Genomic DNA, 288,358 nt, shown 5'->3' on the forward strand with positions numbered 1-288,358 from the left:
ACTGTTTGTTTATGCGAACGCCACAGACCTGCCTGGTTTCTAAGAGGAGGTGGCCCAGCTGAAGTCTACACTCTGAATGACACCCATGGCCACCCACTTTAAGGGGCTCAGTGATGGAGGTATTGCCTCCACCCCCCTTTTAGTGGTGTTAAATAGCCTGTTACAGGGACAGACATCTAGGAAGTCTGGCTCAAATAAAAGAAGTTATTGGCAGAGTACTGATCTCACGGAATATACAAAACCACTGAAAAAATCAGTCTCAAGGAACACAGCGATGGGGATCAACCCCTACCTCAAAAGCAAGAGGATGTGAACCTTTACTTCTGCATCCTGTCGTTATGACAATAACCATCCTACTGAGTTTATTGATACAGACAGAGAAAAACAACAGAAACAGTGCTTCAGTCCCTAATTCCTCAGAGGAAACTCCATTTGGCCTCGCTTGGGTAACCTGCCAGGTTTCTAGGAACGTACAGACATGTTCAAGGGCAGGGGTCAGAGTTGGGGCCACAATTGCATGTGTCTCCCTAAGTCCCCTGAGTCAGCAGGCTCTGGGTGGGAGCACTGCTGAAGATGGAGGGGGCTGGACAAACATGCCCAAACAGCTACTGCCTCCAGTCCCTAAAATCTGTAAGGTCTGTGGATTCTGCCAGCCAGGCATCTCAATTCTGTCTCCTTCTTTGCATCCCTGTGGCCTTGGTAAGCAGGTGCTTAAGTCTGAGTCTAGAAGTCAGGATGCCTAGATTTGAATCCCAGCTCCAGTATCAGTCCTTTCGGCGACCTTTAGCAAGTTACTCATTCTCTATAGGCCTTAGTTTCCTCTTCTGTAACATGGGGTAGAGAAACTATTTTAGGGCTATTGTTGGGATTAAAAGAGTTAGTACATGTGACTCCTTTACTTAAAGCTCACCCAAATGCTCAGAATAATGCCTGGGAAACAGTAGCAGTATTACTGTTAGTAATTATGGCATTATTATAACCGTGACATTATATTACAACCATAATAATAAGCATTGCTATTTCTCTAGTTCTGAATATTATCATTTTCCTACACCAGAAGTTCCTGAATTTTCTTGGTTCACAATGAGTACCCTTGGCATCTCAGTAATTTTTTCACAGTACATCCAGGCCAAAGGAAACACGTAATAATTTGGTTTGTTATGTTATTATAGGCAAACAAGTTAACAAGTGTTTATGTCCTCCTAACTTGGTAGCCGTTTGAAAATACACTATATACTAGAAAAATACTATTTTCATTTCAGTTTAAAAAAACACAATTGCTTATTGATGGGATGTGTGCACCAGCTGGTCACCCAAGTAAATGGAAAACTCAAACACAGTCATATAATGGGAATAAACACACAGTCACAGAGAGGAGGGACAAGATTTGAGACTCAGGGAAGCCATCCCAGAAGAAGTGGCAGCTGAGCTGAGCTTTGATGGGTAAGGAGATGCTACCCAGGTGAACGGGATGGTGGTGGTGACGATGGGGACTATTCTTATTAAGCACCTGTTATATACCTGGCCCTTCACTTTGATTATTTCATTTAACCCTCCACCAACTCTCTGCAGTGAGTACTATGATAATTCCCATTTTTAGGTACGAAAATTTGAGGGTCAGAGAAGTTCAGTATTTGCCCACGGTCACAGAGCCAGCATCCAAATGCACAGGTATGAATTTCAAAGCCCATATTCTTTCTGCTACATCCACTGACTCAACATAAGACTCATTTCCTAGGGACAGAGGCAAGAATAGAAGGTTAACTTTATGTTTCCCTTGAATTACCACGTGGGAAAGGGAAAGCAAAACTAAATAAATTGGGCGAGAGCAGAGTTTATGTTTGCCTTTGTCATGTCCTCCAGCTTATTCAGCTGGTGTTGCACACAGTGAAACGAGTGATTAGCTACGATGATTTTAATTAAAATGGAACATATCAATAAATAAATGAGAGTGCTGGCATCCTTGCTCATTTAACCACCCCTTTCATGGTGCCAACTTTCCGGTTAAAGAAATGAGACGGGGAAATGTTCCTCCACCCTTTAGACAAGATGAATAAATATAATTCAAGTCTTTTTCTTATTTCCAGTTGCTTTCTTACCTGAGACTGGCACAAAGTTTTGATAAAAATTGCTGCCATCATCAGCCCCTAGTCCAGCTGTCTTTGATGTGGCATATTGGGGTCCCTCCTAGGGGCTGTGTATAGACTCCATTCAGAAATCCTGCCTGCCCTCCCAGCATCACTCAGCCACCTCCCTCTGCCTTCCCATGGTTGCACACCACTCAGACTTAAGAGTCAAGTCCTCTATGCCAACTCCTCCAACCACCCCTATTTCATAGCTCGGACACTGCTTCCTCTCACCCCTTTGTGTACCTGTTTAATATATGTATATCTTTCTGCTTATTCCAGCCATGACCCTGGAAGGAACAGATCCTCAAACCATGAGACCCCCTCTGTCTGACTTCCCCTGGCCTCTGGTGAACGGACCAAGGATCCATGGTCAACCCAAAGGTAGCATCTAATTTGACGGCCAGTAATCCATGACTTGTGTGCTCTACTTAAATAGCTGAGCTAAGTCCATTACATTTTCCAAAGAATCTGAACCATGCCAGAAGATGATAGATGCCCAGGAACTATTTTGACCCACATGCAGGCTGAGGAGTAAGCCCAAGAAGTTAAGAGTTTAAAGGTTAGTTGGACAATAATTGGTGGAAATGTCTTTGACGTAGGTAGTAGTTGTCATGTCAGACATTCCACTAGAAACAACTAGAAGAAGAAGAAATATTTCCCAAAGCAACTTAAAGATCCTTTTTAAAGGTCTCATATTCAAGTGCATAAATTTTTATTTTCTAGATGTAGGCTTGGTTTGATATTTCCTTGACTATAACTTCCCTCATTTTTTTTCATTTTATATGTTTGAGCTTTTGTTCCTTACTTCATCATGATTGTCAATGGGACCTCTGTTTCCACTTTTTCTTTTTCACTTATTTCCCATGTGGAACTTGAAGTTTTTCTTTTGTTCTACCTTCTTAGTTCATTTCTCTTTCTTTATTAATTTGTGAACAGATTCTGCTCTGGGCTCATTTCATGTCCTTCCACCAACCTGGAGTTTTTCTTCTAAATCTGCTACATCCCATGGATCCCATAAAGCATTCTGAGAAGTTGCCTACATTTTTTTTTCTGACTATAAATCCATATGGCTTAACATCAGACCAGATGATAAACTGAAGATAGTTTTGCTAGAACTCCTAACCTGTTATAAACATATACCGATCTCAGCCCTCTGTAGTGAATTGAATAGGGGCCCCCAAAAGACATACTCAAGTCCTACCCCCCAGTACCCGTGAAGGTGACTTTATTGCAGATGTAATTAAGGATCTTGAAATGAGATCATCCTGGATTTAGGGGGGACCATAAATCCAATGACTAGTGTCCTTATAAATGGCAGGAGAGAGAGATTTAAGACACACAGACACAGAGACACAGGGAAGAAGTGTCATGTGAAGATGGAGAAGAGATTGGAGTAATGCTACCACAAGCCAAGGAACACCAGCAGCCACCAGAAGCTGGAAGAGACCAGGCAGCCTCCTTCCCTAAAGCTTTCAGGGGAAATGTGGCCCTGACCGTACCTTGATTTTGGACTTCCGGCCTCCAGAATTGTGACAGAATGCACTTCTGTTGTCTAAAACCACCAAGTTCATGGTCAATTGTTATATCAGCCCTAGAAAACTAAAACCTGCTGCTTCTGAAACCACCACCCAGTTTGAGGGCTAGCTCTCCCCTCTGTCTCAGGAGTAACATAGAAACAGCCAACTGTTCACTGCCCTGGATTGACACACAGCCTAAACTCAGTTAATCAGATTTATTCCCTCAGTAATTCCCTTGAGATTAGGACAAAGCAGGCAGAGTCTATGTGCCTGTTCCCTGGAGAGCAACCTTGGGTGTCCTCACAAACTAGCTCAGTTGCTAGACTATACATTCCATGAAGGCAGGGGCATTCCCAGGGTCTGGTAGTAGTGTCTGGTATGCAACATTTTCCAATGTTTCTTATCTCGGCAGCTCAACCCAGAAATCTAAGTTGCCTTTGACGCTCACCCTTACCCACTACAGCACTCAGTCTGTGCCCCAACCATATCCCTTGGGCCCTAGCATTGCCATGAGCTCCAGACCACTTCTAACAGCCAATTCGCACATCTCTGTTCCTGAAGACGTTTTCTAAATCCATAGCAGGCAGGTTGGGAGTGCCAGAAAATGAATGCTCCCACATCAGCCTTCAGCCAATGACGGGTGGAATTTGGTGTATCAATAGCCCAGCTTCTTTACCCCTTGAATGGGATAATTCTGAGACATGATTCTTCCCTGGCTCCCAGAATGAACTAAGCCCTAGTCCCATCGCTCACTAAAGTAACTGGCTTAATACCTCCTTTTTTAGTGGCTGCCTTCCCTCCTTTGTCTCTTTTCCCCACCCCCATAACAATGTGCCCCGTATATTCCAATATGTTGAGTCTTTGGCTCAGAGTTCATTTCTGGGTGAACCCAAACTAAGATCCTCCTATATCCAAACTTTCACCAAACTCTATTGAATTTACCTTCAGAATATCTGTCAAATCTAGTTCTTCCTATCTCTACTGACATTAGCTTAGTTTAAGCCATCACAGACTTGTGCAAAATATCTACTTAGGAATTACCATCGCTCGGCACCATTTTCCTGTACAGCCAGCGTCATTATTTCAACCTTTCAATATGATCATATTTTCCTTGAGACAATTGGATGGTTCCTCATTGGGTTTTTTTAACATTTATTTTTATTGTATTTATTTATTATAATTAAAAAAATTATTTTTGGCTGCATCGGGTCTTAGTTGTGGCATGCTGGATCTTTGTTGTGGCACGTGGGCTCTCTCACTGAGGCACACAAGCTCAGTAGTTGTGGCACATGGGATTAGTTGGCCCGTGGCATGTGGGAACTTAGTTCCCCGACCAGGGATCGAACCCACGTCCCCTGCACTGGAAGGTGGATTCTTTACCACTGGACCATCGGAGAAGTGCCCTCATTGTTTTTATGAGTAAGAGGAATGGAACTTGTAAGCCCTGTGTTCTGGCTCCTGTGTGTTGTACCATATGCCTCTTCCCTGCTGACCCTGCTCCTACAACACTTGCTTCAGTTCATGGATGCCACAGGACTCTTGCACACACTAACTGCTCAGTCTGGAACGATTTCCCATTTGCCTTTGCCTATTGTTAACTCTTACTCATCATTCAGATCTTAGCTTCTCAGGGAAGCCCCCTCTGGCACCTTAACTAGGTATGTTTCCCTGGTTCTATGTTCTCTTGGTACCATATACCTCTCCTATAACTCCCATCACAGTTACAATATCATATCCCTTTGTCTGATTCTTTGATTGATGCCTCTCTTCTCCTCTAGACTCTGAGCTCCATGACAATGAATCATATCTCAACAGTGGTCCATCACTGCACTCAGAGCACTTGCTGCAATGCTTGGCAAAAAGGAGATGCTCCATAGATATTTATTCAATGAAAGAATGAAAGTAAATAAGTAAAAATGCAGCTATTTCTAATCAAATAGCCAATTCAGTAGGCCAAGGAAAAAATTCAGTCTCTTCCCAACTGTCTACCTGACAAAGGTTAACCTAAGGTGGCACAATATCATTGTGAGTCATTTCCCATTTACTGTATGAAGTATATTAAGTGCCCTACCATGAGTCGACATGAGTAGCTCCTATCTTTAACCAATTTTTGCCTTGTACCTTAGTTATTTCCATACCTAGCTGTCTGATGTACTTTCCTATGAGCTACCAGAGGACAAGAATTAGAGCCTCTTCCTCCTTCTATCCCCACTGCCTGGATATATTTGGGGCCCATGCCTCTTCAGATCTAGATAAACTTGACTGGACTCCCCATGGTAATTCCAATGCAAACTCAATTGTCTCCCAAGATTTATTCAAACCCTTAAGGGCTTACATTTCTTCTAATCGCCTCTGGTTCAATTTCCAGCTTCAATGAATCTTAGTTCTGCATCCTATACCTTGAGGTTTTGCCCCACCTCCTTTACTGTAGTGTCAACCCAAATTCAGGATGGAGACCACTTCTTGTTTTTCCCAAGATTGCCTTTTACATAAATCTCTGAGTGACTTTAGTTGGAGACACAGGGGTATCAGCCAGGTAAACATAAACTGCAGAACTTATATTTGAATATCGTGTTTTCTTGTTCTTAAAAAGTCTTGTCCATTTCTGCCAAATCAGGTTTCAGGCTGACGCTGTGTTTCTTAGTGCTCTCTCTGGCCTTTGTCTTCTCTAGCTGCTCGCACCACCAATGAGGCACTCATTTTTTCTGCAGTAGAGTTGAATCTACCTATTTGATTCCTTGCATCTCATGCCCTCTAGGACTTGTCTTTCATATCCAATAAGCCTAGCAATGAATTTTCCTAAATAAGAATAATTTATCTATACATGGTACATTAATTCCAATAACACCTTTTTCTCACTCCACTGGATCTTCTTCTTTCTTTCTTTCTTCCTGTCTTCCTTCCTTTCTTTTTTTTTCTTTTCTTTCTTTCTTTCTTGAAATGACTGGGTGAAGTGAGGACAGCCTTATAGCCAAACCCATGGGCACTGGTTTAAAAATATCCATTTGTGCAAAACACGTTTGATGTGTAAATGCACTGATCTTGTAAGGAGATAGATGAGCCTGGGAAATGGTGATGGGAGTGAATGATAAGATCAGAAGGACTTGGAGTAAGAAGCTGCATTTGAGGCGTGGGCAAGGGGAGGATAGCGATGAACAATAAGGATCAGAGATTGAGACTGGGTTGCAAAGGGTGTAGGTGAAAGAGAGTTGGATGTGAAGAATTTATACTGAAGGAGTAGTAGGGGTGACTTTTAGGAGAGAGGTGGTGAGAGGAACAACCTTGAAACAGAGACACCATTGGGTCACCAGCCAGGGGAAGTGAGCATTGGCCCTGGCACTGCCCATTAGTACACTGTGTGATGGTGGGACAAATTGGGAGATTGGGATTGACATATATATACTACTATATAAAACAAATAACTCATGAGAACCTGCTGTATAGCACAGGGAACTCTACTCAAGAGTGGATATATGTATCTGTATAACTGATTCACTTTACTGTACAGCATAAAATAATACAACATTGTAAAGCAATTATACTCCAATAAAAATTAATAAAAAAATATACCATGTGACCTTGGACACATAAATCAAACCTTCTGAACCTCAGTTTCCTTATGTGTAAAGCAGACTTGAACTCGTTGGTCTCTAAACAATGTCTACTTCTGAAATCTTGAGTTCTGGACTCTCTCCAACTCTATTTGAACACATACAGTTAATTAAGCAGTTTTGCTGAATGTTTTACAAAGGAAAAATCTGACTGAGGAAAAGAAAAGAACTGCTTTTTGTCTACTGTTTGAAGCTAGCAGCATGCAGAGTTCATTATGTGAAAATACCATTTGGGGAGATTAATTAAAAATTCTGACTTGACATTCAGAGCAGGGATTTGGGGCAGGAATGTACAAGTCCAGAACTCTGGGTAGAATTAGGCATCTAAACATTGCACCTTATTAGGCATATAGTCAGGTGTTAGGAGGGGGACATGTGGAAGCCAACATTCCAAACCCAAGTGCTGGTAGGCTTTATGCATTTTGTTTGAATCACTGCACGTTTAATAGGATTTAGCTACAGTGCCTCTGCTCAGCAATCTGTTTCCTTGGCAATGCAATCCTCAGAGGGGCAGAGGCCATATGGAAAACAAGGGTCATTTTGTAATTTAGTAAGTGAGGTGCAAGGAAGAGAATTTCATTCAATGGACATCTTTGTATTCCCTCTACACACACAGTAAGGAAAAGAGTGACCAGCACATGGTAGGTACTTAACAAATGGGATGCACTCATTATTATGAGAAAAAAATTCACCCTATGCATCATATTGTAATAGGTGCCCAAACATGCTCTTTTTCCAAAAAATGCTTGGCAGACACAATAACTATTCTCCATAGTTTCACTGGCTCTTTTCTTCCTACATCTCTCACATGCATTCCATCAGCAAGTCTTGTTCATTCTGTGTCCAATTCATATCCCAAGTTCATCCAGGTCTCCCCGGCACTGTGGCAGGTGGTCCAGCCATTATCACTTCCCACCTGGGCCTACAACAGTCTCCTAATTTGTCTATTTTTGCCCCCTGCACTCCATCCTTCATGGAACATCTAGAGTGTTCATTTGAAAACATGAGTAACATCATGTCACTTCTCGGCCTAAGACCTTCTGGTACCTTCCAAGTGTGCCTATAATAAGATGCAAACTTCTTTCCTGGTTGACAAAACTGGCACATCCTGGACCCTTCTCATCCTGGGCCACTTTTCTGGCTTCCTTAGTGAGCTAAAATATATATGGCCTTCCTTGTCTTCCTGAAACATGCCAAGCTCACTCCCACCACAGGGCTTTTGCACTAGCTGTCCCCTCTCCCTGGAATGGTCTTTACCCCTGGTCTTTGCATGGCTGGCATGAGTTTATCATCAATTCTCTGTATACTGGTCCTTTCCTGGGAGAGTCTCACCCTATTCCACTCTCTGTCACGCACCCATATTTTAATTTTCTGCACACCATTTCTGTATCTGATATTTTTGTATATTTATTTACTTGTTTATTTGTTTTTTTCCCCTCTCTCTCCCTCTCTTCAGAACATAAGCTCTGGGAGTGTGGGGACCTTTTATTATATTTTATTTTCTGCCAGGAACTCAATAAATATATCTTGAATAGATGAGTGAATTAATTTTGTCTAAAATTAATGGTCAAGTCATGTTGCCACAAAGAAGTAGGTCAGCACGATAATGGAATAATATCATTGATTACGTAATAAGTCTGCCGGAGCACTTCAGTTTTTATTTTTAGTACTTTTTAAAATTGATAATTTGCTTCACTATATGACAACTTTATAACCATATATGTGTCTTTAGTTATGTTTCATAATTGTTAATTATTTTTTCTTTTTAAAAAATATCTAATTTATTCCAGCTAAGTGCCCAGCTCTACATCCGTATACATTACGAAAAAATGAGGACACTCTAGACACCCAACAAGTTGTGAACTGTTTAAATAAATTATGATAAATTATAGAAAAACATAGGTAACTCCATTTTGTCAAATAATTATCCATACTTCTCTATTTAGAAGGATGTTCACCAAGCTGTTTAAAATTCTCTTCTCAGAAAGGGGGGTTGGGATTATGACTATCGTTTAAAAGAAAAACTTTGAAAGGCTATAAAATATAAGGGCTTGGAATGTTTGAGTTGGAGGAGAGAGTTTTTCACTTAAAAAAAGAAAAAAAAAAGCCAATCCCTAAGTGAAAAAGAAAAAAGACAGGAAGTAAAATTCAAATTCTGAAACCAAGATTTTCTATTCGCAAATTCAGCTGGGGTGCTCAGATAACGGTAATCCTCAGGACATCTTTGCAGGCATTGGCTTAGCTGGCCGGGCCACACCACGACAGAACATCGATGGCTTTGAGACCATTTCCCTTTTGTTCTCTCTTCTTCTCCATCCCTCTCACGCCCCACAGCATCATCCGTCTACACCCCGGTAGTGTACTATATTCATGTGCCTGCATTGAAAATCGGCTCTGTGTAAAACACTCAGAGAAGGTGGAGAAGGTTTTCTACATGTGGGCTGTGACGGCTCCTCCTCTTAGGCATCTATTCTCATCTACTGATTCACATGGGGTCTGAGCTCTGTCCTGGGAAAGTAAATTGAAACCTGCCAGCAGTGGGAACCAGCAATGCACAGGCATGTCAGGGCTTGGTGGAACACAGCAAGTTGTCAGGAGACCCTCAGGGCCCCTAGGAGAAAATCAACCTGCAAGAAAAAGAGTCTAGAATAACAGACTGAGACTGGGCAAAGAACCAGAGGTTTCTTTGGAATTTTTCAAAAGGGAAACATCACACAAGATGCACAGGGGTGCCTGCTAATCCCCCTGCCACTTCGGCAGTGCCCGTGAGCATGGCTTCATAGAAGGGGTCTGAGGTTCTTGACACTCACTTGCCTTAAACAATGTTGCTGTATCTCTATTACAAAACTATGCCCTAGACTGGTCCAACAAGATGGGGGAAAAAGTTTGTAATCATGCAAAATTTCAAGGCCACGTGACAATCACAAGCTTCCTTAATTGAAGATATGGGTTTACATTATGGCCAGATGTGGGTAATTATTTGAGGGGAAAATAAAGGGGGTCTGAGCCTTCACGTGCAGAAGACACTTGCTTCTCATTCCACAGATTCTTTTTTTTTAAATATTTATTTATGTATTTATTTGGTTGCACCAGGTCTTAGTTGTGGCAGGCAGGCTCCTTAGTTGCAGCTCCCAGGCTTCTTAGTTGTGGCATGTGAACTCTTAGTTGTGGCATGCATGTGGGATCTAGTTCCCTGACCAGGGATTGAACCCAAGCCTGCTGCATTGGGAGTGTGGAGTCTTATCCACTGCACCACCACGGAAGTCCCCTACAGATTCTTAATATAAAACTAAGAGCAGGTCCTTTCGTAGGATCACAGATTTTGAAAACCTTCATTCCTCTGCCCACAATGATCAGGCAACTCTTCTCCTGTGGCCTCCTCTTCCACCCACCCCTCCTGGAAGGAGTTGAGTCTAAAAGGACTCAGATAACAGATGGAATGAATAGTCGTGTGTCTTTACAGCACTTTCACGCTGCTTCCTATTTAGCAGTCCTTACAATCCTATGTGTGAGACTGGACAGGTTACCCCTGTGTATAAGGAGTAGTATAAGGGTAGTTGGTGATGTTCAGTGCTTGCCTAAGAACCCGAGGCTATTTACATGAGGGTCTCCACAGCAGAGCCGATTCCCCAGTTCCACCTCCATCAGATTTCTCATGAAAGACAAAGGGAAGAGAAGCTGTGCCTCTCACCAGCGGGCTCTGTGGTAGCTACGCTTGTGATCTGCCCAGCACGTTTTCCTTTTGCCCTTGGCCATGGGTCATTAGTGAATGTCCCAGTTGCATTTGTCCATACAACTATTTTTTGCTTAAGCTGGTCTGAATCGGGTCTCTGTCTCTCATAACCACAGGAAGCCTAACACCAAATGCATTAATGACCAACAGCTTTGTCTTGCCCCAGTCACTCCTTTTGAGGTTCCTGTCATAGAGCCCAGTGTGGCTTTGCTCCTGTTTGGGCAGCAAAGTTTCAGATATTTTTAAAGGATATTATGGAAGTAGGGGGAAATACAATACTATTCAATCTTGCGCCCTGAGAATTCCAGGCAGCGTTGAGTTCAGAAGATCCCTAGGAGTCACATTAAGAAAAAACACTAAGCAGATGACAGAGCGGAAACTGACTGCCAAAAAATCCTATCCTTTTCTATCTCCACTGGAGGCAATCGGACAAAATTTATTAATTTTGATTTCCAGCTAATAACATATCAGGAGATAAACTCACTGATGAACTTTTTCATTTGGAACAGAAGGCCATCGGTGTTCAGAGGGCACAAGACACTGTTAAATTAATGCTTGTGCTCTGCTGGGAGGACCAGAAAGTTGTGTTTCTTGGACTAAACTCATCAAATAAATTCTCTTGGCTATAAGTACTCAGGCCTCAGGGACAGACAAAAATAAACAATGAGATTATCTTGATCTGCTCACACTTTACAGTGATTTGTTCTGTATAAAATTTCCCTTCTCCAGCTCTCCACTTGAACCTTGGCTGTGCTATTAAGAGAAATGAACCATGCTGTCTATTATTTATTTCTCAAATTACCCTCAGTTACTCTAAGATTGATCAATAAAAATGAAATTATTAAGGGGCCAACATATTTAAAAAGCCATATCCAAAACAGTTGGATTATAGGATTCTGTTGTCAGATTTAAAGGCCAGAGGAAAGAATCCCCCCTCTCCCTACTAGCACTTCTAGAAAAACAGCTACTCCAAAGAGGATAAAAATGAATGGGACCAGCCCCAATTTTGGAGAACCTGGTGGCTGAAAGAATAAGGATTAGGTCCATATAATGATGCTTCTAACAATGATAGCAAAGAATCATAACTGCTATTACCACTTTTGAAGGCTTATTGCTACTGGTTTTTTTTTGTGGTGATCACAATTTTATTTAATTAATTAATTTATTTAATTGAAATTAGTTGATTTACAATGTTGTGTTAGTTTCAGGTGTACAGCAAAGTGATTCATACATATATATTTTATATATATTAGTGTGTATATGTATTGTTCTAAAGCAGAGAATTACAAACTATGGCCCCAGGTCTGTTTCTGTCAATAAAGTTTTATTAGAACACAGCCACACCCATTCATTTACATATTGCCTGTGGCCACTTTGGCTCGACATTGAGTATTGCCACAGAGACCTATCATCTACAAAGCCCCCAAATATTTACTCTCTGACCCTTTATAGAAAAAAGTTTGCTGAACGTGGTCTAAATGCTCTTCTAGCATTTTCTTACACAGCCCTCATAAAGACCATGAGGTAGGTTAATGCTATTTCCATTCCCACTTTACAGATGAAGAAAAAGGCCCAGAGAGGACTAAGTAACGTCTTCAAGTAAAGCAGAGCTCCATCCACTTCTATTTGTAAAACCTACATTCTTAATGAAGCCACAGTACTGTCTCCCTAATGCAAATAATACTATTGTCCTCCACTAGCGCCGTCTAGAATGTATAAAATCTGCTGCCCAGGCAAGAAAAAGTAGCCTTTGGCACAAGGCTCTAAATAGTAGATTGAGGGGGTGGGTGCAGGAGGGATTAGAGAGAAGGAGAAGGCCCTTTTGCATCATGCATTACATAAATATCAGTCAGCGGTCAATGGTGCCACCACAAAATTAAAACTTCTCTGCTCAAATGTACTCTCTCTTTTCTCCTCCAAACCTCTGATGATCTGGAGTAATTTAGGAAATATTCAAGGATTTCCCTTATGTTCTTTGCCATAGAACAATACAAAAACATTGCAAAAAGAAAAAAAAAAACACCTTGTTAATACAGGACTTGGCCATTCAGAACTTGGAGGAACTCTGTGGGAAAGTCACACGTTAGGTTATTCAATTCCATCTGGGACTATAAAACCAAGGGCACATCAAGACCAGCCACAGACATCTTGGCTGTTTGAAGAAATCAGTCATTTTCATAATGGCTGGAGAATGATGGAGATTTATGTAGATTTGTTCTGATCATCACCACACCTACAGCATGGCTATAATCCTTCCTATATACAGGTGAGGAGACCCACCCAAGCCACAGACCTGATGAGGGGTAAAGGACACGGTCTCCCTCTGTGGCCCCTGTTTGGCTCCCGATACCATTACTCTTCCATTCTAGTTCTGCATCTGCGCTTTCTTTTCCCATTTGAGCCCTGTTCCCATCCCTTGAGTTTGCCAAATGCCCTTGGCTTCTCGGATTTGACCCCCGGAGACAGCCCTCTTTAAGGGCTGGCTCACGCTCAGTCCTCCACTGTCTCCTCTACCCACCAAATGGAAGAGGATGCCTTGTATTTCTCTACCCCTGATGCCCATGCTTTGCACAGGACTCTGACCACTCGGCATTTGGACTGTCGCTTTACCTAAGAGGATGCCCTGGCAAAGGCTCTGGTTCCTTCTCAGCCTGGGTCTTGGCAAATACAATTTTAATCCCTGTAATATGAATATATTTCATTGGGGGATTTGAGGACCTCCACTGTACATATATATTACCCATTATTGAGAAAAGGTGGTGGAAGAAAGTAGGGAAAAGCCCTACTCACTCTGGAGTTAGATACTTCTGGACCTATCACCTCTGACCCCATGTAGGTGTGGCCAAAGTCCTTTAATCCTGTAACCTTCATGCACTCATTCACCAAATGAGTGCATTAAGGTGTCTAGTCTGCAACATTTTTGGAAGTGATAGAGGCAATAAAAGTGAGCAGCTTCCAGACTCCCCACCAACAGGGGCACTACGTGATAAACGGTAGCATCACACACCCACTCCGGGGTCATCACGGCACAGACTCCTGCCCATCAGATTTTTTTTTTTTTTTTTTTTTTTTTTGCGGTATGCGGGCCTCTCACTGTTGTGGCCTCCCCCGTTGCGGAGCACAGGCTCCGGACGCGCAGGCTCAGCGGCCATGGCTCACGGGCCCAGCCGCTCCGCGGCATATGGGATCCTCCCAGACCAGGGCACGAACCCGTATCCCCTGCATCGGCAGGCGGACTCTCAACCACTTGCGCCACCAGGGAGGCCCTGCCCATCAGATTTTTGTCTCCAGAGTTCTGTGCCCACAGCCACCTCTCTAAAACTCTTCATTCTGATCAGTCTAGTTTGTGTTCACCCCACGGCTCTCTAGTCCATTTCTACTCCAAGTGTGGTCCCTGGACAAGCAACGTGGTCCTCACTCAGGAGCTTGTGAGAAATGTAGAATTTCAGACCCTTCCCCAGACCTAGTGAATCAGAATCTGCATTGTAACTGTTCCCGGTGATTCTTGTACATATTAAAATTTGAGCAGCACTGTTCTGTTTTGCTCTTTCCCTGTAATTATCATCTGTAAATTTTCTCCCATAATACATATTATCTAATGGATTAGATTCCTATTGCTGCTGTAACAAATTATCACAAATTCAGTGGCTTAAAACAACACCGATTCAATCTCTTGAGCTTCCGCAGGCTGGAAGCCCACAAGCAGCTTCCTGGGCTGAAACCAAAGTATTGGCAGGGCCGTGCTCCCTCCAGAGGCTCTCGGGTAGAATCTGTTCTGTTGCTTCTTCCAGCTTCTACAACTGATTCCTTGGCTTGTGGCTTCCTTCTCCATCTTCAAAACCTTCAGCAGCAACTTGCTCCAGCCTTCATATTGCCTTGTACCTCTCCCTCTGTGTGCCTCTTTATAAGGACATATGTGATTACTTTGAAGACCCAGCCAGACAATCCAGGATTCCCTGGATTATAATTTGAAGATTCTTCACTTACTCACACAGGCAAAGTTCCTTTTGCCATATAAGGTGGTATTCACAGGTTGCAGGGGGTTAGGACATGGATATTTTGGAGGCCCATAATACATCCTATCATACCCGGGTCTCTCTTTTTTTGGCACTGAGTAGGTCTTTAATAAAAGTTTGTTGACATTTTTGTTCGTTTAGTGGGTGTCATAATTAGTAGATGCCTGCCTGGAGATGCCTTCAGGGAGACAGGCAACTAAATAAATCGACTATCATTTATCATAACTGAGTATTTATGAACATATCCCTCAGGTTCATATGTTTTCGATGGAAGAGGTAATTAACCTTGAAGCGTTCACAAAAGAGGTGAATGAGTCCTGAAAAATGAATAGAAATTCAGCGGGTGATCGAGACAGGGAAAGATATTCCAAGCAGAGGAAAAAAGCATGGAGACAAAACAACAAAGCCTATTTAAGGACCTGTAAGTATTAGGGGAATTAGAGTGTAAGTATAAAGCCAGAATCAGAAGATGAAGCAAAGGCAGCTGGTAAGGATCACATCAGGAAGGGTTTCGAATATCTCACCAAGGAAATCAGTGTCTGTCCTGTAGAGAACAGGCAATTATTAAAGGGTTAAAATCAGGAGACTGAGAAGATCAGAGCATCGCTGAAGAAAGATCATTCTGGTGACAGTGTAGAGGCTATTTTGCAAAAGTTCGGCACAATTAACTTAACTTTTCAGTTTGTGGTAGGTGTTTGAATACATTTCTGCTCAACGTCCCTGCTATGCGCCATCACGCTTATCAACATACAATTTAAGTGACGGAGAAACAGCAGCACAGAGACAACATGATATAATGGAACATGTGCTGACTCGACCGCTGGAAGTTTCTCACGTGCTCAACCTTCATCCCTGACTCCTACTAACCTATTCCAGCCTCACGCCACTCAACTGTACCCGGGGCTCGATGACTCGCTTGACGCCAGCAAACATCTGTCCCTCCTATGAGTTACATCAAGGATCAAGAGTGCTAAGTCCCTTTGTAAACATCAGTTCTTATTTCCCATTCTTGAAAAGCTCACTTTGCAAAGAAGATGGAAAAATTCAAAGCCCTTAGCTTTGTACTTTCACAAAGAAAGCAAATAGGAAAGTCATGGTGTTCCTTGTTACAAAAAAAAAAAAAAAAAGGGTCTGACACAACGGGGCATTTTGCCAAAAAAAAATCCTGTTTCTTTCCAATAAAGGAAATGAAGCTGTCTGGTCACCTCGTTGACATGTGCCCTGCAAGGAGGGCTTGTCTCTTCCAGGGCCACTGGGGATGTCAGTGCTGGTCCCTGGATGCCCATTCCCACCACCACTCACCCAGGAAAGACAGACTATTAGATACAAAGTGCTCCTGGGCTGGGAAAGTTTGTCCCTCTATTCACGCGACTTCTGTCTGTTCTCAGCTCTCCAAATGATCCCTGGGTCTTGAACACTAGAGGACAAAGTGGCAGAAGATATGTGTGGCAGGTGGCTGCGAATTGAGAAATATCAAAGTCCAATATCAGAAGGGAGGTCTCTCCAGAATCTTGAAGAACGGGCCGCAAATGGACATACACCAGAAAGTCTGCCCATAGAGCCAGACGAGATTGGCGTGCACAGCAAGCACCGAACGAGACAATGCTGCAATTGTGCCCCATGCTGTCCTCTCACCGCCAGCCTCGTCCACTGTAGCGTCCTTCCCCGGTAATGTCGGCTCCACGCAGGCAGCTCACCCAAATCCTGGCCATCCTCCAATGCTGCCTCACCTCTGATGGCACTAACGTTTGATCTTTCTCTTTTTCCCTTTTTCCTTTCTCTCTCTCTCTCTGTACCCACTTCTCTCTCTTTTGTTCCCATAGTACTTTTCCGGTACTTTAACTCAATTCGACAGAAACATAGGTTCCAAGACTGCAACACACTAAATTCCTTAATAAACATAATTGTATAAGAAAAAGAGTGTGGATGCGAATCTCACTCTGCCTCTTACCAGCTTTATAAGCAAATCCCTTCACTACCATTCCACATAGGCCCTGATGGGATAAAACCTGGGATCTGGGGCCACGGTACTGGGTTTTAATCCTGCTTTTAGGAGTAACAACACATAGCATGTGGTGCATGTGGGCAAGGCACCAACTAAGTCTCAGCATCCACATCTGGAAGTGGAGGAAATGCTAGCACCTGCTTCCCGGTGTAGCTTTGAGGATGGGCGCGTTCGTAGGACGTGCGTGATAACACAGTCACCATCCCAAGGCTTCCCTGGTGGCATAATGGTTGGGAGTCTGCCTGCTAATGCAGGGGACATGGGTTCAAGCCCTGGCCTGGGAAGATCCCACAGGCCATGGAGCCACTAAGCCCGTGCGCCATGGCTGCTGAGCCCACGTGCCACAACTACTGAAGCCTGTGTGCCACAACTACTGAGCCCGTGTGCCACAACTACTGAAGCCCGTGCTCCTACAGCCCGTGCTCTGCAACAAGAGAAGCCACCGCGATGAGAAGCCCGCGCACCACAAGGAAGAATAGCCCCCGCTCGCCGCAACTAGAGAAAGCCCACGCATAGCAACGAAGACCCAACGCAGCCAAAAATAAAATTAATTTAAAAAATAAAATAGAATAAAATGTGTAATTAAGAACAACAGCAACAACAAAAGCGCCATCCGAGGCTGTTTCAGCATCGGACTGCTGTGAGGGTGGAAGGAGAGGCGGTGTGGGAGGTCCCTAGGGCTGCCTGTGCACTAGGAGTGGCTTATATCTGCTCTCCCTGTCCTGGGCTGGGGAAAAGGGAAACCCTCCTGCTTTCTTGTCCATTCTTGAGGGCTCTCTCTGTGCCTTACAATGTGCTTTGTGCATAGCAGCCTCCTGGCTAGTATTTGTGAGAAGCAGGTAAACCAAGATCAGGCCAGATCTGGTCTCCCAATGTGGGGTCTAGGAGGGGAGAAGACACCACAAAGAGTCAACCAGTAGCTCGCTGAGGAATGTTCAGGAGATGGGAGGGCGGGGCACTACAACCAGAGTTTGGCAGACGTTCTCTTCCCATCTCCCTGAATTCATTCATTCATTCATTCATTCATTCACTAGCGAATGAGGCTACTCTTTCCTTCTCTGAGTTTATTAAACCCAAGGAGAAAACGCGTCTTCAACATCTCCCTCTGAAACATCAACTTGGCCAGACTTAAAGGCCTTCACTCCAGCAATCCAAAAAACCAGAGTCACGAGGACGGACTGCTCTCGCCAGGCAGACTGCAGAGTGACGCGCAGGGCCAGAGCTGACACAGCATTTCCTCTGCACACGACGCAGCCAGGCCCATGGTCCTGTGGAAAAACACGGGGCACAGGGCCAGGTGCCTGCCCTCCGGTCCCAGATTTTCACCCACGTGCTGTGTGCCCGTGGGTGAGTCACTTGACCTCTCCGGATGGAGACCGATATGCGTGCTTCTTTATATGTAAATGTGGCTCTACTACAACAGAGACCCGCTCTCAGCCCCGTCCTGTGCATTCCTGAGCTCATTTCATCTCCACAACAACCCTGTGTGGGTGGAATTCCAACTAGAGCTGGTCTGACTCCAGACACTAGGCTTTTCAGCCCCAAGTGTTTCTTAAAAGCCCGCCGGCTTGTGTACCATCTCTGTGGCTTTCGCCACCGCCGTGTCCCACTTCTACTATTATTTTCAAACTGAAATACACTTATCTTAAAGGGAAAGTATATTTCACTGCTGTGGAAGGAAAACCAGTATCACTTGCTGCTGAGAGAAGATAAACTCAAAGTGAGGAACAAAACAATGGTATAAAGTTCCAGCCAGAAAGCAGTGTTTACTAGTGTGAGTCCGGGGCTCGTCAGAAAACAGAGGACAGACTCAAATGGGGAAACTGAGGAGAGTTTAATGGGGAAACTGTTAAAAAAGATGTGCTGCAGGGTTAAGGGAAACTAAAGAGCTGGAAAGAGTTGAGAGCAATTACCCCCTAGGGTGGGCTCCACAGATTTAGCCAATAAAAATACAAGATGTCCAGTTACATTTTCAGAAAACAACAAACAAGGTTTTAATATAATTCTGTCTTGGGCATATTTTGTACCTACTTGCACTAAGATTATTTGTTGTTCTCTGAAATTCAAATTTAAGTGGACATCCTGTATTTTTCTGGCAACACTCCTCTAGGACAGAAAGAGCAGGAGAAGAAGTGGCTATTGGAACACACAGGGAGAGCGAGATCTGTAAAAGCAGGGCTGCCTGGAGAGAGTTGGAGCCTTTGTCAGAGGAGCATAACCAAATGCGGCAGGGAAGGGGTTGGGGGAGAGTCAGGATCGGAACTGTGTCTCCTCCTCCAGGCTTCCCATCGCCTGCTGCTATTTCCCATTCTTAGAAACTAATAGTCAAGTAAGCCCGTTCCAATGGTTTCCATGAAGATCAGCCTCCCAGGGCACAGAACTTGGTAGAAAAAAAAAAAAAAAAAAAGGAGGGTGGGTGTGGAGGGCAAATAGAAGATACTAGCACACCTCCAGCTATTTGAACCCAGAGTCTAATCTCTTTATTGTTAAAAGATTAGCAAGTGTTAGAAAAGTATCAAATACTTCTGCCACCCAACCTGCTACTTTCTACTTAACTTGGTCAAAAGGTCTGGAAAAAAATGGAAAATAGAAAAAATCCCTTTCTCATGAAGTGGCTAGTGTTATTTAGTGTCATGGCAACGGACCACCTAAAATTACCTTGTGTGTGTCCTACACATCTGGAAACCTTGCTGTAGGTAAACCACCACTAGGGTCAAGTGAGGGAGGCACCCACCTCAGATGCACAATTTCGGGGGATGACAAAAAAAGTAATCAAGGTAAATAATATTCTAATGCATGATCTCCAGAAGTCACAATGAACACAAAAATCCATGATAACCAAAATGTCAATAGTTTAATAAAGACCAGATCCACCCCTGCCTTTGTAAAACTCAGCCTCGCTTGCCCCACCCCAATCTGGGATTTGTAGGTGGGTGGGGGTAGTCCTGGTACTTTTCCCATCTAGAGAGCCCTCTCATTCCCAAGACATTATTAGCATCTTATCTGCATTATTAGCATCTTATTTGAAGTTCCCAACCAATCCACGAGGGATCCAGAAAAAGGAAAGTCATTCGTGTTTTACAGTCATGGAGTGGTGGTTTTAGTCTGAGAGACCTGAGTTCGAGGCCTGCATCTGCTGTTTAGAAGGGTGTAATGTAGTACAATCTGCAAATCCACCTTCCTGGAGCCTCCAGGCCTTCATCTGCCTCACTGCCTTCTGCACTGTCCCCCACTGCAGAGCCTACCCTGCACCCACTGAAAGGCACTTCAAGAACTTAGAAAGAGAAAGTCTCTGTTTTTGACTCTTCAGTTCCTAAACTTGTGAGGTTTAAACTCATTCACTGTCATTCACCAGAAAAGGTTCCTACTGGTTGACTTATTTCCTTTCTTATTCATGAAAGAAGTTGAGGGAACGTACTGAGGGTCAAAACAATCATTTTCCACCATATGCTCAGAGAAGGGAAAAAGGGGGGAGAGGGGAAAAAGCAAATTTTCAGACAGAAGCAAAGAGAAAACAGCCCCAAAGACTGAGCAAACGGCAGTCTGAGTTCCAAACACCCTCCTTGTTCAGCTTCCCCATCTGCCCTTGGTGTCCTTCCAAACACCACCTCACTTTTTCAAGGTCACTGTTAAAGGTTTTCTTTTACTATGAAACCGCTTTCATAGTGCATCTAGTTAATTCACTTATAGCTCTTCTTGGAGTTTTCAGTGCTTCTCCGTTCTGGGGTGAATTTTCTCTGCTCCGGACTAACAGGTGAAATTGAATTATGTAATTCACAAAATATGCCAAATAAGTGTCCATTACGGCTTCATCTGCTTATTCAGGATCACTCCTGGAGATGTACAGATTTACTTGTACAGACTCTAAAGCATATACTACTTGAACTGCTCTGTACTTCTTGAGCTTCAAAGAGTGCAACAAAACACATCAAGGTGTATTTTTTCACTCTCTGAAAGACTGTGGTTTCTGTGATCGTGAAGTAATTGTGGGTTCAGTTACTGAGAAGTGTTACGCCTTAGAGAAGATGGTGTGGGGATTTGCAAGTCAGACATAGGCTACAAATTCCAGTTTTGCCTCTTATTTCTTGTGCGGTCCTGGGCAAGAAACCTAGTCTCTTTGGATCTTATACATTTGAAATTTATAAAGTGGGAATAATATCTTCCTGCCAAGAGTTCTGTAAGAATCAAATAAGATAGTATATATGAAGGGGAAATGAATTTAGCTTCCATATACAGGGTGTAAGAAATGTCACATTTGTTTCTCTGAATGAAATTTGACCTACTAACAGCCTTCTGCATCTCAGCTATAAAGAAGTAAGTAAATAGAAGGGAAAAAAATCTATGCTGATCCCTCATTCCACGAGGATGGCAGAGAATAAAATAAAGGGACTCCCTCCAACTTGTGAAGGCCCTAGAGCTCTTCCAAAGAGCAGAGCAGTCATTCAGGAGCCTCCAGGTCCTTACTGATATGCTCCCAAAGGAGGATTTTGTTATTGCCTCCAGGCACAGTGTGAGTACAGGGGCTTTGCCGAGGCTGAGGGTCCTGGTACCTGGGGCTTGGGCCCTTATGAGCTTCCTCCCTAAAGCCACTTTCCTCTGATGTCTGTCATCTCCCTGGTGCACTGTGAGGGAGTGAGGTGTGGGTCCCCATCATTCGTGGAACCTGAGGCCCTCCCTCAGCCTTGGGAAAGGTTCTCCGTACCCATCCATGAGCTGGTGGCTTCCACGTCCCCCAATCTCCCAACCCCAGTGCCCTCTCCTTCCCTTGGGGACTTTTCAACTCTATGCACAGGCCAGAGATGAAAAATTCACAGCTCACGGATGTGTTTTATTCTATTTTAAAATTTGAGCTTAGTAGTCAATATTTTAAAACTAGAGAAGTTTCATTAGGTCCCATTTGTTTATTTTCATTTTTATTTCCATTTCTCTAGGAGATGGGTCATAAAGGATCTTGCTGTGATTTATGTCATAGAGTGTTCCTATGTTTTTCCTATGTTTTCCTCTAAGAGTTTTATACTGTCTGGCCTTACATTTAGGTCTTTCATCCATTTTGAGTATATCTTTGTGTATGGTGTTAGGGAGTGTTCTAATCTCATACTTTTACATGTACCTGTCTAGTTTTCCAAGCACCACTTATTGAAGAGGCTGTCCTTTCTCCACTGTACATTCCTGCCTCCTTTATCAAAGATAAGGTGACCATATGTGCATGGGTTTCTCTCTGGGCTTTCTATCCTGTTCCATTGATCTATATTTCTGTTTTTATGCTAGTACCATACTGTCTTGATTACTGTAGCTTTGTAGTATAGTCTGAAGTCAGGAAGCCTGATTCCTCCAGCTCCGTTTTTCTTTCTCAAGATTGCTTTGGCTATTCGGGGTCTTCTGTGTTTCCATATAAATTGTGAAATTTTTTGTTCTAGTTCTGTGAAAAATGCCAGTGGTAGTTTGACAGGGATTGTATTGAATCTGTAGATTGCTTTGTGTAGTAGAGTCATTTTCACAGTGTTGATTCTTCCAATCCAAGAACATGGTATATCTCTCCATCTATTTGTATCATCTTTAATTTCTTTCATCGGTGTCTTATAATTTTCTGCATACAGGTCTTTTGTCTCCTTAGGTAGGTTTATTCCTAGATATTTTATTCTTTTTCTTGCAGTGGTAAATGGGAGTGTTTTCTTAATTTCACTTTCAGATTTTCATCATTAGTGTATAGGAATGCCAGAGATTTCTGTGCATTAATTTTGTATCCTGCTACTTTACCAAATTCATTGATTAGCTCTAGTAGTTTTCTGGTAGCATCTTTAGGATTCTCTATGTATAGTATCATGTCATCTGCAAACAGTGACAGCTTTATTTCTTCTTTTCCAATTTGGATTCCTTTTATTTCCTTTTCTTCTCTGGTTGCTGTGGCTGAAACTTCCAAAACTATGTTGAATAAGAGTGGTGAGAGTGGGAAACCTTGTCTTGTTCCTGATCTTAGTGGAAATGGTTTCAGTTTTTCACCATTGAGGACGATGTTGGCTGTAGGTATGTCATATATGGCCTTTATTATGTTGAGGAAAGTTCCCTCTATGACTACTTTCTGCAGGGTTTTTATCATAAATGGGTGTTGAATTTTGTCGAAAGCTTTCTCTGCATCTATTGAGATGATTTTGCACAGCAAAGGAAACCATAAACAAGACCAAAAGACAACCTCAGAATGGGAGAAAATTTTTTTTTTTTTTTTTTTTTGCGGTACGCGGGCCTCTCACTGCTGTGGCCTCTCCCGTTGCGGAGCACAGGCTCCGGACGCGCAGGCTCAGCGGCCATGGCTCACGGGCCCAGCCGCTCTGCATCATGTGGGATCTTCCCAGACCGGGGCACGAACCCGTGTCCCCTGCATCGGCAGGCGGACTCTCAACCACTGTGCCACCAGGGAAGCCCAGGAGAAAATATTTGTAAATGAAGCAACTCACAAAGGATTAATCTCCAAAATTTACAAGCAGCTCATGCAGCTCAATAACAAAAAAACAAACAACCCAATCCAAAAATGGGCAGAAGAAATAAATAGACATTTCTTCAAAGAAGATATACAGATTGCCAACAAACATATGAAAGAATGCTCAACATCATTAATCATTAGAGAAATGCAAATCAAAACTACAATGAGATATCATCTCATACTGGTCAGAATGGCCATCATCAAAAAATCTAGAAACAATAAATGCTGGAGAGGGTGTGGAGAAAAGGGAACCCTCTTGCACTGCTGGTGGGAATGTGAATTGGTACAGCCACTATGGAGAACAGTATGGAGGTTCCTTAAAAAACTACAAATAGAACTCCCATATGACCCAGCAATCCCACTACTGGGCATATACCCTGAGAAAACCATAATTCAAAAAGAGTCATGTACCAGAATGTTCACTGCAGCTCTATTTACAATAGCCCAGAGATGGAAGCAACCTAAGTGTCCATCATCAGATGAATGGATAAAGAAGATGTGGCACATATATACAATGGAATATTACTCAGCAATAAAAAGAAACGAAATTGAGTTATTTGTAGTGAGGTGGATGGAACTAGAATCTGTCATACAGAGTGAAGTAAGTCAGAAAGAGAAAGACAAATACCATATGCTAACACATATATATGGAATCTAAGAAAAAAAATGTCAAGAAGAACCTAGGGGTAAGACGGGAATAAAGACACAGACCTACTAGAGAATGGACTTGGGGATATGGGGAGGGGGAAGGGTAAGCTGTGACAAAGTGAGAGAGTGGCATGGACATATATACACTACCAAATGTAAAATAGATAGCTAGTGAGAAGCAGCCGCATAGCACAGGGAGATCAGCTCGGTGCTTTGTGACCACCTAGAGGGGTGGGATAGGGAGGGTGGGAGGGAGGGAGGCGCAAGAGGGAAGGGATATGGGAACAGATGTATATGTATAACTGATTCACTTTGTTATAAAGCAGAAACTAGCACACCATTGTAAAGCAATTGTACTCCAATAAAGATATTAAAAAAAAAACTAGAGAAGAATAGTAATGTTCAAAAAAAAGTATAAAGCTTGATACATATTATTCTAAGGGTCTGTGAGTGAATAAGCTTTTAAATATCTTTCAGACTATTAAATATATCTTTGTATTAAATACATCTCTGTATATTTTCCAAATTAGTATTGGCAATGGTGCTTTTCCAAGATGTCAAACTGCTGCTAATTTCAGGGCTTTTATTTAAATGTTTTCTAAATAAAGTCTTAATTAACAGCAACAAAAAAAACCAAAAAGCAAAAAATCAGGAAAAAATAAACCTTGGTATTTACAAAACAACGGATTACTAGGAAGCTGTAAAAAGAAATAAGAAAGATCCCTATGAACTGCTTACAGAGTGATTTCCAGGAGAGATTAAGGGCAAAGAGAAAAGTGCAAAAAGGCATATATAGAATGCTACCTTCTGTGTAAGAAGAGGAAAAAGAAGAAAATGTACATAAATATGTGCTAATCTACCTCAAAAGAAACACAAAGGATAACCCAGAAAACGATGAACTTGGCTACCTTTAAGGAGTAGGCAGGAGAAACAGGGTGGAAGGGGTGCCAGAAGGAGAAACACTTCTCTGAGTATACCATTTTGTATCGTTCTGACTTTTGGAAGCATGTGAATGCTCCACATATTCAAAAAAAAAAAATAAAGTTAAAGCAACACGGATCAGAAAGAAAGAGCGAGCAGTAGGATCCACGGTTAAACCCCCTAAGGTCAGTCGGTCACTTACACACGTAGGGTCAACGTGAGGTAAGGTGTGACATGTGCCCAACAGTCCTTTCTCTGGGGTTTGAGTTATACCATCCAACCCATACCAGCTCTAGGGCCAATGGCTCCTCTGGTTCTTCAAGTTGGCCCAGCCACTGAGTAGAGATGGGACTTCTCATCCGAGCATTTGCGGCTATGCTTTAGCATCACCTATTCTGCAGTTAAAAGATTAAAAAATACTCTTCCCCCTTGGAAATTCTCTCTGTTCCTTCCCTCCACTGCCCTTGGTATCTCTAATCCTTTAGGGCTCCCCACCCACTTCCCATTCATTCACTCATTCATTCATTGTGTTTCTCCTGGGCCGGCTCTCCGGGGATGAGCGTGCAGGATCTTCTTGGACCTGGCTGGTGGAGTATCTCCAAGGCATCTGGGCTCTACACTGCCACGTGCAGCCTTTCCTTTGTGCTGTCCCAGAGGAGGCTGCCTCTTTCTGCACCTGGTGTCCTGTCACCAAATACTATCTACTTTCTTAGACTTGGTGTACTCTCTGCCCCAGGAAGTGGGGCAACAGGAGAAATAATCCTACCTGGAGGGTAAATAGTTGTTGGGTGTTTAAAATCTGATAGACTAAAGTCTTGCCTCCTTTTTTTTTTCCCTCTGAAAAGGAACATTGGTCTCTCAAAGCCAATTTGAGGACAGAATTCTGGGAAATGAAAAGATGTAAGAGTCCTCAGAAGACCCTTTGGGATCTGGGTGACGTGGATGTGATGAACGTATGTAGATTTGGGAACCAGCCAACCTGGGTTGAACCCAGGGTTTCCATTTTCTAGTGGTGTACACCTCAGTTTCTTGTAAATGGGAGTAAAATTAAAATAAAAGCACTTTCTACCTCACAAGATATTGTGGCAATTAATGAAATGATGTATATAAAAACATCAAACACCACATAGCTATGCATTTACTTATTAAAAATTCCTTCTCCCATCAAAAGAGCTGGAAGGGAAGATGTATGCTATATTTTTTTTCTTAAAACAAGTCATTTTAAAATGTTTAAGTATAAAAGCAATATATGTTAATTGTAGAAAAGTTAGAAAGTAAAGATATGCATAGACTAAAAATTTCAGCATATTCATAAAATTATCAACCAGAAATAATCATCATTAAGAACTTCCTTGATATTTCCACATTTTCTTAATATCAAGTACATATGTATATGCATAGACATCACTCATCTGGATGCTTCTTCAACCTGCTTAAAATATTCTTCCATTGATAGTATTTTCAAAAGCCCCATGGTTTTCAATTGTATGGCTATGGGAGAGAATCTCTTATCGTGACTCTTGAAGAAGTTGAGATTTCCAGGTCTGTGGTATTATAATTAATGCTGCAGTGAAAATGCTTAGAGTGGAAATATTTGCACATGTCTTTAATAATTTTCTTAAAATATCTTTCTAAAAAGGGAATTGCTGAATCAAAAGTTTACATCTTCTAAAGGCTTTTGTTTCACGTGCACTAATTCCCTTCTCAAGTGTTTGTACCACTTTACACCCCCCAAAACACTCCATGTGGATCCTTTGCCTTATACCTAAAGTCACACCGGCTTGCGGCATTCAAAGACACACACACACACACACACACACACACACACACACACTTCTCACACACTTTTCATGTTTACTGGCAAAAGAAAGGAAGTCAGCATTTAAATTTGTATTTAAATTAAACGCTTCCAGCTTACTAATTGGAAAAATCTTTAATAAATCACTGCCCTATCTAGATTGTCTGTCTTGGGCCTTTTCTATGAATAGGGATGGCCTTCTCACTTGAGCTGTGTTTATCTGAAAAATGACTTTCATTTCTGAGCATATGCCTTTCCATGAAATCCCAAGTTAATACCCAGATGCCCAAAACCACAGATGGAAAAATCTTGGATAGATTACGCAGCCCATCTGTTTCCAGTACTCTTCTTAGGGGAATAATTTTATTTTTACATAATTAGAGAAAGTTGGTAAAGTAAATTTACTTGGGACCCTAGAATGTTTTATCGAAAATAATAAAACTTCATTTTCCCCCCATAGAAGTTCTGGTGTGTTAACTGAAGTCATCCAAAGCTGCTGCTCAAGGGGTCTTGACTAGCAGATTTCCTTTGAGTTTTATTTCCAGGGCAAAGACTGTGGAAAGCCAAGTTACCCTTGAATGTTTCCCTTAAGCACTTTTTCCTCTAGAACATTCAGTATTCTTATAAATACTTTGGTCTGTCTTGGTTTTATACCATGGTTCTTTCTTCAAACCATAGCTGAGTTTCCCTGGGCTTCAAAACACCTTTTCTTAGACCCTCTTCCCACACCAGGTGATATTCTTCTCTGCTCTACCCTAGAAATTGCACTTCTCAAAAGAGCAAGAGCTAAATGGCTCCCGCTAACTCAATGCCCCAACCTACTCATGTTTAACAGCTTAAAACCTAATATAAACTGTTTCCTCTCCCCGCCCGACCCTGCTTGACACCTCTTTCCCCTCCTGTAGTCAATGCCTATAATTACCCACAAAGAAAGAAATAAGACATAACCCTTGCTTTCTAGGATGAGAGGTAGTAACAGGTGCAGAATTAATACTACCTTGCCCACATGTACTGAGCACTTCCCATTTCTCTATTTTGGGAACTTTAAAACATTTTTTAAAAATTTGACCACTTTGATAATTTTTGGGGATAACTTTTAGTGGACGGTGACCAGCTCATCTAGTTTTTCTTTAGCCTCTTTAAATGTGACATACTAATAAGAAAAAAAAAACTGTAGTGGACACTAGTCACCTTTTTTTGGCTACACAGAGTCTGAACTTTCTTCCTATGTCTGGGGAATACCCCAGCCTTGAACCTTGGAGGTAGGAAACCCCGAATCCCACTCTAGAACCTGATGACACCAGATGTCTGCTTTGCCAGCTTCCTTCCCAATGAGGGTGCAGGCTCATGGTCCAAGCTCCACTAGTCAGATTCACACCCAAACTGGGCTTTGAAGCAAGGTAGCAGAGAATTGATTCTGAGGATGGCTGGCTGGAGCAGTGGCAGCGAGTCAACATCTGAGCAGCAACAGGGTGATGGAGCAGCAGGGGCACCCGATGTCTGCTGCTGGTGGTGGTGGCACAAGCAAAGGGGTCCCGTATTTACCAGAAGTGGCAAGAGCAGTGTCCTCACGAGACAGGTTCCGTGGCCTGATTTCAGCGGGGGTTCTGGCTGCTTCCCAACGTCCATGATTCTACAGCCTCCCCAGGGACCCTGTGAGCTGCCCAGCACCCTCCAATTAATTCCTTTCCTTTCCAAGTTAACTCAGTTTCAAGTAATCACCTTGACTGATAAAAGGACAATACAAAATAATGCACTTATGTCCAATGAAGACCAGACGACCTCACAGCTGCAGGGCTGACTTTTTGTAGCAGCTGGAATTTAGAAAAGTTGGAGGGAAAAGCTAGCGATCACAAGATGTAACTGGAATTCTGGATTCAAAACAACATGCTCCTTGGAAGTCAGGATCACACTTGCATTACAAAGCTTGACTTCATCTGACCAAACCACACCACCCAGCACACAGAGTTATTATTGTAAATTTGATCTATATGGCTTTTTACTGCTTAAAGATAGAATATGTAAGCATGTTTGGCTTTTACGTAGTTGTTTATAAGAGCTATAAGCATACGGATATTATAGTTGGCTTGCATTCATGTAAGTGGTAGGGTGACAATAATAATTCAAATCAATATGCTACAGCAGCCGCCAGCACTGCCCACCCCTCTGCCCTGAACACTTAGCTCTGCACTCCTAAAGCTGCTAGCAGTGAACACCTGCTACTCTCTGCCTGAGGGCTTTTGCTGTGGGAGCCTGCTTGGCCTGAAGGCAGGGCAGGTCAGCAGTTCTGAAAAGTTAATGCTTCTGAAAGCAGCTCTCAACAAATTACAGAAGGGGAATTCCTGGTGGATAAATACCCCAGCTTCATCAATGACTCAAAAGCATGTTCTACACTGCCTTCTGTAATTCCCCGGTGGGGATGAGCCCCAGGTGCCACTTGATTGAAAATGTACACATTTCCTGTTTGCTCTCGATCCCTGACTCTCCCACTCCATTACCAGTGTTTCCTGGGATCTCCTCCCAGATAAACTGCTTGGATCAAATCCTAGTCTCAGGGTCTGCTTTAGGGTAAACCATAAACAAAACACCTGCACAGCAGCCAGCATTGTGCCTTGACCTGCATTTCAAGTGTGTTAGGGACCGGCAGGGGTTGCATGCATTCGCTCCTACGCCTGCCATACAATTAGATTGATTTCCCAACTCAGTAGGCTAAGGAGACAGGAAGTTATTGGAAGAGTGATTGCCACCCAGATAAGGGACAGATGTAGCAGGTTTGGTGCAGTTCCTCTGGCCCCCAGGACCCTTAACAAGGGCACAGCTGCTGATGACATCACCCGCACTGCGTGGAAGTGTCGCTTTGCCACTGCTCGTGTAACCTCAGGTTCACACCATCATTCCAGAAGGACCAGCCCTAACAATCTACACACGTTGCTGTTAAAGCAAATGCTGCAAACACTTGGCTCTCCTGGTTCCTGAAACTCAGCATCACCAAAGGCACAACCTCCTCTCTAGGGATCATGGGGAAAAGGGTCAGGGCCCAGGAGTCCCGCAACAATATCCCTGCCTCTACCTCTGCAGGATCACAGAAAGCCCTTTCTCCCTAGTCATTTATCTCTTTGAGAAACCCTGCAGTGCGCCGGGGGGAGGAGGAATTATGTCACACGAGGGCAGTCTGTGTAGTGGGTGACTCAGTGCCTGGGGATGGGGTCAGAGTTGACCTCAGCAATAATGTGCTGGGTGTATTATTGGAGACTCCAGGCTTCATTACCTTCATTTATTCTCTGTCCCAACCCCCAGCCATCATTACTTATCCTGGTCAAAGAATCTACCCCCCTCCACGCACCTCATCCTGCAGCCTGCCTCAATTCCACTGCGGGCATGATTGAATTAGATCCTTAAGATAAAAACAAAGAACCAAAAAACTTTGCTCTTCATACCAACTTGATAAGCAGGCTCGTGCGATGCCAAAACTCAAAATCAATATCTGAGAGACTTTCTCTATTTGGAAAGGCATTGGTATATTAGATTAAAGCATGTCCTTTGATTTTTGCCTTAATAAAATATGAACGGTCTCTACAACAAAATTGCCCAGGATGATTCAGTAGCTTCTAAAATCAGCTTCCAATTTATTCAAGTGTATGGAGTGAGACTTGCAGGAAACAGGCTTCTGAACTCATCAAAAGGACAAACAGTTTTCTAGGTTGGAAACATTCCCCCAGTGTGTGTTGTCATTTCAGTAGCTACCATTTCTGATCAATGTCGTCTCTGCAGAGACAGCCCATGTGCCAGGCCACCGCCAACCTTGATGATTGATGTGACCTCAGCCCCTGGGCTGGAAAGTCCCTTGAGCATCAATTAGTCCAAGTATCTTCTTTTACCACCTGGAACAAGGACATTTCCAAGGTCACACAGGCGGCAAGTCAAAACCATAGACTTCCTCACTCGCAGGATCTAAGGATTCATGGCTTAGAGCAGGATTTCTCGACTTTAGCAATATTGACGTGAGGGGCTGAATAATTCTTTGTTGTGGTGGCAGTTCTGTGCCTTGTAGGATATTCAGCAGCATCCCCACGCTCCACCCGTTGGATGTCTGTAGCACCACTTGTGACAACCAAAAATGTCTCTAGACGTTGCCAAATGTTCCCAGGGGGCCCAAATCATCCCTGGCTGAGAACTCCTAGCTTAGAGCAAGAATTGCAAATTGGTGCCACATGGGCTAAATATAGCTCACAGATAGGTTTTGTGCATCCTATGTAATATTTGTCAGGATTTTTTAAATTGGGGAGATTTCACATAAAAATCCAGACTTCAGGGCCTCCCTGGTGGCGCAAGTGGTTGAGAGTCCGCCTGCCGATGCAGGGGATACGGGTTCGTGCCCCGGTCTGGGAGGATCCCATGTGCCGCGGAGCGGCTGGGCCCGTGAGCCATGGCCGCTGAGCCTGCGCGTCTGGAGCCTGCGCGTCCGGAGCCTGTGCTCCACAACGGGGGAGGCCACAGCAGTGAGAGGCCCGCATACCGCAAAAAAAAAAAAAAAAAAAATCCAGACTTCAGGCTTCTCTTGAACATTTGGAAGACCTGGCAACACTAAGCACAGTCCTCACGTGGCAATGACAGACTGAAGTTGAGGTTAGAACGGCCATCTGTACCCGTTTGCCACAGTCTTCACTGCTCCCTGTTGTGCCCCCCATCAGACCCACTTTATCTGCTTCATAATCTTTCTGGGTCCCAGTTTAGTGTTTAAGGCTTCTCAAAACTCTTTGTACTTTTCTGTTCTCTCAAGTACGCCTCTCAGCTCACTGAGGGCAGAGCGTGCTATTTTCTCTTTCTCTTTCCTTCACAGTGGCTATCCCTGAGCAGCCACTCAAGAAACAGTTATCCACTGATTTGTCTAGAGCATCTTTTCCCAAAAGACATCCTGCAGAATGCTAGTCTTCAAGGGAAAAAGGCTGGAAGTCAAGCAATTTTGGGTGAAGCTGCATTCAGTATCTCCATTTAGAGAATCAAAAGATTTGCATGTCTCTAAAATGACCTACATTAAAGAAAGAGGCTTAACTGCACTACAGAGACACAAGAAAATTTAATCACAGAGCTCCCTTTTACCCTAGCATCAACCAATATCCCAAGAAACTACTGTGTTATTGAATGAACTTTGTAAAAGGCTGGATTGGAACTCTCTACTTTATGAATTAAACACAGTTATTGAAATATTAAGTGTGATGACAAAGGCAGCTACAAAGCACTAACATATAAAGAGTATTTCTTCTAGGCATAGACATTTATTTGGATTACTTCTTTAAAATTTCCACCACAAATCTGTAATATTGGTGTGATCAATATCCATATCTTACAGATTAGAAAATAAAGCAACAGAAAAGGAATTAGCCCAGATTTCTCAGCTAGGAAGGGTTCAAGCCAGGACTGGAACACAGCCCATCCAATCCCAGAGCCTATGCACCTATTCTCTATCTGCACTGTATTGCCTCCCTAGGACATTGTGCCATGTTTTTCATGTGTCTGTCTCCCTCTCAGGACATGTACCAAGCCTTACCCATGAAGGAAGCAGAGAGGAAATTACTGTCCATTTATCAATGGCTTTGTGTGGGAAATAATACTTGGAAGGATTTGGCATGGTATCTCATATAGTTTTCACATCCTGAAAATTAGGTCTTCTGACCCTTATTTAATGGGGGCAACTCTCTCAATCTCTTGAAACCTAGAAGCCACATAGCTAGTAAACAGAAAACTGGGATACAAACAAGTTCTGGGAACAAGGTACGTGTTCCTTCTACTTTGCTTATTGTCTAGTAAGAATACAGGAACTGGATGGATGGCTGGATGGATAGATTGATGGATGGATGGATGAATGGATGGTGGATGGATAGATGGATGGATGGATGGATGGATGGATGATAGATGGATATTATTTCTTGCCCACTTACTTTGTGTAAAGCACCCCACTAAACTCTGTGAAGAGGAGAGGCATACTAAAAGGAAAAGGGTAGGATGCTTTCTCCTGAAGAGATTTCCCCTATTTCCTGGGGTTTGATCCTTCTAATCTCAGAACAGGAAAGGCAAAATGTGTCCTTCTCAGATTGAGTATTTTCAGTTTACATCGAGATCTTGTAGCTTCACACAGTCTTCACTCTTAGAAAGCCCCAAGGATATGGGCCCATCAAATAACGATGGAAACAAAACTCAGGGGAATCAGCTCTTAGCCCAAACCAGAGACATCAGGGAACTAAGAGACTGAGTTAGCTGGAGGGTTCATTCATCCTGATTTGTAGTATGATGTTCTCAGCTTGTAAGAAAACGAATGGTTGGGATGGGGTCGGGGAGGGAATTCTCCCCCTTTCGGGTCTCTCCTGGACTCCATCTGAGGAGTAAATGCTTTGTTTACTTCTGAACCTAAATTTTTCATCCCTATCACATTACCATTATTCACAATGATCTATAGCAAAGTACTCTGGGAAAAACACAGCACTCTGCAGCATTTGAAAGAAGCAGACGGCATCATTGCAGTGATGATGCATATGAGAAATCATATGCCTCACACTAGGTGGAAAACCCTTGAGAAAATTCAGAGGGAGGGGTAAAGTAAATCACTCAGAAATTATCTTTTAGCTTGAACAAGGCTTCAAAAACATAAGCTACTTGACTGAATTTTTTTTCTCACTCCTGTGCAGTATATTGTTCTCCTATACCAAATAATACTAACTGATAAGACCATGACTCCAGGGATAACAGCTGCTTTCAGATATAAGAATAAGAGCAGGTGAAATGTTTCTAATTGTATTCATACGTGACTGGGCTCCTCAAGAGCTCAAATGGTCTTCAGTGTCTCATGACCAGCATCGTTTGGTTATGGAAAGAGAATTAAGTCTTCTTGTTAACTTTCATTATAAAATGACAGTCAAAGTCCTTTGAAGAGAAAAATCCAAAAGGGTGAAAAGCTCTCTTAGAGGAGTTGTTGAGAGAGCAGGATTGAGTCACATGATTGAGATCCTTGGATAATGTTGCACTTTCAGATGTTATGAGGATTAACCTCCATTCTCCATAATATCATTCATTTATTAAAAGCCCTTCAGTGACATCTCTATATACCACATCCCAATATTATCTTTCCTATTCCCCATCAATTATCGAACCCTGACTCTCACCTCCAGCGTGGTCACTTAACTAAGAAAAAATGACATTTCCCAGTTTCCTTTGAAGCAGGATATGGCCATGTGACTAGGCTCTGGCCAATAAGAGGTAAGTGGATGTGAATATTTTGGTGGTCTCCTCAAGTTTCCTTTAAAAGAAAGATGTGGGCCTTTCTCTCCCATCCCACATGTCTCGCTCCTGCTACCTGGAACATGGGTGTGAGGGCTGTATCTTGAACCATGAGAATGCGGGCCAATCCTTCATCTAGATGAAGTACAGAGCTGGAAGGAACATTGGTCTCGATGATGTTGTGGAGACACCATACCATCCTTAAGTGTATTCTACTTTCTTTAAGCTCCTTCTTATTTGGGGGTTTTGTTATTCATAGCTGAATCTAATACTTTATCGTCACTTTCCTAGTGAAGCCTTCTCTGACCTTCCAGACAGCACCTTCTATTCCTTCTTTACAGTGCTTACCATACTAGGATTTTTTTGGTTTCATGTATATAGCAGCGATTGTTTTTGTTCCACGTACACCTTCTTGGAACTCACCACTGCCGTGCACAATGACCCAATGGCTTTAAATCAAGACACCTGCAACTCTTTCAGGATAGCTTGGTCTAACTGCCAATTCCAAAACAATCCATGTACAGGGCAGATCAGAAACAGTAGACGGTTAGCAACCCCCAGAAAGAGCCGTCGACCAACAGGACTGGAGGACAGATAGGAGTCAATGGATACTCCATTTACCTTGCTTCTTGATTAGGAGAACTTTGAGGTGTGTTCTACACTGTCATCTAGAGTTCTCCAGCAGGATTTAACCTGAGTTAATGACAGTGATAACCTGCTAGATAATGTACCTTGTACTGACTCCTTTCCCTTCCCTATATCAGTTCCACAGATGCCTACTTCCTAGAATCACCACTCAAATAAGCCATTTGTACTCAAATATTTGAATTAGGAAAGATTTGCTTCTGGGGAACCCAACCTAAACCAATATATTTCTCCTTAGTTAGAATGCTAGCTCCATTGGGACTGAGAATGTTTGTCTTATTCGCCATTCTATCTCCAGTACTTAGCAGTAGTACAAGGTCAGCACTCAAAAGGTGATGAACAGATATCAGTTCTTTTTTTTTTCCTCTGACACATCTAGAGTTAACCATCTATGACTGGTCCTATGATATATAAATAGGAAGTTTATTCTACCACCTTCAGGATGGGCTGCACACCTATCCAGTACTTCTCTGAAGATAATGCTGTATTTGTGTCAATCATGCTTCATGACCTTTTAAATTACATCAACCCAAACTATAAGAAATTATAGCATACATCCTTGAATATGAGTTCTTGGATTTTACTGAGATCTTTCAGTGGCCATCAACTACTAACCGTTCTTCATTACTGACCTTCTAAATTTTTCTCCTTCCTCTCAACCTATTCTATGGAAATTTTGAAATACATAACAGCTTATAAAACCATAGGCATTAGGCATAGTGGTTAAGAATCCACATTTTAGAGTCAACTGCCTCCCACTTCAAATCCCAGCTCTGCCACAGACTAAGTAGGTGACCTTGGGAAAGTTACTCAGTTTCTATTAAATTTTCTCCTGTGTAAAATAAGGATAATAGTACCTATGGCACAGGATTATTTTTTAGATTAAACAATTATTATAATAAATGACTCTAACTGTATTGAGGAAAATACAATAGAAGAAATCTTACTGAAGGATATAGTTTCAGACATTGACTGTTTGCTCCATGTAATCTATTTCTCCGGAAAGTTACTGAACCATTCCAAGTTACTTAGAAAACCATTCTGAAATCATACTAAGATTGTTTCCCATATATTCTTGCTCAAAGATAGCACCTCTTTTGTGTGACACTGCCCTAGGATAGCTAATACCTTGAGCAGTTCCTATTTTGACTGTCTATACTCCTCCCAAGGGGACACACACCTGTTCCCACGTCATATACAAGCTAATAGAGCTGAGTTGTAATGCTGTATTTCACCAGCAGTTGTCGCTGTGTGACACTGCCCTATAATGTAAGATATTTCACCACTGAAGCTCTAAATGAGCTAATGCCCAGGGAATCAATTTTATAAATTGAACATAGATTTATTGTGCTTATTTGGAGAGATGCCTTGCCGCATGGCACTTGTCATATTCCAACAGAGAGGAGAAGATTTGGGAATACTTAATGATCCAAATGGTGGTATATAAGACTCAGAGGAAGGTATTCCTCCCCAAGCAGCACAGATTGTGGTGTGTTTCCTCTTAGTTGTTGTCACAATCGGCTGCAAACCAATTATAATCTGGGGTTTGTAAACAGCCAGAAGATTCCCTTGAAGGAAGTAATTATATTCCTTTTAACATACTATAAGGCAAACACTTTCTCTTAAACATGCTGTGTGCTGAGTGCAAAGTAGATTAACTTTCTGTTGCTAAAGGAAAACCCTCAGAATCAAGGCAAGGGATCTTAGTGGGACAGAAATATTAGGAAGCCAATAAAGAGGAAAAGGACAGCAAAAATGCCATGGAGTATTACCAATCAGGGGGAATGACTCATTTGACCCATCCAAATAAACATGCGTGGTGACATGTCAAGAGCATCCATTTGGTGTCAGTTGTGTATCACACCATAGTCACTGTGTTCCTTTGAGCAGGATAATTCACCATGTTAAGACTCGGTTTCCTCTTCTGTAAAGTAGGAATAATGATGCTTACCTAATAAGGTTATTCTGAGAATCAAATTACAAAACGTACCTAAAGTGCCTAGAAGAGTAGTCACCCCCAAAACAATACCACACCTTGCAGATGTTGTCAGCGCCAAGTCCATATCCCCTTTGAACTCACCATTCCCTGTCTAAGGTGATGGCTTCTTACTGAGAGCATCCTGACTGGGGCATCTCAGCCCAGGTACCTGGAGCAGGCTGGAAGTGCCAGGGAGTTAACAGTTCCAGGAACAGCCTTTAGCTGTTCAATCAGCAGAAAACTTAGTTTAAAAATACCCATTTCCTTACTCCTTGGGAGGGATAACTCTAAGGCTTGTTCCACACTGTCTCTGGGTTTGAGCCCCATTTGTCCCCGTGGTAACGCACCCTATGTTGGTTTCTATTGCTTCCCTGCTCATTTTCTGACTTCCTGATGGGAGCTTCCTGGGATTACCTACAAAATAAACCACTAGCACTCAAATTCTTGTTTCAGGGACTTCCCTGGTGGAGCAGTGGTTAAGAATCTGCCGGCCAATGCAGGAGACACAGGTTCGAGACCTGGTCTGGGAAGATCCCACATGCCGCAGAGCAACTAAGCCCGTGCACCACAGCTACTGAGCCTGCGCTCTAGAGCCCGTGAGCCACAGCTACTGAGCCCGCACGCTGCAACTACTGAAGCCTGCGCACATAGAGCCTGTGCTCGGCAACAAGAGAAGCCACCACAATGAGAAGCACACACACCAATGAAGAGTAGCCCCCGCTCGCCGCAACCAGAGAAACCCCGTGCATAGCAGCGAAGACCCAATGCAGCCAAAATTAAATAAATAAATAAATTTATGAAAAAACAATTTTTGTTTCAGGGTAGAATCCAGCCTCAACGTTATATCTTACAATGTCAACAGGCTTAATAATTTGGACAATTGGGTTTACAATAAAATGTTTAATTCATTAGCCACGCCTTGTCTATTCAGCTTCCTTCTAATCTCCTCCTTTCCACCTCACAGCCATTGCCTCAGTTGAGCCTCTTATTTACTGATGGATTTATTGATTTTTGTCTGTCTAGTCTCTAACTGATCTCCACGCTTCCAGTAACTGTATCCTCTAAACCATCACCCCCTTACTGCCAAAGTTGTTATCCTGAAATGCAGTCTGGTGATGCCATTCCCTTGTTTTTGTTTTTCAAGCCTTCAGTGATGCCCATTGCCTCCATGATTATGTCCTGAATTTTATAATACAGTATGTAAAAATCCTCAAAAGCTGGTGCCTACCAACCTTTCAGCCTAGTCTCCAGTGACTGCCAAACAGAGCCAATGCTCAGCTCACGCAGAATAAGGCAGTGTCTTCCCAAAAGTCCTATCACCTGTCACCTTTCCATGTGTTTGAAGGTGCTTGAAATCACCCGCTTGAGGAATCTGGCTCATCTTCAAGGTCTGGCTCAAGTCCCCCGCTCTCTGAGGTCTTCTTCAACTGTACCCTCCTCTGGGTTCCCACGGTAGCATCTGCATTCACAAACTCATTCATTCATTCAACAAGCATTTTTCTGAGTATATTCTACTATGTACCAATCATGTGTTAACCTCCCAGGGAAACCATGCTGGATAAATGCAGAAATAGCTCCTGCTCACATGAAGACCACAGCTGGAAAAGGGAAAGACATTAACAGGTAATCATATAAAAGTTTGTTACAAACTGTCATGAGAGTTTACCATACAGGACAGCCAACATACCCTGGGGTTGGGGAGCTTCTCACTAGGAATGGGTTTGAGTTGAGAGTGAACTAAGAATTAACACAAGGAGGTGGGACATACACTCCAGGCTTGGAGACAACAGCGGGTAGGAGGGAACCTAATACTCTTTTTGAGGACTAGAAGGCCAGGGCATTGAAGCAGAGAGGCCGAGGGAGAAGAGGCCCTGACACTATTCGTTGTGTCCTGTCGAGTTGCTGACTGTGTCCTTCCTGCCTCGCGCTCTGAGAATGAGCTCCTCAAAGGTAAGGACCAGGAGTTATCGAAAGTCATGTCCAGCCCAGCAATTAGAACAATGCAAATAAACAAAATTAATGTACCCATTTTATGGATGAGGAAGCAGAGGCTTGAAAGACTGAATGAGTCATCCAAGATCCTAAGGCTGGCTGTGGTTGCACAGTAACTAGAATATACACCTATCACTCCTCAACCGCATCTTTCCTTAAACTGCTGTAAGGCAATCCCCCATCTTTTTTCCTTAAAAAAAAAAAATCTAAGATTTTCCTGTGAGCTCTTTTTCAAAGCCCTCGATAACAAAAGACAAAAAGCCAGTTATTGCTGCGCGTGCACACACACACACGTGTGTGTGTGTGTGTACATGACTGTGTTGCGGAGGGGTGCACACTGATCTGATCTTCTGGGGGGGAGGTCAAATCAAGTACAGGACCGCTTTCTGGTACTGAATTCTTTTTGGAGCCTCTTTAACGGCCCCAAATGGTGCGGGTAGTGAGAATTAGCCATCTGAAGATGCTCCTGGCGATGCCGTAGAGAGCATCCGCGATAACCCTGGAGGTCCTGAGTGCGAAGACCCTGGATTTGGACTCCTCGGGGCAGCGAGAGGGATTTCTAGTTTCCAGCTTCCAGAACCTCTCCTCTCTTCTAGCTGGGACTGATGGTTTGGGAAAAAGCACCATTTCCAGTCTATCCCGCCCGCCCCCTCATGTCGGTGGGAGAGGAGGCAACCTTGGGGCGGGGAGGCATCCTCCAGACCCAGACATTCATCTCTGTCCATTTCAAGGCGCCCAGCCTGCGCCGTATATAACGAAGTATTGCGCCCACAGCGGAGGGCAAGGCGTCCTCTCTGCATGTTTAACTCACGAGTTTGGGGCAAATCTGGACTCTGGGTCTACGATCAAGAGCTTGATTTGACACTGGTTGAGAAACTGGAGTTGAGGCTTTGATCGGGCAGGGAAGAGCGGTGGGGAGCGAGGTGGGGCGGACAGGGGCGCGGCTCTTGGGAGGATTACGGCGGAGGCTGTGGACCGCGGCGCTGCTCGCAGAGGCTGCAGCCATTGCACCGCTGAGCATCCCACATTCAACAGGAGGAACCCGCGGGAGAGGAGCCCCAAGCCCCCCGCGCCTCAGCCGCTGCAGCCCGTGCGCCCCGCGGCCGCGCGCGCCATGGCCAAGGAAGGCGTGGAGAAGGCGGAGGAGACGGAGCAAATGATCGAGAAGGAGGCAGTCAAGGAGCCGGCGGAGGGCGGCGGCGGCTCTCACCGCCTCGGGGACGCCCAGGAGATGCGCGCCGTGGTGCTGGCCGGCTTCGGGGGGCTCAACAAGCTGCGGGTCACCAGGAAGGCCATGCCCGAGCCGCAGGACGGCGAGCTCAAGATCCGCGTCAAAGCCTGGTCCAGTATCCGCGCCTTTCTCTCTTTTTCTCTCTTTGCGCGCTCAGTGCTCCGGGGAGCAGGTTGGGGGAGAGCCTCCGTGGACACCCCCCTCCGCGCCCTCACCCGGGTCTCAGAGCCTCCCCGAGGCCCTGGGCCAGCTGATGCTGGGGAGGATGCTGAGAGGCGGCCCTCGCCCTCCCCAAGCCGGATCTAGGGGTGACCGGAGGAGCCTGTGAGAGGGGAAGGGTCGATGTGGCGCCCAGCGCTCAGGGTCTGGAAGATTGCGCGGCGGAAGCTCTCCGTGGGGTAGGACAGCTCAGCTGCCAGGAGAGGGGGTTTGACGACAACATGCTTAAAAAAATAACCGTCGGCTTACTGTGTACGAGCTTTCGTTTTTTAGAGTTTTATGTGAGCGATCTTATTTAATACTTCCTGGGACCCAGTGAGTTAGGTACCATCATTGTCCCCCATTACAGGTGCGGCAGCCAGGGTTCGGAGAGTGATTTACCCAAGATCTTTCGGCCGCCACTAAGTGGCATGGCCAGGATTTGATACTGGATCTTTTCAGCCTCTATGCTATTGTCCTGGTGGGGCTGGGGATGGAGTGCGGGGCTGGGGAAATGCGTCCTACCTCGTCACCGCTGCACACTCCCGTCCTAGTGGTCTGATACGGGGAGAGGAACTGGGAAGCATCCTAGGTACCCAGCATCTAAGCCCCGTGAGGGGTGAGGCCAAAACTGCTACTTCATCACCCCTCTTTCCCCACAAGCATCTTCTGTGTTTCTCTGAAGAGGAATGACACAAACAAACAAAACAACTGAATCTTCTCCTAACTCCCGCTGCCATCTCAGGAGGAGCTCAGCAATCTGAGTACCCTTCTAGTCCCCACTCCTCCCCAGGGAACTTCAGACTGCCGCCTCCCTCCTCCCTTCCCCCTCCCCCTGCCGCCCCCCTCCTCCCTTCCCCTCCCCCCACCCCCCGAACCGGCTGGGATTCCTCCTGGAGTGTTTAAGCCTCTCTTGTGCTGTTACTATATGGTCATTTCCTTGGAATTCTGGGGAGGGAGGGCTCACCCCAGAGGGTTCGCTGGACCACCACTCTTGAGTTGTCCATGCAGCAGCGTGGGAAGCTTTTCAGGGTAAGTTGCTGTTAGCACAGTGAGATGGGCCCACCCCTTCCCATCGCGGTTTTTTAAAGCCCCCAACAGACACTGCTCCCTAAAAGCAGCAGCCAGCTCACCGGTTCCCAGGTTAGACCCCCAAACTCAGAATCTGGGAACAATCTAGAGTCAAGAAAAAGGCAAAGGAGCTTCCCCTCCCCTTTGCCGCTTTGAGAGCAGACGCAGGTTTCATTCGCCAGACTGGAAGGAGGCTGGAGAGAGGCGGTCGCTGCTCTCTGGCTCACTCATCAGATATGGGGCTGGTCATGTTTGACTCTAAACACAGGGGCCTCTCCCTGGGAAATTCAGGGCAGGGGACAAGGCTCTGGCCAACTGGGGGATCCTATACAGTTCTATTCTGTTAACTCTTTCTGAACCAAGCTGGCTGATCCCAGAAGGCAGAGCTTACCTCTGCCCTGCTCACCAATAAATTCCCAGTGCCCAGCGCAGAGCTTGGCACCCAGTATATCCTGAATAAGCTCTTGCTGAATGACTAAGTTACTGCGGGATGAATGGATGGAGGAAAGACGCCTGGAGGGGGATTGTTGAGTCATTATTTTTCTTCACTTGCTGGTGGAAGAATGTCTATCTAGTAACATTAAAACTGTGTATTGATAATTCTCCTTCCTAAACCACCTATCAAAAATACTGTGTGTGTGTGTGTAATTTATGACCCTCCATTCAAATTGAGGACTGGGTTCTAGGACTCTTTGTCAGAGTGTATTTTCAGAGAGTGAAAATGTCGAAGCTACTTTTTAAGAGAAAAGATTGTCATCTGCAGGGCAAATAGGTCTGGGTTCTCCAGCCTTTTGCTTACTGCATAAATGCTGAGAGGATCTGAAGCATTTGGAAATAATACCTGTCAAGATGAAGGCCGGGAGATTGATTTTCAAAGCCAGACACTGAAGCCTGTTTTTCACTGGAGCCGCACACACACACACACACACACACACACACACACACACACACACAATGGAATCACTGCAGATCCCCCACCCCAGTTGTTCAGAAAGCTAGCTAGCCATGGGGGGTGAGGGGGCGGATTTGGAATACAGTATTGCAAAGGCCCAGATTGATTTTCATTTCCCCAAGTTGGAAGCAGAGATAATCGGTTTTGCAAGGGGGGACTGGAATCTGTGAGGATTGCCTGCTGGGCCCTTCTTTGTCCACTAGGTTAGGATTGGCTGGCCAAAGATGCCCATTGATTGTAAGTTTAGCCTTGGAGCCAGGATGACTCATTCTGTAGTTTTATGAATCAGCTGATCGCCTCCTGGATGAAGGGTTCCCTCTTATCTGTTCTCCCTCTCTCTCTCTCATTCTCTATTTTTAATGTAAACCTTTTATCATCAAATAGGATATGCTTTTTGCTAGAGAATAAAGCCTAGTTTATCTGAACTAGTAGTATTCAGACCTGGAATGAGGGTCCAAGTTGGTTACTGTATAAATTTTATGGAAATGGAAGGGAAGAGGCTGGGGGAAATACATATTTTATCTCATTTACCCATCTCATCTGTGGTCTAATGCAGTAGGTATTATGGTAGAGCAAACTGAGGCCTGGAGATGTTTGGTAAATTGCTAAAACATCACACAGGTAGTAGAGATAGGATTTGAATCCTGGTTTGTTTCTCCTTAAAGCTCTGCTGTTTTCCTTTTATTCTATTTTGTCTCCCTCTGTGGAAAAGCCACAAGATATGTAATTTACTTCTCCGGACCTTTGGCACATAAGCTTGCTTTCTTTCTTTTCTTCAGTGAATATGGCTCCTTTGATCTGTTTATGTCTGGCTTAAGGAAACATTCTCTGGCCATTCCCAGAGTAATACAGCTTTCCCCGCAAAGTGGAGGCTTGATGGTCAAACGCAGCTCAGAAAGAACCACTGCGGGGTGTGCAGGGTGGGAGGGATAGCCCAGTCTTCCATCTAAATTGTTGCCAGAGCATCAACTTTAATGGGGAGCCTGTTTCATCTACCACTCAGTGAACAATTTACACAGCAAGCGATTTAACTGGCCGAGGGGAAAAAGCGCCCGGCCTTTGGAGAAAGATGTATCCATGTAACCTCGGTGAGCATCTCTCTTAACTTCTCCAAGATTTTTGTGCCTCAGCTGCAAAATGGGGATACTGAAATGAACATCATGGTGTTGAGAGGATCAGATGCAGGACCCAAAGCTGGCACTAAGTAAACGGTAGTTGTTGTGACTGTTGTCATATCTATGCCTGTACGACATACTTCCTGGAGACTTGATGACTTGGAGATGTATAATATAGGCAGTGTTATATCACATCTGCTTAGTGATGAAGAGTGAGACCTTCCTAGACATGAGTCCCAGCTCAGCCACCTGCTAACTGGCTATCCCAGGACTGGTCCCCCGGAGGCGGAGCCTGGGACAGGGATGCTTTTTGAAGTGGCTGATGTAAGAGGTGCTCTTGGGAGACGGGGAGCAAGGGAAGCAGGATGGGGCTGGGCAAGTCCCCAAGCCAAGCAAGAGCTGGGTCTCAGCCGGATCCCACCAGGGGTTATGGAGCATGAGTTGTACCATAGAGTCAATCTGACCTTGTAGCAATGGGGGAAGCCTTCTGGGCCACACACCCCCCAGCCCCTGTCATCAGTCGGTTCTGGGCTCTGGGCTGCTTTCCAAGGGGGGACGTGGAGCCTCTGTTCCCCGTGGAAGAGGGGACGGGGACTGCTCTGAGCTCTGAGCAGCCAGCTCTCCCAGCAGCCGGAGGATGGGTGCACTGCCCAGTAAAAGGGATCTGAGTGGGGCACAACGAGCGCCCTCTACACTGGTTGACCTTGACCGTGTCGCCTACTGCTCTAAACTTCAGCTTCCTGCTCTATAAAATGGAGATAATAATAGCACCTCCCTTCAGAGTGCTGTAAGGGGGTTTCTGCTGAGTCACACTGAGCCCACGGTGCATCAGGACCTTTATGGTGATGCGTGGCACAGAGCAAGGGATCAATGAATGCTAGACATTATTATTATTACTATAAACTATTATTCTTGGTTTCCATAGATACCTTTTATAGTCTACCATTCAGACCAGCACTCTTTGGAGAGTGAAAGAACACTGCTAGTAATTACTCTGGGATAGCAGGGACAAACTGGAACCGTTCTAGGCAAACCAGGGATTGTGGTCTCCCCCGCCCTGCCCCCCGCAGGTGTTAAGGGTCTGATCTATGCCTTTGCTGCCAGCAGTCTTGTAACAGTGGAGGTTCTTTTGGACAGGAGCTGGTGGGATTTGAGGCTGAGGGTCTCCAGACTGGGCTGCAGGAATGTATTTAAGTGGCCATTAAGAAGCTGGTCTGTTTTGTGGCTCAAATTGGCTTGTGGTGGAAAGGCACTAATGGACTGGGGACATTTATTTTCCCAGACTGATTTACAGCAAGAGGCCACATGAAACTGCTGGAATGAGACCAACTGGATGAAAAATAGTTGCAGCCATCAGCCAATGGCGCCATTGGCTGATCTGAAAATGGGCCGAGGGCAGGCCACGCTAGAGGAAAGCCAACAGATTGGTAGGATCCTAATATATCATGAGGGTAAAGTGCACTGGAGATGGGGAGGGAACTCATATCTATTGGGCACTTGTTAGGAGCCAGCAACTGAACTGCCTGCTATACACTCTTTGTTTCATTTTATCCTAATGGCAACTCAGCAAGGTCAATGTTACGATCTCCATTTTAACAATGGGGAAACTGACATTCGGAGACAAGTTAAGATCACAAACTCTTAAGTGGATGAGCAGTATAAAAGTCCTAGTCTGTCTTGTTCCTGGACTCTTTACATGTGGGAGTCTGATTATCAGAGAGACGCAGTGACAAAGGCACAATGGACAGAGAGACAATGAAAGACCAAGAGACAGAGAGAAGCAGACAGACACAAAGACCAGAATCGGAACTACAGAGAAAGAACCATGGATGCATTTGACTGATTTGAAGTATAGCTGATAAGACTCAAAATTGCATGGTGCCATCTTGTCTCCCAAACTGGCCATTGTGCTTCTGAACCACATTCACTTTCTGTCCATTTCTGTGGTCTGGGATGCTTTTGGGACCCACCTAGGATCACACTGCTATGGCTGTTGACCCAGAACACCCGTGCTGATTCGATATAATCATCACTCAAGACACTGAGTTCCTTCCTCTGCCCCTGTGGCCTCCATTGGGCTATGGTTACATTGGCAACTTGAGTGCAGGATGTTACCAAACCACACAGCAGTAAAGTGTCCCTGACAAGGCCAGTCCAATGAAATACGGCCAATGTGATCTTCCCTGAGTTTATTCAAATAAACAAATGGAGTGTATGAGGTTAAGTGACACAGATGTTTGTAAAACTGAGAAATTGCTTGGAGGGTCTCAAGACCCGAGCCAGGAGCCACCATGGCACAGAGACTGGAATAAAGTGTTCTGAGTCACCTGTGTTGGATGGGGCCATGAGGACTTGATAGGAAAGGATGAGTCTGCTGAGTCACACTGAGCCCCGTTTGGTGACGAGAAGGTAGAGATGCTGCTTCTGGGGTCTTTCTTATTCATCGAAGTTTGCGTTTTCCCATTATCTGTGTCCTCCCTGGAGAGGGCTGGTGATGGTGGCAATGTTTGCTCTTGATCCAATAATGGAATGGACTTCCTGTCTCCCCAGCAATTCGAGGAAGAAAGGAAGCCCAGAATCAGTGTGTCTTCTATTTCATTCAAAAAGGAAATGTAGACCATGTTATAGGACATCTGACATAGAGCAGGTTCCCATAAACAGCAGCCTGATCTTAATTAGACAGAAGCCAATGGCAGTGGCTCATGATGGGCAAAGGGAGTGATGACTGATACTCAAGCTCACTCTACCCTCCACCGGCAGCATCTTTGTAGCAATAAAGCCTATCATCCTCGTCATTTTTCATCTGCCGCTCACCCATGAGTTTATCATCTTTACTTGCTAAGGAAAAGGGACTCCGAGATGAAGTGTAAAGAGTGAGAAGCTACAACAGATCTGAGTTCTTACCCTAACCCTACCTCACCCATGGCTGTGTGACGGTAGGCAGACAGCACTTTCACCTTGTCCGTATCCTCACGTTGGTAATAACACCCTCTTTTTGGTATTGTTATGAAGACTGGCTGAGAGGCTGTGAAAGTCCTCACTGCTCCTTGCACATAGTGGGCACTCAGTAAAAGTTATTTTCCTTCCTCTGTTACCAGGGCTGCAAAAGACAGAACTGGGACATGATGACCCCATCCTCCCATTCCCAGTCCTGATAATCTCCCACCAAACTACGTGGGCAGCAGGGAGTAGGGTGCTGGCTTTTGAGTCTTATGCCCAGGGTTGGGAATGGATTTGGACTGAATGTATTGCTACCCTAACACCAGCTCTGCGCACACTCATTTGGGGGTAGCAGCACAGACTTCTCTGATAGCTGGGTGTGCAAAACAGCCCAGCCTCTGGAGTTTGGTTCACACTCATCCAGAAGAACCCAAAATCCCACGACCTTTGGGCAAATCACTGACATTCAGCGCCAACAAAGCTCACCCAGACATGGGAAATAGCGCCCCCGTGACCCCAAGTTCCTGCCACTTCTTATTCTTCATAGGGATCTTTTTTGGCATCTTGGCATTTGTCAGAAGAAAACGTTTAATTAGAAACAAGAAGACGCTCTTCCTAGGAAAGGGCAGTGGGCGTGTAATCTCAAATTAGTTTAATTCCTCCATGTGTGATCTCACACAGAACATCGGTTGGAGCCATGGTATTAAAATGAGTAAATGTAATGTTTGAAGACCCAAGAGACAAAACAGATGCTCCAGTGAAAGGGGCTGTTTCATCTTTAAATGTGATATTTCCTTTTTTTTTTTTTTTTTTACGGTACGTGGGCCTCTCACTGTTGTGGTCTCTCCCATTGCGGAGCACAGGCTCCGGATGCGCAGGCTCAGCGGCCATGGCTCACGGGCCTAGCCGCTCCGCGGCATGTGGGATCTTCCCGGACCGGGGCACGAACCCGTGTCCCCTGCATCAGCAGGCGGATTCTCAACCACTACGCCACGAGGGAAGCCCGTGATATTTTCTTGATGACAGCCTGCAGTGAGCTTCTGTCCTCAATCTCCTTCCGTCAGTGACCCTTGATCTCTCAGCCTAAGCCTCTTCCCCAGCACTGTCCTGGGGGCAGGAACATGCGAGTCAGTGGTTCCCCAAACAGAAACCCCTTGGCAAGTTAAAGCACTGGGTTCTCTTACTCCTGACTTCTCCAAACACCTGTAGTCCCCAGAGCCCATTGCAGGGTAATTATCTTCTGTGAGAAGAATGATAATGATTCATTTCTTGGGCTGGCACTGACTAAACACCCAAACTGGATGGGAGGCAGGATGCTTTTGGTTATAAAAGAGTTAATGTTTGAAGTGAAGCAGATGTGGATTCAAGTCCTGAATCTGATCATTTTAGCAATCTCTATAAACTTGGGAAAATGACTTACTCATTTGAAACCTCAGTTTGCTTATCTGTAATATGGGTATAATTATAGTCCTTATGGGATAATTTTGTGTGTGTCAGGATCAAAAGAGAGATCATGTCTAAAGTATATAGCAATAATGTTGGCATATTTAATATTTGTTGAATGAATGAAGTCCTTGTCGTATAGTGTATGTTTAATATATATTAATGGTGTGGTAAGGAGGAGGTGCAAAAAAATAGGACATTAGAAAGTCCCTCCATGTGTCATAAAGTTTTCTGAATGGAGTCCCTATTCAGATTCCACATGTCTTCCCCAAAGGGTACAAGACCCTAACATCAAAAGTAGCCTGGACAGGGCTTCCCTGGTGACGCAGTGGTTGGGACTCCGCCTGCTGATGCAGGGGACACAGGTTTGTGCCCTGGTCCGGGAGGTTCCCACATGCTGCACAGTGGCTGGGCCTGTGGACCATGGCCACTGAGCCTGCGCGTCCGGAGCCTGTGCTCCACAACGGGAGAGGCCACAACAGTGAGAGGCACACATACAGCAAAAAAAAAAAAAAAAAAAAAAAAAGTAGCCTGGACAGAATGTGCCACCATGGCATGACGTAAACAAGAAGATCCAGATGAATTCCTGAAGGAACAAGAGAGGAAATGGAACCACAATGTATCGTGCTCCTGCTGTGTTCCAGAAGCTGGGCCAAGCTTAGGGATCTTCAAAAAGAATACCAGTCGCTTTTGCTCTGACCTCTCTTTCCTTCATTTCAGCCTTGGTGACTGTCATGATGAACTTGTCCCCGGGCTTCTAGGCACTCCCCTTTCCTTCCATCTTTTATCTTCTCTCTCCTCGTCTGTTAGCTTCACGTGCTCCTACTGCAATGAGCTGCCTTCTTGAGACTTGGAAAGATGGCAGCCTTTCGCCCCAGCTGCCTTCTGCAAGTTTAGCAAGCCCCACTGCAAAGAGAACTTTCTTCTCCTGATTTTCATATATCAAGGAAGGAATCTGATTGGCCCTTCATGTATCACACACCAGCCCCTGGATGTCCCTCTCTCTGTTTGGCCCAAGGGAGTGTGGTGATTGGCCACATTTGTGCCCCATTCTGTTCTATTCTGACCTAGAAGAATGGAGCCTCACGATTGAGAGCCCCACCAGGAGCTCATGAAGCGTGTGTGTGTGTGTGTGTGTGTGTGTGTGTGTGTGTTTGGGGGTGGGGGTGGGGTAGATACTCTAAATGGAATGGAGGGCAGTTATCAGACGGCGCAGGTAAGAGACACACTGGACTGATCAAAATGGCCGTCATCATGGGGGACAGGAGATGCTTCTTCACCCAGGAAAAGTGAAGAATCGGGCAGGGGACTGGAGAAGGCAGCTCCATTCCCTGTCTTGGGACTTTACATCTCTCAGCACCAAGTTACTGAATCGTATTAAATAACATATATAATATTTTCAACTTTGAGGCCCATCATCTTTTAAATCTCTGGTCGTCTTGGACATTCCAGAAACTCTCTCTGTTCTCATTTAAGTGATGAACACCAAGCCTGGGGCTTGGGTAACAGTAGGCGCTCAATCAGTGTTTTGGGGGAATGAGTGAATATATTGGGTTGGCCAAAAAGTTCGTTCGGGTTTTTCCGTACCATCTTATGGCAAAGCCCAAACAAACTGTTTGGCCAGCCCAATGTTACCGACTTTCCCCAAATTGTTAGTGTACGTTTTGGCAGAAGCGGCAGTGTCACTTGTAAATGTGACGGTCCTCATACAAACAGTGGCCCGTCCACACTAGAGTGCCTTCAGCCTCCCCTCTGCCATCTCAGCTTTCTCTGACAGAAGTCTACATCTCTCCAGCACGTGGGTCTTTGAGTGGGGACTTGAAAGAATACCAAAGGAACTATGTTTTTGGAGAGTTTTACTTCTCCTTGACACAGTCTGTTCTCTTGAAACTAGAGATCACTTAAAAATATTTCTTTATTTATTTATTTATTTTTGGCTGCGTTGGGTCTTCGTTGCTGCACACGGGCCTTCTCTAGTTGGCGGCGAGCAGGGTCTACTCTTCGTTGCGGTGCGCGGGCTTCTCATTGCAGTGGCTTCTCTTGTGGCGGGGCATGGGCTCTAGGCACGCGGGCTTCAGTAGTTGTGGCACACGGGCTCAGTAGTTGTGGTGCACGGGCTTAGTTGCTCTGCGGCATGTGGGATCTTCCCAGATCAGAGCTCGAACCCGTGTCCCCTGCATTGGCAGGCGGATTCTCAACCACTGCACCACCAGGGAAGCCCCTAGAGATCACTTTTGAACCCTCTAATAACTACGTTCCCGAGGCTGGGAAATGTGGGCCTCTGACTTCTCAAGATGCTCTGTCATTTCCTCCATATTGCCGTGCGGCTCCATCGGGGATCGGAGGCTAGGGCTCTTGGAGAGAACCCGGTGTGCTGCTTCTGATGATGGTTATTCCAAGAGCACTTGAACTCAAGTGTTCCTGCGATGCTTGTACACCTGGGGATGCCAGGCCCTGCCAGCCTGGGTGTTCAAACAATATTTCTAAACTAAACATATGGTGGTAATCCCTTGTGTAAGATACACACACATCAAATCATGTTGTACACCTTAAATTAATACAGTGTGTCAATTACGGCTCAGTAAAACTGGAAAGTAAATGAATAAATATTTCAAGCTATTGGGGAAAAAAAGCCCCTTTTAAAACAGTATGTCCATGACTCTGTTCCTACCTTCCTTTGTGGGTGTCAGGCCCCCCACCTTCAATACTTCCCAGATAGTTGCAAGGGTTTCTTAGGGGTTGTAGCTTGGATGCTCAGAAGCACAGTTCTGGCTCCTCATTGACTGTGACCCTCGCCTGCGGCTCTGTGCTCCCCATAGACCAAAGCCACCCAGCATGTTTCCCCATTTCCTCTCCAACCCAGGTGGAGTCTGGCCCTCTGCTTAGGCTGTGGTCCCCTTTCCACCCAATGCAGGTTATAAAGCAGCATATGCTACCTTCTGTATTATTCCTCCTCCTGTTTGGAGCTTATAATAATGACACTCTTGTCATTAATCATTTATCATCATAATTATCATAATGACCTTTACTGAGTGATTTCTGTGTGCCATGGGCACCACATTAAGGGTTCTTTAGAAATTTCTATGATACCAAACATTTTCCAGATGAAGGGAAAGGATCAGAGAAATAAGGGAACTTGCTAAAGATCACACATCTCATAAGACAAAGAGAGCTGGGATTTCAGCCCGGGTTTGCTGAAATCAAACTTCACTCCCACTCTTCACTGCTCAGTCCTAGACACAAGCCTCTGAAGTTGAAGGGCAATCTGAGTTGGACCAAACACCACATTCAGAGTCAAACCTTCCTCTTGCATTGCCACAGGCTTCTTCATCTAGGCTTCTGTTCTCCAACTCAGATTACCCTTAGGATGAGTTTTTCTCTTTCCCCCAGAAGGCTTATCTGCTCTTCAGCCAAATAGATACATAGTGGGGCTCAGACACTCTAAATTCTGCAGTAAACTCTGATGAAACTTTCAAACTGCACTCTACAAAGCCTCCTCTCCTTCCTCCCAATGCAGACATAACTGCTTCTTAAAATAGACAATCCATCAAGTAACAGACTTAAATAAAAAATAAACAGATCCCTGTCTAAGATCAGAAAGAATGGCTTTTCATTTATCTATGCTACACAGAGTGCAATCAGCTAATGGGGAGCTATTAAACCCACTGTTCCTATGATTGGTCTGAATGATTTCGTAATTGGATTCTCTGTATTCTCCAGCTAAACTGAATGAAACTGTTCCAACTGGGGACCCTGTAATAAACTCTTGACTCAACGTTTCTGCAGCCAGAACCCAGGATGCGTAATGCAGCTAGAAACGTGCCCACCTTCCCAAAGACAGCCCTTTCTGCTTTCAGATACTGGAGAACATTTCTGTCTGACCACAGAGGAGACGTCCCATGCCCCTGGGACTGCTCCTTCGTAGGAAATAAAGAGCAAAGGCAGTTTGCACCCCCTCTACCCACTGAGTCCACATCTCTGCCCTCAGCCAACAGCGTTTATGGGACACGTGACTTCTTTTTGCTCTCTCAACATTTTTTGTTCCTTTTCCTATTCTTTCTTCCTTTTGTATCCTAGATTTAGCTGGCATGATTCACCCTTGAATAGAAACCCAGTTTCCAATATAACTGAGAAGCACTGTCAAATTCTGTTGAGTCCTTCAGAAAACACCAAAGCTGGATCCATCCGTGCCACGGAGAAAAACTTCTCGAAAACCTTCTCTTCCCGTTTAGATCCCCTCACTGCCTCCTGCCCGCTCCAGACTCTCTCCCTGTGCTCTTGAAACTCTCCCAGATGCTCAACCCCTGCCCTTGCTATCTCTCGTCTTTTGCATCTATCTTTGCTCACCTTTCACATCTATTCTTTTATCTTCCAGGATAAATACTTGCTCTTCCCAAAGCACATCAATCAAGCAGGTCTTTGTTCTTATCAGCTTTCCCTTTGGCTTTCCCTTTGCTACACAAGGCTGCCAACCAATAATTCCCTCTAGCAGAAGGAAGGAAAGAGCTTGAATCACTCCTCGGTGTTTTCCTACTTACGCCTTCAGTGGAGGAATCATCGTTGGCAAGGCTAGATAGAATATACCCTGGGCTAAGCAGAGAACGTGGGAAAAATGGATTTTAAGGCAAACTCTCTGCCTTGGAATTGCGCACAGTCCATGAGGAGGACAGCAGGGTAGTGACTGTGTTACCGCCTCCATCTTAGGCTAATTAATTTGTTTAATTGAAGTAGAGTCGATTTACAACGTCGTGTTAGTTTCTGATGTACAGCAAAGTGATTCAGTTTTACATATACATATTATGTTTCATGCTTTTCCTTTATGGTTTATTACAGGATATTGAATATAGTTCCCTGAGCTATACAGCAGGACCTTGTTATTTATCTATTTCATATATAGTAGTTTGTATCTGCTAATTCCAAACTCCTGATTTATCCCTCCCCCACCCCCTTTCCTCTTTGGTAACCACAAGTCTGTTCTTTATGTCTATGAGTCTGTTTCTGTTTCGTTAATAAGTTCATCTGTGTCATGTTTTAGATTCCACATAGAAGTGATATCATATGGTATTTGTCTTTCTCTTTCTGACTTCACTTAGTATGATAATCTCTAGTTGCATCCATGTTGCTGCAAATGGCATTATTTCATTCTTTTTTATTGCTGAGTAGTATTCCATGGTATATATGTACCACATCTTCTTCATCCATTCATCTGTCGATGGACATTTAGGCTGCTTCCAAGTCTTGGCTATTGTAAATAGTGCTGCTATGAATATTGGGGTGCATGTATCTTTTTGAATTTGAGTTTTCATCTTTTCTGGGTATATGCCCAGGAGTGGGATTGCTGGATCATATGGTAACTCTATTTTTAGTTTTTTAAGGAACCTCCAGACTGTTCTCCATAGTGGCTGCACCAATTTACATTCCCACCAACAGTTTAGGAGGGTTCCCTTTCCTCCACACCCTCTCCAGCATTTGCTATTTGTAGACTTTTTAACGATAGCCCTTCTGACTGCTGTGAGGTGGTACCTCATGGTAGGTTTGATTCACATTTCTCTAATAAAAGCTAATTAACTTTAAATACTAATTAAGTAAAATTAAAAGTTCAGTTCCTCACCCACACTAGCCACACTTCAAGTGTTCAGTAACCACACATGGCTAGTGGATGCCATATTGGACAGAGCAGATACAGAACATTTCCATCACTGCAGAATATTCTTTGGACAATGTTGCTCTAGTCTACCTTATTCGTTTTCCCATTGAAACAACTGTTTCAGGAAGCATAGTTTTTATCAGCAGCAATGACTTAGGAGATAGCTGTCATGTTATAGCAAAAATTGACTGTTTCTCTGTGGGAACCCTGCCCCTCTGGGGCTCCAGTGAGAAGTCAAGCAGTAAGCGCTTTGCACTGTCTCATAATGCTTTCTCCCCTCATGGAGAGGTGGGATGAGGCTGGAGAGCTTGGGAGAATGGAAGCAAAGGGCTCAGCCATGCCTAAGTGACACTTAGCTGTGGAACGTCCATGACTTCTGCAAAGTGAGTTAGTAACTGCCCTCCCTGCACTAGCTGTGACCCGTATCCCACTGCCCGTTAGGGAATTGTCATACTATGAAGTCATTTATTTCGTTGATCTCTGAACTCTTGGGACCCAGAGGTGTCATTGTCACTGTTGTAACATTAGCCCTGAGCCAAGTCCCAAATCATGGAAGGTCTGATGAATTTAAATTAAGTTAGTTTGAATGTTCTATACAACCAGTCATTGCCAGGCACCTGTTTGAAGTCAATGACTGTCAACATCTAACCTGAACCACAGAGATTTTAACCTTTTCAAGAACCTTCTTAGGAATAAATACCTGCTGTGTCCCCAGGAGAGGCTGAGAGTAAATAAATAACTCCAGGTCCAGAAATCAAGGGGTCAGTCTTGGCATCAAGGAGAGCTTGTTTTGGACCCATTCATGCCATGCTTTTCTGTTGCTGTTGAAAATGGCTCTTGATATTTAGATTCTCAGTGTACCTCCTTGGTCATTTTGTTCCATGTTTGAAATACTACTGAGGTGTTCTGAATACTAATGTGGACGTATGATCGGAATATATTTCTTGTCTCTGAGGAACAACAGACCTGTACAACTATAGCTCAATCTGTATTGCCCTCACAATTCAGGTCCTATGTTGTAGATAAAGGGATCTGGTCTGGGCAACAACAGCATTATTTACTTAATAAGTAAAGCGGTAGGTTATGAAAAACATCAGATGTGTCAGAGAACTTCATGTTTCACATCTAAAAATAATGGTTAAACAAGGTAAGTAGGATCGCATGGAGGCAGACACGAAGGAGGCCGCTGTCGGGGGCCGTGGCCAGTGACGGGCAGAAGGGGGTCTGAGCGTCCATAACACACTCTTTTTTTTTTTTCTTATCTTCTTTATATTTTATTCTCTCTGGGGATGGAAGGAAAATGGTGTACTTGTAACCAGAAAGTTTTCTGGGTTTTTTTGTGGAGGTTTTTGTTGCTCTTGTTGGTTGGTTGGTTGGTTTTTAAGTAGAGGGATGAGATTTTTAAACCAGGAGGTTCATTTTAGAATTCGGGCTCTTAACTCTATCCCATGCTGTGTTTTAGCATCAAACATGACAGGCTGTTTAGAAAATGTGGTGGAGTCGAACATTTCTGAGTTGAAAATTTCTCTCCTGTCTCTTTCGCTTACATGTCATTTCAAATTATTTAGTCAATTTGAATGTCAGTTTTTAGTTATTTATTCTTGGTTGAGGATTTGAAGAGTAGTCTACACACTAGTCGATGAAGATCTTAGCGGAAGCAAAACTATTTGTTCAGAGGTTACTCCCTCTTTTCTATAATGTTTTGTTATGTTTGCATTCCTTTTTTATTACAGCATAGTTGATGTACAACACTGTGCAAGTTTCAGGTGTATAACATAGTGATTCACAATTTTTTAAAGTTATGCTCCATTTCTAGTTATTGTAAACTATTGCCTATATTCCCTGGGTTGTAGCTTATTTATTTTATACATAGTAGTTTTTACCTCTTAATTCTCCACCCTTTTTTGCCCCTCCCCCTTGCCTCTCCCCACTGGTAACCACTAGATTGTTCTCGGCATCTGTCATAAGACACTCTTTCCAACTTCTGATAGAGCTCAGGTGGGTTCTGTCTCCTGAGGTCCATCCAGGACAATTCTGGCTGTTCCCCAGTGAAAGATGCCATTTGAGATGTGCATGAAAGGTCTCCTTGTTCTGATAAAGTGTTTATTCTTCCATAGCAGATTTGTATCAGTCTATTTTCATAGTCTTGAGATCATAAAATAGGTACTTAAAGCCAAAAAGAAAGGAAAAAGAAAAAAAAAAAGAATTGGGAGCAAGATTTTCTGAGATCAATGCCTGTGGTCCTAGATGTTTTCAAGTTATCAGCTGCAGTGAAGAAACAAAAACGAAAACTTCCATTCTGGGAACATGAGGGAATGACTCAAACGTGTACTTCTTTGGCCCGACTTGGATTGGGAATTCAGTGCTTTGATAAACATTGCAGCAGCAAGACCAGAGCAGAATGAGGAAGGGCACAGCTTCCAGGGCTGCTTTTGCTCAGAGCAAAGCCTCCCATTAGGAGCCTCTGGGAGAGGCTGCCATGGGTGCTGGGTTGTTGATGTTCACCAGGTAGAGGGAATTGCAGACTCCCCATGTGGGATTTGACCATGTTCCCCTGGTGTCCGGGTCTTCTCCAGCATCCTGTGATTCCCGCCTTCCCGCAGACACCTAGAAAGCCCTGAGCTACTATTTTTCATGGATTTCCCCAAGCAATTTACCAACCTTGCATGCATATTTTTTCATAGTGAAAATTGTCTATTAAACCCTGTAAAAGGCTCTTTTTTTCTTTCCCCAGCATCATTGAGATACACTTGACACTTAACATGGTGTAAGTTTAAAGTGCACAAGTGTACAACTTTTGTAAATTGCAAAATGATTACCACTGTCCTATTAGCTGCCTCCATCCTATCACTTTGTGACCATTTCTTTCTTGTAATGAGAATATTTAAGATCAACTCCTGCATGTGTTTTGATGGTTCATCCACCTTTACCCTTCTCTTTTTTCTTAGTCTGTCTCCTCAACGCCTTGATCTCTACAAATCTTCCCTTTCCCTTTCCTCTCATTCTTTCAGGCCCCAATTTAAAGATCTCATCCTCTTTTCTGCCTTCCCAGCATTGGTTATAAGAATGCCTAGACCTTTCCTCTTCAGGGACCACTGTACAAAGGACACCTCCATAAATGCTCACCATCAGTGACCACTGCTCTGTGCCTGGAGGGGAATAAAACCCAATAAAGGAAGATCACAACACCCCTCTTGTAGTGGATACTGTGGTACACTACCCAGAACCCTCTTTTAGGACCGAGGTGCTCATTCCCCCAGCTACAGGAAGTGATGGCTGCTGAGGGTTCGCAGCTGCGTCCCTCCGGAGGAACTGCCCTCAGCAGAGGCAAGCATCCTTGCCCAAGATCAGATCCCCTCCCTGGGGGCGGCTCTCATCCAATGACCAGTTGATGCAAGGGTAAAAAGTTCAGTCCCTTTGCCTTGATTCATCATAACTTGAGGGGACCGTCCTAGTTCCAGAACTTTCCATGGATAAATTGAGTCCTTTTTACTACTACATCAGTGTTTCAACCTCTCCATCTACTCAATCCAGTTCCCCTCACCCCCATACAGGTGTTCCCTGGAGAACTCCCTATAAACCCTCTGGCATGCAAACCTCAGTCTCAGAGTTGCTTCCTAGGGGGCCTGACCTATGACGCCTTCTTTGTGTGTTGATGATGATGATGATGATGGTGGTGGTGGTGATGGTGGTGATGACGATGATAGCAGCTCACACTTATTGAGCACTTACGGTATGTGAAGCACTCTGCTTTACATGTACTGTCACATGCCATCCACACCAACCCCTGAAAGGGTGAGGGTATTACTAACCCATTTTTGAGATAAGGAAACTTAGGTTCAGGGAGATGAAGCTACCCACGTGAGAAGGAGCCAGTAAGCAAAAGCTGAGGATTTAAATTTAGCTTTGGTGACTGCAGAGGGTGTCAGCAAAGCTAACAATTCTTTGGGAAAGCCTTTCCAGGGCTCATTGTTTTGACTCCATGGTTATCTTGTCTGTGAGCCCATCTCCTGGTGTCCGGGTGAGCTCTCTAGCTACACTTCTGTAAAACCACTCATCACGCCACATTGTGAGCAGCTTTCATGATTCTGTTTCCCCATGAGAAACTGAATCCCCTGTGAACTGTGGATATCCAATACTAAGTGTCTGCTCGGGATATAGTAAGTGCTCAATGTGACAGATGAGTCGAGAAGTCCCCTCTTTGTAACTGGGAAAACTGAGTGATGCTCTCTCAGAAGAAAAGCAAGGGGCAGTAGCCTCTGGAGACATCACTTGCCTTCATCCCTTGGCTTTGTAAACCTCGATGCGCCTCCGTTTTGTTCTCTGTGAAATGTAGGTCATGTCGTGTATCTCTTTGCCTTGTTATGGTTGTTGGAAAAATTAAATATTGCACTTATAAAACACTTAACCCCAAGCCTGATACACAGCAGGCACCACATAAATGTTATCCACTGCAATGACTCACCACCAGTAAGTCCTTTTCTCCCCATGCCCCATCACTTGAGGAATTAGAATGGGGATTTCTAGAGATTCTACTAGCTTCTTGGGCCCCCCCCCCCATCACAAAGCCCTATATGAGAACTGGTCTCAGAAAGGGTCCATCTCTTCTTAAACAGTCTTCTTTGTGGGAACAGCTGATTTGGGGCTACTTAGAGCAATTTTTCTCAGTGCTAATGGCATGTGAGAATGTGTGCTTGGGTGAAACAGACTCTCACGAGCTACAGCCAGGATGTACACGTTAAAATATATATATATATCACCACGATGATCCTGACATGCATCCAGAAAATGATTATACTTGAAACTTGGTCAGCCTGCACCCACGGGGTCTGCAGTTATTGCCGTTGGGGGAGGGTACTGACTGCCATCGCTCACAGAGTGAGGCTCATGATCTTAACACAGTATTTGTTTAACATGAATTCAAAGTATCTTGGAGATGTTTCAGAGAATCATAGAGGTCATGATTGAAAGAAACTTAGAAAATGTCAGCTGGTCCTATGTCTTGAATTCCCTCCATGACATCTTTTGTGATCTTCACAAACACCCTTGGTAACCTGGAACGTGACAGCCTATCCAACATTTTTTTTTAATGATTAACTTTAATAAACAAAATTACTCTGTCAAAATCTTCTAAAAGTTTCTGAATGCTTACTCTCAATTTCTGTACACATCTTCTCCCGACCGACAGTGACTAGTTCAAAGACCGGCATCCGTGCATGGACCACATTTTGATTAGCTTTCATGTAGTGGAGACCAGAGTAGTGATGATGTAGAAGAGATGGGAGGATTGCTGGAGTGGTGTTTGGAGTGGCAGAAGAGATGAGATGAGGTGCGCAGTGCAGGGACTGACTTTGCTCTCCAATATTTTAATCAGCAATTTAGACATAAAAATTAATGGCATGATAACTGCATTTTCAGAGGACACAAATCCAGGAGGAAAAGCCAATTTTTTTGGATGAAAGAATTAGGATCCAAGAAAGAGCCAGACAAATCTGAATGATGAATCTAATCTAATAAGACCACATTTAACAAGAATAAATATAATTCTTTGGACTAGGATCAAAAAATTCAACTGCCCTAGAGGACGAGAGAGCTTTTCATTTTCTTATCTATTTAATCATCATCTATTAATTTTTACCTTGTCTCGTTCCAAAGACAGCTTGAAATAGCTTAAAAAGAAATAGATACACTAGCGATTCTCTAAGTGTGCTTCCCAGACCAGGAGCAGCAGCATCACCTGGAAATCTGTTAGAAATGTAAATTCTGGGACTTCCCTGGTGGCACAGTAGTTAAGAATCCACCTGCCAATGCAGGGGACACGGGTTCGAGCCCTGGTCCGGGAAGATCCCACATGCCGCAGAGCAGCTAAGCCCGTGCGCCACAACTACTGAGCCTGTGCTCTAGAGCCCGCGAGCCACAGCTACTGAGCCTGTGTGCCACAACTACGCAAGTCCGCGCACCTAGAGCCTGTGCTCTGCAACAAGAGAAGCTGCTGCAAAGAGAAGCCCGTGCACCACAAGGAAGAGTGGCCCCTGCTTGCTGCAAGTAGAGAAAGCCCACGTGCAGCAATGAAGACCTAACACAGCCAAATAAATAAATTAATTAACTTTAAAAAAAAGAAAGAAAGAAATACAAATTCTTGGACCTCCCTTATAGACCTACTTAGTCAGGAATGCAGGGATGGGGCCCAGCAATCTGTGTGTTTACAAGTACTCCTGCGAATTCTGATGCACAATCAAGTTTGAGATCGAATCTAAGAGAGTTTAAGATTTTTTTTAATGGAAACTCCAAAGCATTCAGAAAGTTAAGATGAAGTTGAGTGTTAGCATAACACAGAGAATGAATGCCAGAAAGTTCTGCAGTGTGTGGGGAGGGGTGCTACAAATTTGGTTCACAGCTTCCTAGTAGCCAATGCAAAGAAAGAAATATAATCAGTTTCTACACTGCACTGGGCCTGTAAGAGCCACACAAATAATCTCTGTGCTGAAATTTGAGGAAAAATTCCCTGTCTTCATAAAGAAGAGAATGTATATTTTAACAAATATTATGTTCAGCAATACCCCTCCAGTAAGTAAAACAGTGGGTTTCTGAAGGTTGTTTCTGTGGACATGTATCTCCCAATTGAACCAATGATGGGGCAAGATTAGGGATTTCTATTGAGTGTGAAATCGAAATATATGATTGGGCTCTACTGAGCTGCATCAGTAAAGAAGTAGTCTTCTGGAGAGGAAGGTTTTCATCATACAGTTCTTTGTGTAATGGTCTGAGTGTTTGGATTCTTGTGGTCAATGCTGAGGATACTGATGATCTGAGGGAGGAACAAGATGGCAAGAGATCTAAAATCTTTTCCCATGAGCCACCCCTGCCTTCCTTTCACCTGGAAAATAAAAGGGGACCTTCTCCATATCTACTTGCCTCTTCTTTGCTAAATCCTTCACAGGGCCAATTTTATCTCAAATTGGAAAATTAATAAACTGTAGCTGGGCTGATTCTTCTGTCATCCACTTAGTGGTGTACTTTAAGAAATAATTTATAAGCTTTTGCATAGCAAAGGAAACCAAGAACAAAATGAAAAGATAATCTATAGACTGGGAGAAAATATTTGCAAATGATGCAACCGACAAGGGATTGATTTCCAAAATATACCAACAGCTCATACAGCCCAATATCAAAAAAACAAACAACCCAATCAAAAAATGGGCAGAAGACCTAAATAGACATTTCTCCAAAGAAGACATACAGGTGACCAACAGGCACATGAAAAAATGCTTAACGTCGCTTATTAGTAATGAAATGCGAATCAAACCCACAATGAGGTATCACCTCACACTGGTCAGAATGGCACCATTAAGAAGTTTACAAACAATAAATGCTGGTATAGAGAAAAGGGAACCCTCCTACACTGTTGGTGGGAATGTATACTGGGGCAGCCACTATGGAGAATAGTATGGAAGTTCCTCAAAAATCTAAAAACAGAGTTGCCATATGATCCTGCAACCCCACTCTTGGGCATATATCCAGACAAAGCTATAATTCGAGAAGATGCATGAACCTCTATGTTCACAGCAGCACTGTTTACAATAGCCAAGACATGGAAGCAACCTAAATGTCCATCAACAGATGAATGGATAAAGAAGATACATATATACATATATATGCATACACATATACATACATACAGTGGAATACTACTCAGCCCTAAAAAAGAATGAAATCATGCCATTTGCAGCAACATGGATGGACCTAGAGATTATCATACTAAGTGAAGTAAGTCAGTAAGAGAAAGACAAATGCCATATGATATCACTTATATGTGGAATCTAAAAAAAATGATACAGCTGAACTTATTTATAAAACAGAAATAGACTCACTAACATAGAAAACAAACTTATGGTTACCAAAGGGGAAAGGGTGGTGGAGGGATAAATTTAGGAATTTAGGATTAACAAAGACACACTACTGTATATAAAATAAACAACAAGGACCTACCTATAATGGAAACGAATCTGAAAAAGAATATATATATGGATATGTATAACTGAATCACTTTACTGTCTACCTGAAACATTGTAAATCAACTATCCTTCAATAAAAAAGGAAATAATTTATGTCTTCTTTGATATTATTAGCATATCCAACGGAAATTAACAGAGCCCAAGCCAGAGCTTTGGGGACAAGAATACACAGCAACCTACCATGGTTTATAGGTAACAGAATGACAGCCTAGTGGTCAGAAACTCAAACTTTTTAGCCATATAAAAAGGGCTTGTACCCCAGTTCTGGTACCTACAATAGGGCCTTGGACAAGGTACTATATCTTATTTAGGCTTAACCATCCTCCTGAACAAAATGGAGATGAAAATGGCCCATACCTGAATACCTAACCTGTAGCATCATCATCAAGTGAGCAACATTTGTTGAGTCTAGTAGAACATAAAATGAAAATAGCTAGACATCTCCCATGAGACTTTACAGGGTTGACATCCATCCCTTCATAGATAATAGAAAACAAAGTACAGACGCCAAGGCTAGCTTGCCTTCCTTCAGCTTCTAGATAGAATCTGAGCATCCCAAGTCAGTGTCGTTTACCAAGACCACCAAGCATCTCTTCCTCTCTACCTCAGCTTTCATTTTGATAATATTTTAAGCAGAGCCCACAGGATAAAGAACCATCAAGCAAACAGAGTATGAGAGCTGGGGGGGGGCCGGGGGGGAGTGGGCTTCAAAGACGGAGCCAAGGTCCCGCAGCTCACTGATGGCAGTGCAGGAAGTGGAACCCACGCACCCTACATCTGTTTCCTTTCACCATTTTTCTCTTAGTCTTCTTGCCCCTGATTCTTGACATTACTGATTTTAGTAACATTGAATTTACTTGCATTGCAGATTTCATGGTGTCAAGTCTCAGCTCTTCCATGGACTAATTGTGTTGTCTTTGACAAGTCAGCTTTCTTATTTGAGGCTCAACATTCACATCTATCTAATGGGAATAATAATATCTGCACTTCTTGCCTTTCTAGGATTGTTACAAGGTTTAATGAGATGTGTATAAAAGCACATTATAAACTGCACTATGCTATGCAAATGAAAGTGTTATTTTTTAAAGAGACTGCCTCCAAATTTCCCTGTACCTCCCTCATTCTGTGTTTTGCGTTTTTCAGGGTCCCTTTCTCATACCTCCGCCTTCATTCCTTCAGGATGCTAAGTCTCAGTAATAACCCTTTAAGCCTATTATTTGACTAATAATTTAGTGTGGGAGGGAAACAAAACAGCCTTATTTTTATAATTATACCAATATTTGAGAAACAGAGGATTACTCAGAAGACCATTACATCAAGCACTTTGCAGCACTATTTCTTTTTGCAATGCTCTCAAATGTTTAAGAGCCATGTAAAAATTAGGTAAGAGAGACATTTGACAATTACCCCGATATGGGCCTGAGTCATCAGGCTTAGTCATTGCACCCCCTCAAAATTTCCAGGTGAAAATCAAATTATCTTAGCGAATACTGGACACTATAATTATGATGATGTATGGCTTGATGTGCCCCTGTGTTTTCCTGTTGTGTTGGGGAAAAAAAGGGTTTGACAGACCCAAGTTTAAGTTCATGGGTTCACCATTCATTGTCCATGTGGCCTTGGGCAAAGAACTTATTATCTCGAAACAACGTTACTGGTTTTGTTTGAAAAAAGAAAAAAAATGAGGTCAGTAATGGCTGTCCAGTGGGTGATTCAAGGTTACTGATTATGGTATTGGTTTTAATTTGTATTTTGGTTTCATGAGACAGAGACCACACACATAACCTATTATAAAGACATGAGTGAAGTATCAAAGGAACTCTTGGATATTGGAGGGCAGGAGGCATGTGGGGCTGGGTTTCACCCCATGTAGAGACTGAACCCTTCCGTCCTTGATAACTCAGCAGTGAGGTTTGTATAACTCACCCTGGTATATAGCCTGTTAGGTTGGCTCTGTGACCCAGCTCAGTTCTGTTTTTTTGACCTCCTTTCTGGTACTAAGTTTTTCTCTTGATGTGTGTTTCCCAATTCATAGTTTTTGAGAGAACATCCAGTTCTTGGGCCAGCTCATTTATTTTATACTGAATGGGCTCCTGCTTAGATTATGAATGGCCCCTCCTCCACTGGGTCAATCAGCGGGTGAAGAGATAAGAAGTCATAAACATGGTCCCCTGGATGCCCCCCTTCGTCAAGAGCAGTGGGTGAAGTTTCCTTAAAGACGGAGTAGGGCGCCATCTGTGAGGGCTCAGTTTCTAGGCTTGGCTTCAACTCGGATCCTGACTTTGACAGTTTCTAAAGATGAGACCTTACACAAGGAACTTAATCCTGTTGAGTCTAAGTTTCCTCATCTAAAAAATGGATATGATAGTTCACACCTCGTAGGAGTGTCACTGAGTCTTAAATAACAAAAGGGAAGTGTTGAGCACGGTTTCTGCCACGAATTGAACCCTCAGGAAATGCTGGATAGGCCCATATCAGGAGGAGGCGTGTGGGCAGGCACCATGAAGCAGGTCTGATGCAACACATCAGGGTACCTCATTAACAACTGTTCACCTGCTCTGTGTGTTGAGATGAACAGCAATGACCCGTCCCCTGTCCCCTGGGATACACCTCCTTCATGTTTCTGTCCTCAAGTTGGTTGGCATTCTCCATGATCCTGACAGAATCACTGCATGCCTCACTGACAAAATGGGGTGCTACAGGATTTTATAAGGCCTGTCTTAGCCCTTCTCGCTGGGATCAAGTAGCTGGCTCCCGTTTACAATCACTGGGCCCACTTCACGCTGGATGGAGATTGAAGGCTGCCTTATTGAGCAGCGTAACAAGCGTCTAGGATGAAGCCTTCTCCAGGGGGCTGGGACGTTTACAGCACCGTCAAGTCATTTCTTCTGGCATTTTTCCATCAGGGTCTTAGGAAATCCTAAGTTTTCACACAGAGGATATAACACAGTGAGCTGAAATATGCGTGAAATGAGATGGGGTGTTTGATTTGGGACGTAGAAATTCCTTTTATTGTCATACAGCGATGCTGTATGTATTTGATTGTGTCGGAAAATGGACTATTTCACAGAAGTGAAGCTTAGAGATACCTGAAGTTTTCCCACTTCGGCTCTGAAACTATTTTTAACTCTTGTTTAGTGGGAATCTTCCTAAAATGTATCTCACACGTCAGTCTTCTTCTTAACAGAAGATGCAGATATTATTATTGAATACTTACTATGTACTTGGCACCATTCTTAATGCTTAACTCTTATTAACAACCCTGTGGCATGGGTGCTACCATAGCCCCCATGTCACAGATAAGGAAATTGAGGCTTAGAGAGGTTGAGTAACTGACCCAAGGTTACACAGGGAGGAGTCATGGAATGAGATATGTGCCCAGATCTCCCCGAGCTCTTGAAAAACTGGCCACATTATTGGAGAACATTTTGGTTAATAAATGACCTTAATAACTATTAACCATCAAAGCAGGACCTTTGGAAGTCTACACATACATTTCAGGAATGTGTCCATGACTCTGAGCATCCCTTGGCTGCTTTTTAAAAGGAGTTAAGGGACTTCCCTGGTGGCGCAGTGGTTAAGAATCCACCTGCCAATGCAGGGGAAACCGGTTCGAGCCCTAGTCCGGGAAGATCCCACGTGCCGCGGAGCAACTAAGCCCGCGAGCCACAACTACTGAAGCCTGCACGCCTAGAGCCTGTGCTCCGCAACAAGAGAAGCCTCCGCAATGAGAAGCCCACGCAAGACAACGAAGAGTAGCCCCCGCTCGCCGCAACTAGAGAAAGCCCGCACACAGCAAGGAAGACCCAACACAGCCAAAAATAAATAAAATAAATAAATTTTTTTAAAAAGGAGTTAGTACTCAAATTGGCAGTACATTGTTTTGGATATTCATGAATATTCCTTCATTCAGTGGATGCTGCTTGAGCCCCTACTGTGTCGCTGTGGGCATAATGTGTGCCAGGTATTCTGGAAGCAAAGAAATATGAGGCATGCAGCTGCCTTCAGAAAAGGCACATGTTAGAGATACTTCAATGGGGCAATATGTGCATCTCGCCTCATTTGTGTCCAGAAACACCTAGAGAAAGGGATGACTCTTGAACCCACCTTTCAAGGAAGTCATCCTCCTTGCCCTTATCCATTCCTTATGGGTGAGACTGATGAGTAGAGACCAGGGGATGTAGGTAGAGTTAGATGCTTCCTTGGCTCCAAAGAGGCCAAGGAAGAAATGGGCCATCTGTGTTTAAGAAAGAGTTCATCTCTTACTTGAAAAAGAAGCTGTGGCTGGACGCTAATGGGCTTTGGGCCAGACCGAGGAGTTTGGTTTCTATAACCGTGTCTTTCTTAGATGGCAGCTTATGAAAACAGGCAGTACATGAGAACCACAGCTGGTGGGAAAAAATACATGTTGAGTGAGGTATGTGTTCCCACTTGATTAGTTCATGGGTGTTAAATGCAATTCCCAATTGTAGCTCTTTAAAAAAATCCAACAGTTCGGAGCATTGGTAGCATCTTTAGAGTCAAGTATGTGGTTTTCCAAGGCAATGACTTTGATATATTTTAATGATAACTTTCTTATTTCAAAAGTAATATGTTTGTAGAAAATACCTCATGACTTCTCTCAGCCAGAGATAACTAAAGTTTTTGAAATGAACCCTCCAGTCTTCCCTTACCCATTGGTCCATCACTTTGACCTGTATTCTTTGAGTCACCCTCCTACAGCTGGACCCAGTGTGGTCTCTTAATGGCTCATAGTCACCATTATGGGTACCGTTTATGGCTCGGCGCTCATGTAAGTCGATGGGTTGGTTGAGGTGTGACGGTTGTTTTGAGACCTTCTAGGTTAGGTCTTTTTTCTCTTTGTTTTTCATAGAATGGCAGATGGCCATTGTGTCTGGCTGCTTTCCATGTGTCTTCTTATAACCTCTTCCTAGTATATTTTTTACCCTTGATTAACTGCTAGAACAGCTAATGACCAGGCTGGTTAATACATACTTTTAAAATAAGAGTAAGGAGGCTCTGAGTGGGAGCAAAGGGACCGTCTTTTGAATTAGAGCGTGAACTCTGCAATTGCCATTTGAAGGGCTGGGAAAGCATTAGTTGTCTAGAAAGATCACTGCTTTACTTTATTGGTGACATCTAGCTAAGTAACATTACTGTTAGGCATGTTTCGTCAGAAAATTTAAAAAGAAAGGAGAGAGGAATTGGGGAGCGGGGGAGGGAGGGAATGGGAAGGAAAGAAAAGTCAAGCCAGTGCTTTCTTTCGCATCTCATGTGAATTTTGTTTTTCATGTTTGCTCTTCACAGTGGTTTAAACTTCATTGACTTGATGGTGCGACAAGGGAATATCGACAACCCTCCCAAGACCCCCCTGGTGCCAGGATTTGAATGTTCTGGGATTGTTGAAGCTCTGGGGGACAGCGTTAAAGGATTCGAGGTAATGCTTTTGACTTCTAACTGAAAGGATGATAGCTATCTGGAATCCATTAAGATAATAAAAGAGTATGCAAAATATGTTTGAAATAATCTATAACGTGTCTTATTGTTATTGTCTCGTTATTTGGGTTTATTAACAGTGGTTGTAAATGATAGGACTTTCCAAACATCTCATGCCTTCCTGCGTACCGTCTTGTTGTTCCTGGCAACGGTCTGGTGAAGGGGCCAGGGGAAACCTTAGCATCCCCTTTATTCATTTTATACTGTTATTAATAAGATTAAAATTAATACAGCTATGAACTTGGCCTTGGAATAACTAAGTGTCCATCCCTCCTCTCTCTATCCGTGGCTCTCATCTCCCCATCACTTCAGGCTCAAAAGTCAATTACAAAACGCAAAAGAGAAGTAGCCTCTGTATTTTATAATTGGGTTCCTTTAAATATCTACTTCGCTGATGCATCTAAGTGATCATTTATAAATCATTATTTCAGACACTGGGGAAGTGGCATTTTTGGATGAAGATTTTAAAGCCAAAGGGGAGAGGTAACTGACAATGAGAGAGAATCAGCGATGGGTTGGTGGCTTGGGGAGTAGGGCAAGGGATAAAAAGGGTTATTATATTATTCTGACTACTTTTGTACATGTTCAAAATTCCGCATAATAAAATTTTTTTAATCGCTGAAAAGATGTATGACCCTTCCTGCCATTATCATGCAAATCAAGTCGGATCTTGTCTATAAAAACTGAAAAACTATGGGCAAATCAATTGCACAAAATTGCGGTAGTTTGGAGCAAGAAAAAACAGTGGAAATCAGGCCTAAGAGCTCTCGCTCGACTTTAAATGCTTCCCATGGAGAGATGAAGGGACCTCACATTTGAGAATCTACCCTAACTAGAAACATGGGGAAGTTACTGTTGTTCAGCCTGCAAGGTAAATATTGTTATTATCCCCTTAGAGATGAAGTTCAGAAGGGTTCAGTCATTTCCATGCGGTCAGAAAGATAATAAGTAGTAGCTGAAGCTGGATTCAAATCACCAGAGCCTCCTGACTCTTCCTACAATCCCACGGTCTTTCCCCCTGCTCCCCACCGGCTACCGCTGCGACACTTAACACAGGGAGAGAAACGCTATAAAAGCCAAAGCCAGAATGTGCCCCTGGAATTGATTCTGAGGCTGCTCAGCTCGCGGTGCCTCGGAGCCTCAACACATTGTGAAAATATCAATATGCTGCTGATTCATTATGATGAACGTCTGGAAATCTCATCCCGCTCATCCGTCTTTTTTTTTTAGAAGATGTTGGGGGTAGGAGTCTATATATTTATTTATTTATTTTTGCTGTGTTGGGTCTTCGTTTCTGTGCGAGGGCTTTCTCCAGTTGTGGCAAGCGGGGGCCATTCTTCATCGCGGTGCGCGGGCCTCTCACTATCGCGGCCTCTCTTGTTGCGGAGCACAGGCTCCAGGCACGCAGGCTCAGCAGTTGTGGCTCACGGGCCCAGCCGCTCCGCGGCATGAGGGATCCTCCCAGATCAGGGCACGAACCCGTGTCCCCTGCATTAGCAGGCAGACTCTCAACCACTGCGCCACCAGGGAAGCCCTCATCCGTCTTTTCGTTGGTGGTTTCCAGATAACATGGCAGAAAAACGTTGAGAGAGAAGTAAATGCGCTTTTCCTTTTCTTTCCTATGACTTTACATTTCCTGTCCCCAGGTAAGCAATCTAACCTCACCTGGCAGCACCATCTCTCCCTGAAAGTGCTGCACGTGAGCACTGTGATCTGCTTCCAAAGGAACAGATCATACCGTTCACGCTACTGATCTTGAGCGCTGGATAAATAACCCATCATTTTAGAGTATACCAGCAGATAAGGGTGTTGTTGGCCTTAGTTTAGAGGGAGGAATCACTGTGCTTGATTACATGTATCATTTACCTTATATGTGATCTTTCTTCTGCTAGTTATAGCCCTGACTTGCTATTGTCAAACCGATCCATCACCCCCTCCACCCTCCTCCAGCACTTTCAGCTGCACAAACAAATAAAAGCAGCCACCTACAGCTTTCCAGTCAGGGTGTGATTTGGGAGAAAACCAATACTAATAGGCCCTCTATAATTTTGACTTAAAATTTTCAATCATGTTGGAGATGGAATTCCACATGGCAACACACTGAATAGCTCTCTTGGCTTGATGGATTGCAAGGGAGCCTTGAAAAGTTGTTGCCAGAGGCTCAGCAGTAAAGGAATAATGTGGGCTCAGTCGCCCAGGACTAATTTCGTTTTTTTAAACAGAATCAAGTAATGAGGTGAATCGGATGTTTAAAAAAAAAAAAAAAGGTTCCCCACCGCTGGACTCTGAGACTGGGGCTGCTGATCTGAGAGCTGATCCTCTTTTTGCCATTTTGATAGTGAAACAAGAAGTCTGGAGCAGTCAACCCTGCTGGGATGGCTATGACCATCACTGTCAAGTTGGTCTGTGATGGCACAACCATCACTGTCAAGGTGGTTGAAATACTCTTTTCATACACTCTGTTGACACTGGAGGCCATGAGCTACTCTGTGGCGTTATGGATCTTTGGGTTTGCGTGATTCTGTGCAAAAGAGGACGCCAGTGTTAGACCCTAGAGATCCTCTGGTCCAAGCTAGGGCATCTGAGATGATATTCCTGACATCATCACTTGGTTTTTAATGCTTCCAGAGATTGGGACACTCACTGCCAATGAGACAGCCTCTCCCATCCATCAGTTTCTTCATTGGACAGCTGTTCCCCTGCTTCCTGAAACCCAGTGGGTCGATATTTAGCTTTTGATCATTCAACTGTGAATTCCATGAGATCAGGAACCAATCTGTTCTTTTTTTTTTTTTTTTTTGGCGGTACGCGGGCCTCTCACTGTTGTGGCCTCTCCCATTGCGGAGCACAGGCTCCGGACGCGCAGGCTCAGCGGCCATGGCTCACGGGCCCAGCCACTCCATGGCATGTGGGATCTTCCCAGACCGGGGCACAAACCCGTATCCCCTGCATCGGCAGGCAGACTCTCAACCACTGCACCACCAGGGAAGCCCCCAATCTGTTCTTTTATTTAAGAGTTAGCATTAATTGTTCTTTCCTTGTTTTACATGCACCGTGCCAAGTGGATTGCATGCATATTATGTCATTTAATCTCCATAAGGACCTGTTCCTAATATTATACCCATTTAAAAGCTGAGAAAACTGAGACTTAAAGAGTTAGACTAATATTCCCAGACTTGGTAGGTTCCCCTGTTGTACACCCTTATATAAATTCATTTCTTCTTTGTAGCACTTAGGTGTAATGAATTAACTATTTGTATCTGGAGTCAGCCTACCTAGATTCACATCCCAGTACAGCTACTCTTTGGCTACATGACTTTGGGCATGTGCTTTAATCTCTCTTTGCCTCAGTTTAAATGTCTGTAAAACCTATGACCATTCATCTGTAAGATGGGGCTGTAACAAAACCCATCTCATAGGAGGCTTTTGTTGTTGTTTTTGAGCAGGGGTGAAAGAGAAATCCTAAACTAGAAAGAAAATAAAACAGTAGAGTCAATCATAAAAATATATATACACTAAGACACACATATATGAAAGCCGTTAATTTACTGAGAAATCACTATGACCACAGCAATTTGAATACTGCATTTAAAAGTTATAGTATAAGCAACTAACATCAAATAGCAGACCGGTTCAATTGAACGAGCACTTGGCAGCTCATGTAAGCCATCAGTGATAGTTTACTTTGTATTTACCTTTAATAATGATATGCTGTGAAAAAAACTTAGCATATGATTATAACCACCTTAAAGGGAAGACTGCTTTTTTTTCTTTTTTTTGAATGGTGTCTGGCTATGTAAACCACTGATAAAAAAAAACAACACAGGGGCTTCCCTGGTGGCGCAGTGGTTGAGAGTCCGCCTGCCGATGCAGGGGACACGGGTTCATGCCCCGGTCTGGGAAGATCCCACATGCCGCAGAGCTGCTAGGCCCGTGAGCCATGGCCGCTGAGCCTGTGTGTCTGGAGCCTGTGCTCCGCAACGGGAGAGGCCACAACAGTGAGAGGCCCGCGTACCGCAAAAACAAAAACAAAAACAAAGAATCCACCTTCCAAGGCAGGGGAGACCGGTTCGATCCCTGGTTGGGGAACTAAGATCCCACATGCCACAGGGCAACTAAGCCCATGTGCGGCAACTACTGAGCCTGTGCGCTCTGGAGCCCACTCACCACAACTAGAGAGAAGCCCACGTGCCACAACTAGAGAGAAGCCCACGTGCCACAATGAAGAGCTAGCATGCTGCAATGAAAGATCCTGCCTGCCGCAACTAAGACTCGACACAGCCAACAAATAAATAAATAAATAAAATTTAAAAATGGTTTCTCATTAAAAAAATGCCTTGAAAGGCACGTGAGGTGAGGGTGTGCATATTTGAGGGCTTTGGGTTTCTCTTTTTTCTGGGAAGGACTCTATAGTTCTCATCAGATTCTTAAGAATATTTGAGAAATCTCTCAGAAAAGATTAAGAAACCTCCACTAACTCTGTGCTTCCCTATTCCCAGATCGGGGACCGTGTCATGGCATTTGTCAATTACAATGCCTGGGCAGAGGTGGTCTGCACACCAGTGGAATTTGTCTACAAGGTCCCAGATGACATGAGCTTCTCCGAGGCTGCTGCATTCCCTGTGAACTTTGTCACAGCCTACATGATGCTCTTTGAAGTTGCCAACCTCCGAGAAGGGATGTCTGTGCTCGTACACTCTGCTGGCGGCGGCGTGGTAAGTGGGCTGCTTGTGAGTCCTCCTCCCCAAGGTCAGAATGGAGAAAGTGCAGTGACACCCAGTTGATGATGAGATTCCTGTATGAGCTGTGTCCATTTGTAGGGATGATCGCTATGGTTCTGGTGAAGCTCGCATGGATGGTGGAATTCGTACAGATGATTGCGTGTGGGGTAGGATGAGCCTCAGAGATGGTTTCCCTGGAGTCTGGAAAGGTCTCCAAGATGGCGTGTTAGGACTCAGTGTGTCTCAGAGATGGATTCTGTAGAGAAGCACTCTCATTCTTGGTATCTCAGTGATCTGTTATATCAATCATTGTGAGACGCTTCATAAGTCATGTACTACTAACATTATCTGAAACACCAAAATGGCGGATGATTTACTTTTTCAATAAGTTGCCACGAATGCGTGATGCTTCCCATAGTAATGGTACCCTTATTCATTTGTGTTCTGATATATTTTCTTGAGTGGGAGAGAGGTAGATAGAGGTTGTCCTAGCACAATAGGAATTACACTTTAACCTAAGTCTACCCATAAGAGTGGTTGCCTATGTGAATGTCATCTGTAAGGTGTGTTTTTGACAAGGGGGGAAATAATGGAAATTAAAATCGCTGCTCTGGAGCTAAGGGATGGCAGAGATTTCTCCCATGGCTTGGATGGGTCTCGGTACCAGTCACTCCATTGTATTGCACAGCTGTCCCGTGGCAAGCACTGTGTTCCCATCATGGTCTACTGGGGTTGGAGGAGAACTCTTTGAGAGGAGGAGACATTACTCATTAATTCAACAATTATGTATCGAATACATACTATGTCTTGGACTTTATGGGGATAGAGATTAAAAAGAGAAGGTCCAGATACACCATCCAGTATCTGGTGTGAGAGGTTCTTGGTGTTGGGGATTCTGTGGTTTGACGAACTCAGAGATGAACTCTTCGGTTAGGTGTATCGTGATGTTTTCACTGGAGGTTCTACTAACATTGATTTTTTTTTTTATCTTGGCTTTCTACAACTACCAAAACCCTACATAGTGTAAAGCACATTTCTGGTTTTCCTTTCCAAGAAGACAAGCTCACATACAAAAATGTGAAGGCAAAGACGTGAAACTTTAGGAATGCTTTAAGAGGAGTCTCATCAATCACTTTAGCAAATTTGCCAATGTCTTTTGACCATGAGTAAAGATACAGTAAAAGTTAAAATATCCCTCGGAAAAGAAATGGATCTTGGTGCCACTGAATCTATTAACGGCAAGCAAGCCATTCAGAATGCTGGCATTTATGAGCTCGGTGTGCTCAGCATACAAAGCGTGAGAGACCTGTTTCCATATTATCAACATAAGCACCAGGCTTTACAATGGGGCTGGATTCAGTTCTGCTGAGAGTCCATGCTGAAACACTGGCACTGATGATGTTTCGTTTCATGTTTTGATTTTGTTTGTTTGTTTGTTTGAGTTTGTTCTTGAAACCAAGAGAAATGTATCAGGGACATGGGTCTCACAAAAGAGAAAAAAAGTCTTGGAAAATAACAGTTCTTATCATGCCTTGTTCTAAGCACACAGACAGTACAACAGCAAGAAATTAAATGTGAAACAGATGGAGGAACTGGGGGAAAGGGACAATGAGGGTAGGTAACTAAGGTGGTGCGTGTAATGCAGGCTTTGATGTGCTAAAGCTTTGGTGAAGGCGCTTGCTTCCTAACAGTGAGTTGTGCAAAGAGAAGAATGATCAGTCACGTGCACTAATGTTCATTTGATGGAAATAAACCAGTTATTAGGAAAACCATAAGTAGTACTGGGTTTTAAGACTGGGGGAATCTTTCTCTGTGGCTTCTCATAAGAAATGTATGCTGACAAGCAATGAACATACATCAACAAAACAGTTATAATCAATGCAATTTCTGTGATGCTTTTTCTTATGGTATGCTTGTAATGTCGTCTAATTGCACCGAAGTAATGCAACATTTAGCAAAAGCAAATACCCTAGGCCAAAAAGGATGTGGTCTGGCTTAATCCATGGACAGCTGAAGGGTGTGGTTGGACTGCCCAGCTCTCAGGTGGGTGGGTCTCCTTAAATAACGTTTTTCCAACCAAGGTTTGCTAAGTGGCATGCAGCACGGAGTTCAAGGTTTCCGTGAGAGGAAAGTTTTTTGGCCAAGTGCATAACCACGTATGTGAATGCTCAAGCAAGCTGAGGTGGAGTTGACACCGTCTTACAAAACCCAACAAGTGCTAAAGGGAGCACAGACCATTTCACCACCCCACGGGGGAAAGACCAGCGAGTCGCCCCCAGGCAGCAGTAGACTCCTCCCAAGAAGACAACCAGCCACGGCTCTCATGATGGGGGGAGCTCCCTGGGGAGTACTTTTCATGCATTATCTGTGACACCCTGGAGAGGTGTGGAGCTGCTTCCCGTCACTGCTGAGTAAGTCTGGCGCAGTTGCTGTGGTAGGCAGGATGATTCCTTTCCCCCCACACACACTCCGCAGACATCTATGTCCTAATCCCTTACATGGCCAAAGGAATTGTGCAGATGTGATTAAGGAAAGGACTTTGAGATGGAGAGACCATCCTGGATTATCCAGGTGGGTCCGATGTACCCACAAGGGTCCTAAAAGATGGAAGAGGGAGGGAGGAGAGTCAGAAAGAGACTCAGAGATGTTACCCTGAGGGCTTTAATGATGGAGGAAGAGACCATAAGCCAAGACATGTGGGCAGTCTCTATCTGCTGAAAGAGATAAGGAAAGGGATCCTCCCCTGGAGCTTCCAGAAGGAACACAGCCCTGCTAAAACCTTGATTTTAGCCGAGGGAAACCCATTTTGGGGAATTCTCTGGCGGTCCTGTGGTTAGGACTCTGCGATTCCACTGCAGGGGACCCGGGTTCTATCCCTGGTCAGGGAACTAAGATTCCACAAGCCACGCAGCGTGGCCAGAAAACAAAAAGCCAAAAAACCATTTTGGACTTCTGATCTCCAGAGCTGTAATATAATACATCTGTATAGAATGACATTCTTACTTATCCTCTTACAGTATAAAACTCTAATAGAATGAATTGGTTTTGTTTGTTTGCTTTGAGCCAGGGACTCGGTGGTCATTTGTTGCAGCAGCGATAGAAAACGAATACAGCCACCTTCTCTGGGCTGCCCCCCTTCCCAGTGTGGAAAGCCCACAGAGGCCTGAAGAAAACACAAGCGACAAGTAATAGAACTAGGATTCACACCCTGATCTGGCTGATTCTAAAATCCATTCTCCTTCCACTTGACAACCCAATCATTCATTCCTTCATTTATTCGTTCGTTCAACATATATTTGTCCATCTCCTACCTTAGTGCCAACTACAGACATTTCAAAGAGCCAAAGACTATGGCCTGGGTACACGTTTCCTAATTTGATGATGGTGACAAAGAAAGTTCAACCTGATTAGGATAAAGTTTCCTAAACTGAGTTCCTATAAAGTGTGCAGTTGTAATGGCACCAAGACTTCTGTCTGCTTTTTATCAAAGGCTGTGATGGGAAATTTGCAGATGGGAAGTGAGAAATGCCAGCCTCAACTGTAATATGGAAGGAACTTTAATATATTATAGGAAAATACTTCGATCCAGAGCCAGGCACTTTCTCATTGGAATCGCCCAAGTGTCAACACTGCTCTGTCGCATCTCTGAAGACACTGTTGATTTCCTCTGACAGTAGCACGGCCAGATGGTGTAAGACAATAACGCCACTAATGAAATCTTTAGAACCTGGTTGAAGATTCCTTACAATCTCATAAAGGAAAAGTAAGAAAATACATAAGCAAGTGGGGCTCTTGTCAGGAACTTCCATAGAGGGTTTTGCTGCCAATCCCATTAACAAGCTACCGTGACCTTGAGCATCTTAACTGGGGGTGTGCTCCATTTCTGGAGAATAACCTTACTGTTACTGTGTGGATATTTGCATCCATGTCTGACATTTGATGCCTTCCGGGCTTTCAGAGCCCTTTGACCTTTTTCATCATCTCATCTGAACAGAGAGAACAGAGATGGGCCACAGATCTTGGAAAGGAAAGCAGAGTTTAACTTTCAGACAGAGTTAAATGGCTACTACTCAATTATTAAATTCTATTCATTATGGATGGGGCATTTCCCAGTGTCATTCAAATCACATCCAAGGAGATACCACAGAGGGAGGGCCAGAATCTACAGGGGTGCATCATGAGCCCCACCCCCCCGACCCTATATAAGTGCTCATGTGTTGGGGGTCCTTCCTGAATGGCTTAACCATACATCATTAACCATACACCATTCTAACAAGAAACTGGGAAAGCATGGGGTAAGCAGGAATCCTTAGTGTGGTGGAGGAATGGGACATATTGGAGAGTCATTCCATGTCAGCAGAAAAGACACGGCCATCTGCAAAATCACTATAGGAGAACAGTTTGTTGAAAACAAAACCATTGCTGATCATGAACGGCACCAACATCTACCCAGCTACTCAAGTCAGCAACCCCCAAATCATGGTTAAGTCTTCTTCAAGTGCCTCATGTTTGAAATCCTGTGATTCATTCCTGCCACATCATAAATGCAGTAAACATTTGTGAATCAAAAGCTGTTGCAATGGGCTTCCCTGGTGGCGCAGTGGTTGAGAGTCCACCTGCCGATGCAGGGGACACAGGTTTGTGCCCCGGTCCAGGAAGATCCCACGTGCCGTGGAGCGGCTGGGCCCATGAGCCATGGGCACTGAGCCTGCACGTCCGGAGCCTGTGCTCCGCAACGGGAGAGGCCACAGCAGTGAGAGGCCCACGTACCACAAAACAAACAAACAAACAAAAAAAAAAACTGTTGCAAGCCATTTTTTTATGTTCTGGAAAAGTTATTTGCTGAGCTAAGGAGGGCCCCATCATTGAGTTAATCTCAGAAAAAAACTCATTCCTAGGGATCTTGTAAATTTCAGTCTAGTAAGCAATCTTTGGCAGTCTAGCTCATGCCATCCCACATTCTGAATATTCTTCTGAGTTTTCTGTCTGCATCCAGTGTGCATTATTAATTGAACGTGGCCTCCTTTTCATGGCCCTGTGGCTGTCTCACCACCCCCCATCATCCCATGGTACAGCTATGCTCAGTCTGTACCCTTCAGCACTCCACCTAGAGGGCGCATGCATGAGATCTCAGAGCTGGAAGGAGACAAAGACACCAAGTTTTTTTGCACACTAGCTGTTGAAAACGTTATTCATCTAGCCCTCGTAACAACCCTCCCCGTGGGAGGGTGCGTGGCAGTGAAGAGTTCAGATCACGAGCTCTAGAGCCAGACTCCCTGGGCTTAATGCCAGCTCCCTCTTCCCAACCCCTCTAAGGCTCTACTTCCTCATTTGTAAAGTGGGGTGACATTAGGGCTAGCCTCAGGTGGCACTCGTGTACTTGGAGCAGTGCTTGCACAGGATAAACACCCGGCGAAAATGAGCTATCGTAATTTCCCAGATCCAGAATTTCAGCGTCGTTCCCAAGGCCGCAACGTCCATTAGGAGAAAAGCTCAAATGTGAACTTAAAATCCAGGGCCAGCAACTCCCAATCCAGTGCTCTTGAGACAACCCCACAGCAGTGGCCTCGGAATCGTCTGCACCTCCCCTCCTGTCTTCCGCCTGCCCCACCCTGGGCCCTGGACAAGAGAGGCTTCACTATAGCAAGACCTCCTGGTCCCCAGGGGCCTGCGACGCTAGGAAACAGAACCTCTGGAAATTTAAAGAGGACAAAGTGCCTCTGTCACATCCTTCCTGAATAATCCAGGAGACGAGGATTAGCTGCCTCTCGGCCTCAGCAGGAAGGGCTGTGGCCTGGGGACTCCCTGGAGTGGTTAAGACCCTTACTCCATAACTGCGCACCCCAGGTAACCGGACCTCACCCTCCTAAATGTCAAAGATGCTGCAGAGACGTGTCATGGACCAAGGCCCCACCTCCCTGCTTCCAGAAATCTCTGATGCTGGCAGCCAGTGCCTGACTCCTCACAAGTCAGCAATATGCCTTAGGTTAAGAAAAAATATATCTAAAAACATTTCTTCCAAGCTAGATTGGTCTATGTCCGCAAAAGCCTCATGTGATCTTTATTCTAGTTGCTTTTCACTCCATTACAGTAAGTCATGACTGAGCCAAAGAAACTATCTTTATTACAAATATTATAAAGGTTAAATTAGGCCTCTGAGACAGGATTCATTCGCTCAATATTTGTTGAACATATGTATCAGCTCATGAGGGAATAAAAGCTAAAATAGATGGAGTCCAGTAATTTCCATACACTGTGAGGTAGATACTATTACATCCCCATTTTAACAGAGGAAACTGAGACACAGAAAGGTTAAGTTACTTGCTTCAGATCACACAACCATGGAGAGGATGAACTGGCATGTGAACTTGGGTCTCTTTGAATACAGAGCCCACATTTTTAAGGGCTGGGAGGCCATGCTCAGAGCAACTGTGCTTCTGCTTAGAATGGAGTGGAATGGATTCCATGCTATGGGTTTTGTTGGTGAGCTTCCTTCCCAGGGAGCTGAGAACCACCTGGGGTTACTCAGGAGAGCTGAGCTATCTACAGGAGAGGGGAGCATCTTCTGTTGACAAGACCATCCTTTCAAAGAATCAGGCAGATTTAGTGCTGAAGCTGCCCTTGATGTTAAGTATCCAGCTGGAAATAAGCCCTAGGTTGCCATGTCCATGAAGGCGGGGATGGTGTGATCTCTTCATCCCTGTATCCTGAGCACACAGCCCACTGCCCAGCACAGTGGGGTGACCTGATAAATATTTGTAGAGGAAATGGAGGAAGAAAGGGGCCAAAAGGCGGCATTCAAATTAATTATGAAGACAGTATGGAACTTAAGGACCCAGGTTCCAAAGTCAGAGCTGGTTTTCATTCTAGCTTCTCTATTTTCAAGGTCAGAGACCTTGAACAAGTACTTTAACTTCATTGGATCTTGTTTCTTCATCTGTTAAAAATGGGTATAATACCTATCTCAGTTTTTCTATGGTGTTTTAAAAGATGATTATAGGGACTTCCCTGGTGGTGCAGTGGTTAAGAATCTGCCTGCCAATGCAGGGGACACAGGTTCGAGCTCTGGTCCGGGAAGGTCCCACATGCCACGGAGCAACTGAGCCCGTGTGCCATACAACTACTGAGCCTGTGCTCTAAAGCCCGCAAGCCACAACTACTGAGCCCACGTGCCACAGCTACTGAGCGTGTGCGCCTAGAGCCCATGCTCTGCAACAAGAGAAGCCACCGCAATGAGCCCGCGCACCGCAACGAAGAGCAGACCCTGCTCACCACAACTAGAGAAAGCCCGCGCGCAGCAACAAAGACCCAACACAGCCAAAAATAAGTTAATTAATTAATTTAAAAAGAAAGAGGATTATGGAATGGGCTTTGCAAGCTAGCTGCATAGAGGAAACTCAAGTGTCAGCTGCTGTTATTACTATTACTATTATCATCATATTATTATCTATCTGGTTAGAAAATATTACTCACTGCCACTCTGGCACTTATAGCTGGAAGCAAGAGAGCAGCAAATAGGACAGTCAGCTGGCGGCTGGTTGTTGGAACTTGGAGCAAGGGGCAGATAAAGCCGACCTCAGCATCCTTTGTTCATCTTCCCTGACAGGAGGCTGCACAAAGGTCTCGTGAATTAGTGGGGTTGTCTCATAAGCCCCTTTTCAAACATCACTTCCCTAAAACACCTAAGACTTTAAGAAGATTTACCTCTATAGTTCCAGGCCTTGGACATGTACCAAGAACTCCAAATACACAGACTAGACTTTGCTGAGTTTATATAACCCCAGGGACCTGCCCACTTCCCCAGCAACACACCCAAAAGGCCACAGTTGCTTTTCAGAATATTATTGCCCATATTAGGATGAAAAAAATCAGTTCAGCTGGGAAAGAATGAGATGTGTAGCAAGAAGCAGCCTCGTCTGTCCTCACGGGTACCCACCAGGCTATCAGCCATGGTCCTGGGTACTCTACCCACCCTGGCTGGCCACTGGTCCCTCTGATGGCGTCCATCCTGCAGCTCACAGCTCACTCCATGAGAAACGCAACAGAATCCCCCGCTCATCCCCTGTTCAAAATGTGCTCAGGCTCCTCAGCGGTATGACCTGATACACAGATGAACATTCAACCCCACCTTTCCTCACGCCACCTGGAGTCCTCCTCCCACCCCGCCCCCCCCATTCTTCCCACCACCCACCCCCACCGAACTTGGTCACTATTCCCCTCCCTCCCCACCCCCAGCCCCTGTCTCTGTCTCTCATCTCTCTTTGCTTGTCTCTCTGTCTCTTTGTCTATCTTTCTGTCCATTTCTCTGTCTGTATCTCTATCTCTTGCTCCTTTCTTTCTCTTCCTCTGTACCTTTCTCTCTTCTTCCCTCTCCTTTCTCTCCTTCCTCCCTTGCTTTTATCTTTGTTCTCTTTCCTTCCATCTTTCCTTCTTCCTTCCTTCCTTTCTCTTTTTCTCTCTCTCCCCCCTTAGCCCTCCCTCCCTCCCTCCCTCCCTTCCTTCCTCTTTCCTTTCTTCCTTCCCTCCCTCCCTCCCTCTCTCTCTTTCTCTCTTCATCTATCTAGTACAAGCCCTGAGGATAGCTGCGTTAGTCTCTGGGTATGTAAGAATGAGCAACATAGGCCTGATCCCACCATCCTGAAGCCTGCAGTCTTGTGAATATAATACATATTTACCAGGGACACATGAATCATCGATGACGGTGGTGACAGGTACTAAGGGCGGGGGAGGAGATGGTGCCGTGACTGTAGCACAAGAGACCTAAGCACCTGGTCTAGGGAATCAGAGATGACTGTACCGAGGAACTAAACTTAGAACTGGTATTTAAGGAGGAGGAGTTGAGGAGGTAGAAAGAGTGAAGGGAGGAGGGAAGGAGGTTATGAGAACGGGCAGCAATGGGGATCCGGGTACATTCAAGAAACTGACCAGAGTGTGGCAAGAGAGGAGAAGAACAGAGAAAAAAGGGGACTGTGAGGGACTGGCAGATGAATAACCACACAGCAGCCATGTTGGCAATTTTATCCTTATCCTTATCCTAAAAGCCATGCGGAGTCATAAGAGGGTTCTGAGCAGAGATTTAACTCATGGTTGACATTTTTATAAGATCCTGTGTTGCTGAAGGGTGAACAGATTGGAGCAGGTCAGTGTGGAAGCTGGGTGATTGAGGGATGGCTGTGTTCCAGAGTGTCCTTCAACTTCTCTCATTAGAGCAATTACCGTCCTGGATGCCTGAATGTAAGATATTCAGGCGTCCAGGACTCTATCCTTGGGTCTGACAGCATCACAGTGCAACCCTGGATAAGCCCTTTCCCATCTTGTGCCTTAGGTTTTTCTGTAAAATAAGGTAGACCAGATGTTTCTTCTGTAAAATGAGATAGAGTCAATATTTCTTCAGTAAAATGAGATAGACCCAGTGGTTTCTAAGGCCCTGTCCACCTTCCTTGGTGATCCTTGCTTTCTTGTGAGGCTGCCAGTCTTTATCTCCTGGATGAACACCTCCTTACCTATCACTCTCCTCACCAGCACCAACTCCCCCCACCATCCGCCCCCACCACGATCCCCTTCTTTAAATTTTTAGAGTCAAGAGAGATAGTTAACCGTTGTTAAGCATTCAGTCTTTGGAACAGGCTTCCTGAGTTTGCATCCTGATTTCTCTGGCTTATTACTCAGCTGTGCTTTAGTTTCCTCATGTATAATATAGTTATTATACTTATCTCATAGTATTAGGAGGCTTGAATGAATCAATATGTGTAAAACGTTTAAACAGTGCCGGAACCTAGTAAGTACTCAAAAAATGTTACCTAATAAAACTAGTGGATGCTGTGACGTGCCATCTAGTACGCCCTTCGGGACTGAGGTACTCATGTCCCCGAGATGGCAGGAGCATTGGCTACTGATGACTCATGGCTGTAACCCTCCCCAGTAATAGTCCTCAACGGAAGGGAGTGGCCTTGCTCAAGGTTTCCGGCAGCCCCCATCTAATCACTGTTGAATGCACGGCTACAGAAGCCCAGTCCCCTTGCCTCAATAGAGATAGCTCTGAAGGGCTAGCCCATCTTTAGAGCTCCTTAGGGGACCTATTAGAGCATCTCTTGCAGCTGCACCACAGCTCTACCTCTCTGTCTGCCCAGTTCTGCTTCCCTCACTGGTCTGCAGATGCTGTTCCTGAGAGTCCTTCCCGATAAACATTCTGCATGCAGGTCTCCACTCAGAGTCCTTTTCCAGAGAACCTGGCCTACGACAATTACTGTGATGACCATTATGATTACCGTCATCATATCTGTAGCCCGTGCAGACCTGCTTGCCTACCTGGTCCATTGGTCGAATTTCCAATGACGGCCGTCATTTAGACCTTGCTTCCCAGCCCTATGCTTAGTTCTGGAAGCTTATCTCCTTTTTTTCTGAGAATCATTCCTGTTGTCTAGAACTCTGCTGAGTGCCCAGAAGCAGCTAATTAGTGCTAATGGGTTGAATCAGTGTGTGGACAAGGGAGCTGGTGAATACTTGCTTTTTCCTAAACCATTTGGGCTCCACTTGATATTAATAAACCCAGGATATATGCCAGACAAAACATCAGAATAACTTCACAATATGGCCCTGAGCTGGGTAAACTGAGCCCTGGGCTTTAGTCTCCTATGGTGGGGTTTGCTTTCAGTATCAAGAAGAGAGAACTAAAGCTACTCTGGGCTCAACTTAAAGAAGAGGAGCTCAAATGAAAGATTAAAGGTGTATTTCTCTTTATTTAGACAAGCTACTAAACCCTCAGGACCTTGGTTTCTTCATCTTCATAATGAGGATGAAAGTGTTGATATGAATTGTCAGTGAGTTAATTCATATGGAACTGTGGTTTTCCTTGGGTCCCACCCCAGACCTACTATGGAATCAGAAACTCTGGGATGGAAGCCAACAATCTGTGTTTTAACAAGTCCACCAGGAGACTCCAATGCGTGGTCAAGTTTGAGAAGCAGCGAGGCAGAGATCTTCCAGCAGAGCCTGACGCTAAGAAGTTCACTAGGAATTAGAAACCATTGTCATTTGTGTGGCAGAACTTTGTAATGGTGATGCACAGGAAATGTCATGCAGTAAAGGACGTATGACTATTCATTTCTACCTTCTGTGTTAGTACACATTAGTTTAGGTTTATGAGGGCACAGAGGCTTAGATTCCTTGAAATCCGAGATTCAGCAATTTACTGGATGATCTTAACCAAGGTGCTTCATCTAAGTCTCAATTTCCTTGTGTATAAAATTCACATCATAGCGAATGCTTTGTTAATGGTTTGAGTTAATGGTTAACTTTTAAATCCACATAGCTCACTCCAGGTTTGCGATTGCTCCTAAGCTTGCTGTGTAGGTAAAGAGATAATAGAATCCTTAACACAATGCCAGCTCCAAGTGACAGCGCAGTAAATGGTGCCTGTGATCCTGTGCAAATCATGCCCTACCTCAGAGAGAAGAAGTAATGGAATAATTATCCTGTACGCATTTTTGTGTTTGCTAAGAAAAGCAGACGTGCAACCCAGCTTATTGTATGAGGAGGAAGAAGTTCCTCATAAAATGGTACCCATCTGTGTCACACGGGAATGAATGGTTATTTTCAAAATCTCACAGCTGTGAACTCCTCCACTTTTGAGCTTTTCTCATGCCCAACCTATCGGGCTGCATGCCCAGCTGGTGGAAGGGCTGACTTCTTGATAGAGGAGGAAGTTTGTGGTCCGAGAATGTCAGGAACACACTTTAGTGTAAAAGGACAAGAAAAACAACCCACAAGGAGTACTTGGACACTAAGTATGCTATTTATCCTCCTCGGTTTCATTGCTTATTTTGTGTCCGTAAAATCTGTCTGGCATTCATATCCTCTTCCTCCACCTGGAGCAGGCATTCAGCTTTGTGTGCATCAGAAAACATACAGACGGGAGGTTCTGACCAAATACACAGCCTAATTAGGAAGGAATATGTCTACTCAGGTGGTTAGGTGAGGTTAGCCCTCTGGCCTTGGCAGACGTGGTTTCAAATCCTGGCCCTGCTATTTGCTGATTGTATAACCTGGGGCACATTTCTTAACTTTTCCAAGTCTCATTCTTCTCATTTGTAAAATGAGAAAACTCATTTAATGTATACGAGTAGTCAACACAGCACATGACACCCACTCTGCCTTTTTTTTTTTTTTTTTTTTTTTTTGCGGTATGTGGGCCTCTCACTGTTGTGGCCTCTCCCGTTGCGGAGCACAGGCTCTGGGCGCGCAGGCTCAGCGGCCATGGCTCACGGGCCCAGCCACTCCGCGGCATGTGGGATCTTCCCGGACTGGTGCACGAACCCGTGTCCCCTGCATCGGCAGGCGGACTCTCAACCACTGCGCCACCAGGGAAGCCCCCCCACTCTGCCATTTTTAATTGTACTACCGGCAATGATGTTAGACCGTCCAGCATGGATTTAAGGAGACAGATATTCGAATTACATAGGCACTCTTGTTTTTGCACTTTTTTTCTGCCCTGTCCATCCTCAGGTTAAACTGGGTTTACGATAGCTTCAGTCTCAAACCTGGAGTGAGCTACATGGATTTAAAAGTTAACCATTAACTCAAAGCCCTCCTGCATGACAGTGACACATTTCCCCGAGCACTTCTAAATGCTCATATGTAGCTCTGACGTCAGTCAGCGGCGCCCCTTTTATTCCCTCCTTGCTGATCCACTGCATGTGACAGATTGTCACCCCCACCAATGGTGGTGGTCTTGGGGGCAGTGGAGGGACACACGGCTGCCTCCTGTTCTCTCTGATAAATGTCTGGGCCATGGTCAGACTGTGTCAGGTGTACAGGGATGCCATGAATGTCAGAGAGCTGACAGAAAGTTCCATCGGGCCGTCAGCCTGTCTCCTGAACACCCTGCTTTTCAGAGCTGGAGCTTCATTTTTCTGACAAGGAGAGGACTTGCTTGGTGACTGGAAGAGCCTGGAGGCTGCTTCCTTGGGAGGTAACAGTCTTGGGCTCAGCCTAGGGTTGGGACGTAGTATCAAAATAAGAGTCCCAAGTAATTCAAGGACAAGTCTGGACTCCACTTTTTTGGAAAGCAGTAGTGGTACCCAAGACTGTCCATCGGGGGATGCTATCAAGGGCTTTCAAAATCAGGCTGGTCACTCTTTTCCAAGGGGAGACTTTGAAAACTCTTCCTGGGGCTGAATAAACCTGAGGATCTGTTGACACAGAGCAAGATATACAGATGCCCATTCTGTGGAGACGAAGATGCGTAAGGCAGTTCTTGCCTCGGGAAGACTCCTCAGTCTCTGGAGGAGACAGATAAGCAACTGCATACGTGAACTAGAGTTTGGAGTCTGCACTAATAAAAGCAATGGAAGCATTTGGGAGAAAGAGGGGTTAATTCTTTATCGGGGAGGGATGGTATGTCAGCAGAATTCTCACGGGCAAATAGGAGTTCTCCAGGTTGCCGGGAAACACGGCACAAGAGCCCAAGGGAGGCATGGAGTTGCAAGTCTCGGGCAGGTAATGACAGTGAGGAAGGAAGACAGGGCTCCATCATGCGGTCCCTGATCCGCCTGTGCGTGAGGTCGGCTTCACGAGCCTCTTCCCCTTGCCGTACTCTCGGCACAACTATTTGAATTTTATTCATAACTCTTTGAATAGATAAAACTGATGGATGAATGAGGTCTAAGATAATACCTAGTAGCAATTTTTTAAAAATTTAATTGTAAAATTCCAATTTTTCAAATTTTGTGAAACATATATATATATATATATATATGGATTTAAGCATGGGAATGTATGTGTTCTTTAATTTTTTAAAAACATGGTGCCAAGTACCTTGCTCTCATTATCTTACGTGTGCTTACAACAACTCCATGTAGTATATACCATTATCATCAACTCATTTTGAGATTCAGGACATGGAGCCTTGTGGAAGTGAAGCTCAGAATCCAAAGCCACGTGGTTGGCAAAGATGGAGATGGAATTCACGCTCAGATGGGTCCTTCTCAAAGCCCGTGTTTTAAACCACGAAGGCAGGTCAGGAAACAAGGAAGGAGACGGCGGGATCCATCTGCTCAGGCTTTCTGCCTACTCAGCTATTTTTGGAACATTGAAGCGACCTTGCTACAAGCTGTCTTTTCCAACGGTGTAGGGGGTCACGCTGGCCTCTGAGGAGCCCGGCGGGCAGTGGAAGGGCAGTAGTGAAGCCTGTGGGGCGGTGGCGGGCAGGGGAGGTGGAGGTGCTATGCACCAAGCCAGCTTAGACGGGTGCGTACGCACCCCCCCCCCCACTTCTCCGGAGCCGTAACAGAAGGTCAATCCCAGTAGGGTTGCCAGATTTAGCAAAATATGGATTTTATCTGGCAATCCTTCCTTCCCAGGGGCCCCCAAGCCCTCCCACAAAAAGTTCTAAACCTTTCAGGGAACTAATTACACTAGTGAGGCTGAACTCCTGGATTTGAGATGATTAAGAGATGCATCCACGCAGGAATGCATTAAGGAGGGCAAATATTTTAAGCCCCAAGAGAAGTGACTGAAAGGAGCCCTGTTCTCTAGAGCCCATCCCCGTGATGAGAAGGTGACTACGTGCTCAGTGCCAAGACTGGGACTCCCCTTCCCAGGGCCAAGCAGAGGGCAACTTCACTGCCACTAACCCCCCGCCCCATGCTGCTCAGGGCTCTTCCCCAGCCCCGCAGCCCCAGGACAAGGGAGGAGACAGGAGAGGAGACTCCATCTGCCAGAAAGTACATGAGGCGGGTGGGGGACCCCATTCCTTCACCCAACAGACCTTTATTAAGCACGTACTATGCGCCAGGCAGCAAGCTAGACGTCTAGAATACAGTGGCAAATAAGGGAGATAGGCACATAGCCAAAGGTCAAACAAATATATGCACGTATAGACATATTATATATATATACACACACAGACATACATATACATAGATATGCATATGCATACCTATTACACGATATATATGTGGAAAGGATCAAGATGCTATCATAGAGAATAAACAGGGAGGAAGACGCACTGCAGATTGAATCATCAAAGATGACCTCACCGAGTGGGTAACATTTAAGCAGAGACAAGGTGGTAATTATGTGAAAAGCAGGAAAGAAGTCCATTGCAGGCTTTAGGAAACAGTGAACACCCGAGGCAGGAAGTGCTGATGGTATTAACTCATTGGAAGAGGATTATTCTTGTCTAATCAGAGTTGCCTCGCTGAGATCGAACCTGTTACCCGCTAGGCTTTGCGGCAGACGCCCCGGCTGCCCAGCCATACCCACCCCCTCCATCCCTGAGGTCAGTGCATGGTCCCAGTTCATGCCAGCAGATTCCTGCAGCTCTCTGCCTGAGGTCATTTTTTCTGGTTTGCAACTTCGCCCTTGCTTGGGGCAAGGTGGAAGTGTCTGGGAGTTAACGCCCCCCAGAAGCATCCTCAACAAGTGAGTGACAGGACTTGGGGGCATAAATACCTGAGCTTCCTCCCCCTAGGAGGGAGAATCATCAGGTGTGTCCTACCTGGTTTCTCAGAAGGTCCCCACTAGAGATGCGCTCCAGCTGTTCACTGCGGCAAGCCGTTTTCTAGGTCCGTAGGCTTTCCTTCCTCTCCTGACTTACCTACCATACTCCTTCATCTTACTTCCTGGGATCAATTTCCAAATAAACCATACGCACACAAATCTTTATCCGAGGGTGTACTTTGGGGGAAGCCCAAACCTTCTGAACGAGTTATTCATGACCAGCCAAAGATGAACTCAAGCATCCTTCCCCATCATTTCCTGCCCACCCACCTCTTCATCTCCAGCCATGCCCATCTGTCCATCTTCCCCTTGCAACCAAGCACGTTTCAACCCCGCAGCCTTTGCTAGCTCCTCTTATTTCTCCTCCTGGAAAATTCCTATTCATCATTTAAATGTCACTTCCCTTTGGAAGCCTTGCTTGCCCTTTCACCTCTACACCCTCAACATTGTGAATATTTCCTAACCATTCAAAATAATGATGTTAAAGAATGTTTCACAATTGTATTACTGATAATGCCTTCACCAGACTGCATTCATCCATTCGTCCATCCATCCAACCATCCAACCATCACCCACCTCTGTATGCCAGACATTAGCATGCTCCAATTGTCCTCGGGTCTTCCTGTCTACATCTTGAGGTCAGAGTGGGTCTTAGGCATCTCTCTGCTTCTAGCACGTAGCACAGGGTCCATGTGGAGTGGGTGCTGGACAACTGTTTGATCAAATTAAATTGATGAACTTCACCTGTTCCAGGCAGACAGCATCTGTGCAATGATAATGAGGTTCTTAATCACACAGAGAAGGATACATTTATTAAGTATGTGGAATTAACAAATGAGTATGTTGTCAAATTTGAACCACACGTAGACACCATTTCATTACTTAAGATAGCTTGTAAGCTATTAAGTCAGGAACCATGTTTGATTTCCCAATACCAAAATGTATTCTTCAAAGCAAAAACGACCATCGGCAGGCTCTACTTTATCAATCTGTGGACCACAAAGTCTGGAATTCCTGCTTTGCCTCCCAGATCTTCTCTTTAGAACTATACTAAGCTGTTTGACCTTATAATTTTATACTGGTAGGGTTGCCATATAAAATACAGGATGTAACACTACCTACTGGCAACGTCTTCTAAAGAAATAATCAAGGAGAGAGTCAAACAGGCGGCCAGTCTGTATTCACACATTGAGCATCTACAGTCTGTCTAAGAATGTGCTAGGCACAAAATACTCAGTAGCAGATAAAACAGATTTAGACCCTGCCGCCTGAAACTTACAGTCAAAGATCTACACTCAAAGATGTTCACTGAAATATGGCATATAATAGTACAGCATTATAATTTCCTCTAAGATAGGGATTGGGTAAAAGGAATTATAGTATATCACACAATAGAATATTCCCCAACCATTCGAAATAATGATGTTAAAGAATGTTTCACAACCCATGAACGTGCTCACAATGTAAGCTTAGAAAGAAAAAAAATAATCAGGGTACACAGTGGTATATTTGGTGTGATTCCAATTCTGTGGACAACCAAATATTGATCTATACGTGTCAGAAAACTACTGGAACAAAAGGAGCCCAAGTATGTAGTGTCTTTATCTCTGAGATATGGCATGATGGTTGACACGTTTATCATCTTCTGTATTTTCCCCATTTCATTCTTTACAAGGGACACGAACATGTGTTGCTTTATAGTAATATATTTTTTAAAGAGCTTAGGATCAGAGTAGACTCTTCCACTGCAAAACGTGTGACTGCATTCTCTCACCTGTCGAGAGAGCTTACTAATATGATCAGTTTGTGCTGTGCTTCAGGAAATAATAGCTTTGGTCTTTCCCAGAGCTTTTTGGGAATGAGGAAGCGGTTAGGAAACTCTGGGCCTGTGAGTGGTGTACCTATATGAGCTCTTTCGTTGACTGCAGCCTATAAATATTTAGTGGCCAAAAGCAGTGGGTGCTGGGGAGGACGCAGGGAGCCAAAAGCCAAACTTCCCCTGCTCCCTCTGTCCCCCAGGCTTCTCAGTGTAAACCTGCAGCCCTCGATGGTGCTGTCCTAATGCTGGACCAGTGACACACCTGAGACCTTGGCCATGACCCACCCATGTGTACAGTTGACTTTTGCTACAACTGAGGATACATATCCTGCCTATCCATCAGAGTGTGGACATGAGAGAGCTCTGAAATTCATCACAGCACACGATACGACTTGCTGTGAGTGAAAGGAGAAGCTTAAATTGAACCTGTTGCCTAAGGAAGATCTCCTATTTACTGGGCCATGCAAGAAATTTGTCTCATGAATACATGTGAAAAGAGCCTGATCAGGCCACTTGAGTCCACTGGTGAAACCAAGGAAACAGTGGAATGACTGTCATTGCCCTTACGGAGACTATGAAATATTGCTGTGCTGTGGCTGTGAATAGCCATGTCATCCTCCCTACCTTTTTAGTGTTATCTTGATCTTTTTGATCCATTCAAGTATACTACTCAAAATTCTGTTTTATGAAAGTAGGCTGCAAACACAGAAATATCTAGAACCGCTAGAGCTCAACTGGAGGGAGATGGTCCCACTTTGCCACACTGAAGAGGATTTTTACCCTACAGGCCATTGTCCACTGGACCATAGTTTCATCTGCCAAAAAGAAGGGTTAAACAGATTGAATATAGTTGGGCTGGAGAAAAGAAGACTCAGGATGCGGGAGCAATCTCGGAACTCTCAACAGAGTAGTAAGAAGGAGTATGAGACACACAAGTCTATTGTTTAGTGGTTCATACCTCCTAGGAGCAAAATCGACAGGGGGACCACCCAGAGCACAAGACAAATAAACTCTTCAGAGCCATCATAGTTGCCCCCAAATAGAACGGGCTAACTTGGGAGGTAATGAACCTCTGTTTCCATTTCATTAGTTTTCATCCTGGAAGTATACAGGAGGGAGCTGGGTTAGGCTTCCTACGCCAGGTAGGAGGATGGAGCAAATGATTCAAGAAGATTTTTAGCTCTTAAAGTCTCCAAAGCTCCTCAGGTTGCTGCCTTCTTGTCCCACCATGTGTCGCTGCCTGGTCGGAGATGCTGCAGAAATAGGAGACCAAGTCCTTAACTACCATACTAGCTGGTGCCAGACAGGATGTCCAGCCCCTTACAGGGTCACAGCCTTCACTCCTCACACCCACCTTGAGGAGGACACCATTACCACACACGCATGAGAGATGAGGGTTCTGAGCACTCACGGGACTTGCCCAATTCCAGATGGCTAGTGAGTGTGGTCAGGGGTACCCCACGGGTGATCTGTGTCCAGAACCTGTCACTTAGGATTCCTAGAACCCAGCACAGCATGTGGCACGAAGTAAATGTGCACAAACCACACTGATTTCTGTGCATGGCATTGATTTATGTCCGTGGCACACACATTTTCACTGAATAGAACAATAAATAAACATGTAAAATTTATGGGACGGGAAAAGGATACCATGAAAGGAACAGGGTATTCCCTTACTGAGATGTGTCAAAGGGGGAAAAATGCGAAGAGATGTTCATTCATTCATTCCTTCATTCCCACATTTTATGAACACGTCCTGCATGCCTGTCGCTGTGCCGGGGGCTCCAGATAAAGAGGTGATTCAAGGCATGGTGTTGGAGCTGGTGGTGTCAGTGTCTAACCAAGGGAGACGGCTTGATAAACAATATTAAGAGTGAAATAACTGTACCCTTGTTGCCTTTACAAAGAAAGTCAGTGATCTTTGAAAGGCAGGACAAAGATTTGGGAAGTGAGCTGCTCTTTTTAAAGAGAGCAGGTCTGAGGATGGAGAGGTAGAAAAGGTCGAGCAGACAGGGCTCAACATCCCCGCGGGAATTCTTCTCTGGAGACGCCACACCTCTGCTCCCTAGAGGACTGAACATGAAGCATCCCGTGCCACCCTCCAGCTGTGATGGGCTCTGCACCACAGCCTGGGTCAGAACCTCAGCCGAGGGATGTGAAATCACAGAAAGAGTCCAGAGAGCTGGCAGGGGGAGCAGGGATTTGAGAGTCTGAGTATTGTGTAGCCAGGGCAGGGGCTTTCCTATGAAGTTGTCGGTCATATCCGAAGGGTGCTGAAACCAAGGTCAGGCTCTTGGCTCTGTCAAGAGGCCTGATTAATGAGGCGCCTTCAACAAACAGGGACACTCAGAAAAAGGCACGAAGCCAGACCGCTGAGCTGTGAGAATCGTCATCCCAAGCAGGGAAACTTACTGCCTGCCAGGCACCGTTACACGTTGGTTTCACAAATCCCCATGGTTATGGTGCAGACAATGCAGTAGATGGGCAAGGAAGTGAGCTTTTACTGCCTAAGCCCCTACTTTGTGCTTGACCCCACGCAGAGCTTTCTCTCTCTATGTCTGTTTAGCACATATAGGTAGGTATTATCATCCCAACTTTAGAGATCAGGCTGTCAGTTGAGAATAATTGGGCTACGGCCCCCCAGGTGGTGAGTGGTAGATCAAGTCTCACAATCCAAGTCTCACGGACGCCTATACCTTTGCCCTCCTCTCCCAGCCACCCCATTTGTTCCTTTCCTTGACTTGATATTAGGGTGGCCACACAGTAATAGGTGTGGGCAATCAATCGGCCGAGGGCACTTCTACTTTATGCGTGTTGAGTGAGCAAAGTTAATAATAGCATCCCACCCCCCGCTCTCAAAGCATATCCCAATTTAGATGATAAATTATACGCTCAGCCTACCTAACAAGTTTTTGGTTGAAATAGATGCATTTATCAAAACCACAGCTCCAAAATGTGAGTACAAATTGTAATTTGGCTGGAAACGTGAATCCGGCATCCCACTGTGCAAAAGTAATCATCCAGGAAATGTATCCAGATTCACCGCGTGGAAAGCAGCCAGCCTGGAAGTGGCTCTGACCCACCACGATTTAGAGCCCTGTGAAGGGGACTTTGCCATCTGGTAACCTGGACCGGCTCCCTGGCCAGCATTCCAGCCATGTGGTTCCTGGAGTCCAGTTCTTAGGCAGTGTGGGGGGCTCTGGGCTCTGGCTTGTTCTGTGGCCACCCGTAGTCTCTGTTGGAAAATAGTCCTGATGAAAGACACAGACTGAGTATGATTCCCACGAGGGCTGGGTTAGCAGAGTTACCATGTGCAGTTGGGCGGGCTGTACACTGCACAAAAGCACTCAACCCCTGGGGCAAAAGCGAGGGATGCTGTTTTGTATTCTTTTCTGAGATGGTCAGTCAGATGCGGCCACAGGAGGGGACGGAGGAAGGCTCAGGAAAACAAAGGGTCCTATACTCTCCAGCCCTAGGGGCAGGAGGCACACCACGTAGTGCCACCTGGGAAAGATACCAGGGTGCTCAGGAGGCAGAAGACAGGAGCTGGGGGCGGGTACTTAGGCTCTGACCTTTATTGGGGTTTCTATGGGAAAGGCAAGGCAGGGCAGGGTGGACAGACAGCTATTGCCTATTCTGAATAATTTCAGTGGTGGTTGGGCTATAGAGACCGTCTCTACATGCCTGGTACCCGGCCCTGGGAGGGATAAGGCAGAGGGGTGTTGCCTCCAGGAGTGAACGGACCAGATGGAGGAGGGAGGGCTCTGGTTTAGTTAGTTTGTGCGTCGAAGATTGCCAGTCGCTCCTGGGGGAGCCCTTTGTTACTGAATCGGTGAGCCCAGGGAGGGGCTGTCTCTCCCCAGCCATAAAGGTTCGTAAGATGTCAAAACATCATATAATAGAGAGAAAACTTAAAATATTTACAATACACATGCCCACACTCTGGTTGCCAAGGCTCACAGCTGTGCCTGCCGGGAGGTAGGGGAGAGGGGAGTGGTGACCCTGAATTGAACCCTTCCACCTCGGCTCCCTGCCCCGCAGTTGACAATCATTAAGTCCCAGAGCACCTGGGGAAAAGCTGCTTGACCTGGAACCAGGAGGCGGAAGTTCCTAACACAGCATGCGCGTTCTTGAGGGTAAGAACTGCAGAAGGGCCCTAAAATTTACTGGGCTTCTGCTCTCTGCCTGGCACTGGACTGAGTACTCTAGTCTGTCTGCGTGTGAGCTTCAACACTTTGGCGTCCTTAGCCCTTTCTCCATTTTATAAATGAGACCACTGAGACGCAGAGAGGTGAAATATCTTTCCAAAGTCACACAGCCCATCCGTGGGGTAGCGAGGTCTCCAATTCAGGTTTGCCCGACTCAAAAGATGCTCAACATCACTGACCATCAGGGAAATTCAAATCAAAACCACAATGAGATAGGACCTCACACCTGTTGGATGGTTATTATCAAAAAGACAAAAGATAACGAGTGTTGGCAAGAAGGTGGAGAGGGGCTTCCCTGGTGGTGCAGTGGTTAAGAATCCGCCTGCCAGTGCAAACGACACAGGTTCGATCCCTGGTCTGGGAAGATCCCACATGCCGCGGAGCAGCTAAGCCCGTGCGCCACAGCTACTGAGCCTGTGCTCTAGAGCCTGCAAGTCACAACTACTGAGCCCGTGTGCCACAACTACTGAAGCCCGCATGCCTAGAGCCCGTGCTCCACAACAAGAGTAGCCACCACGATGAGAAGCCCGTGCACCGCAATGAAGAGTAGCCCCCGCTCGCCGCAACTAGAGAAAGCCCACGCATAGCAACGAAGACCCAACGCAGCCAAAAAGTAAATAAATAAACAAATAAACAAATAAATAAAAATTTTAAAAAAAGAAGGTGGAGAAAAGGGAATCCTTGTACACTGTTGGTGGGAATGTAAATTGGTATAGCCACTGTGGAAAACAGTATGGAGTTTCCTCAAAAAATAAAAAATTTCACCACCATATGATCTAGCAATCGCACTTCTGGGTATACATAAATGAATTGAAATCAAGATCTTGAGGAGATATCTGTACCCCTATGTTCACTGCAGCATTACTCACAATAGCCAAGACATTGAAACAACCTAAATGTCCATTGACAGGTGAATGGCTGAACAGAACGTGGTATAGGTGATGAAATATTCTCCCTTAAAAAAAAAAGAAGGGGGCCTCCCTGGTGGCGCAGTGGTTAAGAGTCCGCCTGCCGATGCAGGGGATACGGGTTCGTGCCCCGGTCTGGGAGGATCCCATATGCCGCGGAGCGGCTGGGCCCGTGAGCCATGGCCGCTGGGCCTGCGCATCCGGAGTCTGTGCTCCGCAACGGGAGAGGCCACAACAGTGAGAGGCCCGCATACCGCAAAAAAGAAAAAAAAAAAAGAAAAAAAAAAAAAAAAAAAAAAGAAGGAAATCCTGCCCTTTGCTACAACATGGATGAACTTGGAGGACAGTACCTTAAGTAAAATAAGCCAGACACAGAAGAACAGACACTGCCTGACCCCGCTTCTATCAGGAATCTAAAATAGTCAAACTCAATAGAAGCAGGGAGTAGGATGGTGGTTACAAGGGGCTGGGGGCAGGGTGGGGAATGGGGGAGGTGCTAGTCAGAGGGGCAGAGTTTCCTTATACAGGATGATTGAGCCTCTTCCAGATCCACTGCACAGCACAGTGCCCAGAGCTAACACTACTTACAAACTTAGGAAGAGGGAAGATTTATGTCAAATTTCATCACCAAAAAGTAAAAAAAAAAAAAAAGGGAAGGAAGAAACTTTAGAGGTGATGGTTGAGTTTAGTGTGATGTGTTCATGGGTGTACACTTAGCTTAAAACTCATCAAGATTCGTTGAGTATGTACAGCCTTTTTCTGTATCAGCCACACCTCGATTTTTATAAAAAGTCCATATTCTCTTCCCCCTGTACGTTGAGCTGTCCTGTGTGGGACCCCCAGAGATGCTGTGCTCTGTTCATATGAACAGGCCCTTCCTGGTCATATGAGCAACTCCAGGTATGAGGGGCTGAAATGGTGGAAGGAGGATAACGACTCAGTTTCTCTACTCCTGTCTGTCCAAGGCTCTGTAGGGGCCAGGCTGCTTTGGTCTTCGGAAAGAGGGGTCCCCTACAGGCCATTTCCTAAGGCCCCACCTGAGCTTCTCTCCCGCCCCTGTCTTGGAGCTGCCTCTCCAACAAAAATGCGCCATCTTGTTTGACCCTCAAACATTCCATGAAGTGAAACCAGACTGTCTACCCTCTCGGCCAGAGCAGAAGGCTGAGCTGTCACCGGTCCATCACCCCAGGAGGCCCCAGTGCTCACGGGACCACGTCCTAGGAGAAACTCAGGGAATGCGAAAGTCACCTCCCTCCTACCCTCTGTCCCAAGGCTGCCTGTTGTGCTCGGTGATGACCTGTCCTTAGAAAACCCAGCTGTGCTGAGACCAAGTGTTTTAGGCACCAAGTGGGAAGCTGGGCTCACGATGGGCCGTGGGGCTCACTCTGACCAAATTCCTTCATGAATATGTCCCTCCGTCCCCCCAGGTGACCAGATTCTTGGAAGCAGGACTCTGCCAGTAGGTTGCATGGGTGGGAGGGGCAAAAGCAGGGCAGACACCCACCCCAGCCCAGCTTGGGAGCGCCTGCAAACTGCCTTAGGAGGACCCAGTACCGCCATCTAACTGTAATTAGTCTCTGGGGGCTCTTTGAGAAATATATTTTTATGCCCAAACCTGATTCATCCCAACATTCTTTCTATATTCTTCCCTTAGTTATTACCCACATCTGACCCTTCTCCCCGCTCCGTGTCTATAGTGGAAGGGAAAAACCAGAAAATATTCACTCTTGGTGAGCACATACATTTCCCGCCCCCTCCCCATCACTGATGTAAAGTTGTAACTGCCCAAGGAATGTGGGGCAGACCTTGTCCGCATCCAAGCAAGGGATAAAGCCAAGAAGCTGCTGGACCTTCCTTCCAAGCCTCCCCTTCTAGAAAGGGCACATGTGCCCAGTCCCAGCCCTCAGTCGCCCTCTGACACCGTGAGTCCTCTTTGACTACCTTGCTCTTTGCTCATCAAACTTCTGTCATTTCTGCTACTTCATCCATTCAACATATAGCTACTGAGACCTACGTAGGGGGACCCACTGCTGTGGATAAAGGCAAATAAGATGTGGTCCTCCCCTTAAGGAGCTGACAGGCTAGTGGGAGACACAAAAGAAAGAGATTTTTAAAAAGGAGGAGAGAGCAATGGAGAAGGAGGAAGAGGAGGGAAGAGGAGAGAGAAGAAGAACCACAGCACGGCGTGAAAGATGGTTGAGAAAGGGTATGTGTGAGTTTTAGGGCAAAGCAGGAGATGTTAACTCCTCTGGGGATATCCAGGAAAGCCTCCTGGAAGAGGTGGACTTGGAAGCCTGCTTATTGAGCACCTGCTCTGAGTCTTCTCTGGTGAATCACATCACATGTGTTACCTCCTTTGACCCACATTTGACCTCTTTGACCTTGTGGAGTAGACGTTACCATCCCGGACTCAGAGAAGAAGAATCTGCCACTCAGCCAGCCTACGTGGCAGCCCCAGGACGTAAGTGGGCTGGGATCTGAGAGCTGTAGCTTTTGCTCTACAACCTCGGATGGGTCTCATTTCTATTTAATTGTTTTTGATGTCAGAACAGAGAACTTGGGCTTAGTGACAAGGAGACTCGGGTTTACATCCCATCAGTTCCCGCTGCTAGTTTTTAGCTTTTCTGAGCCTCGGTTTCCAATGACCAGCAGGATAACCTTGATCTTTCTGAGCCTTCATTTCTGAGCCTGTCTTCATGATGGGAGCATGATGTTGGCAGGATAAAATGAGATATATGTAAGGTGTCTGGCACAGTGCTTGACAAAGAGCAACTGGCCAGTAAGAGACGGTTGGTCTCCAGATCCTCTACTGTTCTGTAGCTTGGGGCAGCGGTTAAGATTGTGGACCCTAGAGCCAGGGGATGTTGTTTCAAATCTAGTTTCTGTTGTTGCTGTATGACTTTGGGCGGTTACATAACTTCTCTGTGCCTCAGTTCATTCTTCTGGAAAACAAGGATGAAAGAGTACCCTCCTCATGGAGGTCGGGATGCAGATCGAACGAGCTGGTGTTTGCAGAGCATGGAGAACCCTGCCCAGCACACAGGAAGTTCTGTGCAGATGACATTGGATAAATAAATCTATACTCTTCACCACCTAGCCCTACCGCTTCTCACCTGAGAGCCTCTGCAGTGAGCTTGGTGCAGCCTGAGCAGAGGAAAAGTTTAAATATTCACCTTGCAGACAACTGATGGGCAGAGCTGTGAGTGGCTGGGAAACCTGGGTGTCCAGCAGCCTCGCCGAGGCCCTGGGAGCAGGGAGGCTGAACGTCTCCAGGCATCCAGAGCTTCAGATCCTGTTATTAAGGGTGGGGGATTATTTTCTCTTCCTGCATCTCTGATTCACAGAAGACTGTTAGTCATACCCTCACCTACGGGATCCCACATACTAAACCCATAGGCTCTGATGTCAACCTCGACCCAGAAAGGAGGAAGTGGATGATGGTCAAGGCCATAACTGACCAAATTAGAAGAAGGAAACTTTTAGAGTGCCGGCTCTCAGCAGAGGCTGCACATTAGAATTACCCAGGGAGCTTATAAAATATATACTAATAACCAGACCCCACCCTGGTTTGAAATAAAACATGTACTATTAAGAGATTCTGAGCATCCCGGGGACCTCAGCCTCTGCATCACGGGGAGTGGAGCGGCGCCATGAAGGATGAACTACATCAGTGGTTTCTCAGCTTGAGCTGCATCAGGACCTGATGGAGGGTTTGAACTCCGAGTACCAGGCTCCACCCCCAGAGGTTCTGATTCTTCAGGTCTGGGGTGGGGCCTGAGAACCTGCATGTCCAACAGGTCTCCAGAGCTGGTGCTGGCAGCTCATACGGAGAAGCACCGAGCTGTATAATAGATAAAACCAATCAGTGAAAGATATTACCTGCCAAGGCTTCCCCAAAAATGTGTCTATGTGTTTTTTGGATTAAAAAAAAAAAACTTCCACATTTACACCTTGAGCAACTGAAGAATGCCAGAGTCTCAGTCAATCTTCACTTTTTTCCTCCTTCTCTCTCTCCTCCCTCAGTCACCGGCCCCTGAAGCTTCTCACTGTTGAGAGTCTCAGCACATGCATGTTACACAGAGTGTCATGCGTGGTTCAAGAGTTTCGCAGCGACAAACGAGCTAAAGAAAAAGAGGCGCTGACTGATTCTGAGAGTGTACTAGGGGAAAACAGAGAATGTTCTTTGCTGCCTTTGATGGCGGGTCACATGGATCAGCCCACACAGTGGGATGTGAACTTCCCCCTCTTACAACAATTGAGTCAACTGAATTGTTGAGCAGGCAAATGACAGCACTGATCTGGGGAAAAAGAAAAATTTCTAAACCCGTGTCTGAATCCCAGCGTGGGAGTTTGTATTGTCATACGAAAAGCATACGGAGGGCTCAGGTATCCAATGTACTAGATTTTGTGATAACATTCATTTATCTCTCCTAGTCCAAGGGCCTCTCTGCCTTGATGAAGATGAAAAAGTAAACTGACAGTTCTTTGGAGGAAAACAACCTGACCTCACCATTTCCTCCAGGCATCTTCTTTAGATATCCCCAAGCTCATTTTCTTACATTTGACTACTAGAATGGTTTGTGGTTTCTAGGAGCTGTTTAAATGTGAAAACAGCTCTTGGGAGAGGTAAACCTAATTCTGTTTTATAAGTGATTTCGGAAATGGTCAAGTTTGCAATCGAAAATTCCATTTTTCACTAAATGTAGGAAAATGTGTAAACTCTCATTCTCTTTGGGAGGCTTTTCAAATAGATTTTCTTTAGACCAGTTAAGACCAGCCCATGTGACCTAGAAATCATGGAACTGGAGCGACCACGGGGATCATCAGGTTCAAGTTCCCATTTCATCTAGTCTCTCTCCCCAGTGCATTGTCCACATACACTTGAGTGCTTGCCCCTTATTTTCCACATATTTGCAAGACTGCAGCGCACCAATGGGGTCTTATCCCAGTGGCTCAGTGGTTGGAATTGGCATTCTCACCCTATTGGTTTAGGTGTATGACTGTACTTTTAATAGCATATTTATTTTCTAAGTATCTGTTGCCTCTAGGGGAAATGCAAGCTCCAAAATGATAGGGACTGTCTATAACTTGTTCACCTTTATCTTTCCAGGACCTCTCATAGTGTCTAATCTATTTGTGGCAGTCATGAAATAGCCCTATAATGATCGAATGAATGACAATGAAGTGACAAGAGAGGCTGAGATGACAGGGATGACTAGGAATCAACCAAGAAAAAAGACAAGGGAGAGGGCTGCAGGCAGTGAAACGTGCAAATGTCCTGTGGTGAGAGGGGGTGGCATTTAGGAAGGACTAAGCATTTTTCCATATGCTTAGTCCTTCCAAAGCTAGAGTTCTGGTATATGATGAGAAACAAGGCTGAGGAGGTAGAGAATATCTGTATCATAGAGGTCCTTTATTATTTTTTTAAATATTTATTTATTTATTTGGCTGCTCCAGGTCTTAGATGCAGCACGTGGGATCTTAGCTGTGGCATGCATGCAGGATCTAGTTCCCTGACAAGGGATGGAACCCAGGCCCCTGCATTGGGAACACGGAGTCCCAACCGCTGGACCACCAGGGAGGTCCCACAGAGGCCCTTTTAAGCCGTCCTTTCTTTGTCTCCTGTTTACTTGAGTCTCTGATGCTGAATCCTGAATCTCAGTGCCCTGATAGGAGCATCTATCCTAAATTCCCACATAGTGGGTAACCAGAATTTCGACCAGTCTCAGTCCTAATTCCAGAGCAGTTGTGTTAAAAACTGCCAGTTAATGAGTACTGAGTATGTACCAGACAGTGTACTAAGTCTTTTATATAAATGTATCTGCTCCTCTAATTGTTTGTCTACTGTGCCCAGCCTTTCTGGAATAGGATCTTGCTTTGAACTGCCAGTCTGTTGATAACAGTCAAATTTCAGGGACCCCCAAACAACTCTCTTCTAACTATTGGCCCTGGATTTCCTACTGTCTGTGCTCTGCTTGAGGGGACCCCAACAGCCCTGGAGTTAGGACTGAGCTGGTTGAAATTTGTTCAGCCATCTAAACCTGAAACAAAGCTATCTGGAGTGGATCAGTGAAGCCTTCCATATTGATGTCAAGGACCCATGGTTTCCTCTAAGATTTCCATGTCAGCAACTTGAGTGCTTAGTGGGATGGACAAAAAGACTAATAGCAGAGTGGCCGTGGAGTCAGGGACAGCTGGGTAAACCTGACCCCAGGTTTATCACTTACAAGGTACATAACCTTGGACAGGTTCCTTTCCCTCTCTGAATCCCCATTTTCAGGTATAAAGGGAAAACAAAAAAAATGTATTCCAAAAGTGGTTTAAGGGTGTAAGGAAGCACTTTCGCCCAGTACCTGGCACATGGTGAGAGGCAGGAACCACAGATGCTGTTACTGCTGCACTGTTAGACGCAGGGAAGGGAGGGAGAGGCTTGCTGCCGAGTTCTTACATTCTACAGAGGGAAGGGAAAATCAATTAAAAACAAGTACATGCAAATCTCCATTTACTGCTGTTGCTGGGAGACTGGATTGTCTTGTTCATTTTATCTTCTGCGTCTGCAGGTAAATTGCAGAATCCTTTTTATTGAAAATTCACTCCGTCTTCCACAAGTATTTACTGAGTCCATGCTACTTGCTAGGCATGTGGGAGAAATGAGGATAAATTAGATGCTGATCTTACCCTCATCTTGGGGCTTGGAGAACGGAGGGCACAGATTTTCTATAAATGTGAGGGACAGCACTTTTCTGCTTAAATACAGAATGCTGAGCATTATTTACTTTAGAAAATCATTGAGGATCTTGCAAGGGCCTCTCATTGCCTGTGTGAATTATTTAAGAGCTAAAAGAGGGGGTAGGGATGCTGTAAATAGATATGCGCTGAACTTGTGTTTACTACCCATCATTATTTATATAATAATACAAATTATGATATAATATTACATATACTACTGTATATTATGCTAATAATATGTGCATGTATATTACACATGCACATATAATAATCATATTAATTTATTATTATACTAATTATATAGTATGAATGGAATATTATATGCTAGGTATTACTTATTATATATGCATATATAATACTAATTGTACATATATACATATAATGCATATCATACGTTACTCTAATTATATATACATAATTGTTCTAATTATATATACAGTTGTCCCTCGGTACCCACAGGGTGGTGCTACCCAAGACCACCCCCTTCCCCCCACAGATACCAAAATCCAGGGATGCTCAAGTCCTTGGTGTAGTATTTGCAGACAACCTATGCACATCCTCCCGTATACTTTAAATCATCTCAAGATTACTTATAATACCTAATACAATGTAAATTCTACATAAATAGTTGCCAGCATGTGGCAAATTAAAGTTTTGCTTTAGGGAACTTTCTGGAATTTTTTTTTTTCCTGAATATTTTCGAACCATGGTTGGTTGACTCCACAGATGCAGAATCCATGGATATGGAGGGCCAACTATAATTATAATATATAATACATTTATGTATTATATATCACATATAATGTTCACATATATTACATAATAATTTAAATATGTAAGTAACCCAGTTACTTATATCATTTCATTTTACTACCACATGTACCTTTCTCTTTAAAACAGAAATGGTAAAATTCTGCTTGGGCCAGAGACTAGATATGCTCATTAAACCTATGCTTTATTCCCACTCTGCAAAGCTAAAGAACGTAGAAATCTGCAAAATGACGAGGGGCTTCCCCATTACATCAAACCCCTCTCATTTCTCATGCATCTATTTCAACAAGTTTTACCAAACACCTGCTCTGTGCCAGGCTCTGCCCTGGGCACTGGGGTCTGGAGCCACATGCGGCACCGTCCCTGACCCCATGGAGCTCACAGATGGGTCAGGGAGCAGCCCCAGCAGGCCGTGGTGGCCACCGTCCTGGAGGAAGGTCAATGGTGGCACAAGAAGAGGCAAGAGACTCTGCCTGGGATGCTAGGAAAGATTTCTAGAAGACAATATGCCTCAGGAGGAGTGGCTGTGATCTGCAGAAGACACTGGAAGGCCAGGCCATGACAGGAAGGGGAAGGTGTGTGGGAAAACCAGCACTGATGCAAAATAGCACGAGATGTTCTGGAGAGTAGGTAGTGGATATGCTTCCACTGCTGATATAACCATAATAATGTGAAGAAAAATAGTAATAGGAGTCCCAGTAGTAATGATAGCAAGTATTTATTAAACATTCACTATTCCAAGCCCGTGGATGCATAATGTCATATAATCCCACAACAATCTTCATGTTTACATAGTATTGCGCATAATGCATATTAAGACAAGTGATCAGAGGAGCTGATACTTTACTTAAGGTCACTCAGCTGGTGAGTACAGCACATCAAGGTCTACCACATCGTACCCTAATGACCTTGGCCCAGGTCCCTAACCTCTGTAAACCTCAGCTCCTTCCTCAGTAAAATAAGGTTGAAGGCTCATTCTGAGAACGCTATGGGATGAGGGTCATGACCAATGTCAGTGATGGCTCACGTCTGTGTGTTAGGGAGCAGATATTGGAAAAGTGGAGGGCAATCATGTTAGTGAGGTAGACTGGGTCAGATCCCAGAGTTCTGGCCTTGTGTGGTCAAGTAAAGGGCGTGCATTTCACTCTGAAGGCCATGACAGGCACTGGGAAGCTTTGAAACACATAAAGAAATGCTCAGTGTTGTGTTTGAGAAACATCACTCTGAAGTGCACGTGGAAACAGCCAGGCCGGTTAGAAAGGTGTTGTCATAATCCAGGGGAGGAAGTGACACTCCCAAGGGATGCTGAGTGGAAACGACAAAGGTGCTAATTGGATGTGGGGCGAGGGAGGAAGAGGGGTCCAGGATGACCCCCAGATTCCTGGCCTTAGCGATGAGTGAGTGGTGCAGTTCCATCCACCAAGGCAGCAAATGCAGTGAGAGGAGTGTTATGGGTTGAATTGTGTCCCCCACCCTCAGCCAATTCATCAGTTGAAATCCTAAACCCCAGCACCTCAAAATAGGCCCTTCTTCTTTGGAGGTAGGGTCTTCACAGAGGTCAAGTTAAATGAGGTCATGAGGGTGAGTGCTAATCCAATATAAATGGTGTCCTTACAAGAATGGGAAATGTGGACACAGATTGGCATAGAGGAAAGACCAATGCAAAGAGACCTAGGGAGAACACCACCACCTACAAGCCAGGGAGGGATGCCTGGATCAGATCCCTCCCTCACAGCCATTAGAAGGAGCCAACCCTGCTGATACCTTGATTTCAGACCTGTAGCCTCCAGAACTGTGAAACAATAAAGTTCTGTTTTTTAAGCTGCCCGGTTTGCGGTACTTTGTTCTGGCAGCCCTAGCAAGCTAATATGAGGAGTAACTCATCTGGAGATAGCCACGAGTTGTGTTTTGGATGAGTTGAATTTGATGTGTGGTTTCTGGAGAGCCAGGTGAAGACAGATGCCAAAATGGTACTTCAATACACAAGTCTGGGACTCGGTGGGACTACCTCTGCTGCTCCAGCATCGACAGCACAGTGTGATGAGGTAGCACGCAGTAGGAACCTGAAAAGGAGTTGAGTGGATAAATGTCAGGTTTGCTGAAGGACAGAGGAGGGGCCACATGGCTATGAGAAGCAGTTCTAAGCTCCCATGCCAGAACTGACAAGGCTAGCTCAAGCCCTGTCGAATTTTTGAGGATCGTCATGGTGGTTGCTGGTATTTACACTCACTAGGAAGGAGAGTCCCTTTTTTGTTCTTTAAAATCAGGGGATAAAAAATTCAACCAAATACCAAAGCTCTTCTCAGAACAGAGAACTATAGCCTGTCTGGAGTCTCAGGTTCACGCCCGTGTTCTGAAATACTGACCTCCAAGTGAGCGTGTCAGTAATGTGTCTATTTTAGGCAGCAACTTAAAAGTCTGCTTAGCTTTAAATGCCAAAATAAGGAGATAGCATGCATGGCATAATGGAAAATGGCAGTAGCTGGAAGTCAGGAGACCTTTCTTTGAATCTCAGGTCTGCCTCTGAAGAATTGGGTTACCTTAACCTTTCAGAGTCCCCTCTCCCTGGTCTATAAAACCATAAGGAGGGGGTAATTGGATGATCTTCCAACTCTGACATTCTCTGATTCTCTCAGTGTTGCCTCTAATAGCAAATGTTGGGAAAAAATCACATCTCCACAAATTGACCTTCCAACCTGATTGAGTCCACCAACATGAAGACATGTAAATAAAGTGAGAGGCTGTAATTCATATCACAGACGCCTTTGGTAGAATAATTTCCCTCAATAATTTCTGCCTTCTTAAGATGGTAGATGGAACACTGGAAAGAGACAGTACTTGGTTTTAGGATGCATCTTAATTAGCAGCAAATTGGGTTTTACTGGAAGGTTTCTGAATGCACATGATCACAGTATTTTGTCCAATGACTTAAGCTTCTAACGATATTGAAAAAGGATATGGGAAGATGAACCATTCCTAACTACATCTGTGATTTCTCTTGGACCACTCGAGATTTAAACCTCATGCACTGGCATTTTCTTTATATGCCTGGACATCTCAGCCCTGGGTGTAATAAGCCAATAAGGGGTACAGATGATTGATTACCTATTAAGTGTCGTGTTTTGTGCCAGGTGCTGGACCTGTTACTTGTTGCCTCATTTAACACCCCCTGCAGCAGATGCTGTCAGCCACATCATACCTTTTCTGCACTCAACGTGCTGAAGGTTGCTTACTTAGGGCTCCTGACTGGCTGTGGAAGCACATTTGGCCTCTGAGGACAAGTCAGACGTGCCTAAGAGTCACTGCTGCAGAAGCAACCCTCAACTGGTATCAGACAGAAATTTGGTGGATAAATACTCCAGCTTCCTTACTACTTGGTTTGGATATCTCCAAGGCGTATTCTACACTTGCTCATGGAGCTCCTCAGAGGGACTGAGTTCCAGTTAGTGTAGTGGATGCTGACTTGATAAACACACCCTTTATTGGCTGCCTTCTACCCTGGTATTTCCTGCGATCCTATTCCAGATAAAGGACTTACTCTCAAACCCTTGCCTCAGAATCTGCTTCTGGGAAATCCAAACTAAGACATCCTCCAAGATCCTAGGGAGTAGGTAGTATTAGTGCTAATTTATAAATGGAGAGCCTGAGGGTCAATATGGTTAAATAACAGCCGTTATGTCTTGGTACTGGGGTTTTGCTAGCTCACCTTCCTCTGCACCAGTGGTTCTCAACCAAGGGAAATTTCGTCCCCAGGGGACATTTTGAAATGTCTGGAGACATTGTTGGCTGTCACAACTGGGGGCTTGCTGCTGGTACCTGGTAGGTAGAGGCCAGGGATGCTGCTAAACATCTCACAATGCACAGTTCAACCCCCCCAACCCCACCACAACAAAGGCTAATCCAGCCCAAAAAGGTCAACAGCGGCAGGGCTGAGAAATCCTGCTCTACACCCAGTGAGAGCAGCTGTTGGATGGTAGCTCTCTTGTGTGACTCGTCTGTTGTATTTCACTCCCAGGGCCAAGCCGTGGCTCAGCTGTGCTCCACTGTCCCCAATGTGACTGTCTTTGGAACAGCTTCTACTTTCAAGCATGAAGCCATCAAAGACTCCGTGACTCATCTCTTTGACAGAAATGCAGACTACGTGCAGGAAGTGAAAAGGTAAGATGTTTGCTACGAAGAGCACCAGGATGGTCCCTGCACTTCTCTCTTAAAGGACAGGAGCATTCATATAGAGGAGGGCTAATAATACTCACAATTGTAAACATATATATTACTAGTTCTGTGCTATTTCACATGTATTCACTCATCTAATCCTCTCAACAACCTTATTATTATCCCCATTTTGGAGACGATAAACCTGAGGAACTGAGCAGTGAAGTAAGTTGCAAAGCTAAACTGTGAGAGCTGCTGTAACACTACCTTAACCCAGAGAAGTTTACTGCTCACTCATTCATGTAACAGCCCCAGGGAATGTGGACTCCAACCAGGGTGTGACTGAGAGCCGACAAAGGACCAAGGCGGTGACATGATCAGATTTGGGTTTGGAAGAGTCACTGGTGTGTCACAGAGAACGAATGGGAGGGGACATCCGTCTGCTGGCTCTTGTGGTCTCCCAGGGGGAGACGTTGCTTTATAACATGATCCATATTCCACCTATGATCCTGACGGCCCTGTGCATGTCAACACAGGAAATCAGATGGAACACCCAGCTGCCGCCATGCTTTCAGGTGATTTGTGTGTCTCACCCCTGCTGATTCCCAGGTTCTGCTCCACTCACAGCTCCTGGGGGGTTTCAGCGACGTCCCAGAGCCACTGGTTCTATATTTTCATTCTCCGGCACAAAATTGGAAGGTACAAAGGAATTAAGTTGTCTGGCTAGCATAGCATCATAACAAAGAAACAATTTCCTCCAAATCACTGATTAAGATGAAAAATTGAAGGGTTGGAGGATGGGAGATCTGGTTGTTTGAAGTGATAGATTTAGACCGGATTAGGTGAAACTTGGGAAGTTTTTCGGAAAGGAGAGTCTTCTGACAGTCTGAATTCTCAAATTAAAAAAAAAAATTTGAGCGTCAAGATTTGCGTGTCATTTAAGGTTGCCCCAGTATTTCTCATGTGATGTGAAAAGAAAACTTTAAAGCTAGATATTGGAAATTTACCACCCATTTCTCAGATGTTCGGAGATTGTAGGCATTTTTTTTTTAAGTTAAGTATAGTTGATTTACAATAGTGTGTTAGTTTCAGGTATATAGTAAAGTTATTCAGTTATACATACATATATATATATATATATATTTCAGATTATTTTCCATTATAAGTTATTACAAGATATTGAATAGAGTTCCCTGTGCTATACAGTAAATCCTTGTTGCTTATCTATTTTATGTATAGTAGGTTGTAAAGACTTCCAGAATATATCTTTGCCTACTTTTATAAACTTCCTTCCTTTAACGTGCATCTTTCAAGCTGTGGTCTGGAAAATGAACTACCACTTTCCCTTCAGCCACCTTTCCTTTCACCCTCTTAAGAGATATTTCTTCAGGCATCCTTTCCTCTGTTCCTGCACTGACCTGCTTAATAAATACTGAGTACCTAGCAGGTACTCTGCTAGGGCAGGAGATCCAGCAGAAACCACCTTGAGAATCACTGTCTTCATGGAGCCTGGAGTCTCGTTGGGAAGCAGGGACAAGAGATATTTTAAAAATTCATTGATTCATACTTTTGATATGTGCTTTGGTGGAGAAATGCAAGGTGCTAGTGAAATAAACATAGGCAAATGGGGAAATCAGACATGTCATCCATCAACAAGTGAGATTTGGGCTGAGAACTGAGGGCTGAGAATTTGGCCAAAGGAAGAGCGTTTCTGACCAAGGAGAATGGCACGTGCTAAGGCCTGGGGTCAGGAAAGACTTGGTCAGTTCAAGAATGTGAAAGGAGACTAGTGCCGCTGGAGGCTGTGGTCAGAGGATGTGTGAGGTAGTGGGAGAGGATCAGGAGGTGGCGGCGCTTCTGAAGAAGTGACAGGCCATAAGCAGGGAGCCTCTGCTGTCCCCATGTCCCAGGGAGCTACACCATCCCCTCATCCCCTCAGTGTCCTTGACCTGCTGCCTTTAGCCCCAGAATCAGTGACTTCTTCTGATGTCGGAAGAGCAGAAGGTAACAGCATCTGAGACCCACCTTCCCATCACCTTCCTGCACACGTGACCTCCAACAGTTCCGTCCTTACATTTTTAAGTAGAGATTCTGGGATTAGTCTAAAAATGACTGGGAAGGTGCAAATATGTTTGTACTCTCTGTCCCACGAATCCTACCCTCAGGATATAATCCGAAAGAAAATAAAAGCCACGGGTCCACGCTGCTGGCTGCAGACCCAAGCACTGCTTCTGCTTCATTGTAGGCGCTCAGGATATGACGACAGGGTGAATTACGGCATTGTCTGTAAAAGTGAAAATTCAGAACCAGCCCCCACTATCAACAGAACGGAAACGGTTTGGTAGATTACACTACACCCACACACTTGAGTATTATGCAGCCCCTTAAAAAATGATAATTATGAAGACTCTGTCAGAAAATGCAAAAAATACCTGTGGTAGCATATTGAGTGAAAAAAAGCAGAATGCCAAATTCCAGCTACACTGTGATCACAGCTTTGTATAAATTCTTGGCGCATGAGGGCATAAAATGAAAGGGGGAAAAAATCCACCCACTGAGATGCACTAGGAGTGGAATGCTGAGTGATTTTTCTTCCTTTTCTGATCATGGATATTGTTTGTTACACTGTGTAACGCACTGTGTAACACAGTAACACAACACACTGTTGTGTGTAATCAACTAGAAAAAATAATAACAAAATTTCTTGGGATGAAAATTCTTTTATCAACCAGTCACTCAGTAAGCTTCTTTTGAATATGTTTGCAGCCTAGAGCCAGGCATTATAAAGGGAACAGGGGAAAAAAATATTTATAATACTGACATAACCTTTATGTCACTTCCCCCTTCTCTGTTCGGGAGGAGAGAGAATAGGATGCCTGAAACCAAGTGGAAGAGTTAGAAGCCTTGAATTGTGTGCATCTGACTGTAAGGGCTTTAAAAATAAAGAGGGAAGAAAGACCAGCGAGCACGCCAAGGTGGATAGCCCCAAGGGGGTGCTTGAAGAGTGGGAACTATTTTAGTCGGTACGGAGAGGTAGGGAGCGTGTCCCAGGCAAGGCGAGGGGGCACCAGGCTTTGTCTGTCTCCTCCCACTCTGCTGAGCATTTCAGTGAGACCATTGTAGGTGCATCCTGAAAGATGAAAATTCCTTATCTTATATAAAGAAACTGAGACCTAGTGGAAATTAACAAGAGTCTAGCGACCAGGAGAGAACAGAGAGAAAGCGATCAAGAAAGGATTCCTGGAAGTGGTACTACGTGCATGTGGGAACCGTCAATAGTAAACTTTTACTAAGCGGCCTACTGTGCGCCAGGCACAGTGCTGGGCACTCTGACATCGCCTCATCCCTCTGTCATGAGCTTGGAGGTGATGGTTAAAGCTAAGGCACAGATGAGTTCTCAGAGAAAAGGGAAGTCTGAACGAGAAGAATTGTGTGGAGAGCCAAGGACCCAACTGGAGATGAAAGTTACGGTAAAGGGGAATTAATTTCTCGACAAAGTTGAAGGGCTGCTTACCCAGGAACGGCTCTATTGCAACTACCACCGCTCAAGAGGAATTCTCCACTGATCCGAGTGGATGGGAAGCAAAGAGGCGGTATTCTCAATAAAGGAGCAAGGGGTTGGGGACGGAGGAAGGACAGATGGGAAAGTCTCGGATCAGCAATCCCAAAATACCTTGATGCTGAATTTGGCCCAGAGGATCTCTGAGCTGGGGCTATTTCTGTTTGCTGTTTAAGTCTGCCGAGATTTATGACAGAGGGAGAAAGCAGAATAGGCACTGTTGCCTTTAACCCTCTGCTCTTACCCTCTCTGCTTTTATGTAATTACGACTACACAAATGCAGGCAAGGCAGACACTCCCAGAAATTGGGGAGCAGGGGTGAGCTAAGAAATGAGGATGGCCTCTGTGCCTCTGATGGGCTACCTGCTCTGCTTGTGATATTCATGATTATTCCATTAAAAGATGCTGCTAAGGTGCTTTTCAGTGTAAGGATGACCAAGGGAGGACCTGACCCAAGCTTACTTGCGGGGCCTGGAGCAATTTAACTAGACCCACTATCCAGTTCAGTCTGATCCACTGATTGGGCTTATAAGGGCTTATAAGGACTGAACAGGGGATGGAGAGCTTTTCAGTTTTGCAACTCTCACCTGAAGGGACGTTGCTGGCCTCGAAAGGAGCAATGTCTGCTTAAAAGGTTTTACTTCTACAGCAAAGTGTCCTCACCCTCAGGGCCCTGGGAGTGACACCTGCCTCTACTCAGCTTCTCTTCCACAGAATCCATCTCCTCCCCCTCTCTTTGCCCCCAGTTCACCACTGACCTTCTAAAGGATGCAATGACAGCAATGGGGAGTGAATTTGTGGCTTATTTGACCCCTGTGCATGGCCAAACCCTGTCTTGCCTGATTCAGCTATAGAAATGCCAAGAGAGATGTGGGAGGAGCAGGTGGCCTGGATATGCAGGAGACCTGCAGTGTCTCCTTCCAGTGTGAAGCCCAGTGGAGCAACTCCCAGCTTTGCTCAGCCCTCGCTGGGAGCTAGAAGTGGCAGTGGTGGTCACCCCTGGGCTGGCCACAGCCCACCCTATAAAACCCTACTCCATCTCTGGGGCTCTCACTTAGTTTCTGGATGTGATGGATCAAACCAGGGTCCACCCATTTCCCACAGTCACCTGACCCCACTGAGCCTCAGTTTCCTCATCCATCAAATGGGTATAACAAAGGCCCTGAGTCTCAGGGTTGGCATGAGGTGTCATGAGATGAGACTTAGAAAGGCTCAGCGCTGTGCCTGGCACACAGTAGGTGCTCCTGAATGTGGGACTTTAGGAATAGCTAGAAGGTTAGACTGGAGTGGTTCGTGGGAGGTGAGGATGGGGAAGTGGGCAGAGCTTATGGTCACCCATTGCTGTGGGCCTGCCCTGCATTTCTGCAGAACCATAGTCCGCAGGAGAGAGCAACAAGCCGAGGCAGGGCAGCTAGCGCAAGGAGATGTGATCGGCAGAGGAGAGAACGTGGACCCACAAGCAGGCTACGGATATGAGGAGCATCAGGCACGGAGTGAGGAGAAGAGACGGACGGGTCCATCGGGGGTTCCCTGGAAGGCGTGCACAGCTGCACATTTGAGAGGCTGCTCCTACGCACGCGTGGCATCCTTCAGGCAAGGGGAGAGATGTCAGGGAAACGAAGTTCACGGGGAAGACTTGATGGCCCAGGCGGGCTGCCTAGGAAAAGCAGAGCAGTATCTCACTTCCATGCAAGGGAGCAAACTGGGCAAAAATGGATCTGGTCAACGTGAGAAAAACAGGTGCATAGCTACCCGGCCTATGATGCGAGGTGGGGAGCTGATCAGCGGGTCTGCGGCCCAGCCCAGAGCCCCCCCAGAGTGTGTACTCAGACCTCCCGCCTGCCTCTGCAGCCTCAGCATGCAGCAAGCTCCCTCGCTTCTTCTTTACTCCAGTCTTCCTGCCTACCAGGCTCCTCCTGAATGGGGCTTTTGCACATGCTGTTCCCTCCGCCTGGAACACTGTTCCCACCACTCTTTCCCTACCTACCTCCTCCAGCTGCCACTCGTCACTTCCCCAGGGAAGTCTTTGCTGGCAGCCCTGATTGGGCAAACCCTCAATCTGAACAGCTTCCTAGTACCTTTGTGACACTAGACCCCATTCACTTTCAATTTCATTTTTATTTCTTTAACTATTGATTGATGTCTGCCTAGTGTAAACTCTACAAGGCGAGAAATCAAATCTGTGTGGGCTCACCATGATACCCCCTAGGCCTAGTGTGGTGCCAGTGCTAAATATTTAAGGAACAAATTAATTACTACTTAAAAAACAAAAAAGGCTGCCTCAACCTCTGAGTAACTAGTTTAGACGAGGCGTTTCCAAAGTGTGGAGCTGGAATCGGCAGCATCAGCATCTGGTAACTTTCTAGAAATGCAGATCCTTGGGCCCCACACCACACCAAGTACATCAGAGCTAAGAGCAGAGGGAGAGGGAGGGCAAACTGCAATTGTACCTTAATGAGCCCGCCAGGAGATGCTGACACACATTCAGCTTTGAGATCCACTGGCCTGACTTCCTGGTCATGAATTTACGGATGGGACTCGAACGGACACCCCCACGAGATAAGCACTCTGCTGGGTGGGAAGCTAAGCTGATCACTTTGGAAGAGCCTTTGTAATGGGCTGCATTTTGGTTAAGACCCGAGGGCTTCTGAAGGGCACATTCATATCAAGACTCAGGTGCCCCCTTCAGCAGCACATATACTAAAACTGGAACGATACAGAGAAGATGAGCATGGCCCGTGCGTAAGAATGACACGCAAATTCGTGAAGCGCTCCACATTCAGAAAAAAAAAAAAGACTCAGCTGTCAGGGGCACGGAGCACTCAACTTAGGGTATGAACCCAGGAGATGCACGTGTAATTTCCTAGTTGGTGACACTCCGGACAAAGCTGTTGACGTCAGTCAGTGGCAGTTCCTGAACTTGGCTGGGGGATGAGGGTGGGGGTAGAAAAGGTGAGCAATGTGCTAAGACAAGGTAGCCCTGCAAAGGCACAAGTCTGAGGAAGTGCCATTCTTGTCTGAGCAGAGCACGGCCCGGCCAGACTTGGGAACTCTGTGGGTAGGAATATATTTCCCACAATCCCCAGAGCCTTCCGGTTCCACCGCCCCTCCTGCATAATCTCTTTTAACCCAAGACGCCCAGTAGATGTTTGTTAAGTGCACGAGCGAGTGAATTAATAAATGTATAAATAAATGAATGGAAGAAGGGATCTTCTTCCTAATAGAGTACAAATGTGGATTCCCTCTGGAGCCCTCCGTCGCTGTAGGAAAATCCTCTCTATTTAACCCTTTTCCTCTAGGAGTATGTTTATAGGTTGAACCTGGAGATTGGACGAAGAGAAGTTTGCAAGTTAAATGAACGTGCCTTTATAGCTTCACTGAGGAGGGAGGTGGAGAGGGAAGAAAGCCAATCCTTGGTAGACCAGAAGCCCCATGAAGACAGGGAGCTTGCTGGTTTTCAGTCTTCAGCACGTTGGACAGAGCCTGGGACACACCCCAATTCCCACACATATGAGTTGTTGATTGACTTACGGAGCAACTATTATGTGGTGGCAATGGGCCGAGCACCACACCTGCCACCTCACTTCATTCTTAGCACAAAGAAACATGCTAGCTCCACTTTATTTTATTGTTTCAACTTTTAAAAAAATACTTATTTAATTTATTTATTTTTATTATTTTGTGGTTGCTCCAGGTCTTAGTTGCAGCACATGCAGCATGCGGGATCCTTAGTTGCGACATGCAGACTTCTTAGTTGCAGCATGAGGACTTCTTCGTTGTGGCAGGCATGTGGGATCTAGTTCCCCGACCAGGGATCGAACCCGGGCCCCCTGCACTGGGAGTGCGGAGTCTTACCTACTGGACCACCGGGGAAGTGCCGCTAGCTCCACTTTACAAAGGAGATAGCTGAGGCTCAGAGAAGTTGAGCAAGGTGGCTAGACTGACTGTGATGTTCTCTGCTGGCACCACCAGCCAGGTTCTTAGCTGTCTGCAGCTTTGTGAAATTCTCAGAGCTGGACTCAGGAGGCTACATCCACCTCCTGGGCTTCTGCCCTATTTATTTCTACTCCCAGAGCTCTCTCTGTTCCTGATTCTGGCAGGAAACAGTATGACACAGGAAGGAAAAGGGACGGACAGTTTGGTCCCTGACAGGTTACAATATTTTACTTTGTCTTCTCACCATTTAGAATCTCTGCTGAAGGAGTGGACATTGTTTTGGATTGCCTCTGTGGGGACAACACTGGAAAAGGTCTCAGCCTCCTCAAACCACTGGGAACCTACATTTTATATGGTGAGTGCTAAACAGAAGCAGGGGACATGGTCGGCAACAGGCAGCACCACATGTGTGCTTACAAGGGCTGTGAAAAATGAGATGTGTTGATATGCTGGCGTAATGAGATGGGGGAGGTGTTAATATTTTAATATTTTCTATAGTATCGCTACTGTTCTCAATGATAAAAGTGCCTACTGCCCTATTATCCCATGAGCATTTCTCATTCTAAAAGAAATAAAGCAAGGCCGAGCCAAGGTAGTGACGAGATGGGACTCGACCCACAGAAGGTGGCACAGGTGGAAAATACTAATAGCTTCAAAGGACGTTCCAAAAATGAAGCAATAAAACACCCATAAGAGGATGGAGAAGAGTGGCTAGGGTGTGTTGGTTTTAAAAGGGAGCATTTTCACTATTGGAGATGAAGTTGCAAGGCACAGCATCTCCTTCCTCTAAACTACTCCTGTATGTCCCAGTCAAGACAGAAGCCCTGGATGGATAGAGCCCATGTCTGCCTCTACATTCACTTATATGCTGTTGGGTTTGGGAGGCTTCATGAGAGACATCTGGGAGCAGGTTTTCTCCGGTAGAATGAGACCCCAGAGACTCCTCTCTCCCCTCTTCTTCTTCTCTTTGTCATAGGCAGGTAAACCAATTTAAACATTAGTCTCTGCAAAGAAAAAAGCGTATCTGAAGCCAGATGTCACATTCCAAAGCCAAATGATCTTGGAGTACTCCAATGCTTGAGATTTTTGGCACTCTGTCACATGGAAGTAGAGTAGAAAATTGAGCCTTAGTTCTGCATAACTCAGAAAAAAATACTCATTTCCCTACTATTAGCTGAGAAACTTATAAAAGAGATATCTGAGAGGTATAAGTAGTCAAGCATCATTTTGTCATCATCAGATCATTGTGACAGAAAGAGAAGGAAGAAACTTTCATTGCTGGAGTATTCTGGCATTATGAGTAGTGGCCATGTATTTGAAAGTCTTTAGCGGTGGATGCACAGTTTTTAAATTATTACTATTGATAAGAGAAGTTATAAATGTCAGTGTAGGGATATTGGCTATGACTAACACGTGAGTCAAATACAGATGAGCATTTTATCCATCCTTATTCATTTACTGGTTCTATTTTTGCCCCAGTTCCATGACGTCGTTTTGGTGTACACAACTTGATCATATCACGAGTATCTAACTTATTACATCAATTACTTGACTACTAAGTAATCAAAACCTAGTGCTGTGAAGCTTGGACCCCGTAAAAGTCACCCCATAAAAGGAGAGGCAGTGATTAACTGGCTACTAGTTTACCAAGGCCAAAGAACTAAGTTTAAGACATACATTGTTTTTTCATTTAACGGTTCTCTGAGAGGAACTTACTCCCAATCTGTGGGGGGGGGAGGCAGAAAAGTCGCTGAAAAGGCACCACTAAGGCACTCTTAACCCTCACCCAACCCAGAACCGCAGAAAGGGGTTCTTCCTTTCTGTAAGAGCATGTCAGGGAATCTTTCCTAACTCGACTTCCTGTCTTAACTCTGAATATTGCTTGTTCCCATCAGCAAGGCTCCGTTTCCCACACCATGGGTCTCAAGTGGTTTTCACCTTTCTGCCCAGACCCCTTTGGAGCTTACACATGGGTCACACCATTTCCTTGGCTTGTGAACCTATGTTCACCCTCATGTGCTCCTCTGTATCCCATCTTTCCATCCGTCTAAATTCTAGTTCAGCCCCGCCTCTCTCCACTACTTAAATGCCCAGCCGAGGTCAGCTCCCCCAGCCCCTCACTTGCCGAGGAATCAAATTCAAGCCATAGAGTAATCTCACAAAGGAGTTCATTTCTCGGCCTCAGAGAATGGAACCAACAAGACATTTTGGCAACTCATCATTTTATTAGAACGTTGGGTTAAATCACATTTTTGCCACGTGACCTGTTGTCCAAAGTAATGAAATAGTCACCTTGAGAAATGTTACTTCCTCTCTGATCCAGTGATACTTAGTTAAAATTAAGTCAACTCGACACCACCCCCCACCCCCCTCCAATTCCCTCATTTTTCCAAGGCTGACCTAAATTTCTTTTCAAGTTCTTGACAGTTCGGGGCCAGACAACTGCCATTCTTCCATGCAAAGCAAGAGATGTTGATTTTCGTTAGCTTGATTTGGGAATCTTCCATTTGCAGGTTCATCCAACATGGTGACTGGAGAGACCAAGAGCTTCTTTAGCTTTGCAAAATCAGTAAGTATCCATGCACGTCTAACGTACGCTGGTGGTGTGGTGCTTGGCATGTTGTAAGCTCTTCCATCTAAGGACATGGACCGAATAGCCTAAATCTTGCTTGTCCTTCATCTGCATCATTCATTTGCAAGAAAGCCTGCATTCTCAACCTGCTCACCACACATGGACAGGATTGTGACTTGGGCCACTTTTGTCCAAATGAAGCAGAGAAATGAGAGTGCCCGAGAAACTCCAGAAAACTGTATTTTGATTTCAACAGAGATTGTTTAAGTGTTGGTATTTTTAATCACTGGTCAAGAATAAAGTTAGCATTAGTGCACTTTACTTGGTCCATGGAGAGACCAGCCTTTCAGTTTGGCCACTTTCTGACCAGTTCTCTAGGGCTACTTGAGATTTCTCTGTAGCCCCATCCTACTGGCTTGGAGAGACAATAGGACTCGACACTTTTCGCAAGCTCCTGGGGTGATTTTTTGACTCAGGCGAGCGTGTGAACCACTAGCTTACGCACTCATGCTCTGAACACAGTGGATACTGTGTCTGCAGTTGAGAAGCTGCATCCCTGGGCACTCACCCCACCACGAACCTCCTCAGGTCTACATTCCCACCTGGAGCCACACTTACTAGAATTAAACTAATTTGGGCTTGAACTTCCATTTTTACCAAGCCTGTCCCCACCACAAGGGGTCGCCATGTCTCATCAGAGCTTGCCTTTGTTTTCTCTCCTCTTAGCCTCCTCAGCAGCCAGTGAGGCACTGATGGATTCACTCTCTTTGCAAGCATCCTCTGAGCACCTACTACTTGTGGTGCTGTGCCAGGCACCAGGGTACCACAGCGAATGAGACAGGTGCATTTGAGGCCCTCGGGACTCTTGCGTTCTAATGAAGGAGATGATGAAATAAGTAACACATATTAATAAGATGATTGTAAATAGTCATAAAATCTCTGAAAGGGATGAAAACAGGGTGCTGAAGTAGAAGACAGCAGAATGGGGTGGAAGCCTTGTGAACAGGGTGGTCAGACAATGCCAGGGAAAGGGGTTTAGAATTTACTCTTTGTGGCACTGTGGGATATTCATATGCCTCCAAAGTGCCAACACTGGCTGCCAAAGGCTTCATCTCCAAACACTCCCTGATTCTGGAATGATTAGTACTCCCTGCACTGTGAGACTAGAATTAAAGGGCCTCGGTTTGCATTTGAGCTTTAAAGTTCAGGTCAAGGTTATCACAACTTCGGGATAAACAGGGGAGCAAGAATGGAGTCTAATGAAGGATGCTGTCTGGAGCGTGTTCCCTGAAGACAGGCTTTGTGTCACTCGCAGCTGTTTTGTTGCTGTGGCTGCAATTAACATGATGCTGACGGCCTGCTGTAGGGAACCAAATTGGTCCCAAATTACATACAATTGTCAGAAGTGTTTTCCCTTTCTCCCCTACATGCACAATCACAACACACAGCGTTAATGAAATAATTGCAGTGTGCCCACGTTCAGTGAAGGCACTCGTGAAAACAGCCAAGATGGAGGGTGAGATTCTCCTGCACAAAGCAAGGGTGCCGACTACCAGAAGGCTTTATAGTTGGAGGTCAAGAATGAAGACTGTTCCCTTTCAGAGGCTGGTTCAATATTAGTTGTTCAGTTAGAAGCAAACTGAAGGTAGGGCATGCTGAAGAGTGGGATGATGACTTTGTTCTGGAAGGTTCTAGAAAGGCATTTTCTTCTATACATTGGAGAAAGGCTTAGAAATTAAAGGCATATTTGGAATCATACAGGAATTTCTCACTCAGCTATCTTAATGATGTTCCCCCTTAGAACTCTTATGGGGAGCTTGTGTTCACAGGCCATTTGCTTTTAGATCCTAACGATGACGATAATAGCATATGTATCAACACATTTATTCCCCATGACGACCCCATGAGGTACAGTAGGGAAACTGAACACAGAGAGGTTAAGTGATTTGCTTAAAGTTGCACAGCTAGCGAGTGACAGGACTGGGATTCAAAACCAGGCATTCAGCTCTAGAACACAAACACAGCTGGGCAGCAGTTGTAGCTTCGGCAAGCATTCATTTCACAAACGCTCTGTGGAAGCGCTGCAGATACACTGTGAATCAAGTTACTAATCATTTCTCTACCTTTGCTTTTGTGGCAAGCAGCCCACGGCCAAATACATATCTCTCCTAGAGCTGGCCCCCAGGCCCTTGGGGAGCGTATTTTGGTAAAAAATGTTGTGCATGAACCTTGTCCCTGTTTACAACCTTTCTTACACTTATTTTCCGACAATCTGATTTCCCCACTTAAAAAAAACAAGATATTTTACTTTTTTGAGCTTCCTCAATCCTGGAAGGAGGCAGGATGTAAAAGAAACACACCGATAACATAACTATTATAAATGTTCCTAAGTGTCCACCACACTCCTCTTTGCCTTCTATATTAAACTATTAAACATTTTGATCTCTTAGCACCCTCTAGAAGCTGGACCCTTGAATGTCTAAATTCTAACCAGCACCAGAAGAAACACAATTAAATCAGAACAAAGCAGTTGGATCACCATTTCTGCAGTTTGTTAATGGATTATCTACTTATTTTCATGTCTGGAGTGGGAGACGAAAGACAGGAAATAAGGGAGCCATATGTGCCAGGTGTGGGTATCCCACTTAGGACTTTAGCGCTAGTGACACTGGGGGCTGGATAATTCTGTTTCGAGGACCTGTCCTATGTATTGTAGGATAGTTAGCAGCATCCCTGGCTTCTTCCCACTAGATGCCAGTTGATTCCCCCCCTTGAGTTATAACAAAAAACATCCCCAAACATTTACCAAATGCCCCTGGGGGGTAAAACCGCCCCCAGTTGAGAACCATCGATTTAGTTCCAAACACTGTGGCTTCATCGCTCCGTTATGCTGTTCCTTCTTCCTATATTACGCTTCCTTCCTCTTCTTTATCTGATGCATTCTGACCCACCTCTCCAGCCTTGCTGTTGTTCGCCCAAGGAAAGCTGCTCGCGCAGGCAGAGGCATCACTCCCACCACGTCCCCCCACCCCTCCCCGCTCCCTTCACCAGCCCCATCACCACCACCGCCATCCACTAAGCCAAGCGCTTTACGCTAACTTCTCCCAGGAAACCTCGGAGGCAGTATCCTGCCAGCGTATGTTGCTGAGAAAAGTGAAGCACAGAGAGTAACAGGGAGCGAACTGTCGAGCCAGGATTCAACTCCAGGTCTGATGGTCCCAACCGTGTGACCGAACATTCCTATCACATGTGGTCTAGGAGTTGTTTTTGTAGAGGGCTGTGCCCCACCTACATCCTGAGCTCTTCTGGGAAGCATCACTGTGCACCTGTAGCAGTGCCCAGCCAAAGAGGTGCTGACAGAAATACACCAGCAAGAGCTACCACCTGGGCAGCTGGAATCCACCCAAGTGCAGCCCCATTGTCTCCCTGCAATGCTACAAACATGGCCTGGCATTGATTCCTTGTAACCCACACCTTCTCTCTTTCCAGTGGTGGCAGGTTGAGAAGGTGAACCCCATCAAGCTATACGAAGAGAACAAAGTCATCGCTGGGTTTTCCCTTCTAAACCTGCTCTTCAAACAGGGCCGTGCTGGCCTCATTCGAGGCGTGGTGGACAAACTCATTGGGCTCTACAACCAGAAAAAGGTCAAGCCCGTGGTGGACTCCCTGTGGGCCCTGGAGGAGGTAAGGATGATGTTTCCCCAGCAAATAATCTCTGTCTTTTTAGTCAGCTTTGGGCAGCCAGATCCAATCTTTTATTAAGTGATTTTTCTCCAGGTTTGTTTGCTTTAAATGAGGGTCCTAAAAGTCGTTGTCCTGTAGTATAGAGTGCTTTGGATGTAAGAAATACTTTAAGTTTCGCAGTGGTTCTCAAACCACGTGTGTCAACGTGCCATTCATGCCGTGAACCCTTCCCGGGTAGGTCACCAAATCTTGATGGGTGTGTACGATTCACCTTGGTTACAAAAGAGCGTGTACACTGTGCAGCGTCAGTTATATCCTCACCATGTGGGTATGTGAGATCAAGGCCAGGGCGGACAATGGTTCAGAGCTGAAATGATTTGTGTGCCAAGCCCGGATGCTTGGAGCCCCTTCCAGACGTTGTTGGCTGTCACCCTGGGCACTGTAATTATGAATGAATTGTTGGATCTAGTGTTTGACTGCGTCTTTCTATTAACTGATCTGCCAAAAGTTCTAGTATTTGAAAGCATTCCTTGATCACAAAAAAAAATTGAGAGCCCCTCGTGTCACCTTTAAGGATACTGAAGTGTGAACTGACCATATTGGTTCAGGGGAGATGTGCTAGCAAGAGGCAGCATCTAGAAAATTCTTCAGGACAAGGGAAGTTTTGGATACTTGGGAAGCCAGTCACGGAAGCTGCCCGTGAGGAGAAAATGAAGAAATGTGGTCTAGGTTTCAAGAGGCATTCCACTAAGAAATCTTCCTAGGTCAGGATGTCATGACCTTGGCTTCAGGGAGCCATGAAGCCCCTGAGAAAGATGTGGGAGTGTGTTTTTTGTTCGTTTGGCTGGTGTTTGCATTTTGCATGGGTGAGTGTCTTACAGTACAAGTACATTTTTGTACTTTGGGGAGTCACGGACACCTTTGAAAAACTTAGTAAATATAAAATTCCATGGAACAGATAGTAGCTGTCATCCTGGCAAGAAAGCTGGTGTTATTTGCTTAATGGACTAGGTTGGCCAAAATCTAATGGCTTTCCTAAGCACAGAAATCCCCCCCCAAAAAGCTTTGTGGGAGTCACCATGTAATCAGAGAGGCCTGGTCCTGGATCAGGCCTATATATGCCTCTCCGATACTGCAATATCATGAATGATACTTTAAAAACCCGACCACCAAAACCCCTTGTTTCTTATGGTAAAAGAAATACATGCTTATTATAGGAAATTCCTAAATTAGCCAAAAACATAAGGAGAAAATAAACTGCAAGTCCACATTCCAGAGATAGATAACATTGTTAATATTTTGGTTTGCTTCCTTCCAGTCTTTTTTCTACAGCATATGCTCACTGTAATTCAATTTGTTACTAAATCAAATCAGATAATCATACATTCCTTCTGTTGTGTAATTTCTAAGATGGTTAACCTATCGTTATACTTGAAAATGTTTTAATTTAATGGGTCAAAATGTTTTAATTTAATGGATCAAATGTTTTAATTCAATGGGTCAAACATCCATATGGTATTCACTATGGTATGTCAGTGGAATAGAGAAGGGCTGGACTGCAGAGTGGCTGGGTCTCAGGGGTCAGGGAGGAGAGAAAATTTGAGCTACTTGAGACCAGGGCTAAGAGATTAACTAGACCATGGAGGAAAGAAGGGGACTTAAGCTCACTGCCCAAAAGGGACCCAACGAATCTGGTAGCATTTAAGTGAGGGTTGAAATAGAAGAGGGGTCTGGTTGGCCCAGGGGGTCCTTGGTTTAGTACTGGAAATCACTCCTTGGTTACAATGCAATTGAATCACCAAATATGGATTGAATATCTATTACATGCCCAACAATGTGCAGGTGTTGGGGGTACAGTGGCAAACAGATGGCCAAGATCCCTGAGTTTCAAGGAGCTCGCTTTCAGAGGGGTGGGGAGGGGCAGAAAATACTCAAGTGAACTAAAAATAAGTAGGGTATTCTCCAATTGCAGTAAGTTCTGGAAGGAGGTAAATTAGGGTATATGTTGGCGAGTAAGTGGAGGGGGGAGACAGTTTCCACAGAGCAATATTTTTCAAACTTTTTTTCATTATTGCCCCCTAAGGAGCTTTTTCAGACTTTTTTTTTTCTTAATCAACCACCTCTATGAAATTTTAGTACCATAGATACACCAGCCATCTACCTATCTACCTATCGTCTATCTGTTTATGTCCTGTATGTGTATTTGTGCTTTACATACATTAAAAGAGTAAGATTTTTAAAAATCCTCCAAGAATCCATTTTTACCCCTTTGGGGGTGGTCTTGCTCCCACTGAGAGTGCAAGCTGTAGAGTGGCTTTCGATAAGGAAGGCTAGGTGTTGTCTGAACTGGGACATGAAAGAGGAAAAAACTGGAAGAAGAGTATGCAAGGCAGAGAGACCCTCAAAAGCAAAGGGACAAGGGAAGATAGATGTTTAGCAGCATCTCTGGTCTCTACCCAGGAGATGCCTGCAGCACCTCCCACTGCCAGCTGTGACAACATAAAATGTTTCCAGACGTTGTCAAATGTCCCCCAGGTGGGATGGGGACAGAGGCAGAACCTTCCCTGGTTGAAAACCACTGCTTTAAAAGAAGCCATATCGGTTAAGACAGTCACCAGGAAAACAAAGGAATTATAGGTCACTAGTCATTCACAGAGGAGAGGAAGAAGTCTGCTGCCCTGTTGGCCAACAAAAGCACCCACGGCCACTCATCAGTAACACCCACCAACTTTCTGATGGTTCTCTTCTGTAATGTTTACAGACATCTTTTTAGAGCTGCCGGTGGGCCAAGCTTAGCTATTTATCAAGCCCACGCAGCTCCTCTGGGCTTGAAGAGAATAGAGCATGCTTATTACTTGCAAACCTCCAAAGGAGGACTGTAATGATTTTCCCCCCTCCCCTCTGGTAAATGATTTCACACAATTGCTTCTCAGGCCAGCTCTATAACTTCATCTATGGAATAGAAAGACCATAGGGATTAAAAGAAATTTTTCTTGGGCTCTCTGAGAACTCAGACTAGAAGATTTAATAATATCAGAGGTGATTAGAGTTCCTTTTCAGCCATCCACCTTCGACTTTATTGTAAATGTAACACAGAGTGAGTGATACACTGCAGCCTCAGGTTTGCTCCAGATACTAAATGTGCAGCTGTACATAAAGTTGGAAAAAGAGCTCAAAGGTGGGAAAGGGACAAAAAATACTGACGTCTGTCAACCAAGCAGCAGACACATTATTGAGCACCTGCTATGTGCTTGTACTATGTTAGGATGTCAAGTCTACAGAAGGGATAGGTCACTTGTTCCCTGACCCTTGCGTTTATGATTTTGTTTCAGAGACAACACTAAGACCTAGAAACAATTAGAGAAGAACTTCGTTTTCAATCATGGGGTGTTTGTTTCAAGTGTGACTGGATTTGAAAACGAGAGAATGATGTTAAGGAAGACTGAATGTTCAGAGATGGTTTTGAGAATGAGGTGGGTCTTGGTTGAGATTAGCAGGATATAAATTCTTAGGATGATGTTGGAGTTAAAAATACAAGGTATTATCAGGAGGGACAGTGTGAACGCAATCAGATACACAGGAGTGAGTCTGAGGTACATGGGGCAGAGAGGTCTGGAAAAAAAGCAGAGGAACAGGAACAAAGGAAGAGAGGAAAGAAGGCTGGTTCAGTCAATGGAGTCAAACCTTGGGGGCCTTCACTGCCAGGCAGAGGAGTGTGAGTTGACATTCTGGGTGAGGGGATTGCTATTAGAGACTGTGGCCTAAGGAATATGACACCCTTTGATTTCCCAATTCCCAGAAGCCCATCCTAGTCCCAAGTATGTCGCTAGAAAGATACACACCTGAACTATCCAGTTGTGACCTCTGATCAAAAGTGCCTTTACCTGTCTACTGTTTAATAGTGCACAGAGGGCTCTGTTATGAGCTGAATTGTGTCCCCCCTCAAACTCATATGTTGAAGCCCTAACCCCCAATACCACAGAATCTGACTATATTTAGAGATAGGGCCTTTAAAGAAATAATTAAGTTAAAATGAGGCCTTTGGGCAACGCTTATCCAATCTGATTGGTGTCCTTTTAAGAAGAGAGATTAGGACAAAAAGAGGCACCAGGGATGTTTGCATAAAGACCATGTGAGGACACAGTGAAAAGAGGGCCATCTGCAAGCCCAGGAGAGAGCCCCAGAATGAAACCAACCTCACTGACACCTTGATCTTGGACGTCTAGCCTACAGGATTGTGAGAAAATAAATTTCTGTTATTTAAGCCTTCCAGCCTGTGGTATTTCGTTATGGCAGCCCTAGCAAATGGATACAGGGTTGCAGAGAGATCTTGGCAATTTTGAAATATTCTATAAAGATATTTTACAACATAATTTACATAAAAGTCTGTGATTACACTCTCCAATTATGGTACCATTAGCCACATGTGGCTATTCAAATTTAATTAAGATTAAGTCAAATCAAAAATTCAGTTCCTTGGGTATACTAGCCACATTTCAAGTGGTCAGTAGCTGCATGTGGCTAGTGGCTGCCATACTGGACCATGCAGAGATGGAAGAATGTTCCCATCACTGCAGAAATTCTCCTAGAGCTGGTCTATGAGATGATGTCATCCTGTTTGAAGGTAAATTTGTCTCCCCAGCAATCTGGCATGATTACCTTTAGTAAATTACATTAATTTTGCCCTTCCTTGTATATTGCTCTTTGCCTTGGCTGTAGTGAAGTTCATTGACCAAATGCAGTCACTTATTTAAGTGCTCCAATCCCTCATTATGTGCCCCCCACATTTTTCCTTTCATGTTAATAGTTGTGGCTTAATTATAATGTGTCTTTCATTCTATGACATCAGAAAACCTATACAGAGATGGGTCTGCCTAAAAGAATAAATTAAGGAAAAATAATGTGGTGCTGAGCTTGATAGGGACCCTTGTCTGACACAGAGCAAGAAGCTGACTGGATAAAAGGCAGGTTAATGTTGAAAGAGAAACAGGGAGGGTGGGATGACTCAAGAGAGGAGGATGGGTGGAGGTGTGATTTTCAGTTTTAAAGAAGCCACAGGCTTCACCTTCAACACCAGACTGAAAAGAAAGGATGAAGCCAAGCATCTGAAACATATACCCAAACCAAAACTAAGAGGCAAAGACTCGAGGAGAAACCATGGAAAGTCCCACTTAATTATGGCAGTTGGCGACTGGCTCGTGGAGACCCTTTTTAAAGATTTAGAAACTCTTTCAGGGGCAGAGTTGGGGGTAGGGAGAGTACTTAGAAGCATCATCCAGAAGTGGGCAATGTATTTTGTCTCATGTGTACTTTGGTTTGGTGGATGGACTGGGGGCAGGCAAGAGGTCATTGCAGACTTTCAGACCTGGGTAGGCAAGACCCAGCCAAAAGTGGGGGCAGTGAATGGGAGGGAATGAGCAAATGTGAGTCACTGGGAAGGATGAAAACTGGATAGAAAGGACAAAGGAGATGCAAGATGACCAATGGTCTTTCGACCTGGGAAACCAGGACTGGGGGTGCCAACCATGTGATTTGAGTTAGCAGTGATAGAAGCTGCCGTGAAAAAACTGATGAGCTCAGATGTGATTTTGGTTTAAGATGATGGTAGAACACGCAAGTGATGTCCACGGTCAAGTCAAACCCACCATCACATGGAGGTGAAAGATGAAGGCTGGATAATTACAACTACTGCTGCTACCGACATTTCTAGAGGATTTACTACGTGGCAGGCATTGTTCTAAATGGTTTGCACGTATTAACTTATTTAACTTCTCCAACAACCCTAAGACCCAGCTACTATTACCCCCGTCTTACAGGTCACAAAAGTGAGGCTTTGGGGGAAGCTATACTTGCCCAAAGCCCCTGCTTATAATTGAATTTAATGGAAATTTGAACCCCAGGGAAGTGTGATGCATAGAAGTCACTGAAAAAACATGGCTATGAATAAACTCAATTGAACAAAAGAAGGATCAACATAATCATATTAGCAAACACTTAGCGTAGCCTGTTTATATGTGCCAAGTAGTTCTCCGAGCAAGCACTTCCTATGAATTAACTCATTTAGTCCCCACAATAACCCCGAGGGATGGGTACTGTTACTCTTCCTGAAATATAAAAAAGGAAAGTGGACTTAGATGAAGTCAGCTGCCCAAGCTCACACGGCTGGTGCATGGCGAAGCTGGCATTCAGACCGTGGGCATTAACTTCTCCACTGTAGAAGGTAGAGAGTGAGGAGAGAACCCTAGCATCCCCCACCATTCACACAGCAGGGAGAAGGTGAGGCGTCCCGGGCAGGGCAGTGGTAAAGGGACCACCATGACGGGTCTTAAAGTCAGGGACTGCTGACAAGTCAGGAAGTACAGAGCGGAAAAGCCTTTGAATTTGGCCCCGGGGTCATTGTTGACCTTTCAGAAAGCCTTTCAGTCGAATGATGAGGGCAGAAGTCTGAAGGCAGAGGGTCAGGAAGAGAATGCATGGGTAGGACAGTCTGACAGCCAGCATAAGCCTCCTATTTGGCACTGAGCAGAGAAAAGGGCTGGCGAATAGCCAGGGGGTGCTGGGTCCAAAGAAGGGCTGTTTAGAAAGTAAGTTAGGGGTTGCCTAGGGCTGGGGGCATTTCTGTTTAGAGAGATAAAAATGTTCTAAAATTAATGACAGTTGTATAACTCTGTGAATACACTAAAAACCATTGTGCTGTGCACTTTAAATGAATGGGTTGTATGGTATGCAAATTGTATCTCAATAAATTATACACACACACACAGAGGGAGAGAGAGAAGGGCTATTTAAGGTTGGGATAAGGGGACATGGGAGACGGGAAAGAGGTACAGCTTGGGAAGTCAGATTGCTGGCCTCAGTCCTTAGTAATATTCTAGCTGCGTGGCCTTATAAGGCCGCACGTTCAGCCTGGTCCATCCTCCCAGTTTTCAGATAAGGAAACTGAGGCTGCAGAAGTAACCACTATGTTTGCTTTATGTCCCTTTTTTATTTTTTTGCTGCATGTCCCCCTTTCAACATAATCACCCCCGGCTCGCGCACACATTCCCAGTTTCCACGCACATTCTCCCAGCATGCCCTGCTCACGTGTTTTCTGCAATTCAGTCACGCCCCCAACCCTGCCATGCACCAGCACTCACCGTGCTCTAACTGTCCAACAGATCGAGCACAGTGAGTCAAAGCTCTGGGTCAGCATATTCATCTGCGCAGGCTGAATAACAGCCCCTCAAGGTGTCCACAACCTAATCCCCAAAGTCTTTGAATATGTTACCTCATATAGCAAAAGGAACCTTGCAAATGTGATTAAATTAAGGATTTTACGATGAGGAGATTACCCTGGACTGTGTGGGTGGGGCTGATGTAATCACAAGAGCCTTTACAAGAGTGTCAGGAGAGCTAGGGTCAGAGGAGATGTGGCAAAGGCAGCAGAGGGAAGGCGATGTGATGCAGGACCACAAGCCAAGGAATGCAGGTGGTCTCTAGAAGCCGGAAAGGACGAGGAAGCAGAAGCCTCCAGAAGGAAACAGTCCTGGGGACACCTTGATTTTAACCCAGATAGGCCCATTTCAAGCTTCTGACCTGCAGAACTGTAAGAGTACATTTGCGATGTGTTAAGCTACTAAGTTTGTGGTACTTTGCCATAGCAGCAATTGGAAATTAATATGCCATCCATTCAACAAGGAGCAATCAGACAATACACCAGTGGGAAATGAGCCCTGGAGGAGGGTAGCTGGGTGGGGGTGTCACCCACCCAAGCATGCACCACATCCCAGGGAAAGGCCTGGAAGCTGGAGAGAGATGGGGGTTGGAGCATCCAAGCCTCAAAAAAACACACATGAGGCTGAACACAGAGTGATGGGGAGGCCAGGAAGGCCGGCCCTGGGAGGAGGTGGGGTGGGTGGAAGCCCCCACCCATTGCCCACTGTCCCCATCCCTCCGGCCGCACTGGACCACTGTGGTTCTTCAGAAACCTGAGTCTGTTGCCTCCTCGCCTCGATCTGTGCTCTTATCTCCACCTCTCATGCCCTTCCCTCGTCCTTGTCCTCCTGCAAAATTCCTGCCCACCTGCCAAGACGTAGGGACGGTGTTGACTCTTCTGCCATAACATTCCCAACATCCCCCAGTCTTGCCATGACGCCTACCCCTGGTTAGGAACCCCTGCTTTCAGGTCCCAAGGGTTTGCCGCCCTCACTGACATGTTCACTGACAGGTACCTGTGAAAATGGAGAAGATAATTGTACCTTCCATCAGTTTGGAGGAACTAAAATGTGCTGAACCCAAAGCTGACTGGATAGTATGAACTGGCAGGCTGCTCTTCCAGCGCATCGCAAATGTGTCCGCCAGGGAGTTGAGGTCTTTGGGGTCAGGGACTCTTAGGCAAGGTACCAAGCAAGGAGAACACAGGATGCTCTGGGCAGAAGGTTCCTGGGGCCTCAGGACAGGTACTTGCGCTCCTTGTTAAGAGGTCTGGGAGCTCAGCTCTGAATACACATCTGGTACGAAGAAAATGATCACTCTTGCTTTTACACCTGTCATTTGGCTGAAAACACATCACAAAACTGGGTTTCCTTGTGAGCCAGGGACAGGGTCAGTGCAGACTGCTCTTGGCTGTGTTTTCACACAACCCAGATGAGATTTTGCTGCTTCCAAAGGCTGGAAATGGACATGTCTGTTTGCTTCCGTTTGCCTTCCTAGGTGTTGGAGGAATCACTTTATATGTCTTATTTGCACGGTGGCATCAGAAGGACTGTTTTCAAATATTTTCCGAGGTATCTGTCCTGATGTGTTCATCACAGATTCTGGCCTATTCGCTAGGCCCGAGAAGAGGGATAAATAACTCTCCTGCAGGCCAAGATCATTCGAATAGGAGAACATAATTTAAATCATAGAACACATGAATAGAGGTCATATCCCGGCAGGGAAACGCACTGTGGGTGTCGCCTTCACTTTCACCTTCCGGAACCCCTCCTCCTTCCTGAGCACCCCTTTCATCCACTGAAAATGGAGCTACTGCCACGTTCCCTGTTATTGCAAAGGATTTTATGTTTATTGTGCCATCACTTGAGCCGATATGTGTTGAACCCTTGCAAACTGTAAAGCCCTCTGCCAATATGTGGCGTACGGTAATAGGCTAGAGCAGCTCCAATCAGGTGGGATAAGCTTTGGAACAGGAAGCAAACATACTGGGTTTCTTAACCCGCCCACTTCTTGGCTGTTTGGCCTGTAACACTTCATTTCTCTGAGTCTCCTCTTCCTCGCCTATAAAACAGGAGCAACTGACCCTATTTCCCGCAACAGTTGTATATTTGTTCCTAGGGCTGACGTAACAGAGTATCCCAAACTGAATGGCTTTAAACAACAGACATCTATTGTCTCCCAGCTCCGGAGGCCAGAAGTCAGAAATCAAGGTGTCAGCGGGGTTAGTTTCTCTGAGGGTCGTTAGGGAGAATCTGTGCCAGGCCTCTCCCCCAGCTTCCAGTGGTTTGCTGGCCGTCTTCAGCAATCCTTGGCTCACAGAAGCACCACTGTCTCTCTCTGCCTCCGTTTTCACATGGTGTTGTGTGTGTGTGTGTGTGTGTGTGTGTGTGTGTGTCTGTCTGTCTCCAAATTTCCCCTTCCTCTAAGGACACCAGTCATATTGGATGAAGGCCCACCCTGCTCCAGTGTGAACTCAACTAACTTCAGTGACGCTATGTCCAAACAAGGTCCCATTCTGAGGTGCTGGAGGTTAGGACTTCAATATATGAATTCGCAGGGGGTGGGAGAGGACAGGACACGATGCAGTCCATAACAAATGGTGAGTCAGATAAGATCAAAAGGGAAAATATTTTGTGAGCTATAAGGGGCTGCAGAGACAAGATTTCCCATAAGGCTCAAAGGGCAGGCTCCAGAATCGTTCAAGCCCTCCAATCATAGCTGTGAGTCCTTGGGAAAGGTACTTTGCTTCTCTTCTTTCTCCATCTGTGAGATGGGATAACAGCAGTGCCTCCTCTATGGGGTCGTTGTGAAAATGTCAGGGGCAATGCGGGGGTCGGGCACGGCTGGGCCAATGGTAAAAGTCAGCCTCTGTCATCACTCTGAGGGGTGGGACCGGTGGGCCCTGTCTTTCTGTCCTCTGGCAGGTGAATGCCCCCAGGACCCATTTCCTCCCTGATTTGCTGCTGTGTGATGCAGGCAGGCAGGCTAACTGGGGTCTTAGGCTCTCCTTCCTTCCTGAAGGCATCAGTAGGAGCTGCTTCATGGAACAGAAGCGCAGAGCAGCACAAACGATAAATACATGCTGCTGTTTGGATCCTCTGAGCCTCCGCCCATCTCACCTCAGATTTCTATAAACTGTCAGCTGGTTTGGGGAGGCGCTGCCAGGAAAGTGCCGTGCTCTGGTTAGTCATTTAATAAACTCTAAATGAGCAGCTGTGGGTCCTGGACAAGTGACAAAGTAGTAGTGGCAGCTGAAGGTTGCCATTTACACTGAGCCAGGCACTGTCCTGAGCACTTCACGGGCACGGGCTCCTCTAGATTCATAGCCATCCCGCCAGGAGCCATTATTTCCCCAGTTTACAGATGGGGAGACTGAGGCTTGGAGAGAGGGCTAAGTGGCTTTGTGGACGAGGTCACATAGCCAAGAAGTGGTGGAGCCGAACCTTGACTCTCCGGCTGGCTCTCTCCTAAAGCTGAGCTCGTAACCAAGTGTCAGCCCCTCTGGGAACAGGGATGACTGTCCCCGGCCCTACACCCTGCTTGCCCCATCACCCTCCTGGGTCAGGAGGGAAGACTGGTGTTCGAAACCCTGGTGCCTCTGTCCCTAACTTCTGTGAGTGCAGACAGGTGACTCTGAATCACAAGCCTTGGTTTCCTGCCTCTGTAAAATGGGGCTGATGACCCTTGCTCTTCCTTCCATGTTAAAGTCTGGGGCAACCACGTGTCAGCTATAAACCGTGTGCTGTGTACAAATGTCTCAGAGTGGGCACTGAATACAATTTTCGTTTGTTTCTTCCTTTCCCTGTCTCTTCCCCAACGCGCGTCACTTTCATCACTCCCTGGCACACTCACACGCGTTGTCAAACAGCACTTGGGTGAGGATGGGGCCGTGGTGAGTCAGCTAGCCTCAGCAGTCAGATGCTCACCTCAGCCCTCTGGGGTGGGTTTTACTCAGGTGAGGAGAGCTGATCCTTCTCCAAGACATGGGACATAAAGGACAGCACAAATTCCCTCGACTCCCAGGCCAATACTTGAGTCTCACCTCCTCCCTCTCTGCCGGCCACAGTGGCTACAAATTATGAGCTAGCTGGGCTATTTTCATTGCACTTTTTTTTTTTCTTTTTGCGGTATGCGGGCCTCTCACTGTTGTGGCCTCTCCCGCTGCGGAGCACAGGCTCCGGACGCGCAGGCCCAGCGGCCATGGCTCACGGGCCCAGCCGCTCCGCGGCATATGGGATCCTCCCAGACCGGGGCACGAACCCGTATCCCCTGCATCGGCAGGCGGACTCTCAACCACTGCGCCACCAGGGAGGCCCTCATTGCACTTTTATTCTTGGCAAGTGAACATGTTCCAAACGACCATCTTTACCATCCAAGTCACTGTATCCAAGGCTATGGTGGGAAGTGTAGAGGTGAGCTGCACCCACCTCCCATCAGCACAGCATTTTACTTGCCTTGTAGGAATCGAGCCCCACAGTAAACCCACAGAAAACCCACAGAGACAGGCAGGTCAGCTGTTATGCCCATTATACAGATTTTTAAAAAGAGGGACTGAGCAAGGTAATTTATACAAGGAGGTAGAACCAGGAATCCAAGCAAGGTTTCTTATTCTGGAGCTCATGTGTGTTTGTGAGTTTGTGTGTTTGTAAGTGTGCTTGTGAATATGTGTGTCTTTGCGTGTATGTGTGAATAGGTGTGTGTGTTTGTATATATGTGTGTGTTTGTGTGTCTGCTGTGCTTATGTGTTTGTTTTGCCTATTTCCCCAGCATAATTTTTTCTCACAAGTAAAAGATTAAATGATATAAATATCATATGACCACAATATAAATTTAGAAAACAGAAAAAAAAATAAAGATCACCCATAATTGTGCCACCCGAAACAGAACTACTGTTATTGTCTTAATGTACCCCATTCCCGGCTTTATTCCTATACATCTTCTCCCCCACCACCCCTGACAGTTGTTAAGCAGCCCAGATTGGCTCCTAAGCCTGTGTGAGCACGTTAGGAGTATATTATGATGCTTGTTTAAGGAGGGATGTGGAACCACAACAAAATGGAGGAAGTGCTTGCTTTGGAACATTGCAGGGTTAGGGCTTCAACACAGGAATTTTGCAGGGACACAAACATTCAGTTCATAACACTCCCTAAATTCCCTAGAGAGACTTAGCTCATTCCTTCTTTTCTTTTCTTTCTAACTAATATAAAAACTGGGGGTAAAGAAGTGTACTTCCAATAGTGTTTGGGCTGCCTATGGATTCTTTCCTTGACCTGTTTTTTATTTAACTTTTTTTTTCAATTTCCATGTAGTTGCACATAATAGTTTTTCAAAACCAGCTTGCATTTATTGAGCACCTACTATGTACCAAGCCCAGAGCTAGGCCCTGGAGGGACAGAAAAGCAAAGTACTCTCAAGGAGCACACCAGCTGGTGGTAGACAAGTAAACAGACAATTAAAATATCGTGTTGCGAGCTCATTAATGGGCGGCACATTCATAAGAAATACTGATGGCAAACGGCAGGAATTCAACTCTGCTTGAGCGTCCCTGTGGTTGTCAAAGACGTTTATAAACCACGCCCTCCCCATGACAGTTTCGGGCTTTACTTGTCTGCCTCTTGTGAGCAACTTGTAAGACAGCGGAATGCTTGGGTGCTCTAAATTTTGAAGTACAATAATTTCCTGATGGTTAAAAAAAAGAAAGGGAGCGTTCAATGTGTTGGCAGATCTTCATTGTCTTTAGAGAAGAAAAAACCTAAGTCAGGATCAGTACAGAAGAAGTAAGAGCTAAAAGGAGACACCTGAAGTTTTGCTCACTGCCTTTGTTTTGGCCAAGAGGCTAACTTTATTTTCTGTGTTTAAAAATTTGACGAGGTTTCTTCAGCTCTTCCTTGGAGGATGCTTCTGAGAGCAAATATGGAATAGTCCCTGCCACACCCACTGCGATCATTTTTCTGTTTGGATCCATATTTTTTTTTGCGGTACGCAGGCCTCTCACTGTTGTGGCCTCTCCCATTGCGGAGCACAGGCTCCGGATGCGCAGGCTCAGTGGCCATGGCTCACGGGCCCAGCCTCTCCGCGGCATGTGGGATCTTCCCGGACCGGGGCACGAACCCGAGTCCCCTGCATCGGCAGGCAGATTCTCAACCACTGCACCACCAGGGAAGCCCCATATTTTTTTTTAATTTTATTATTTTTGGCTGCTCTAGGTCTTTGTTGCTGCACGCAGGCTTTCTCTAGTTGCGGCGAGCCGGGGCTACTCTTCGTTGCGGTGCGCGGGCTTCTCATTGCGGTGGCTTCTCTTATTGCGGAGCACGGGCTCTAGGCATGCGGGCTTCAGTAGTTGCAGTGCGTGGGCTCAGTAGTTGCAGTGCGTGGGCTCTGGAGCGCAGGTTCAGTAGTTGTGGCGCACGGGCTTAGTTGCCCTATGGTATGTGGGATCTTCCCACAGGGACTGAAGCTGTGTCCCCTGCATTGGCAGGCAGATTCTTAACCACTGCCCCACCAGGGAAGTCCCTGGATCCTTTTTATTTTTTAACATCATTATTGGAGTATAATTGCTTTACAATGTTGTGTTAGTTTCTGCTGTACAACAAAGTGAATCAGCTATATGTATACATATATCCCCATATCCCCTCCCTCTTGTATCTCCCTCCCACCCTCCCTATCCCATCCCTCTAGGTGGTCACAAAGCACAGAGCTGATCTCCCTGTACAATGCAGCTACTTCCCACTAGCTATCTTATCTATTTTACGTTTGGTAGTGTATATATGTCCATGCCACTCTCTCACCTCGTCCCAGCTTACCCTTCCCCCTCCCCGTGTCCTCAAGTCCATTCTCTACATCTGTGCCTGGATCGATTTTTCTGTTGTTTTTCTGCTCCTGGCTTCCACTTGGCTGCCATTTTTCAGTGTCCTCTGCTGCTTTATTATTTATCCACAAGTTGACTTTCTTCTTGTTTCTAGGCAGGCAGGCTTCCCCACATCATTATCCTCTGTTTATATCATTAGCTGCAATTTAGGTTTGTTGTGTGACAGGATCATCCTCAACGTGCAGCAAATATGACTCACTCACTGTAACTTTCATCACCTATGTTTGTACTTCCTCTAAAGTGTTGATAAACTTATCACAGACCTGCAGTGTTAAGAAACATGGCTTTTAAAAAATAGTCCTAAAACTTGGTCAACAGCAGTGGCTTCTGCTTCTCTCACTGACATTCCGAGCGTTTTATTTGCTTTAGGAGGTTCAGGCTTAATATTTACTTATTTGCTACAGGTTTAATTTTTTACTTTTCCCCGTCTGTTGTTCGAGTTTCTTCTCACCATCGCTCTGTGGTTTTGGGATGGCCTTGGCTCACGTCAGGAACGTCCTTCCCCACCTTCTACCCACAATGAGCGCTGAATGAATGACTTTTCCCAGTTGTGCTAAACAGTAAACTTCTGAAAAAGAATGCTGTCTGCATTCACTCTTCAAGAAGTTTACTGATACCTACTCTGTGCTAGAGGGTGTTGTAAGATGAAGAAAATCATGTCCCACCATCTCCTTTTCCAGAGTCGGGAGGGAGAGAGGTCTGATGTATAAACCCATCAAGTCCAGTGCAGTGCAGTTCCCAGAGGGGCAAAGCACGACCAGGTCTGAGGGGAACCAGGCAAGACTTCCTTCAAAGAGGAGGTCAGTCACACTTGACCTGCTTCCCCATCACGAGGCCCCTTCCTGCTTGTTACTGTTATCAGGAGAGTCATGTGAGTGATGGACAGACGTCAACAGACTCTGAGGACGTCTTGGGATGAGATCCCTTCAAAGCAGGGCCTGGGATACAGGCTTGGGAGCAAGAATTGATGTGAGAAATGATCCCAGGGAGGAAAAGTAAAAGACATGGAGAGCACTCAGGACATGAAGAAAGGGTTGTTATCAGAGGCAGCTATTGCTATGATGAGTGCTTTCCAACCGTTTAATTCCAAGAACCTGAGATGTTCCCATGGGAACCACTCTTAGGAGGAGGAAAGGGGGGGTGAGCTGGTGAGCTGGCTTGACAGGCAGAGGCAATACACGGGCATGGAAAGACACACTGGCCCTGTGACGTGGGTCCACATCCCACCTCCTCCACCACCAAGATGCGCGATCTTAGGCAAGTCACTGACTCTCTCGGAGCCTTCATCTCCTTACCTGTCTTAGTCGGACTGGCTGTCAGTGGACTGCAGGAGAAGACACAGGTACAAGGCTCGGTTCTTGGGGAGACTTGGGAAATGCATCTCAGAACCGTCTTCCTGGGAAACCAAAGAAGGACGCATTGTCATTGACTGTCACTACCCATTCGTCCAGGTGGCCCCACAGGTACCAAGTCCCCAGTGCACCAAGCTGTGCAGGCATGAGGATGGGCTCCCCCGCTCACACATCAAGGACACCGCAGGGTGAAGCCCAGGTACACGCAGGGCCCAAGGCACATGCAGGGTACTCAACGCCTGCATGGTACAGGTCCCAGCAGCAGTAGCTAGAGAATGAAAGGGACCCACAATATTCCAAGTGCTGTGCAAGAGGGGACCGATACAACGGGTGTAAAGTTTCTATAGCGAAATGAGATATAGAGACCTGGAAAGTGGTAGGTCCTGCAACAGGTAGCACAGAAAGCTCCCCAAGTGGAGGTACACACAGCGGTGCGCTGGGAAATGTTTAACAACTGGCCTTGGCAAAGAACGCCCTGATGGGTAGCATTTGCCAATTTCTGCGTTGTAAATACTCTCCATCAGGACCAGTATCAAGTTACCATCATGAGTGCACAGCTGGGAAGGGACACACACCATCAGCTGTCAGAGCTACCTTTTCTGGGACATGTCTCCTGGGGGCAAGTTCCCGGGGTTGGCCAATGATAGGATACGGCTTGGAGGGTAGGTTCCCTCAGGAACCATCAGGCGGAGCGCTCATTTTTGCTGGTCTCCTGTGTGGAGAAACCCTGGCTCCGTGTCAGCTTGCCCAGCTCGTGCAGTACAACTGGGGGAAACCATCTCAGAACATTTCAGAATATTTACTATGAGATGCTGTAAAAAAATCAATATCCAACCAACAAGGACCTACTGTATAGCACAGGGAACTATGCACAATATTTTGTAATACCCTACAAGGGAAAAGAATCTGAAAAAGAAGATATATAGACATATATATATATATATATATATATATATATATAGTATAACTGAATCACTGTGCTGTACACCTGAAACTAACACAACATTGTAAAGCAACTATGCTTCAACTTAAAAAAATAAAAATAAATAAATACATAAATATTTTTAAAAAGTCAATATCCAGGCAGCAGCTCCCTCCCTCAGCAACGCCAAGCCTCAGACCATTTCTGCCTTGTTCTTTAGGCCTCTGTTAAGCTCTCCTTACTTGGACATCCACCCCCAGCTCATGTTCCTCCTGTGCTTCCAACACTGAGATACATTGTCTTTTGTTTTGTTTTTTGTTTTTAACATCTTTACTGGAGTATAATTGCTTTACAATGGTGTGTTAGTTTCTGCTGTATAACAAAGTGAATCAGCTATACATGTACATATGTTCCCACATTTCTCCCCTCTTGCATCTCCCTCCCTCCTACCATCCCTATCCCACCCCTCTAGGTGGTCACAAAGCACCGAGCTGATCTCCCTGTACTATGCGGCTGCTTCCCATTAGCTATTGATTTTACATTTGGTAGTGTATATATGTCCATGCCACTCTCTCACTTCATCCCAGCTTACCCTTCCCCCTCCCCGTGTCCTCAAGTCCATTCTCTACATCTGCCTCTTTATTCCTGTCCTGCCCTTAGGTTCTTCAGAACCTTTTTCATTTTTTTTTTTAGATTCCATATATATGTGTTAGCATACGGCATTTGTTTTTCTCTTTCTGACTTACTTCACTCTGTATGACAGACTCCAGGTCCATCCACCTCATTACAAATAACTCAATTTCGTTTCTTTTTATTGCTGAGTAATATTCCATTGTATACATGTGCCACATCTTCTTTATCCATTCATCTGTTGATGGACACTTAGGTTGCTTCCATGTCCTGGCTATTGTAAACAGAGCTGCAATGAACATAGTGGTACACGACTCTTTTTGAATTACGGTTTTCTCAGGGTATATGCCCAGTAGTGGGATTGCTGGGTCATATGGTAGTTCTATTTTTATTTTATTTTATTTTATTTTATTTTATTTTTTATTTTTATTTTTTTTTGCGGTATGCGGGCCTCTCACTGTTGTGGCCTCTCCCGTTGCGGAGCACAGGCTCCGGATGCGCAGGCCCAGCGGCCATGGCTCACGGGCCCAGCCGCTCCGCGGCATATGGGATCCTCCCAGACCGGGGCACGAACCCGTATCCCCTGCATCGGCAGGCGGACTCTCAACCACTGCGCCACCAGGGAGGCCCCTATTTTTATTTTTTTAAGGAACCTCCATACTGTCCTCCATAGTGGCTATATCAATTTACATTCCCACCAACAGTGCAGGAAGACTCCCCTTTCTCCACATCCTCTCCAGCATTTATTGTTTGTAGATTTTTTGATGGTGGCCATTCTGACTGGTGTGACATGATACCTCATTGTAGTTTTGATGTGCATTTCACTAAAGATTAGTGATGTTGAGCATCCTTTCATGTGTTTGTTGGCAATCTGTATATGTTCTTTGGAGAAATGTTTACTTAGTTCTTCTGCCCATTTTTGGATTGGGTTGTTTGTTTTTTTTGATATTGAGCTGCATGAGCTGCTTGTAAGTATTGGAGATTAATCCTCTGTCAGTTGCTTCATTTGCAAATATTTTCTCCCATTCTGAGGGTTATCTTTTCACCTTGTTTATGGTTTCCTTTGCTGTGCAAAAGCTTTGAAGTTTCATTAGGCCCCATTTGTTTACTTTTGTTTCCATTTCTTTAGGAGGTGGGTCAAAAAGCATCTTGCTGTGATTTATGTCATAGAGTGTTCTGCCTATGTTTTCCTCTAAGAGTTTGATAGTGTCTGGCCTTAAATTTAGGTCTTTAATCCATTTTGAGTTTATTTTTCTGTATGGAGTTAGGGAGTGTTCTAATTTCATCCTTTTACATGTAGCTTTCCAGTTTTCCCAGCACCACTTATTGAAGAGGCTGTCTTTTCTCCATTGTATATTCTTGCCTTCTTTATCAAAAATAAGGTGATCATATGTGCTTCACTTTATCTCTGGGCTTTCTCTCCTGTTCCATTGATCTATATCTCTGTTTTTGTGCCAGTACCATATTGTCTTGATTACTGTAGCTTTGTAGCACAGTCTGAAGTCAGGGAGCCTGATTCCTCCAGTTCTATTTTTCTTTCTCAAGATTGCTTTGGCTATTCCAGGTCTTTTGTGTTTCCATACAAACTGAAATTTTTTTGTTCTAGTTCTGTGAAAAATACCATTGGTAGTTTGATAGGGATTGCATTGAATCTGTAGGTTGCTTTGGGTAGTTTAGTCGTTTTCACAATGTTGATTCTTCCAGTCCAAGAACATGGTATATCTTTCCATCTGTTTGTATCATCTTCAGTTTCTTTCATCAGTGTCTTATAGTTTTCTGCATACAGGTATTTTGTCTCCTTAAGTAGGTTTATTCCTAGGTATTTTATTCTTTCTGTTGCAATGTTAAATGGGAGTGTTTCCTTAATTTCTCTTTCAGATTTTTCATCATTAGTGTATAGGAATGCAAGAGATTTCTGTGCATTAATTTTGTATCCTGCTACTTTACCAAATTCATTGATTAGCTCTAGTAGTTTTCTGGTAGCATCTTTAGGATTCTCTATGTATAGTACCATGTCATCTGCAGACAGAGACAGTTTCACTTCTTTTCTGATCTGGATTCCTTTTATTTTTTTTCCTTCTCTGATTGCTGTGGCTACAACTTCCAAAACTATGTAGGATAACAGTGAAGAGAGTGGGCAACCTTGTCTTTTTCCTGATCTTAGTGGAAATGGTTTCAGTTTTTCACCATTGAGAACAGTGTTGGTTGTGTGACTGTCATATATGGCCTTTATTATGTTGAGGTAAGTTCCCTCTGTGCCTAAATTCTGGAGGGTTTTTGTCATAAATGGGTCTTGAATTTTGTCGAAAGCTTTTTCTGCATCTATTGAGATAATCATATGGTTTTTATCCTTCAGCATTTTAATATGGTGTATTACATTGATTGATTTGCACATATTAAAGAAACCTTGCATTCCTGGGATAAATGCCATTTGATCATGGTGTATGATCCTTTTAATATGCTATTGGATTCTGTTTGCTAGTGTTTTGTTGAGGACTTTTGCATCTATGTTCATCAGTGATACTGGCCTGTAGTTTTCTTTTTTTGTGATATCTTTGTCTGGTTTTGGTATCAGGGTGATGGTGGCCTCGTAGAATGAGTTTGGGAGTGTTCCTCCCTCTGCTATATTTTGGAAGAGTTTGAGAAGGATAGGTGTTAGCTCTTCTCTAAATGTTTGATAGAATTTGCCTGTGAAGCCATCAGGTCCTGGGCTTTTGTTTGTTGGAAGATTTTTAATCACAGTTTCAATTTCAGTTCTTGTGATTGGTCTGTTTATATTTTTCTATTTCTTCCCAGTTCAGTCTCAGAAGGTTGTGCTATTCTAAGAATTTGTCCATTTCTTCCAGGTTGTCCATTTTATTGGCAGAGTTGCTTGTAGTAATCTCTCATGATCCTTTGTATTTCTGCAGTGTCAGTTATTATTTCTCCTTTTTCATTTCCAATTCTATTGATTTGAGTCTTCTCCCTTTTTTTCTTGATGAATCTGGCTAATGGTTTATCAATTTTGTTTATCTTCTCAAAGAACCAGCTTTTAGTTTTATTGATCTTTACTATCGTTTCCTTCATTTCTTTTTCATTTATTTCTGATCTGACATTTATGATTTCTTTCCTTCTGCTAACTTTGGGGTTTTTTTGTTCTTTCGCTAATTACTTTAGGTGTGAGGTTAGGTTGTTTATTTGAGATGTTTCTTGCTTCTTGAGGGAGGATTGTATTGCTATAAACTTCCCTCTTAGAACTGCTTTTGCTGCATCCCATAGGTTTTGGGTCATCGTGTTTTCATTGCCATTTGTTTCTAGGTATTTTTTGATTTCCTCTTTGATTTCTTCAGTGATCTCTTGGTTATTGAGTAGTGTATTGTTTAGCCTCCATGTGTTTGTATTTTTTACAGATTTTTTCCTGTTATTGTTATCTAGTCTCATAGCGTTAGGGTCAGAAAAGATACTTGATAGGATTTCAATTTTCTTAAATTTACCAAGGCTTGATTTGTGACCCAAGATATGGTCAATCCTGGAGAATGTTCCATGAGTGCTTGAGAAGAAAGTGTATTCTGTTGTTTTTGGATGGAATGTCCTATAAATATCAATTAAGTCCATCATGTTTAATGTATCATTTAAAGCTTGTGCTTCCTTATTTATTTTCATTTTGAATTATCTGTCCATTGGTGAAAGTGGGGTGCTAAAGTCCCCTACTATGATTGTGTTACTGTTGATTTCCCATTTTATGGCTGTTAGCATTTGCCTTATGTATTGAGGTGCTCCTTTGTTGGGTGCATAAATGTTGACAATTGTTATATCTTCTTGGATTGCTCCCTTGATCATTATGTAGTGTCCTTCTTTGTCTCTTGTAATAGTCTTTATTTTAAAGTCTGCTTTGTCTGATGTGAGAATTGCTACTCCAGCTTTCTTTGATTTCCATTTGCATGGAATATCTTTTTCCATCCCCTCACTTTCAGTCTGTGTGTGTCCATGGGTCTGAAGTGGGTCTCTTGTAGACAGCATATATAAGGGTCTTGTTTTTGTATCCATTTAGCCAGTCTATGTCTTTTGGCTGCAGCATTTAATCCATTTACATTTAAGGTAATTATCAATATGTATGTTCCTATTACCATTTTCTTAATTGTTCTGGGTTTGTTATTGAAGGTCTTTTCCTTCTCTTGTGTTTCCTGCCTAGAGAAATTCCTTTAGCCTTTGTTGTAAAGCTGGTTTGGTGGTGCTGAATTCTCTTAGCTTTTGCTTGTCTCTAAAGGTTTTAATTTCTCTGTTGAATCTGAATGAGATCCTTGCTGGGTAGAGTAATCTTGGTTGTAGGATTTTCCCTTTCATCACTTTAAATATGTCCTGCCACTCCTTTCTGGCTTGCAGAGTTTCTGCTGAAAGATCAGCTGTTAACCTTATGGGGATTCCCTTGTATGTTATTTGTTGCTTTTCTCTTGCTTTTTTTTTTTTTTTTTTTTTGCTCTACGCGGGCCTCTCACTGTTGTAGCCTCTCCCGTTGTGGAGCACAGGCTCCGGACGCGCAGGCTCAGCGGCCATGGCTCATGGGCCTAGCCACTCCGTGGTATGCGGGATCTTCCCAGACCGGGGCATGAACCCGTGTCCCCTGCATCGGCAGGCGGACTCTCAACCACTGCGCCACCAGGGAAGCCCTCTCTTGCTGCTTTTAATATTTTTTCTTTGTATTTAATTTTTGATAGTCTGATTAATACGTGTCTTGGTGTGTTTCTTCTTGGATTTATCCTGTATGGGACTCTCTGTGCTTCCTGGACTTGATTGACTATTTCCTTTCTCATATTAGGGAAGTTTTCAACCATAATCTCTTCAAATATTTTCTCAGACCCTTTCTTTTTCTGTTCTTCTCTTGGGACCCCTATAATTCGAATGTTGGTGTGGTTAATGTTGTCCCAGAGGTCTCTGAGACTGTCCTCAGTTCTTTTCATTCTTTTTTCTTTATTCTGCTCTGCAGTAGTTATTTCTACTATTTTATCTTCCAGGTCACTTATCTGTTCTTCTGCCTCAGTTATTCTGCTATTGATTCCTTCTAGAGAATTTTTTATTTCATTTACTGTGTTGTTCATCATTGTTTGTTTGCTCTTTAGTTCTTCTGGGTACCTGTTAAACATTTCTTGTATTTTCTCCATTGTATTCCCAAGATTTTGGATCATCTTTACTATCATTACTCTAAATTCTTTTTCAGGTAGACTGACTATTTCCTCTTCATATGTTTGGTCTGATGGGTTTCTACCTTGCTCCTTCATCTGCTGTGTATTTCTCATTTTCCTTAACTTACTGTATTTAGAGTCTCCTCTTTGCAGGCTGCAGGTTCGTAGTTCCCATTGTTTTTGGTGTGTGCCCCAAGTGGGTAAGGTTGGTTCAGTGGCTTGTGTAGGCTTCCTGGTGGAGGGGACTGGTGCCTGTGTTCTGGTGGATGAGGCTGGATCGTGTCTTTCTGGTGGGCAGGACCATGTCCGGTGGTGTGTTTTGGGGTGTCTGTGACTTTATTATGGTTTTAGGCAGCGTCTCTGCTAATCGGTGGGGTTGTGTTCCTGTCTTGCTAGTTGTTTGGCATAGGGTATCCAGCACTGTAGCTTGCTGGTTGTTGAGTGGAGCTGGGTCTTAGCAATGAGATGGAGATCGCTGGGAGAGCTTTCGCCATTTGATATTACGTGGAGCTGGGAGGTCTCTGGTGGACCAGTGTCCTGAACTCGGCTCTCCCACCTCAGAGGCTCAGGCCTGACACCCGGCCAGAGCACCAAGACCCTGTCAGCCCCACGGCTGCTGGTCTTGCAGTCCCCTGGAGAGGTGGGGGCGCTGTCCCTCCCCCGGGCCATTCATCCATGTGAACCTACATTGTCTTTTTATTGTCCAGATTCCCCACCAAACCCTAAGCTTCCCAAAGCAGGGGCTGACATTGTGTTTAGCTGATATTCCTAGCATTGGATTTACTAGCACAGGGCCTAAAACTTCATTAATCTTAACCCCTCTTCTCTTCTCTCCTTCGTGGAAGACTGATTAGTAGTGCTGAGTAGTGTATTTTCCCCAAGCTGGGGAGTTTACGTCTATGGAAAGCTGTGATTCTCACCATCAACAATTAGAGTGTGGGCCTTGAATCACTGCTTAGTGCCTGTGTAGAGAGAATGGTAATAAAAGCATAAAGCTGCAATGAAAGATTGGGATAACAGCTCAGATAACTATAGAAGAACCATCATAAGGCTCTCCGTGATTAATTTCCACGTGAAGGCCCATATAATAGGAGCTGTTGGAGCTTGGAAAAAGCCAAGAACACTTACAGAACCTGCAGGAGGATGGGCGTTCATCTTCTGACAGTGATGCTCTTTTAATGGCTTAAAAGATGTAAAGGAAAGTAGAGCTGAGAGAGAAGAAAGGGCAAACAGGAGGAGCTGGGCAAAGGATGCTAATAATAATAATAATAATAATAATAATAGGGACTTCCCTGGTGGTCCAGTGCTAAAGAATCTGCCTTCCAATGCAGGGGACGTGGGTTCGATCCCTGGTCAGGGAACTAAGATCCCACATTGCCGTGGGGCAACTAAGCCCGTGCACCACAACTACTGAGCTCACACACCTCAATGAGAGAGCCCGCATGCCGCAAACTACAGAGCCACACACTCTGGACCCCATGCACCACAACTAGAGAGAGAAAACCCACACACCGCAACTAGAGAGAAGCCCACACACCACAACAAAGAGCCCGCGCCACAGCAAAAGATCCCACACACCTCAAAGAAGACCCTGCATGCCGCAACTAAGACTCAACACAGCCAAAAAATAAATAAAATAAACATTAAAAATATATATATATATAATAATGGTGATGAGGATGATGAACACACTTTGAGCCTATACTACAAACTGGGCACCATCCTAAGCTCTTTATGTGCTCTGTACCTCATTTCATCCTCCCAATAACCACAGGAAGTAGATGGTATTACTTATCGCTATTCCACAGGAAGGAAAATGAGGCACAGAGGAGGTAAAGTAACTTGCCCAAGGTCACACAGTAAGACATGAAAACTAAGACAATCACTTCTTTTTAGAGAGGCTTTTTTTTTAATTAGGGGATGACAGTTCATTCTGAAATTGTCTGTTACCTCCAATCCTTACTTCCTTCTGCGCTTCTTTTTCTCGCTTCTCTTCGAGAAAGAACTGTAAAGACTTCTTGAGCTACTAAGTATTGGGCACTCTTCCTGTATTTTCTCATGCAATCTACTCACAACCAGTCCAGCTTTGGCAGTTCAGGAGACAAAGGCTTAGAAAGAGTCAGCGTCTTGCCTAAGATTACACATCTGCTTGTGGAGTGGAGGAGATGGATTTGAACCCACATCTCCGGGACTCTGCATCTTTCCATGCCTGCATGCTGCTTCTGCCCATCAGCCCAGGCCTCCGCTCACCCTCCCCTCCTTCCTCCTGAGAGCAGCACTTACAGGAACACCTCAGGCTCTTGGAAGAATACAACTGGAAACCACATCAAGCATATGTCAACAACCCAATTGCTGGGGAGGGCAGACCTAGGAGATTCCTCTTCTGATGTCTTTTGGAAACCAAGAAGGACCATTAAGGTGAAATTCAGTTTGAGTTGGAATATTCTTCGCAAACATATGAATTCTTCCCACAGGAAAAACGAGGGTCCCTAAATCTCCACTCATCTCCCTGTATCTGAGATGTAGGCATGAATAAGAATTCTGCTTCAAGGAAAGGGAACATGAAAAGCTGAGGAACAGCAGCTGCTCTTTTCTCCTGAAGGGACATTTCAAAGATTTCCAGAAAAAGTTAAACATGGGCATCTCAGGGAGTTTCACAAACGCAAATACTAGTGGTTTTGGAAACTGAGCATGTGGTATCACTTCTTAGGAATACCCTAAGCATCCTGAGATCCTGAGGACTTTTAGGAGTCCTGCATTAAAGAAACCTCATTAATACTAGTTGAACTTCTATTTCCCAAAGTTGTTAGGCTATTACTGCTGTTATTATCATCATTTTACATGATTTGAGTACATACTATCTGCAAGACATTGTGCAAAAGCTTTACGTGCAATTTCACATTGAATCCTTCCAAGATTATAAGGTGCAATGACTGTCCCCACGTTATAGATGATGAAACAGTCTTAGAGAAATTGAGTAACTTTCCCAGGGGCACATCGCTAATCGTTGGCATCTGAACCCGAACAGTCTGACTCCAAAGCCTTGCTTGTAACTGTTACATGCACTCGTTTACTATTATCCAGCGGGATAGGACCCCAGAACTTGTTTGCAATGGCCAGCCAGTGTCTAACCCAGCCTGACCCACCCAGTAAGACCGATGTCCAAACCAGAATGCCAGTTTATTAACTGACAGTGAGAAACATAACCGCAGTCTCAGACATAACAATACCTCTGGTTAGCCTGGTGTCTCTGTTGAGAAGAAAATAGGGGAACCCACTGCTAATCAGCCACGATACTTGGTTATAAGAAGGAAGGAACCAAGAGGTGATGGGCAGCTTCCACTACGTGACCCTTCTCCCCAGTATCAGCCCAGGGACAAGACCCTCCCCTCCTCTGGCTGGGTGCCCTGAGCAGTTCAGCAACATTTACTGAGGAAATGTCTGATGGTGGCCTCATTTCCTCAAGCTCTTTGATCATCTGTCCCTTAGAAAGCTAAAGCCACTCACTCACACAGCAAGTATTCAGAGAGCTTTGACTGCCACCCAGACCACACTCGACAACCTGAATTACAAAATAGCTGCGGTGGTGAGCTGGGGCTGGCTCCCACCAGCGCACAAGAGCCGATTGTTCAATGTTCAGGAATTCTGTGAGCCGGTCAATCAACGAAACTATTGTATGAAATATTAAAGTATATAAACTTACAATTAAAAAAATTCTATTGTAGACAAAGGTAATAAATACTTAAAACTCATCACTTCTTAATTTTACTACATTCGATCGTCAGTGCTCTCGGGATTATTTACATTGATTTTATCTGTACAGGGAAAGTACTGCACAGTGATGTGCTGCACGCATTGCTTCCTAACTGCCTGCGGTGACATCACATGTGTAGCTTGAAAATCAGCCCTGGTTGGAGTATTCACACCACAGACATCAGAGCTTGAGTTAGCATTTTGTTGATCGTCCAAACTTAAGAAAGGAATGGAGAAAATGTGAATAATCCAGATTAAACTTTTAAAATGTGTCATGGTTACAGACAATTGAGCACAAGTTTGTATGAGGGTGAGAAATAGTTTAGAGATTAATCAGAGATCAGTCACATATCAGGATCAATAACAAATAAATTGGGTAGCGAGTGATTGGATTAAGGTACAACTCAATTTGTCAAATCATGACTGAATTGTGGCCACAGGTTGGCTACAGATAGGCCACCACAGGTGGGCAAAAATCAATGAAAGCGTTCTATGGGACTTAATTCACTATATGGACTTCATAAACAAAGAGTATTGCATATTTTATTTATCACTTTTATTATTATTTTATAAATAATCATTTTTATTATCACTTAAAAACTGGGGACTACACATTCTTTATGTCAGTAAAGTTTATAATAAACGTATATATGTAGATATAGGCATACATTTTTTTTCAGAGTTGGTTGTTAAACATTTACCAGCACACCACTAGCTGTGAGCAAGTTCCTATATAGGAACTTAAAGTCTATTTAGTGGTTAGAACAATGGCATGGATGAAAGAAGGATTAGGGGACAAGAAAACACATGACAGAGGAGTACATTGTTTAATGTTGGGCAATGTCTCAAAAGGCCTGGGAAGAAGATGGGAGGGACCCGTGTAGGAGTCATCGGGGACAACTTCTCAGAGGAGCTGGACTTGAGCAAGACCTTGGAGGACGTATAGAAGATGAGAGTGCAGAGCAGGGGTGAAAACAGCGTGAGCAAAGGCTTGGAGGTGGAAGAACACGCTGGTGGTGTTTCATCACTTTGTCAATTGCAAGACCAAGCCCCCGGAAGTGGATGAGCAGACAGAGAAGTAATAGCAAGTGGGGGTGGAAAAGATGAGATGCAGCCAATGGAGGGTCTCATAAGCCATAAGCAGACCCTGAGACAGGGGATCAAGAGCAAGATATTTATTTGGATCTAGAACAGCCAGTGGGAGAGGTGGGAAGGCGAGATCAGAAAGGAAAGGTAGTCACTGCATGGTGCCATATCCAGCCAGCAACACCGGTGGGGTGATTGGAGGTTGACCCCATGGGGAAACTTTGAGAGGCACTAGGAAACGCCCACCTCAGTCATTCCCCCCGAGGGACGAGGGGTTCGGAATATTTAAGCATCAACTCCCAACGGTCGTTAGTTGAAAGCTGTTCCGAGGGTGGGAGACATGAATACTCTGGCACTTCTGGCCCTCTGTGCGGGCAGTATCGGTGAGAGAAAGGCTCCGGACAGAGAAACGGGCCGGCATCAGTGTGGGGTCAGTAAGGGTGAGGGGCCGAGAGCAGTGCAGCCACAGCGTCTGCTACCCCCGGAAGCCAGTTTGGGTTTGGTGAACCCAGCAATAGAGATTCACTGTGGGTCTTTGAGCAAAGATGCATTTTGGAAATGCTGCCTCCCCAAGAACTTTCCTTATGTTAGGGTCCCTGCGACTCCTACAACACGGTGCAGAGAAAAACTCAAGGGGCTTGGGTTCAGAAGATCAGAGTTTACTCGGTGCCACTTAGTTGCTGTCTGACTATGAAACTCAGAAGGGTCTTGTCTCCTCATCTGTGGAATGGGTATATTCCTATGTTCACCATAAGGTTGTTCTGAGGATTAAAGATACATGTTAGGGAGGTTTGTAAATTGTTATTTTAATATTGTTTTCACATGTAGAAATTTCAAAGAAAGAAATAAGAAAAACTCCTTTAGTAGAGGTTTGCCTTTTTTAACCTATGCCTACAGGGATGCTTCTTATGACATATTGAATTTTGTTCTTTTTTTTAAAAGGCAGGTATATCTTCAAAGTGACCCCTGCCATTTCTCCACTTTGTTGTGGGCGTCCTGTGCAGAGAGCACCCTCTGATTCGTGGTGATGGCATTTCTGGTGACATTAGTCATCACCGTTAAGAGCCCAGCAGCAGCAGTTCTAACAGACGCTGTTTTGATAAAAAATCATCTCTATGTATTACTTCAGTGAACCAAAGTTTATTATTCATCCACCAGCACTTGAAGGATTTAGATAAGAGATAATCTGGAGTAATTTGTCTCCTTGGCCTAACGGAGCCTCAGAAAAATAACCCAACTCTCAAAGAGTCGCCTTGGAAGCCTCACTTCATTAACTGAAGGGCCAATTTGGAAGGAGGATGAGGGAAATAAAGGAAGTGGTTAGAGGAAATCTAGGTTCATCTGCTACTAAGTGTTAAGATGGGAGGTGGAATCAGAAGGGGAGAAAAATTGAATGAGATGAAAAAGGGAGGGGTAAACCATCTTGAGCGCTAAGATGCAGCTATTATGGGGAAAGGCATATCTGTGCTTTATAATTTCAGAGATATTACCTTTGATTAAAGTATTTCCTTTAACCGTATCATCTGTAATATTGGATAATAAAAATTGCTAAAGGAACTCAGGTGGGTCCCACTGCAGATTTAACAGCGATAATGAAATTCATCCCAAGGCAGTCCCAAAGACCCCTGTTCAACTTGAAATCATTGCACTGCAAAGAAGGCACTTTTCAATCCAGCTCAGAGACTTAACTGTGTTTTCTTTTTATGTTTTGCTTTGTTTGTAGTTTCCTTTAATAGGCAGTTTATAAGGCTAGATATGAGAAAACTGAGGCTCAAAAAGATTGCTACAGGGTGGAGGGGGATTTGGATCCTTTTTCTCTAATCTAAGGGTCTTTCTACTCTGCTGCCTTGCTTTTTTGGTTCCAATGGATTTCTTGGAATTTAGGAGACATTATTACAGAAGTACACAAAGGAGTAATGAGGAAGGTATGTGATTTGTTCTGCCTTTGAGTGGGAGACATGTGGGTTGCAAGGATTCTGAATTCCCAGACATCCCATTTTCATACTTGGGGGAGCTGCAGGAATAGAAATCAACTGAAGCCAGACCCTGAAGTTCTAGATCAACAGGCAACCCCTTCCCATCATCCTAGGAGATGATCAATTATTTGCCACCCAACAAGGCAGGGAAATAAATAAAGAGCAGAGACAGAAGCCTGAATCTTTTAGACCAAAAAGACACACTTTGAAGAATTTCATGGCCCAGTAAGCATGTGAATGGGGAGTTTCAGGGATGCAAAGTGGAAGCATTAAGGAATTCGATAATTGGCTGAAGAAGCTGGAAGGTTCTCTCGCTGACCCCACAGCAGCTGGCCCAGCAAGCTGTTTATTCTATGTTGTCTCAGAGGCCAGGAAAAGGTGATACAGTGAGTCCAAGAAGCTTGTTGCTGATTCAGACACTTGGAAATGTTTTCCTCATTGTATCCTAGTTAACGGTACTACCATCCACACAAGTGGCCATGGGGGGAATCTTTCCACCTCCGCAGACACCTATGCAAACACGTATTTGGTCCATTCTTCCCTCTACACTTCTCTTGAATCTAGTACTTTCTCTTCACTCCTACTGCCACTGCTATCATCCCACCTGCCATTTTCCCTCAGATAGACCGCTTCATTGGCCACCTGTCTCCCTGCCTCTGTCCCCTTGACCCCCGCTCTCCTGTGGCCAACACGAGAATGTCAGGGCCAGATGCCTGCTGGGAGTTTAGGTGCTACCCATGGTGCACTTGGGCGACTGGAGCTGTGGGGAAGATAGAAAACCTCCTCTTCTGATTGTTTCTCAACATCCAGTTCCATCTGTGAAAATATAGGCTTAAAATGGGGAGGACGTGTGTCCACCCTCCCAAGCTGACCGTGAGTGTGCCTCCCACAGGACAGCGAACAAGGTGCCTTGATCTTTCATTCCGTAAATGGTCTACTTGGTATGACCTCCAGTGCTTCCTTGTCTTCTGTCCACCCCACAGTCTCCTGGGTCATCATCCTCCCCTGATACCCTACAGGGCCCTGGCTCCATCCTGGAGTAGCACCCCTGCATATCACCCCAGTCTCCACCCTTATCAAAGAGGCATGTTGCGTTGCACACTCTACAAAAGGGTCACCCACATTTCCTCTTATTGACATTGACACCCTCCCCAGAATACAACTTCAACATGTTACTATTCTAATAAGGTGCCTGTTTCTTTCTACTCTCTTATCCAGAGGCCACGCCACCCACAACACACACACCCACACACACACACACACACACACACACACACACACACCCCACCGTAGATGAGGAGGGATAAGGAGGAAGGGCACAAGAAGAGAAAGAAAATCCTGTTCTACCAGGAATTCTTTCAGCCGCAAACCAAACATCACCTCCTCCAGGGAGCCTTCCTTGTTTGCTCCCCAACAAGAGCCAACCATCCCACTGTCATGCTCCCAGGACCCCCTGGGTTTCCTCTGTCTTACCTCTCACCACACTCTACATAATTCCCACTTTGCTTGCCTCCAACTCTGAGCTGCTTGGAGCAGGAGCCTTCCTTTAGTCGTCTCTGGGTTCAAATTTATAGCAGAATATCTGGCCCAGGACAGCCTCCCAGTAAATGTTTGTTCAATGAAATAAGTGTGCGCTCTCTCTCTCTCGCTCTCACTCTGTGTGTGGTTGTTTGTGTGTGTGTGTATGTGTGTGTGTGTGTGTGTGTGTGTGTGTGTGTCTAGCATGGCTATTAGTTAAGAGTTAAGTTCCTACCTACCTTCTTGTTTATTTAAGAGACACCTGGCTAGATGAACGATGCTGAGGCGTCCACATCTCCTCTCACAGCACAGGCTGTGCCAATGGGGAAAGGAAAGAGCACTGAAACCGACCAGCCAGTAGCGCAAAGTCCTCTTAGAGCTTCCAGGTGAATGAATGTGTGTGTGCGTGTGCGTGTGTGTGTGTGTCTGTGTGTCAGGATGCTTTGCCTGCAACCGGGGTACACAGAGGGAAACAGAAAGCTGCCTGTGCTTCCCGATTTGCAAACCTAACCAGGCCCTTCGGGGATGGGTGTTGTACCTAGACCAGAATGTTGTTTTGATTAGAAAGGACGCTGGGCTGATTAGCTGAAACAAAACATTCTCTAATTAACAGAAATAGAGTCTGGAGCTGGGGTGAGAAGAGTTCAGCAATGGCGTTGCCAGGCAGGCAGTTTAAAATTAATTCAAGGTGCAGATATGTGGCCCCCTAGAACATCCCCGTTCCCTGCTTCACAGGCTGGGATGTGGGGAACAGGATGTGGGGCTACGTGAGTGTTCTTGGGGGGGGTGTGCACCGCCTTCTCAGATCCCATTTCTTCAAGTGGTAGCTCTTAGGTAGCATGAGCTGAAGTGTGCCTCTGTGAAAAAGAGGAAAGACCACTGTGACACGGAAAGAGGAAGGTATTATAAAATATCCCTTACTAGCGAAATCTCCTTGGCTATTGGGTGTGCAGAGTGAGAGTTCAGAAAGCAAGAAATACCTGGAACTATTAAGGCAGGCTCAATATATGTCATTTATCTAAAAAGCAACCGTATCTGGATACAGCCGTAAGTCCAGAAGAAAGGGCAAAGTGGTCACTGCTGGGACCACACAGAGGTGTCAGAAGCATACGCCTCATCAGGCAAGACCTAGTTCAGCTCCTGGGGACTTTTACTTTGCACAGTTCTAACTGCTACACATCTTGGTCTATTGCGGGATCTGAAGTTTCAAAAGCTGGAGGAAACTGATGGAGGCAGGTCCTCTTAACTGCCAGAGTGATAGCCAGTAGCCCAGCAATGGGGCAGGAAAGAGCAGAGTAGACCTGCAAAAAGCGGTCCAGAGTTCTCCCCCAAACACAGCTGCCATTTATAGTAAGAAGAAAGGAACTCCAGATACCTCGTTAGTACTTGAAAATCCCCAGTGACTTATAGTTGAACACATTACCTGATAATCATAATGATGACCTTGTATTGTATCTTCTAAGATGACTGAATACTGTATCCAAATGTGTGTATTTGGTCCTCAGAAGACTGAGTATCTTCTTTGTATGTACTGCATGTATATAATATGTGTATATATGAATGTATGTATATATAGTGTGTATACACACATACACACATACACACACATAGTGAATCCATCAGAAGTTAACACAAATATCCATCCTTCTAGATCAGCAGTGGCAAATAAATTTTTATCTCATACGTCAATTTCAGTGGGTTGCCAGTAGCTACCCGAAAATCTGTTAGGAAGGATTCTGAGGCCAAATCTTATCTTAGAAAAAAGAAAGGCTATTACATAGAGGTGATAATCTGTGTCATGGGACTTGGGAGGGAAGCAAGCGGTAACAGGCTTTCTGCTCTTTTCTGGTTGGAACAAGTCAGAGCCCGAGAACACTGTAAATCAAAACCTTACTGCTACAAGTCCTCATGGAATTGCTTTTACTCAACTGTGCTGACATCTTCCTATCTTGTACCCAGAGATATCGCAATAAGAAGAAATTCCACTGTATATCTCAAAGGGCTGTTAGAAGAACTTGATCCATTCCACAGATTCCCCTTTACGAGGACACATGGGAGAAATACATCCAGTGGGAGATAGACCTGTGTTTCTCTTAAGAAACTGGTTGGCTCTGATCTTCTGGGGACCACGAATCCTGTAATGAATTATGTTTCCGTCTTACCGTGTCTGTGGGAGCTGGATGTGGGCTGTCCTGTAAACCTGTACAGGCCCTTTTCTCTGTTTTTTACCTACTCATCTTACCCCGACTTAATTTTATCTCTCTATTAATATTTTCCCTTTGTCCTAATTTGATCACTTTGAGACTTTCAGGCATATGCATTTTTCTAAGTCCCCTCAAATCCTAACTGAATAAATAATAATTAGGGAATCTTGGACACTTCAGAGAAACCTTTTTTTAGATTAGCGTCTACTGATACAAGTCGTGACTATCTGGAAAATTCAAGCGTGTGGAACACTGTATTTGCTGAAAAGAGTAACTGTGTGTGTGTGTGTGTGTGTGTGTGTGTGTGTGTGTGTGTGTGTGTGTGTGTGTGTGTGTGAAATACACATGGCTCTTATCATGTCTGGGAATTAAAAGGCACAGTCTTCAAGCTGAGCTACTCAGAGCCACAGAATTAGAGTAATTACCAAGGCCAGTTTCATCAAGGCAGCCGAGCTAGACAGGTTTCAACTGAACAAAGAGAGCCCGGGCCATTGTTAGAAATGCCGCTGCTTTTTAATGGCTGCAAGGGAACATTTTTCTGCCTTGGCCTCAGAATGAGAGGCGATTCATTCCTTAGGATGAAAAGACAGGCAGCTACTGGAGGCTTGTCACAGCTGGGAGTGTCATCAAGAGAGTGGTGATGTGGCCTTTGCCGGCAGGGACCGTCATTACGTGGGAGAAGCAGGAAGGGATTCAGCCTCTGAAATAGAGGCCAAGAGGGAGAAGGGTGTTCACGTTTACGAAGTGCCTACTGTGTGCCAGGCACTGTCAGGCACTTTTTTGAAATTCTCATTCCACTTCCAGAAACAATTCCCATGTGATGGGTGAGGAAGCTTAAGCACAATCAGCGGCCTTTTATCTTTTTGTAGTTGAAATTCTTTTAATAAATTTGGATTTCCAGTTGGATCAGAAAGATGAAGAAGGAGCGGGGAGGGGGAGGAAGAGGCGGAGAAGGGAAAGGGGAAGAGGAGGAGGAGGAGGAGGAAGCAGCAGCAGCGGTAGTAGATGCTTGATTTAGCACCGAGGGACCAAGCCCCTCGCTCACGGCCCCGTAGCTATGCAGCTACCATGAGGCAGAGCCAGGGTGTCCACCTGGCTTTACCCAGCCTCCCGGCCCATACCGTGTGCGCGGTACCAGTGCCCTGCACAGTGTGGTCTGTGGACCGCCTGAGTGGGCATTCCTGGGAGCTTTGTAATGCAGATTCCCGGGCCCCAGCCCAGATCTATCAATTCGGATCTTGAGTGATTTCTACATGCACTCAGTCTTGAGAATGCCGCACCAGACCTGCTGGCCTCTCAAAGCCAGCACGGTCTTGTCACAGATGTGGGCTTTGGAAAGCTCCCCCAGCTCACGATGCCTTCCCCCAGCAGCATGGCCTGAGGACCCCCAGGACCTCAGCTTCCAGAGGGCAGTGCTGTGGTGAAGGAGCAGCTGGAAGTCTCACAGCCAGCAGGGGGTCGGGGACTGGCTGGGGGGCCGAGAGCACCAACCAAAAGGAGCACCCGCAGGGGCCCGGAATCAGGTCTACAAATCCTTGTCCCTGGGAGGATTAATTTTATCAAAGTCAAGCAGACTTCCTCACTTGCCAGGCCTTCTCTGCTCTCTGTTCTGTAGAATTCCTTTGGCATTTTTCAGAAGCCAGCTTCCTGCCTGGTCACAGGGCTTTCTCCTCTGGGCCTCAATGTCCCAATGTGTAAAATGAGGTGGATGGGCAAGGTTTTTTTTTTGCGGTACGCGGGCCTCTCACTGCTGTGGCCTCTCCCGTTGCGGAGCACAGGCTCTGGACACGCAGGCCCAGCGGCCATGGCTCACGGGCCCAGCCGCTCCGCGGCACGTGGGATCTTCCCGGACCGGGGCACGAACCCGCGTCCCCTGCATCGGCAGGCGGACTCTCAACCACTGTGCCACCAGGGAAGCCCCAAGGCTCCTTTTTGCTCTAAGATTCTACCCAAGTTGGGGACGCAGCTTCTGAAAACACACTGCCTTCACTGAGAAAAAAAAAAAAAAAAAAAAAAAACGACTGCAGAGAAAACTGTTCAGGGCAGCAACTCTGAGCTTAGCGGCCACATGCTGGCCTGTGCTGGGCTCATTTGTCAAGCTGGCTCTCTGGCCACCAGCCCTGATGTCTCCCTCCTGGTTTGGCCCCCCTCCCCCCTCCCCTTTTCTCTGCATGGGTGAGGATGTCCATTTATGCAGCTATGAAGCTGCCACACCAGAGGCTGGAGCCCCCCCTCCGACCAGCTGTGGGATACTGAGCACTTGACTCAACCTCTCTGAGCCTCATTGTCTCCATTTGTACATAAGACAGATGTCCTCTGGGGGCCCCTCTTCCCCGTAGCCAGCTGTATTGACTCAGACCCCCAGCCAACCCTGTGGTCTGCCAAAGTCTGAAACTCTTCCTTCAATACTGGCTATTTCCTGGGGCTTAGGATCCGGTGGTCTTCCTTGGGACTATGGGCAGGGTCTCTGTTTCACCTGGGATCACGCAGGCATCAACTCAGCACCTTCACTGAGTCCCATAATACGCCCGCCATCCCCCCCGCACGGCCCCATCACACACAGGAGAAGCATTTTGAACTTTAGCAAATGTGCTTGCGCCTCGGGGGCTTCTGAGGATGGGAGCGGGGACCGTATCAAAGGGCAGGAGCCCGCAGCCTCTGAGCCACCGCCTGCTTCCCCCTCTTTCCAACTCCCCTCACCTCCTTCCCGAGACTGTCACATCCTTCTCCCTCTGGCTGGCAGAGTAAATTTGCTTTTTCCCCTTTGGACTTGGTATCAGCAAACACCTAAGCCCTGGACCAGGGAGAAGGCCAACTCGTTCCCTGTCCCTTTTCTTTTATTAAAGGATTTCTTTGCAAATATATTGCCCTCTTGCTGGAAGAGGAATTCTGGTGCATACAATTGTTTCTATCTAATCATTTACACTGAAGGCATGGGAGAGGATGGGTGGTCCTTTATGTACATAAAGCTCCTGGCACAGTGTCCAGTTCATAGGAGGTCCTTAGGTTAGTAGCCCATTTGCTCTCACGCGCCCCGCCCCCCCATCAATCAATGCTCACCACTCAGTGGATGGACTGGGGGTGGGGCCCATGAGGCACTCAGGGTGCAAAAGTTAAGGAGACGTTCACTGTCCCGGGTTCATGTACATACAGCCTTGAGCAGGAGTTCCTCCTTAAATCTTGACTTACCCTGGTCCTAGCCCTGCTTACAGCACTGTCTGCCTCTTATGTTTATCTGAATCTGACAAGTGTGAATTTGATCCCAGCTTTATCAAATAGTTATTATTTGAACTTGACCAAGTTGCTTGAGCTCTTGAGAAAGTCAGGCTCAGACCCCTTAATGTAAAGGCTTGTTGAGGGGATTAAAGGGGTCCATATATGCAGAGCGCTTCATTCAGGAAATGCTACTCTTCTCTGCCCAGAACTAATCTAAGAAAAAGGGACCATTTCAGCTTCCCAGGTTCTGGTGTTTTCTCTGCTTCATTTAATAAAATGAACTCAGCGGGAGATGAGACTAACCCATACCATTTTTCACAGTTTCCCTTCCTAAAATCAATTTTGTCTTTTCCCCATCACTGCGAATGATGTAAAGTCTAGAGGAGAAACTAAAGGAAATTGAAAGAATAAAATAGATTGTGGACTTAGGGAGTCATCATTGCTGGATCACAAGACAGTGCCCTTTGAGAAATCTTTAAAACAATATAAAAAGCCGGAAGCATCATCTTTCTTTAATTCCCTCACCCACCTCTTTCTTTGAAAGCCCTTGACCATGAAATTGACTAGATGCTTTATTTGGTCCTTTGATGATCAATGGTATGTGTTCATTTGATCCTTTCCTGCCAATGATTCATCATAAAAAAATAATGAAAAAAAATAGAACACTCAGAGATGTGGTGTCTGATTAAGCGCATGGAAATGTGGCCAGATTTTTTTTAAGTATCTCAGAATAAAAACTAAAGGTGGCTTCACAGCCCTCCCCAGCCCCTCCTCCCCCCACGCCCAATGGCTTCTCTGACTGTGCAACTTCCCAGCCTAGAGCTCAGGCTGAGCCTTTGTTTTCACCCCAGAGACACAGCCCTGTCTCATTCTTCCTGCAGTCTCCTCTGTGGGGGTACCTCTACCTCTACGTGTGACCTGAAAAGGGACTCTGCCTCTGTAGGTCACTCCAACACGGCTGCCCCTGAAGTTAGAGATCAACCAACCACTCTCTCCAGTGTTTTGAAGTCCTTTATACATTTACATATTCTACCTGTCTGCTTAGGAGTGTCTTATTTATTTATTGAGAACTTGCTACCCATCGCACGGTTTGGTGGGCTTCGCATATAGTGAGTTTTCCTATTGTTCCCATTTTACAGATGGAGAAACTGAGGCTCAGCAAGGTTCAATAATAATGTGATGAAGGTCAAACAGCTGGTAGGAGGTAGAACCAGGATCAAAACCAGTGAGTCCATCTCCAGAGGCTGCACTCTTTGCCCCAAATCTGTGCTGTCTCCCTGCGGTTGCCCTAGATACACCCACAAATTCACATCAGGCCATCTGTCCTGATCTGCAGTTCAGAAAATAGAATTGCCAGCCATCAAGTTTTCAAAATTCTTTTCAAATTCTTAGCATTTCTGACCCATGGTTCTGACTCCCTTTGTTCATGAAAATCAAAAGTCCTTTGACCTCTAGTTCAGTCCTTCCCTTTACAATGAGGTGCCTCTTCTTTGCACTGTCAGAATAATGGAGTAAAATTTCATATCTCTGGTGTCTGTCTGGCTCAAGTGGAACACTGGCACGGCAGGACTTATTGGCAAAGCCATTTTAATACTGTGTCCAGTCAGAGACCACAGAGCTGGCCTCCCTTTGTGAAGGCTTGAGGACAGTGAGCCCTGACTCTGGACCATTTGTTACACTTGAGATGCCAGGGAAACCATCATGTCTCTGGTCACCAGCCTCCTTTCTGACGAATAAATGTCAGATAATTCTCAATGACAAAAGCTATATAATCGCCTAGTACAGTACTCGGCACTTATGAAAACTCACTGTTCACTCATCCCACTGCTGTCACTGCTACTATTTCTCTCTTATTATTATTCCAACATGGATGAGACAGGACTCAGGGATGGAGAGAGGTTGTCTCTCAGCTTCTAAAAGCTCCTCCATCGAGTGCTGAGACTTTTTGCAACAGCACATTATGTGTGAGGCAAAAGTCACGTACAAGTGTTCCATAACTGACATCTCAGAAACCTGGAAAATCTTGGGTATTACATCCAACCTTTTCCCCTTAAAGCATGTGTACCTCACTCTCCCCATCATGGCAACGTGTAAAGAAACAGTTATGATCAAGGCAATCAGATTTGAAAGCAAGCCCCTCTTAAATGACTTGTTGGATATTAGTCACCAGAATCAATTATAAAACCAATTGCACAAAACGTCTTATACTGATGGACAGAGGAGTCAGAGAAGTAAGAATCTTTTTTTTAATGAGTGTTTGGAACTTTCCAGGTTGCTGCACGAGGACGCTCTGTGACTTTTAAGCTGCATGGTGCTGACTTACTTTGAATGCCTTTTATGTGAGCTCTGAGTTCTCTGGATGGATGGCATATGACATCCTTCTTTGTCTCCAGAAATCCCCTTCCCTCTCCTTCAATAACTAGTTGCTTGGCTCAGGGCCACCCCGACAGTGGGGCACGCGCTTCCAGACAGGGATCGTGAGTGAGGGAAGGATCAGCAACATGTCTTCTACTTTGGTGGAAACCAGAGTTACACGACCACTCTGTGCATGTGTTTTTACGGCCATCTATTTGCATTATTCCCTAAGGAGTTTCAAGCCATGCTGAAACTGTTTCTGTCCGTGTTTAATACATCATAAATAAAGGCCTTAGCAATTCTCAGCTCTAGCAAATCGTGGATGTGTTCCAGAGAACACTTAAAATACAAAAGTAAATTTCAGATGGAAGAAAAGAGCCCCGTTTTCCCAAGCAGTCAGCATATCTCAAACCACTGACATTTTCAGAACGGGGAGGGTGGCAGATAGGGAGTCGGAAGGGAACTCTGGCGGGATGGAGACCCCTTACAGAATGAAGCACAGGCCACCCTCACCCCTACCAAGTGCTTTCATACTCACAAGATGACATGAGGTAGGGGTGTAATTACCTCCACTGTATAGTTCAGGAAGCCCTTAGAGGTTATGCTGATTATCTGAGGACACCCAGCTGTGAAGTGATAGAACTGGGACTTCAAGTCAGCAGAATGAGTCCAGAACCTGCCTTCCAAGCCACTGCCCTATCCAGCACAATGCACTCTGCTTCCTGCGTCTTTCCAGAAAAAGCACCATATTTCCCAACGAACGTCCAGCCCACATCCATAGCCCATGCGCTTTATCCTTTCTGGAATGAACCACCAACACAGCCCCTCCTCCAACCCACATCTCTTATCCTTCTTGGCAGGAGCCAGAGACACCTCCCTCCCTGCCAAGCCCAAATTCCTTCTTTTCCTTGGAACGGATCACCAATACTAATACCCGAGCTCCTATTTTTCATACTTCCTGGGATGAATCACTCACCTAATCCCAGTCCCGTACTCCTCATCATTCTAGGAATGACCCCCCGAATTCTACCCCCAGCCTATATTCATGCTGTTTCCGGGCCATGCGTAGCCTCGGTGGCAGCCACTAGATTTTCCCCACTGTTAACCACTGCTGGTGTTCTTGGGGGCCACCTCCTTTTACCCCATTCATTGGTTCTGTGTCTCTGCACAGTGAGGGGGTCAGCAGGAGTTGAGTCTGACCCTGTCCTTTGAATTCCTCTTTGCCATAGCACATGAGACAGGTTCGGGGTCGGGGTGGGGGGAGGTGTCATACAGACATTTTGCTGAATCACACTCAACCATGCACCCCTAATTCGGACCCAGTGTTTAAATGGCTCCAGGGCTCTGGCCTCACTTGCATCTCAGGATGAGTTCCCTGACACCCAATAATACCATGTACACGGCCTGGGTCACTCTGGTGCTTCAGTGACGTGATTCCCAGGGCATCAGAAGCCTCTAGTGTTAAGCCGACCCTTCACTCTTGCTCCCAGGAGAACTACATCTTGTCTTGGCCTCCCCAATGGTGCAGAGTTGTCCAAGGGAGCCTACAGGTGAGGGCTTTTCTCTCTCCTCCCCAGTGTGTTTGTCCTTCTAGAAGGAGCAGGTGGAGAAAGCAGGGCTAGTCTCCTGACACTTCGTTCTATCTGGCTTAACCCTGACCCAACCTAAGACATAAGATTCAGCATAATTTATTGAGTACTTAGATGTGCCAAGCACTGTGCTAAGGATCTTCAATTCTATTTCACTTCAACCTCACAGCCTCACAGGGAGTGGATAATGGTTTTACCCATTTTACAGATGAGGCTAAAAAAATTGGTCACTTGCTCAGGAACCCACAGCCAGTGCAGTTCAAACTGACATCATTGTAGTCTAGAGGCCAACGGCTTAATCCTTGTATTAGACTGCCTCCCAGATCAGAATGATTGTCTCTTAAGAACATTCTTCTATTGGAGTGGGTGACTGGGCATTCAGCAGCTTAGCTTCGTACAAAATGACATCAGCGCACACAGGACAGGATGACGAGTCAGAAGTGAAAGGTTCTGGGCTTTAACTATTTCAGTAGCTCCCTGTTTTAAAGAGAAGGAAACTGAGGCCCAGAGAGAGGAAGTAACTTGGCCAAGATCACAGATTTTCTGTCTGAGAAACAAATGACAGTAGCCTATGCAGAATTAACTTTTTTTTTTTTTGCGGTATGCGGGCCTCTCACTGTTGTGGCCTCTCCCGTTGCGGAGCACAGGCTCCGGACGCGCAGGCTCAGCGGCCATGGCTCATGGACCCAGCCGCTCCGCGGCATGTGGGATCTTCCCAGACCGGGGCACGAACCCGTGTCCCCTGCATCGGCAGGTGGACTCTCAACCACTGCGCCACCAGGGAAGCCCCAGAATTAACTTTTACATAAGATTTTCCAACATACATTCTGTGGAAGAATCAGGCCTGGGAGATGTTAAAAGGTAGATAAGGGGAGGAAGGGGAAGTGTCCTGGGGCCAAATACTGTATTTGCTGGTGTGCAAAACTCACCAGTTATATGAGACCTATACAATGTCATAAATTTTGATCAAAATAGTAATTTTCACCATACCTTTTAGAAAGTGACTTCATAGCGGGAAAAATTTTATACATGCAAATGCAGAATGTTGTATAGTGGAATCCTAGTTGGAAATCGTAAAGTCTGGCTATGTAGTAATACCTTACCAACTCCTGACGGGACATGGAAATCACCCAGCTATGTGAATGCTGGCACCTGGCAGGATTAGTAACAATACATTTAAATTCAAAATATTAGGGAGGGAATTCCCTGGCAGTCCAGTGGTTGTGACTCCACGCTTTCACTGCGGGCACCCAGGTTCCATCCCGCGTCAGGGAACTGGGATCCCCAAAGCTGCACCACCATGCAGCCAAAAAAAAAAAAAAAAGAGAGAAAGAAACTAGGGAGAAAACCCAAGTTCTACACCTTAGCAGCTATGTGGACTTTAACTTGCTATTTCTGAGAAGAAAACTTCTGATCAAATGTGGGGAAAAAATGTATCTTGACCGTGATGTTTTTAGGCTGCTTGTTTTATCAATAAGGGAGTTATCATATATTATTTTGCCTTGGGTTTCATTCATCCATCCATTCATACCTGGGCATTTAGTGCAAGGCAATTTGGGGATCCTTATTCTTTTGTTGCAAGATGGGGAGGAGAAATCAGGAAATGCACCCTGTAAGTTTGAAATAAAGTTTAAGAAATGCTAAGTTAAACAAAGTTCAACAGGTTTCTTTCCTGCAGGACTCCTTGTTTAGAGAATATACTGCACTGTCCTACTTATTTGACTATGGAAACGTTTTGCTTTGTAGCTCACTTAATGCCATTTCCTGAGGCACACTTGTTCCATGGAACACAGCTTGGGAAACGAACGTCTTTACGAACATATAGCTCTCTGTCACCAGCTTGTCAAATCTTAGCCACGCAATAGTGCAAATTCAGGGGAAGAACAGGATGGCGCTTCATCATTTAGAACCCACAGTAGACACAGAGAGTGTCCGGGGAGAAGAATGCCGCTTCCTACCAGTGAAGCAATCGCTGAGATGTCACGGCTCACACTGCTTGTGAACTCCCAGGCTCCTCTCTTGCTCTGCCCACAAACCTGCATTCTTGTTTGCCTCCATGAATTCACAGACATCCAGAGGGGAAACACAAAGGGGGAGTCTTTCTTAACCAGGAGGGCTGAGCTAGCACACAGGAGAATGAATGTTAGGAGGGAAGCATGCTAGGACTCCACGCAGAGGCACAAAGCCGTGGGATTCCAAGGACTTGGGGGATAGTCTCCCACACAAATCTCATTGGCTAAAACTGGTCACGTGGTCCCACCTCACTGCAAGGAGACTGGGAAATGTAGTTTTCCTGAGTGCCCAGGAAGGAGAGGAAAATCAGATGTGGGTAGCACAAGTGTCCCAACCTCAAGCCCCTGAGTTCTTGATAATTTCAGCGGCCAAGAGAAGAAAAGGAAATTCGTGTGATAGAATACTTCAAGTATCACATCCTGCGGCTTCATTGCCCTGTCTCGTTTGAACTTACAGTAAATCTGAAGCGTATCTTAGTTCCTCTTTTATTGGTGAAACGGTAGCTCAGAATGGTGGAGTAACTTGCCCAAGGTTCTTCAGCTCATAAGTGACAAAGCCAGAATCAAACCCATATCTAAAAACTGTACCTTACAGGGCTGTTGTGAGGACTGACTAAATTAGATATCCACTCATTCATTCAAATATTTATTAAACACCTATCTGAGGAAGAGAGAAAACAGTCTTATGCAGAGCTGGAGGAAGAAGAAACAGCAAGTGCAAAGGCCCTGAGGTGGGAATAGCCTGGGTACATTTGAAAAAACAGCAATAAGGCAAACATGGCTGGTGTAGGGGATTAAGAGAGGAAGCACTGTGGTCTGAATGTTTGTGTCCCCCAAGAATTCATATGTTGAAACCTAACTCCCAAGGTGATGGCCTTAGGAGGTGATTAGGTCATGATGGTCTTAGGAGGTGATGAGGTCCTCAAAATTGAGCCCTTATAAAAGGAGCCCTAAAAAGCTCCCTTGGGGGACTTCCCTCGTGGTTCAGTGGTTAAGAATCCGCCTGCCAATGCAGGGGACACAGGTTCGAGCCCTGGTCCAGGAAGATCCCACATTCCACGGAGCAACTAAGCCCGTGTGCCACAACTACTGAGCCTGCGAGCCACAACTACTGAGCCCGCATGCCACAACTACTGAAGCCCGCGCGCCTAGAGCCCGTGCTCCACAACAAGAGAAGCCACTGCAATGAGAAACCCGCGCACCGCGATGAGAAGCCCATGCACCGCAACAAAGAGTAGCCCCCGCTCGCAGCAACTAGAGAAAGCCTGCGTGCAGCAACAAGGACCCAACGTAGCCAAAAATAAATAAATTAAATTAAATTAAAAAGCTCCCTTGGGAATTCCCTGGTGGTCCAGTGGTTAGGACTCCACTGCAGGGGGCCACAAATTCAATCCCTGGTTGGGGAAGTAAGATCTCACATGCTGCATAGCGTGGTCAAAAAAAGCTCCCTTGTCCCTTCTACCATGTGAGGGCACATGAAAAAGTGTCTCTGAACCAGGAAGCAGGCCCCCACCAGACACCGAATCTGCCAGCACCATGATCTCGGACTTTCCAGCCTCCAGAACTGTGAGAAATGAATTTCTGCTGTTTGTAAGCCACCCAGTCTCTGGTATTTTGGTTATCACAGCCCAGAAGGACTAAGACAGGGAAGGAAGCGTAAAGGAGGTCAGAGCAGCAGCACGGTCTGGGGTGGGAGGCACCATATGGAACCTGGGAGTTTTCCACCTCCGATAGGAAGGGAGCCACTGGGGTCCTCTGAGCAATGGACTGACATTGTCTGATTTTCTTGTTTTGAAAAATCCTTCTGGCTCCTTTGTGCAGAATAGATGGTTCTGAGAAAAGGGGAGTAAGAGTAGAATCCACCAGACTTTCTGGTAGGTTGGAGGTAAAGGGCGGGAGAAGAGAATCAAGAAAAACTCCAGATTTTTGGCCTGAAAAACAGATGAATAGTGGTTGTCATAGACAGAATAATGGCAGCCAAACACGTCCATGTCCTAATCCCTGAAACCTGTGAATATGTTATTTTATACAACAGAAGGTGACTAAGTTAAAGGTCTTGAACTGGGGAGATTTTCCCGATTCATCCAGGCCGCCCAATGTGATCACAAGGGTCCCGGGAACAGGGAGCAGGAGGGTGAGAGGCGCGGAGACTTGAAGGTGCCGCTGGCTTTGAAGATGGAGGAGGGGCCGCGAGCCAAGGAGTGCGGGTGGAAGCCAAAGAAACAGATTCTCCCCGAGAATGCCCAGCAAGAAGACAGCCCCGCTGACACCTGACTTTAGTGCGGTGAAAGCCAGTTTGGACTTCCGACCTCAAGAACTGTAAGATGATACATCTGTATTGGTTTTAGCCACTAAGTTTGGGGTAGTTGGCCTAAGAAGCAGCAAGGGGAAATGAATGCAGTGGTGTGTGGAACCGTCTTTTGAAAACCAGAACACTAAACAGTAACCACCATGAAAAATTAGGGATTCCAGTGGAGCGGACAGACGGAGGCAGGATGGGTTTACGGTTCAACTGTAATATGGAAAGTACTTGACCGTGTGGTACCTTAGAGTTTCAAAGCCAAGCAGGAGGTACCAATTATGGCAGGTCCTGCATCAGACGATGGAGGCGTAAGGATGAGTAAGAGGCGGGTCTCCAGGTCTGATGGAAAAACTCACAGGCTGGGGAACAGTTTCATGGCAGCTTAACGACCCGCCTCTTATGCTGCCTCCAAAAGCGACTCCGATCTAGTTTTCATTTCTGAGTGAGAGAAAAATGCATCAAGATGCTCTGTTCCCTTATGGTCCCGTGGAACATTTCTTTTTCTTTTTTTTTTTTTGCGGTATGCGGGCCTCTCACTGTTGTGGCCTCTCCCGTTGCGGAGCACAGGCTCCGGACGCACAGGCCCAGCGGCCATGGCTCACGGGCCCAGCCGCTCCGTGGCATGTGGGATCTTCCCGGACCGGGGCACGAACCCGTGTCCCCTGCATCGGCAGGCGGACTCTCAACCACTGCGCCACCAGGGAAGCCCCCACAGAACATTTCTTCAGGCAAATTGTTTTTCTCTCTTACTTGCGCCTCACCGAATGTAGTTTATTTCACTTGGTTCTTACTTTCAGTTGAAACCAGCCAACTGATTCACAGAGGGTAGGGCATCTCTGAAAAAATAATCAAAGTTTCATTCAACACGTGAAATTTCTTTTTGGTTGTGGGACATGTCTCTTCATGTAACCTGATGTAATTCTAAAGTGATAACTGAGATTTTTATGGAATGTTATTAAGAAATGTCATCACTGCTCATTACAGATAATGAAATAAATTGGCAGTGCAGGGAACAGAACTGATATTCTATAGAATTACAACTGTTTGGGAAATCAAGGGAAAGCCACCTCTTCGGGGCATCAGGAATTTTTTTTAACACTTTCCAATCAGAAGGAACCTTGTACCCAGTCCTTCCTCCACTGTCCTTTCAATAATGTTTAAGAGAAAACTTTACCCTTACCCCAAATCTGAGAGAGAGAGAGAGGGAGAGAATGAGGATCAGAAAGGGAAGTGGGAAATGATACAAATGAACTTATTTACAAAACAGAAATAGACCCACAGACATAGAAAACAAATTTATGGTTACCAAAGAGGAAGAGAGTGCAGGGAGGGATAAATTAGGAGTTTGGGATTAACATATACACTCTACTATATATAAAATAGAGAAACAGCAAGGACCTACTATATAGCACAGGGAACTACACACAAGATTTTGTAATAACTGATAAGGGAAGAGAATCTGAAAAAGAATGTGTGTGTGTGTGTGTGTAAGTAAGCGAATCACTGTGCTGTACACCTGAAACTAACACAGTGTAAATCAACTCTACTCCAAGTTAAAAATAAATAAAATAAAATGAAAATAAATAAAGTAACTTTTAAAAAAAAAAAGAAAGGTAAGTAGGAAGCATGGGAAAGAGGGTTAGACTTACTGGATTGTGTCTCCTGCCATTACTGCTGGAGACAGAATTGCTCAGTAAAATCAATACTGGTTGTAAAGTTAAAGTGAAGAAATACCTGTTTGCAGGGCTGTTGAGACTTGTGATGTGATGATGTGTCTAGAGTGCCTGGCACTGTCTAAAGCATAGTAGATGCCTTATGAATATTCATTTCGTTCTCCAGAGTAGCCTGCCTCCCTCTCTCTTTCTGACACCTCCTGACTTCCTCCTCCAACGGTCAGTGACATATGCCTGGGCGAAGGGAAAGCAGGCAGGGAGAAAGTGGGAGATGAGATAAGGTTGTAGGGAGATCAGAGGACCGATGGCTTGTCTTACAAACTCCCTGGCCTGCTGCGGGAAAGACCTAGTGGGTACAGTGGGTGCTTCCAAGCTCTGGACCTTCCTGGTTTTCGTAATATACTGAGACTTAAGGTTAAAGAACACTTGTACTTCTGTAGCCAAATTCCCTCTATACCTCTGGAGTGACATATAGCCCATGTTAGAGCTGAAGAAACCGAGGTTCAGAGGGGCTTCATGATTTGCCCAGGATTGCAAAGTCCAGTAAGAGGAGCCTGCATCTTCCCAAATCACCACACAAGCAGCTCTTTCTGCCCCCTTGTACCTGCCCCCTACCTTCAGATAAAAGCCAACAGCAAAGGGAAGGAGCCAAGTCTAGAGACCTGGAGAAAGACCTCTTGGACCAGGCGAGTTGGGTCTCTAGATTTACACAAATTGAAGAGACAAGTTGAAGCCCCTACCAGGTGAGGACTCAAAAGAGGCTGTTAAGCTGGAGGTGTCAAGAGAGCTGACAATTACCTATGAAAATGTGCCCAAAGATGTGAGATAGAACTATAGTCTTCTGAAGGAAGATGCTAAGTCATTGAAGGTTTCGGGACTGGGAAAATGTGCAGTATTCCCACCGTGGCTGATTTCAAGCAACCCACATGACATCGGTGAACTGAGACTGGGGAAGAAATGCACACAGTCAGGTTTCCTGGACCAGCACGCGCTGGATTCAGCCCCCTCTTACAGCTGCTTGTGGATTACGTGCAAGGCGCCAGACCAGGCAGTTTCTCATGCCAGCTCATGCAAGCCCCCAAGGCTATAGTTGCTCATAACAATTATCACCATTTTGCAGATAAGCAACTTTGGGGCAGAAAGGTTACAGGACACACCCAAGGTCATACAGCTGGCGAGTGAGTTGGGATCTGAACCCAGGTCTCAGCACGGGCACGCTCCCTCATCATGGGAGCAGGCACCCACCCCCCGGTGCATCATCCCCCAGCACAAGGTGTGTGGCTCCCTTTCTTCCGCCTGTTGAAACTCTGTCCATCTAGCCCGTCTCATCTTATCTCTCTCGATACACAACTTCTGCCCCAAGCCTATCCATGTAGGACTCAAGGAAAAAAAAAAAAAGAAACAAACACATTTTCTCCACCACGTCTTTCATAAGGTCCTCATTCAGCCTCAGAAAGCCCCAGTCACCTCCCTGTTGGCCATGACATTGAACATCCTGCTTCAGTAGGGCGAAGAGGAGAAGGGGAACCTCTTCTTTATTGAATTCCTGCTATATGCCTGGCTTTGTGCTGGTGGCTTTACCACATTGTCTCATTTTATCCTCACAACCACTCCATGAGGTGGGCACTTAGGCCACTTTACAGATGAGGAAACTGAGGCTCTGAGAGGTTGAGTGACCTGTGGAAGGTCACCCAGCTTGGAAGTGATGAGACTGGGATTGGAGCTCCAGTGCCCACTATGTCTCCATTAAAGTGGCTCTGCCCCAGGGTCCCGCACGATCCAGACACACTGAATTCAGAATTAATCTTCTGTGTCAAGGTACAGGGCAGGAGGGCAGCAGAGGAGGCCACTGACCTCATGAAGGCTGGGCCTTTTGCGGCAGAGGCTCCACGATTTCCACTGACAAAGCTACCCCAGGATTTATTCATCGTACTGCAGCACTAGAGAGATTCCTTGGATTTCCATCCAGAGGAGGAGTGGTAGAGCCCCTGGGAGTCGTAAATAAACCTCACGCTCTCCACGCAGAGTTATGGATCATCTTCTTGGGGTGCCAGCAGTGCATGCTTCATCCCACCGATATCGCCCCCAGTGTTCTGCATGTGTGTTTATCTATTTGGCCCTCTCTGCTCCCCAACAGTGAGCTCCTAAGGCCAGGAGGAGGTGGTGTACATAGTGGCTTATATGTCATCATGTCATCCCGCCTGGATGGGAAGCCTCCACGTGACTTCAATCTTCCAAGAACAGTGGAACAAGCCTCCTTCTCAAGTCAAAAAAAAAAACACTTGGATTTTAATCCAAACTTTGTCACTTATTAGCTGTGTGACCTTAGGCAAGTCACTTCACCTCTCACTGCTGATTTCCTGCTTGGTGTACTGCATTCTCTACCACTGCAGGGTTACCATGACACTAAGAGAGGAAGTCAGGAAGGATGAGTAAATACTGGAGCAGGTTATGTCCGAGCCTTACGTTCAGTCTTATTTACGTGTGATAACCAATTCTCAACTCGTTCAATAATTAAGTAAAAATTACATCGTCACGCTTGGGCCAGACAGTGAAGGACATCAGCGCCCTCTACAGGTCAGAGTGGCAACGGCAGCAGTGACCTGGGACATCTTTGAAGGGGGGATAATTCTTTGGGGGAACAGAAGTCTTGCATCCACAGCCCTCTTTCTCCCCTTCTCCAATTAATGATCCTCCTAGCTTAGGAGGATCAAGTTAAGGGGGGCCCCAGGATGACTTACAGGCTCCCCCCCAGTCTCCTGTTTCTAATGCCTACCTCTAAGGCAGTGGTTCTCAGCTGGGCGAGATTTTGTCCTCCAGGGACTTCTGGCAGCGTCTGGAGGCATTCTGGGTCCTCACAACTGGGAGGACACTACTAGCATCTAGAGAGCAGAGGGTTGGAATGGCACTAAACGTCCCACAATACACAGGACAGCCCCACACAACGAAGAATCACCTGGCCCCGAAAGTTACTGGTGCCGAGGTTGAAAACCCCGCTGTAAGGCACTAGGGAGCTGTGCCACTCTGGAAGCTCTGTTTATTCTACTGGAATCCTGGAGAAATCCCTTCAGTTCCCATCCTGAGAAGGAATGGCTTAGCCTCCAGGCATTGGAACTAAATCTTATGCTCCCCAGGCAGGGCTGGGGACCATCTTCTTGGGATCACAAGGGCACTCCCTTCATCTCCCCACAATAGCTCCCACTGCACTTTCTCCTGGTGACTGCCTCCCATGTGACAGTCAAAGACACCTCCCAGCAAGGCAGCCCCATGGAGCAGCACCGAGTTTCTGGAAGAGCAAAACCAATCACTCGGGGCATGAAGTATTTCTTTTTACCTCTGCAGTCCTAGGTGTGGATGGACACACTGATGGACACAATCCTTCAGTAGTGATTCCAGGATGATTGACTGTTGGTTGATTGTTTTGTTTGGGATGGACGGAGGCACCTTGTCTTGCTTACAGTTTCTCAGCATTTATATGTCATGTACTCATCCTTTTATCTTTTTTAAGAATCTGCTCGGTAGGGGGTCCAATGTTAAGTGTTAGAAATGAAATATTCGCCTAACATTCTTTGTCATGCTTAGGAGACGGGGCCACCGTGCTGTCACAGTTGGGAAGGAAGAGGCTCTAGAGACACATGGACACTAGCTGGGTTCGAATCCCAGCTATGCTGCCTTCTTGCTGTAGGATGCTGGGAAAGCTACTCAACCTCTCTTAGCTTCACTTTTCTCATCCTTAAAAACTGCAATGATGCCTCATTCTCAGACTTGTTAGAAGCACTAAATGTCTAAATGGTCATGACAGAACAGATTTTAAGTCTCCTGGTTTCCATCTTTATATCCTAGCTCTTCTACTTTTTTTCGCTGTGTCACTTGAGCATATTAAGTTCTAGGATTCTCAATCTCATCCTCTGTAAAGTAGAAATAACGACCCACCCTGTACAAAGTTGATGTGAAGATTAAGGGAGATGATGCCTGGAAACCAGTTAGTCGGTTACTGCTGGGATGTCATAAGTACTCAATAGACGTAACCATTATAATCATTACCATCTATTACTATTATATTGCCTACAGTAATCAGAGCTCAAATAGCTCTTTTCATCCACACTAGTATTTAGATCTATTTCAGTTTCTTAAATAGCTGTGGGCGGCTGAGAGGCATGTATACCTACCTCTTCTTTGTGCCAAGACTGCAGACTGATGAACTGCAGGAGGGGAAGACAACGCAGGCAGATGGGTCCTCCATGGGGGCAGATTTCTCATAATCCCACCTGCACACATGCAGGGATAAACTGAACGCTCTCCCAAGCTTTCTTCATCCATGTGATAATTTCTTTAAAACCTGCGTGGAGGGCTTCCCTGGTGGCGCAGTGGTTGAGAATCCGCCTGCCGATGCAGGGGACACGGGTTCGTGCCCTGGTCCGGGAAGGTCCCACATGCTGCGGAGCGGCTGGGCCCGTGAGCCATGGCCGCTGAGCCTGCGCATCCGGAGCCTGTGCTCCACAACGGGAGAGGCCACAACAGTGAGAGGCCCGCATACCACACACACATACACAAAAACCTGTGTGGAATCCCAAGCAATGAAAACTGATGAGCCTAATTATAGACTCCACATCGTACAGAGGCCTGTCTGCTCTGTTTCATACAGATGATCTGGGTTGAGTCAAGGTCTGTTCAGAGTGCTCAGTTACGGAACATCCAGAGGCGAACAGACCTAGTCTGTCAAATCCATGGGGGCCGAGACGCTGTATCATTTGGTTTTGCAGTTCCTGCAGTGCCTAGAATTGTTTTGATGATAGAAGAGTCCAAAAAATAGTGTAATAAGTGGCTTCTGGGACCTGTATTTGGTGAGACTATTGACTCATTCACTTGGAAACATGGCTGATTTGAGATTGTGGAACTTTTTAAAAAATTCTTTTCTTCCACATACAGATGGCCAATAGGCAGATGAAAAGATGCTCAACATCACTAATTATTAGAGAAGTGCAAATCAAAACTACAGTGACCTCATGCCAGTCAGAATGGCCATCATTAAAAAGTCTACAAGTAACAAATGCTGCAGAGGGTGTGGAGAAAAGGGAACCCTCCTACACTGTTGGTGGGAATGTAAATTGCTGCATCCACTATGGAGAACAGTATGGAGGTTCCTTAAAAAACTAAAAATAGGGTTATCATATGATCCAGCAATCCCACCTCTAGGAATATATCTGGACAAAACTATAATTAGAAAAGATACATGCACCCCAATGTTCAGGGCAGCACTATGTACAATAGCCAAGTCACGGAAACAATCCAGTTGTCCACTGACAGATGAAGGAATAAAGAAGATGTGGTGTATGTATATATATATATATATATATATATATATATATAAAGCAACATGGATGGACCTAGAGATTATCATACTAAGTAAAGTAAGTCAGAAAGAGAAAGATAAATACCGTATGATATCCCTTATATGTGGAATCTAAAATATGACACAAATGAACTTATCTATGAAATAGAAACAGAATCACAGACACAGAGAACAGACTTGTGGTTGCCAAGGGCGGGGCAGGGGAGGGATAAATTAGAAGGTTGGGATTAACAGATACACCCTACTATATATAAAATAGATAAACAGCAAGGACCTACAGTATAGCACAGGGAACTATATTCAATATCCTGTAATACACCATAATGGAAAAGAATATGAAAAAGTATATATGTACATACACATATATATAAAACTGAATCACTCTGCTGTACACTGGAAACTAACACAACGTGGTAAATCTACTACACTTCAATAAAAAATAAATTAAAAAAAAGAAAAGCACTAAAACCATTAAAAAATTTTTATTCCAATAGGAAAAATGTCATATTCAGTGGAGACATTTAAAAATATACCCCTTCAAAGAAAAAAGAATAAAGGCAGAAAAAACCATCGATATCCCATCACCCAACAATAACCCATGTATAGATTGTGTGGGGTTTTTCCCTTCCAAAATTTTCTTTTTGTGCATTTGGGGGTTTGTTTTGATTTTCTTTTGTTCGGGGGTTTGACATTTTTTAGAAGTTATAATCACACAGTAAAAAATTTTGCAGACTGCTTTCTTTTCCCCTCTGATAGACTCTTTCAGCATTTTTAACTCTCATGGTCACATATTATTCCAACAAATGAGCAGATCAGGGTTTACTCAACTGTTCCCCTGCTCCTGGACATCTAGGTTATTTTTTATTTTTATTGTTGTAGCTGCAATGAATATTTTGGATATAAAGCTTTTTCTCTTGTTTTTCCAAATGTAACATTATTTCCTTAGGATATATTCTCAAAAGTGGAATTGCTAGGTCAGAGAATTTTAAAGACATTACAAGGTGTTTTAAAGACCGTGTAAAGACTCTGCAAGCATTTCCTACACTGCTTGGTGTGGATGTGACTTCAGTTTTGTATTAGTGTGGGTGAATTGCCACCCACCTCTCCAACTTCTACCAAACTCTTTGTCTGCTATGGGGACCTTCCCAGATCCACCCTCCCCTATGACTCCAGAGGGGTCTGACTGTTGTGCAAAAGCTGTTCCTCGGGGATCAGTGTGACCACCCTGTAACCCGAGTGGCCCGTCCACCCGGTCCCCAATGTGTGGCCCTGTCACCTGAGGCAGTGGGCCCCTGAGCAGGAAAGGAAAGTGGCTGGAAGACAAAACCTCCCTCAACCGTTGACTTTTTTACCCTGTGTATTGAGCCTGTGTATTTTTCCATCTCGTCGCCGTGGCAACACAACCTCAAGGCTAATAGATACTCCTTGGTGCTTAGAGGGAAAAACTCAGCTGACAGACAAGCGAGGAAGATGCAGGAAGGAAAAGGTTAGCCCCCATGACCCTCTGTGCCTCGGCAAACGGGCAGAGATAATTAAGAACTTGACTTTAGAATCACACAGGGGCCGACAGAAGGAAGGTTCCAGACCTAGCAAAGTCACCTGTTCGCAACGCTAATTAAAATGGACGAAGAGGGCTTCCCTGGTGGCGCAGTGGTTGAGAGTCCGCCTGCCGATGCAAGGGACACGGGTTCGTGCCCCGGTCCGGGAGGATCCCACGTGCCGCGGAGCGGCTGGGCCCGTGAGCCATGGCCGCTGAGCCTGCGCGTCCGGAGCCTGTGCTCCGCGACGGGAGAGGCCACAACAGTGACAGGCCCGCATACCGCAGGGGAAAAAAAAAAAATGGACGAAGATATATCAAATTACCTCAGATTTCCTCTCTGCTTGGTGGAGAATCTTTCAAAACATAGGTCTTTTTAGAGGATCTTTCTCCCCTTCGGGGAATTACATGGCTTCCAAACAGCCTGAAATGATCTCAAAGGCCAGGTGGGATGGGCAGCCTTTTGAGATATCCCACCATCAAATTTGTCAATTCCACCTCACAGCCCCACTAATTCCCATTTCTCCTCGTCCCCTGCCCCACCTGCCGGCATCCCTCTCAGGCCATCTTCTCAAGACACACCTCCGATCAGGTCCAAGTGAAGATGTCTCCAAGCCCCACCTCCAGCCCCCAGCTGGCACAGCTCGGCACAGTGTCCCCTCACGAACTCTCAGGTCCCCGTGTGAGCCATCCTTCCCCTTTCAGGACTCTCTACATGCATTTTCTCTTCCTGGAAAAGGCCTCCCACCCCTAAAAGCCCCGAGCAAATGCCATTTTTCTCTAAACTGAGTTATTTCCTGCCCCTGGGCTTGCACACCTCTTGATTCATACCTAGAATATAGCTCTTCCCATGCTCTCCTGGACGGAGTGCACGGATGGTGCCCCCACCTCGGCAGCCTGGGGGCTTGTCTGGGGAAGGGGCCGTGTGCGATCATCTCCCTGAATGCTGCCTGGCCTGTGGTAGGCGTTCAATATTGGAATTTATTACCCTTGCAAAGCTGGGTGATTTGCTGAAAAGGATACATTATTCTATCTGGGGGAATGGGGTAAGACCTTGACCTTCTCCAGCACCAAGCTTCTAAGGAGCCCAAACCCCTCATTTATAACATCAGTATCCAACGTATACAGTTGAGCATTTGGGTGCTGAAATTGTTGTTATAGTTATTGTTTGGGGGAACAAAGTCAAAGTTCATATTTTATAACCTTTTTGGGAAATTCCAAACATATTCAAAAGTAGCAAATACTGACCCACCTCCCACCCCCACCATCCATGTACCCATCAAGGCAGCCTCCACAATGATGAACATTTGGCCAATTTGTTTCCTCTGGTGCCTCCCCTCCTCCATTATTTTTCTGGAGTATTTTAAGGCAAATCCCAGACATGATGTCATTGCATCTGCTAGTATTTCATAAGCAGTCTAGGTGAAAATCCTAGCTCTTCTACCTCCTAGGTCTGTGATCTTGGGCAGATTGACCGTCCCGATCCTTGCATTCTGTATATGTAAAATGAGAATAATTACGGCACGTTCATCATAGGGTTATAATGGGGGGCAAACGGACTATTCCGCAAAAAACACTTGACACTCGGCATCTGTCCAGCTTGTGTGCTAAGTGGTCGGTGTTAGCCATTAAAATCACTATTATTATCATTATCCTTACTGAATTTATAGCACAGTCCCAAGCATTTGGGACATGAAAGACATACAGCTGTATCGATCACTAATCATAGCTCTGGCAGTAGAAGGAGAGCAGATTGGAGAAACTGGAGCCTCAGAGACCAAATAGGAGGCTGGAAAAATCATCCTGGAGGGAGGTGATGGGGCCTTGAGCTACACAGTGATGGAGAGTGGAGATAGGACACACAGGGAGATGAGAACAAAGACCTCTGACTGACTAGCTGCAGCAGGGGAGGTGCTTGCTGCAATTAAAGGTCAAGTTTAGATTCTGATGGCCTGGAGAAAGTAAATTAAGGGAGAGGAGAAGGTGTGAGATAATGAGTTTCCTCTTAGAGGCTTTGTCCTTGCAGTACTGATGGGACATCCTTTAATGGGGCAACCTCTGATGGGGCTTCCTCTGATTGGACAACCTCTGATGGGGCTTCCTCTGATGGGACAAGCTCTGATGGAGCTTCCTCTGATGGGACATCCTGGAAAAATGACAGCACATGGCTTCTCTTGCATAGCTGGTGGTTCATTTTGCTTTGGAGTTATTTACACCTCCCTGTGAAAGGCTCCAGACGCCTGCCCTGATGAGCTTCCTTCTATTCCTGCTCTGTAACCTCCCTTCACTATCGTGATCATCAAAGTGGAGTTGGTGCTTTACCCACCACTGCTTTTAAAACTTACTCTGCATGAACACATGCTCACTGTGGACATTTTAAAAAACACAGACAATATGATGTCACATATGTGGAATCTAAACTGTCAAACTCACAGAAGCAGAGAGTAGAAGGGTGGTTACCAGGGGCTGGGGGGAGGGGGAATGGGATGTGACAGTCAAAGGGAACAAAGTTTTATGTAAGATAAGTAAGTTCTGGAGATCTGCTATACAGCATAGTACCCATAGCTAACAATACTGTATTGTGTACTTAACATTAGCTAAGAGGGTAGAGCTTATGTTACGTGTTCTTACCTCAAAATACTAACTATAATAAAAAGGGTGAGAGAAAACTTTGGGAGGTGATGGGTATGTTTATGGCTTTGATGGTGGTGATGGTTTCATGGGTGTACGCTTATCCCCAAACTCATTCAGCTGTAACCATTAATTACATACAGCTTTTTATGTACCAATTATACCTTAATAAAGTGGTTTTAAAAATAAATAAATAGGGCTTCCCTGGTGGCGCAGTGGTTGAGAGTCCGCCTGCCGATGCAGGGGACACGGGTTCGTGCCCCGGTCCGGGAAGATCCCACATGCCACGGAGCGGCTGGGCCTGTAAGCCATGGCTGCTGAGCCTGCGCGTCCGGAGCCTGTGCTCCGCAACGGGAGAGGCCACAACAGTGAGAGGCCCACGTACCACAAAAAAAAAAATAAATAAACAAACAGAAAAAACACAAAAAGTATAATGGAGAAAATGAAAACTAGCCTTACCACAGATATACCCAGGGTAGTTGGGTTGATACAAGCTCTTGTTTATTCTTTATATAAATATATATTCTACAGAGGTGTGATCACACTGAATATACAATTACTTTTTCTCCTTATCACATCGGTAAGAAATGGGATGAGATGACCTTTCAGGGATATCCTGCAATTCCCTCAACCACCCTACTCCTGATGGACATGTTTTTGTTTTTGTTTTAGATTTTTTTTTTTAATTTATTTTTGGCTGAGTTGGGTTTTCATGCTGCGCGCGAGCTTTCTTTCTAGTTGCGGCGAGCGGGGGATACTCTTTGTTGCCGTGCGCAGGCTTCTCACTCCGGTGGCTTCTCTTGTTGCAGAGCACGGGCTCTAGGCGCACAGGCTTCAGTAGTTGTGGCACACGGGCTAAGTTGCTCTGCAGCATGTGGGATCTTCCCAGACCAGGGCTCGAACCTGTGTCCCCTGCACTGGCAGGCGGATTCTTAACCACTGCGCTACCAGGGAAGCCCTGATGGACATGTTTTGCTCCAACTTTTTCCTTTTAAATATCAAATAAGAAATATTAACTATTCAATTAGTGAATGGTTTACCCATAAAGCTTTATTCAGTTTCCTTAATTTTGCTCCTTTTAAAAGGCTGCTGCTACCAATAAAAATAAGGAAAGAATCAATTATTTATTCTCCCTTTCTTATATGAGATGTTTATCACTCGTAAGCAACTAATAGATGAAGGGACGTGTCTCTTTAAAAAATTATGGCAGCTAATAAATGAACAGAGTGTTAGAATCAGAATATCACTGTTTCACAACCCCCAGTAAATTAATGGGTCTAGGCATTGATTATCAGGAAAAGAGGGTCAACCAGCCATTGTGTGTCTCCCAGAGGACACAACAGTACCTACAGTCTTGGTCTGATCAAACCTCCTACCAACTTGGAGGAAATACAGATCACAGGGGCCGTGCTGGACAATACCAACTATCTGCAATCCACAGAATCCAGACAGTGCGAAGGAAACCACCACCAAACAACCTGGACTCTTCACCTTGCAAGGAACAGCAACAAAAAACCGGAAGAAATAGATTTAAAAGGACTTGTCCAGGGCCTCCCTGGTGGCGCAAGTGGTTAAGAGTCCGCCTGCCGATGCAGGGGATACGGGTTCGTGCCCCGGTCTGGGAGGATCCCATATGCCGCGGAGCGGCTGGGCCCGTGAGCCATGGCCGTTGGGCCTGCGCATCCGGAGCCTGTGCTCCGCAACGGGAGAGGCCACAACAGTGAGAGGCCCACATACCGCAAAAAGAAAAAAAAATAAAAAATAAAAAAGGACTTGTCCATTTTTTAAATGGGCAAGATAAAGGTGTCCGTATAAGAAAAGAAGAGACACAGGAACACAGGGAAGAATGGCGCGTGAAGACAGAGGCAGAGATTGGAGTGCTGTGATTACAAGCCAAGGACACCAAGCACTGCCAACAACCCGCAGAAGCTAGGAGAGAAGCATGGAAAAGATTGTTCCTCAGAGCCTTTGGTAGGAACCAATCCTTCTGACACCTTGACTTTGGACATTGAGTCTCCAGAACTGTGCAAGAATAAACTTCTATTATTTGAAGCCACCCGGCTGGTTGTCCTTTGTTACTGCAGCCCTAGGAAACCAATACAATACCCAAACACTACCATGCGTTCATAATTTTTGAAAAAATGAAAACAGTGGTTAGCTTTGCTGTAGACCGGGTGTGGTTTTTCAAGGTAGGATTTCCAGGTTCTTGTCCATATGCAAACTGTTATTTACTTGGTTGTAGTGATAGCCAGATACAGTTTAATCTCTGGGCTCTCTCTTCATCTGACAGGTTTGCGATTTAATTCAAGGATACGCCTCACCACCAGCCATTGGGTCACACTACATCCTGACGTTTCCTTTGCCAAAAGGAAACCAGCCTTCCACTGCATTTCCAGCATGTAACTCTGCTTCTAATTTTTTCTGCTCACATCACAATCAGATCAGGCTCATTGCACTGTGGGCCATGGGTCGCCTGAGTAACACGCTGATTCGCACTTCTGCACACACACCCTGTGACCCCACTTCCACAGAGATCTTCCCTTCGAACCACAAGCAGATGAAACTCCGTGAGCAACAGGGACTCAAGGAGAAAAGGGAGAATATTTGTATGTGTACCTGATTGACAGTCTGACAAAGTCCCCCTCACCTCACAGGGCTGGTGCAAGGAAAGGAGATCAAGCACAGAAGTGCTTTGCTCGGTGACAGCACCTGTTAAGCATTCGTCGTATGTCAGCTGCTGTGACGAGAACGAGCACACTGTCCCCCACCACCCCATGGACGTACCACCTCTGCCTCGTCCTTTACATTTACCTCATTTTTAGATTCAGCTCTTTTCTTGAGACCCTTACCTTCTCCTAATATAACCTACGGGCAGGTGGTGACTCTTAAATCACTACGGCCCAAAACCTATAGCCCTCCCTTTCCTTCCTGTCTAAGTTGGCGGGGGGGGATCCACAAGAAACCCCCCTTCCAAGTGGTGGAGAACCAGCTTTCTACAAGAGCTCTTTGTTTGCAAACGCCTCTTGCACAATCACTCTTTTATTTCACTCGTTACTTTAGGGCAACCCACGGTCCCCAAACAACTTGTCCCAGGCATACCTGCCTCGGTTGGCCACCTCTGATTTTGCACCCTGGGTACCCCAGCACTCATCTAAATGACAGCCATGTCTAGATGACATAGTCAATGCTATCTCAATTCCCTTAGGTACTAAAATGCCCCCAAACACCTGCAAACAAGCCCTTTCCCTTCAGGCCTAAGGAAAGGGCCTTCTAAACTGTACGCTCCTAAATGTTAGCAGGTCTGGCTGTCATCCCTTTGAAAAGATGAGACCTTTTTCAAGAGTTTGAAAGGTCTTTGGCCTCCTTACAGTTCTGACCCTTTTCCATAACTCTCACATTTGACTGTTCCAGGGGAAAACTTTCAGGTGCCGTGGGATGGAATCAGTATCCATCTGGGAATTAATAAAACCAGTATTATCTGGAAGCAAAGGGGTACATCATTAGTAAGGAACTAGAGTCCTCGAAGCAGAAAAAAGTGCTTCTCTAACTGGTTGGAGGATTTTGCTAAAGGATCTGAAGCAAGAACCAGTTGAAACTAGATTTTGTAAGTTCTGCCATTGTCACGTGGGATTTCAGGAGTGGCAGGAGCTCGTTATGATGTAACCCATTCCCAGCAGACTTGAGGATCTTAAGTAATTCAAGAGGATTTTCAAAGCATAATCGCCAGCATCACCCTCAGTGCTCTGGTGGCCATGATGACTCATTCTCTGCATAGAGTAATACTTCCTTAGACTATTTCTATGTCTTTCTCTTCGGCTGAGTGACAAACTTCTCCCTGACCTTCAAGTCTCAGTCTAATAGTTCCTTTCTGCCAAGAGTTTTCCCCAGGTTTTCATCCTTCTCCCAACCCTAATTGCTGCCTCTTCTATGCCCATCACACTTCAAACATCTCTCTGACAAACTGTACAACAGATAATTTTCCGCAGGGGACAGGAACCATCTCATGCGTATTTTATCCCCATCCCCAGACCTCACTTACGTGTTGGAATAAGCATCCACAAGTGTCCACTTCAATTCTACTCCACCATCCAAATTCGACACTGGGGAACATTGTTAAGTAAGACCAAACAAATGTTGGAGGCAATTCACTAGATTTTTTTTCATCTTTCGCTTTAGTTTGGAATACAGCTGGACAAGAATATACAGTTTGGCTTGATTATGGACTGTAGATTTCCGCACAACAGTTCTGGCTCTTAACTCGATGTTTATTTCATTTGAACTCCTAATGACCATGACACATATCTGGTCATCCGTGCCAGGGCCATCCAAGTTCCCAGGGAAAAAGGACCAGTTACTTCATCCCAATTCTACTGTCTTGCTTTTTTGCCTTCCCTCTTCCTCATTCTCAGAACATTCTTTACCTCTTCTAAGCCGGTACTCCTACCAGTGGCCCCTTAAAAAATCCTCTAGGATCATCCACATTGGCCATTCTGTGGCGCCAGAACTGGGAAGGGGCAAGAGAGATGACTAGCGTGCAAAATTTAAGGAGGCACTCAGTCTCAGGTGCTGAACCACCGCTCGAATGACCCTGGGAGTGAGCGCCTCCTTAAATGCCCCACCCTTCCCCACGCCCTGCATTATGGCAAAGACCCACTTGCAACTAACCCAAAAAGTTGTGTTTGAATCTTTTCTCTGCCTTCCCAGTGGATCAATCCATGGTCCCTGACATTTTATTTTTTCAGTCACTCTTCCACGTAGGTCAAGATCTCGGGGCTCACTCTCTTTAGACTCTCGCAGCTACCTGACAGAACACAGATTCCAGATTTCAAGTCTACCTACAATGAACATGTTACTTTTCAATACCCACTTTGGGTTTTAAGCAATCATCAATCCCTCCCAAAGATGGACGTCATTAATATGAGTCATCTTCCAGAGAAGAGTTGGGTAGATGTGTTCCTTAATTAGAGTATTACTCATTTCTTCTTTTTCAAAGCTTTTAATTTATCATCTAATAGGCACAGTGATCCGTGGAATAATCCATCTTAATTTTTTTCCTCTTTTAGATGGCTAGGCTTATTACTATTCACAGCACAAGCCAAATGCTTTGGTTATTAAGTAGTATCATTTGTACCCTAATGAATTTACGCCTTTCACACCATTGAAAAGGAAATGGAATATCGTGAAACATTAAAGGAAACCCCAAACAAAGATGGAGCAGTGTTAACCCTCATTGCTCAAGCGTGAAGGAACTGACCACTCAGAAGGTGACTGGATAGGATCTGCTGTGGGCAACCGCACCCTTGCAGACTCTTTGGGATGTAGTGCCATCGGCCCCAGGCAACCTTCCCAGCATCTCGTCCCAGGTTCACTTTTATTCTCTGTCCTCATGCCCTCTGGCCTCTTTGCAGTCTCTGCTTTCATACTCAGCTCCCTCTGCTTGGAATGGTCCTCTCTCCCCTCTTTTCCTAGTTATGTTCTACTCATCCTTTAAAATCCAGCTCAATTATCACTTCTTCAGAGGAGTTTTTCTTGATCTTCCCAACCAGGTCAGTTCCCCTATCCACGTTCTCATATCACCATCTTGGAATTATCCAATGGCAATCTTACATTCATTTGAGTCACTTTGATTGTTTAAGTCTGTGTCTCTGTAAGACCATAAGTTTCATGAACGCAGAGGATCTTGTAGGTGTTTGCTCACCATCATCTTCCCAGACTTCCAGAAAACCACCTCTCCTAGATCCACGGCAGAAAGAAATAAGAATGACCACAACTAGTGTTCCTCTGTGAACATGGTCTGAGCCAGTCACATTGTCCCCAGGGGTCATGCTTGAACACCAACTTAAATGCTACTGGACTTGGTTGAAGCACCAACCAATGGTACAAGATCAACTCTGATGGGCTGCGGTCCATTGGGGTGAAATAAACAAATCGGGAACACATTTTTTAGACTGTGAAACTCATTATGATGATTAGCCTATTTAATAAGCAAAACAGTGATTCCCTCAGGGCAGAGAGAGCGTGTCTGTTTCGATCATTACTCCGCACACAACTCCTAGAAAAGGGCTTTGGCACTGTTGTATGAGTGACAGACAGAATGAATGGATGGATAGAAGAGTTATCATTTAAGATATTAAGAAGATGAGGGGCAAAGAGGTGAAGTGACTTGCTGGAATGACATCAGTGAGCCAAAACAGAGCCGGAATCAGGGATGTTCCCACTGTCTCCTGCCCCCATCCACTTGGGATGGTTTATCAAGGCAGCCTCCCAGGGACAAGAAGTGTCAGAAAAGACTGAGATGGCCTCTGTGCTCAGGATCTTGGCCTCTTGAAGTGTTTGAATGACATGACTCAAATTTCCTCCTGCTGTCTGGATGGGAAACCAGCTCTAGAAGAGATGGACTGACTGTGGCCAGAATCCCTAGCCCTGGGAAATCCAGCCTCTGGCCAGCCACGCAGCTGGCACTGGCGTCTCAGACTGGGTGTGGGGGACCATGACCCTGTTTATGAATAGACTCCACTGGGCCATCCAGGCAGCACCAAGCAGGCCACCAAGATACAGCTGCCTGGGCCAAGGGCACTGGGACCAGGGATAGACCTGACAGAAACCTCTGGGCATGGCTCAGCCACGTGAGTCTCACTCTCCCCTCAAATCAACTTCCTCGTTCATTCATTCATTCATTCCAGAGGCTGTCATATGCCAAACACGCCTTTGCGCTGGGGTCCCTGAGGTTGGTGCCATTTTCCTGCCGTCTATGGCTGCACTCTCCAATACGGTAGACCTGAGCATCTGAAGTGTGGCTGGTCTAAACTGAGACACGCTCGAAGTGTAAAATACATCACGGATTCCAAAACCTTAGTACCAAAAAAGGAATATAAAATATTTCATTCATGCTTTTTATTGTATTGAGCATATACTGAAATGATGATATTTGGGATAGATCTGGTTAAAGAAAATATATTTTTAAAATGAATCTCAGCAGCGTCTTTTTACACTTCTGTGACTAATTAGAGAAATGTTCATTTCATCCACGGTTCACTTCATATTTCTATTGGACAGCAACGTACAGGAGAGGCTGATGGGCAAGTTCTAAGCTGGAGGTGAGGGTGACGTTACTAGCTGGTCCAGGTGCCGAGGGAGCCCAAAGGACACTTAGCCCAGACTGTGAGGGGCGGGGGTGGGCGGTGAGAGCAGCTTCCTAGAAGAGGAAGCTGCATCTAAATCAACAGACAAATCTGAGTTAGTTCCAGGACCAGGGCACTGTGGGAAGGAACTGGGTTTATACATCGGCACAAAGCTGAGAAGTCCAGATGTGTCTCCAGTGATGGGAGTGAGGGGGGCAGACAAGGGGAAGAGGAAGCAACAAAGCCAGAAAGGGCAACAGACATCAGCTCTCAGAAACTGAGTCCAGGGCTGTCCGGCAGAATTATAATGTGAGCCACACGCAAAGTTTTAAATTTTGTAGCAGCCACGGGCAGAAATGTAGAAACAGGTGAAATTAATTTTAATTATATGTTTTCTTTAACCCAGGCTATTAAAAAGGCTATTGTTTCAATATTTAATCAATGTCAAGGAGAGAGTTTGCATTCTTTTTCATTATGATTGTCTTTGAAGTGTGCTGAGTATTTCCCAGCACACCACAGTTTGGACCAGCCACAGTTCAAGTGCTCAGGGCCACACGCGGCTAGTGGCGACTGTAATAGGCAATGCCACATCAGCTAGACTTTTCTCTTGAATGCAGTGGGGAGAGGTTCTAAGCAGAAGGGTGCCTTAGACAAATCTCCCTGCCGGCCATAAGGGAGACCAGTAGCTTTCTGGAGGCTGTCACGACCATCTTCTGTACCCTGTCACCTACCCAGGCACCTCAGTTCATAAACTGTTAACTTGGGAGCAAAATCTCTCTTTGCAGACTTTACCCTTTGATGATGTTATTGGAGGGAAGTTTTGGGATGCAGACAGCAGAGCCCCATCTTGGGTTTTTCCAGAGTCCTGAAAAGGGCAACTTTCCCTCTCTCAATTCCTACGTGGTTCCCACACCATTCAGAGGGCAACCTGCGACAGATCCCTGCGATCTTTCATCCTTGGGTTTCTCCTCTGTTGAAACTCTGATGCCTATACTCACCTAAGAGTATAGGTGCAGATAAAATGAAGCAAGATATGTAAAATGCCTCACACTGTGCTTCATAAAGAATTGATCAAAAAATGGTAGTTTCTTTCCCTCTGACAGTTGACATAAAAGACTCTTCACATCCCCAAGAGCAGCCCAAGAGGATGTAAACTCAAACAGCATGACTGGGGATCAGACTCCTAATCCTTTCTCCAACCCCCATATAACGAAGTTCAAGGAGTCAGTCCCTTTCAGAAAGAAATGTCCCCAAAATATGCAGGTTACAGACAGCCCAGCTGGGAACTTTTTTCGAGCCTCTTCGTCAGCTTTAACTGGTAAGAAAACAGCTTTTCGGTTTCCCTGGGCTCTACCTTATTGGAGAAGCAGTTTAAAAACTGTTCCTAATCTCCAAGGAGTTTCCAGGTGCTTAATGACTTGCCAGGGTAAGAAACAACTGAATTCTGGGAAACCATTATGTGAGAATCAAAGGAAGCAGCATGATCTGGGCACAACTGGGAAAAAGCATTGGTTTTTGAAGTCTGCCAAATCTGAGTGTGAAGCCCATTTCTGTCGCCAATAGTCATGTAGTCTTTGGACAAATTGCTTATGTCTTTGAGAACTAAGGTACTTGTCTGTAAAATGGGTATAATATGTATCTTGCAAGATAAGAATTATACATTCAAGGTAACAATGTATTAATTATCTATCACTGCATGACAAATTGTCCCTAAGACTTATTGGCTTAAACCAACTTATGATCTCAGTTTCTGTGGGTGAGGAATCTGGGTAGGGCTTAGCTGGGTCCTTTGGCTCAGGGTCTTTCCCAAGGCTGCAATCAAGGTGTCAGCCCAGGCTGTGATATCATTTCAAGGCTCAATTGAGTAAGGATCTGCTTCCAAGCTCTCTCGTTGCCTGTTGGCAGGATCCAGGGCCTCATAGGCTTTTGAACTGACGGTGTCAGTTCCTCACTGGCTGTTGGCTGGAGTTCTCCCTCCATTCCTTGCCATGTGGGCTTCTCCATAGGGCAGCACACAACATGGCAATTTGTGTCATCAGAACAAGAAGGCAAGCATAGCACAGGGAGATCAGCTCTGTGCTTTGTGACCACCTAGAGGGGTGGGATACGGAGGGTGGGAGGGAGACACAAGAAGGAAGAGATATGGAGACATATGTATATGTATAACACACCATTGTAAAGCAATTATACTCCAATAAAGATGTTAAAAAAATAAAATAAATAAAAACATGTCAGACTTTTAAAAAAAAAAAGAAAAAGAAGGCAAGAAGAGTCAGAGAAAGAGAGAGACTGGAAGACAGAAGTCACAGCCTTTTATTTTTAACTGGTAAGAAACTGATTTTTTGATGATGGCCATTCTTACCGGTGTTAGGTGATACCTCATTGTAGGTTAGTTTTGTTTGTTTTTAATTATTTATTTATTTTCATTTTTGGCTGCGTTGGGTCTTCGTTGCTGCACGCGGGCTTTCTCTAGTTGTGGCGAGCGGGGGATACTCTTTGTCGTGGTGCTCGGGCTTCTCATTGCGGTGGCTTCTCTTCTTGCGAAGCATGGGCTCTTGGCGCATGGGCTTCAGTAGTTGTGACACGTGGGCTCAATAGTTGTGGCTCGCGGGCTCTAGAGCGCAGGCTCAGTAGTTGTGGTGCACGGGCTTAGTTGCTCTGTGGCATGTGGGATCTTCCCGGACCAGGGCTTGAACCCGTGTCCCCTGCACTGGCAGGCAGATTCTTAACCACTGCGCTACCAGGGAAGTCCCCTCATTGTAGTTTTGATTTGCATTTCTCTAATGATTAGTGATGTTGAGCATCCTTTCATGTGTTTGTTGGCCATCTGTATATCTTCTTTGGAGAAATGTCTATTTAGGTCTTCTGCCCATTTCTGGATTGGGTTGTTTGTTTTTTTGATATTGAGCTGCATGAGCTGCTTGTATATTTTGGAGATTAATCCTTTGTCAGTTGCTTCATTTGCAAATATTTTCTCCCATTCTGAGGGTTGTCTTTTCGTCTTGGAAGTGACATTTTGTCACTTTTGCTGTATTCGGTTGGTTACAAGCAAGTAGCTGGGTCCAGCTCACATTTAAGGGGAGGGGACTACACAGGACTGTGAGTCCCAGGAGGTGGGTGGGAGCTGTTTTAGAAGCTGTCTGTCACGAGATTTAAAGATTCTCAGTAAATAGTAGCTGTTGTTAAGACTGAATACAAAAGCACTTGGAAAGCAACGTTCATCACAGAAATAGGAGAAATCTGGATTATGTATTAGGGTGAGGAAATTCAACAATCACATGACATTGTCAGTCTATAAAAGAGGTTTATTCTAACCAATGCTCGCTTATCCAAAGACTGCATTTAAAGATACATTTAGGGACTTCCCTGGTGGTGCAGTGGTTAAGACTCCGCGTTCCCAATGCAGGGGGCCGGGGTTCATTCCCTGGCCGGGGAACTAGATCCCACATGCTTGCAGCAACTAAAAGAGTTCACATGCCGCAACTAAGGAGTCCACGTGCTGCAACTAAGGAGCCCACCTGCCACAACTAAGACCCAGCGCAACCAAATAAATAATACATATTTTTAAAAATTAAAGAAATAAAGATACATTTAATTTATATCAAACAGCGGTTTGATAATACGCTACCAGATAACAATGTTTGGACATTAGAATTAAAAAGCACTCATTCCCCCTACATAATGTTTTATCATATATCCAAATCCCTTTCTAGTTATTTTAGAATGCCCGTGTTTTTATGGGGATGTAAATAAAAATATGCACCTCGATTTTCTCATTTAACAATATTATAAAGACATTTAATCCTGCTGTACATTCTTTATAATTAGCACTTTAACAGCTACAAATCATTTCCATTCGGTAGATAAATGTCAGAGCCGTGGTTTACTTAACCATTCCCTTATTCTGTGACATATAAGTTGCTTCAATGTTTTGCCATTGAAAGCAATCGAGTATCTTTTGCGTGGTGTTTTTTCCCCATAATTTGAATTGTGTCTTTAGGATAAAGTCCCAGAAAAGCAATTCGAATACACACATTTTAATGGCTCCGTCAAGTTTTTATTCAAATGGGAAAATGGCTTTGGTTTTTATATAAGCAAACACTGCTCCATCAGCCCCAGACTGAGTTCCTCAAAGGCAGACACCCTAGCTTACTTTAGAAAAAAATTTTTTTAACCATAGCATCTATAATTCGACTGTACTTCAATAAAAAATAACTTTAAAAAAAGCGATCTGACTCTGTAAAAGATGACATAACTAAATCTATCTGCATAACAATAATTGAATGGGAGAAACTTGCCAACTAAAAGAAAATACTTTCAGATATAGTTTAAAAAAACTAAACGGACTTCCCTGGTGGTACAGTGGTTAAGAATCCGCCTGCCAATGCAGGGGACACGGGTTCGAGCCCTGGTCCGGGAAGATCTCACATGCCGCGGAGCAGCTAAGCCCATGCACCACAGCTACTGAAGCCCGCACACCTAGAGCCCATGCTCCGCAACAAGAGAAGCCACCACAGTGAGAAGCCTGCGCACCGCAATGAAGAGTAGCCCCTGGTCGCCACAACTAGAGAAAGCCCACGCACAGCAACAAAGACCCAACGCAGCCATAAGTAAATAAACAAATTTATATTAAAAAAAACTAAATGAAAACATATGCTATCAATAAAAGATATGCATAAAATAAACCGTAGCATCTAGCCTATAAGCAACACGTAGTGAATATTTGTGCACTGAATGAATGCATGAACAAAAATACTTAAAAATCCGAGACTTAAGGAAAAATATTTCAACTAGATCTATCGCTTTTTTTAAAATCAAGAGATGTTGTATTTCCATTTAGATTTCACTAAGAGATGTGGAGGACTTACCCATGCCAAGTGCTGGCATTCTGTTGTCCTTTCCTTATTTTATTTTATCCTCACAGCACCCCCTAGAGTTCATTTTCCATACAGCAACAGAATGAAACGCTCAAAGGCTACATCAGATTACATCACACACCTGCTTTTCTCAGAGGGTCCAGGAGGTGTCTATGTACTGATATTTGTCTGGCAAGCTCCCATCACTTGAAAAGAAACAGAAGGTCCTCTTCACTGGGGATAATACTAGTTCTGGGGAAACCTCTGCTTAGGTGGAAACAAAATTTCCACTCAATAACCAGGAACCATGGGAATTTTCCTGAATGTAGTTCAGCCTCGGTGATGGGTCATTTTAGCCAAACTACGAATCAGAGTTATATAACATTGAGGTAAGCAGGGCGAAAATGACCCTTGAAAGGTAATTTAATTGGTCAAAATTTACTCTGGCTAATGTTCCTGGCCCCTGGGCAGCATGTTAACTCTTGGAATTCTATAGGACCCTCCTCCCCCAGCCTTTTTTTCTTTTTAAAGAAATGTTCATCTTTTTATTTCTGGAGCTATCACTCTCATTTTTTAGACTTAGGAAACCGAGTCGCTTGCATAAGAGCAGAGAGTGTGAGTGACAACCAGAATTTATTTGCACGCGCTTTTGGAAACCATGGCTAGTTTAGCTGCTAAACTTGAACCGCCGCGCCCCCTGGTGGACAGAGCGTGGTTTGGTTTTGCCAGGCCCTGTTGCCACCTGGGCGACATCTCATCTAACTGGCGCTTTCTCTGCCTGTCTCTCAGGTGAAGGAGGCCATGCAGCGGATCCACGACCGAGGGAACATTGGAAAGTTAATTCTGGATGTAGAAAAGACCCCGACTCCGCTGGTGAGTCAAAAGCAGAGGGATCCGTTCAGTTCAACACCAGAAGTTTTATCCGGTGCAGGCACAGGTGGGATGGAGGGAAGCACAGGAAGCCCTCTGCCGGGCTGGGGCTGGTGGGGGGAGACCAGAGGTAATGAAACGCGTGTGCAAGTGAGGGATTAGTCACAAATGGGGTGAACGCTAATAAAGAAAGGAAAACGCTTTGGTGAGAACGTTTCAGGAGCAATCTGAGGTCAGGAGAGGACAAGACCACACCCGTGTCGAGTACACCTGCTCACTCTTGGCTGCACGAGTGGGAGGAATTCCTGGTAAAATTTAATAAATTCACATTCAGATGCCCAGCAGGATGACGCCAACTGCCTCCGAAATGCCTCCTGATGGGTCCATGGCTTTCGTTTTCTCTTACCAGGACAATACCCTTAGACGCAGGGACCCCACGAGGAGTGAAGCATGTCACATTCACATCCCAGACACTCTTGCAAGGGTCCCTTGAGGGGCTCTGCAGTGTGGCGGTCGACACAGAGACTGCCACCAGCCTGCACAGATCCAGAGGTGGGGCAGGTGGACATCCATCCACAGGCCATACATAGAAATGGGACACTGCAGCTATGGATCCGGGCCACAAAGAAGGGCTCGCAGTAGGGGGTCTGTTCCCATTAGGGAAGTCTGGGAAGGCTTCCTTGAGGAAGCAGGCTGAGCACAAAAGGAAAAGCAGGCATTGAGTAGACAGGAGGGTGGAGGGATGGCGCTGCATGTGCTGTGGCCGAGAGGGAAGTCTGGCTCCAGATCAGCCATGTGGTACGGGTGGGGGACTGAGATTCAGGAGATGATTCCTGTTTGTAAGAATAAGTGGGGAGAGCAGAGGTTCGGGGGCTCGAGGGAAATTACCTAGCTCGGGTCTAGGAACAAGAAGAGAAATCCGAGGCACCGTTCATGAAGGGGGCTGTAAATGGACAGGATTGGGATGTTCTGAGCATCTGTCGTGTGCTCAGCAATTTGCCAGATGCTTCAAATACATCATTTCCCTTTGTTTCACTTGGCCCCCATGACAACTTTATAAGGCAGGTGGGTTTATCCTCGTCCTAATCATGGAGGAAATGGAGGCTTAGAGAGGTGTGACAAGTGTGCCGGGTACTAGCAATGACAAGAAGGCAGGTGGGTAGGTAGATAGATGGTAGATGGATGGATGGATGGATGGATAGACAGGACCAGAAAGAGTCCACATCTTCACAGAAAGGACATTCCCATGGGGGAATAGAGACAACACAGTGGATAAACCCACATTTGTTAATAGTGTTCTTCTGGCTCGTACAAACTGCCAGCATCAGGACTCGGACCCTGGCCGGCCGGTGCAGTGGACGCTGTCAGTGCCCACCCATGCCCCCGGCACTCATGATTCCCCTGCGTGCCGGCACTGTCCTCCTGCTGGCCGCTGCCCCTCTCTGCCTGAGAGCGTCCTCTGGCCATGGCAGGGGTTTGGGTTATGCACAAAATCGGACCTCCCTGGCTTCTCCCCTGCTCATGTGTCCCCCACTGTCCCCCAGTGGTCCCCAGCAGGACTGAGCCCAGCTGCCCATGGCAGGACCTATTAACATATCCCGTGCCAGCTTCCTTGCCTTTCTGTCTCCTTTCCTCACTCCGACCTGTGCTTCCTGTGATCATCTCCCCAGTTCCAAGCACTTGCAGTCAAATGCTTCCTCAGAGTCTGCCTCTTAGGGCACCCAACACAAGCCACCTGGCACCACACTGCCTTCCTGAGGAATCAGGTGACCCTAGTGTTCAGCCCTCAGAGAAATCTTTCCCAAGGGCCTTCATCAGATGCTCGAAGAAGGCAGGAGACGGATTGCAGAACCCTCTAAAAAGTCCCCTGTTGAATTACAGATGGCCAATGACAGCACAGAGACCAGCGAGGCGGGCGAAGAGGAGGAGGACCACGAGGGTGACAGTGAGAACAAGGAGAGGATGCCCTTTATCCAGTAACCCGGGAGCCAGGCAGGAGGATGTGAAGGATGCTCTGGAGAAAGAGGAGCCGGCTGAGAGACTCTTCTGTGCCCCAGTGAACAAATGCTGTAGTACAGTGTGTGCTGTGTCTGTCTGCTGTCAGCTGAGCTAAAAAGCTGTTGATCACTGTTGTTTTTGAAATTAAGTGCCAATCCCATTCCATGCAGTATTACGTCCTTCCCCCATCTGTGTGTTACACTCTCCCCACTCCCCTGTTTCAAAACCATCCACCTTTGGGCCCTTCTCGACAGTTCTAGAACAGCCTTGCAAAATGATACAAGTCCACAGGTCCATTGCTTAAGAGACCAGACATGGGCAAAGACGAGTTTGGATTGAAAGGGGTTATCACAGAGCCCTGTCCTAGAATTCTTCAGGCCAATGACACTTTTTGCTGCCAGCCGTCCATGCTTCCGACAAGAGCGCTTGCCAAGTTGGCTGGCAGCAAGAGGGTAGGCCAGGAGATGTTTTCATAAGCCCGTAAGTTAGGATCTCTCCAAGCTGTACTGTCCTACTTCCCACTGAAGAGGCAACCTCCTTACATTCAATCAGGTGTTTCACGGTCAGAAGGTTAAACCAACCTCCCCTCACCCTCTGATGCTTGATTCCTTCACCGGTTCTTAACCATAAACATAGGGAAATAGATGTGGATATTTCAGGATAGAAGATGGGTCAACAGCCAAAGTATGAGGACCAGCCACAGAGATCCCTCCTCTGAAACCACATCTCATGAGCAAAATCCTCTCCCCGCTATATATATTTAATTTTAAGAAAACTCACCAGGTGTGGGACTATTTCAAAGTCATTACTGAGACTTGCCTATGTTTGCACACTGGCCATTGGCATTACCGATTTTGCTCTTTTCATTTCCTGGTGCTGAATAGCAGCCTTTACCTTGGATCCCCCAAGAAAGATCTCCTTTGTAGACCATATTTGGGGGAAAAAAACCAACGAGTATCTTTCTTCTGGCCAAAGCGTGTTCCAACGTGTCACAAACTCTAGCGATACAAAAGTCGGTGTTTAGTACCTGACGCCAAGTATGTGTTCCTCTCCTCTGAAATATAAAATTATGGTGCAGACTCTTTGCAAGGCCCTGCTTTTTGGAAATCCGGTACCAAATTACTTGACTGCACACCCTTGATTAATTTCCCAGTTCCCAGACTCCTGAGAAGTCCATCCCCCGCCCCACCGCACTTGACATGGCTTGAGGTGAACAGTTGCTCTGGAGGGGGGACAAGAGGCCCAGTATCTCCACGGGGCAGCGGGGGTTGCGCCTCACCACCTCTTCCCAGTCCTGTTGGCCCAGAGGGTGGACTCCGTCGCTCACAGGCCAAACCGGAGACACAAGGAGCCCGCAGGGTTAGCAGCCCAACCCACTTGCGTTCTGGAAGACTTCCGAGGGCTCCTGCATTGCCCGACCTCTCCACCAATGAGCCTCAGGGTACACCCCACACTTCCCCCAAGTGATGTCAATGAATGCATTTCAGCAACTACCTGTTTTATTCCCTAAGTCCACTGGTAACAAAGGTCACCTCATTAATCATGCTCTTTTTTTCCTATCCTAAGCTTGTGATGATGACTTATTTATGCCAAATATTTATCTGAAGGAAGTGTCTCCTCATTATGAATGTACGTGTAAGCTATGAAGATGAGAAAGGGTGGTGCCATCTGATGAGCAGAGGGATGAGAGCATCTCAAAAGAAGACGCCAACATCAACTTCTCTTCTAGGGGTCATTTAGAAAGATAACATAGAGGTTGTATCCCCCCAACAGGTTTGCTAAATGCAGTACTATTGGTCATGTTTTTCCCATAACCAAGCCTTCAGTGAGGTCTTAAGAGGAACCGTTACCCAAGTGACATTCCTGGTGAGCTGGCCAAAGATGGCATTTTTTAGGGCTGGAGGAGCAGAGACCCACTGGCCATATCAGGCCTTTTATTTGCCAGGGGAGATGGAACTCTCCATTCAGAATCCAAGCGGCCTTTGTTATGTCCAGAGGATTAGCATGAAAAGACATTCTTCCCCAAATCTTCCCCAACTATAAGGTTTAGACAATAATCACAAATTATGCTGGTTAGTTAAAGAAAACCCTTTTGTCTCCTTGGGATACAGAATGAGAAGAGAAAACTAGTGTTTGACCAATAAGACCAACTTATGCCATGAAGAATAGGGGAAAAAAATTAAAGTATCAAAATTAACTGTTTAACACACTCTCGTTCGAAGCGTCTTGTTTGCTGTCACTTGACTGTTTTTCTGAAGGAAGTACATAGAACGTCTCAGGTCGCCTTAAAGGAACTGTGAAGGCTTCTCAGTAATTTACGTTTGATCGGAGGGAACTGAAACATTGTCTAACGTATTTGTGGCTTTAGAGCTTCTGTTATATTGTGCCTACAAAGCAAATTATGTTTACATAAAAAAGTATAAATAAAGTATTCAGCATAGCATAACCTCGCCTGGCATGTGTTACTCCACATACATAGTTGTTGCAAAAATGGTCCCACTATTAAAACGCAAGGCATGGGTGAATGAAAAAGAAAATATAAAAAACATGTCATAGAAGAATCTTCAGATGAGAAACTAAAGGCTATATACAGAAAACAGGAGTCAAGATGAAAGAAGCCTTTAAAAATACATTCAGCTTCCCTCAAGCAAGAAAATAAGACACCACTAAATAAAAGAACTATTAAAGGCATCATGTAATAATAGTAATGATAAGAATAACAATAATTATAATAGTATTTATGATACCTACTATATGCTACTAAAAGATATATATGTGTATATACATATTATATATGTGTGTGTGTGTGTATGTATGTATGTATACTCTCTTACCCTCCCAACAGCCCTGAGAGGTGAGGTTTACCATTACGCCCATCTTATAGGTGAAAAAACTGAAGACTGAGGTTCTGCACTAAGACCACACAGCTAGCAAGTGATGGAGCCAGGATCTGGAGCCAAGGTAGAATCCATGCTCTTAACCACCTCACCATGCTTCTTGGCTTAAATAAGGGTAAAATACAATGCATTTCAATTACCAACCCTTCTCACTACAAACTGTTCAGGGATTCTCTTTCCTCTGATTTCAAGGATATGTTTATCCATTTGTTTTGCTTTGTAGCAAATATGCACATCAAGAAGCATTTTTTTTGTCTGGCCCTCGATCCAAGTGCTCAGTGAAGTGCTGATTTCAAAACTCACACACCTCAACCATTTTCCTTTTCATGACCCAACATCCTCAAGGTTATCAAAGAGATGCACAAAAGTGAATCTCCAAGGGCAAAGATTTCATGAAGGAGGAATTCATGATTAGGGAGGCTTGGCTGTATTTACTATATTTCTCAGCAGGAAGCCAAAAAAATTAGAGCTAGGTCCCATGTCAATAAAACACCATATACATAAACCTGAATTTACAAGGTAGAACGGTTAGTCCCCTTGTCAGTGAAATTCTTATAAGATCACTGTGCAAAGGATTTTCCCATTACGTTCATTTAATGCTCACGTACTCCGTGTAAGGCTCACGGCCTCACAGAGCCAGTGGTGGTGTGCTGTCACATGGAAACACAGTCCAGCAAGAAAAACTGGAATCTAAACTAAAATCCACATCTTCCCTTATAACTCTGAGAGTGGGGAAGAGGTCTTGCAGTTGGGAACAAAATTCTTTTCAGCCATGTGGGTGAGGTTAGAGCAGAAATGGAGGTAAACCTTTCAAAAGCCATCTGGGGCAGAAGGAAACATTAGTGTGAAAGCAAGGAGGTGGGAACGTTGAAGGGCACATAGGAAGACAGGAGAGTAGAACAGTAGATGAAATACACTCACGTGGAAGTGCAGCGGAGCTGGAGAAAGGCATGATGGGAAGTCCCAACCGGGCATGGAGGTCTCTGAATGACAAATGAATAATCTTGGATTTCCATGGGAGGGAACAAGGATGTGCAATGGTGTGACATGACAGCTTGCGGGTGTGGTGGCAGGTGATGACAAAGAGTAAATGTAGGGTTCAGTGGGAGGAGGGATTATAAGATGAGCCTGAAGGGGGTGCAGAGATAGACGTCAAGTTCCTTGATTCCTCTGCACCGGTTTGGGTCCTCCAGAATCAGACACTGAAACAAGGATTTGAAAGTCAGCAGTACTGGGAGGTGATCCCAGGAAGCACGGATTGGGGAGAGGGAATGTAAAACAGGAAGGGAAGGAGCCACTTCAGCGTGGGTTGGTGAGTAGGTGACCACTGTGGGAGACCATGGAGCTGTCCCACTTGGTGGGGAAGGTGTATTTCTCCATTAAGTTCCAAGCATCATTGGATGAAAGTGACTCCTAACAAGCATGCTGGTTCCCTGATGCTCTTCCATCTTGTAGAGCAGGTCTAGAGGAAGGGCAGAAATGGACACCGAGATATGTCACAAGGATTCAGAGAGGCAATGTTAGGAGGCAGAGTGGGGTGCAAAGTGGGGAGGGGCCAACTCCGTGATGGAAGATGATGTCCAGGAAAGTGTTCGTGGAGGAGGTGATGCCTGAGTGCAGTCTTTTAAGCTGAGTGGGTGTTGTTCATGAGAATGAAAGCACACAGCATAGTGCCTGGTACCTATTGAGCACGATAAACGTTAGCTTCCTTTCCTTGCTCCTGTTTGCCAGGGCTGGGAAAATGGGATGCTTAGAAAATATTCAGTAGCTTCCTTTAAAAAAATAAAAACAGATAATATACAGACCTCAATATTTCATTTCCAGGTTTGCTTGTGGGAAAAGAAATAAGTTGTTATGGACTAAATGTGCCCCTCCAAAATTCATAGGCTGAAACCCTCCCCCTACCCCACATGAAGGCATTAGAAGGTGGGCCTTTGGGAAGTAATCAGGATTAGGTGAAGTCATGAGGGTGGCACCCTCATGAATGGGATTAGTGCCCTTATAAGGTCATGAGAGACAGTTTGCTTCTCTCTCTCTCTCTCCTGTGTGGATAAAAAGATATTGGCAGTCTGCCACCCAGAAGAGGCTGTCTCAAGAAGTTGATCACGCTGGCACTCTGATCTTGGAATTCCTGCCTCCAGACTGGGAAATAACGTTTTGTGGTTTATAAGCCACCCAGTCTATGATACTTTGTTAGGGCAGCCTAAACTGTCTAAGACATAAATGTTTTTGCATTCTCTGCCTTGAGCAGAATGAGCAGAGTTCCTATAACCAGCCAAGCAAAGATGCTGGGAAACATGTCCTCTGGGTTATTCAAATTGGCTCCCAAACACCCAAACATGGGAGTGGCTCAGACAGGGGCAAGTGAAACCCCAACATACCATGGGCATATGCACCCACATGTGCAGAGACTGAGAGCACAAGCTCTTGAGTCTTGCAAACTCGGAATCAAATTTGGGCAAATTGCTTGGCATTTGAGCTTTCCCATACTGAAATGGGGAGGATCATATTGTCTATGTCCTAGAATCATTGTGAAAACCAAATGTGAAAGTGTGTAACCAGATTGAAACCATGACCTACAAGTTCCAGTCTAAAATTCAGATGGCAGATGCTTTCAAAACATGGTTTTTCATTCACATCAAACACTAATCAAATACCTAGCGTGTTCTCAACACAATAGTTTTAGTGTTTTAGCAGGAAGAATAAATACAGAGTCTCTTCCAGCCATTCAGGAGTTTACCACTGAAGGATGTAACAACAGTAAGTTTTATCTTGCATGCAAATGGCCATTTATCTGTAGAGCCTGCCTTGGCACTGAGAGTTGGTGTGGGCTGAGCAGTGAACAGTGCTGTATCTGATGAACAACGTCCACCAGGAGCAGGGGGGGAAACGGTCCAGGAGAAGAAACCATCTTTAGGCACATTAGAGGGTAAGTGCAGGGCAGGACCATGGAATGGTCCATTTAGCTGTTGCGTGCATCAAGAGAAGAGACAAAAGATCAATAAGACTGGATTACAGAAATCTACTAATACCCCTTCAAAGGTTCTGGATTTTGTACGAAAAGCAAAGGGATTAATCCAGGGATTACTGGAGAATGTGCTCAAGTAAGAGGAGACCATGGGAAATCTCCCCCAAATGAACATCATTATTTTACTTGGTCCAGTTTGGGGAGGCAGATCAGATGCAGGGGGCATGTTGGAATCACGGTTCTTTAGCTAGTCCCCCAAAGCCTATCCGTAGTCTATCTGGTCAAGTGGCCACTAAACTGGCATGAGTGGGAGAAAAAGAACACCTCTCCCTTCCAGGAGTGAAACAATGAGGGCCTGGCGAAGCAGGCTTTTTCTGGAGAAATGGGGACATGTCCATGGGAGGCCCCCAAAAAGTAAATCACTACCTTCTGGAGCTGGGAGTCAAAACCAACATAGGACAACGACCCATGGGGCATATTCACAAACATCCATGCTCAAAAACCTTGGAATCATTTTCAAAAACCTGTCCCAGTTTAGAGTTTGGAGATTTCCACAGAGTGAAATCGAGTCAAGGCAAAGCATGACAACAAAACTAACATTTACTGAGGATTTGCTATTTGCCAGGCATTTTACACGTACTCTTACTGAATCGAAACAATACCCTGAAAAGTAGATATCATCCCTGCTTACAGATTAAGGACATTAAATTCCAGAGAGGTTAGGTAGCCTGCTCATATTCACTCAGTCGCAAAGTAGAGTTCGGTCTAGAACCCAGGACTCCATATAATAGAAAGGTTTCTTCCCAGAAGCTGGGGAAGATAGGGACTAGCAGTTCCAACCTAACACCCTCCTGGTGAGGTGTTCCCTCCTCTCCTCTCCTCTCTCCTCATCACCCCCTCCCAAGGCCAAAGACCTTCCTCTCCATTAGCTCTGAGGTGAATCAAGGTACTCTCAGGAAGGCTCTGATTGGCCAGTTTGGGTCACATGCGCATCCATCAACCAATCATTGAAGCAGAGGGATGGCTATTCTGATTGGCCAGCCTGGGTCATGTGCCCACCCCTGTGACTGGTCATGGTAGGTGCAGGCAACCTGATTGATATCCCTACCTGAACCTCATCAGGTGACAGAGACGTAGATCCCCATAGGACAGTATGCTGCACAGTTAAAACTGTGTCCACTGTAGATACAGTCTACTGAGTACTTATTGTGCACTGGACACTGCTTTTTTTGTTTGTCTGGTTTGTTTTGTTTTTTTCTTTTGTTTTTAGTTTTATTTTCTGGACCCTGGGGAAGTCACCACTGACACCTCCCCACACTTTGTCTTGGTTCACCTGACACCAGAGTCCACTGCAGCTGTAGACAGTTCCTGGCAAGCTGACTGCTTCCCGCCTCCAGTACCACAGGGCACAAGTGTGCCAAGGTAACGCAGAACTACTGTGGCGGGGACTGGGGGCAGGGGGAGTAACACTCCCCAGGCAGCCTCAGCCACGGAGGATGGGAGATGGTGAATAAATGCCCGGATTCCCTGTCCATGTTCCACACAGTATCTGAAGGGTCCCCTCAGTGGGGTCAAGCCCAAGGTGCCCACAATGGTGACTTACTCATTAGCAAGTCCACTGGCTTTTCTTCCCTCCTTACCTCATTCTCCCTACACCCCCGACTCCTGCTTCTTGAGATCACCTTCCAAATAAACTACCTGCACCCAAGTCCTCATCTGGGGGGGCTACCTCAGGGGAACCCAAATGAAGACAGCATTCTGCATGTATTAACTTGTCAAAGACTCATAACAACCCTATAAAGTAAGTGATACTATCCTTACTTTACTGATGAAAAACAAAGCCAGGGATTTCCCTGTTGGTCCAGTGGTTAAGACTTGGTGTTTTTACTGCCAGGGGCCTGGGTTCAATCCCTGGTCAGGGCAGTAAGATCCCACAAGCCACACAGCGCACCAAACAAACAAACAAAAACTATATATATATATATATATATATATATATAGAGAGAGAGAGAGAGAGAGAGAGAGAGAGAGAGAGAAAGAGAGAGAGAGAGAGAGCCAGAGAAGTTAAATAAAGTGCTCCAAACTACACATAGCACTGGGTTTCCAGAATTTGGGGTCAAACATCAAGCTAAACTCTCTCTAATGCCCAAGTCACTGAAAATGCACAATATCACTTAACCAGTTGGAAAAAATTATTCAAAAGCTAAGCTAGAGTCAATTAAAGTGACTTCTGGGGCTAGCCCTTCTTAGCTTTTTAAAAGCCTACCCAGGGAGTGAGAAGGGATTATTGCTGTTTTGCTGACTCTGGAGCCTTCTATCCAAGGCCAGCAGGATGGGGCCCAGCAACCCTGATGAGTTAAAGGACTGTGCTGTGAAGGAGGGGAAAGACCATCACACAATTGCAGTAAAGTTGATCTCTTCATCCTTTGCAAAAACAGCACAAATACCTATTTACTGAGCCCAGGCTCAGGTTGACTGCTGATGGTAAGAGCTGGTTTGTCTATTGTCTTTGGGGGCAGAAGTCGGAATATCCCAATGATCCTTCGAGATTAATCAATAAACAAGGCAGGAAGTCAATGCACCATCAAATCGACACTGAGTGTTTAATTATTAACTAGATGAATTAAGAGTATATCAAACGCTCCCATTCTCACTGAGGATCTCTATCTCTGTCTATCTATCTATCTATCTATCTCTAGTAAGGTAAATAATATTAAGGTGACTCAATTAAATTGTACAAATATTTACTAAGCTTTGCCTATGTGCATGGCCCTGTTCTATGTATTGTGAAGGATTCAGAGATAAATGCAGCCTGGCCACTGCTAGCAAAGAGCCCAGTGAGACAGGGACACCAATAGCCAGGAAAGGCTAGCAGCCTAAAAGGGAGAGATGCAGGGGGCTCTAGGGTGCAAAACTGGGAGAGGTGATATTTAGGCCAGGGCTAAGACAGTTTCTATGGGATGGAAGTAAAGGGACACTTCAGGTTTTGCCTGGCAATAATTGACTGCACCCTACTTGTAGCATGGTGGTCAAAATCAGGGACTCTGAAGACAGATGGCCTGAGTTTGAATCCTGACTCTTACAGCTGCATGACCTTGAACAAGTGATTCAATCTCTAGGCCTCTGTTGCCTCCTCCGTAAAAGGGGAATGATAACATTAAGATGTTATCACATTGTGGTATGTATTAAAGGAGTCAATAGGTGCAAAATGCAATTGTCAGTGGCACCGAATTTTCCTTTGGGGAATGACAACGCCCTTTATATGTTGTGTTGAGGGTCCTGTGAATCAAGGTGCCCTGTTCTCAGACTTCCCTGGTGGCACAGTGGTTAAGAATCCGCCTGCCCATGCAGGGGACACGGGTTTGAGCCCAGGTCTGGGAAAATCTCACATGCCACAGAGCAACTAAGCCCGTGCGCCACAACTACTGAGCCTGTGCTCTACAGCCCACGAGCTACAACTACTGAGTCCACGTGCCACAACTACTGAAGTCCACGCACCTAGAGCCCATGCTCCGCAACAAGAGAAGCCACTGCGATGAGAAGCCCATGCACCGCAACGAAGAGCAGCCCCCGCTCGCCGCAATTAGAGAAAGCCCCACGCGCAGCAACGAAGACCCAACGCAGCCAAAAGTAAAATTAAAGGAAAAAAAAAGAAAGGTGTCCTGTTCTCCTCTAGCCAATGGGATTCATGACTCAGGGAAGGCCAAATGGATGCTGTCCAAGTAAGTTTTGTATTTTTTTTTTTTTTTTTGCGGTACGTGGGCCTCTCACTGATGTGGCCTCTCCCGTTGCGGAGCACAGGCTCCGGACACACAAGCTCAGTGGCCACGGCTCACGGGTCCAGCCATTCCGTGGCATGTGGGATCCTCCCGGACCAGGGCACAAACCCGTGTCCCCTGCATCAGCAGGCAGACTCTCAACCACTGCGCCACCAGGGAAGCCCCTAAGTAAGTAAGTTTTTTTTTTTTTTTTTTTTTTTTTTTGCGGTATGCGGGCCTCTCACTGTTGTGGCCTCCCCCGTTGCGGAGCACAGGCTCCGGACGCGCAGGCTCCGGACGCGCAGGCTCAGCGTCCATGGCTCACGGGCCCAGCCGCTCCGCGGCATATGGGATCCTCCCAGACCGGGGCACGAACCCGTATCCCCTGCATCGGCAGGCGGACTCTCAACCACTTGCGCCACCAGGGAGGCCCAGTAAGTAAGTTTTAAAAATATTTATGTATTTAACTTATTTAATTTATTTATTTATTTATTTATTTATTTTTGGCTGCATTGGGTCTCAGTTGTGGCATGCAGGCTCTTTGTTGTGGCACACAGGCTTCTCTCTATTTATGGCACACGGGTTTCTCTCTAGTTTGGCACGAGGGATCTGTAGTTGTGGCGCATGGGCTCCAGAGTGCTGGGCTCTGTAGTTTGCGGCACACGGGCTCTTTTGTTGAGGTGCGTGGGCTCAGTAGTTGTGGTGTGTGTGCTTAGCTGCCCCACAGCATGTGGGATCTTAGTTCCTTGACCAGGGATCGAACCCGTGTCCCCTTGCATTGGAAGGCAGATTCTTTACCACTGGACCACCAGGGAAGTCCCTCCAAGTAAGTAATTTGAAGCTTAAGAAGAAAGATGCAAACACAGAAAATGAATGGAGCCTGTTCATCCTGACAGCGGTGCCCATGATTCCTTGCTACCCAGATCCCCAAAGCCACCTGTGTTTCTACTTTTTCCCAAGCCTAGGTCCTCAGACTTGTCTTGGATTCTGTGAGCAATCCCACACAAATAGCTTAAGCTAGCCAGACCTGATTTCTATTGCATGCAGCTAAAGAATCCTACCTGATAAAAAGAGGGTTTTTGAACTGGGCCTTGAATAACCTGATGGGTTGTAACTGAGGTAGCTCATCTTCTGACTGTATCCGTGTATAAGCATCTTTATTTCCCAAAGGAAGGCCAGGATGTATAGCCTGGCAAAGGATTGATTTCACATCAGGGATAGGAGGCAGCAACAAGGGACAGAGTGTGCGTGTCCAAATGTAGGCACTTTGGAAACATTTCAAGTTCTTAATTGGGACACAATGGCCAACTATTTGAAGTACCAAAAAAAAAAAAAAAATAGAACCAACATACCCCATAATACAAGAGCAGTATTTCCCAAATTTCAGCTATTTGCATACCAACTTTTTCATGAGTTTTGTCAAACCTGGACTGTAAGTATCATTAATATTTTTCTTAATATTATTTATATATATCATTATATAATTAATATTTTTGTTTAAATAAAATCAATTAAAAATATAAATACATATTTTAAAAATTCAATTACTACCATAAATGGAAAAATCAATAACCGTTTGCCAAGAATAGAAAATAGAGAGTAGTCATAAACATTAATAAATGGAGCCAGGTTAGGGACTCCCACTGCCCAAATATCAAGAAATTTGAGCTTCAAAATAAATAATGATAGTAATTCAATATAAACCATGAATAAAATAAAAATCTATGAGTCCACAAATAAATAATAGACAATTACAGTAGAATGCCAACAAATAAATACAAAAAAAAAGATAGAGTTAGAAAAGTAACTAGTTCATGAAAATCTGATGCGGAACAGTTTATTTACCTAGTCTCAAAATATTTTCCCACAAATTACTTATTAATTACAAAGGGAAAAATGGTAACTTTGTAGTTGAGAAACCTGGCAGGCAATACCTTAACCAAGTGATCAAAGGCATTCTCACCAATATGGACAGATTGACAATAAGTGCTTCCTGATCGGATGGACAGAGAAGGACACAATATCACTTCTGTGAAATTCCCGACAAAATATGCAAACTGAATTTATTTAGGAGGAAATATCAGACAAACCCAAACTGAAGAATGTTCTAAAAAAAGAAACAAATGTCCTGGACTCTTCAAAACTGGCAAGAAGTCAACGAAAGGCTGAAGAACCATTACAGATTAAGAGACTAAGGAGATGATAAACAGAACAGCTAAAGACAGTGGGTGACCCTGGACTGGACCCTGTGGGTGGCAGTGGGAGGAGGAGCCATAAAGGACGTTACTGGGACTTTTGATGAAACTGAATACGAACTGCAGGTTAGAGAATAGCATTGCATCAATATCGCATTGTCTCGTTTTATTTGTCTGATAATTGTATTGTATCTATGTAAAAGAGCGTCCTGGTTCTTAGGAAAAACACACCTAAAGACTTAGGTGTAAAGGGGAATGATGTCTCTAAAATTCTCTCCAATGGTTCCAAAAAAATATGCAGAGAGAAAAAAAATTATAAAGTCAATGGGGCAAAATGTAACCAGTAGGTGAATCTGGGTCGTGGGTAGAAAGGAGTTCCTTACACTATTTTTGCAACTTTTTTTTTTTTTGGCCATGCCTCAGGGCTTGTAGGATCTTAGTTCCCCAACCAGGGATCAAACCCAGGCTCTCGGCAATAAAAGTGCTGAGTCCTAACCACGGGATGGCCAAGGAATTCCCACACTAGGTTTGCAACTTTTCTCTAGTTGGAAACTATATCAAAATAAAAATACACTGAAAGAACAATACAAAATTAATATAATAAAATATATTAATAGAGTCTGGTTGAAAACTATTGCCCATTGAAATCTCTGAGCTTGAGGCCAGTTTCTTGTTAATAAAAAAAGATGAGCAAGTTTTTGAAAGATTTTCTGACATAGCAACATGAAATTCAAACTGCCTCCTGCACACCATCATCAAGACTGAAAGGGAGTTGGCAAGGGGGTAGCCATCTCGCTCTGTCATCCAATGTTCTTTAATGTACGTGCCCCAGTGCTATGAATACCAAACTTCAGGGAAGCCTGCTCTCAGCAAACAGGGTTTGTAGAAGCTGTGATCTGTCAGGGAGGCTGGAGGCCAGTGTGGTCGGACTTTCTGGCAAGTGCTTGGCTGAGAAGCCACACCAGTGCAGGTAACCGAATGCCCTGGTTTCGCCTGTAAGAAATCCATTGTGCTCACAACAGCTGTGAAACAGATCTCGCTTCTGGGTGGTGACAATATTTTCTACAGCCAGTCGTTTCTATTTAAATGCTGGCTAAAGCCAGCTTCAACAATGAATCATCAACAGAAGTTTTGTTTCCTCCACACCAGGAAACTCAGATGGAAACAGAAACCATCAGCCACTTCGACAGCCCATTTCTCACTGCCAAGCACCTACAATCCCGAAACAAGATAGAATCCCCCAAATAGCCCCCCCAACATGGCCCCACCATTCTGAAGGGGCTAAATTTTAGAAGTACCAAAGAGTGCCAGAAAGGAAACCACAGGGATCCCCATCCAAGTTTTGACTGTGGTGCTGGGAAGAGTCTCAGGGATTCTCAACATCATCCCCAATAATACTTATTTGTCATTTTCCACAAGGCAGACTCCACTAAGCACTCTGCATGGATCATTTCGTTTAACCCTCTCACTATATGCTCTCATTTTATAGATGAAGAAGGTGAGGCTAAAAGAAGTTCAGTAACTCGCCCTGGTGCCATGGCCAGCCATGCGCTGCCAGAATTCAGACCCAAGCCAGGTCACCTCCCAGAGTCCATGTGCTCAACCACCATCAACCAATAAGCTAAGCTGTCCCTCAGGGAACTAAAGAGGCACCTTGCTGGTGGGTTGCCAGCTAACATACAGGATGCCCAAGTAAATCTGAATTTTAGACAATGAATAACTTTTTAGTATATGTCCCAAATATTGCACGAGACATACTCAAAGGTAATATCGCATGAGACATACTAAAAGGAAATTGAAATGCATTCATATTGCATTCATCCTGCATTTTTATCTGCTGAATCTGGAAAGCCTAAATCTGGTAAGACTCAAACCCCCAACCCGTGGCTCAGAAGACACGTGGCTTCACCATTAGGCCACAGGCCTCAGCTACACCAGTGGGATCTGGATCTGCTGGAATCCTTCACAAAAGTCTACATGCCCAATGCCCTTCCAGTCACTTCAGAACTTTTTGGAGGGTGGTAAGGGGGTGATATGTGAGTTCTAGAAAGATGCCAAAGAATCCTACAAATAATGATTATTTAAAAAAAAACCTCAGGGTCACCTGTGGGCTGAACCCAGAGTCCTGGGTCTGGTGAGTGAGACAGAGATGCCTAAAGGCCTCAGGTCAAGACCTGGATCTGGCTTTGTCAGCTGGGTTACCTCCCGGCTGTCACTCTCCCTTCCTGACCCTTGACCTCTCATACCCAGAGTGAAAGCCTCAGCCCAGGCAGGGCATTCTCAAAGTGTGGCCCCGAGGCTGCCTGAACTAGAACCACCCAGAGAACTTGTCAGATGGGTAGATTCTTGGTCCCTACAGGCCACCTGAACCAGAAATCTTAGAGGAAGAGCCAGGAAAACTGCATTTTAGTAAGATCTCCAGGGTATTCTGAGGCAGCCTGCAGTTTAAAACCAACTGGACTAATGAACTTTGGAAACATTATGCTAATTGAAAGAAGTCAAACACAAAAGGCCACATGTTAGACAATTCCATTCACATGAATTTCTGGAATAGACTAATCTATAGAAACAAAAAGTAGATTAGGGTATGGGAGGTGGGGGAGGGAATAAGGAGTGACTACTTTTTTTTTTTTTAGCAGCTTAAAATAATAGCCATGTGTCATCACACAGTCTGTTAGTCAAAAGTCCATGCTGGCTAATCTAGGTTCTTTATTCAAGGCCTCACTGGAGATGTCAGGCCAGTGGGGTTCTCTTTTGGAGGCTCTGGGGAAAAATCCACTTCTGAGCTCTTTCTTGTTGTTGGCAGAACTCCCTGAGGCTGTGTTACCCGATGTCCTGTTTTCTGGCTGGCTGTGGGCTGGGAGGGCCCTCAGCTCACAGAAGCTGCTCGCAGGTACCTGCAAATGGGCCGCCTCCATTTCACAGCCAGCAACAGACAATCTCCCTCATGTGGAATGGATGGAGTTTCCTTTGGGGACAATGAAAATGTTCTGGAATTTGATAGTGGTGTTGGTTGAACAGCCGTGTGAACATGCTAAAAACCACTGAGCTGTTCTTTTAAATGGCAAATTTTATGATATGTGAATTACATTCAATTTAGAAATATACTAAATTTTAAATGGTAATTTTAAAAAGCAGCTGGAGGGGCTTCCCTGGTGGCGCAGTGGTTGAGAGCCCGCTTGCTGATGCAGGGGACACGGGTTCATGCCCCAGTCCAGGAGGATCCCACATGCTAGAGTGGCTGGGCCCGTGAGCCATGGCCGCTGAGCCTGCGCGTCCGGAGCCTGTGCTCCACAACAGGAGAGGCCACAACAGTGAGAGGCCCGCGTAACGCAAAAAAAAAAAAAAAAAAAAAAAAAAGCAGCTGGACTAGGTGACCCTAGATCAGCATTCTCCAGAGTGTGCCCCCACCGAATTCTCTGTTAAAAGCCTCCATGGGAACTAAAAACACTTCCCAGAAGGCCACAGGGCAGCTACTAGAGGAGAAAGCTTATGTCATTAGAAGAAAGAACATCTTTAGCCCAGCAACGCCTGCACCTCCCTTCATCCTAAGGAACACATGAACAAATATGGATGAAATGGCCAAATGTAGGTGGATACACACGTGTCACTGCATTTCCTCGGTTCACAGTCCACCATCAGGTGGGTGTACAGACTGGGGGGACCCCTGTACTAACGCCACAGCCCCCAGCTTGGGAAGTGGTCTCCTGCACTGAATCACCTACCAATACCTGCATCGCGTAATCATAACTGCATTATGGGCATCTGTCTCCTCTTTTTCAAAAAAAATGTATCTGCTTCAGGACAAGAGCTGTACATTTCCCACCCTATTTTACCAAGTCAGGCAGAGAATTTAGCCTCAGTCAGTAAATATGTGCAGATTCATTGTCTAATTGAAGATCAAGTTCAAAGGTAAGAGGTGCTTGCCTCACAGACACACAGCTCCAGGGCAGGACATGCCCATATGTTAGGGCAGAAGAAGAAAGCATGGAATAACAGAAGAGGTCAAACCTGGGTTCAAACCCTGGCTTCACGTGGACTGAGTTCCAGTCGTGTGCCGGGCACTAAACCAGGTGCGGGTATGGTGGGTCTAACCCTCAACTTTTCTGATGCTCTCTGAGTGTTGGTCTAGAATCTGCTTCTTAAGCTGCGTGATGTGACCTTGGGGAATTTGCAGAATGTCTCCGTATTAGTCTTCTATTGCTGCCTAAAAAAAATCACCACAACTTTAGGAGTTTAAAGCAACATACTTGTATTATCTCCTAGTTTCTGTAGGTCAGGAATCTGGACGTGGCTTATACGGGTCCTTTGCACAGGATATAATCAAGGTATCAGCAGGTGGTCTTCCCTGCTGTCCCCAGAGCTCTCTACCTCGCTCATGTGCTCACAGGCCTCTCACAGCACGGCAGCCCATTTCTTCAAGGTCAATACAACAATCTCTCTAGCTTCAAGGAAGGCCTGGACCCTCTTTTATAGACTTGACTGATTAGGCCAGGCCCACCCAGGATAATCTCCCACTTAACTCAGAATCAACTGCTCAGGGACCCGAACTACATCTGCAAAATCTCTTCACCTTTGTCATATTCTATTAATTGAAAGCAAGTCACAGGCTCTTCCCACATTCTAGTAGAGGAGATTATACATGAGTGTGGAGACCAGGGGGTGGGAATCATGGGGGGAGATTTGGGGGGAATCATTACTTAGAATTGTGCCTATTCTCTAAGTGTCAGTTCCATTATCTGAAAAATGGGAAAAACATCACTCATCTTGTAGTACTGTTGAGAGAATTAAATGAGAAATCCTATGTAGTGAGCATCCCCTTAGGAAGAATAGCAAATGGTGACCCTGATTCTCCTTGGGCAGGTGATGGAAACAGTTGAACGACCCACTCTACTGTAGTGAATAAGGGTATGGCTCTAGAGTCAGACCACATGGATTCCAGAAATCCTGGCCCTGCTACTAATTTATTACCTGTGAGTCCTTGGATCCGTCTTGCCATAACTTCACGTAACCACACCACTTTCCTTATATGTAGAATGAGGATGAAAATAGCCACCAGCCCTTAGTTGTCATGAGAATTAAATGGGGTCAGGTACATAAAGCACTTAGTTCCGTGCATGGCTCGCAGGATGGGCTCAAACAGCATCCACTCCTGAGCACAGCTGGACCATTTCAGCCTCAACAAGGGAAGGAAATCTCAAAAGAGTGTGGGGACAAGTACACATTTCACAAACTTTAAACTTCACTCCACAGCAAAAAAATCTTGTTCTAAGATGTCCTTGAACTTGGACTCTGGAGTGTTTCCCGATGACAAATGCTAATGTGAAAACCAGGTCGTATGGCCTGCATTGCAGAGTCCTGTTGCACATCTCTGAAGGTCCTGGAACAAGTAAAGGAGACCTTTCTACCCTCTGGCTTCAGAAGGTGAGGATTTGACTTTGCAGTGCTGCAGATCAACAGTGGGGCTCACCCAAGCTAGATTTCTCCAGGGGAGCTTGGAGGACATTTGGTTGTAAAGAAGCCAGGAGATATTTGCTACATAAAAACACAGATTATGTTTCTCTCTGGGGTTAGGCATCCTATTAGCTTTTATGAAGCTTTTCGGTTAAAGAAAAAAAAAAACTGCTAAATTTTAGTACCTACATGGGGAGCAGGGAGCAAGACTTAAGATAGTAAAATACCAACTACTAACGGCAGCTCTCTCTGATCTACATTACAGAGGATTTCTACTTCCTGTTATTTATTTTTAATTAATCTGTGGATTTAATGTGCGTCATTGTGCATGGAATCCAGAAACAAATAACCTGTGTGTGTGTGTGTGTGCATATGTGTGTGTGAAGCTGGAGGTCGCTGCAGCATCTCTGGACCTCTGAGAGTGCTGGTGGGAGCCCCAGGAAGCCTCCCGAGAAAGCCTCAGCGAGTGGTTCTCACGCTTCCGTTATACATGAGAACCACAAGGAGCTTATTAAAAGCTGAGGCAGTTGCAGACTAAACTACTTCCAGGGATGCCAGTTTAGAGTCTGGTGGTCCCTGAGCATGTGCATTTTTAAATGTGCCAACCCCAGGTGATGCTGCTACATTTTAAAAAACCTTGCTTGGGAGCCAGGCTCCTCCTGCAGTGGAAGCGAGCTCTGAGGCTCGACCATCCAGTGTCATTTCACCATCAGGAAGCCCTGTCCACACCTGGCTCTGTAGGTCAGGGGTGCGGGATCTCTCAAGTGTGGTGGCTGGGAGGGAGTGCAGGAAAAGAGGAAGGAAAGCTTGGCACTTCTGGTTTTGAGACTGTCCATATATGAAAGAATGTAAGAAATGCTAAATTTACAAAAATATACAGATGTACAGTTGCATGAATTTTTGCAGTCCTATCTATGAATTTCTATGACAATGGAAATACATGCATTTGAAGATAAGGTGAAAATCTAAGTGCAAGATCTTTTGTGTAAGAGGCCTCCTCCATCTCTCCCCACTCCCTACCCCATAACAAGTCTTAGCCTAGGGTCCTCAAGGAAGCCTCCCAGTCAGCCCCCAACCTCCGCCCCACCCAGAGCAATCAGCACCGGAGCTTGGACTTGGCATGATGCTCCTGCCACCTAGTGGTCAGTTAAAGACATGCAGCTAATTTATCTCAACCTCCACTTGGCTCTGATTCATTGATCCAGAATCCCTTTGTCAGGCACCTATGGTGTTGTAGGACCTTGCTAGGCTCTGGAGGTAAGTAAGACTCTGTCTTGCAGAGCTGGAAGGAACCCTAGAAATCATTTCCTTCGGTCATTCCCAATGGTGAAACTGAAGCCCAGAAGCAGGGGAGTATCTTACACAAGACCCCGTGTCAACTCCTCTTATAACTCATCTCAAACATTCTTTTCCTCTACACAATAGAGGGTGTAAGTCAGAAACACCTGTGCAGCTTTTTCACAATACACCTGTCCAGGGAGGGGCCCACTCCTGGAGTTTCATATTCAGAAAGCCTAGCATGGGCTCCCTCATGGTGAATATATTTTGTAAACTCCACAGATAATAATTTCTTATGTGTACACACACACACACACCAAGTCGAAAACAACATTTTTAAATCACGAGGCTCTTACCCAGTTTTTTGTGTGATGAGGATCACTATTTATGTGGCACTTTACAGTTTATAAACTCCCTTCAAATCAATTATAGCCTTTGACCATCACACAACAAGGTGCGAGGATAATCTCCATCTTGCAGATGAGGAAATTGGGCTCAACAGGTTAACTCTCCAGGGTCACATAACTCATCAGTGATAAGGCGGAGCCCCAAATCCAGGTTCTGACTGATTCCAAATGCCATAGTTTTATGCTATATTAGGCTGCCCCTGGACAGCTGGTTGGACGATAGGATGCATGAAGCCAAGACTGGAAGACTGGTCCTTGTCTAGGCCGGTTATTAACTAACATATCTAAATTTTTTATTTAGTAAATATTTTGGGAACCCACAAAGTGCAAAGCATAGGGAAGGAACAGTTTTAGAGATGAACAAGGCATGACCCCCGCTTTCAAGGTCCTTAGGGTCCCCTGGAATCACTGTCATGTATATCTTCGATTAGTCCCAGCCTTTCCCCCATAATACACAAACACCCACCCACAGTGGTGTTATGGCCAGCTAGCTTTCCAGAAGTTTTTTAAAGTTCTAATTTGTAGCTGCTGATTTCTGTAACTAATACCAATATGGTCAATTTCATGCTGTCAAGAGTTTGATGGTAAGCTTGCAAAATTTCCAAATTTGAAAATGCATTCTGGGGTGCTGTTAGGAAGTGATTCCTGCATATATTAGGACCATACATATAATGCAATACCACCCAGCATCACAATAGTATGGTATTACTTTCCAATTACTGCTATAAAAAATTACCACAAATTTAGGATCTTAAAACAACAAACATATATTCTCGTATAGTTCTGGAGGTCAGAAAGTTTGAAAATGAGTCTGAGGGCCCCAAATCAAGGTGTCAGCAGGGCTGCATGCCTTCCGGAGGCTGCCCATATTCCTTAGCTTGTGGTCCCTCCCAGCCACGGCGTCACTCAGGCTTCGGCTTCCGTCATCACGTAGCCTTCCTTCTAACCCTGACCCTCCTGCCTCCCTCTTTATAAGCACCCTAGTGACTCCATCGGACCCACCAGATCACCCAGGACACTCTCTCTGTCTCAGTGTCCTTAACTTTATCACATCTGGAAAGTCTCTTCTGCCATGACACCTGACACAGTCACAGTTTCCGGGGATTAGAACGTGGGCATCTTTGAGGGGCCATTGTTCTATCTACCACAATCACTTTGATGAAAGAATGTACAAGATCCCAGAAGAAACAGCATTTATTTAGCACATTCTGCGCTTTAGGCACTGAAGAAGCAAAGATGCTCTAAAAGGGCAGAGTCCCCACTCTCAAGCTGCTTACTCTGGGAATATCCAGGTAAACCGCCAGCTGGCACAGAAACATCCTATAGGGCTGTGATCTTGGTGCTGGTCTCCAAGCACCACCAGCAGTATTTACCTAGGTCTACAACTATTCTCAGAAACATTTTCACATATGAACCATACAAAAAGGCCAATAATGGACAGGTACTATGTTCATTTCAAAGACGAGGAAGCTGGGATTCAAAAAGGTGAAGTGTCTGCCTAAGGTCAGAGAGTTTCTAAACAGTGCAGCCAAGACAGGAGACAATTAACCTCAAAAACTCACCCCAGGGCCTCACCCCTTTCCATGATTAGGGGCCCAGGGAAAGAGGCCGGTAATAGGACCCTGGACTTCTACAACCTACATATACGTCCCATCTACAAATGGAGATGGATCGGTCGGGACTCTTCCTGCTGCCCAAAGCTCAAGCCAGCGTAAGAGAAAAACAAACAAACAAACTGGGGGATAAGGACCATCTCACTGACTTATATAGTTTACAAACTCCAATTTTATAAGAATGAAGCTCCAAGAAGGCAGGAACACTTTTTTTTCTCTCTGCACTCTGGTATTCCCCAGTATGGTGCATTGTGCCTGGCACACAAAGTAGGTACTTGTGGCAGACACACACTCACTGGTAACCCCCAATGAGTCAAACCCTTGTATAACCCCTTCCCCTTGAGTGGGACTTGTTTCCAACCAGTGGAATGTGGCAAATGTGATGACATCATTCCCTAGATTAGGTTAGCACACTGCAGCAAGAGATTTCCCTTTGCTGGCTTAGAAGAAGTAGCTACCATGCCGAGAGAAGGCCTGTGAGTAGACCACAGGGCTGGGAACTGTGGGTGGCCTCTGGAAGCTGAGAGTGGCCTCCGGCTCAAAGTCAGCACTAAAATGGGGCCGTGGTCCTATAGCTCCGAGGAAGTGAATTTTGCCAATAATCTGAATGAGCTTGGAAGATGATTCATCCCCAGTCAAGCCTCCAGATGAGCACACAGCCCAGATGATACCTTGATTGCAGCCTTGTGAGACCCTGAGCAGAGGACTAGCCAAGCCCAGGCTCCTGACCCAAAGAAACTGAGATAAACTTAGGTTGATAATAAACAAGACTCTAAGTCTGTGGTCATTTGTTCCACAGCAATAGGAAACTAAAACAGTATTCAGTAAATATTTATTGAAAACTAGAGAAATTAGAGAGAGAAATAGAAAGGAAAGGAAATGAAAGACAGAAACAGTAAGTAGGCAGGTCAGTCTGGAAGATATTTGACTTTAGCACAACTGAATCCAGGACCTCAAAAGATGTCAGTAAGACTTTTCACTCCCGTGTGTGTGTGTGTGTGTGTGTGTGTGTAGTGGCAGGGCAGGATGGGATGGAGGAGGAAGAACAGCATGTGAATCATTGTCTGCCACTGACTGTCTCTTTAGTAATCTCCGCAGGGGGAAATCAGCCTTGCCAAGAATTCTGGTGTTAAGCCCCAGAGAGAACTCTAGCTTGGCCTGGAGATAAGATTTTCTGGTTGGTCATATCTGGTTAACTGATTCAATTCTGGAATACAGGAATGGGAGCTGTTCATCTCCACCCAAACCACAAAGAATTTGTTTCTTACAACAGAGGTTTTATAATTAAGAGGATAAATGCATGCCGGGCAGGAAAACTATCTGTCTATGTCCATCGTGGGGGATAATAAATTATATCTCACAGGTAATTGTGAGCATTATTTGAGAACACATGTAATAGTTCTCAAAATAGTGGGCATCAAGAAACATTAGAATTTAAGTTCTGCGTGGGCAGAGGTTTTGTCTGTGTGGTTTACTGTGGTATCCTTGCACCTAGAACACTTCCCAGCAGACAGCAGGACCCAACCAATGCTTAACAAATGGACAAATCTGAAATAGGTATCCAGACAAGTGCCATATTCCAGTCAAAACTAATCAGTGGTCTCCCCCATTCTCTGTCCAGCAAACCAGGTGTGACGTGTGTCAACTTCCCACCCCCTCTATCTATCCTCCCTGACTTGACAAGCCTTGGGGGAAGTGGCATTATTATTCTGGAGGAAACAGTAAGGATCATGAACCCTAAGTTACGAAGATGAGCCTCCATTATATCACTACACTCAGGGCCTGTTTCCAGGAGAGTCCAGTTAATATTTAATCAAGCCCTGTCAGTTAAATAAAGGAAAGGAGAAATCCAATTCCCCTGTCGTGGGGCTCCTCATTCATAGTGGAACATTCCACTTGCTAAATATCCAACATCTTGCTTCATTAAACACTCATGCCCAGCAAGTCAACTGAACATCCCTGGGACAGATTTACAAATAAAAGTCAGTGGAAAACTGAAAAATCTTACCTCTTACAATGATTTCTACTGTTCAGAAATAGCAACAAAAAAAGAACAAGAGAGGCAGAGTTGGGGAAGAGAATGAACTTCTTGGAGTCACGTGTGCTGGACCCTGCGTCCTTGAGCACGACCCATGAGATGTGAGGTCTAACAAGAGATACACGTGTCGTTAAGTAACAAACTACCCACATTACATCGATTAGTGTTCCAAAGATAAAGAACCCAACGTTGCACACCCAGAAAGTTTAAAAGAAGGTTCTGACACAGTCAGAGAAGCCCTTCCTGAAAGGATGGAAATCTGACAGATAAATAGGATTTTGGCAGGTAGAACGCGTGGCAAACCCCAATGGTTGCCTATCCAAAAGCCATCGCCCCTGCCCTTTTCCTTGCTAACAGAACCCTTGTTTTGTCCAAGAATCTTGCAGAGTGCCCTTCATGTCAGAGAAAGTAGGCTCGGCCCCTGTCTAGGGACGACCCTTGGTCCCGTCTCCTCTGGCCAATGAAACATTAACGGGAAATCTGCAAGGGGATGCCTAAGAGCAAGTTTCCTTCCCTGATAAAAGGGAGCGTGTGAAGACCATCTTTCCATCCCACAAAGCCCCCTCCTCGCCACCCCCCCCCGCCCCCAATGCTTTCAAAGTGATGCTGTAACTCACAGATATAGAGAACAAGCGAGTGGTTGCCCAGGGTCCGTGGGGGGCTACTAGGGTCGGGGGGGAGTGGAAGGTACAAACTCTTGGGTGTAAGATAGGCTCAAGGATATACTGTACGACACGGGGGACATAAGCAATATTTTGTAATAACTGTAAACGAAAAGTAACCTTTAAAATTGTATAAAAATAACAAAATGAAAATAATTTTTTTTACGAAGTGGTCTGTAAAGATGTGATGCTTGGAGCCGCTATAGCCATCTTCGACCTGAGGAGGAGGCCCAGAGGGCTGCAAAGACACTGACCTGATACCCAAATGTGGAGCCCCTGAGCCCAGGCTGGAACTGTCTCCCTCTAGATGTCTTAATGGGAGAAAAACATACCCATTTGTTCAAGACACTGTTCCTTATAGCAGAAATATAACTGTAACTCTAATCAGCCTCTGACTGATTCCGATTTGTAGCAAGACTGTCAGAATTTTTGAAAGGATTTTTATATCTATTTATAGGTACAAACCACGCCAAAACTTAAGTACCCCAAAATTCAGCAACTCAAAAAAAGAACACAGGTTTAGTAACTCAGGTAGCTTCTGTGAGTTAGGAATTTGGGGGCAGTTCAGCTGGGTGGCTCTGGGGGTTCTGGACCTCTTCACAGGGCTGGCTGAACGTCTTCACAACATGACAGCTGGCTTCTCCCAGAGCAAGAAACCCGAGAGAGAGAAGGGGAAGGTGGAATGTCTTTTATGACCAAATCCAGGAAGGCGCACATCACCATTTCCAGAACACCCTCCCGGTGACACAGGTCAGCCCTGCTCAGGGGTGGGAGGGGGCTACACAAGTGTGTGAAGTGAGGACCAATTGCTGGGAGCCGTCTTGAAGACTGGCCCCCGTCCTCCACCTTCTCAATCTATTATCAGGCAGGGTCCAAGCAGAGAAGCAAAGCCATTAATTAGGACATATACATGTGTGCACACACACACATATTAAAGGATTTATTACCAGAATTCAACCTTATGCGATTATGGAAACTGGTTACACAGTCTCTGTTAATAAGGCTGTCATCTTCATGTCTGAGGCTGGAGCTTGAGGTCCACAGGGCTGGCCATGCGGAAGGGAAGATGGAAGTAAAGTGGAAGAGAAGGAGGACCAGCTAGACACCATGGGCATGACCCAGAATCCCTATCAATCTCTCACTCCCTCCTACCTGGGTGATGTGGGTGTCTTGCAGGGAAAGCTGGTGCCCCATCATATCCCAAAACATGCAGTGAAGGGAATTCTGGGAAACACAGCTGAGCCAGACTGAGGTGACATCTTCCAAAGCCACTGCAGTTGTTAACCCTCTAAGGAATAGTGACGAGGACTGGGCACAAAGAAGCATTTGGGGTGCTGGGAATGTTCTGCTGGCTTTATCTAGGTACTAGTAGCACAGTCATATTTAATTTTTATGAAGAATCATAAAGCTGTATACTTATAATTTGGACATGTTTCTGTAAGTATGTTATACTTCAATAAAATGTTTACATTTAAAATACTGATACATGTTTTATGCAGAAGACTTAGGAAACCAAAGAGGAAAAAAACCAATCTCAGCACCCACAAGTAACCATTATTTTGACCTATTCCTAATCTATGCAGATATATACAAGCATCTCTTGACCTGTTACTACCCAGCCCGTAAGTTCTGTTTTATAACTGCTTTTTCCCCTTCAAAAATATACTATGGGGGGTTTCCCTGGTGGCACAGTGGTTGAGCGTCCACCTGACGATGCAGGGGACACGGGTTCGTGCCCCGGTCCAGGAAGATCCCACATGCTGCGGAGCAGCTGGGCCCGTGAGCTATGGCCGCTGAGCCTGCGCGTCCGGAGCCTGCGCTCCACAATGGAAGAGGCCACAACAGTGAGAGGCCCGCGTACCGCCAAAAAAAAAAAAAAATATATATATATATATATATATATATATATATATATATATATATACACACACTATGGGAATTTTCCATGTAGATCAATATTCTTTTTTTTTAATTTATTTATTTTAGTTTTGGCTGCATTCGGTCTTCGTTGCTACTTTTCTCTAGTTGTGGCGAGCAGGGGCTACTCTTTGTTTCAGTGCACAGGCTTCTCTTTGCGGTGGCTTCTCTTCTTGTGGAGCACAGGCTCTAGGCGCGCAGGCTTCAGTAGTTGTGGCTCGCAGGCTCAGTAGTTGTGGCTCATGGGCTGTAGAGCACGGGCTCAGTAGTTGTGGCTCGCCGGCTCTAGAGCGCAGACTCAGTAGCTGTGGTGCACGGGATTTGTTGCTCCGTGGCATGTGGGATCTTCCCGGACCATGGCTTGAACCCGTGTTACCTGCTTTGGCAGGCGGATTCTTAACCACTGCGCCACCAGGGAAGCCTGATCAATATTCTTTTACAGCAGAATTTTAATGATGTCTAAAAAGTCCAATAGATTAATCCCCTTTGAGTAATCCTCTTTCAACTTTTGGTCATTAGAAAAAATTGTTTTGTTTACTCCTTCTAAACTACTGTGAATAGACCTAAGCCAGAGACTGTTTGCTCCTTTATTTCCAATAAGGGATACTCAAGGCAAGTACTGGGTTTTTCAACAACAATCCCAGCTATCTGGTATATATTTTGGAGGATGGCCTAGTCGCCTTGGGCAGAAATAAATTACAGAAGGAAGCAGGCGTGGTGAATGTGGGTCTTTCAAAGACATCAGCCTGTCCCCTGGACTTGCTGTCTCCACACCCAGGCAGCCAAGCTCTGGGAATATTTCCTGTTTGGTTTCCACTGGGAGGAGCCCTTCACAAGAAACGGAGTCCAATGCAAGCTGGATGGCCCCTCTGCCCCTCAGGCGAAAGCAGAAGCTGAAAAAGACTCCTGAGATGAAAACTAGATGCTCATAAAGCACTAACTCCTTCACTGTTTACCAGACATTCAATATGGACATGAGAGTGCTTTCCTGAAAGGAACGAAAAGCTGGTTCCGATCCTGAAGCCCTCAAGGCTCTGACTCTGAGGAAAAGGCCAGCGCTTCCTACAGGCCCACACAGGCCTTCATCACGCCGCCACCTTGCTCCCTGATCTGAACGACCCCTCCACACCTCTGAGAAAAAATATAAAATTGAAATCGGCCTCTTACAGATTTTTTTTCCTAGTGGGAAAATGGGTGCATCCCTTTAAAATATGCAGGATGATGGCATTTGCGGCATTATTAGATGATATTATGGTCAGACAGCATGGAAATACCTGAATCCTGCCTTGGCCCACCCAACCCTCCTCCCCCATGCGTGAGGGACAGTGGTGAATGGACACAAGAACCAACTTAGTGCAGAGCTTGTGTCTTAAACTCCACTACAGAGTACTCCACAGTGTACTGGGCTGGAACACAGAAACTTGCCCCCAGTTTAGCAACCTCTGTACCTTCCTTTGCCTAGACTCATATCTCAGCACTTTACCACCGTGAGAAGGAATGCTCATGGGAAGAGGCAAAAAGAAAGAGCTAGCCGTTTCCATGTGGGACCCTTCCAAGAATCAGTGACCCTGACTGCTGATCCACAAGGCCCAATCTGTATCCTAAAACTGACCCAATCCAATCACAGTTCCCTCCTCCTGGGAAGGAGAGAAACTAAAACCTTCTCCTCTTTCCCATGGGATATAATTAGCAATATGTATCAAGAATATTAAAATATTCATTCCCTTTGGCCCAGTGATATTAATTACCATTTATCATTGCTTACTATGGATTTAATATTGTTCTAAGTAAGTGCTTTAAAAGTATTAATGTATTTAAGCCAGCATTAATAACCCTGTATTTTAAGTACTACTATTTTAAGTACTACTATTTGTCCCGTTTTTTTTTTTTTGGCCTCATGGCATATGTGATCTTAGTTCCCCAACCAGGGATCGAACCCATGCCCCTTGCATTGGAAGCACGGAGTCTTAACCACTGAGCTGCCAGGGAAGTCCCTGTCCCCTGTTTTAAAGATGGGGAAACCAAGGCATGGAAAGGCTCAGAAAACTGCCCATGACCTGAGAGCTGGTGGCAGAGCCTAGCTGTGATCCCAGGCAATCAGGCTCCAGTCTGTGTTGTTAAGCATTAAACTCTGCTGCATTTCAGTAAAATCACTTATAGAATTGTGTGTCCTAAGACAAGAATTGAGTATAGAAAAAAGATTAACACACAAAGATGTTCATCTCATCATTATTTACAATAAAGGAAAAAATGGAAATTAAAACTGAAGAAGATTTAGTTAAAGTAGGGTATATGAAATATTATATATCCATTATAACAGTGTGTAATAACTTGGGTTGCTGGGTTGTTGCAGACCTACCCGAGGCTTCTATCAATACATGATACAGGGTTTCTCTGAGCCGTCAGGCAGCCTCCTCCTGCCCCTATAATATTAGGGGAGGATCAGGAGACCAGGTTCCTGCAGAGGCTCTGAGACAACTCACTAAATGGACAACTAGCCTCTCTCTGACAGACAAGAGCTTCAGCCCAGGGTTAGAACCACTCAACGTTACCATCTATTTAATAAGAATTGTTAGCACTTGCTATTGGGAAGGCACCATTCTAAGCATTTTGTGTGTAGTCGCTAATCTATCGCTACCTATGAGGTAGACACTGCTGTTACATCTTCTCTTGCAGCAAACACACACAATTGAAAAGTCCAAGCCAGGATTCAAACCAAGGCCCTCTGGTTCCACAGTCTTCAGCCTTAACCAGCACCCCACACAGCCATTCCAGCACAGAGCCTGTGGTGGGAGCCACCTCCTGCCCACCAGCCTGTGGGCATGGATGTGTGTGGCCCTGCGGCCAGCACATTCCTGCACTGAGAGTGAGGTCCATGCAAGACCGTGGGGCTGGATCCCGGTGGCACAGGGGACGGGGGTGAAGCAGGGCCCGGGGTGGGAGGCTGCGGAGGGAGGGACAGGTCCCCCACCCTCTTGCACACACACACCTCTTACCCATGTGACCCAACGCACAGGCAGAGACCTAGGGGTGGAGGGTATACAGAAAATCTCTGTACCTTTCGGTTCATTTTTCTGTGAACTTAAAACTATTCTTTAAAAAAAAAAGTCTATTAAAAAAATTAACTTCTTAATCTCATTTTACTGCAATCCACCCTCAATGTCTAATGCATTACAGAAATTGCTTCAAATCATTTTCTAACTCCCAAGACAACTGTTTAGTTTAGTCTTTTTTTCCCTATTTTACTTCTTTGACCAGTTCTTTCTCTCTCCTTCCTAAGAAACTTTGTCTTAGATTTTTTTTAATGTTTGTTGACTCGGTAAAGGGAAATGCAGGTTTTCTCTGGCCTTTGTGGCCACGGAAGCCCTTTCCTGTCTCTTCCCACCCCTTCAATATCCAGGACCCCATGGATTTGTCTCTGATTCTCCTCTTTTAACCATCAAAGTATCCTGGATTCACCCCGTCATCAGATTCCTGCTATTAACCGTCACTGATTCTCTACTAACAAATAATTGATTCTCTCATGGAACTCTCTTTTTCTACCTCATTTACGTATCCAGCCATTATTTTCAATCATCAACGAGGCAGACACAGCTGAGTGTACCCTGAAAACCTTAAGAACGACTTGTCCAGTATCAAACTGGTTTCAACCCCTCCATCCTCTCCATCTGCTGCTTCTCTTCCTCTTTCTCATTATTAATCAGAAGCAAAAGAAGTATAAGTAATGCCTTGTACATACAATTCATCCACCTATTTGGTTCCTTTTCCTATTCTTTCTGAGAAACAGATCTCATGGACACATTTTCCTCAGTTTACCCATTTAGGGTTTCAGCCTCAGGAAGCACATGCTGGAAAGGTGACCAAAAGGCCATCTTTTTAATGTCATCTCAACCAAAAGGAATAGCTTGACTGTTTACTCCAGCCCACTCAGGGGGAACATAAGGTGACTGGAATTCTCTCACTAACTTTCCACCAGTAAGATGGTCACGGATTTAAAGTTGGAAAATTAGTTAATACCCAGAAAGGCAAACCGTCTCAAAGGTTCACTCTGCAACCTACTGTCATCTTGCTTGGAGCACAGGCAGAGTCACAAGCCTCTGAATTACGAGGAAGAACAAAGACCTCACTGTTGTCACCCGAAGGCTGAACTCTATTTCCACCAAGTCTAACCTTGGGAGGCCCACAGAGAGGAATTGTGAAGGTTTTCCCACTATGGACTGACCTTGTTCTCAGTGGACGGGAGGTAAATACTGACTTATTTGTATTCTCAAACTATCTTGGCAGGAGGGCCAGACACAACTCACGATAAATTTGAAACATCGGTACACCTAGGAAAAACAGACCAACAGAATGTTTGCCTTCCACGAAAAATGCACTGCTTGGTATAGCGAGTGCTTGGAGGATGGGGCGGAGGGGGTGGTCAGGTCGGGGTACGGTGGGCAAAGTCATTAAGAGCTGGGACAATATTATAATGATGATGGTGATAATGATGCATAATTTATTCATAGCAGGTCCACATATGAAAACTCTCTTCTGTATCAGCCACTATATCGATCGCTTTTAGGGCATCCTTTTAATCTTCCCAATCACGCTGGCAGATAGTCATCATGGTCCCCAATTTACAGGAACATGAGGATCAGAGAGGTTAATGAGCTTGCCCAAATCACAGAGCTGGCAAACGAGCGAGCCCCGATTCACCCCCCAGGTCTGGATGATGTCATCTGTGCACTTTCCACGACCGCATGTTGCTGTGGGAAGCAAGGACACAGTGTGGTGTCTGATTGTTCGGGCCAAGGATGCAGTGGTCTCAGCCACTGTCTGAGAGGCCCCACATGAAGGCAGGGTGGGATGGAGCCCGAAGAACACTTGGTTCTAGAACAGTGGAGGGAGCTGGTTCCAGAGGAGATCACACACTAGACACTGGCTCAGAGGAGTAACTCCCACAGGCCTGGAGCGGAGCAAAGGGACTCAGGCAGAAGCTGACGTGATCAATGTCAGGGGGAAGCCAAGGAACTTGGAGCGATGGCGGAATAGTGTCAAACGGGCAAGACAGACACAGCAACCCCAGGGGGGCCATCATGAATTAAACTGGGGCTGGAGCCGTGCCTTACAGGTTTCCAAGAAAGAAAGCTGGTCACAATAGATTGGAGAAGACATGGAGGAGAAGGAGGAAAGAACCGCAAGACTTTCTAGCAGTAGAACTGGCTGCCTTGCTGGGTAGTGAGTTCTCCGTCATGAGAAGCATTCAAAGTAGATTTGACAGGGAAACAACATCAGAGACTTAAGTATCAAGTTCAAATGGAGGACTGCATGTCTCTCCTAAACTTGAGGTTCCACTGCCCTGACTTTACCAGAAATTTTCACACTGACCTCCTAGGGCTTCCACACGGAGCCCCAGATCCCTCTTCACTGCCGGGTGGACCTCATCCCTCAGCTGAGCCCTGAGTGGGAGACCCCAGTTTGATGGAAGCTTAGAAGTTGAGGATTCTAAGAAAACCCACTTCACTCTCTAAGGTTAGGTCTCATCTTCTACAAAACAGGGATAACAATGCCTTCCTTACTATCAATATATTTAGATTAAAAAAATCTTAGCACAGTAGTTCAGATAAGATTAAATGAATCTAAATCAGTAATCTCTTTACTCTAAACCCTCTTGATTGGATCATTTCATGTAATACACATTTATAAGTGTCTACTCAACAGTAGCCATTTTTTAGGCACCAAAATTGTACAATCCAACATGGCGGCCACTAGCCACAAGTGGCTATTGAACACTTCCATCAGATAGCGCTGGTCTAGGAAATCAGAAGAGAATAGGACAAGAGCCGTGTCCAAGATAATGAATGTAGGGGAGACAAATACAAAATAAGTATATAAAGTGTGTAGAAGTTCTGTAATAGAAGTATATTCAGTGTAAGTACAAATGGGACCAAATCTGTGGGGTTGGGGTCAGGGCAGGGATGATGTGTCATGCATCTATATCATGGTAGTGAGGGAAGCCCTTTGACTGATCACCTATTGTGACAAGATGTGGCTTGCATGTTTTATACACATGCTCTAGTTTTCTCAACCATTCTGCAAGACAGATGAAGAAACCAAGGTTCAGAGAGTTGACAAAGTCAGGCCGTTCTCATATAACTCATAAGTGACAGATCTGAAGTTTTTGTTTTGTTTTTGTTTTCTCTTCTTCTGGCAGTGCCGTGTGGCAGATGGGATCAAACCCATGTCCCCTGCATTGGAAGCGTGGAATCTTAACCACTGGACCGCCCAGGGAAGTCCCAGATCTGAAGTTTTAACCCCCAAACTATCAGCACCCTTACTCTTTACCTCTATTCCATGCTGCCCCATCTTAGCAGAGTCTTTACAGTCTCAAAACCTGTCCCCAGCCTTCTCTTCAAATTCATTGTCCACCAGTCACAGCTACAGGTGGGAGACCTAAGTAGAAAGAAGGCAACTTGCACATCTACCATCACCAATATTCCCTCCAGACATTTCAACATTGCTCGTGCTGTTTCCAAGTTCATTCCTATCACTTCCCCTGAATGCTTCCCCAGAACCTCTGAGCACAGCCTTCAAAGGTGTCTCGCCTTTAGTACTAACAGACAAACAGCCACGAGACCAGATGAATGCGTCTGTTAGAATTTGACACTCCGGAAAACAGCCTGGAGCAACTTTAAAATAGCAACTGGTGGAATAAACACACCAGTGACTCTGGGTGGCCAGGGGATGTGTTGTAAACAGCAATTTAATAAAGAAAGTAAAACCCTGGTGACTGTTTTAAAATCCTCACTGAACACTTTTGGATTAAAGGCAATATTTTTATAGCTCCTATTCCCTGGCTATAAATGTGGGCCTCTTAAATAGCCCTTTCAGAAACCCAGGTCCAGCCCAGGGGACAAGCTGGTGACATCATGCGGCTCCACAAAAAAGGAATTGTTCCACCTCCAAGAAAACTGAGTGAGGCCTGCCTTCCCCAAGGACCAGGTGGGGAAAGGGCCATCTGCCCTCGTTATCTTTGATGTGTGTGTGGCTCAGGACGTGTTTTTTTTCAGATCGCTGCCATTTCTCTTCGGGCTTTTCCTGTTGAGGTTTTGGGGGTGGGGGTCCACCCAAAAGGGTTAGGCCATGTCCGACGTCAATCAGCATTTGGGACAGGGACAAAAATCCTTACCTTGAGAATATTCTCAGATTCAACTCTACCCCCTGACTCCCATCCCTCCTCTTCTTCTAGCCAATCATGCAGACATTGAGTTTCCAGTGTTTTCCCCTGAAGGAGGATGACCTGGACTGGGAATCTCTCCAGGAGGAAAGGAAAGTTCCCATCCCTGTCTGGACTCAGGGCCAAGCACCTACAACTTCCCCAGCTCTGAGAGGGATGCTTTCTTCGCATGGCTCCCAGTGTTATTCATCCAAATGAGACTTGGGCTCTTTACTCTTCCATGAGTTGAGATGCTGTTTCCTGGGTCAAGAGCCTTGTTGCTAGAACCTCAGAGGGGAGGTGGGAAGGAAAGGAAGCAAAGCAAAACTTCCCTGCCCTGCATGAGTAAATATTTTATTGAGCAAATACTACGTGCCAAGTACTATACTACATGCAAAGTCGAGCTAATCTGACACAGCCCCTGCCCTCTGGGAGCTTATAGCCTAGCCGGAGAGACTGATATCCAGCAAGTAAATCAAATAAAAACATTAAAAAATAAGTAACAAATTGTGATAAGGGCTATAAAGGAAGCAAAGTACTTTGATGGAGAAAAGAGAGCAGGACCTTCTTAGATTATGCAGTTAGAGAAGATATGTCTGAGAAGGCGACCTTTGAGTTCAGGCCTGGAGGATAAGCCATACACTAAAGGGCACTAATTTGGGCACACACCAAGTTTAAGAAGGGGTGGGCTGTAGCGACAGAAAAAAAGCATGTGGAAAAGCACAGTGGGGGTGGATGGAGAAATGTGAAGATGATTCAACCCTGATGAAACTTCTCCACAATTGGAGAAAGTCACCAGGAAGAAGCAGGTAAGGTCTCACCAAGTAAGAGGGCCTTGGACATCATGGGAAGAAGTCTGGGCTGGGAGTTCCCTGGTGGTCCAGTGGTTAGGACTCAGTGCTTTCGCTGCCGAGGGCCCAGGCTCGATCTCGGTTGGGGAACTAAGATCCCACAAGCTGCGTGGCCCAGCCAAAAAAAAAAAAAAAAAAAGAAAGAAGAAGTCCGGGCTTCTTTTTTTTTTTTTTTTTTTTTTTTTTTGCGGTATGCGGGCCTCTCACTGTTGTGGCCTCCCCCGTTGCGGAGCACAGGCTCCGGACGCGCAGGCTCCGGACGCGCAGGCTCAGCGGCCATGGCTCACGGGCCCAGCCGCTCCGCGGCATATGGGATCCTCCCAGACCGGGGCACGAACCCGTATCCCCTGCATCGGCAGGCGGACTCTCAACCACTTGCGCCACCAGGGAGGCCCCGGGCTTCATTTTAAGTACAGTGGAAAGATGTGGAGGGTTTTACATGGGACAGGGACAATCACATCAGTGACGTGTATCTTTCCCATGAGTTGGGCGGGAGCCCAACTCCATCTCAAGGATGAGATGGGTTAGGATGAGAGCTCTTGGTGATGCAACATGGGATGATGGCAGGAGAGAGGTCAAATGTATGTTGAGGTAGAATCCACATCAGTACTGGATGCTGACAAGGTTATGGAGAGGGGTGTTGAGGGCAAAGGTGGGTGCCAAAGGCTCCAAATGGCCCCCAGGTTTTAGAATTGGCCCACTGAGTGGATGATGGAACACTGACTATGATGGGGAAGACTCAGGACAAATGGGGCTTTTTAAAATTCATTGGGGAATTCCCTGGTGGTCCAGTGTTAAGAAGACTCAGCGCTTTCACTGTGGTGGCCTGGGTTCAATCCCAGGGGAACTAAGATCCTGTAAGCCGCGCCATGCGGCCAAAAAAAAAAAAAAAAATTCATGGGACATTAACAGGGGAAGAATCCAGAACTGAATTTAAAGCATCACGAGTTTGAGATGTCTTTTTTTTTTTTTTTTTCTTTTTGCGGTATGCGGGCCTCTCACTGTTGTGGCCTCTCCCGTTGCGGAGCACAGGCTCCGGATGCGCAGGCCCAGCGGCCATGGCTCACGGGCCCAGCCGCTCCGCGGCATATGGGATCCTCCCAGATCGGGGCACGAACCCGTATCCCCTGCATCGGCAGGCGGACTCTCAACCACTGCGCCACCAGGGAGGCCCTGAGATGTCTTTTGAAGTACAATTGGAAGCATCACATGGGCAACTGGAGCTGTGAGCCTAAAGGAGGAGATCCAAGTCATGAGGTAAGTGTGGGAGAGTCCCAGACAGAGAACTTGAAGCCTTGAGACGGAGGAATAAGGCCCACCTAAGGAGAGCGTGTAGAAGATTAGAGCATCCGGGAGGGAGTCCTAAGGAGGACCAGGCAATAGCAGTGAGAAAGAGGTGAATACTCAATCATTTAATTAAAACAAAAAATGTGGGCTTTTGTGAAATTGTCCTATATGCTACTGTAATGGTGGATACATGACATTACATTTATTTGCCCAAATCCACAGAGCTATCCAACACAAAAAGTGAACCCTAAAATAAGCTATAGACTTCAGTTAATAATATATCAATATTCATTCATCAATTATAGCAAATATGCCACACACATGCAAGATGGTAACGATAAGAGAAACTGGGGGGCAGGGAGTGAAGAGGAGATTTATGGGAGCTCTCAGGACTCTCAGCTCAGTTTTTCTACAAATCTAAAACCGCTCTGGATACAAATGAACTTATTTACAAAACAGAAATAGACTCACAAACATAGAAAACAAACTTACGGTTACCAAAGGGGAAAGGGTGGATGGGGGGGCGATAAATTAGGAGTTTGGGGTTAACATACACACACTACTATTTATAAAATAGGTAAACAACAAGAACCTACTGTATAGCACAGGGAACTGTACTCAATACTTGTAATAACCTATAATGGAAAAGAATCTGAAAAAATATATATATGTATAACTGAACCACTTTGCTGTACACTTGAAACTAACACAGCACTGTAAATTAATTATACTTCAATTAAAAGAAGAGGTCGCTGATAAAAAAAAACCTGGATTTATTTACGGAAAAAAATAAAACTGCTCTAAAAAATAGTTTATTAATTTAAAAAGAAGAAAGCATGGGCTTTCAGATCTGGCAAACAGAAAACAATCAAAAAAAGTGTCAGAGGCTTTCCTGGAAAGAGAAAAGAGCTTAAAACAGTATAGATTTATTTTGAAGAAAAAAGACCATGTTCTTATAAGCCTAGTTTGAACATAGCACAGATCAAAGATCTAAGAGGAATCATTAGCTTTCCACCACTGTTCTATAACTTGCAATCTCAGAGTAAAGGATCTGAGAAGCTGGCAGAAAGCTTTTTGGATCAATCGCAAGATAACTGTAAAACATTGATCCTTTTCCCTTTTCAAATCAAAGCACATGTTTCCCAGATAAAATGAGTCAATCAGAACTAGATTTTAAATTCTACTCCCACCCTTGGGACCTGAGTGACACTAAACAAATCCACTTAATTTTTCTGAGGCTCAGTTTCAATCATCTATAAAATGGAGAGAATGCAAAAAAGAGTAGGTATATGTATAACTGATTCACTTTGCTGTACAGGAGAAACTAACACAGCACTGTAAATCAACTATACTCCAATAAAAAATTTTTTTTAAAAATAGAATGAGTATCCCGTAGGCTTGCTGTAAAGACCAGAAATATCTGCCATTACCATACTATTATAATTTATGGTAAGGATATTCAGATATTATTGCTATTATCGTCATCACTATAATTATTAACCACTGGACATTGTGCTAAGTGCTTGTAGTCACTGTCTTGTTTCATCTTTCCAACAGCCCTGCAAAGTTAGTATCCCTAGTCCCATTATTAAGATGAGAAAAGACTCAGAGAGGTTCAGTGACTTGCCCAAGATCCCACAGCTGCTAAACAGATGAAAGAAGGATGTGAACCTAGCTCAGCCTGTTTCCACAACGCTCTCAAATGCCTACACGTAGATTGCCCACATCGGTACAAGGAGTTTACATTACAAGTAAAATCTGCATTTTTTATTTCACACGTACATCTCTATATTATGTTAGACTTCCCTACATCAGTGGTCTTCCTTTGATGTCAGTACATAGGTAGTCTACAAAGTGGCTTTAGCAGGAAGGAACTGAACATGGATTAGACTCATTTTCCTCACTAAGGTTCAGAAGGAATCAGTCACCCGTTGATTCTTCCTGTATCGTCTCAAAAAAAAAGATTAAATGGATTTGGTCCTTCAGACCTTCCAAAATCTGCAAACCCTGGCCTCCATCTGCACCTGGTCACCCAATAGTGATATGAACAGAGTCAGTTAGGGCGGAGGCCTTTCCCAGGGTCTAACTCACTCCGTCTTGGTCGCACCCATGGAGGTCCCTTGCTCATGTCACAAAAAGCCTGCCTGGTTCTCAGTACTTTTCCTTAAAGCCCATTGTTCGGGTAAGAATAATTATACCAAGTCTTTCATTATGTTTCCCCATTATTTCTGCACTTCCTTTGAAAGTGTTTTTAGGCATTTGGAATAATTTCAAAGAAAAAAGTGTTGGTTGGTGGAGATATGCAAGATAACAATAGTTTATATTTTACTTTAATTCTTATGGAAAAAATTCACTGTCTTTCTTTTCTTTTCCTTTTAAGGTGTGTTTTCCCAAGATCTAGTTCTTGGTGAATCTACAAAATCCTAATAGGAAGCCTTACACTTGATCATGGACTATCCCCTTCGACCGCCTTCATTACTCCCTGTGAGCAAACCCTTCCCAAGTTCCACATGAGCTGTGTAGTCACGTGAGTGTGAATAGACACAGGTGGTGCTCTGGCATCACACACACACACATGCACACAGTACCTTTCCTAGATTTGTGTGTGTGTCATTGAATACATTTCCCAGAACATTTAAGTGAACTTCAGACCTCCAAACCAAAGACTTAAATATTGGGGTCTTCACAGACAGATCCCATGCTTCCTGGACTTTAAATTTAAAAAAAAGAAAGGAAAAAAAGACAAAAACAAAACCCTTAGTCCCTTAATAAACCCTAATAGGCTCTGAAAAGGCAAGTCAAGTAGGAAAAATTTTCCTAGCAGGAAAATTTTTTTTAAAGCCTAAAGAAGACATGAGAACAGGGGCCACCTTATGCTGCAGCCAGCAGAGGCATTCCAACATTCCGTCAGCAGGATTCCAGCCAAGCTGCACAGTGTGCTTTTATAAAGGTGGCCCCAGGCATTTCAGGGCAAGATGTGGCTGTGAAGTCTACCTGTCCCTTCGTACCTCGGAGGAGCTGGCACAGTGGCTGTGAGACTTGCCGAGAGCCATGGCGAAGAATGGACTTGTAATTTACATCCTGGTTATCACCTTACTCCTGGACCAGACCACCAGCCACACGTCCAAGTTCAAAGCCAGGAAGCACAGCAAACGCCGAGTGAAAGGTAACGGGGTTTCTCTGTCCCGCAAAACTCTAGGCTAGCTCAGGGCGGGGAGGAGCTGGACAATGCTCATTTCCAGACTCTTCAAGGAGACCGGCTCTGGTGACGGTACCGTGGCTTCAGGCGGATATGGCATTTTCAGGGGACTGAATGACCTCTTAATTTTCTGGGACAGTTTGATACTTAAAGGAATCAAATGGTAGGCTGTATTATATATCTGTATTGTATTCTATATTGTATATCCTTTGTCAGGTGAGCTTAGGCATGAGAATGTTCTTTGGAGGGTGATAAACCTGTATACAACATCAGGTATTTGGAATGAGGGCTCAAGTAGAAGAGACTGATTAACAGGGTAAACCATTTCACTTGTAGATATTGTATGGTGTTCACATATATCTGTAAGATAACTATAATCTTATTAAATGCGCAGTAGAGGATAACGCTATTGGTAATGTGACTTCCGTTTCATCATTAGTTATCATGTAGGTATATTTTCATATCCCTGGCAATATAAGGACAGTCTATACTATAATATATATTTAAGATTTTAATGTCATAGAGAAGTTGAAACTCTTTCACTTAAAAATATTTAAATAAACCAAGTCATATAGCATTTGAAGACACTTTAATGCATAACAATCTCCAAACAAACCCAAATTTGGGGTGGCTTGAATTGGGTTAAGAGATTAAAAAAAAAATCCTGCAAGGAACAATGATGATGGCAATGTATTTGCAATATGCTAAAACCAAATCAAAAGGAAAAGCATCAAGAAAAGTGTGGGGTGATGTTTTATCTCATCCTGAGTCATTTTCATATCAGTATATTTCAAGGTAAATATTAGGACACTATTTCCTTATCAATTTCACTTCATTAGTAACAAAACACACCAAAGATACTAATAACATTAAAGTCTTGATTTAACACAACACGAATGGCTTGTGGGTAAAAGGGAGCTTATCTTGCACCATGTTTTTAAGATTACACAGTGCCCTTTTCCAGGAATATTTATTTGTACACTTTAGGTCTGATGCAAAGTTTCTTAAGTGGAACCTTTTTTCCTTATAAAATATTACACTTCTTTGTTACTCCTTTTAATGATAGATTAAAATATTTCTCATGAGTGATGAAGACAGGAAAAGGAGGGAGAGAAGATGTGGCATACTTTTGTTGCCAGCATTTCTTTACCATAAAGAAGGACTAGCAAAGTGCTGACCACCCAGTAAGGATGCAGGGAGGTGTCTGAATGTGTGAGTGTGTGTGTGCGTGCTGTGTGGGTGTTTCTCAGTTGTAGTTCAGGTTATTATGCCCTACCCTCCAAGACACACACACAAGCATGCACACATTCTTTTGTTTGTTTTTTAACAGACTGGGTCCACATTTTAAATATCATCCTCCCAAAGCAGTTTTGCTCATTTTTGCCATGAGATCCGAGAAAGTAGATTCTACAGTAAGTGAAACCATTAGCCTAAACTTGCTAAACATTTCTTTCCCCCACACATTTTAAAAATATTTTAAGCACCTGGAAAGAATACCAAAGTTTATGAAATCAAAAGTGAAAGCCATTTTTTCTCTCTCGATCCTTTCCACAGAATTACCCCCTATAGTATCTCCAGAGTTTTCTTTAACGTCCGATTAAAAATTGATACTTTTAAAAAAATAAGAGTTGGCTATCCAAAGTACTTGGCAGACAAATTAATTGACTTTATCTATTAAATCTTGGATAACCTTAAATATAAGGCATACCTCAGCCCTTTTAACAGATGCATAATATTCCCTTATGGATGGGTCATGACTTATTTAATCTGTTCTCTCTTGGTGAACTTTTGTGTTCATCAAATCCATCCCTTTATGATCCAATGCCTCAGTGAACTGCTTTGTAAACAGATATTGATCCCCATACTAGAATATTGTGATGATACACTTCTAGAAGTAAAATTGTAGGTTAATTACACCGTCTCTCAAAATGGTAGCATGAACCCATGCTCTCATCTTCAGTGTATGAGAGCACCCATTCACACCTTGACAACCTGACATCCTATCATCAGGTTAAGCTGTGCCAGACTAACAAAACCCCAAAACCTTCTTTTAATTTGCATCTCTTTGATGGTTAACAAAGTTGAGGTATTTTTCATACATTTACTGGTCACTTATGCCAGGAATTATTTTTGCATTCCTACACTGTACCTACTTTTGGAGAACAACAATAATAAAATGAAAGGGAGCCTTTTTTAAAAACTCGAAATGGCAGTTGAGTGATTTAGCTCCAAAACCAAGTTTTCCCTGCTACTTACTTCATAGGTCTCAACAAATTAGGTGGAGCAATGCAAATTATGTTGTAGTTATGGATCAAAAATAAATTTTTTGATTGTGAAATAGTTGCTCCCTGTATTCATTGTCAACGAAACACATCCATATTTCTCACAAAGGACAGAAGCAGAAGCCAAGCCACCTGGATAACGACTTCCATGGTGATGTCCCAAGAGCCTAATATTAATTCATGTGTCTTCATGTTAATTACAATGTTTACAGCTTCCCTACAGAGGCCCTTTATTTAAATAGCATGGAGCAGGAAGCCAAGAGGGACTGCAGGTGACATCTGTATGGTTTACAACTTGTAACTTGGGAGAAAACTTCAGCAGTCTTTGCAAGTCTGGCCTCCAACAGGCAATGGCTTTGCATCCTGAATGTACCCTTATATTTATTCTGGATTCTGTGGTCCCGTTGAGGAAACCCTTGAGTTATTGTCCTTCTCAGCTGAGCTACTGGACGTTTTGAGAATTGATGTCCATCCCTGGATACCCCATAAGGCATTTCCTAACCCAAATGTGGAAACACCTGGCTTGCAAAGCATATGTTTAAGGGGAAAATGAGGGACTTCCCTGGCGGTCCAGTGGTTAAGACTCCCCACTTCCACTGCAGGGGGCAACAGGTTCGATCCCTGGTCAGGGAACTAAGATCCTGCTTGCAGTGCGGTGTGGCCAAAAAAAGAAAAGGGGTGGGAGGGTAAAGTGAATCAGCATATTTGGATTTGGTACTGTCCTGAAAAACCCAGGATAGAACACAGATTCCCTGTGTGGTATCCCCACAAAAAGGCAGCTAGGAACAGCCATATCAAGCTTTAAGCATCTTATCTATCCAAGGCCATGTACTAGGGACCAACCAGGTAAAGGTGATCACTGTGCAGAAGCAGATGGGAGGGGTGGGAAGAGAACAGACCTGAAGTCAGGGAGATTCAAATCCCAACTCTGCACCTTACTAGCTGGGTGACCTTTGACAGGTTAATTCAGATTTCTGTGCCTCTCTTTCTCCTTTTGTGAAATGATAGCGTCCATCTCATAGTAATACTGAAAGAATTAAGCTCCCAGTGCACAGTATATGGTGGCTTTTAATATTTATTAAGATTTATTATAATTCCTGCCTTTGAAGAGCTCACAAGCTGTCAATTTCTAAGACAGTCTCCATCAGGTCTGGGTTTTTTATTTAGTTAAGGTTGCTCATTTTCTACTACTTACTTATACCCAAGGTTGGTAAAGGACAGCCACGAAGATTAACCTCATCCAGGGACATTCAAGACTAAGTAAACTGCTAATCCCTAATACAGAAGCATTTTTAGAGGGCTTTTTATCACTGCTTTTCCCTGTTTCTCCATGAAAATCACTTAACCCTGCTAGGAGCCACTATACCTGGAACATCAGTTGAGTAGGGATATTGGGGCCAGGGGACTTGGGGACCCAACTAAGTCTGAGTGTGAGTTCTACCACTTATCTGCCAATTAGCTCGTTGAGTTCATTCTCACTCTTCAATGGGAATCTCATTTTCCTCCACTCCTAACTATTTTTGAAGAGTAAATGAAAATAACACAAAAGTATTTTGTATGCCATAAAGTGTTTGTTCACTCAGCAAACATTATGAGACTGATTATGTGCCAAGCATCACATTAAACATCGGGAATACTATGGGCAACCAGAGAGATGAAGTTAAGTAAGTAAAGGAAGATGATTATAGATTGGAGAAATTGTGTGGAAGAAAAATAAAGGTTCAAGGAAAGAGATCAGCCAGAGGGATGCTAATGTAGAGAGGATGATCAGAAAGTCTTCTCAGAAGAGGAAGAGGAAGGACAGGAATAAAGATGCAGACGTAGAGAATGGACTTGAGGACAAGGGGAGGGGGAAGGGTAAGATGGGACGAAGTGAGAGAGTGGCACAGACATATATACACTACCAAATGTAAAATAGCTAGCTAGTGGGAAGCAGCCGCATAGCACAGGGATATCAGCTCGAATAGCACAGGGAGATCAGCTCGGTGCTTTGTGACCACCTAGAGGAGTGGGATAGGGAGGGTGGGAGGGAGGCTCAAGACGGAGGGGATATGGGGATATATGTATATGTATAACTGATTCACTTTGTTATAAAGCAGAAACTAACACACCATTGTAAAGCAATTATACTCCAATAAACATGTTAAAAAAAAAAAAAAGAGGAGAACTTTAAGCTTGATAAGGAGATGGACAAGAGCTGGGCAAGAGTGTTCCAGGCAGAAGGAACACAAAAGAAGCATCCTGAGATGAGGCAGTTTGCTCTAGGATGCATCCGAAATCAACAAGTCTGAAGTCCGGTGATGGTAGGCGAGTCCCACAGGGTGGGGCTGGAGAGACAGACAGGAGCCCCATCCCCCAGAAGGACCTTCTAATATTATTACTCCCACCAAGCCCTTATACATCTTCCTGGCTAACTTATTTTCATGCATTATTTTCCATGTACACCGGGCTCAGTTTCATCAAAATCACCCTCGCCTTAGATTCTGGATTCCAAAGCTTTATTTTATTTTGTTTTATTTGTATCTTATTTTAATCATATGCTTTTCATTCCTCCTATTCCGCCCTATCCTAAAATATCCTCAGAAAAGGATGGAGACCTGAAGACTCAAGTGGAAAAGCTCTGGAGAGAAGTCAATGCCCTGAAGGAAATGCAAGCCCTGCAGACAGGTGAGATCCCATCTCATCTCAAAGGAGACAGAAAAAGAAATTGTGATTTGTCAGCAATTCAAACCATATAGAGAGTACACGTTGAGTTGTAAGCGACATTTTTTTTAAAGAGACATTGACAAGCCAGAGACGCGTCCAGGAGAAAGGATCTGAAAGCTGGGGAGATGATTGTTTGGGGAAATTAGCTTGATTTTCCACTCCCTACTCCTGTAAATGGGTGGTATAGAGATAAAACCAGGCATTTCAATAATACATTTTAAAAGTTCGTCCATAATTCTTCTTTAATGGGCAATGAAAGAAAACTGAAGAAGTATTAACTAGCTAAAATAATCAGCATTATTTAGATGTTTACTAAGTGCCCACTGGGAGATCGCCGAGGTTGAACCAAACACAGGATCAGAGGACTCACTCCCGACAAGCAGGGCAACACGTGCAGAGAAGACCAGTGGTTAGAGCCACAGCTTGCCAGCAGAGGGCAGCATCCAGTGCTCCTTTTTCATGGAGTAGCGCTCCTGGCAGCCTAGGCAAGCTGTACCCACTGCTGTCCAGGAGCTACTCTGCTGGCCCCCAGGGCAAGGAAATGGGAGCCACACTAGGTAAGTTCAGGAACATCCCTGGCTTGTAAGGTTCACACCCTCAGGAATGAATACTCTCATAGCAACTCCAAAAGCAGAGCTTTGAGGGTCTCACAAGAGAACTGCCCAATTATAAGACTTACTACCTTCAAGGAAGACTGAAGTTACAGCTTTTCCATCAAGTATTTATAACTCCCAGGCCAGCTGTATGTTACTGATCCTGAGTCATTTTTACCATAAGCAACATTGCCTAGTAACACTGGTGACAGGGCCCTTTATCAGGTTCCCAGGGGAACAGAATTAGAAAGTTAAAGGATGGCCGAATGTGTTTGCAGAAGGGGAGAGTTTTGTTAGCCCTCTAACCAGTTGGGGACTATAATAATACTTTATAAACATTAACACATTAATCCTCCAACAATTCATGAGATAGACGCTGCTATGATTATCCTCATTTTACAGAGGAGGAAACTGAGGCACAGAGAAATTAAATAATTTTTCCAAAGCTTACACAGCTAGTAAATGTCAGAACTGACACCTAAGTCCAGGCACTACAGCCCTGGAGCCTGACTCTCCAATGTTATGCCTTGAAACTATCTTTCTATTTGTTTTATCCTGGGTAAGATAAACAATATTACCAGGGCTCAGTTATCTGCATAAGAAAAGCCCTATCTCTCCACATGCAAACTCAGACTTTTGTTTTTGTTTGTTTTTTAATAATTGTGGCAAACCAACCAGTTCCACAAGTCCCAAGGAAATTCAGCAGATAATGGAGCTACACAAACTAGTGAACATGTGTATATCCAAGCAGCAGGAGGTTGAAGGCCAGGGTTTAGGGGTGAGGCAGACCTGGGTTTCCGTAGTTGTGATTTTATGTGACAGGTTAAGTCACCGTTTTATAGGCTAAGTTGTTAATAAGTAACAACTTCTTTAAGCTTCACTATCCTGATACGTAAAGATGAGCATAATAAAATCTCACTTCATGGGATGGTTGTGATTATGAGTTCATGTATGTAAAGTACTTGGCACAGTGTCTGACTCATACAAAGTCTCCAGTACATGCTAACTCACCATTGTCACTGCGCATCATTCATTCCACAACTATTTATTGCTATTGGCCAGATCCAGTCCTGGATTATTATACTACAAAAGCATCTTAATATGTCCAATTTCACATCTTTACAGTCTGTCTCCGAGGCACAAAATTTCACAAGAAGTGCTACCTTGCCTTGGAAGGCTTGAAGCACTTCCACGAAGCCAACGAAGACTGCATTTCCAAGGGAGGGACGCTGGTTGTCCCCAGAAGCACCGATGAAATCAATGCCGTCCGAGACTATGGTAAAAGGAGCCTGCCGGGAGTCAATGACTTTTGGCTGGGCATCAACGACATGGCCACAGAAGGCAAGTTTGTCGATATCAACGGAGTCGCCCTCTCCTTCCTCAACTGGGACCACGCACAGCCTAATGGTGGCAAGCGGGAAAACTGTGTCCTCTTCTCGCAGTCAGCTCAGGGTAAATGGAGTGACGAGGTCTGTCGTAGCAGCAAGAGGTACATATGTGAGTTCACCATCCCCTAATAGACCCTTCTTGAATGTGTCTTCCAAGCAAGATCGGTCATGATTTACAGGCTGATGGATCCCAAGAATAAGTCGAAATTGTCCTCCCTCATGGGGTCCCTCATGGGACTCTGTGTCCACAGGAATACAAGAGTCAGCCAATTTTTCTACCACATTGTATTGTGATTTTGCCCTCCCTGGGGTACGGGGGAGCAGAAAATAATGATCTAGCCATGTACACACTGTTCAAGTGGCTTCTGCAAAATGGGCTATCAGACCTTTCTCACTCCTGGTCCCTCTTGCTTATATCGACCAGGTTAGTGTTAAAAATACAATAGCCAGAAAAGCAAGCTTAGACTACCTGGAAGATTTTCTCTTAAAAGTTTAGTATATATTTGATTGATGAGGTGCTACATAATCCAAAAACTTTTCAGTCTGGTGTTCAATCTTTTCCATCCTAATGATTGTATCATATTAGTCCATCATCCTTTCTTTGAGTTGCAGCATCCCCTGGTGGGACTAGTATCTTCTCTGCCACATCAAAACATGAACGTCTCAGAGAGGCTCTGATTTAATTCCGTTTTCTTCAAACCCATCCTACTCCCCCCAGCCCTCCAGCCATATACACATCTTTTTGGGGTTTTTTTGGAAGTTCCAAGTAAAGATCTGGAAGGAAATATTAAGGCAGTATCGGTAACCGTAAGACAGAACAGAGTAGCAGATTGTATAGAAAAAGAAAGTTTTGAAAAGGCTACTTTTTCCCTGCATTAACATCTTTACCTGACTTTATGAAATCAAGGGTGGATATTACATGTTAGTTTCCTTTTTTTAAAACATATTTTACATACTTATATATATTTAACAATCATATATTTAAGTCTATTATGAGCAATCTATATTTGGAGGTTGAAAGCTGGATTTAAATAATATTATTTGAGTCACATGTCTATGTTATTTTTTATTATTCTGCTATTCCCAGTAAATTGTTTTACTAGATTATACTATAAAGTAACACCATTGCTTAATATGAAATTACGAAGTTAAGACTTGGGGGAAATGGGCTTCTTAGAAGCAAACAATTCTAAGTATATTCTGTTTTTCAAATAAATGTCTTTTTTTTTCTTTAAATGCTGATTGTGTTTTGGGAGCAAAATCCTTCTCTACAAACTTTAATTATGTATGCTTAGAATTAAGTTTTAGTTCTTTACATTGCACAATAATAAAGCCTGAATTCTGATCAATGTGGATGTATGTGGGTATTGATTACAGTTATTTAAACTATGTTGGTTTATATCAGACTTGGCAAAATTCAGGGGGAAATACCCTGGATTTAATCAAACCGGTGATTTAGATGTACTACAAGGATAGTTTTACTTGACAATAAAGAAGTAAAGTCCATGAAATTCCCTGGTGGTCCAGTGGTTAGGATTCAGTGCTTTCACTGCCGGAGCCTGGGTTCCATCCCTGGTCAGGGAACTAAGATCCCAGAAGCGGCACAGCGCGGCCAAAAAAAAAAAAAAGTCCAGGGGGAGGAGGAGACTTAAAAACAAAATTTGTATCTGCAATTGGTTTTGGTTGACGCTGGCCAACTTCCTAAGCCAACAGAAGCACAGTCTCCTTAAAGATAATGACAATGATGAGATGCATAGATAGTGTGAGTAGCATGTTTCAGACACTGGGCTCCATTTTACATAATTCTCATTTATCTTTGGAACAATCTAGGGATTTAGGCTCTAGAATTATTTCATTTCACAGAAGAATAAACTGAAGAAGAGAGGTGTGGATTTGCCCTAAATCACCCCCAGGATTAGTGAAGTTGTGACCAGAAGCCAACAAGTTGACTCAGATTCTACATCCTTAGCAACTCAGAAGGAGCTGTGACAAGGTCAAGCCTGTTCAAACAGGCCATGGAAGTGGACTCTAATCCACCTCCCTGTTCCCTCATGTGGGGTAACAGTTTGGGCTGACACCTGACCTTGATGAGGCGTTCAGTCTGAATCTGCTTCAAAAGGGTTAAATAAAGACAACTCCGGTTCACACAAGTCAGTGTCGGAGTTGGCGTACCTAGGAGATGGTGATAGATAAGGTCATCTTCCCCCAAATGCCCCAACCAGAAAGCTCAAGAGAAGCTTAATTCAAAGGAACAGAGGAAGGTTAGTTGGTGAGGGCAAATCAAGATGAGTTACCAAGACAAGGGCCAGATGGATGGGAGACAGCAAGATTGGAAGGAGTAGATTAAGAGATTATCTGGTTTGCCCAGGGTCAGACTCGTGACCTTGACTTTATGACTTAGCCAACATATCAACCAGAAGCCACACCCACTCCTTGGAAGCTGCCTGGACTACAGCATAGAGAATTCTGAAACTTGGTAGAAAGAGTGCCATGAGCAATTAGCAACGTCTCACAAGTTCATGATAGGAGGACACCAACATTTATACTACATAATTGTCATCCCTAGTATAAACCCTTGGCTTCCTGCAGTTATATTTAAAGTAGTCAAGTCCCTACAAGATTTACCAGAAAGCGGATTCTAATCTCTAAAGAAGTGTTTCTCAAGTATTCTTGTGCTTAAAAATCACATGGGAAACTTATCAACTTGCAGACCTGACAGATCTGGACTGAGGCCCCAGATTCTTCATTTCCTTTTTTTTGTTTGTTTTAATATATATTATTTATTTATTTATTTATTTATGGCTGCATTGGCTCTTCGTTGCTGTGTGCGGGCTTTCTCTAGTTGCGGCGAGCGGGGGCTACTCTTTGTTGCAGTGTGCGGACTTCACTAGATGTGGCGCGCGGGCTTCAGTAGCTGTGGCTCGCCACCAGGGAAGCCCCCCAGATTCTTCATTTCTAAAAGCATCTAGTGCAAGCCAACAGGGCTGGACCACACACCACAGTCTGAGAGCAAGTGTCTAAAGCTGTAGCTACTTGCCCAGAGACAGTCTCTGCTGATTCCAGCAGTTCTGTTTCCCTTTAACTCAAGTCAAGGGTAGGATCTACAATTCATCTGTGTGAAGAACAATACTAAGAGCAATTTCTCTACCCATCACAGATGCTTCCATCCATATCGTTAAATGAGGTACAAAGTAAAAATCCATTAGTGAAAGGAAGTAATAGTTGAGATTCAAATTAGGGATTCGAAGGAGAACATATCTCAAGGTTCAATGGGTCCTTTCTCTTCTCTAACAATGCTGAATAACATTTCTGAAATTAAAATTAAGATAGAATTTTTTTCCTGTTCTTACATTAGTGAGAACTTCCATAATCGTCACCAAATAAAGCACATCTAACGAATGAAGAAGCCCACCAATTTTAGCTACTTAAGTAACTAATTTAATCTGTTGTAAGAGATTCAAAGGGCGCCTACTAACTATAAAGCATCGTGCTAGGTAATATGGAAGGACAGAAAGGAAGTAAGTTATGGTATCTGCACTCCAGGATATTACAACCTAGCCCACAGGAGGAGAGCAAGACTCTCCACTGGAGTCTGAGAAGAAACTTCTAGTAGCTCTAATTACATATGAAAGTTATGAATTGACAGATTATTACTATCTCGTTTAACCTAAACTGAAACCCACAAAATGGGCACGGATTTAAATAAATTCCTGGAAATAAACACCAAATTGAATATACACTAATAAAAAAAAATTGTGCACACACTCCAACAAGCATAGCTGACACTTCTACTGGTTCAGGGAGACATACAGAGCCCAGGCAAACCCAATCAGAACCTTTTCCAGTGGTTGCCAATGGACACTGGGAGTGATGAAACTTTTGTTGTTTTTTTTTTGCTGGAGACACTAAATTGGGACAAAGTGAATTTAGGGCTTTGATAGAATACTTCCCTTCCAGTTGGATGCAATATGCAGAATGAATTATAACAAATATAAGCAGTGATGAGCAATGATAGGGCAGGAAGGGAAAAGGGGGAGAGGGAGAGAGAGAAAGAGAGAGAGGAAGGGAGGAAATATGTGTGTGTCTGTGTGTGTGTGTGTGTTTTCACATAATGCTGAGTTTATCATTCTTAAGGCCCTGGTTTTTATTTCTGTAAATTCTATGAGAATTTGAGCTAGCTGGAGTTTGTGTATCAGCCAGGATAGCCTAGGTTATGACCTCACAGAGCTTATATCTAGATAGGCAAACATACAATAAACAAAGAAAAAACAAGATCATTTCAGAAAATATGACAAAATGTCAAAAGACTGACATGACAAAATGGCATAACAAATGACACAATTAAAATGACAAAAGAAGAAATTAAAACAAGGAGATGAAAGATGGAGTGACTAGAGAGAGAGATGCCAGACAGGGTGAACAACTCTTTTAATACACCCCTCTCTCCAGTGAGAGAGAGAATGGAAGAGAAAGTGACCTAGGAATCATCAGGGCAAAAGTCCAAGAGAGACCCCGAGAGAAGTGACTTATCCCAAATCTCCCAGCAAGCTGGGGACAGGGCAGGGACTGGAATTCAATTTCCTGTCTCCCAATGCAGAGGCTGTATCTTGCCAGCCCAGTTCAAGGTCATTTAAGGTCAAGGGACTTGGAGTCAGAAGACCTAGACTCCACACTTGCTACATGTGTGATTTTAGGCAAGACTAAACTTTTGGGCCTCTACTTCCTCATCTACTAGTAGAAATGACAGATCATCCACAGAACTGTGAGTTGAAATTTGAAAATACAATTTCTGAGCAAGCAAACACTCTGGATATGACACCTTCAAGAAAGAACAGTTTTGTTCCGTAAAATAACCAAACATCTCACGATAGAAAAATTTGCAGAGTAAGAAAAAACATTTAGAAATTATCCTGCATCTTGGTCTTTTTCACTCATTTATCTAGTTAATATTTATTAAGTACGTGTATCCAGCAGCATCTAACTTTACCACCACCCATGCAAAGTTGTAGAGGTTACATCATTAGGCAATGTTATATCCTGCTTTATTTTACTTAACCATTTTCCTAGCTTTTCCATAATGTACTTCCTATGGTTCCATAATATTCCAATGTGTTATTAATTGAGCACATATATGACTGCAATTTTTAATACATTTACAAATGGAATTTTACTTAAACATCTAAATATAAACATTTAGTCTTTATATAAATAAATGGAAATTTTGCTTTTCATTTTTCTCCTGTAAATAATGCTGTAATGAACATTTTGTGGCAATTTTCTTTCTTTTTGACTGTAGGTTTTTCTCCCCTGTTAAGATAGAGTTCCAGGGAATTCCCTGGCGGTCCAGTGTTTAAGACTCCATGCTTCCACTGCAGAGGACTCGGGTGGATCCCTGGTCGGGGAGCTAAGATCTCCGCATACCACACAGAGTGGCAAAAAGAAGAAAAAAAAATTCCAGGAGTGGAATTATTAAATAAAAGGGTAGGAATAACTTTAGCCACTTTGCATCATGGTGTGAAATTGCTTTCCAAATAGATCGTGCAAACTGAAGAGGCAGCATGCCCTGTAATGCCACTAACTTTGGAGCCAGTTGGTCCTGCGTCTGTATACCAGCATCCATGCTCTGTGACCTGGAAGAAGTCATTTTACCTTGCTGAATACCTTCCCAATTTGTAAATACACAATAAAAGTAAAACAATAATGTGAAGGGGTTCATCGTATTTAACTTAGAAAATGGTTAGGATTAAAAATAAACAGAGTTAGGGGACTTCCCTGGTAGTCCAGTGGTTAAGAGTCCGCCTTCCAATGCAGGGGATGCGGGTTCGATCCCTGGCTGGGGAACTAGGATCCCACATGCCGCAGGGCAACTCAGCCCCGCGTGTCTCAACTAGAGAGCCTGGGTGCCCAAACTACAAAGCCCATGCGCTCTGGAGCCCGCAACTGAGACCCTGATACAGCCAAAATAAGCAAATAAATAAAAAGTAATTAATTAATTAAAAAATAAACAGTTAATTTTTCTTTTTTGGTAATAGTTGATTTCAGAAATATTAATTATTCAACTAAGCTAAGACAAAGAATGGGACTGTGGGGGTAAGAGAGGTGCCTGGAAGAAGCCTCACAGGTAGCACGTAATGTTATTGTGACATTTGGTATATGCATTTGGGTTACACAAATTCAAGCTGCGCTAAGAACTTGGAATAGAGACCAGCGTTAAATAAAAAGTTACCAAAAATACATATACTTAAAAAACCAGGATGAACATATTTTAAAATAAAGTAGGTGAAAGCTTCCTTGGTGGCGCAGTGGTTAAGAATCCGTCTGCCAATTCAGGGGACACAGGTTCGAGCCCTGGTCCGGGAAGATCCCACATGCCGCGGAGCAACTAAGCTTGTGTGCCACAGCTACTGAGCCTGTGCTCTAGAGCCCGCGCGCCACAGCTACTGAGCCTGCGTGCCACAACTACTGAAGCCTGCATGCCTAGAGCCCGTGCTCCTCAACAAGAGAAGCCACCGCAATGAGAAGCCCGCGCACCGCGACGAAGAGTAGCCCCCACTCGCCACAACTAGAGAAAGCCCAGGCGCAGGAATGAAGACCCCATGCAGCCAAAAAAATAAAAATAAATAAAATAAAGTAGGTGTTATAACAAAGGAACTTTAGAAAGTCTCAAGAAGTGACATCAGAAGGACCGACTCCGAGGGTGAGCAGAGCCCTTAGCCTGATGAAGGGGTATACTTATCGCACCCTCTTCTGGAAAGTTTTATGTGTTTGGGTTGCCTCCCCGCTGACATCCCTAGGAGCCTTGAGAGAGGCGACAAGAACCTTGAGAGAGGCGCGTGTAGAGGACTGAGGGAGGGATGGGGCCCTGAGCTGGGGAGTGGCTGCAGCTAAGGATTCGCGGAGACAGCCCGGGGAAGTCCTGGGGAAGAAGGTGCAGGGTGCCTGGGCACGCTACTAGCCATGCTGCTTCAGGTGGCGGTCAAGGTGGCCGTACGGGCTGCGGCGAAGCGCCCACCGGCAGTACCCAGTACGGAGTGGGGGCACCGGGAGGGCGGGACTGACTGCAGCGCTCGTCGCTGTCCACTCGGGCCGGGTGCTGAAGCTGACCAGGCAGGACGCACGCGCACCCGCAGCAGATTGCTCTGGACTTCCGAAGGGTCCGCTTCCTCCCGCCACTGGGAGTGGGCTTCGATAACAGGGAGGGCTGTGGGCGCAACCGCCAGGCCACTTTTTCATCGGGCTTGGCGTCTTCCAGGAGCACCTGCTCAGCTTCCTGGAGAGAAAGGGGCAGCGGTCTGGCTTCCGCCTTCTCTGGGCACCAAGCTGAGGAAGGGTTTGGGAAAGTCGACTGCTCCCTGCCTTAGCCTCTCAACCCCCAACACCAACTGATCACAGGGATCTAGTGACAACGGACAGAGAAGACTGCCTTCTCTCCTTGCCTTGTAATGGCAAAGCTAATTATCAAACCAGGTTTACGACAGGGAGCATGCAGCCCACAAGCTGACTCAGTTTCCTCATCTGTGAAATGCAGATAATATTTCATAACATCTAGAAAATGGAATAATATTCCCACTTAATTTAAGTTCTTGTGATCATTTCATGAGACGGTGCAGGCAGAAAGGCACTGCACAGTCTGTTGCTCATAGGAGATGCTTAGAAAGTGAAAATTATCCTCAGCTGCAAACTGAGTTCCAAGAACCAGGGAGAGAAGGGCTCTCATTAGAAGCAAGTGCTCAAAAATCAAATATCAGGTGGCTCTGAGAAAAGAAATTTCCTGAGTATTCAGAGAACAATGAGATGAAGATTAAAATGACAGAAGTTTTTTCCAAGGTGTAGATTTAGCCAGAATAAGCAACCAAAATCAGCCCTAGGGCTCCCCTTTGAAGAGTGAACATTCAATTTTAATATTTGTTGTCTTTTAGCATGATATCATTTTGGGGGAAAATGCCAGGGTACTATTTAACCTTATAACAGTATGGCTTTTTCACTAATAAAAACTTATATGGCAGGGACTTCCCTGGTGGTCCAGTGGTTAAGAATCCACCTTCCAATGCAGGGGACTGCAAGTTCGATACCTGGTCTGGGAACTAAGATCCGACATGCCACCAGGCAACTAAGCCTGCATGCAGCAACTACTGAGTCTGTGCCCTCTAGAGCCGGTGCGTCACAACTAGAGAGAAGTCTGAGCACTACAACGAAGATCCCGAGTGCCACAACTAAGACCTGAGGCAGCCAAATAATAAATAAATAAATATTTAAAAAAAAATATGGCATGGCAAGCCATGAATTAGAAAAAAAATTCTTTGAGTCCCACTGTGTGATAACTCAAATATTTTATTTTGTTTTATTTTATTTCATTTCATTTTTTGGCTGTGCCAAGCAGCTTGCAGGATCTTAATTCCCTGACCAGGGACTGAACCCAGGGCCAAAGTCAGTGAAAGCACCGAGTCCTAACCACTGGACTGCTAGGGAATTTCCCACTATGTCATTTTAGCAATGAGGAAATTAAGGCTCAAGAGATGAAGTAATTTGTTAAGGCTACAAAGGTTGGAAGTTGCAGAGTCAGAGTTAAAATCCATATCTGGATGACTCCAGGGCCAGTGCTCTTCCTAACAATGCATGCTGCCACTCCCTTCTGGTGGCATGCCACAGATTAAAATTAATATTAACATGTGGCTATACTATCTAATTAATCTATTAGTACTATTAACATGTACTCTCAGATTTATGTAGATAAATCCAGAGAGCAGGCTTTCAAGGTCAAACACACAAGGAAATCAAGCAGGAGTGACTTACAACAGATTAATGTTGTTTATAGCTGTAACTGACAGAACTTTCACAGAAATCAAAAACACAACAGACTCTGGTCACATGAAATGCACAAATCATTCTGTCCACATAACACAAATATTTATTAAATTTACAACAGATCAGGCCCTGGTCTAGATTTTTAGACATGCAGCCATTACCAAAAACACATGATTGAAAGGGTATACATTAAATTGCTAATAGCTGTTACCGCTGGGTGACAGGATTTTATGTGTGAATTTTACCTTCTTCTTTGTTTTAGTTATTTTGCATGCTTTCTAAAATGAGCATCTATTAATAGACCCACAGCCATACAAAACAAACTTATGGTTACCAAAGGGAAAAGGAGGGGAGGGATAAATTAGGAGTTTGGGATTAATATACACACACTACTATATGTAAGATAAATAACCAACAAGGACGTACTACATAGCACAGGGAGCTATACTCAATATTTTGTAATAACCTATAAGGGAAAAGAATCTGAAAAAAGAATATATATAAAGCTGAATGACTGTGCTGTACACCTGAAACTAACAAAATGTTGTAAATCAACTATACCTCAATAAAACATTTTTTAATTAAAAATTAAAAAATAGGGGGCTTCCCTGGTGGCGCAGTGGTTGAGAGTCCGCCTGCCGATGCAGGGAACACAGGTTCGTGCCCCGGTCCGGGAAGATCCTGCATGCCGCGGAGCGGCTGGGCCCGTGAGCCATGGCCGCTGAGCCTGCGCATCCGGAGCCTGTGCTCCGCAACGGGAGAGGCCACAGCAGTGAGAGGCCCGCATACCGCAAAAAACAAAACAAAACAAAAAACAAACAAAAAAAACACATGTGTGCACATACACGGCCACTTGGAACACAGTGTCGGGGCCTCGTGGGTGCCACTTTAGAATCCTCTACTTCAATCCGTTTAGACTCTAAATCCAAACTTTGTAGCCATACCAGGTGTTTGTCAAGCCATTATGGACATCTGGCAACGCATGTGCAAATAGTTAAATTGCACTGATTTTGTAGACTCAGCTGTGCCCTAAAAAGCAGCTTGAAGCTCTCAGAGTATAAGATTTGTACACTAGCCATGTTGATAATCTAGGAAAGTTCTTACTAAACTGCTCAGAAGATCCTTTGCACTTTACAGCTCAACTGCTGGTGAGGAGAGTTTAGAGATGTTTCTCCTGGCAGTGAGGTAAGCTGAGGCGCCAGGGAGGGTCATCAGAAAGACTCTACCCCTGTAAGCCCATGTCACCAGACAGAGTCCACCCTTCTCATTAAGCAGAGTTAAGACAGGGAAGCTTTAGGGACTCCTCTGGTGGTGCAGCGGTTAAGAATCCACCTGCTAATGCAGGAGACACGGGTTCAAGCCCTGGTCCAGGAAGATCTCTCATGCCGCGGAACAACTAAGCCCATGCACCACAACTACTGAGCCTGCGCTCTAGAGCTCACAAGCTACAACTACTGAAGCCTGTGTGCCACAACTACTGAAGCCCGTGAGCCTAGAGTGTGCTCCGCAACAAGAGAAGCCTGTGCACCTCAACGAAGAGTAGCCCCTGCTCCCTGCAACTAGGGAAAGCCAGCGCGCAGCAACAAGGATCCAACGCGGCCAAAAATAAATAAATAAATAAAATTAAGGAAAAAAAAAACAGCGGGAGGAATCCCCATAATGCCTTTTAGATAGAATTTAATTATGAGCTTCGTGAGGACAAGGCCCTGTCTCTATCAAGTTGGAATATACTTTTTTAAAAAAGGTCCTCAAAGTCTTCAAGTATTAAAACGTATTCAGATCAGTTCAGACCATGTTAGGATTCTCAGACCACTGTAGGATTCTTAGTTTACATGATGTATTAAACACTGTGAGAAAACAATCTCAAATAATATTTTAATTTTTGAGTTAAATTGCTTTTTATAAAATAAATCTACTTACATTCTTATGTCCAAACTATATGTTAACTGGATTGATTATGAAATCAAAATAATATTAGTACATTTTAATATATGTGGGAAAAAAAAGTCTCCACTCCCGTTAACAGGATGGAGTGAGGCTGTCAGGGATCCGATGTCACCCTTTGCCATTTACTACCTGCATGGCCTAGGGCGAGTGGTCACAGCTTTGTCGTAGATGTGGTGGTGCAAACAGATGCCCCTCTGGGATGTAGGTACTCATCCCAGCTGCTGGAATTGTTGCTCACAGCTGCTCACAGATGAAGCCCTCCTGAGGAATTGCCCTCGACTAAAGGGAACTGTTTCACTCAAGTTTATGCCCTGTCCCGGGGCAGCCTACACTGATGATGAGACACAAAGACCTGGCCCCTTGCCTTAATTCTGGAGGAACATTTACATCTTAGAGAAACAGAGAAAGGATGTAAGTTTCCCCAAGAAGGGCTTTTGTTTTTTAAATAGGTATCTTTTAATATCTGCAAGACTTCTGAGATGAACAGGGAAGGTTTTGGTATTGGTAAAATAACAAGTGGGCTTTGAATTTGTTTCTAGTGCCATAGTTTTGTTCTTGTAAAAACTCAATTTGTATGACAAGTACAGTTGTTTTTAATTCCTCGGAGAACTGGGCTGCAACCTGAATGATACCATGTCAAGATGCTGACCCAGCCATTCAACTACATTACCCTCAATTTGCTTTTTCTTATCAGGAAGTAGATCTTCCGCTAAGATGGAAATCAAAAGATTCCTACCTTCTAGACTTAGAGCTGTTTGTCTTTGGAATGTTTTAGTAAATCCTCCCACAAAGGCTTCAGAATGTTTTTCTTTCTCTCTGGGTCATAGTTTCACTTTAGTTTAGGAGAGAAGGCCTTAAATAAGTTTCTATGGGTCGGAATATCAGCTTCCAATTTGGCCAACTTCTGACAAAGGGGAGCAGAATACACTACCCCAGAATGTGCCACTTTGGCGTGTGGGTTATTTTGAGCTAAGACGGATTAGAGCCCAGCAGACCCAAGAAGAGCTTTTTCCCTCCCTCTCAACTGCCTAAAATAATTTAGATAGGGGGTCTGTACCAGAAAGAGAGCTCTTGCCAAAGATAACTTTTTATATCAGCAAGACTTATCTGGGGCTTCCCTGGTGGCGCAGTGGCTGAGAGTCTGCCAGCTAACGCAGGGGACACGGGTTTGAGCCCTGGTCTGGGAAGATCCCACAGGCCGCAGAGCAACTAGGCCTGTGAGCCACAACTACTGAGCCTGCGCGTCTGGAGCCTGTGCTCCACAACAAGAGAGGCCGCGATAGTGAGAGGCCCGCGCACCGCGATGAAGAGTGGCCCCCGCTTGCCACAACTAGAGATAGCCCTCACACAGAAACAAAGACCCAACACAGCCAAAAATAAAAATAAATAAATAAATAAAAAAATAAATAAATACATAAATACTCCTGTTCTCTGTTTTAAAAAAAAAAAAGACTTATCTGCATGGCAAGGCAAACATTTGTTTACCAAACATTTGTTCTTCTCATCTTCTTGTGAAATGTCTTCCTCCCCTTTGAAGCCCCAGACCCCTAGCCCCTTCTCCTTAGCTAGGTATGTAAGCCTCGACTACCTGACTGCCAGGGAGTCTCATATTTTTATGGGACTTCCTTATGTACAAAAATTGTTTTTCTCCTGTTAATCCGTCTTACGTCAATTTAATTACTAGACCAGCCAAACAACCTAGAAGGAAAGAAAGGAAAAGTCTTCCACCCCTACGTGACCACAGAGTTACTTTAAAAAAAAATCTTTTCAAATACATTGTCAGGTTTCAGCCAGGACAACAGTAAATATTCCTGGCAATACTGAATAACCGCTTAGATATAAGAGATGTCCCCAAAGAGGGTGCAAAAGATACTGCCCTCCCAAGATCCAGAGTCACTCCCAAAGACAGCCAAAAGGAAGCGAGACTTAGACAATCCCCCTGAGAGGGGGCAACAGTCAGTAGGACCCCAGCCACAAATGGGGTGCAACCCAGACTTCTGTCTGGCTATAACTGGGGGACGCCCAACCCCAGATGGTTGCCAAGCCAAGTTCTCAGGACACAAGATGAGACAAACAAGAAGGCAATAGCTGTCCCGGGAAAGAATGAAACGATAACCAATGTTTTTCCTGCCAATCTGAATTTGGAAAGGAAGGAACAACGTGAAATTTTACCTTCGTCTCCCGACCAGGCACCACGGAGACAGATCTGCAGAGCCAACTTGGGCAACAACGGTCCCCCTTCGCCGGCTTCTGCCACTTTTCCCAGGATGCCGTCTGCTGGCTCTGGAGCGAGGGGACTGTCCCAGGGGGTCTCATCCTGGTCACCAGAAGCTGTAAAGGAGGTAAAGTTATTATCCCTCTGCCCTTTATAATGAGTGCCTGCTTGAGAACACCCTCTCTAGGGCACCTCATGAACGGATAAGCTTATCTAAGATGGTTCAGTGATTCCACTGAGGCCACTGTAATTCAAGATTATCTTTGGTGTGGTTAAACCTACTAGTTCAGCCTTAAAACAAATTTTTATTCACGTGAGGGCTCACACTAGCTCCACTCCAGTTTAAATCAGACCCACTCCAGTTTCTAAATGGGACCCAGTCTGGCCCCAGACCCAATCCAATTTCTGGACCCAGTCAGCCTCCAGCAGGTTTCCAGATCCAGACCAGAAAAAGAAATGCTCAAACGGTCGGAAAGCTCATGAGGTAAAAGCTGCTGCCGGTCCGGGATCCAGGACCGAGAGGACTTGCCCAGCACCTCCAGAGGCAGCGAAAAAACAGCCAGCTGCAGGGACTCAGCAGGTACCTTCCCTGGTTGCTCAGTGTTCTTGGGGGCTGTCGGGGGTTGCCTTTGGTTCCCTCTCTTGACACCAGAACTAAACCGGGGCATATTAAAATTTTTAAGAGTTTGTTTGAGCAAAAATCAATTTGAATTGGGCAGCACCAAATCAGAAGTGGTTGGGAGCTGGGGAGAGACTTTTACAGAGAAAAGGCAGAAGCAAAGTTAGGCAAGTGTGATTGGCTACAGCTTAAAGCCTAGTTGGCTGTTTGTGACTGGTTGTCCTTAGCGTGTAGATTTCGTTCTCTTGAGGCGTTTGCAGGCTTACATTTTGGATCGCTTGGATAAGCCACATCAGTCTAATGGCTTCCTTGTTTAACTATAATTTAACCGTAGGAAGCAAAATGTTTTCCAGAGTTCTGTGAGTCATTCTAGCAAATATTGAACTTGAGAGGGGACCAGGGGAGACCTCAAACGTGTAGCTGGTTGGGAAGAAGTGGGAGTAGCCTGGGCACCCCATTCACGGCTGGTGTCTGAAGTGGGCACAGTCTTGTGTAACTGAGCCCATAAGTTACGGGGCCTGCGTGCATTCTGGGTACTTAGTGTCAGAGTTGAGCTGAAGTGTCCCAGTTGGTGTTGGAAACGCCTCAGAGAGACGTCTACAGCTGTCAGAGCTGCCTAGCCCTCTTCCCCCCTCCGAGGGTCCCCTGTTCTCTGTCTGGATTGTTCGCCTTTGTCTGAGGCTCTTCCTTTTCTTCCCTGCTGGGTCTCAGGAGGAGGAAAGGTGGTATTCCAGATGGCACGTGTGTGACCACACAGGTTGAGTTCTCTGAACTCCACTCATTTAACAGGAAAAAGAATCTTTTCAGCTTCAGTTCTGGAATAGAAAGTGATCGCAAAATTGATACAACCACAGGCACAGGGAGAAATGGGGATGTGAGTTCTTTCTTGTTGGCCAGTGAGGTTGCTATGGGCAAGATGTGTGCAGAGACAGGCAGGTGGAGGGGGTTACCCGCTGCCACCGACAAGGAGACTGAGCAGCCGGGGCAGTTCCCACAGGGGCTCCTCTGGGGGGCGGGGGCAGTGTGACCCGTCAGCCTAAGCCTCTCCGAGCACATCCTGGTTTGCAGTTTGCGGTGCTCAATTCTTTCAGTCCTCATTCAGTACCGCCTACCAGTAACACCCTGGAGCTGGACTGGTTTGAGCATCCAGCTCCTTCAAATCAGGTCCCACCCCTCTTCTTTCTCAGTGGACCCACACTTAAGAATTAGGCAGCTTTTCCTTTTTTTTTTTTTTTTTTTTTGTGCGGGAACCGTGCAGCATGCGGAATTTCCCTGACCAGGAGTCGAACCCATGCCCCTGCAGTGGAAGCGCAGAGTCTTAACTACTGGACCACCTGGGAAGTCCAGCTTCTCCTTTTTAAATCCTCAAATCACAGAGCGTCTGAATACATTCCCTTTCTCAAGCAAAAGAGGCTACTATCTCCTTCCAAAAAAAAAAAAAAAAGAGTTGTGCTGAAACAGCCAGAGACAATATATAAGCAAATGGGAGGGACTGAGTTCCAGTAAAATATTTTTTACGAAAACAGGCCGCTGGCAGATTTGACCTGCAGACTGGAGACTGCAGGCCTCGGATCTACACAGAAGCCCAAATGACTGCCTTTGTGCCATTTTGAGTATTATTAAGGGATGTCTGGGGCTTCCTCCATTTTTTTTTTTTTTTGCGGTATGCGGGCCTCTCACCGCTGCGGCCTCCCCCGCTGCGGAGCACAGGCTCCGGACGCGCAGGCTCCGGACGTGCAGGCCCAGCGGCCATGGCTCACGGGCCCAGCCGCTCCGCGGCACACGGGATCCTCCCAGACCGGGGCACGAACCCACATCCCCTGCATCAGCAGGCGGACCCCCATCCACTTGCGCCACCAGGGAGGCCCTGCTTCCTCCATTTTTACTTAATTTAATTGAACATGCTGCATACTTGCCATAATACTGCTCAGTTAAAATTTCATGTATCTACTGAATTCTGTTTTTCTTCCTCTGCCCTTATATGTCTGTTTGCTCTATTGCATGATTTGTACATTGGCACCAAAAAAAAAGATATTTATTTTCTTAGTCTCTCACTATTTGAGTTTATTAGCATCACAGTTCTAATATGACAAGAAAAAAAGGGGGGAGGGAATTGGCTATTCTTAATGATTGTCCTCCTTCTAGTAAGCAGACCCTATAAATGTATACTTAGAACTTCTCTGGAATCACTGGTAATCACATGAACGTAATAGGTTTCCATCAGGGGTAACAACATTTTAAAATTCCATTCTTTGTAATTTCAGAATATAAAGAAGATTGCTTTTTCATGAGTACTTCTAGAAAATATCTCTTAAAGCAAGTCAGTGTATAACTCAAACTTTTTAGGATCTTTTTTCTGTTCACAAGCCATTTAAACATTTATTGAATTCTTAGCTAAGTCTTGTGCCCTGAAGTCCCTCAGAAGTGGGCCACAGGACTTACCTGGTGGCACAGTGGTTAAGAATCCACCTGCCAATGTAGGGGACATAGGTTCAAGCCCTAGTCTAGGAAGATCCCACATGCTGCGGAGCAACTAAGCCTGTGTGCCACTACTGAGGCTGAGCTCTAGAGCCACAATTCACAACTACTGAGCCTTCGTGCCACAACTGGTGAGCCCATGTGCCACAACTACTGAGCCCGTGTCCCTAGAGCCTGTGCTCCGCGACAAGAGAAGCCACCGCAATGAGAAGCCTGCACACCACAACGAAGAGTAGCCCCCGCTCACCGCAACGAGAGAAAGCCCGCGCACAGCAACAAAGACCCAATGCAGCCAAAAATAAATAAATAAATACATTTATATTAAGAAAAATGGTGACAAAATGACTTAAAAAGAAAAAAAAAGAAGTGGGCCACATGCTCTGAGCTGTGATGGATTCTGGAGCTTCTTTTTGCCAACGTGGGCTAGTATGTCTGTACTTCTGAGGAATGTTGTGGAGACTGAGAACATGACCAAGAAAGCAGGTGCATTACAGCCATTTGATAAGCACTTGTTTGAAGCTTAGGGTAAATTGGAAGGACAGTTAGTCTGGGTCTCAGAAGTGCTCAGTTCTTGTCCTGGGCCTGACACAGCGTTATCACTGAATGGCTCAGGACAAGCCACGTCTTTCTCGGTCTCAATTGCCTCATCCCTCAAGTGGGCAAACAGGACCAGATCTCAGATATTGCTCAAGCACCTGTTTTAGCAATATACTCTACCCAACTCTCAGAGCGGCCCTCTTCGATTAGCTACCGAACATCATCTGGGAACAGTGTTTCTCAACTTTGTTTTTTCATTATCAACCCCCTAAGGGGTCTTTTCAGACATTTTTTTTTCCTGATTGCAACACCCCCTCCACGGTGTAACCTTCACCCAGTTTCTCCCATGGTAATAACTTACTTAATTACAGTACCAAACTGTAATTACAGTTCAAACCAGAAAATTGAACAATGATCAAATTTGTGTGGAGATGCCAAAAAACATACAAATTTTGAAATGTTGGCAGACTCCACATTTTCGATTTGCCAGACCCTAACCCCCAAAAAACAGCTAAGCCTGGTTTCTGCCCCTGCACCCTTATAGCCCCATACGGCGTCCAAGAGAAAAGAGTCTCTTCTGTACTTCTGGTTCAGGAGAAATGAGGAAGTGGGGGAAATAATAGCCCTAATTGCAGTTCCTTATTCTTTGATTCAAAAACACTTATTCCTTTATTACATTCAAGGAATTGTAAGGGAAACAAAAGTTTATTTAAAAATATCAGGGACTCCCTGGTGGCGAAGTGGTTAAGAACCTGCCTGCCAATCCAGGGAACACGGGTTCGAGCCCTGGTCCGGGAAGATCCCACATGCCGCGGAGCAACTAAGCCCATGTGCCACAACTACTGAGCCCGCGTGCCACAACTACTGAGTCCATGTACCACAACTACTGAAGCCCGTGCACCTAGAGCCCATGCTCTGCAACAAGAGAAGCCACCGCAATGAGAAGCCCACGCTCGGCAACAAAGAGTACCCTGCACTCGCTGCAACTAGAGAAAGCCCGCACACAGCAACAACAAAGACCCAACGCAGCCAAAAAATAAAATTAATTAATTAATTTAAAAAATATATACTAGAGTGGTTCCAGATAACGTCCACAGATGCTCCACCTTTAAGGAGATGGAGCATCACTGCCACTCCTTAAGTGTGGGCTGCACACAATGACTTCTTTCCAGAGAGGACAGTTTGGAAAGGGGGAGGGGAGGTAACTCTACAGTGGAGAAAACTGATGAGCAGTGCCTCAGCCAGGTGATCAAGGTCAACATCAATGCTGCTAAGTCATGGTGATAGTGGATACCTTTAATATGATGTGATGAGAATGGCACTGTCTCTGTAGTCTTTTTCCCAAACACTCATAACCCCGGACTAACCATGAGAAAAATAGCAGGGAAATCCCAATCGAGGGACATTCTGCAAAATATTTGGCCAGCATTCCTCAAAACCGTCAAGGTCACTGAAACAAGGAAAGTCACAGTCTAAAGGATCTAAAGAGGCATGATGACTAAGTGTAATGTGGTGTGCTCCATGGGTCACAGGACAGAGAAAGGACATTGGGGAACAGTGAGGAAATATGAATAAACTCTGGACTTTCGTTAATATTGTATCAATATTGATTTGTTAATTGTAACAAATGTACTATAGTAACATAAGATGTTAATGGGGGAAACGGGGTGTTGGGTATATGAAAACTCGTCCCAATTTTTCTGTAAATCTATAACTATTCTATAATTAAAAGTCTATTTATAAACATCTAGAGTGGACTGATTTCTAGGAAGATGTATGCTAAGGCAGTGGCCCTCAAACTTTAAAGTTCAAACAAATCACCTGGCATCCTGTTAAAATTCAGATTCTGATTTGGGATGGGGCCTGAGATTTTGCATTTCTAATCACCTCTCCCTGACCATGCTGAATAGAGGGTATAGGCACCCTTCTTAAATTAAACACATCGTCAGAGGAACCATTTCAAATAAGACTCCTTCCCCTCTCATCTTTTGGCCGAGGCTGAGAAGGTTGGCTCATTTTCTGGAGTTCTCTTGGAATATGCCCTTTTCCCCTTGTGAAATAAAATTCATATTTTATGTCAAGACAAGAAAAATTTAAACATAAAAATTCTTCTCTGCCCTTTGGCCTCCCTTCTCCCCCCACTGTGCATTGTGTATCCACACTATGCATTGACCAAACCTCCCCCATCAGCAGGAATACCTGCTCAACCATAAACAGCAACATTCTCCTAGCATCAACGAGAAGACTTCTTAAAAGATAACATTCCTTCTTGATTTTGTAAATCTGGATTATGTAAACTGTCAAGAATACGTCATTTCAGGACTTCCCTGGTGGTCCAGTGGTTAAGACTCCGTGCTTCCACTGCAGGGGGTGCGGGTTCGTTCCCACATGCCTCGCGGCACGGGCAAAAATAAAAACAAAACAAAACAAAAAAAGTCATTTTGGGAATTCCCTGGCAGTCCAGTAGTTAGCGCTCTGCACTTTCACTGCCTGGGTTCAGTCCCTGGTTGGGGAACTAAGAGAGATCCCGCAAGCTGCAAGCCTGGAAGTTTGGCCGGGGGGCGGGGCGGGGGGGGGAAGAATACATCATTTAATGTACAGCCCTCTGTCTCAAATGACCCTGTGCCTTGGCTTCTACTGAGCAGAACAGTTCGTAGAGCTTTATGAGATGCTTTTCCCGGGTTATACTCATCACACTTGGCTTGAATAAAATTTTCCAATTCTTTCTTAGATCGACTGATTAATTTTTCATCGACAGCTTCATGCTGCTGACAGGTAACTGTGTACTGCTCAGAATTTAGGTGTAGCTGGCACACCTTTGTAAGTGTGGGCAATTTTAAAACTTTAGAAATCAGGAATTCCCTGGCAGTCCAGTGGTTAGGACTCGGCACTCTCACTGCCAGGGCCCAGGTTCAATCCCTGGTGGGGGAACTAAGATCCCGCAAGCCGCGCAGCCAAGGGGGGAAAAAAAAACTCCTTCAGAAAAAAAGTGGAGAAATATGGTAAAATAAACTCTGTATTGGTTGGTTACCTACTCCTGGACTAGTAGTAGGTAATTAATTATCCTGATGATCCTAAAAGGTACCTAACAGGTGTTAATCTTTTTTTTACATATGGGACCATTTGGCTCAGAGGAAATAGGAAATTCGCCTACAAGGATGCACAAGTAGACAACGGGGTGGAGAGAGAGAGAAGGAAAGAGGAAGAGAGGTTGGAGGAAGACGGAGGGAGAAAAATTCAAATTTGCCCAATAACAACCAACTGAAGAACAAGTCAAGGGCTTCCCTGGTGGCGCAGTGGTTGAGAGTCCGCCTGCCGATGCAGGGGACACGGGCTCGTGTCCCGGTCCGGGAGAATCCCACGTGCCGCGGAGCGGCTGGGCCCGTGAGCCATGGCCGCTGGGCCTGCGCGTCCGGAGCCTGTGCTCCGCAACGGGAGAGGCCACAACAGTGAGAGGCCCGCGTACCGCAAAAAAAAAAAAAAAAAAAGAACAAGTCAAAAGCGCAAAGAAAACACCAAGCCTTTTCTACGCCCCTAAACTCTCCTTGCCCTTATTTCACCTGCTGTAAATTAACATTTACCTTCTGTGGCAGAACTTCCTCAGAGCCGTTTGTAAACAGGTAGTTCATAGTTTCACACTATTCTAGTCATCCCCTCCTATCCTCGATTTCGATTTCCAAGATTTCAGTTACCCGCAGTCAAACTCAGTCCAAAAATATGAGACGGAAAATTCCAGAAATAAACATTTCGTAAGTTTTGAGTGCCGCTCTGAGCAGCGTGATGAAACCTCGCACCGGCTCCCTCTGTCCTGGGTCGTGAGTCATCCCTTTGTCCAGCATGTGTGAAACAGGAGGGAAGAGGGCAGGGCTCAACCCTTAAAAAAATGACAGAGCCCTTGGTGGCGACAAAAACTGGTTGGAACCCACTAGGCCCAAGATGGCGGCAGAGTCGACTCCCAGTGGACCTTGAGCCTCATTATCAGCTCATTGTAATACATTAGCATATGCTAAAGACACGCCCACAGGCGCCGAGACAGTTCCGAGGCCGACAGTAAAACTCCGAAAAGTGGCCGTGGGCCAATTCCTGGAAATCCCCGCCCCTTCCCTAAGATAGTTGGAATAATCCTCCCACTCATTAGCCTACGAAATTACGCACGCAGCACATAAAATCTAACACACACCCGCTCCCCGTGACCCGGGGCTTCTCTCCTTCTGAGAACGCCCACGCTCTGTGGAATGTGCTTCTCCCAGGGCCGCTCTCGCCTTCTGAGATGGACCACATTCTGTCTATGACGTGTGGATCTCTCTAAATAAATCCACCTCTGTTTTTTGTTGTTGTTTGTTTGTTTTTGGTCAGCCGAGCGGCATGTGGGATCCTACTTCCCCGACCAGGGTTAGAACCCATGTCCTCTGTAGTGGAAGCACGGCTTCCCAACCACTGGACCGCCAGGGACGTCCCAATAAATCCACTTCTTACCTATCACTTTGGCTCTCACTGAATTCTTTCTCTCTAGACATAAAGAATATGAGCTTCGTTAAGTCCTGTGACCAGATGTATGATTTTAATCAAAAGACAGTGGAGGGCCTCCCTGGTGGCGCAAGTGGTTGAGAGTCCGCCTGCCGATGCAGGGGATACAGGTTCGTGCCCCGGTCTGGGAGGATCCCATATGCCGCGGAGCGGCTTGGCCCGTGAGCCATGGCCGCTGAGCCTGTGGGTCCGGAGCCTGCGCGTCCGGAGCCTGTGCTCCGCAACGGGGGAGGCCACAACAGTGAGAGGCCCGCATACCGAAAAAAAAAAAAAAAAAAAAAAAAAAAAAAAAAAAAAGACAGTGGATTCCAGTCCCAATTTGGGTTGTACGGTTTCATATCTATGCTGTACACGCTACCCACCCATTAATACAGGAAAAAACAGTGTATACAGTAGGCCTTCTGTATCCATGGGCTCTGCATCCTTGGTTTCAATCAACCTCAGATCCAAAATATTCTGGAAAAAAAAAATCCAGTAAAGTTCCAAAAAGCAAAACTTGAATTTGCCATGCACCAGCAACTGTTTACATAGCATTTACATTGTACTTGCAATTATTTACACAGTATTTACATCATATTACGTATTAAAAGTAATCTAGAGATGATGTAAACTATACGGGTTGATGTGAGTTGGTTATGTGCAAAAAAACACTACACCATTTTATATGAGAGACTTGAGCATCGGCAGATTTTGGGATTGGGGGGTGGGAATCCTGGACCAATCCCCCGTGGATACCAAGGCAGACTGTATAGGACTTGGTACTATATGCCGTTTCAGGCATCCACTGGAGGTCTTGGAATGTATCCCCCTCAAATAAGGGGTAGGGGACTACTATATTTCCTTGACAGTATTTAAAAGTCAGGTGTCCTCTCTCAGATTTTACGAATAACCTGGAGGCAAAATACATCTCCCTCTGCAGTGCATCCCAGTAAACTACCCCCTCCAACCCCCTCCTTTCCTTTCTATTTAGAGTTGTATAAAGCAATTGCCTGTAAATTACCTTGTACATACCGGAGGCCTGAGGGCAGGGAGCTCTCCCTTTCCCAGATTTCAGTCAGTACCTCTTAAAGTAATAGCCCCTTTTTAACCTCTCAGACACTCCCCGGAGATTCTGATCCCTTTAAATTGGAGCGGAGCCTGGGATCTGTGCACACCCTCACCCACTGTGGTCCTTATGCTCCAGTAACTTGGGAATCACTTAGTCTCTTTAAAGGATCAGATTGATTCCTTGAGAACAGTAACAGCAACAACTCAGTGTAGCCCATATGTAAACGTACTGGCGTAATTTGCCCATCACACAGCACTTCTGATGATACCTGCTTCCAGTCCCAGGCTTCCAGGGCTGCCCTTGGTCAGCAGGTAGAATTCCAGTGAAGTCTGCTGCCAGGGCTGGGATCCCAGCACCGATAATGACCATCTGTGTGACCTCAGGTATTTGCTTCCCAGCCTCTCGGTGCCTCCATGTCTTCTGTAAAAGGGCCCTAAACAGTCCTACTATAGAAATGAACAAAGACCATCCCCGTGAGAATCAGCAGAGTGACTGAGTCAGAGCTTGCTACTGCAGGGGACTCAGCCACCACCGCTTGCGTTGGCCAGGGACTCAAAGCTGGCAGGGGAGTGGAAGAACTTTCCAGTAAGAAAAGAGAGTCAGGTGTGCCCTGATTGGAGGACATTGGCTGGGAAATTGGAAGTGGGCTAACTAGAATTGGGGCATACCTTGCCGTGGGTTTGGGGATCGTATTTGGCTTTCTCTGGTTGGTCCTGAGTTGCAAGTAGGAACAAAATATAGGGAACATGGCTGTCGTTCATCAAGTGCTGACCATTCTGAGCCAACTGCTGCAGACATAGTAGTTTGGCTTCCCAGACTGGCTGCTGCAGAGGTGGTAGGTCAGAGTTCTATTGTCATGTATGGTCTGGCCATTGTCTATTTGTATATTCAGCACCTCACTATCTCCTTCATGATTGTTCTTTCCAGAATTGAATGAGCTAGAGCCATTGCTTATAAAGGGCAAGACACAGAGACAGGCAAATCCTCAAAAATGTTAGTCGTTATTTTTCCCATTTTACCTCTAGTTTTCCAGCTCTGAAATGTCTCAAAAGAAGGGAGCCTCTCTAGAAATCTGACTGCAAGAACTCTTTCCAATAAGGGAGTGCCTTTCTGCAGAAGGGCGTTTTAACTAACATTTTCTCTTTTATCAAGTTTAAAGTGACGCAGGAATAACATGGGTAACTGAAATGTAGAAATGTATGGACTTGGGGGAGTCAAGAGTAAACATGAGAGTTCCATGAAGTTGGCAGGGACCTAGCCTCTTTGTAGCTTTTTTTTTTCACTTCCTTGAGTGCGACCCTCATCTCATGGTCCAATGAGGCTGCTTGAGCTCCACGCATCATGTCCTTTTTCCAGCTGGCTGTAAGGAGGAAAGGTGGGTGGAACAGTTATGTGCCTCAATTTAAAGATACTTCTTTTAGGTTGTTATCATGTCTTTCACCCACAATACCAATCTCTATTAGAGATAGATTTTATCTAGGTGTAGAAAGCTATTTTAATATCTGTCTTTATGATTAACCAAAGTCTAATAAACTGATATTTATGAAACAAATACTGTACTTGAGTACAACTTTGGAGGATGAAACACCCTGTGCTAAGGAGCTGTTAGGAATGAAGGATCCAGGAGTAGTTGTGGGCAGAACCATAGCCATGCGATTGTATTTTATTTTATTTATTTATTTATTTATTTTGTGGTATGCAGGCCTCTCACTGTCGTGGCCTCTCCTGTTGCGGAGCACAGGCTCTGGACGCGCAGGCTCAGTGGTCATGGCTCACGGGCCCAGCCGCTCCACGGCACGTGGGATCTTCCTGGACCAGGGCACGAACCCGTGTCCCCTGCATCGGCAGGTGGACTCTCAACCACTGCACCACCGGGGAAGCCCTAGCCATGCGATTTTATTTCCTTAGTCTTGGCCACTAATTTTATGCTCCTTAATCAGCATAATAGAGGAGGGAGAGCCTTCTCTACTCAGTGGCTCCCAGTTGTCAACCTCCTTTCATTCCATCACCCTCTGAAGGGGTCCCTAAGAGTACAGCATGTTGGTCAAGAGCAGTAAGGACCCTTTGTTTGAAAACAGTCTTTTACAATTCACAGGTTCATAACTATGATCTCTTCTGGACCCTGTGATATATATAATGCCACTGTGAAGAGTCAAGAGAAAACTAGGTTCTAGGGCAACACTACTGCTTCTCTGATTTGGAAGCAACTTTTACCTTCCTAATCCTCAATTTCTTCATCTGTAAAGTGGGAATAATAATTATACCTACCTCACAGTGGGGCTGGTAGAGTTACATCATTCCTGGTAAGTGCTTAGCACAGTGCTTGGAACATAGTAAATGCCCAGTGAACATTAGCTCTTATTATTCAATGGGGACTATTAGCCCCATTAGATGAAAAAAATTGAGGTTTGGGGAATCTGCGATGACTATATTAACGATTCATAATAGCAAGAATGGTTGAATGAGACCTTATTATGTGCATTATCTCATGTGATCTTTACCTCACCCCTAAGAGGCAGGCATTAACCTTACCCCCATTTTCCTGATGGGGAAACTGAGGTCTAATGTAATTACGCACGTTGAGATATGGAAGGGGGAAAACAGGCTGCCAGTCCTTTGATGTTTAAGAAACTTTGACTAATGTCTATGTGGGCAAAGCTCTATGCTGGACTTCCTGCTGGCTGCTAAGGACTCCCAGACAAGTGACTTGGACATTGTGCTTAATCTGATGGTTCTTACAGACATGGAGGAGATAGAAAAATATAACCAGACAATTTCAATGTTACTGAATGCTATCCTAGAGGGAAGTATGTGATTCCACCTATACAAAAGCAAAAGGAGGGTGTATTAATTAGAGTTATTAGTTATTGCTGCTTAACAAATTACCCCAACAATTAAAACCAACAATAAGTGTCTATCATCTCACATGGTTTCTGAAGGTCAGGAGTACAGGAGTGGCTTAGTAGGCTGGCTGTGGCTCAGTGTCACTTACGGAGTTACATCAAGACGTCAGTCAAGACTGCAGGCCCCTGAGGGTTTGATTAGGGCTGAAGGATTTGCTTCTAAGGTGGTTCATTTGTGGCTTAGTGAGGAGATGCTGGCTACCGGCAGGATACCTCAGTTCTGCACTCTGTGGGCCTCTCCACAGGGCTGCTTGAGCATCCTCATGTCTTTTTTTTCCTGATTGACTTCACTTAGTGTGATAATCTCTAGCTGCACCCATGTTGCTGCAAATGGCACTATTTTATTCTTTTTTATGGCTGAGTAATATTCCATTATATATATATACCACATCTTCTTTATCCATTTCTCTGTTGATGGAAAGTTAGGTTGTTTCCATGTCTTGGCTATTGTGAGTAGTGCTGCTATGAACATTGGGGTGCATGTATCTTTTCCAATTACAGTTTTTTCCAGATACACGGCCAGGAGTAAGATTGTTGGATCATATGGTAACTCTATTTTTAGTTTTTTGAGGAACATCTATACTGTTCTCCATAGTGGCTGCACCAATTTACATTCCCACCAACAGTGTAGGAGGGTTCCCTTTTCTCCACACCCTCTCCAGCATTTGTTCTTTGTAGACTTTTTATTTATTTATTTATTTTTTGCCACACCCCATGGCATGTGGAATCTTAGTTCCCAGATCAAGGATCAAACCCATGCCCCCTACAGTGGAAGCTTGGTGTGTTGACCACTGGACCACCAGAGAAGTCCCTAGACTTTTTAATGATGGCCATTCCGACCGGTGTGAGGTAGGACCTCACTGCAGTTTTGATCTGCATTTCTCTCTCTCTTTTCTTTTTCTTTTTCTTTGTGCTGCTCCCCCAACCCCTGGTATATTTACACGTGCATGTCTGGAAGGATCTGGGGTGAATCTTGGGCTCCAGGACCTGGAGTCTTTGGAAGAATTCATTTGTAAGATCGTGACGGGTGTGGCTCAGAGCAACGTCTTGGAAGCTTTGGCTGCTAAAATAAGACATTCTAAACAGGAGGTGGAAGATTTTAAATAGAATGGACTCCTCATGGCAACGTGACTACCCCCTGGATGGGGATTGTTTCCCTGCAAGACAGAAAGGAAACAGTAATGAAGTCAGGCTGAAATAGAATTTTGTGAATGTCGGCAAGTTAGCAAGTATACCAGAAAGCTACATTGAAGCGTGGGGCCTTTACACATAAATTAAACGAATGAAGTCTCCAAATGGAAGGGTCTAATTTCCGGAAGTTGCTGCAATGGATGGGATGAGTTCACCAGGGGAGACTGCCTACTGGTGGCCCAGGAGAAAAATGAGCATTCGTACTCAGTCTCAAGGACTTTCAAAATGAAACAAAATCACTCTCTCCTAATATTTCAGGCAATCAAGCATCGTCTCTTTAAAGCCCATATGGCAGAAGGTGAAACATGACCATATCTAAGTGTGTGTGCTGGAGGTGGGATACTATGGATGTTCATTATACTCATCTCTCAACTTTTCTGGATGTTTGAAAAATGTCATAAGAAAACATGTTGGGAAAAAGGAAAAGAATAGAATACCAGAAAGTAAAGGAACAGATGTAATCTCATAGGAACCCCCCCCCCCCAGTATTTTAAGTGGAATATATTTAGCTTTATGAAAAATTCACTTCTTTTACTTATTTTTCTCACTTGCTCATGGAGGACTGAAAACCCCTGGGCATCTACCCGAGGACCAGCACTGGGGAGCTCTGCTCTGGAAAGGCAGCATGTGGGGCAGTGGGTTGAGAGGATGAGTTTGGGGCAAGTGCCCTTGTTTGGGTTCTATCCCAGATCCTGCTGGCTTTTGCTCACTGAGTGACCTTGGGCAAGCTACTTTAATTCCTTGTGCCTCCCTTTCCTCATCTGTAACAACTGGGCCGATAATAATGGAATAAGGTAAGTGACTTGGCCTCTGTCACACACAGCTTGTGACAGTAGCTGAGTTTCGTTCCCAAGAAAAATGATAGGAAACCCTATCACCAGAACTTTCCCTGTCTCTGCATACCTATAGGTCTTGGTTGGAACTGCTTTCAGAACTCTCAAGCCATGGTTCTTTGTGTGCCTGTTGGTTTTATTCTGACTGATTTCTGGATGCAGGAGGTGTTTCATTTTCCTCGGCTTTTCTTAGAAACATAGCATATTTTTATTTTTCACTCATTGTGTGTTTGGCTGAATAAGTGAAATACAAAAAGGTCTTCTTACTAAGTCCACATTAACCAGGAGAGTTTTCCCTAAGAATCCTGTTCAATAATTTTGCTTATTGGTTATCTTGCATGAGAAGTTTATCAGAAGAGCCAGGATGCTTCCCAGGTTTCATTAACATGTTGAGTTTGGCACCAAAACTTAATTTCCTAAGGAATGGTGGCTTAAGTTAAAGCAGGTTTGCAGAACTGTTGGGGCGTTTGTGTGTCTGAAGGGGGAGGAAATGACTACCATCCCGGTCATGACAATGAACTAAAGAAACGTGGTCTCAGGAGTGTTACATGAAAACTTGTGCCCACTGCATGAGTGATACCAAACTGCTTTCAGAAGAAAAGTGATCAGTCTTTTGTTCATAAATTATCAGTTATTTCAGAAGTGATCAAAAAGAAACGTTCAAATGTAGAAATCCCTGTCGGGAATTGGGCTTTAGCCTTAAAATTGTGCGTACATAGCACCATCTGGTGTGTAGTTTTATAACCACATGTTGACTTTTTTTTTTTATTAACCTCCTATCTAATAATCAATGTGATTCAGTTGGCTTTACAATAAGAAACCATTCTTTAGGCTTTCGTAAGCACAGGTCGAGGACCTTGGCTCATTCCCAAACTTAAGACTCCTCAAACCCATAATAATCTTACAAGCTAAACGGGGTTTACCCTCTGATAGATCCAAAGTCAAAATTGCATCCAAGCTGAAGTCCAAGTGAAGCAGAAACTATGAATAGAGGAAGCCGGTAAGGAAAGAGTAAAAAAAAAAAAAAAAAAAAAGTAGCCCATGAACACAGAGCAGGAGCAAGAGACCATGAAACCCAAGACAGAAAAAAAAACAGGCCTGTCCCTGGGCTCCCACAGGTTGTGACAACAATCTAATTGAGCTCATTTGCATCCTGATCATAAACTTTTGAGTGAGTCTCTGTTGCTTGCCATCGAATAAATGTAACTAAAACAATATTAGTTTCAGTGAAGCCAAAAGACTATAAATCCTAAAATCTGGCATGCTTACTCACACAAATCCCCAAATGCCTGCATGTCTTTCTTCTTTGACCTTCTGATAGAGGCCACAGGTAAGACGTAGGAACAGAGGAATAAAATGAGGTCATCATAACCACTTGGGACCATGATTGGTGTCCAGACCACCCAGCCAGACTTGTAAGCCCATGTCTCTCACCTGCGGATGGACTAGGAATTAGAGAGACAGATGCCCTCAGATAATGCTAGAGAACTCAGGGAACAGAACCAGCAGGATCTGAGTACCATCTTGTGAATCTCTGGCCAGAAATGGGCTCTTCAATGCCTTCAATAAATCTCAGCATTTGATTCACATGCTAGTAATTTCCTGATTTACCTTCAGTGTAGATCAGTGGTTCTTAACTGGGGGCACAATTGGCAACGCCTGGAGACATTTTTGGTTGTTGCAGCTGCAGGAAAGAGGACGCTACCAGATCTAGTGTGTAGAGGACGGAGATGCTGCTAAACATCCAACAGAGCACAGGACAGTCCCCCACAACAAAGAATTAAGTGGCCCCAAATGTCAGTAGTGTTGAAGTTGAGGAGCCCTGTGTCCACGGCAGGAGAAGCCTAGAGGAACTTTTAAAGTGGTAGGAAGAGCAGAGGGTTGAACAAGAAGTTGAGAATCCTGCCAAGGGGAGCACTACCCAGCTTGGGGAAGACACCATACTGTATCACCACCTGTGGAATGATGCCAAGTCATAGGCAACAGGTGCCAGTTGAGGCTCTGGCGATAAATCTAAGGCTCCAAGATAAATCTAAGCAGTAGGTCCTTGAGAAGCAGAGCACAGGCTAAAGATATTCATTGGAGAAACCGAGTCTAAGCAGTTTGACTGTATTCATCCCCCTCTCCACCATTAGGGGATTTTGTGACCTAATTTCCTATTCATATCAAAGGAATAATTTGGCTTGGGTGACAGGGGCAAGGGGTTAAACTGGGATAAGCAGAAAGGCAGCAGATTAATAATAGTAGCTCACTTAAATGTACATGGATTTGGAAAGAGTGATGTGATAGATCTGAGTTGGGATACTGGGTCTGTTAAAACGGAAATATGGTTTCGTTAGGTTAGCTTTTGGTTGGGCAACTTCAAAGGAAAGCAAGTGTCTCCCCTAAAGAGCATGCAGAGCAGGAATCCCAAAGCAATATCAGTCTCAAGACTTGAAGAAAATAAAAAGCTAATCCCTTCTCCCCGTTTTCATCCCTTTGAAACACATAATTCCTCCACGGAGGCTTGCATTCTTCTGAAACCTAGGCCAGAGAGATCACGGTCAGTAGATTTCTCTGTAACGCTGAGCTGGGCAGCAAGTTCCAAGCAGGGAATGTTCTGGAAAATTCCATAAACGTTGGCCATTTATTATCAACAGAACCATGCTGTGGCTAGAAGAAACTTCTCCAGGACTGGGCATCAGAAGGGGCAGGAGTTTGTGTTTTTAATGTTTCCCACGGTTTACAGCGTTGAGTTTACATGCACAACAAAGTTTGTGAATCAGCCTAGTCATGGAAAGCTCTGGAAGGTTTCTAAGCAGGAACATTCATTCTTCCTAATGCCCTAAAAAAAGGAGAGGCTATAGCCCAGAAAGCCGGCATCTGCCTCCTTCCTTTCCGCGCCACGCTCTATTCCGGCAGGGTCTGGACTACATTTCCCAGGATGCCCAATTGCTGGAGCTCCTGCGTGATTGGCTAGAACAACGCGGAAGTGATTACGGGTCGCCCAGCAACGGGCGGAGTCCTGGACCGTGACTGGTTGCCCACGCCCCCTTGCCTGCGGCCGGGAGGTGTCGAAGCTCGACTCCACCTCCAGAGCCACATAGCTCTCAACCGGCTTTTACTTCCAGCCGAGGGGGCGTGCGAGCTCGTGGGTGCTTTCCCCGTAGGTCTTCTCAGACCCCGCCTCCTTTTACTCCAGCAGCTGCGCAATTGCGGAGACTGGATTCACCTGCCGAGTCGGCGGAGGGGCTCCGGGCGGCACAGTGCGCAGGCGCGAGCGTTCGGGGCTCGCGGCGCGCGGCGCTCGGTTGAAGCGGGAGTGAGTTCTGGGCGCGGAGACCCGGCAGCGGGCGAGCGAGCGAGCGGGTGACCGGGTGCCTCCTCTGCAGCCATGGCAGCCCTGCGCTACGCGGGCCTGGACGACACGGACAGCGAGGACGAGCTGCCCCCGGGCTGGGAGCAGAGAACCACCAAGGACGGCTGGGTTTACTATGCCAAGTAAGGGGGCCGCCGGGGGGCCGCCGGGTTTGGGACGCAGCTGGAACCCAGCCGCTCACCTGCCCGGGACTCCGCGCTGCCTTCGAATGCCACTTGCGCGGGGAGGGCCGCGGGCTCGCGCTCAGGCTTGGCCTGGGAGGGCGAAGTGGCAGTCATGGTTGAAGGGCTTCAGGGGGAAGGCTGCCGGGGTCCTGAGGACGGGCCATCCCCCTCTCTGGCCCTGGGTCCAGCGGGGGTCACCTGGCGGCGCTCAGGCGCGCTCTCTGCTGCCCAGTAGGCAGCGCTGCACGGTGCAAGGATGGGAGACCGGCCTCTTTCCCTTTCCCCCCCAAAATAAGAAAAAAATGCCGATGCCCCCCTCCTTTCTGGGGGGTCTGAGTTGACGACCTAGGAGTGTGTATTTTTAACAAGTGTCCTAGTATAACTATGTGTGTGTGTGTATATATATATATATGTATACATATAAACTGGCTAATATAGCTTTACTGTAGTTCTCGGGAAAGTTTGGGAAACACCAGGAGACCCTCTCTCCCACCACTTACTGTGTGACCTTGGGCCATTGGAATAACTCTCAGTCACGGGTTTCTTTTCTGCTAAATACGTTGGTTGGAGAGTTTTAGTTGAGGCCCTGTACGTAAAGGCTTAGCACAGGCCTAAACATACTCAATGCTGGATAACTCTTAGCCTTTCCTGATTTCTGCAGCTGTGACAGCACCTTCTAGGCCTGATATTAGAATCACCTGGGGACCATCATAGCTGTAGATTTGGGGTCTTCACAGAGACCCTCATGCAGCAGGCAGCCAACATAGGGACTCTTTATTTATTAAGCTTTCCAGCTGAGGCAGGTTACGGCTTTGAGAAACATGGATGTAAATTGGTGATTTTCAACACCTGGGAAACAAACTCTCTTTTCCTGGCTCCCACCTCCAGGGATTCTCATTTAATTTTCTTGCCCCGCCTCCCGCCCCTAGTGGTAGGTTGTGAAATCTTCCCACGTGATTCTAATCTGCCCCAGGTTGTGAGCCTCTGCTGCCTTCGGTGGCTTGCTAGAAAGAAAAACAGGAGGAAACGACCTTGGTGAGTTCATTCATGACACACTGGGAATGTATCCTGTGCCAGGCTCTTTGCTGGGCATTGGTTTTACTGAGGTAAATAAGACCGCTCGTTGGGATTTCCCTGGCTGTTCAGTGGTTAAGACTCCGCGTCCTCACTGCAGGGATCCCACCAGGATCGATCCCTCGTCGGGGAACTAAGATCCCACATGCCACACGTCGCGGCAAAGAAAAAAAAAAAGTAAAAAATAGGACCGCTTGTCACTTTCATGAGTGCCCAGTCTTATAGGACAGAGCGACATGCAGTGACGTGGTCCCCACGCAGTGTGTGTAGTGAGTGGCAGCCCGCCCAGCATGAGCTGTGTGGGTAGGTGGTGAGGTGTCTGGGGCAGTGGGCACCTGAGCTGTGCCTTAGAATACAGGTAGAAGTGGGCAGGTCCAGGGGCAGGAGGGCAGCTCAGGTAGAAGAAACAGAGGCCCGGCCTGTGCGGTGGTGCAGGAACCTGAAGATTGAGGTGGGAAGGAAGGCCACAGTTGATTGATGGAGGCCTTTCTGTGCCTCGGAGGATCTGGGCTCTGTCAGCAGGACCCATGTGTCCACTGAAAGCTTGGAGCCAGGGAGTGACCTCGGGTTTGTGTCTTTATGATTTTTTTTTTTTTTTTTTTTTTTTTTTTGTGGCACGCAGGCCTCTCACTGTTGTGGCCTCTCCCGTTGCGGAGCACAGGCTCCGAACGCACAGGCTCAGCGGCCATGGCTCACGGGCCCAGCCGCTCCGCGGCATGTGGGATCTTCCCGGACCGGGGCACAAACCCGCGTCCCCTGCATCGGCAGGCGGACTCTCAACCACTGCGCCACCAGGGAAGCCTAGGATTTGTGTCTTTAGAAGGATGATTTCTGCTCTGGAGAATTGAAGGGGCATTTCTAGCAGCAGGGAGCCAGGGGGCAGTTGACGGGCTCCGGGCAACTCCTGAATGGGCATTTGCCGTTGCCTCAGCCTTTGCCTGAAGCTCTTTCATCCCTCGGAGCTGAGCTTAAACGTCACTGCCCACGAGAGCGTTCCCTTGCATCGGCCCTGCGCCTGCCTGCCACCACTTTGCTCTCCCTTGTCCGTAGTTTTCTACGCTCTACTCGGCCCTGTTTTGCTCTCTGTCCCTCCCCAGGTTGTCAACTTCGTGGGGGCGGGGACCTTTTCTCCTTCCCCTCTGTATCCCCCATGCGTAGCATCCTGGCGCCGTAAAGTAAATCCAGGGAACGAGTCAGTCAGCTCATCTAGGGAAGGTTTCCTGCGGGCCTCCCTGGGCAGGTGGCCTTCTAGGCCCTGGGAACGCGAGGATGCACACGGCCTGCCTCCCGGCTTCGGGGGCCTCCTCTGCTCGTGCTCTGGGTGGGGCCTGTCGCCGTTCTGGCCGCTGCCCCCAGAGGTCCCTGGCTTCCTTTCAAGTTTGCCTGGAACTTCGCGTTGGGTCTGGAGGCTCCTTCGCTCACCCTGCCTCCTGCACCTCACCTTGTGTTGGGTGGCCTTTCCCATCTGCTGCCTTCCTGGGTGGCATCCACCATCTGGGCTTGGGGCTCTTCTTTCACTCGGTAAGACCTACACGCCCCAGCCAGCTCTGCTCACAGCTTCCGGGGAGCCCACGGCCAGGGGACTCCATGGCGCCTATGCGGTCTCTGAAAACTACGCCCCTCTCTGCCTCCCGCCCTCGCCCAACACACACACCGGTATCTGGCCCTGTTGTTTACACTGACTGTGGTGACAAGACTTGGCGGGCTCCCAGCGGGGGGGTGGGAGTACCTCTCTCCAGACTCTCTCTCTCCTGTCCTACCGGCCTTCTGTTCTTTGGCTTGGAGTTGAAGGATGCCCCTGACCCATCCTGACCCTGGATTCCCAGCAGTCCCCCTTGATCTCTCCTGACCTGCAAGCATCCTGATCCTTCTTTTCACTCCTAATTCTCGAAGGTCACTTGTCCACTGGGGTCTGGGCAGCTTGGCTGATCGGGTACCAGAAGATTGCCCTTGCGGTCGTTCCTTTTTCCCATGGTCTTCATCCCACTGCGGCAGGGTTGTGCCCAAGGGCAGAGGCTGTAGCTCCCAACCAGGCCTCTGGGGTCTTGTGGGAAACCCCCTCATAGTCTCGCCCCTCTTCTGTTGTGTGGGTTCTGTCAACCCCTCAAGCTCCCTCACACTCCCCAGGGTGCACTCAGACCTCAAAGACGCATGTGTCCCCTGGCTCAAGGCCCCCCCAGGCTGGGCTCCCATGGAGGGGACATTCATGCTGCTGAGGACAGACCTGTTACCAGAGAGAGCTGATGAGCCTTTCTCCCTTCCCTAGCACGGTCCAGAGAAGCCCCTATGCCTTAACCAAAGGGCGGGGGCACCGAAGGACGAGATCTTGGTGCTGGGGGCTGTGGCTGCTGTCGCCTGGGCCGTCCTGGGTCCTCCACTCCGGCCCCCCTTTTATTCTGAAGCCCGGGCCTTTTGGCAGCAGAGGGATGGCTGGCCTGCCCCTATGGGAGGCGGGTCCCTGTCCACAGGTGGCTCTGGGTCTCCCAGTTAACTTCAAGAAACTATGCTTAAAGAAGAAAAAAAAAACAAAACTTAGAGGAGCCTACTTGAATGTGATAGCCATGTAATGTGGTGTAAATTTAATTTTGATCCCTTCGTTTTAAATTAAGATCACTGTTAATTATCGTTTTAAATGACAAAAAGCTTACTGAAAGAAAAGAAAAAAAGGGCTTCTGTTTAAAGGAGAATAAGATAATTTGGGGACATGTGTTGTAATTTTCTGTTCATTAAAAAGTCATTTTAGGGCTTCCCTGGTGGCGCAGTGGTTGAGAGTCCTCCTGCCGATGCAGCGGACACGGGTTCGTGCCCCGGTCCGGGAGGATCCCACATGCCGCGGAGCGGCTGGGCCCGTGAGCCATGGCCGCTGAGCCTGCGCATCCAGAGCCTGTGCTCCGCAATGGGAGAGGCCACAACAGTGAGAGGCCCGCATACCGCAAAAAAAAAAAAAAAAGTCATTTTAGACTACAATGAAAAAGGAACACCCTTTAATTAATTTTATATAAAAGTTTATTGAAAATAATCCTTTTCTGTCAAAGGCACCATTCATAGTTCTTCACACGTTACTCACTGAGTCCTCTATGACCCCAGGAAGTAAGGCCATTATTATCCCCTTTGTACTGATGGGGAAACTGAGGCACAGGGAGGTTGAAAAACTTCTCCAAGGGATCCGAATTACCAAATGTAACCTGGTTCTTACTCCTGTTTGGGCTTCCTTTCTGCAGTCAGGGTTTGATGGTAGGGGGATACACAGGTGGGAGTTGGTCCTTGCTGATACCCTCTGTTTGTACAGTGATCTAATTGTTCATCAGTTGCTGTCCCAGGTATGGTGTCTCTTACCTTTCCAGCAGCTCTGTGAGGTGGATGTGCTTCTAGGGAGACTGGCTCACTGGGTGCAGGCAGTGCAGGAGCTCAGGTCTTTGGCCTTTTGAGTCCAGTGTCCACTGTGTCCTTGTACTGGCCACCGATAGTTTGCCAAAACACCAGAAGCCAGCAGTTCCTGGAAAGACCCTGCTTTTGATGCGCAGTGTCTTTCCGGAGTGTTCACAAGCTCTCTGTATTTATTCTCTTTAAAATCATGGATAGGGAAGGAATATTCTATCATCTGGTTGTCAGTGATTAAGTATTATTTTCTACTTTGGCCTGAGCATTTGAACTTTGAATGCCTCTTGCAACATGCAGCTGTTTCCTTGATTAAGTAATTTTATGTTTTTCTCCATACTGGATCAGCTGTTGACAGGTGTTGCTAGTCTGTTATTGGCCCATGGTTTCATTGATAACTGTGTGTGCTCTTCCAAGATGAAATGCTAGTTTGGCACAGAAATCAGACTAGTTTGTATATTTGATTTGTTCAAAATAATAGAACTTTTGAGAGCTTTTTATGCCAAGTACTGTGTTCAACCCTTTATTTACAGTATCCTCGTAGCATTCTCCTCAGATGAATACTAGGATTATTTCCCTTTTGCACGTGAGGAAATTGAGGCTCCAAAGGAGAGTGACTGGCCTACGGAGCTGCCTTACCCTCTTGGATGAAATGAGGAATCAGTGCTTAAAAAACACTTTGAAGTTAAATCTGTGGAAAGAATAAACATTTAAGAAGATTAAGGTTATATCTAAATGATACCTGCATATCAGCATTATAAATTTGACTGAAATTTTTCAATCTATCCTGGAATAAAACTAAAACAAAAACTAAAACAAGTACAAAACAAAACACCTCTCTAGGTATTTTGAGTGATTCAGCGAGATTCCTAGAGTTGACCCCCAGTTGGGGTCAAGTCCTCTTCCTCTGGCTTCACCACCAGCTAACAGATACAGGTTTTCGGGAGATTTTTCCCAGTCTGCTGCTGCTTCCAACCTAGAGAATTTGACCTGATGCAAACAGTAACATTTATAATCTGAATATTTCTTTCTGAGTGTCTGACTTGAGTACTCTTTTTTTTTTTTTTTTTTGGCGTTACTTGGGCCTTCCACTGCTGTGGCCTCTCCCGTTGCAGAGCACAGGCTCCGGACGCACAGGCTCAGCGGCCATGGCTCACGGGCCCAGCCGCTCCGCGGCATGTGGGATCTTCCCAGACCAGGGCACGAACCCGCGTCCCCTGCATCGGCAGGCGGACTCCCAACCACTGTGCCACCAGGGAAGCCCTTGAGTACTCTTGAGAGAGTATCACGTGGGGGAGAAAAAAATTTAATGCCATTGATTAATTTTTAGAAGTGTAACTTTTACTTACTACGTATTCCATGGATTTTTTTTTTTTTAACAGTCACACGGAAGAGAAGACTCAGTGGGAACATCCGAAAACTGGAAAAAGAAAGCGAATAGCAGGAGGTTTGTATGTTGTTGTCATAAAGCAGAGACCCTTGTATTTAAAGCATTAATCAGATGGGAAAACTGTCACAGGAGCTGGACTCTTCCTCTGGGGAGTTTGTAGGATTTGGTAGAAGGAAGTGATGAGCTCTTGGGGTGGAGTGCTTAGAATGATTTCTTAAATAAGAACGTATTAAAATAATAGGGGCCTTGAATTCACAGTTCATTAGGTTTTTCGGTAGTTGCACTGTTTGTAAAATTGGTCTTGGTTCCTATCCTGGAATTAAATATATCAGTGTTTGATAGAATTCCGTAAAGCTTGCCTTGACTTGTAGGTGCTTCTGAGTAAGTGTGTCATGCATGGAATAGAAGTGTAAGAAGGTCCCTGCTTTCAAGAGGTTGAGGGTCCATTTGAAAAGACAACATGTGCCCTTGGGAAAAAAATGCAACTGGTCTATAATATGAATCTTCACAAGTCAGCATATGAATGGTATTGGGTGCCTGCTATAGTGTAGATACGTTCTGGGAATTCATTCAAAGGAGAATTCATGTTGATTGGAGCAACCAGTAAGGGTTTTGTGAAAAGCAGAAGCTGAATGGAGTGTTGAAGAATGATCAAGAATGAAATAGTATTTTATTTTATTTTATTTTTTGGCCACATGGCTTTCAGGATCTTAGTTCCCCGACCAGGGATTCAACCCAGGCCCAGCAATGAACGTGTGGACTCCTAACCACTGGACTGCCAGGGAATTCCCAAGAATGAAATAGTCTTAAAAATAGAGTTGCCATATGATCCAGCAATCCTGCTCCTGGGCATATATCCAGAAAAAACCGTAATTCAAAAAGCTACACGCACTCCTATCTTCATAGCAGCACTATTCACAGTAGCCAAGACATGGAAGTAACTTAACTATCAATCAACAGATGAATGGATAAAGATGATGTGGTATTGGGTTGGCCAAAAAGTTCCTTCGGTTTTTAAGTAAAAATAAGACACATTTTTCATTTTCCCAAGAACTTTATTGAACAACGTATTCACTGTTTTGTTCCACTACCTTCTGCCATTTTTCAGGCAACTTCATAATTCCATCTTCCCAGAACTTTTTATCTTTTTGAGCAAAGAACTGTTCCAGGTACCTTCTCCTGTCTTCCAGGGAATGGAAATATTTTCCATTAAGAGAATTTTGTAAAGACCGAAACAGATGGAAATCTGAAGGTGCAGTGTCTGGTGAATATGGCCGATGAATCAGAACTTCCCAGCCAAGCTGTGACAGTTTTTGCCTGGTCATCAAAGAAACATGCAATCTTGCATTATCCTGATGGAAGATTATGCATTTTCTGTTGACTAATTCCGAACGCTTTTCGTCGAGTGCTGCTTTCAGTTGGTCTAACTGGGAGCAGTACATGTTGGAATTACTTGTTGGTTTTCCAGAAGGAGCTCATAATAGAGGACTCCCTTCCAATCCCACTATATACACAACATCACCTTCTTTCGATGAAGACTGGTCTTTGCTGTGGTTGGTGGTGGTTCATTTTGCTTGCCCCACGATTTCTTCTGTTACACATTATCGTACAGTATCCATTTTTCATCGCCCGTCACAATTTGTTTTAAAAACAGAATATTTTTCTTACATTTAAGTAGAGAATTGCATACAGAAATATGGTCAAGAAGGTTTTTTTTGCTTAACTTATGTGGAACCCAAACATCAAAGCGATTAACATAACCAAGCTGGTGCAAATGATTTTCAACACTTGATTTAGATATTTTGAGTATATCGGCTATCTCCTGCATGGTATAATGTTGATTGTTCTCAATGTCTTGAGTTGATTGCTATCAACTTCAACTGGTCTACCCGACCATGGAGCATTGTCCAGTGAGAAATCTCCAGCATGAAACTTCGCAAACCACTTTTGACACGTTCCATCAGTCAGAGCACCTTCTCCATACACCGCACAAATCTTTTTTTTTGCGTTGCAATTGCGTTTTAACCTTTCTTGAAATAATAAAGGATAATATGCTGAATATGTTGCTTTTTTTCTCCATCTTCAATATTAAAATGGCTACACAAAAATTCACCAGTTTTGATAAGTTTTTTTTTAAAAAGCATGCTGTTATGACAGCTGTCACAGTACAATCTAACAAAATTGTTTCGAATGAAGTTAGACAACTAAGCGCTAATAGAGTCATCTTATGGAAAAAAACAAATTTTTTGGCCAACCCAGTACAAACGAGTACTACTCAGCCATAAAAAAGAATGAAATAATACCATTTGCAGCAACGTGGATGGACCTAGAGATTATCATACTAAGTGAAGTAACTCAGAAAGAGAAAGACAAATATTATATGGTATCACTTATATGTGGAATCTAAAATTGCCACAAATGAACATATCTACGAAACAGGAAAAGATTCACAGACAGAGAGAACAGGCTTGTGGTTGTGAAGGTGGGGTTGGGGGAGGGATGGATTGGGAGATTGGGTTTAGCTCATACAGACTATTATATATAGAATTGGTAAACAACAAGGTCCTACTGTATAGCACAAGAAACTGTATTCAATATCCTGTGATAAAACCATAATGGAAAAGAATATGAAAAAGAATATATGTAAAACTGAGTCACTGCTGTACAGCAGAAGTTAACACTGTAAATCAACTATACTTCAATAAAATAAAAAAGAGAGTGAAATAGTGTTACTTACAAGCAAGAGGCAGAATGTAGAGTCTGGTTGGGGTAATGGGCCTTCTGTACCTGCCGTAGTTGGAGCACGTGACCTGCTGATCTGGTGGGATAGGTCTGGGGCTGGAAGGGCAGGGGCTTCACTTCACCCCACCCCACCCCCACACAGACCTGTTGTCCTTCTGTGTTTCAGATTTGCCCTATGGATGGGAACAAGAAACTGATGAGAATGGACAAGTGTTGTTTGTTGAGTAAGTGTCTGCAAAGAAACTTCTCAGTCATCTTGCTTTTTATTTAATTAATTAATTTATTTATTTTTAATACATTTATTTATTTAGTTTTGGTTGCATTGGGTCTTTGTTGCTGCACGCGGGCTTTCTCTAGTTGAGGCAAGCTGGCGCTACTCTTTGTCACGGTGCGCGGGCTTCTCATTGCGGTGGCTTCTCTTATTGTGGAGCATGGGCTCTAGGCGTGCAAGCTTCAGTAGTTGTGGCTCGCAGGCTCAGTAGTTGTGGTGCACGAGCTTAGTTGCTCCACGGCATGTGGGATCTTCCCGGACCAGGGCTTGAACCCGTGTCCCCTGCATTGGCAGGTAGATTCTTAACCACTGTGCCACAGCGAAGCCCCATCTTGCTTTTTAATAGGAATTTTTTTGTGCAAGGAATATACATTGACTGTAGGAAAATATTATATAGTGTATAACTGTAATCCGGCCAGCAGGACTAACTACTTTTAGCAATTTTTGGATTTTTTCTTCCAGTCTTTCTATATAAGTGCTTAAAAAAAAAAAGAAAATGTATTGCATGAACTGTTTGGTAAACTGTTTTTTCCACATAATTCTTATGAGCATTTTCTCATATCTTTATAAATTTTTCAAGACAATGACGTTTAACGGCTATATAGTATTATTTTGTATAGATATACTGTAATTTATCAAATTACCTACTGGTCATTGATGTTGTTAAATTCCTGTGATCTGGCATCTGTACAGGCAGACCTTGTCTTACTACACTTTGCAGATACTGCATTTTTTACAGATTGAAGGTTTGTGGCAACTCCTCCTCAAGGGAGTCTTTTGGATCCATTTTTCCAGTAGCAGTTGCTCAGTTCGTGTCTCTTTGTCACGTTTTGGTAATTTTCACAATATTTCAGACCCTCCACTAGCAAAAAAGTTGGTGACTCACTGAACGCTCAGGAGATGGTTAGCATTTTTTAGCAATCAAGTATTTGTTAATTAAGGTGTGTATATTTTTTTAGACATGATGCTGTTGCACACTTAATAGACTGTAGTATAAACATAACTTTCATATGCACTGGGAAACCACACAATTTGTGTGACTCGGTTTATTGCGTGCAACACTGACTTTTTAAAAAAATCAATTAATTAATTAATTTATGGCTGCGTTGGGTCTTCATTGCTGCACGTGGGCTTTCTCTAGTTTTGGCGGGCGAGCAGGGGCTACTCTTCGTTATGGGCAGGCTTCTCACTGCGGTGGCTTCTCTTGTTGCGGCGAAGCATGGGCTCTAGGCGTGTGGGCTTCAGTAGTTGTGGCACGCGGGCTCAGTAGTTGTGGCTTGCAGGCTCTAGAGCATAGGCTCAGTAGTTGTGGCGCATGGGCTTAGTTGCTCTTTGGCATGTGGGATCTTCCCGGACCAGGGCTTGAACCCATGTCCCCTGCATTGGCAGGTGGATTCTTAACCACTGCACCACCAGGGAAGCCTGACACGGACTTTATTGCATTGGTCTGGAACTGACCCTGCAATGCAATATCTCCAAGGTATGCCTGTAATTATAAAGAATGTTTTGAGCATCCTCCTCTGTAAAACTATCTTTGGAATAAATTCCAATAACAAACAGCAACAGTAACCACGCATCTGGCACCCAACATGAGCCAGGCATGTTCTAACCAACTTATACCTGTAGTATTAGCTCATTCAGTCCCTGAAATGCCCTAAGGGAGATGAGCGCTAGGCTGCCTGGCCAGTCATTTCCCCATTCTGATCCCGTTAGAGACGTGTGCTGGTAAATGCTTAACAACCAGTTCCCTGGGGGGAAAAGCCCATATTTGTTTCCGTGGTATAAATACTTCCCCTATAGCTTATTTCCAGCTACCGAGGTAAAGTCACTGAGGAGTTGGGAAGAGAGATGCACATTTGGCTCTTGTGAGCCAGGGTGACCCGGCTCCACCCCTGCTCTGTCCTCTGTAAGGCACTGGAGTCAAAATGCTTATCTGGCGTCTGTGGTTATAAGTAAAATGAAAGTTGGGTTATTCTTGAGTCTTAGTATTTATGGGGTGACGAGTATTGATTTCAAACTGTATATAATTTTACACACACATACACGTTACAAATACATTTTTTTAATGTTTTTATTTATTTTTTGGCTGCACCGTGGGGCTTGAGAGATCTTAGTTCCCCGACCAGGGATCGAACCTGGGCCCTCGGCAGTGAAAGTGCTGAGTCCGAACAACTGGACTACCAGGGAATTCCCACAAATGCATTTTAAATCATGAAATCTTTCTTTCTGGAGAGTTCTTAATAGTTTTCAAGATATTTTGAGGTCTATCTCAAACCCCAAGATCACATTTAAAATGTAAAAAATAAACCTATTCTGTTAAGGAGCAAGCTATTCATCTGTATGAACAGGTTGTACTGATGTATTTTAATATATTGTTTATACTACCAGTATAGTTTAATATTCTTTCTACAAGATTTCGATCAACTCCAAATCAAAACTAGAGTGAGTACAGCCTTATAATGAAAATTATTAGAATTTTAGTAGTTGGCTGGTTTCATATTTACTGTCTTTTTATCATTTTGAGTTTTCTACTTCTTTACCAATCTTCTTAGGCCCTTGCACATAAGAGATTTAATTGAAATCTGCTGACAAGAGTGCCTGATGGATCTTATAGCCACATTTACATGAATTAAAAGAAGAAACCCCAAAGCCTACTCCATGTTTGAGATCTGAGGGTACAAGGCAGTGCTTTGTATGTTACAGCCTATTTTATGGGCAGTTCTGAAGAAAAGGCTTCGATGTCTGTCTTTCTAGGCAGGAATGTAATCCTTCTGGAGGCCAGAAGATAGATTAAATGGACCCGTGTCTTTCCGGGGTTAAGAATAAGCCTTTTTTAGTCCATGAAAAATGGGGTTTGCCTAGCCTAAACTATAAGATTATCTTGTAATTATAAATGCCTGTGTTCACTACTGTAGGTTCAGTGCTTTCTCTTTTTCTTTGCAGCCACATAAATAAAAGAACTACCTACTTGGACCCAAGACTGGCGTTTACCGTGGACGATAATCCTACAAAGCCAACCACCAGACAGAGATACGACAGCGGCACAACTGCCATGGAAATCCTCCAGGGCCGGGATTTCAGTGGCAAAGTGGTCGTGGTTACCGGAGCGAATTCGGGAATAGGTAGGTTGTTAACTGACAGCGATGGTTGTTGTTATTATTATTTTTTTGTCACTGCTATGATGAAATCTGCTTTAGTCTAACCATAAGGAAACTTTGTTTGGTGGTTCTCTAATTTAAAAGGTATTTATAGCCTTTTCGGCTATCATGTCATTAAAGTTCTGGGCCCTTTTTCAGTCCCAGTGTTTCCATGGAAGGAGGGCCGTGTCAGGGCCGACCTTGAATTCTCTGAAAGCTGACCACTCAGCGGAAGATGGCGGCTATTTTGGTTCTTAAGGATGAGAGACAGCTGGCTCTGTCTAGGAGTTTCTGACCTGGTCTGCGTGGTGTGCGGACGTAGGCCAGTTACCTGGGTTCTTCAGCCCAACGCTGACCGGTAATGGAATATCAGGAACAGTGGCGTGTCAGGGCTTTGGGACAAAGGACACTGCAGGTGTCCCTTGGTTATGGAGAATATGATTTTCTTTGGAGAACAGGATCTTATTTCTTTGCAGAGTCAGAGAATTAGTCTCTATCTTAACCTCTTGGTTGCCCGCGTTTAACTGCAGTGATGGTCATGAGGGCGGGGCTCCGGGGGTGTCCTCCCCTTAGCCTCGTGGGCTGGTGGAGAAGCCGCGGCAAAGCAGATGCTCCTGCGTTCACTCTCCAGATGATTTTATTCTTATTTTGCTTTGGTCCATTGACATGAATATCTGTATCTGTAAGAACCAGCTGCTTTGAGTAAGGATATGCATCCTCAGGTTAATTTACAGAGACAAAACATGGAATTGTGTTCATCTGTCTTCTAGCAAGTTCTCTCCTTTTCACCCTTCATGGCGCTCGCCCATCACTGGCCTTCTCTCTCATCAGCTTTGTCTCCTCACCGGTTTGTGTATCCCCTGCACTTCTTTCTCTGTCTTGCTTAATTTTCGGTGACCTCTTCTTGAACTTGCAGAAGCATTCCCTGGTATCATCAGGGCAAGTACAGGAAGTGACATACATTCTTAGAGGATCAATTGTTATGTAGTACAGGGTTGAAAATCTAACAAGCTACGGTCCCAGAGCAGAACTTTTGACTGTACCTGTCCATTAAGGCAAAGAAGCACATGGAATTTTTTTTTTTAATTGAAAGGGATTTATTTAAAATCAACTCTCAGACCTCATCCTGGGCTCAGAATATGTTCAGTTTGGTTTTCTGAATCACATCAGGGTTAATTCTATTTAATTGTCATTGATAGGAAAAGCTGATGATGCTATATTAAAAATAACAGCTGGATCCTCAGTCATCCAGGAAACAGTATGTTGTGTTGATTGCGTTGACTACTGTTACGTGAGGGTGTGGACCAAGACAGTGTAGAATAATTAAGAAAAAACAAGGACTTAAGTAAAATACCTCTTTTTATTTAACACTCAGTTAACCAGAGAATTAACTAAAAGATCTCATTCCCTTAATCTCGTGGCTAGACAGTCTTTTCCTTTGATTAGTAAGATAAGTGACTACTGATGGTTTGTGTGTAAGTGTTCAAACTTGGCTCTGTCTGACGTTAGGTGGCAGGCCTTCTGAAGCTCTGCTGAAGATTTGCCATGCCAGGCCTATGACAGCATAATCCAGGACTAAAGGCACTGGTCCAGGATATATGAAGAGCTATGTGTAGTTGGGTATTGAATCACGGTCAGAAGGGAGGAGGAGGTTCTGAAGCATTGAGAAGAAACGTATCATTGGTCAGAGTGGACCTCGGACCTCTCGGAGGCAAGCTCTGTGCCTCTTCACAGCTGCCACTTCCCCTTCCTGAGGTCCCTGATCTTTTTTGTGGGCCCTGCAAGTAGGTGCCCGTGGTCCAGTCGCATGTGATGGTAAGTTGTACAGCTCAGGCTGGAAGGGAGGTTGGGGAAGGTCTCAGAGCGCGCCCCCCATCCCCATTTCCCCAGCTCGAACCTTCATTGTCTTCAGCTCTGCCTGGTCTCCCCGTGACCCCTCCAGTCTCGAGAAGCCCGAGTCTAGGGGAGTGCTGGAGATTTGTGTGCTTAATATTTGAAATAATATCAGACCGAACATTCCAGGCAATCAAATCCTTGCAAAGAACTCTGGCACTGCAGCCATGGCATCAGGCTTAAAGAAAAGAGCCGAAGGCAAGCCCGTGGCTTTTCCGTCATCACTTAGGCAGCTTTTATATCCCACGCGGCTGCCTTAGAGAGTGTCCTTGTCCAAGTAGGCTGTGCCTTCCAGATAAATTTCTTCCTTCTCCTGAACTATGAAACACGCCAATTTAGAAATCGCTATCACCACTGTTTCTGCCCCTTTCAAATGGAACAGCTGAGTGCAGAGTGAATCAGGCATCTTCACTTCCAACACTCCTCGGCGTTCAGGAGTCACCTCCTCTTGAAGCTTGAATGGTGTTGGCCTGCACTTTTCCTCTTGCTGCTCAGGGGAGCCCGGTTCCTATGTGTGAACTGTCCAGTCTTTAGCCTCATGGATGTCTGTGCTCTTGGGAGCAGAGTGGGCTGTTAACAGAACATACGGGTCTTTATTTTGAGAGTGGTGATTCCACAGCTAAAAACACAGGTAACCTAATTGGCTTTACAAAGGTTGGTTTACAAATCTGGTGTTCCCAGTGATTCTTTTTTTAAAAAAATAATTTATTTATTTATTTTTTTGCGGTACGCGGGTCTCTCCCTGTTGTGGCCCCTCCCGTTGCGGAACACAGGCTCCGGACGCGCAGGCTCAGCGGCCATGGCTCACGGGCCCAGCCGCTCCGCGGCATGTGGGATCTTCCCGGACCGGCCCAGTGACTCTTTTTGTTCATGTTTCTCAGTTCCCTGCAAGGCACCTCTCTTTTGGACTTGCCACTGGGAGGGGGCTCTCTGTTGTGGAAGGGGATACTCGGGCGGTGAGAGGGGACTCCTTCCCTGGTGGACGGCAGGGATGTGCCAAGACACTGCCCCCTTTGACGTGGCCTCTATGCAGATTCTCTCTTGTCGTCCGTGTTGGGTACCTCGCCCCCCTCCACCCCGGCTGTAAGTGATACAGAACTGTATTTTGAACTTTGGATATTTTATGTTCCGAAGGCAATTGGAGGGACTCCTGCTTATTAATTCAGCTTGTAAAGATCAGGGTGGTTCTGGTCGGGAGAAGGATTCGCAGGAAATGCCACAATAAAGCGTTTTGAATTCTTGGAAGTTTGTAGGCAGATACTGCGGTTGACTGAGTTCAGCTGTCCAGATGGGGAGTCGGCAAACTACAGCCCGCGGGCTAAGTCTGACTGCCGCCTGATCTCGCAAGTAAAGTTTTACTGGACCATGGCCCCGCCTGTTTATTTCCGTTTTGTCTGTGCCTGTTTTCATGTGACCAGCAGAGTTGCATAAATACGGCAGAGACCCTGTGGCCTGCACAGCCTAAAATATTTACTGTCTGGCCCTTAATGGAAAACGTTTGCCTCCCCCTGCATCAGATGGTCTAATCCCTTTCAAAATAAGATCACCCCAGCATGCTGTGAGTCAGCCACAAGTTAGGTAAAATTTAGATAAAGTGGATGCCCCAGGCCACAAGGAAGATGGTGGCAACACATTATACGTGTCTGTTGGGGATGCCCCGCCGGTGCCTGTGCCTCCTGCCTCACCTCTGTCCCCAGCTTCAGGGAGCTGCAGGCCTTAGGACGTTGCCGCCTCTGAAACTGACACTCTTCTCTCATCGACCTTTGTTTAATGAGCGTTCTGAACCCTAAGAACTTTGTGCAGATGGAGCGCTGTAGCTTGTGGACCTGTCTGGGTGGAGCTTAGCCTCTCAGTGTCCACGGGGAAGTCACCTGTGCACCCAGAGCTTCTGCCAGCAGACCTCGAGGCCGGGAGCCCCGGTCCCGACGGCTAAGCAGCAGAGGCGAGGGAGGAGTTCATTTCTTTTTTTTTTTTTTACATCTTTATTGGAGTATAATTGCTTTACAGTGGTGTGTTAGTTTCTGCTTTATAACAAAGTGAATCAGTTATACATGTACATATGTTCTCATATCTCTTCCCTCTTGCGTCTCCCTCCCTCCCTCCCACCCTCCCTATCCCACCCCTCTACGTGGTCACAAAGCACCGAGCTGATCTTCCTGTGCTATGCAGCTGCTTCCCACTATCTATCTACCTTACGTTTGGTAGTGTATATATGTCCATGCCTCTCTCTCGCTTTGTCAGAGCTTACCCTTCCCCCTCCCCATATCCTCAAGTCCATTCTCTAGTAGGTCTGTCCTTATTCCTGTCTTACCCCTAGGTTCTTGATGACTTTTTTTTTCTTAGATTCCATATATATGTGTTAGCATACGGTATTTGTCTTTCTCTTTCTGACTTACTTCACTCTGTATGACAGACTCTAGGTCTATCCACCTCATTACGAATAGCTCAATTTCGTTTCTTTTTATGGCTGAGTAATATTCCGTTGTATATATGTGCCACATCTTTGTGCTCAGCGTAGCGCTAGGCAGGAAGGGGCGGGTGTCCACGGCGACCTGGAGTTAGTGGCTCGGTGTCTCTGATTTGGTAAAAAAACGAAAACAAAAAAACGAATGGAAATGGCTTCAACATGGTGATCGTTAAATATAGACCTTAATGCGAAGTCTCCGGAGAGGGGGTCTTGGAGGCTTCCTGTTGCGGAAGATCCCGTAGATGCTTCTCTAGACTCAGCCTGTCAATCGAGCGGATTTGGCTCTGCCTATAAATAGCTCAGTACAAAATGCTGCCTTCTCAAATCTGAGGGCTGACATGTGCTCCTCAAAGGCCGCACCCTTCTCACGAGAGGTTACCTGAATGCCTAAATATGGGGCAGCCCTGGGAGCGGGGATGTTTGTTGGAAATCGTGCAGATAGTTGCAGGGAGCAGATTGATCATCATGGCACCTACGAAGTGAAATCCAGGTTCTGTCAAACAACCATTGAAAAAATACTAACAAGTATGCACAGCTTAGCTATTTTCAGTCTCCTGTTCACTGGCAATGATGAATGATAAAGCTTTCTTCCTAACTTCCAGTCTTAAACCAGTAGTGGTTAAAATTTGGTTTTTGAATCCCTCTCCGAGTATAGCCAGGATGAAAAGTTTCTTCGACCCTTTGAACTTTCATAACACTGGGCTGTTTCAAATGTTGTGACTTGAAATTTGGGATAGCCTGGCCTGGTTTCGATTTGTGAGTCAGAGGACCTGTTAACAAGAACAAAACTGTTTTTTTGCCTGAACATATACAAGCTGGCCATCTTAGTATACACCAGGAAAATGTATTTTGGGACTGACACTTTAATTTTCTATTGGTATTTATGTTATATATAATAAACCTCCCTAAGGTTCATTACAGGGATTCTAACAATGTGTGTACGTGTATACACACACTTATATACCAAAATTTATATACTTTGAGATATAAAAAGTATTTGCTCAAGCTATCAAAGTCAACCCCAAATTTGTTCTTGAAACAAAATGAAGGTATTGGATTTCCATGTGGGAATCCCAAAATGTTGTAGTTTAATGTTGAAATTGGTTGTTTTGGCTTAGAGAGCCTGTTTTTTAGAGCTTGGGGTCTTGTTGCAAAATCATGTGTTGAAATTACAGTGTGAAGTGGAGTTGCCATATTGTTTTATCCTACAAATCATCGCCGCAATGAATTCATATCTGGTGTAGATTCTACCAGTTCTATGGTAATACAAGAGAAGTGCTTTTCTTCATGTAGAAAAGTGTATTCATTGTTAACATTTTAAACCCACACTTTGACAGTAATGAACCAGACTCTCTTCCTCTCCACCCTCAAATCTTTGTTTTCTTTTCCACACCTAGTGTTACTAAATTTTGCCTTCTAGCCTAAATCATGCCTTTGACTTTTTTTCCTCAGTTATTCCAAAAGATCCCATAAATTCGAGGCCATAGGCCACCTTAGAGTCATTTTCTTGGTTAAAAGTTACTCATATGGGGTCATTACACTAGGGATCTTGAAATGCCTGATTACAGTTTCCTTTCCGGTTGTCAACAAGACTTAAACTAGTGGGATTTTGACATTTATCTTCTTTTTAAGAACCTGGTGCTCATTAAGTAGAGGAAAATTTTCTGAAATAATCTAAGTAACCTTTTGGGAATTCAGACTTCCATTTTATTTATTAAAATTTTTTTTTAGATTTTATTTTCTTATTTTTTTATACAGCACATTCTTATTAATTATTTTATACATATTAGTGTATGTATGTCAATACCAGTCTCCCACCTCATGGTTTCCCCCCTTGGTGTCTCTACATCTGTGTCTGTTTCTGCCTTGCAAACCGGTTCATCTGTACCATTTTTCTAGATTCCACATCTATGCGTTAATATACTAAAATTAAAAAAAAAATTATTTATTTTTTGGCTGCATTGGGTCTTCGTTGCTGTGCACGGGCTTTCTCCAGTTGTGGTGAGCGGGGGCTACTCTTCCTTGCAGTGCATGGGCTTCTCATTGTGGTAGCTTCTCTTGTTGTGGAGCATGGGCTCTAGGCGCGTGGGCTTCAGTAGTTGTGGCTCGAGGGCTCTAGAGCGTAGGCTCGGTACTTGTGGCACACGGGCTTAGTTGTTCTGCGGCATGTGGGATCTTCCTGGACCAGGGCTCGAACCCATGTCCCCTGCATTGGCAGGCGGAGTCTTAACCACTGTGTCACCAGGGAAGTCGCCAGACTCCCATTTTAAATTAAAAGCATTTGTGACCATTTCTTTTTTATGCTAAAATAAACCCATATATTGTAAGTAAAATGATTCTGAAATTATTTGTTCTGAGAAACTATTGAGGTTTTTGATACTGGAAAAAGTCCTTGAATAATATTACATAAAAATTGAGAATTGGGACTTCCCTGGTGGCGCAGTGGTTGAGAGTCCACCTGCCGATGCAGGGGACTGGGGGTCATGCCCTGGTCCGGGAGGATCCCACATGCCGCGGAGCGGCTGGGTCCGTGGGCCTTGGCCGCTGAGCCTGCGCGTCCGAAACCTGTGCTCCGCAATGTGAGAGGCCGCAACAGTGAGAGACCTGCGTACTGCAAAAAAAAAAAAAAAAAAAAAAAAATGAGAATTAGTACCTTATGAATTAAACAACCTTTTTTTTTTTTTTTTTTTTTTTTGCGGTATGCGGGCCTCTCACTGTTGTGGCCTCCCCCGTTGCGGAGCACAGGCTCCGGACGCGCAGGCTCCGGACGCGCAGGCTCAGCGGCCATGGCTCACGGGCCCAGCCGCTCCGCGGCACATGGGATCCTCCCAGACCGGGGCACGAACCCGTATCCCCTGCATCGGCAGGCGGACTCTCAACCACTTGCGCCACCAGGGAGGCCCTAAACAACCTTTTTTACATTTAAATATTCTTAGACATTGAATATATATGGGAATCACATGATCAGAGTATTTGAGAAGCTATATATCTAAAGGAAGAGATCAATTGAAATATTCTAATGAGCCTCATCTCATAATTTGTTAATCACATCTAAAAAGCTTATTTAAAAACGTATGTAGTAGAACAGGGAGATCAGCTCGGTGCTGTGTGATCACTGAGAGAGGTGGGATAGGGAGGGTGGGAGGGAGATGCAAGAGGGAGGAGATATGGAAATATATGTATATGTATAGCTGATTCACTTTGTTATACAGCAGAAACTAACACACCATTGTAAAGCAATTATACTCCAATAAAGGTGTTAAAAAAAAATGTAGGGCTTTCCTGGTGGCGCAGTGGTTAGGAATCCGCCTGCCATTGCAGGGGACATGGGTTCGAGCCCTGGTCCAGGAAGATCCCACATGCTGCAGAGCAACAAATAAGCCCGTGTGCCACAACTACTGAGCCTGGGCTCTAGAGCCCATGAGCCACAACTACTGAGCCTGCACTCTAGAGCCCATGTCCCACAACTACTGAAGCCCGTGTGCCTAGAGCCCGTGCTCCACAATAAGAGAAGCCACCGCAGTGAGAAGCCTGCACACCACAATGAAGAGTAGCCCCTGCTCACCGCAACTAGAGAAAGCCTGTGTGCAGCAACGAAGACCCAACACAGCCAAAAATGAATAAATAAAATAAATAAATTTATTTTAAAAAGTATGTAATATATAATAATATATAAATAATATGAGTACCTCACTAGATACCAACTGAAACATTTTTGTCACATGAGGTCAGTTGAATTTCATACTTGCATGTAGATTGAGATTTTAATTTATTTGTTATAGTGTCAGCATACAAATGAGGCTCATACAAGCTGCTATTCATTGCCAAAGTGGTTCAAAAATCATAATTTAAAAATATTTCTGCCCTAATTGAGATTATAAGTGTTTTATCAGGTTTGAATAATTGGCAGTTATTTTACTTAATACCCAATTTAAAAAATTTGATTTTTTGCTTTTACGTAATATGGTGACATAGCAATTGTCAGGAAAGAAAGGGTCCTATGTATTTTATGTAAATTACCTAAAAGAGAAGTCTTCATATATATTTATATTTTTCGTCCACTAGAGGGCTCTGTTGCCCTTTGATACAGTTAAACAAAAGCGGTAGCATCTCAATGCAGTTTTCTACCTCTCAGCCGGTCTTGCTTTCATTTTTGTTAAATAATGCCTTTTACTTTTCTAACGTATCTTTTAGGTCTTGTACTTCTTGGTGAAAGAGTTCAAACTGAAGACCGTTACTAGTGTCATGTTTGTTTCTTTCTTCCTTCTCTCCCTCCTCCCCCGCCTCCCGCCCCATTTTTTTTTTTTCCTGGTATGAAATACCAGGGATGAAGAGATCCATTTAATAAAAAGGTCCATTGTATTCAGGGAGCAGCCTGTTCTGCCAGACTACACAAGGGCATGTGTTTTCATGACATTATTGGTTTTGGGTGTGCTGGCCTATCAATAATGTGATTTTTCTTTTTCTAAGTGGAAATTGTTATATTTAAATATTAATGCCTCTGTTTAAGGTTCATTTAGAAGGCCTTGGTGATCTAATAGTTTTTTCTTAGAACATAGCGTTCCCCTGCCCCCCCAGCCTACCCAATGTTATATAATTTATTGTAATTAGATTGTTTAATAATATGTTTTTGTAATAGAAAAGAATGTGTCCTTTTGGGCTTAGTGTATGTTTCTTAACTAAGAGGCCATATTAAAACAAATACTTAACATGAAGCAAACAGCTAGTATCTGCACGTACAAGATCTTAAGGAGGGCAGTTTGCATTTTGGCTCTATAACCAAAGTTTGAGGCAGCCCATTAATTGTATGCTTTAGCTTTCAAACAGAAATTTGGCCCAGAGAAGGAAAACTGTTTTGGCTGTATAAAACTCCTTATTTTAAAATGGGGACAAAATGAATACACCTTATTACATACTTTTATGTATTATATATTCTTCTTTTTCTCAGCAACTTACTTTTTTCTCTCTTTAAAATGAAAGAACCAGCAAGCACCGTGAATATACTTTTGTAACAGTGCAAAAACTCCTTCACCAGAGTTAACATATTTTGCTCGTTTGTTTACAGATGTGTTCTTTGTCTCTCCAATGAAGAGGGTTAAAACTAGATGGCTATTGTGGGAATTATTCCAGACTTGGTGATGAAGGACGTGCCAGCTGTTGGAACCCCCTTGACCATCTCTCATTTACAGTGACACAGCCCACGTCCTTTCTTCATTTTCTGCAGTATATACACAAACTGTTCAGATCCGAGTCCTCAGCCTTTTCCAGAATAACATGGGGAGGGTGGTCAGTAGAAGGGCCTTCTTGCAAAGATCTCTTAAATGAAGTCTCCAATAGATTGATCAAAAGTAAATTCCAAAAATCAGAGTTTCTTGCCTGAATTTATGATCTTCCTTTGGCTTAATATGTAACACAGCATTTCTTGAAGGGCCCGTCTTTATCTGCACCTCCCCCCCCCCCTGCAAATGAGCTCAATGGGAAGTGGCCTTCTATTTAATGACTTGTGTGACAGGGCTGGGATCTAATTGTTTCACATCTGTGTTACTTGTTTACCAGGCTGTGCTGCTTGGTTTTCTGGATCCTTCTTGTTAGAAGCCACACTGCGATGGTTCTGTCTCTGAAAGCAAGTCAAGGTCTCCTCCCTGGACTCTGAAAGGAAAACTAAGACAGTGTGCTCGAGCAGGGGGTGGGGTGTGTGTGGAGAGTGTCCGTGTGTGTGAGATGGGGTGTGGGAGACTCACTGCAGTGTTTTTAATATTCCTCCCTAGGGTAGGATGGGAGGACTAGCAAGGTGGGTGGAACCAGGCCTTTTGCTGGAACAAATGATCCCCTGGAAAGAGGGGCAGAATCAGAATCAAAGAACTTTCTTGTGTAGTTGTATGGAAACTGAAGTTAAAATGAATAAAATATTGTTCATTTTCACCCTTACCTCTGAAATGTACTTAATGATTCCAGATTACTATTTATTGATCACTGTAATCTTGTCTCATATTGATAGCTTTTTAGAATTTACGAGTATTCTGTACCTGCTGTCTTATTTAATTCTCGCCACCGTGCTCACAGGTACCCTGACCTCCAGTTAGGGTGAAAGCACAGAGAGGTGAGGTAACTTGCCCGAGGTCACACAGCTCTTGAGCCTACCGAACTAGAGCAGAGAACTTCGGACTCCATGCCCGGGGCCCTCTCCCTTCTGCTTGCTGCTGCCTTGCTCCAAGGAGCAGTGCTCAGTCCTGCCCAGGCTCTTCCCAAGCAGCTTAGCCAGTCTGTCTGAAATCAACACATTTATCTTAATGAATCTCCGAAAGCCTGCTCTGGGCCAGCCTGTGTGCTGAGTGTGGTGCCTGTTGGGAGGGGCGAGGCTGATGTGATCTCTGAACTGCTGGGTGATCCTGGATTAGTACACGGACACTTTCTCTCTGGAGTTCCCCTTTGGTGTTAGTTTAAAATAAGTTTGGGGAAAGAATTACGGGGAATGGAAGCTGGCATTTGTCAAACTCACATAAATTCCAGGTGTTAGGCTAGAATTATTTATTATTGTTATAAAACATGTATTCCTTATGGAAAACTTAGAAAATGCAGAAAAGTAAAAAGAAACATAAATGCAGATAAGGAAAAAAAATCTCCCCAAATTACTACCAACCAGAATTAACTGTCAGTAGATCGCATATATGATTCTCAACATTTTCCCCTTCCCTTCTATTGTGATTTTTCTATTTAACTGTGGTTATGAGCATCTTTGCCTGTCGTAGAATATTCTACAACAGCTTAAGTGGTTGCATAGCCTTGGATGGTTCTAACCATTCTCCCTCTGTAGCACATTTGGGTGGATTTCAGTTTTTTGATAGCCATGGAATGGAGACGAACATTTTGTAATTAAATGTTTGTACCCATTCATGACTATTCTGTAGTTTTATTTTCTGGAACTGGAATTGCTGCGTCAGGGCATTTGTTTCCTAATCTTAAAATCTTGGTTTGTTTTGTCAAACCACACCCCTGGAAGCTTGTACCAATTTAAACGCCCATTTGCCCTGCATCCTTGCCAGTCTTGGCATTTAACATTTTTTAAACAGTATCCCTTAAATTTGCATGTCTCTCTGATGATTA

At 44.9% G+C, this 288,358-nt stretch overlaps 3 protein-coding genes and 2 non-coding genes across 6 annotated transcripts in view; 4 read left to right on the plus strand and 1 right to left on the minus strand.

The window, feature by feature from the left end:
- Positions 1 to 39,765: 39,765 nt before the first annotated feature.
- VAT1L (vesicle amine transport 1 like) lies at positions 39,766 to 192,018 on the plus strand. The gene is made up of 9 exons (XM_060085173.1): positions 39,766 to 40,084; positions 66,663 to 66,792; positions 71,351 to 71,566; positions 105,524 to 105,666; positions 113,407 to 113,510; positions 115,669 to 115,724; positions 119,217 to 119,411; positions 187,508 to 187,591; positions 189,470 to 192,018. Exons 1-9 carry the CDS (start codon positions 39,858 to 39,860, stop codon positions 189,566 to 189,568), a joined length of 1,254 nt encoding a protein of 417 aa, XP_059941156.1. The 5' UTR covers positions 39,766 to 39,857; the 3' UTR covers positions 189,569 to 192,018.
- On the minus strand, positions 70,535 to 70,685 carry LOC132481063 (small nucleolar RNA SNORA15). Its single transcript, XR_009530768.1, has one exon. It is a non-coding gene; the product is annotated as a small nucleolar RNA SNORA15 (small nucleolar RNA).
- On the plus strand, positions 111,896 to 112,002 carry LOC132481047 (U6 spliceosomal RNA). Its single transcript, XR_009530753.1, has one exon. It is a non-coding gene; the product is annotated as a U6 spliceosomal RNA (small nuclear RNA).
- A 35,139-nt stretch (positions 192,019 to 227,157) lies between the features above and the next one.
- On the plus strand, positions 227,158 to 234,406 carry CLEC3A (C-type lectin domain family 3 member A). The gene is made up of 3 exons (XM_060085460.1): positions 227,158 to 227,275; positions 232,174 to 232,257; positions 234,015 to 234,406. The coding sequence occupies exons 1-3, from the start codon at positions 227,161 to 227,163 to the stop codon at positions 234,404 to 234,406; spliced, it is 591 nt and encodes a 196-aa protein (XP_059941443.1). The 5' UTR covers positions 227,158 to 227,160.
- A 30,244-nt stretch (positions 234,407 to 264,650) lies between these two features.
- The window catches only part of WWOX (WW domain containing oxidoreductase), a 993,698-nt gene continuing 969,990 nt past the window's right edge, over positions 264,651 to 288,358 (plus strand). For both annotated transcript variants that reach the window (XM_060084392.1, XM_060084393.1), the window contains exons 1-4: positions 264,651 to 264,860; positions 270,737 to 270,801; positions 273,653 to 273,710; positions 276,701 to 276,879. In XM_060084392.1, coding sequence (XP_059940375.1) covers positions 264,754 to 264,860; positions 270,737 to 270,801; positions 273,653 to 273,710; positions 276,701 to 276,879 — 409 coding nt within the window. In that variant the 5' untranslated portion in view covers positions 264,651 to 264,753. The remainder of the gene's footprint in view (positions 264,861 to 270,736; positions 270,802 to 273,652; positions 273,711 to 276,700; positions 276,880 to 288,358) is intronic.

This window comes from Mesoplodon densirostris, chromosome 19, assembly GCF_025265405.1.
Source record: "Mesoplodon densirostris isolate mMesDen1 chromosome 19, mMesDen1 primary haplotype, whole genome shotgun sequence".
In the NCBI taxonomy this organism is placed as follows: Eukaryota; Metazoa; Chordata; class Mammalia; order Artiodactyla; family Ziphiidae; genus Mesoplodon; species Mesoplodon densirostris.

Coding starts and splice junctions, on each gene's coding strand:
- CLEC3A (XM_060085460.1), top strand. CDS start 227,161: ATGGCGAAGAATGGACTTGTAATTTACATCCTGGTTATCACCTTACTC. Junction 227,276..232,173: donor CAGCAAACGCCGAGTGAAAG/GTAACGGGGTTT, acceptor AAATATCCTCAG/AAAAGGATGGAGACCTGAAG. Junction 232,258..234,014: donor AATGCAAGCCCTGCAGACAG/GTGAGATCCCAT, acceptor ACATCTTTACAG/TCTGTCTCCGAGGCACAAAA.
- VAT1L (XM_060085173.1), top strand. CDS start 39,858: ATGGCCAAGGAAGGCGTGGAGAAGGCGGAGGAGACGGAGCAAATGATC. Junction 115,725..119,216: donor TCTTTAGCTTTGCAAAATCA/GTAAGTATCCAT, acceptor CTCTCTTTCCAG/TGGTGGCAGGTTGAGAAGGT. Junction 187,592..189,469: donor AAAAGACCCCGACTCCGCTG/GTGAGTCAAAAG, acceptor GTTGAATTACAG/ATGGCCAATGACAGCACAGA.